The sequence below is a fragment of the Embiotoca jacksoni genome, unplaced genomic scaffold (assembly GCF_022577435.1).
Source record: "Embiotoca jacksoni isolate LCO1_2020_lvr unplaced genomic scaffold, fEmbJac1.0.p SCAF_31, whole genome shotgun sequence".
In the NCBI taxonomy this organism is placed as follows: Eukaryota; Metazoa; Chordata; class Actinopteri; family Embiotocidae; genus Embiotoca; species Embiotoca jacksoni.
Window position 1 is genome coordinate 2,371,869 of NW_027185383.1, and position 288,358 is coordinate 2,660,226.

The 288,358-nt window shown below is 40.6% G+C and overlaps 9 protein-coding genes across 12 annotated transcripts in view; 5 read left to right on the forward strand and 4 right to left on the reverse strand.

Moving 5' to 3' along the window:
- The first annotated feature begins 57,343 nt into the window (after positions 1 to 57,343).
- On the forward strand, positions 57,344 to 59,679 carry klf17 (Kruppel like factor 17). Its single transcript, XM_069164491.1, has 3 exons — positions 57,344 to 57,507; positions 57,622 to 58,705; positions 58,820 to 59,679. The coding sequence occupies exons 1-3, from the start codon at positions 57,463 to 57,465 to the stop codon at positions 58,993 to 58,995; spliced, it is 1,305 nt and encodes a 434-aa protein (XP_069020592.1). The 5' UTR covers positions 57,344 to 57,462; the 3' UTR covers positions 58,996 to 59,679.
- A 10,803-nt stretch (positions 59,680 to 70,482) lies between these two features.
- Positions 70,483 to 148,706, forward strand: slc6a9 (solute carrier family 6 member 9). 2 transcript variants are annotated; one of them, XM_069164438.1, is made up of 14 exons: positions 70,483 to 70,678; positions 82,461 to 82,775; positions 126,153 to 126,309; positions 130,170 to 130,301; positions 130,429 to 130,702; positions 133,079 to 133,211; positions 133,418 to 133,552; positions 133,645 to 133,748; positions 136,275 to 136,512; positions 137,757 to 137,891; positions 137,972 to 138,071; positions 139,684 to 139,784; positions 141,529 to 141,699; positions 143,079 to 148,706. In XM_069164438.1, the coding sequence occupies exons 2-14, from the start codon at positions 82,746 to 82,748 to the stop codon at positions 143,337 to 143,339; spliced, it is 1,971 nt and encodes a 656-aa protein (XP_069020539.1). In that variant the 5' UTR covers positions 70,483 to 70,678; positions 82,461 to 82,745; the 3' UTR covers positions 143,340 to 148,706. The 2 variants fall into 2 exon arrangements, with proteins under 2 accessions (XP_069020539.1, XP_069020538.1); XM_069164437.1 differs by lacking the exons at positions 70,483 to 70,678; positions 82,461 to 82,775 and adding an exon at positions 100,593 to 100,891.
- A 15,862-nt stretch (positions 148,707 to 164,568) lies between these two features.
- lrrc24 (leucine rich repeat containing 24) lies at positions 164,569 to 179,072 on the forward strand. The gene is made up of 5 exons (XM_069164638.1): positions 164,569 to 164,974; positions 173,400 to 173,589; positions 174,493 to 174,771; positions 175,086 to 175,254; positions 176,963 to 179,072. The coding sequence occupies exons 2-5, from the start codon at positions 173,428 to 173,430 to the stop codon at positions 178,207 to 178,209; spliced, it is 1,857 nt and encodes a 618-aa protein (XP_069020739.1). The 5' UTR covers positions 164,569 to 164,974; positions 173,400 to 173,427; the 3' UTR covers positions 178,210 to 179,072.
- A 17,647-nt stretch (positions 179,073 to 196,719) lies between these two features.
- On the reverse strand, positions 196,720 to 202,844 carry pigr (polymeric immunoglobulin receptor). 3 transcript variants are annotated; one of them, XM_069164521.1, is made up of 8 exons: positions 202,462 to 202,842; positions 201,532 to 201,876; positions 201,360 to 201,441; positions 200,980 to 201,212; positions 199,302 to 199,395; positions 199,111 to 199,199; positions 198,914 to 198,963; positions 196,720 to 198,796 (listed from the first exon to the last, which is right to left on the reverse strand). In XM_069164521.1, the coding sequence occupies exons 1-8, from the start codon at positions 202,514 to 202,516 to the stop codon at positions 198,719 to 198,721; spliced, it is 1,026 nt and encodes a 341-aa protein (XP_069020622.1). In that variant the 5' UTR covers positions 202,517 to 202,842; the 3' UTR covers positions 196,720 to 198,718. The 3 variants fall into 3 exon arrangements, 2 of the variants coding, with proteins under 2 accessions (XP_069020622.1, XP_069020621.1); XM_069164520.1 differs by having other exon boundaries at positions 199,302 to 199,398; positions 202,462 to 202,841; XR_011179020.1 differs by having other exon boundaries at positions 198,784 to 198,796; positions 198,914 to 198,992; positions 199,302 to 199,398; positions 202,462 to 202,844.
- Positions 202,845 to 206,341: 3,497 nt separating this feature from the next.
- Positions 206,342 to 209,815, reverse strand: dad1 (defender against cell death 1). The gene is made up of 3 exons (XM_069164548.1): positions 209,471 to 209,815; positions 207,254 to 207,411; positions 206,342 to 206,594 (listed from the first exon to the last, which is right to left on the reverse strand). Exons 1-2 carry the CDS (start codon positions 209,679 to 209,681, stop codon positions 207,281 to 207,283), a joined length of 342 nt encoding a protein of 113 aa, XP_069020649.1. The 5' UTR covers positions 209,682 to 209,815; the 3' UTR covers positions 206,342 to 206,594; positions 207,254 to 207,280.
- Positions 209,816 to 210,307: 492 nt separating this feature from the next.
- Positions 210,308 to 216,195, forward strand: abhd4 (abhydrolase domain containing 4, N-acyl phospholipase B). The gene is made up of 8 exons (XM_069164547.1): positions 210,308 to 210,518; positions 211,482 to 211,567; positions 211,679 to 211,783; positions 212,615 to 212,903; positions 214,749 to 214,930; positions 215,017 to 215,128; positions 215,286 to 215,472; positions 215,651 to 216,195. Exons 1-8 carry the CDS (start codon positions 210,469 to 210,471, stop codon positions 215,738 to 215,740), a joined length of 1,101 nt encoding a protein of 366 aa, XP_069020648.1. The 5' UTR covers positions 210,308 to 210,468; the 3' UTR covers positions 215,741 to 216,195.
- Positions 216,196 to 219,400: 3,205 nt separating this feature from the next.
- On the reverse strand, positions 219,401 to 238,203 carry tgm1l1 (transglutaminase 1 like 1). The gene is made up of 14 exons (XM_069164630.1): positions 238,041 to 238,203; positions 233,810 to 234,102; positions 233,468 to 233,659; positions 229,987 to 230,238; positions 226,397 to 226,515; positions 225,608 to 225,715; positions 225,235 to 225,409; positions 224,471 to 224,609; positions 223,470 to 223,662; positions 222,896 to 223,049; positions 222,266 to 222,550; positions 221,163 to 221,323; positions 220,899 to 221,035; positions 219,401 to 220,804 (listed from the first exon to the last, which is right to left on the reverse strand). Exons 2-14 carry the CDS (start codon positions 234,099 to 234,101, stop codon positions 220,660 to 220,662), a joined length of 2,352 nt encoding a protein of 783 aa, XP_069020731.1. The 5' UTR covers position 234,102; positions 238,041 to 238,203; the 3' UTR covers positions 219,401 to 220,659.
- Positions 238,204 to 253,037: 14,834 nt separating this feature from the next.
- LOC138207434 (nucleolar protein 9) lies at positions 253,038 to 260,907 on the forward strand. Its single transcript, XM_069164648.1, has 12 exons — positions 253,038 to 253,076; positions 253,753 to 254,050; positions 256,253 to 256,489; positions 256,581 to 256,754; positions 258,386 to 258,493; positions 259,022 to 259,163; positions 259,250 to 259,442; positions 259,535 to 259,675; positions 259,839 to 259,958; positions 260,148 to 260,360; positions 260,470 to 260,575; positions 260,668 to 260,907. Exons 2-12 carry the CDS (start codon positions 253,831 to 253,833, stop codon positions 260,820 to 260,822), a joined length of 1,809 nt encoding a protein of 602 aa, XP_069020749.1. The 5' UTR covers positions 253,038 to 253,076; positions 253,753 to 253,830; the 3' UTR covers positions 260,823 to 260,907.
- Positions 260,908 to 266,516: 5,609 nt separating this feature from the next.
- rem2 (RAS (RAD and GEM)-like GTP binding 2) overlaps positions 266,517 to 288,358 on the reverse strand; it is a 26,431-nt gene continuing 4,589 nt past the window's right edge. Inside the window, exons 3-5 of the mRNA XM_069164498.1 lie at positions 286,398 to 286,471; positions 276,739 to 276,916; positions 266,517 to 268,093 (exon numbers count right to left, since the gene is read on the reverse strand). Of these exons, the coding sequence (XP_069020599.1) occupies positions 267,765 to 268,093; positions 276,739 to 276,916; positions 286,398 to 286,471 (581 nt within the window). The 3' untranslated portion in view covers positions 266,517 to 267,764. The remainder of the gene's footprint in view (positions 268,094 to 276,738; positions 276,917 to 286,397; positions 286,472 to 288,358) is intronic.

Here is a 288,358-nt window from a genome sequence, read left to right on the forward strand (position 1 = left end):
GATCATTTTCCTCAATAAATAAATGACCGTGCCAAATCTTTTTGTCTCATTTATTTAATTTGGTTGATCTAATCTTAGGACTTGTGTCAAAATAGAGAATTCTAAAGGGTTCACAAACTTTCAAGAACCACGACCAACGCAAGAGTTTTGAGGCTCATGTTGATTGTGATATCTGAGTTCTGAAATTCAAAAAATACGAATCAGCTGATATACATTTTCTTCTCACTGTGCATGGACAAAAAAACTGAAAAGTAAACTTGTCTCTGGTGGACAAACTACAGAATAGTAACATTGTTTTAAATCATATCTTTGGCGTTTCTGTGCTTCAGTTTTTGAAACTGAGAAAAAAGAGCTCAGTGGTTTGTTTAGCTAAACATCTCCAAACAAAAACCACAAAGTCACACTGTTCCTTCGCCTGTTTATTCCGTCCCTCTATATCAGTGATTTGCAGACTTTATAAGTGTAATTTCCGCAGCAGTGGGAAGTTGGGACGACAAAGCAGCTCGGCTTCCGTCTTCATGCTAATAGTGTTGTAGTCTCCAGAGGGGTTGCATTTCCTCCTCTGAGGGAAGCACACACAGACTCGCACAGCCACAGTAGTTCCAACAGGGGATCCAGTCTCCTTCCCCCCACTTTAGCTTGTCTCCATCAGTTAGCCCCAGATTAATAAAAGGGGCCAGTGGGGGCTAGTTAGTGGTCTCGCCTGGCCGTTTCTGAAAAACTGTAAAGGGGTCAAGGGAACAAGAGGGTTTCTCTTGATTAAAATTGTAACTCCTGTTTGATATGTCAGCCTCATGTACAAATATATAATAGTACACTTTAATCTAAGAAGAAAAAGTGAATTTAACTTGGTGTTGTGAGGCTACGGGCGGAGAGTTTGAGGACCTTTTAAACTGGGGTTCATGGGCCACACAGAAAGCGCAGATTCTGGGGTTTTCCGTCCACATCCTACCTCCACGGTTGAGGTGAACAGTGGAGACAGAAGTGTGTGGGAAATATTTATTTCCGTAACAGAGCAATTTGGGTGATCTGAAAGAAAGCTCTTGCATCGGAAATCTTAGACCTGATTACATAATTGTCAAATAAATGATTTAGTTCCTGTTCGGCCTGCAGTTTGACATTCAATTACTTCGGTCTGCGCATTGTTTGCAGAACTTATGGTCTTGTAAGATATAGAAAAATAAGCGTGGATCAGAAAAAATGGGTGTCACATTATCGAGTGATATAATCTGCATTGTCTTTGGTAACTTTTTTCATACAGAGTGCTTTTTCATTTTATTGTCTTTTATTTTGATCTATATTTATGTGAATCTTAATGAAATTGACCTCTTTCAATCTAATTTATTTGAATCTCTCAAAAGAAGCAGTGATTTTAGGGTATCAATGTGTTAAATATATTTTCTGTTATTAAGTGATATTTTACTGTGGCTTGAAGAAAATTTGCATCTTATGTCAACGTCTTTCTTGTGCAGCTTATTTAACCATAAAGGCAGGTTTTACACCACAAACTGTCACTATCCCCTGTGGCTACGTCACTAAAGGCTGACACCCAAGTGTTGTAAATGTTGTCGTTGGCATGCTGTCAGAAATTCTGCCTCCACAGCATTTTACCAGTTGCACACTTGTGACAACAGGTTCTAATTATGGTTAATTGATGTAAAACCAGTGTAGGTGTGTTAAGATGTATTCATCTTAAATATCAAGAAATAATAACAATTTGAAAAGGATGTAATTCAGTGAGAAAGATTTTTTCTTTTTCTTTCGTATTGATCATCTTGTTTTCTCTCCGAGCGCATTAATTGGTCTGTTTCGTGTCAGTTTGACAATCCAGTTCTCCTCCGGCTAAATACCAGAGAGATTTTAGCTAAAGCTGTGCAATGATGACTCGAGTGAACACAACGCTGTCATTACTGTCATGACATGATGATATGGTTCGGGTGGACATGGAATGCAATCACGTGTGTGTACGTGTGTGTGTGTTTGAGTGTGAGTGAATACCACTAGTAGGAATTCCTATGGACACAGCAGGAGATGGGTGTTGGTTAAACTTAAGCCAGTCGGCCGATGTGTCGATGGTTCATGGTGGAGCTCATCAGAAACTCATGCTGTTTGATTTCTGCTGTTCTCAAGCTAACAAGGCTTACTGTGATTCTTTGTGCCAGAAATTTTAATTATTTTGATTGTGTATTTTAATTGACAATATATGGGTGTAGTAGTGGACTGGCAACTGCAATCAAATCTGCTTTGACATGAATTCTTGTCCAACTTTGACTAACTCGTGAGAATTAGTGCTTAGAGGAGCAGGAATTTTAATTGACTGGGACCTTTTGACAAAAAGAGTCAATTCAAATGGCAGACTAATTATAGCTTTGAGGAAAAGGGTATTTACTCAACTGGTACCTGCTTAAAGGCTGTTCATTGGGGTCCGTAGTGATGTTGAGAAGTGAAAGAATGTGCATAGTTTGAATTAAAACTTACAAAAAATAATTGAAAGAATTGCATCTAAGGAAGAGAGGAGCCAGGACAATTCCCTACTATTACAGTGGTATGAAGTATCTATGGCATTTTCACACAGCAGTAGGCTACCCAAAATGTACATATTTTATAGTTTTATCCCTTCTGTTTTCTTGATTTTTCACTGATAGAAGTAATTTTGAGATTTAAATAAGAGCATTCTTAGAAAGGATGTGATTACAGATACAGAACAAAGAACAAAACTTGCATGTACTATAAACTTTGTACAGCTCTTTCTGTCGCCTCTTGCATCAGACATTCAGATGAACACAATTTGCAGTAAACCTCCACTTACATTATATGTGACTACATGGTGAGTAGGTGTAAAGAAAAATGCAGCAGAGCCAGAGAAGCAGGTTTATCACATCAAAGAGTCTGATTGAGTCATCAGTCACTTGAGAATAAATACAATGAAGCTTTTTCTGGAAACACAAAGCATTTCATCTGATTTCAGAGTTTTAGGAGAAGAAGGAGGCTGACCGTCGCGGGCTCAGACCTGGTTTGATTCTTATCAGGCCGTTACCCGGAGGATGACACCCTCAGGGTTCTCCTGCTTCTTCCACCCTAATGTCCTCATGCAGTCAGTTTCTTTGTTTTTTCCTGTTGTCTCAGGATGGGAAAGAAAATGAAAGAATGTCTGAATACAGAGGAAGCAGGTGTTGTGATATAAGATGACTCATTTTTATACCCATTAGCTCATTTGCTGCATTTCTTTCAGATATTGCAAGATGGTAATTCACCCCTTTTGAAGTTCAATGTAGTAAATACTGAAACAAAAAATGTCCTCAAGTGAGTTAATTTTCATACAAGTCGTCATATGTATCCTTTATATCTGTCCTTTCCAAAAACAGAAGTGCAAAAGTCTGAAAATGTACTTGGGCTGGGTATCGTTCAAAAAATGTCAATATTAATACCGATACTTTAACTTTGCTAGGGATTTCGCAACAATACTTTTTTCCATACCAGTTTTAAAAAAATCCATTATGAGAAAAACAAAATTACATCACACATTACGGAACAAATCTTAAATTACCATGCTGTTCAGAAGGAGAGAGTATAACACTGGTTATTTTGTCCCCTAAACACCTAAATGGTAAACACTAGTCAGATGGCTGCGCACAAAGAAACCTCCAGTTCCTGCAGCATCACAACTCAGACAGGTAAGTGAAATAAGGTGCTCTAATCTAAGATTTACTTACACTTAAGTCGAGACCAAATCATTTTATCTACGTGGGCTGAGTCATTTTAAAATACTTAACAATACTGTGTGTGTGTATATATATATATATATAGTATATAATATATATAGATATATACTGTACTGTATATACTGTGCATTTTTTACTGCTATTTTACTGCTATTTTATTGCTTTCTATTATTCTATTATCATTTTATTGCTTCCTGTATGCTGCTGCAGCGAAAAAAATGTCCCCTCGGGATTAATAAAGTAACTACCTAACCTACCTACCTAACCTAATACACCCTCAACCCGGCTGAAGTAAACAACTACAGACCCATCTCTCTTCTTCCCTTTCTTTCCAAAACTCTCGAACGAGCTATCTCCAATCAACTCTCCTCCTATCTTCACCATAATAATCTCCTTGACCCTCACCAGTCTGGTTTCAAGGCAGGCCACTCAACAAAGACTGCCGTCCTCGCTGTCTCTGAGCAGCTTCACACTGCTAGAGCAGCCTCTCTCTCCTCTGTCCTGATCCTTCTAGAACTTCTGCTGCATTTGACACAGTGAACCACCAGATCCTTCTTTCCTCCTTCAGGACCTCGGTGTCTCAGGCTCTGCTCTCTCCCTGTTCTCATCCTACCTCAACGACTGCACTTACAGGGTAACTTGGAGAGGATCTGTGTCTGAACCTTGTCCTCTCACTACTGGTGTCCCTCAAGGCTCCGTCCTGGGTCCCCTCCTCTTCTCTCTGTACACCAACTCTCTCGGCTCTGTCATTCACTCACATGTCTTTTCCTACCACAGCTATGCTGATGACACCCAACTGATCCTCTCTTTTCCCTGATCTGAAACACAGGTAGCAGCACAAATCTCTGCCTGTCTGACTGACATCTCTCAGTGGATGTCCTCACACCACCTGAAAATCAACCTCGACTAGACTGAACTGCTCTTCCTTCCAGGGAAAGACTCTCCCACCCTCGACCTGACTACTACCTTGGACAACTCTGTGTTATCGCCGACCCTGACTGCTAGGAACCTCGGCGTGACACTCGACAGTCAACTCTCTCTTTCTGCCAACGACACTACAACAACACGTTCCTGTAGATACATGCTGCACAACATCAGGAGAATACGTCCTCTTCTCACTCAGAAGGCGGCGCAGGTTCTGGTCCAGATTCTGATCCAGGTTCTGGTCCAGGCTCTGGTCCAGGTTCTGGTCATCTCACGTCTGGACTACTGTAACTCCCTCCTAGCAGGTCTACCTGTTAGCACCATCCGACCTCTGCAGCTCGTCCAGAATGCAGCTGCTCGATTTGTCTCTATCCTCCTAAATTAACTCCCACTACTCCGCTCCTCCTCCTCCTCCCTTCACTGGTTACCAGTAGCTGCCCGCATCCATTTTAAAACATTGGTACTTGCGTACCGTGCTACGAACAGATCGGGTCCAGTGTACATCCAGGACATGGTCCAACCTTACATCCCAGCCCACTCCCTCCGCTCTGCTTCCACCAATGCTTCCGCCACAAACTAAAAACACACCTCTTCAGACTTTACCTTGAATAGGTAGCACTTTAGTAGCACTTAAAATGACACTTACTGATAGCACTTTGTAGTTTGGCTTCTTGATGAAATTTTATTTTCTTGATTCTTGTTGTTCTGGGTTTTGTACCCTCATGGTTGAAATGCACTTATTGTAAGTCGCTTTGGATAAAAGCGTCAGCTAAATGAAATGTAATGTAATGTAATATGGTAATAGTCATGGATCAAAACCTTGATGAAGTTAAAGTACAGAAGTATTCAGCAAAGTGTACACAAGCGTAAAGGGAAAAGTACACATTATGCAGAAATCTGCATTTCCAGAGTCTTTATTATATTGTTGTACTACTGTTGCTGGTGTGTTAATATGTATGCAGCATGTTCATATTAAAGAGGTGACAAGTGTAGGTATTTTCCCTATTGTTGTGTAGTATCTATAAGAATGCATCCTTTGTTATGAGCTGATCAGAGGTTTTTTTTGTGAAACCAACTCGTTCTGATTCCCAGGGCGTCAAATACTGCTGTTTTGTCAATGCTGCTGGCATCACAGAGATACCCACAAGGTGACCTGTGGCGTCGTTGCATGGACCACTTCATTTGAAAACAAAATTCAGGTAACAGAGTATACACCGAGTGGCAAAGTCTATGTGGGGAGGAGGTCAGATGTGATTGGAAGGATCAAACACCTGACTTTCACCCAGTGCGAAAGCAAAACTCACCCCGGCATTATAATGGGTTGGTTGAACCCTGAATCTGTAACTACTAACAGCCATACAATATTTGCCCTCGAACTGTAATGGAGTAGAGGTATAAAGTAGAAACAACTAGCAAGTACTTTAAAACTAAACAGAGTAGCTTAGTAAATGTGCCCGGTTCTGTTTCTTTTTACTAATAACAGTTGTGGAAGTCCAATATCAACCAGCTGTCTTAAAATAATTGTGTTGCGTGATGTGCAGTCTGATGTTTGTCGTAGTTGATGGCGATCCATAGTAAGAAAGCACATAGTTTCTGAAATCTCCCAGCTCCTGCTACACGTTGATTGTTTCAGAATAGCCTCTCATCAGCGGGGTAAATAAATAAATAAAATAAATAAATAAAGTAGCCCTTGAATATTCCCTGCAGGGGAATTCTCTTTTCCCATCTACAAGAAGAGCAGCAGCCCTGGAGCTGTCAGTGGATGTCTCAAACACAGGTCAGCAGGGTGGATCCGGGCTCTGTGATTGGACAGTGTCACCTGTGCCCCTGACTCAACCCAAACTGCATGTTCGTGACAGCACAGATAACTGACACAGTGATTTTCATCGAGCTGTTGGCACAAACCCAACATAACCTGCTGGACACCCGAGCTGAGCTTTGCATTGTCACGCTGCGGCTTCCAGCAGGATTAACATCCATCCACACCTTAAAACACACACACACACACACACAAATGAACACTTGTGCACTTAAAAATACACAAGTCTATTTGTACATCTACATTTGAATACACAAATTAATTTGCATGCACACACACTAGTGATGAGGACTCTAAGATAAATACTTTTTGATATTTACTGTCACTATTTGGTCAGTTTATTATTATTATTATTATTGTTATTATTATTATTAGTAGTAGTAGTAGTAGTAGTAGTAGTATTCAAAGACACACACACTTTGACATGGACACACAATTTCCAGATACCGTAGGTTCATGTACACACACCTTAATGCATAGCATGTGCACATACACACACACAGAAGCTGGAAAAACACACTCACACACAAACACACACATATCTCACAAATGTATGCACACACACACACACACACACACACACATGTAAAACACATACATTCTCTCTTACACACAGACACACAGAAAAGCTTTGCTAAGTCCACACAGAGGGGACCCTGCCTTCCCATATTGACACTACTTACTGTACATTGTTTCTAACTCACTGTGACTTCAGCACTTCTTCAAACACATTGATCCCCACGTGAAAGATTACTGCTAGCCTTTGTTGTTGATTTTGCACTGTCTTTCTTGTTAATGACACATTGGCTGACACATCCTGAATCGCAGCCTCTTTGTCATTGTTGGGTGTGTGAATAAAGAAGGCCCGTTCTAGCAAAATGTGAAGGGACAAGTTCGGGCTTAAGTTAATATTACTGTGACCCAATAGCCCATGCGGGTCGGGAATGCGGGTAGATTGTGTGTGTGTGTGTGTGTGTGTGTGTGTGTGTGTGTGTGTGTGTGTGTGTGTGTGTGTGTGTGTGTGTGTGTGCGCGCGCATATCAGGTTTTCATCTCCATAGAGGCTCATTTGCTCAGTTATTGCAGAGTGTACATTATTTAAAGAACTACCTCAGTGCTATTTTTGAGAAATGTGTTTGTTTACTTTCCTGCTGAGTGTTAGAAGAGAAGATCAATACCAAAATCATGTTGATCTAACTCATGTATATGACTGGTAACAGGGAGGAACAGCTAGCCAACTATAGCACGCTAAATAGTGAGCTCCAGAAATACTGCTAAGTGGACTTTTGTACTTTGAGCGGAGCCAGGCTAACTGTTTCCAGTCTCCATGGGAAGCTAACTGGCTACTGCATGTATCTCAGCAAGAAGGCAAATAAATATATCTGTGAAAATGCAAAGCTCTTAATTTGAAGGTTGACATTTTTTTTTTTTTTAAGTGGGATAGAATAAAAAAAATCTGACAAATAATTTAGAAAAGAAATGCTCTTTCCTTAATCAAACTGAACATAATTATACATACATTATTTTAGCAACATAGAGTGCATACATACATACATACATACATACCTAGTACATTAACACATCATCACATCACAACATTCACATGATATAATTTAGCATTTTCACTAGTTTTGGCTGTTCAGGGTGTCAAAAATCAACAGCACAAACAAATGTTCATAAAAGCAAGAATTTCTTCCTTTAATGTTCTAACAATATTCCCCCTTCACACACACAAAACACACACAGCTCATTTTTGCATGCCATTTTACTGAGCACTATACTTTATTCACTGCAATAAACAAGTCCTGATAGACACACAAGTGTGTGTGTGAGTATGTCCTGCCGGTGTGTGTGTGCTCCCTGCTCCTGCAGTGTTATTTGCTGTTATCCCGGGACTGTGATGGTGTTTGATATCGTCCCCTGCGGTGCCCTCTTTAGACCCTCTTTAACGCCTGGTGGGGCAGCCCAAAGGCTAGAGCAAGCCTGTGATTGTAGCCCCCCGCAGTGCTGGGAATGAGGGTCCTGCCTCCCTCCAATTACACCCAACCCAGCCCCATGAAACGCAGGGCTTTACGGCTCTTATCCAATATGAACCCCAGGCAATAGAGGGCAGGCAGAATAGGACAGCAGCAGGTAGTAATGGAGCTTAAATGGCAACAGGCATTCCACAGTATGAGGCCTCTCCCACTGCTGGGGACCAGTAGGGTGACAGGTGAGGGATGGATGGTACGGCCACGGAGACGGCTCACGCACAGCACCACGTGAACACATTCACACCAAAATATGCCTGTGCATGTACTGACACACATTTCTGTTTATACTAGCACTGTATTACGGCCATTTAACGTTTCTTGGAAATATTCTTATCAAACAATCTAAAGAAAACAATATTTGGAGGGTGACACCAGCAAGTGCAAATGTAGCTGCATGGTATTAAATAACCATTAATGCTTTTTCTTAAATAGTTATATTTCACACTACAGCATGAACAAGCCTGAAAGATACGTCCTGCCTGGTTCCAGTCCCTAAGAAGACGACTCCATCTGGCCTCAACGACTACCGACCGGTTGCCCTCACATCTCATCTGATGAAGGTGTTGGAGAGGCTGGTCTTGGCCCACCTCAGGCCGCTGGTGAAATCTTCACTGGACCCGCTGCAATTTGCGTACCAGCCTCATGTGGGAGTGGACGATGCCATCATCTACCTGCTGCAACGAGCTCAGTCTCACCTGGATGGAACCGGTGACTCTGTGAGAATCACTTTCTTTGATTTCTCCAGTGCATTCAACACCATCCAACCACTGCTACTGATTGAGAAGCTGCGGGTGGTGGGGGTGGACACGTCCACCGTCTCCTGGATCACTGACTACCTGACAGGCAGACCACAGTTTGTCCGTCTGGGCAGTGTGCTGTCTGATACAAGAAGGGGATGAGTCGACTTTTTCTTGAGGAAACTTCGATCCTTCAATGTGTGCAGCGAGATGTTGGAGATGTTCTACCAGTCTGTTGTGGCCAGTGCTTTGTACTTCGCTGTGGTCTGCTGGGGGAGCAGCATTGGAGCCGGTGACACCGACAGACTTAACAAACTGGTTAAGAAGGCCGGCTCCATCATTGGCTACAATCTGGATAGTCTGGAAAAGGTGGTGGAGAGGAGGACGCTGAACAAACTGTTATCCATATTGGATAATCCTGACCACCCTCTCCACCACCTGCTGCAGGAACAGCGGAGCACTTTCTCCAAAAGACTCCTCCAGCTCCGCTGTCACAAGGACAGATACAGGAGATCATTCCTGATACAGGAGATCATTCCTGCCGACCACAATAAGACTGTACAATAACTCACCTCTGGAAAAATCCATCACACAACAATAACACTGTTGACTGTGTTTCTTGGTTGTTTGTATATAATATATATAGATATATACTGTACTGTATATACTGTATGTACTGTGCATTTTATATTTATATTTAATATTTTGTACTGCTATTTTATTGCTTTTCTATGATTCTATTATTATATTATTCTATTCTATTCTATTCTATTATTTTATTCTATTATTTCTATTATTATCTTATTGCTTCTGTATGCTGCTGTAGTGAAAAAATGTCCCCTCGGGGATTAATAAAGTAACTACCTAACCTACCTAACCTAACCTAAGATGCACTGTGGCTCAGGGGTAAGGTTTGGTCACATACTAGTGTGAGGCACACTTTGGCAGGTTGGGTAGAACCGTGGGGCGCCATCACATACCAACTACCCCCTTCCCATTGTTCTCAAAACATTTTACAGTTTAAACCAAACATCTGATAGTAAATTGAGCCATAGGCCATCCATAAATAGGAGGGACCCCCGGAAAGGGGCTGGACAGGTATTGTAGCCCCTGCTGTGACACCCACGAGGCAGCCCCGGGAAGCTCCATAGTGGCAGCACATCACAGTGAAACTGTCAGTTATAAATTAAAGCTATCAAGAGCTTTACTTTGGTTCCTTTACATGTGAAATTATATGAATAGCAAGAAAAGATAAGAAAACAACTTTATTTAGGACAATGTTCATAAAAAATATATATATATATATATATATATATATATATATTTATTTCTTTACATATTTTAGGGCAGGATGATAACATTTAAGCCCAGAAATAACATATACCTCAATCAGCATCACATTTCAACCTGTGATTTGTCACATGACAAGACATGAGCTGTTAGCAGTTAGCAGTTATTAAAGGAGTCCATCTTTGAACAACGGTTTTAGGTTGTCAGTCTTTTCACATTGAGCCAATAAAACTAGTGACGGAATACAATTTTAAGGAAGGTATATTTAAGGCAGGAATGAACAATGTTTTACCAGTCCACCTGTTGAATGAGTCAACCTGACTCATGAACACTGTCCACACCCAAAAGCACGACTTATAGGGTGAAGTTTCAGCTTGTGTACCACTGTGCATGACAACACAGTCTTCATGTCTACAGTATCCACATTGCAGCAACTTTTGCAGTTCTTACATTTGGACACTTCTTCAACTTCTGGATGCTACCAGCAATCAGTGGTATCCTGTCTTAAAAAAAAAACCGAACCATGTAATAAAATTAAGTTTAAGCAGTGATTGTTTTTGCTGCTTGCATTTTCATCATTAGCACTACAACCTACTTAATGTACCGTATTTTTCGGACTATAAGGCGCACTTAAAATCCTTAAATTTTCTCAAAAATTGACAGTGCGCCTTATAATCCAGTGCGCCTTATGTATGGTTACTTGTTGTGCTTATTGATCGATTTTATGTGGTACAATGCGCTCAAAAATCTGTCGAAATGTGTAAGTACGACTTTGGTAAGCAACGAAGCCGCTCCGCTCAATGGATATTCGGAGCATTACGGTACGCTGTGTCACGACCTGATCGGCCCGTAACAGGAATGTAATGTCTAAACTAAAAGTGCATTCATGTAAGGCAGCCCGCACCCGGAGTATGCGTTAGCCACAATAAACCAATCAGAGAACAGTATTTAGTACGCTTATCCCCTCCACTTGTTATACATACTGTGCTTCAACATTATATTACAGTACATTTGTGTGTACGTAAAAGGACTCCAAAAATGGCACCCGTTAAGAGGCATGCTTACGAAGCGGGTTTCAAACTCCAAGCAATTAGCTACGCAGCAGAACATGGGAATAGAGCAGCCGCCAAAGAATTCAACATCAATGAATCAATGGTACGGAAGTGGAAAGTCTGATTTACCGGACTGTGTTGTTTTGCTTAATGCGCCTTATAATCCGGTGCGGTTTATGTGTGAACACAGACACGTTAATTCACAGTGCGCTTTATAATCCGGTGCGCCTTATAGTCCGAAAAATACGGTAAGTCACTCAACACCCACAGAAGAAAATAACAAAGTTGTCAAGGGGAAGAACACCTTAAGATATATTTTTTAGTTACAGACGTCTTACGTTAAATTCTTGTGTTTCTGGCATGATTTTGTATTGAAAAGCAACTTTAAGTTAGCCTTGTATTACCAGACCCAAATTCACTGTGAATAGACAAGGTCTGGCCCCGTTCCATTGGAGATTGTTTCCAGGCTTTGGATCCAAATGGATTTAGACCTCAGGTTAATGAAACTGAAACTGTTGGTATGATAGAGATGGGATCTCTGGAGTAGTGCACCTTTAAGGACAAGGACTCTGGTCAGAGAGTCGGGCACAGAGAGTTGAAACTGAAGAACTTTAATGATTGCTTTTTGGACAGATACAGGTCATTTTGGGTGTGTGTAGGTGTTTGTAGACGTGTGCCTGTGGTTTCATGGCGACAGCACATAATGACATTCAACCTTGCAGACTGGGAGTAATGAGGCCCATTAACTCCCTTATAGTTGGGGCCAACTATAACCAATCAGCATTAACCATTATATAATGTATGTTGTGTGCTCAAACTAACCACTGTGCAACAGTGCGTCCTTAAATGACCACTTCAGACTTTGCGGACTCCAGCTTCAGTTCCTCAAAAACTGTTCCTATCACTGTTCTTCAATAGCTCTACCGTCGCTGCCATTGTTGGACCGACATTTTGAAACAAACGCTTGACTTTAGTGCCTTCCCACTCAGCCTCCCCTAATGGCCGCTGATTGCTCTACCCTTCAGACTGTTTGTGGTAACTTTCATGCGAACAGGGTTTCCAGACCTAAGAATCAAAGCAAAAACTGAAGCTATGAGCAAAAGATCGGCGGAGCTAGAATAACTTTAATTGTAATATGTTCTGCATGTTTTAACCATGTGCCACTGTAAACCGTGTAATGTTCTGCACCTGTAACACTGACCAATGAAATGGAGCTCTCACCATGTAAAGAGTGCCAGAAGAAAAAAGGGGCATCTAAGTAATGGCTTGCTCATTATTTTTCCTTTGGCTGCAGAGCTTCTGTGTTTTTTTGGCCACAGATCATGATTTATCTATTTTTTCTGTATTTTAAAAAAAAATAATTATGCCATCTGACCTCTGGCTTCTGAGGTACAGTTATGGAAGCACTTCCTCTGTGCCAGGAATTCAGCGACGCAATTAACAAAAACTCTCTCTGATGTCTTATCAGACGCACAAACGTTTCAGAGTGTGTGTGTGTGTGTGTGTGTGTGTGTGTGTGTGTGTGTGTGTGTGTGTGTGTGTGTGTGTGTGTGTGTGTGTGTGGTCAGAAATGGAAAGAGAGCAGAGGTGTTGTTAAAAAGGTTACGGCATGGCAGAAACACTAACAGTTACATTGCTAGTCAAGGGAAACTGGCAGATCTGTGTTTATGAGGCTACGGGCTGATTGTGCTAATAAACCAAAATGAACTAAGACAACATCAGTTTGTTGTTGTAGCAGATATAATTCTGGGACGTGTACACTAATCCTTATCTTAGGATACGTTAGGGTACATGGAAACAGTCATTACACATCGTATTTCAAAGCATATTTTTCCATCTCCACTCATATAAACACTATCATTAAATAAATTTCTACGTCCATGAAGATGAATTGCATCTTTCTTAATGCATTGGGGAAACCTTGATAAACAACAATACACTGTCATCAGCATCAAATCAGGGTTTTTTTCAGTCCTTTTAACTTTGACATATCTTACATGCAAAGGTTTTATCTGACGGCATCACCACACACTCCAAACGCATTCAGGTTTTCTTGTGAGCAGGCCACATTTCAATAGGAATTACAATTTTAATCAAGGTGTATAAACCCCATTGAATTCCCACTGTAAACTGCCCATTTGTATTCACTGATGTAACAATTACGGTGAAACAACCCCGGTTATAAACTTTGTGTTCTCCTGTCATTTGGAGGGCTGAAGCTGTAAAGTTGAGCAACATTACTGTGTCTTCTTGTATCTGGTTTGTATCAGGATACCTGAGAGAAGTTTCACAGGCTGCTTCTTTCCAACCTGAAAGTCTCAGATTTAACAATGAAAATGATATGCAAGACAAAATTATATAAAAAAATAATTGTATTGGTCCTTTAGTGGTGGCATGCCATGCAGATTCCTGCTCCCACAACAATACAGTAGAGTGCAATGACATGAAATCAACCAGATGTTCTTGTTATTTTTGAATTCTGTAAAGATCTTAAATTATTTTCTCGAAATTAATAATTTTGAGAACTGTGTATAAGCCGTATGTGAGTACTCATTAACAATTGAAGGGACAGGTAATGAGCGTGGAATTGCACCTCTAGGCATAGAAAGAATAGAGCTGTGAATTAGCATCCCACTGTTTTCAGTGGAGACGACTACCGTCTACTTACCAGGTTAGACGAGGTGGGGCACTGGCTTCCTTGCTGAGCTTAGGTGTGTCCAGTACAGGTGGAAAACATCAATCCCCCCTATGGAGCCCATGAACCAACCTACTGTGCACACCCTCCCCCTGGTTAATGAGTGATAACCTCGTGGCCACACAACCGTATCATTGATCTTAGCAAGATACAGGCATGCACAGAAAAGTAGAGCGCTGTCTCCATGTGAAGTCCGCTGTTACTGAATATTCCAACAATTCAACCCTGCCACAGGATGTCAATGAGGCGTTCTTGTGACAGGTCTAACAGATTTTTGAAAGGCAACTCTTCCAGTGTACTTTTCAGTGTTGGGTGTAACATTCAGTTTATCAGCCATTACTAAACCCAAAATCTTTTTACCTACGCAAGTTGATCTTCTGGTGATGTTAAAATTTCACATCAGCATGCATTGAGAAATCAGTATGTAGGTTGTTAAACCTGTTTATAAAACAAGATAGGATTGCAGGGTGCATGTTCCTCTGAAAGTGTTACAAAAGTTGCACAAACGTTTTCCTTTTCAGAAACTGACTCCTAATCCCGTTCTAAACCGACTGAATTTATTCCCTGTTGACTATGAGAATAAGAAAGAAAGCATACACAGAAGGGACCGAGCTGTTTTTGTTTTCATGTGTGCAGTCTTCAGTCTGAAGAGTTATTCGTCTTGTTCAAACACTGATGCGTGGGAATCATCAAAGGAGCCACACAATACTGACGTCCCACACACAAGGATGTAAGTTTACTGAGTCATGTATCTCTTGATCAGGGAGCTCTGCAGAGGCAGACACAAAACTGTGAAGGGACTACTGTAAATTCCAAAGTAAAAGCCTGTATTTAAATAATGTTAGAGTTGGAAATGATAGCGCGGACATGGCTAAAGTACAAATAAAAAAAAGTTGGGAAAAAACATCTTTATGCAATATCTACCTTATGAGCGTATAGTAATGTGCATTTCGAGAAAACGGTTTTAGTTTACCATCACAGTCATGCCTTCCCCACTGGTTTTATTTTGCTAATTAAATCGTTTCTATTGTGCTGTTTTCTGTTGATGTCAGTGAATTTAACACTTCATGTTAAAATCCTAGTAGAAACAGTAGGTATATATTTTGAATGGCTTTTGATGTGAGATATTTGTGCAGGAAGTGCTGATTTCATGTACAGGAGTTAACGTTCATCGAAATACTGCAAAATGGGAGCAACTGAGAAGAATCTCTGAATGAAAAGAATATTTTTGTAAGAGATGAGAAACTTAGCAGCAGAATGGTTTGTTTGATGTGACTCTTGTTAAAATGAAGGAGTTCATTAAAGAGAACACCCAACAAGGTGTCAGGGCACATACAGTACAAACTGTTGTATCACTGATGAGTTAAAAAACTGGGATTCAGACCGCCAGTGTTTCTTACATCACACACCCAAGGAAGCCACCCTGCCAATTTGCAGGCTGGTGCTTTTCATTTCATTGCCAGGAAGTAAGCAAATATATCGCCTAGATTTTGTGTAAACCAATAAAGGTTATTTTGACAATTACTGGCACATTTTTTGAAAAACAATAAACATTTCTAAATAAGTAATGCTACTAGTTTGAAGACAGTTAGGGCATGTATGCTTGTCTCGTCATGAACTAAGGAACATTACCGACTCTGCTGACACACACTCACACACACAATTGCAAACAAAGCCAGCATACATTTGAGATCCAGTTTAGAGACATGAGTCAGTTTACAGTAGCTGTTGTGCAAAGAACAGTTATATTTAAAGGAGTTTCAAGTGAAGTCATGTATGCTACTTTGATAACAATCTACTGGTTCACAGTAACTCACAAATGTGATTAATGAATCAGCATCACGGTGTGTTGTCAATCAGCAAAGAACAAAAATGTGTCATCTGTTATACATCATACAAGTCATGCACATCCTACTTTTACCTCCACCCTGCAGAATGACCACTGACTAATGAAACTGTCTGTGTGTGTATTAGCCAGTTATTCTGAGCGCCGCTGAGCGTGTGCAGTGTGACCTTTGAACCCTGCTGCAGGTGTAATAGCCATGCTTTTATAGATGTATATCATCAGTCGGAGCTGTGAGTTGACTCTGTGCCATGACTTCCTGACCTGTTATAATCTCTGCCAACTTCCTCTTTCCAGTGAGCGTTTCAGGTTCAGGAGCAGGATTCTCTTTTTATTCAGCTGAAATTATTTTCCATGGAAGAGACTCGCAAACACGACACAGGGTGTGGTAATCAATTTTATTGCACTTAAAAACATTCCACTACACCACAAACTAAACTGGAAAAGTTTGGAAAGACAAAACAACTTTTTCTTTTTTTTTAATTCCACACTTCATGCATCAGACTCAGTCCTGCAGCAGAACAGATAAATCTCTTCTTTGTTGTAGTTTGGTGGGTTTTCAGTAAGATGCATCAATTTATTTGTAGGACGTGAGGTACATGTATAAAATGTATCTGGATCCAGACTCAAAGAAAACATACAGTTTGAAATTTGAATGGATTTTGTTTGGTAGGCATGAGGCCAAATTAGGTATGAAGCAATAATCTGTGTCTCACGACAACGACAGAACCATTATAATATTCTTGCGGTATTTCTTTGGAAACCGCCACCTGTCTCTTTACTCAGCTAATTGTTCTCTAAAAGCTCAGTTTTCCATGTGCACTTGAAAAGGTTTACGTAATAATTTAATAATATTCGTATTTATTAGCAGCAGTGAACAGGATAGCCATGTTACATTTACCCGAGCTCTTCTCTTTGAATCTGAAATCTTTGTTTTAAATCATAAACATAAGATGTGCATGACTAAAAAGCTAGAATCAAAGTCAGAAACCTGGCTATTAATTAAAGAAACAAGTTATTAAACAGTCAAGAACTCTGCTGATCTCCTTCATCAAGACTTTGTTAGTGTGGTTTGATCAGATTTGATTGACAGGTGTTTGTCACATAAGCATGCAACAAAAGTTGTTGCTAAATCTCAATTTAGTTCACACAAGTGTGTGAGATCACCATTTCACAATCGGTTGTGCGTTGGTGTTTCACTCGACTCATTGAAAGGACTGGTCTTGAGAGTTTCTAGGTCTAATTTTTATCATTTATAATATAATATAATAATATAATAATGGCCTACTTTTTAGTCCGCTACATTAATTACCAGGAAATTACATTGTAGTAGTTGCTAGATTGTTGCAGATTTATAGAAACAAATTTAATGTTTTATTATAAAGCAATAGGTTATGCAGTTAACAGTTACCAGCCTTGAGAAACTACACCACTATAATTCCTGCTTTATATCAATATATGATACATCACAGGAAAGTACTATTTTTAACATTTACGCATAACTACATATATTTAACCAAAATATCTGACTGTTTCCACTGTCACTGCTTTCAGAAGAACATTTTTAAGATTTGATGTTTCTTTTGGGCAGACTACATTTTTCCAGAGCTTTAAAAATAAGTCATTGTAGACTTACATCTGTTAATAGTTTGATATCTGGTGACGCAGAAGAGTGAATTTTTTTTTTTTTTTTTTTTTTTTTTTATTACACCCAAAATATGTTATGCAAATTTGTATCAGACAAAGTTTTTATTCATGCTGTGATAGTGATTTCAGCCATACTGCTGAACCTCTCTGTCCTATACCTGCCTCAACACACTCTTTGAGTTATTTTTGTTGAGACAAAATAAAAGCAGCTGTAGTATTTTAACAAAGACATGCTATGGCATGTATAAGTAATATGCTGATACGTATCAGCATGATCTGAGACTGATAAAATAATGGAACAACCAAAAATAATTTAGAATAATTACCTTCAGCCCAGAGGTCATGCTTGTCTGTTGACGCTGCAGTTGCATTCATGTACACACAACAACCTCAGGAGAGCAACCTCATAAACGCAGATAATAACACACAGGAAGTAGCCAGACTCACATTCACCCCTTTTATCAATGAGATTCAATGACTGTATTCTTCTATTCAGATGTATTCGTGGGTTTTGTGCGCCTGCAGTGTCCCCATTGATCATCGAGTGTTTTCATCCATTTTTATTCGCAGCACAGTGAAGCATTCGGGTACAAAACTCTCAGGTTAATTAGGCCGATATCTGAATGGATTTTGTCGGGCTTGTTTTCATGCAGCCTGCATCAGGACATGAGAATGTAATGCCCATGTTTTGTTTTGACAATTACTCTGTGAAGGACAAGAGGTCCCTATAGAGCCAGCAGTTATTCAACCGTCTTATGAAACAAGAGATTTTATGTGAGAATAATAACAAATAATGATATAATTAAGCTCAAAGCACAACATTCAAATATAGCTGAAGAACAAGCTGTACATTTGTAATCCCATGTTTGGCTATTAAGCTTGCCTTGCCTTCTGTTGTCAGGCTTGTTGTTGGGTTTATAATGATCTTACTTGTACTGGACCAGCAAGTTGCAACTGTCTGAATTTCATCTTGTCAAGTTTTAAATTTACCAAAACGAAAAACGGTGGAGTAAGAAGCAATGAATCAGGCAACTAGTTGAAAACCATGTGCAGATATTTTCAACCGTCAGAGACACTTTTATACTTTATATTTCACATCATCAACATTTTCGAGTGAACTGAACGTACAAATAAAAGAAACGACTGGAAGATTTTTGTTGTGAAACAAAGAGCGAAGGAGTTAAGACTGAATTTTTTTTTAAAAGTCTGCAAATAGGAAGAGATCAGAAAATGCGTCTCTTTAAATGTTAACAAATATGAATGTCATATTTACTTTTATTGAAATTTGGATTGTAAAATTTGGATCTGTGTTTTTGTCTTTTTTCTTCCGGGTTTGGGTAAAATATGGTTGTTTTCGGACCAAAAGTGCAAAATGAATTAGATTTATGGTTTGTTTGGCCAGTTTCAGAGGCACTTCATTCAGTTTTGAATCACATTTGTTGACTAAAATGTTTGCATGTTCCATTTTGTTTCCTATAAAGTAGTCCTGCCATCCTTATTGTTTACATATCACAAAGCCCCATTCAAGTACATATGAGGTGCAATCAAAAACTTCCAAGAGAGCAACACAGTAATGTGCACTGATCGGGATGAAGCAATAACTTTGAGTAAGTATTCCAACAACTGGGTTACATGCATTTGCAATTTAACCATGGACCTGAAACTTTAGCAGAGAGCGCACATCAGATTTTGTCTCAAAATCTGGAAATCTGTAACAGAGACCCTTGAAATGCTTCAGAAAGCCTAAAGCGATGAAGCAGTGAGTCGCGTAAGGTGTTTTGAGTGGCATTCGCCTTTCAAGAGGAACACAACTGTCCAAGACTGAAGAAAGCGCCTCTGGTCAGGAGTGCAACCAAGAGCTGGTGGTTTTCTTTGACAATCATTACAACTTTGTCCACCAGGGTCAGACTGTCAACACCCAGTTTTACTGATTTAAATCAGGTATGGTTTTGGTTGTTGCAATCTCTAAACATTTTGAGTGGGCCTCGTAATACAGCTGCACTGTGCCCAGTAAGCCTAGATCTAGATTAATTGAATTGCAAATGGGAGCTACAGTATATTAAACAGATGAAAAACGTTACATTAAGAGAATATTACTTGCATCAGAAGTTCCTTTAAAGTTCTGCTGCAGCGGTCTGTTTCGACAGGATTTTGTCAGCCTCTCTTCATCCCCGACTTGTACAAATACTGATTACCCATCAAATGTTTTCAGACTCATTTTTCAGGAGTGGTCACCAAATAATCTCTTTCATCAGGCTCTACACAGGAGATACATGTCAGATCAACTGACTCAGACTCAGCGGTTTGTCCGTGGCAGAGCTGTCAGGAATGTTGGACCTCACTTGGGAGAATTTGAGCTGAAGCCGTTTGTATATTTTCTTATCACACATCCGGGATGTCTCACAGACAGTGAGTCAGATGGTCATAGCTGTAAACTGTGCATGTCCTGTCACCCCCATGCACTCGTCAATCAGTCCTCGCTGCATGTAATGTCACGTCACGTCCTCAGCATACGTGTTCAAACAGCACCAGTGGTGCTGCAAAAAATTATGTCAGTGAATTGCTTGAAAGTTAAAGCACTGATTTATTTTTTTTAATACAAGTGGTATATAGCGGCACGGTGGTGGGTTAGCATTGTCGCCTCACAGTAAAAAGGTTCAGGGTTCGAATCCAGGCCTGGGCCTTTCTGTGCGGAGTCTGCATGTTCTCCCTGTGCCTGCGTGGGTTCTCTCCGGGTACTCTGGCATCCTCCCACCATCCAAAAACATTAGTCTCAGGTTAATTGGTGGTTCTATAAACTGCCCTTAGGTGTGACTGAGAGCGTGGATGGTCTTTGTTTCCATCTGTCTCTATGTGTTGCCCAATGTGAGCTGAGGGATAGGCTCCAGCCCCCCTGTGACCCTGTTCAGGATAAAGCAGGTATAGATAATGGATGGATGGATGGATGGAAATTGTATATAGTTGGAAATCTTAGGCAGCAGTTAACACAGGTCAGGATCCCACAGAGTTGACCTATAAATATTCAACCATTAGAGAAGGACGTTTAACCTTTATTTTCAACGATAGCACGTTAAGATCCAATGACAATCTCCAAGTAATGAAGGAATAACATTTTCTCAGTGACACGCTACAACTTTAGCTTAGCGTTTAATGCCTAAGTTCATTGTTTTAAATCTTGAACACAGTTTAGGATCTTTCCCCTACTTACGTATACATAAGTGAAATAATAACAGTATATGGACATTATGGTACTAAGGTTTCTTTTTGACAGCCTTGTGGACCTGTCCAACAGTTGTGAAGATAATCCAGTGTAAACCAAAGTGGTGGACCAATCAGCTATCAGAGATTCCCATCAAAATGTTTAATCTCCTGGATCTTAAACTGTCATATCCTGGAGGCAAAAACGTTTCACTGGAGTTTTTTGCACAGAGGTTCTTTGTGTAAACATCAAAACCCACAAACTGAACATGGGCAGTTTCATGCATGAAAGGTACTTGTGTATTATGTGATGTGTTCGTGTGGGGAGGGACATAAATCTATGTACACAGTCCCGGTGAGGGGATTCTACTTCATTGTCACGTAACCTAAATTAACTTTGTTTACAGTTAGAGTAGAGGTCAGTAGTGTGTGTACGCGCATGAGAGAAATGAGCATACTTTCTAGGACTTCCCAGGAAGTAACCAGACCACTTTAGAGTTTAAACATTCAACCATTTCTGATTGCCGAAACATCTGAAGGCACTTCCTCCGATCCCCTGGGCTCATCCCTGAGAATACAGCATAGCAGGTGATGGCACTGACAGAGAGCAGTGCACTGAAGAATGAGAGGGAAAGAGGGTAAAAACAAAGGGAACCAGAGAGCGTTAGAAAGATCATAGTGGTGAGAGAGTAAAATGAAGAGCAGGGGGAGGGAAGGGGAGGGGGATTGAGGAAGTTAGGGGTTGCTCTCGAGGGCTTCGGTTACGTACGTAGAGAATACAAAGTGTCAAGAGAAAAGAGGATGGAGAGGTGACTCCATCCAAAGAGCTGTACTTTATTGTCACATGGTGACAGGTGAGAGGGCCGGGAGTTAAGAAAGGGTGTAGCACAGATAAAGGATAACATGTCACTGAGAATGTATCCTCTAAAAAAAACAATGTAAGGTCAGTACCTCTGCTCAAAGCACTTCCTCAAAAACAAAAGTGTGATTTTTGCCGCTGGTGGAAATTACAGCCTTCTTCAGTGTGCTATAAGAGTTGGCATAACAATACAGACATGGTAATAAATTGCACAATTTACAGTACATCCGGAAAGTATTCACAGCGCTTCACTTTTTCCACATTTTGTTATATTACAGCTTTATTCCAAAATGGATTAAATTATTTTTTTCCCTCAAAATTCTACACACAGTACCCCATAATGACAACGTGAAATAAAAAAAATTTGAAATTTTTGCAAATCTATTAAAAATCAAAAATGAAAAAAATCACATGTACATAAGTATTCACAGCCTTTGCCATGACACTCAAAATTGAGCTCAGGTGCATCCTGTTTCCACTGATCATCCTTGAGATGTTTCTACAACTTGATTGGAGTCCACCTGTGGTAAATTCAGTTGATTGGACATGATTTGGAAAGACACACCGTCTATATAAGTTCCCACAGTTGATGCATGTCAGCGCACAAACCAAGCCATGAAGTCCAAAGAATTGTCTGTAGACCTCCGAGACAGGATTGTATCTAGGCTCAGATCTGGGGAAGGGTACAGAAACATTTCTGCAGCATTGAAGGTCCCAATGAGCACAGTGGCCTCCATCATCCGTAAATGGAAGAAGTTTGGAACCACCAGGACTCTTCCTAGAGTCGGCCGCCCGGCCAAACTGAGCGATCGGGGGAAAAGGGCCTTAGTCAGGGAGGTGACCAAGAACCCGATGGTCACTCTGACAGAGCTCCAGCGTTGCTCTGTGAAGAGAGGAGAACCTTCCAGAAGGACAACCATCTCTGCAGCACTCCACCAAGCAGGCCTGTATGGTAGAGTGACCAGACAGAAGACACTCCTCAGTAAAAGGCACATAACAGCCCACCTGGAGTTTACCAAAAGGCACCTGAAGGACTGTCAGACCATGAGAAACTAAATTCTCTGGTCTGGTGAAACATATATTGAACTCTTTGGCCTGAATGCCAAGCGTCATGTTTGGAGGAAACCAGGCAGCACTCATCACCTGGCCAATACCATCTCTACGGTGAAGCATGGTGGTGGCAGCATCATGCTGTGGGGATGTTTTTCAGCGGCAGGAACTGGGAGACTAGTCAGGATGGAGGGAAAGATGAATGCAGCAATGTACAGAGACATCCTTGATGAAAACCTGCTCCAGAGCGCTCTGGACCTCAGACTGGGGCGAAGGTTCATCTTCCAACAGGACAACGACCCGAAGCACACAGCCAAGATAGCAAAGGAATGGCTTCAGGACAACTCTGTGAATATCTTTGAGAGGCCCAGGCAGAGCCCAGACTTGAACCCGATTGAACATCTCTGGAGAGATCTGAAAATGGCTGCGCACCGACGCTCCCCATCCAACAAGTATTGAGCAAAGGCTGTGAATACTTATGTACGTGTTCTATTTTCATTCTTTATTTTTAATAGATTTGCAAAAATTTTAAACAAACTATTTTCACTTTGTCATTATAGGATATTGCGTGTAGAATTTTGAGGAAAAAAATGAATTTAATCCATTTTGGAATAAGGCTGTAACATAACAAAATGTGTAAAAAGTGAAGCGCTGTGAATACTTTCCGGATGCACTGTATTGGATATTATTAATATTTAGGAAGTCTGAACCAAGGTTGGTTACATTTTATACATATGATTTTGGTTTCACACTGCAATTTTGTGAGCGCACTAAAGATCTTTGCATGATATCCCTACGTCCTGTCATCATCACATACCTGTGCTGCATCTCCCTGTGCTCGACATTGATTGGTTTGTAGTCGAGCGTGCAGAAAAATAAAATTACAGGTTAATTTCTTTGCAATTACAAAGTTATTGTTATTATTGCTTATTAGTACTTATTTTCCTCTAAGAAAAAAAGTTCAGTTTTGGCCTTTTTTTATTTAAGTTGACTTTTGATTCCCTCGTTCGAGCCAATTACAATTAAAGACTTTGTCTCGTCTCCTTATGTTCTGCGGCAGCTCATTTTACTTCTCTTCTGGTTCTTTTTTTCCTACTGTTTAATGGGTGACAAGCAGCCTCAACGTCCTGTAATTGGCAGAGTCTACACCGTCCAAAAAGTGTTTTCACACTGCGGACAAACCAAATTATGGTTCACTTTAACCCTTGAGGCCTCTGTGCCAGGACCAGGCTAGAGCTGTTGTTAAAATGCAACTTGTTGCCATTTTTCAGAGCTTGCAGAGCGTCGCTCATTCACTGAAGAGGCTGGTAGTACTATGACTGAAATAGAGGCAACGTTGTTTTGCCTAACTTCTTTTGCATCAAATTTGGTGGCACTGCAGATGAGAATTTTCAGAACTGATTCAATAACATCAGTGTCACTGACTCATTGTTAAAAAGCTGTTTTTCTTTTTTGCTAATTTACTATTTTGATTCGCTGTCCTGTTGATGGGGGCAGTGGGACTTATCCCTCTTATCGATGCGGCCCAAGGTTGTTCATTTTGGCCTCATAGTTCTTGAGCTTTTACTGACCATTAGGGGGAATTTGGTTAGGTGGAACAATAGCCTGGGACTAAGAGGGTTGAAACGTGCAGTGATGATGTGATGATGTGATGATGTGCCGCTAAACTCAAGTACAGTAGGAATTACTGAAAACATGCCTGGCATGAAAGCAAAAAAAAAAAAAAAAAAAAAAAAAATCCAAACAGTTTATAGGTGCATAAAACTTACCCAGAACATGTACTGCTGATATAAGTAAGTAACCAAGCAAAACAAGAGATTTCAAAGAGCTGAATTAAGCATAGGCCTGCTGTTTGGTTTATCTGTCTCCCACATTTGAATCTGCTTATCTGTGAACGGACATGAGTCTTTGTGTTGTATGAGCAGAGCTGCAGCTCTGTCACCCTGCTGCTCTGGGACTCCGGTTCAAAGCAGTTCAATGTAAATTGCACTGCACCGTTCAATAGGTTGTGATTAAACCTACAGGGCTCATAAAGGACTTGGTGACAATCTAGGAGCTTTACAAGATAAAAGGAAGACACTACAGGTTGGAGATGATACCATGGACGGGGATGAGTAAAAGGCGCATAGCCTAACTGTGCGAGTTGTCCTCTGACTGATTGCTTCTGTCCTCGGGCCACATGGAGGTGGCAAAGGTCAAGGCTACAGTATCTGCCATTCTTGGGTGAAACTCCTTCACTTGTCTCCAGTCTCAGTAAGCCTCACTGATACTGTTTAGTTTGGGCATTTTAGCATCTTTGATACCCTCTGAAAGATGTGTGAAGATTTGATTGTTTTTCTACACATACAGTGTAGTCTATGTGTAGTATATGGGGTCAGACTCTCACCAGACACTTTTTTTTTGTCTTTTTTGTTTATCTGATTGAGTCTATAAAGGGACAAATGAATAAGTAAGAATGTAACAGCCAACAAGCATGTGTAAAATCACAGAAATTTTTCTTACAGTCCTGAAGACTAACTTTACAAGGTTATTAATGCTTGGCCTGTCCTTGTCCCATCTACACACACACACACACACACACACACACACACACACACACACACACACACACACACACATACACACACTGTAAAAAAAAAAAACTGTTACCTATCACTGCTGTTATTTTGTAAGTTTGTCACAGCTGGTAAAATGAGATGAGCTGATATTGGACTAATTCCAATGGAAACTGTGTGTGTGTGTGTGTGTGTGTGTGTGTGTGTGTGTGTGTGTGTGTGTGTGTGTGTGTGTGTGTGTGTGTGTGTGTGTGTGTGTGTGCGTGCGTGTGTGAGTGCGTGCGTGCGTGTGTCTATGTGAGAGTGAGAGAGAGAAAGAAAGAGATAACCTGTCTGTCGGGGGGATATATAGTGTTTCCAGTGTGATTGAGCTCCTGTAGGGAACCAGTGCGTCCCATCTGTCTGGGGACGACCTGAGGTGTTAAACCACAACAAAGGTTCCAACCACAACAGTTAGCTTGCTGCACCCCCGGGGAGGATCAATGCAGCTGGAGGTGCATATCACATCTGTGGTATCAAATGCAACTCATATGTAACTTTCAACCAACACGTTCACCTCTCTCCTTTTTGACTAGCTATATTTTGGTTTAAATTATTTTAATGAAAGAGAGAAGAAAATTGAAAAAAGACAATAATATACACACATAAACCCACGTAGCTTCTTTTTTTTTTAGGTTTTCATTCATAGATCAAACTAACCGTCCTGCTTTACCACGAGTTGAAGATTGAGCCTTTAATTCTTTTTTTTCTTTTTTTTTTTTAGCAATTAATTAATATTTTGGTCATACATGTCACTTTAATAAGATATACATACACATATTATTTGTATCTATTGTTAATATAAAAATATTGACAGGTGCAGTTTTAAATGTATTGTCTTTTTTATTTATTTATGTCATTAACTGTAGTATCTGTATCATGGCTGTCCCTCCCTCAGTATGCCGTTATATCTACTGTATGTCACTTTGTGGCCAATTTCCCTGTCAAAGAAGCTCTAAAACACAATGCCTGTGTCTCAATTCACACACTTCTGTTGGTACACTAAAAGGTACTACACTAGATGTTCGTACACTTATTTGTGTAGTGCATGAATTTCAACAGGTAGTGTTGTCTCAAATTGAACACTGCTGTTGTGCACTCACCAGAATTGATGACAGCAACATCACTCGCCTACACATCTGCTGGCTTTGTTTGCTCATTTTTACAAAAAAAAAAAAAAAAGAAGAATATTTTCATGCCTCCTGATTAAAGATACTGACGGAAGGATACTGGTATCCATTAATAGTGTAGTGGTATTTAGTGAGGCGTTCGGCAACAGCTGCAACCACCAATTTCAGCAGTTTGAAAACAGGTTGGTGTGTTCTGCCATATAGCCCAGATGAGGTTGAGAAGTCTCACTTCTTCAAGTTTCTGTTAAGTATGTAAGTATGTGAATTGAGACACAGCTGATGTCATAGTTAATCAGTGTACATGTTTAGGTCATTTGCATTAACACCATTGGAACTTTTTATATTTGTTTATTGATTCACATAGAGTATCTTTGCGCTCTGCATTGACCCTATCATGTCTAACACCAGCATTTTGTACCTTCACTTTCTCCAATATCTGTACAGTATATGAAGTTCTATTTTGTTATTTAGGATGAGTTTCCAAACTGTGTCAGTCCAGATAAAAGCGGTGGTATTTTCTATTTATTCATCTATTTTCTCTGCCTACATGGAATGTCTGTGTTTGAGCCCATCCCAGCATGCACTGAGTGACAGAGAGGAAATCATGGTGGACAGGTCACTGGCACAAAGCTAGCATACCAACAAACACTGTCACACTCGCATGTATGAATACAGGAATTCAAGAGTTTAAAACTGGTCCGACCTACAGGTCTGCAGCAGGATACAGAGGAAATAAATCACGAACTAAGAAACAACACCTCTGTGAGGCAACATTGCTAATCATTGAGTCAAACTGTTTCCCCTTCTGTAAACCACAACATTTCCAAATGAACTGTCAGCTGTTTATACTTTATGCTTCCAAGGTACATGAACATTTTAGTCCCGGTGGTCTGTGTTTCTTGTAGGTTGTGTCAGTCCTGCGATTTCGTAACCATAAGGGCAGGTTTGACAGACAGATGAATTCAAACAAAGTGATTGTAATATACCCAACTGTCTTTGTAAGACTGTGGCAACAAGATTCACTCCAGCTCTTGTGACATTGATGTATTTCCACTATTAGAGCCTATATTGTGCAGTTTAATTTTGTTTAGGCAAGGCAAGGCAAGTTTATTTGTATAGCACATTTCAACAACAAGGCAATTCAAAGTGCTTCACATAGAACCATTAAAAGCATCAAAACATAAGGCAAAAGAAAAGGACATTTAAAAACAATTAAGAACATTAATTGAAACATTAAGAACAGTCATTAAAACATTAAACAAGCTAAAAAATGTAATAAAAGTTGCAGTGCAGTTTAAGTACAATCGATGTGGAAACAACCACATCTTGCAAGAAAAGTCATGTTCATATCATTTTTTCTTTGTTTTTCATTCCTTTTTGGAATATCTAGCTCCACTGTTGATCCTCCACACCTTAAATGACTCATCACTGACAGAGATGAGATAGAAGAGATAAAATGCTGGAAACGGTCTCTGTTGTTGATTTTTTTTTTTTTTTTTTTTTTTTTTTCATTTTTATTTTGCTATTTTGAAAGAGGTGTGTATTTAAGCAGAAATTATGAGGAAGGGATGAGGGTGGGTAAATCAAAAATACTCTCCTGCATAACTCAGTGAAGCTTAGCATGCCACTCACTTTTGATTACATAAATCTCTTTTGTCTGCCGTGCTTTTCTCTGCCACACAGCACCACCCAAGAGTTTAGTGCAGCAACATGTGTTTGGTGTTACTGTTTTACTTCCATTACTTAATAACTGAGAACAGATCATTTAGTTTGAGCTGTGTAACACCTTATTTGCATTAGTTGGTACTGTCAGCCGTCCATCAAATACACCTTTATAAAACGTCTTTCTTGAATCTGGACCTCTACATGGAAAAGCGAATTTAGTAAAATGATCTACTGAATGCAACAAAAAGATTTCAACAATATTACAGGATTAAATTGGTTTGGTAATAATTGAACAAAATCTCTCCCAAAAAATATGTACAAATTTGAACTGAAAGTGACTAAAAATACATTGTAGCACTCTTATATCATTTTATTATAAATTGCATTGATTTATGTTTGTTTGATTCTCAGAAGATTTGTTTAAATTATTATGACACCAATTTAATTCCATAAAATATTTGTTAAACACTTGTCACATGATCAATAAAGGTTTTGCTACAGAATTGGTCATTTTAGGTGTATATTGTGTTTGAATATTAGTTAAATGTCACTAAAGCAGGCGAGCGATGCGCAGTGTTGTATTTCCCAACTGGCAGCATGTCTCCTGCGGCGCTGCTACTGCCAGTCCTATTATTGAATTTCCCTTTGATAATGGCCATCAGTAATGAACGCTTGAGGTCCAAAAAGTGGTGAGCTGTAACCAAAAAGCAGGAACGTGATTTTTGTTCACCTTCATTCAGAGCGAGACAGACAGACGCAGAGGAGAGATGAGGAGAATGAGAAAGCACGGAGAAAATGCTGCTCTTCACCTGTTAAATTATTGCTGTCATATGATTACAGCCAACACTTTTTTTTTTTCTTCTATGATTATATAGTGCACATGTGATCACAGATCCTTTCCCTGTCTATTTTTGCTGGGAATTGCGGGTGCACCAATAGGAAAAATAGGCGTCGGGTTTATTCTCTAGATGACGCACTGCAGACACGAGGCATAACTCATGCCTCTCATGCAGACTGTATGGCTGCTCCAACCTGTTAACATGGACACCGAAATGAAAATCAAGACGTTGCTCGACTCCCACGCGCACACCTTGCAGGTATTGTGTCCCAGGCCTAGCACAGACACCAGCAGAACAACATGAGGGAGGTGTGAAGTATGAAGGAGATTACTGGGTTGAAGGGGAGAGAGAGACAATCAGGTGGCTCCCTGGAGAGGAACAATCAGCTAAACTATTTCTTTAACAGGTTTAGTTCACAGCCCTCATCTGTCTCCTCTAAACATCACACCTCCCAAACACCTCTGCTGTCCCCCCCACACCTCTGTCCCCCCTGCTGAGCTGCATGAACACAGAGCCCTCAACTTCAAAGGGCTCTTCCACCATCGACGCCCTGACCCCCCCCCCCCCCCCCGTCTCTGTGATGACTGGCCAGGTTAGGAGACAGCTGGAGAGACTCCACCAGCGCAAGGCTACAGGACCTGACGACATCAGCCCCGTGGTCCTGAAGACCTGTGCTGTCCAGCTGGCTGAGGTCCTACAACACCTCTTCAACCTGAGCCTGAAGCAGGAGGAGGTCCCGGTGCTGTGGAAGACGTCCTGCCTGGTTCCAGTCCCTAAGAAGACAACTCCATCTGGCCTCAACGACTACCGACCGGTTGCCCTCACATCTCATCTGATGAAGGTGCTGGAGAGGCTGGTCTTGGCCCACCTCAGGTCGCTGGTGAAATCTTCACTGGACCCGCTGCAATTTGCGTACCGGCCTCATGTGGGAGTGGACGATGCCATCATCTACCTGCTGCAACGAGCTCAGTCTCACCTGGATGGAACCGGTGACTCTGTGAGAATCACTTTCTTTGATTTCTCCAGTGCATTCAACACCATCCAACCACTGCTGCTGAGTGAGAAGATGCGGGTGGTGGGGGTGGATGCGTCCACCGTCTCCTGGATCACTGACTACCTGACAGGCAGACCACAGTTTGTCCGTCTGGGCGGTGTGCTGTCTGATACGGTGGTCAGTGGTATTGGAGGTCCTCAGGGAACTGTTCTGTCTCCCTTCCTGTTCACCTTATACACAACTGACTTCCAGTACAACTCAGAGTCCTGCCATCTGCAGAAGTTCTCTGATGACTCTGCAGTGGTCAGTGTATAAGAGATGGACGGGAGGACGAGTACAGGGCAGTAGTGGAGGACTTTGTGGAGTGGGCGGGAAGAAATCACCTGCTCCTGAACGTGGCCAAGACCAGAGAGATGGTGGTCGACTTCAGGAGGAAGACGACGGCTCCACAACCGCTGAGAGTTCTGGGAGAGGAGGTGGACATGGTTGAGGTGTACAAGTACCTCGGTGTCTCCATGACAACAGACTGAACTGGAAGACCAACATCAACGCCGTCTACAAGAAGGGGATGAGTCGACTCTTTTTCTTGGGGAAATTTCGATCCTTCAATGTGTGCAGCCAGATGTTGGAGATGTTCTACCAGTCTGTTGTGGCCAGTGAACTGTACTTCTAGTAGTCTGCTGGGGGAGAGGGGGGAGGGGGGGGCAGCATTGGAGCCGGTGACACCAACAGACTTAACAAACTGGTTAAGAAGACCGGCTCCATCATTGGCTGCAAACTGGACAGTCTGGAAAAGGTGGTGGAGAGGAGGACGCTGAACAAACTGTTATCCATATTGGATAATCCTGACCACCCTCTCCACCACCTGCTGCAGGAACAGTGGAGCACTTTCTCCAAAAGACTCCTCCAGGTCCGCTGTCACAAGGACAGATACAGGAGATCATTCCTGCCCACTGCAATAAGACTGTACAATAACTCACTTCTGGCAAAATCCATCACAACAATAACACTGTTGTTTGTTTTTCTTGTTTGTTTAAATATATTAAAAAAAAACTTTGCACTATTGTTTAGTTAGTTTTAATTTAATTTAATTATTCTATCTTATTTTATTCTATTTTATTGTATATACTGTGCATTTTTATATTTAATATTTTTATTGTTATTTTATTTCTTTCCTGTATCTATAAATGCTGCTGAAGCAAATAAATTTCCCCTTGGGAATTAATAAAGTAACTACCTACCTACCTACGCTGCAGCTGTTGCAGGTGCATCCCATTCATTGTCGTGATAGTCCTCTCTATAACTCTTGATTTGGATTAGATTTGATTTATTTTGCTCAAATTAAAAACACACAAGATTTTACAAAATAAAATAAAAATTCAGTGCAGTGTAGTGAGAGGCAAAAAAAAAAAAATCCAGTGGGTGTATTTGAAGCCTCCACCCGATAATGTTAAAAATGTACAGTTATCGAAAATACTAAGTTTACGTAATAATTTCGCGACATAAAAATAATGGAAACAAATAACAACATAATATAGGTTACAAAAATCACAGCAAAAACAATGAAGTCAATATAAAAGCAAAAACATGAATATGGTGATGGATGAGAGTACATATGCATATGTTGCAGTTACAAAACAGAAGTTAAATATTTTTTTAAGCACCTTTTCATGCATTTAATAGAGGAATAGCTTTTTTTTCAGATGGGAGAGGCCATTCCATAATGTGTTACCCCTGTATCGAATTGAAAATTGACCTCTGTAGGTGAGAAATTTAGGCGGATGAAGATCTGAGACTTGACGGGTAGAGTAGGAGTGAACTTGTGAATTTGTGAAGTGTTCTGGAATATTTACTTCATTTGAGTATATTTTATAAATAAAAATACACATTTGAAAAGCATTTATATTGTAAATGGTAAGAATCTGTAGTTTCTGAAATAGAGGGAGAGATGAACTATGTGAATCTGATCGGGTTGCAATCCTAACAAAACGTTTTTGGAGGATCATGATTTTATTGAGGATTGTAGGAAAAGTGCTAGCTCAAACTATGTTACAATATGAGAGATAAGGATAAATTAGATTATAATATAGAGTGTGAAGACAGTTTGTGGTGACAAGATGATTAACCATCTTTATTATACCAATAGATTTATAATTGTTTTTGCTAACCCAGGCTGGATGATCTCTCCAATTCAAATTATCCTCAACAAGGATTCCCAAAAATCTTGCAGACAACACTCGAGGCATCTCCATAGACTCTATTATAAATTTAAATGAATCCTTGGAATATTCTTTTTTTACCACTGAAGATGACAACATTTTATCTTTTCATATTCAAAGATAGTTTATTTAATCTAAACCATGTAGCGCAGACAGTTAAACCAACATTAGCATCCGTAATCAGTGAACTGAAATTTGAATGAGCGAGAACTAGGGTTGTGTCACCAGCAAACATTATTGTAGAAAGTATATTTGAGACATTTGACAGATCATTAATATAGATAAGGAATAATAATGGTCCAAGAATAGACCCCTGTGGAACCCTACATAGTAGTCTAGCTTTGTTGGAATAGCAACCCTTTATGTAAACAAACTGTCTTCTGTTTTCAAATTTTTTAACCATTTGTATGAAGTATGAAAACCATATTTGTGCAGTTTTTTTCAGTAGAATATGATGGTTAATGATATCAAAAGCCTTTGACAAGTCAATGAAAATAATGCAGGCAAATTCATTTTTATCGAATGCAGAGGTAACTTTGTCAATCAGGTGAACCAGGGCCATGTAAGCAGAGGGATTTTTCCGGAAACCATACTGGTATTCACAAAGAATTGAATTGGAATCTAGATGAAACAGAATCCTTTTGTACATATTTTTTTCTAATATTTTTGAAAAACATGGCAAGATAGATATGGGTATATAGTTATTAAAACAACATGGTTGCCTGCAAAGGTTATGCAGAGCACAGCAAGTCAACACCATATATTTAACCAGTTTGACATCAGTCATTCCTTCTTGTTGAGTCAACACCACCTGTGTACCAAAGACATTGTCAATCACTAATTGTGCTCTGCATATTTTCGTGTTGTAGATCTGCTCTCAGCGGTCCACTATCAGGGAATGGCTGTTAAGCCAACTTCAAAACATTTTCATAGTGCGATGCGCTCTTCTTTACTGCTGCACACTCTGGGAAGTTTGTGTCCTGGTTCTCCATCACTGGTCACAGTCTGTTACACAGGTAGATCAATGTATCTTCGGACATTTGGAAGTTTCACCACCATGTTTGTGAAACGGGGGACAATCACATCCCAACATTTGGTAGCTTGCTTGAAGACCTAAACATCCAGAAGGTCTGTGTCGGCAAGTTGTGGACAGTGGATGACAAGTACGCTAATGTAAGCTACCAGGCTAGTTGACCGTCTTGCCCCACTGTTGAGCAATCATTGCTCTCGTCACCGACATCCGTCACCTTGCTGTGACAAACAGCCACATGCCGAGAATCAAGAACAGTATTTCCTACATATCTTCCATTGTTTGTGTCTGTTTATGTGCATTGAAGATGCATCACTGCTGTTTCATGCGCCGTCGCTGTAATAACAACAGTCTTGAGGAGATATGCTCTGTAATGGAAAATGAAAGCCAGAAAAGTGTCTGGTACCAAAGGCGAGTATACTGGAGCAGAGATGGTAAGATCAGTAGAAATTCGTCTCTAATTAAGTGAACATCAAATCGGAACTTTGTGCAGGTGCATATAAAAGCATGTGAGCTTGTTATATATGTGCCAGCTGCTTTGTTTGCATGCATGCATGTGTGTGTGTGTGTGTGTGTGTGTGTGTGTGTGTGTGTGTGTGTGTTAGCCCTAATATGTTCACCCAGTGGTTGTGAATGCTGTCTTCTGCCTTGCTCCATCACTACTAATAGCATAATTGACTGTTGGTTTTTCTTTTCATGTGGTAAAGCTAGTGATGCTATCAGCAAACCACCGGCGCCATTTCTGGACTCAATAGAATAGAAGAAAACAACATAGAAGAAAAAAAAAAAAAAAACTACCAATCTGCTTTCCGGCAAATGTGTGGTCTGCTCAAGAGGCAACATATGAAAAAAACAGTGGCTGTTGCTGTTAGTGTGTGGGTGTGTGAAAGAGATACAGTGATATAGTACATTGCTTAAAAGTTTGCTATCATTACAAACTATAAGCCAGGCCAGAAAGGGTGTTGTCTTGGAAGAGGCATAAATCTTAATAACTCCCTAAAGATAAAAATCAGTCTACTATAACATTAATAAAATGTCAGGAATTAATTGACTTGTATATTTTAGCAGGATTTAGAAAAACTTGTTTATTTTCTGTTGGCTAAACTAACACTGTTTCTTAAAGAGTCCCTCAGGTCTTCAAAAAGTCAATCAAGGGTCTGCAGCTGATTCTGAATGATGCTGCTGCCAGAGTTATCATTAGGACCTGATTCTCACATCTTTGCACTGGCTCTCTGTGTGGTTTTAAAATTCCGCTGTTGGTTTACAAAGAGAAAAAGTTGTCATGTGCAGACAAGCCACTGTTCCTCCAGTTGCTGTTATTCGATTCAACGTTTCTTTCACCAGTCTTTTTGTAAGAAAATGGACCGTGTTGGTGAAGTTTTACTTGGCATATTCTAAGAAAAATCGTTAGCAGATGCTTTAAAAAGATAAAAGCTCTGCGAGTTTAACAAAGTAAAACAACAACCTTATTTTATGACCTTCCATATTGTGGATGGACCTATTTTCTGTCCCTTTTGAAAGTCATCCAGTCATTTTATGTTTTGTTAAGTTGTAATGCTGTAACTGAAGTGAGGATGTAGTGACAGTATGTAATGTGGTTGATTAAACTTCAAAGTGTTAATGGCACAATACCAAAACCCATATTTACAACAAATATTATGAGGTAATAAAATATTTGCTCCATCATCTGCAGATTGGTTATATAACATTGTTTCATCAGAATCACCACTATGCAGCTACGCCTGTGAACAAACAACTGTGCAGTGTAATTACCCAAGAACATTCTGATCCGTGGTAAGTACCTGTATAGTCAAAACAATTAGACGTGTCAAAGCAGATATACAGTATTATATAATCACTCTGAAGTTTCCCATCAAAGTGACAGGTACATTTTCAAAATCAATCAAGCATATAATGTTATCTAGTCAGGCTTAGGTCCTTGGCAAAATCAGACTTCTCAAAGTCTTGTTTAAACATTACACAACGCATGTCCAGGTTGTGTGAGAAACAGATGGAAAATTGTGCACTGCCTAATTTAAACGTAATAGCATTCTATCTTAAAAAGCTTTTAAAAAAAATAAATTCAAAAGTCATTTTAACTGCTGTATCCACATTATTATTGTCACAAGTTTAACAATGACACTGTTGGTGGAATTATTTAGGCAACTTGACACAAATGAGCCACATTGTGTCTGTATACAGTACATTTCAAATGTGTAACATGGGTACTTATTTTCAAACAGTTCAGTCAAACTTTGAAATATAGAAATTAGTTAAAAATGGAAGAAAACACAGTTCAGGTCTTGTTCATGTGTATGTAACACAAGTCATTGTGAGGCCTGTGTAAAGCTAGACTGACTAAAATCAGTGTCCCACATACCCATCTGAAAACTACTGCAATCATGACTGAAATGCTAAAACACTTTTCACATTTAAAGACGATTCCACTCAACATCATTTTTCCCATTGAAATGAATGAGTGGCATGTTCAGATTTGCCCATCTGGATGTTTTCAACCACTTTAAAGGTCCCATATTTTACAATTTCCCCATGTTTTATTTGTAGTTTTGATATCCATAAGTAGGTATTGGGGTTTTAAGTACCATAAACCATCTCAATATAGACAAATGGCATTATCATAGTTTTGTGACATTATGAATAAAAGAATGTCGAACTGAAACAAATACTACATGCTGTGTGCATTCACAGTATATAGCATGTAGACCTGCTTTATAATGAAAACAGATGTAGACATCTCAACTTATACAGTATGGGAACTTTAAACCCCTTCCTAATCAGTCATACTTCCGCCTACTGTGCAAAATAAACATTATCATTATTATTATTATTATTATTATGATTAATAGCAGCAGTATTATTAGTATTAGTAGTAGTATTACTCTACAATGCTCCCATTTTCTTTTTAGATCTCTTCAGATTTGAACATTTGTGTGTATTTTGTTCTCAGTAAAGAGCTGTATCAAGGGTGGATCTTAGTGTGTTTTAAAACCACAAGTAGTCAGCAGGTTTTCCCTTAGAAAATTAATTTACAGGTTACAATAAACGATAGGGAAGAATTAATTAACAGTGTAAGAAAAATTAAAGTACCTAATCAGACATCAGAGGAACTAACTAATATATATTTCCCGTGCACTTCGTGCCAGGATTCATGTACTGTTCTTATTCCCACCACAACACCGTGACCGTCGAAAGACACAGTTTAGAGAAGCACATTATTGAATGTATTAACATCTGGTAGTCTTCTGACTTCTTATTTGAATGCAGTGTGAGTCTTTATGTTTGTGTGGCTGCAAGATTCACCCATCTGAGAGTGAGATAATGGTCACATTTTCCCTTTAAATCTCGTGGTGCCTTATCATTATATTTACAGGGAAAAAAAATTGGCGGAAGAGCAAAGCCTGTGGCAAAAAACTGAAAGATAAAAAACAAACAAAAAAAAAACCTGAATACTAAGCCTGTGAAAGTAGAAGAGAAAGAGCTGAGCAAAAAGAAACAGAATCAATCCATACAAAAACAAAACTTGGAGTTGAACAGCCAATTGAATATGGAGACACATTTTTAAAAGCAGTCAGTACACGACTCCTGATTGTCGTCTCCTCTAATCTGTGATGGACAGGCCGGACAGAGGAGAGGGTTAGGTGAGATAGCGCCTTCTCTCTAACGGAAATGCAAGAGGCCAGAGTCTGATAAGAGCTGCGAGGAACTGTCCAGCCTGCATGCACTACATGGATGAGGTGATAACACAGCAACACACAGGACTCTGAGAAAAGATGACAGCGCATCATGTGCTGACAAGCAGAAACCTTTTCCCCTGCAGGATCATCATAAATCATGGTTTCCAAGTGTTCTTTTGGATCATTTGCCATAGTTTACTATTAAACTTAACACTGCTGATCACGCACAATAACACAACAATGCCACGAAAAGTTCAGTCACTTTGAAGAATTTTCCAAAGAGGTCAGTTTAAATATTTAATTAGTACTGTAAAACAATAGGAAAATGGCAACTCCAGCCAGAAAAAAAGAGAAAAGAAATTGCAGAAATCATGTTAATAAATTCATTTGTCTAGATCTGTCATCCTTTTTCAATGACTGTTAAAAAAAAATATTCTATGGTTCTTTACGCTGTCCGGATACTGCATTCATTTTTGTTACACACATATACGAAACTAAAATCTTGCATGTACAAAGTAGACAAAAATAACTACCATCAGATTTCAATATATATAAACAGAATCACATGTTCAACATGTGGAAAGGAGCTGAGGATTAAACCAAGACAATGAAACGATGCAGTTTGGAAAATGATAAATAATTGATCAGAATTAAGTCATTTGTTGTGGTTAATATTGTTTGTTTGCTCAAGTGAAATATGAGACTAAGGATGCCTGAAACCCTCGAGTGACCCAGAAACTGAAAGCATTTCATCAGCATTTACGTAAGGCATTAATTTGGCACATTCACAGATCCATATGAAATGTTCTGTCGTGGAAAAGAGGTGGAAATGTAATGAATAATCATGTATGTATGTGTGTTTTTGAGGACTGTGCAGGTATGGGATAGTGCTGTGTCGATTGCCCCTTTGCGCAAGTTTGTTTTTGGTGTTCTGCTTGTTGAAACAAAGGTTCAAGACAGACTTGGTCAAACAACGGTTATCCCAAGTGGACCCCATTAGCCCTCTAAATGTGACAGGAGGAGCGGAGCTGAGTAATTTAGCAAAGTCAGTGAGCACATATGATGACAAATTAATGGGGGAGAAAACTTGTCAGCCTGATTTGAAAAGCCAAAAGATGAATGTGTCAGCTAAGCCCTGTGGAAAACATCCAAAGACCACCTTAGGGTTTTCAGAGACGTTTACACAGGCAGAGAGGAATTAGTCTGTCAGTGCCGTACGCTGTAGAAAATGACACCATTAACCACATTTAATGCAGAATTAAGACTAAAATGCTGGCTTTTCTGAGAAAAACAAACAGACCTAAAGATACCCAAAGATGAATCAACAAAATAAACCTTTTCATGGAGCAGCTACACAGTTTTCTTTTGATGTGAGTGCAGATGAAAGTCCTAATTTTCCATTTTCTAAAGACACACTTAAGATGGAAATGCCGTCTTCTTTAAGAGAGGGCCTACCTACTGAAAATGTTTGAAGGCCTCGGTATACTTCCCACGAAGTCTCAAATAGTCAAACAGAGTGAACCCTCCTTTCTAACAGCACTACTTTAATTGCTGTAAAGAAGCAAATGTGATGGTGCTAAAAAAAAAGACCCTATTCCCAACAGAAATAGAGATCTTTTTCATGATCTAAGCGCAAAGTCTGTTCAGGCTGCCAGCTCAAATCCGATTTTTCTCATATCCAGATTGAATTTTGAAAGTCTGAACAGCAAAAAAAACACACAAAATGCGATTTTTGAAATCTGGATCCAAACCACATCTGGAGATGGTTTGAAATGCGATTCCATTCAGATTTCTACAGATGCGTCTCGGTCCGGACGCTCCGCTGGCTCAGATCACATTTCTTGCGTCACTCGCGACGTGACACGGTGACAACGTCATTTTCTGAGTGACAGAGGGAGCAAAATCTCAGCTACCTCGAGCAGAGCGCTCTCAGAAAGTGTCGATTTTCGGTTTTTAGAGGACAATAATAACAACACTTCACAGACAGAAGCCGTGCCCGCAGCTTCCATGTTGCAACCCAGCTGCACGTATGTCATTGCCATAGCAACCAATGCAGATAGGTTGGTAATGTCTAGATCTGCCTGGGCACACCAAATCCAATCTGTTCACTTGCAAAAAAGAACAGTGTGGACAGTGTCTCCTAAAGATCTGATTTGAGAAAAGCACAAGTGAATTAAGGGCATGTCCAAATGTGTCCACTTAGTGAACTTTTTACTTTTAATATTTGTGCATTTCAGTGCATCCTTGTGTATAACACACAAAGTGGACTCGTATTGTGCACCTGCCTCTCGAAGCACATATTGTCCCCCTAATAATGTGAGCTCAATATAACAGTTAAAAATACTGCTTCATTGACTTGAAACCAGGTTTTTGTTGGCCAGCTGCGCAATTGCAAGAAAAGCATCAGTCTTCTCTGCTCTGAGACTGGGGGGGCGTGTCGCCTGAAAGCCTGAAGCTCCGCCCACTCGCTGGAAGGTGTTCAGTGTTCAGTAGGACGGTCCTGTAGCTGCAGTTCTTTTCCCCACTAAGCGGTCCGTCTGACATCCAACCTCTCGGTGACTTTATGCATGATGTCCCACTGGTACTCTGTCTCTCTGGTGGACGGAGCAGCCTGTTTTGTGAAAACAGAATAGAGTTAGAATTTATTTGTCCAATGAGTGAAACATACAGATGCATATAAATCCAGCTTGTCCCCAACGCACCTGCATTACAATAGTGGAGATAATAAGAGCGGTGGAGTTGATTTAGTTCTGTAACGACTGCAACATGCACAACGCTGCATTATATCACGTCAATTCATTATATCACATGTCTATTTATTATATCACGTCAATTCATTGCAGAGTAAGAGTAACAGAGTTACATACATTATAGTTCCTTATCTAGGAATCTTACCTACATCTACCTAGACAACTGGATGGACACATAAAACAATCGGCGGTTATCGGAGCATTTTCCTCTGAACTCTGCTACGAGCTCAATAGAAGCTAATTAGCACATTAGCTACCATTTCACCAAAATACCATTATTCTACACCAAATAAAATCACATTGGCGGTTTGCACCGCAGACTAAATATAGCAGAGTTACTGTGGAAAGGTTATCTAGTATGTAGTGTGTATTTTTGACTTTTGGAGGACTACATACAGCTGGATCACTTGAACTAAGGCAAAGTATAATCTTTAAATACACTTCTCTGCTAAAGTTTATTATTGCATCTGCTGTTTTAGGATATCTTGACTGCTAAAGCTTGTATGGTTTTTGGTAGCTGGAATGGTATGTGATTGGATTCTTGTCTTCACTCAAGCAACTGTGAGTCAAAGAGAACAAGTTTAGAGTTAAACTGCTAGTCTTTTATTTCCAATTCTATTAAGGACTTATTGTATTTCACTTCCTACCGCTTGAGGTAAAAAGATTCTCCAGGACGAGTTTGGGACAAAATTTTGAGACTGTGAAAGTTTTCTTTGTTTAGAAATCAGTGGTGAGTTTCTATTGCCGCCCATTTGTAACACCTGGTGAAGGGAGACCTAAGGAGCAGAGGGTGTGGTCTGACCAGCTGTAGTCAACTCTGTTGTAAAACCAGGAAGTGTTTGAATGCTTCAGGGTCAGCAAAGGCTCGTCCTATGAAGACTCAGAGGATAAAGACAAAGGAGTCTTTTGTCTCACACTCGTTCACACCAATACCGTAACCTTTTCTCTCTTATCTATCCCACTTGTTCCACACATACCAAACACAGAGGGGGCTCTGGAACTGCCAGTCAGCTACCCCCAAGACAGACTTCATCGCTGGCTTTGCTATCCAGCAATCGCTTGACTTCCTTGCTCTCACTGAGACCTGGATCACACCGGACAACACATCCACCCCTGCTGCTCTCTCCTCTGCCTTCTCCTTCAGCCACACACCCAGACCCACTGGTAGGGGTGGTGGTGGTACAGGTTTACTCATCTCCCCCAAATGGAATTTTTCTCTTTACCCACTTCCACTTCCTACCTCACTGTCTTTTGAGTTTCATGCTGTGACAGTTACTCATCCAGTACAATTAAACATTGTTGTTCTCTACCATCTTCCAGGTTCTTTGGGAGAATTTATTGGATGAATTAGACGTCCTCCTGTCTAACTTCCCAGAAAATGGCCCTCCACTCGTCCTTCTGGGTGACTTTAACATCCAGACTGAGAAGTCATCTAACCTTTTGCTCTTACTGTCTTCCTTTGCTCTCTCACTCAGTCCTTCCCCTCCTACTCACAAAGCCCGTAATCACCTGGACTATATTTTCACCAGAAACTGCTCCACATCTAACCTCACTGTAACTCCACTTCATGTCTCTGACCACTTCTTTATCTCTTACTCTCTCCCACTTTCTCAAACCGACAACCTGACCACATCAACAGACTCTGTACCTGTCCATCGCAACATTCGCTCCCTCTCTCCCTCCTGTCTCCCTCCTCCTCTCTCCCTCCTCTGTTTTATCTGCCCTCCTTTCATCTGACTCTTTCTCTCTCATGCATCCTAACTCAGCCACAGACACTCTCCTTTCTGCTCTGTCTTCCTCTCTTGATTCTCTCTGTCCTCTTACATTACGACAGGCCCGCAAGTCCTCCCCAGCCCCGTGGTTGTCTGACTCGGTGCTCCCAGAGAGAGCCACCGTGAGAGCGGCAGAAAGGAAATGGAGAAAATCTAACCACCCTGACGACCTGCTCACCTATCAGTCTCTCCTCTGCTCTTTCTCTGCCTCTATCTCTGCAGCCAAAAGCTCCTTCTACCAAACCAGAATTTCTATCCTCATTTTCCAATCCCAAAAAGCTATTCTCCATCTTCTCCAACCTCCTTGACCCCCCCTCCCTCCACCCTTCTACCAAGCCACTTTGTCAACTACTTTACTAAAAAGATTGATGACATACGCTCCTCATTTTCAAACCCAGCTTCTGTAACTACATTTCCATCATCTTCATCTTCATCCCCTTTGCTTTCCTCTTTCACCCCCCTGTCTCCCAATCAAGTTCTCACCTTGGTAACCTCTGCCCGCCCAACCACCTGTCCCCTTGACCCCACCCCATCTCATATTCTCCAGTCTATTGCTCCTGACCTTCTTCCTTTTCTCACCCATCTCATTAATACCTCCCTGTCAACTGGCTGTTTCCCGAACTCTCTGAAGGAGGCAAGAATGAACCCTCTCCTGAAGAAACCCACCCTCAACCCGTCTGAAGTAAACAACTACAGACCCATCTCTCTTCTTCCCTTTCTTTCCAAAACTCTCGAACGAGCTATCTCCAATCAACTCTCCTCCTATCTTCACCATAATAATCTCCTTGACCCTCACCAGTCTGGTTTCAACAGGCCACTCAACAGAGACTGCTGTCCTCGCTGTCTCTGAGCAGCTTCCCACTGCTAGAGCAGCCTCTCTCTCCTCTGTCTTGATCCTTCTTGACCTTTCTGCTGCATTTGACACAGTGAACCACCAGATCCTTCTTTCCTCCTTCAGGACTTCGGTGTCTCAGGCTCTGCTCTCTCTCTCTGTTCTCATCCTACCTCAACGACCTCACCTACCGGGTAACTTGGAGAGGATCTGTGTCTGAACCTTGTCCTCTCACTACTGGTGTCCCTCAAGGCTCCGTCCTGGGTCCCCTCCTCTTCTCTCTGTCATTCACTCGCATGGCTTTTCCTACCACAGCTATGCTGATGACACCCAACTAATCCTCTCTTTTCCCTGATTTATTTTTTTCCTTTCCTTTCAGCAACTCATTTCACACTTATATAATGTATTGGGAAGCAAATCTTGGAATTTGCTTTCCAGTAACTTTAAGACCAACACATCTATTGGTGCTCAGGTGGGTGCAAGTTTTTTTTTTTTTTTACCAGTAAACAGCGTGGGCGCTGGACAGGAAAATGCCAATTGCTTTATTGTAAAAACACACTCTAAGTGAGTCATCATAACCCAAACAGTTGATATTCAAAAGAACATTTAATAACAACCTTTTTTTCTAGTAGTCTCTAAAGGATAATCCCTGAGGAAATTATGGATCATTATCAATAGAGAAAGCATTGTATTTTCTCATTGAAAAACTGAGGATGTAAATCAGGGTGACAACCGCATGTGTGGAGACATGAAATACATTACCCACAGCACTTTTAAAGATGCATGAATCTAGCATTATCCAAGTAAAATAAGAGAAACTGTGGAAGTCCCAACTTCATTTGAATGCATATTTCAAATAACTTAATGGTTTATTGAGTGTGGGGGGAAGAAGGAAATACATGGAAAGTGATGGAATATGGCAAACAGATTACTTCACTATTTTGTCCAAAGATACTTCTGTTGCTGACACAATTTTATTAGCTAAAAATGAATAAGAATTACAATGGTTTGGATGTGATACGTATATATTGACTCTGTAAGAATGTGTTTGTGATGGTATTTGTGCCAGCATGTATTAGCTGCATTTTCAATGTGCAGGTATCTTATGTGTGTGATTGCGTGTGTTGCAGGCGGGATTGTTGCTTGTGAGAAGCTAACACGGGCTCCTGCTTTCTTTGAAGGAGGCCCTGCGGCTGTTCGGGGCTTTAATCTCATAATGGCATCAATAAAAGCAACCGTATCTTGCGGGACAGCTATTTCAAAGACCTGGCAGCTTCAATGTACTGTACACCACAATGCACACTGACAGCACAACACATAAGGCATTTCATAACCTAGTCTCTAGAGCCTCTTGATAATAGGTTATGAAATGCCTTACCTCAGCAAAAAAGAAAAAAATTGTAAATTGATTGACAGTTTGGCAAAATGTGCCATCAAAAGTGTTTGTAGAAATATGGACTGTACATAATGGCTCAGTCACGGTGATTAACTTGCCATGTGACAGCACAGTAATAATGAATGATGAATTGTTGTTGAATGACATCTTTGAATCAGGGTTTCACCACATAATCACATCAAAATCATTCAACTCTACCAATACAAGTATACTCTTCTGTGACTGAGATGCTGCTAGAGTCTGTAGAAAGGACGTCCTTTTGTGTTTTATCTGTTAATTTTTGTTCCTATTTCACATCATATTATGTTCATTTGTTTTGTTTGTAAAATATAATGTCAAATACACAGTGCAGGAAAAAGTGCAATATTGCTCTCGATGGCAAGGTTCCTTTAGTTTACCCTGGAGATAAGGTTTCAGATGCTGCCTTAAAGGCCGAAGTCAGGGAACAAAAAGAAATTAAATCTAAATTGTCACACAATATGCCAACATGAAAGAGATACGAGTCCGTGGCTATTTTTATCTGGGCGTATGTTAAAGCCGTCTTTCCAGAGGTGGTTTTACATGATATACCTGTGTAAACACCATGACTCCTCTGCTGCTCCGTTTTCAGATCAACAAAAAAATAAAAAATAAAATAAAGATATTTCTCCAAATACAGTGCAGTTTTTAACTTGATATCACAGAATACATTATATTAAATTAGTGTTGCTTTTCACCTGTAACTTGGTTCAGTGTTAGACTGGTATCCCCCTCACAGGAATGCTTTTAGTCAAAATTTTCCCCAGTTCTTTAATCATGATTTATCTCTGTAACTTTGTTAATAGACCTTTAATATGACATTTCAATGACAAGGTTGCGCAAATAAATGCTGGGCTCTTCGACAGATGTTCAAGCAATATTCCTTTGTGATGTTTTTCTTGGACAAAGACAATAAATCTCTGACGTTAATTGGACGATTATCAAAATCACCTTTCAAGAGCAACAAGAGCAACAAGTGACGACAGGTAAAAGATTAACAATAATTGCACCAAGGTAAAGATATTGTTCCCCCCCAACCCCCCATCGAACAGATGTAAAAGTTTACGTGTGTGCACTGTGTGATCAGCGAGTGTGAGCTCAAAAGAAGGATAATGGCAGTTTCGATGTGAGGCGATAAACTATTCACGTGTCACGAAGGACAAATCTGGATTCTCTGCCAGAACTTTATGTAAAATCACATAACGTGATCTGAAGCCAGCTGACGCCTACAGCAACAATACCAAACCTGTGTGTAAAGCCTCCCAGTGTCAGTGCTGGTGGCCATGCCTGAACCTGTTCACACACCTAAAGGCACAGAGGAATGTCACTAAGATCCTGGGATTTCACTTGATGATTCCACTAAAAAATGTTAACTGAAGTGCTCATTTTTCTTTTCTGTGTAAATCTTTAGGGAAAAAGAGATGTTTTTTGTTTAAATTCTGCAAAAACCCTGCCTGAAATCAGAAATGTCCCACTCCCTGTGCTCCTCACCCCTCCTCCACTAATGAAGAGGCTCCCAGCCTGGTTCCAGTCACTCATCCCGCTCGGCTCCCTTTTGTCTCTGATGGGGGGTGGGGGGTCGGAGGGTGTAATTGGCCGAGCCTGCTCAGGTGAAAGCAGACCTCTTGTCTGGGGACACAAAACCGTCTCTCTGTGAGTGTCTGCAATGCTGCAAGGTCAAAAGGACACGCCGCGTTCGGACACACACACACACACACACACACACACACACACACACACACACACACACACACACACACACATACACACACAGAGTCCTCTTCACTCATCCTCCAGCCCCCAACAATCAGTGCTGCTACCTGGGAAAGGTAATTATTTGCTCTCATGTCTGTCTTCTGGCTTTCAGAGCGCTCAGCTGCCAGGTCTGGGAGGAAACACAGACAGAGGAAAGTTTGTACCGAGCTCTCGCTTCCATGTTGGCATTTGCATCCTGCAATGACTCCATCCATTAATAAACATGTCGTTGAGCAGAATACAGGTGTTCAGCCATCGTGAGCGACTCACTGCCAAATATTCTGCTGCCTGATTGGACCTGTGCAAACATGATCTAGAGGCAAAACTGCTCCAAAGGCTGAAGTTGTCCCCTCTAACTACCTTTTAGATTTGTATTACAAGATATTTTAAAAAATAATAATAATGTGAAATCAGAGTAAAAAAAAACTTAGAAATAACTTTAATAATTAGAATATCTTAGGGAGAAAAGTATGATGCCACTATTGCAGATCAACAGTGAGAATTTGCAGTTGCTAGTTCTATTAAAGGAATAGTTCAACCATTTGATGTAAATTTAGATGAGAAGATCAGTTTTTATGTATCGAAGACTTGAAACAAGTGAAAAGAGAAAGCCCAGCTCTATCCAAATATATATATTTTTAAAAGGCTGCTGTTATATGGGGGTGTTACATTATACAGTGTTGACTGACAGGGACTAAAGACTTTGTGGAATCGTGCCAACACAATGACAGCTGATCAAACTTCACAAAACAGGACATACTGTTAATGTCAATTGCTGTTTTTGCGCTTTGCACATGGCTTCAGTGTAACATTATTTAAGAAATGTGTATATAGTTCCACTCACTCAACTCTTATCAATACCACATACTTACTGGTATGTTATTCCAGCTCAACGATGCTGAATGTTCTGGAGAGAAGACGTTAATGTGCGAACAGTGTGTCACCTTTTTTTCCTTGAAAATTACAACCTAACCCAAACTTTTTACAACCAAATTACAACCGACCACGAAAAATTACAACCTAACCCGAACTCTGAACCAACGCCTGACATGAGTGACACCGACTTGCCTGTCTGGTGACTGCATACGGTGTCTTTTGTCTCTGAGACTGAGATAAAGTAAGTGACACACTGGAGGAACTTTAAAGGAAGAATATTATCAGCCGGAGATCATCTGAAGGATTTTTTTTCTTATCTTGTGCGCTGACGTAATGCTTACATGACCAGATCATACAAAGGGAGATCAGGTGAAGTGTGGGGCGATGAAACATTTCAATAACTGTTAAAAGTACAGCAGGTGAACTTTTTTTTTCTGTTTGTAAATACAGACCTGAGGTCAATCAGCTCTGAATCACTTTCATTTGGAACATTTGGAACATTTGTTTCATATTTTTGTTCAGGCTCTTTGGTTTTAATAAAAAGATTGTTATAGTTTGATTTAAATCGTTATACTCGTCGTCACAGTCCAGTGAAAGCACCTGGACAGATAACGATATATCAACAAACTGAGCTGTTGACCTTAGAGACATCACATCTCCTTTCAGGTGAAGAGCCTCTCTGCCTCCCTCCTCATGCACTGTTAAAGCTTTCTTTCCTACTATTTCCTGAATCTACCATTATAACAGCAATCAACCTGCTTTCAAAGGAAGTGAGAGATGACACTTATTTAATGTTACACCCAAACCAGAACTATAAATAATCAGGAGACTATGCACCATACTTTTTACTCATGTTAAACTAGCAGTAGTGGATTTGGACACGCCTGGAATGCACTTGTGCCGTGCCATATTGGACCGTGCACTTAGATTGTTAAAACAGAGCCCTCAGGCTTTAGTAATACATGACAGTTTGATTAAAACATAATGTGTGTATTACATGATAAGGATATGTTGCAGAAGAAATACATTGGTAATGCCTCATCAAACACATCAAACCACAACAAATAACATCTAACATTATGCAGTATGATGCTTCCTGGCAGCTTATTGAACTGTAAAAACGCATTTGACACATGTCTGGAATCACATTTACATTTAAATGCTAACATTTACATTTTGACCTCTGGGGATCTTGAGTACAAAATTGAATGCCAGTATTTCAAGTACATACCTCACTGGATAAAGTTTGAACTCCTGGTGGTGCACCATAAACAGTTAAGGGAGTCCCAAGGCATTAGGATTAATCCTCTGGAGACTATGGATACTCAGTAGTTCTTGAAACATTTAACTAAAAATAAAATATATAAACCCTGTTAAGTCACTCTCGGGATCGTCAGGAGAATACCAAAGATATCAAGTTTCATCCTCTGGGGACAATGAATGTTTAAACCAAAATGTTTGGTAAACATTGTTTAGATATTTGAATCTGAACTGAAGTGGTGGACTGATCACTGTCGTTAGCATCAACAGAGCCACAGTTAGTATAGCAAATCATAACAAACAGAGTTGTTCATGTCTTGTCAAAACTTTACAACAGCACGCAGCAGTAATCTACCTGAATCCTGCAGTGACAAAACTTTTTTTTTTCTCATACATTCATGGTCTGCATGGGTGGCCCTGCTGGGAAACACACCACGAGACACCAAACTGACACTGAATACACAGTGTTGCTCGCAATACATCACTCTTTGGCCTCTCACTCACCCACATTGTGCACTAGCTGCCTTTAGCTTCTCCATGGCCCGTGACAGAAGGCAAAGTCATGCGGTATTTCAGACAGCACTACGTCATTTAACATCTATCACAGACATTTGAATTTCTCTTGATTGCTACGGTTACGACTTTCTTAAAGTTGAACAGGTTGGATGAATTGTTGTCAGTGAAATCACAGGCCGGTCATTGAAACGGTCCATGGACTTTAGATGGTTTCTGGTACATTACGTCCACACACAGCCTGTACTGAGATGTTTGGTCCTATGGCAACACAGAGTTTCTCATATTTTGGTCTGAGGGTGAAACTGGTGCACAAACGGTGGAACAGTGTTTCGTGTCTCGCGTAATTTGAACACCATTATGTGTTCAATAATAAACAAAAATGTCAAGCATCGTATGTTTTCCTTATGCCTTTTACAAAAGCACGACAATGGGCGTGATTTTGCTCCTTTGTCATGCGGCTGGCTAGAGTATCATTGCCGGGCAGGAAAGTAACACAGCTTAGCCACTGAAAGACGAGCTAAGTGGAGCAGCCAAAGTCAGGAGCTATCGCTTATTACCAAAAAGCACAAGGATTGCTCCTAAACAGATATGCAGACTTTATGCTGCCACAGCAACTCTATACCATCTCCTTGTTTTGCTCATAGTGTTTCTTCACATTCACACTCTTAAATGACACATCTATTGTCAACCTTTTTTTTTTTTTCTTTTTTTTTAAACACCAACTCACTTGAAATGATATATGCTGGCTATTTATGGCACAAAGCTGGACAGCTAACAGCAGTGTCAGGTCCCCAAGTTTTGGACTTTGTCTCTTGTATTCCCTGACCCCAATAGAATAGACTAGAATAGATTAGAATTTCACTCTTGACCTTCGTAAAAGCACACAAAAATCTCACCACAATGATGACTAGTAAGTATTCATTCTCTCTTCAAATTTTAAACCAACATAAATCAGAAATAATTAACACGTTTGGAAAAAGTAAAATTTCAACATCTGCCGACAACGATTGATTGATACAGCTGAGAAGTAGAATAGAATAGAATAGAATAGAATAGAATAGAATAGAATAGAATAACAACAGTGTTGCTCAAGGTGTTCCGTCACCCTTTAAAGTGGCGGTTTGCCCAAGTTACAAAAATGTATATTCTCCCCTGCAAGGTGCAGTTGAAGTTTAGTATACTATATATCTTGTTTAATCTGTATAAAAACTGCTGTAGTGAAAACAAGTTGTCACATTATACGGGGTTGTGTATCTGTTTAGTTCTTGAAAAGATACTGTCCCTTCCTGCAGCCTCCACTGGTTACCAGGCAACCTCACAATGACAACAAGACTCATATTTACTTTACCTAAAAGTAGCATCAATCTTCTCGTCTAAGTACCAGCAGGAAAGTAGACAAACGTAAAAATAAATATAATTTCAAAAATGTTGTCCTATTCTTCAAAAATGTAAACAGCACCATATTACAACACATTTTTTTTGTCCATTTTTTCACGACATAATCCATGGACATTTTATAGGAGCTTTTTTGTTAAAAGAAAAAGAAGACAAAAAGTTATGACAAAAGTTATTTATACCAACTCTTTAAATATAGCAGAACAATGAGCATATATTTCCCATTTAACTTTTAAGTGTAAATAAAAGATACAAATGATTAACACATGACAATAATTAATCAAGCCAAGACATTTTAGGATTCAAATGAATATTTGATTACAGAGGTTGAGAAAAGTCAATGTTCTAGAAGTACCAGCTCACTGCTGTTTTTAATGTAAATGATAGTATTACTAGTCTCCTTTGTATTGTGTATGGCCTTCTGACATGTTAATTGCTGCACTTTAAGCTGTATATCAAAGCCGGCTCAACAATATATCTGCATGTGAGACTGGCTGCCCCTCCATTTGACATACTGTACCTACCAAACAGTGGGTTCAAGATACATACAAACCTTGTTGTTGTGAATCTCCATTTTTCTCGCAACATGTTTCCTGAGAATGCTTTTTTTTTAATTGCATTTGATTTAAACAATTTGCTGTGCTCATAGATTTGGATCATATTTTAATATCTGAGACTTGTTTCCTTCCTGTTTGTTGTTCTTGTGTCTTGATATTTGCAGCATTTTTGCAGCATTTTTGCCAATTTGGCACCTTTGTGACTGTAATTGAGGCCTGAAATGTGTTAAAGTAAAGCATCTCTCAGTCTGTTCCCCTAACTCTATTTCATAAACAATCTGTTTTTTCTGATAGGCATGAGTACACTGCCCTGCCAAACATATGGACATACACAGAAACACACACAAAAACCCAGACAGGTGGAACATGTAAATGGCCCTTGAGGTATTGAGTGAGTTGGTAGCAGGCACTGGGCACACACTGAGTTTCAGCTTCATGTCTCTGTCTCAGCCTGTAGCAGCAGCTGAGACAGAGAGACTAGAGACCAGTTCTTCCCAGTTCATTTGAATAAGGTGCTGCAATAAAATTCAAGTTGAATGGCAGCTTTTAAGATGCTAATTTAGATACTCAAAGTCAAATCCCCTGTGTGACATCTTGATAAACCCTGCAGTATATTAATCTACACCCTATACAGTCTGGTCAGACGTCTCACAGTTTGAATCAACAGGCGTCAATCTCTGGCCTCAGGAAGAGCTGAATTAAAGATTAGACGGCCTCAGGCCGATGGTACTCCTGTTCCTCTTTCCCATGATTCTCCTGGTTATTTCACCTTTGTTCTTATTTCCTCTCCTCCCCACCTCTTACTAATATCTTTCTAGAAAGTAACCAGCCCCTCTCTGCGCGGTCGTTGTACTTTCTTTTTTCTCTTTAATCACTTTGTTGCTTTTTCATGCCATGCACGGCAGCGTATTTATCCAAGATAACGGCTGGGTTTCCCCTCACTTTGTGGCTGATGGAGGATAATTGCTGTTCTGTGTGTGTCCACATATTCTTCTAAGTACACGGTTCCTGGCTGCTCTGAGTACAGCTACTGTTTAAGCGGGATCACCAAAACAATGCATATGTTTGGAAGTGTGCGTCTCTAAAGTAGAGAAGGATACAGTGGAAGACACGAGTTTGTCCAGACTCAGCAGTGACACGCTGTTGTATGATTCCTGTCAAAATTCTTCCAATAATTTTTGAACAATCAAAACAATTATCCCAAACTTTCTGCCTGACCTTCCCTCACAACCCTGTTAGATCAGCTCTCATCAACACCACCTGCTCAAAATGTATGCTTTTGATTTGATGTTTTTACTCTTGATGTTATTTCACACTGTTATAATGCAATAATGTTTTCATGGAGTTTATGTAATATTTCTGTATTCAATCCTATCAGTTGACTATTTCAACAATTTAACCAATACATACAACTCTTAAGCTCTTAGCACATATTTTCTAAATATTTTTTAACTAACTATTCTTAATGATTTTCCCATTTCTTTAACTTCAATTTTAATTGTTAAACCGTTGTTTTTCCCCTTCTACTCCAATCATTTGGTTGTTACAACTATCAGTTTAGTTAGCCAGCCATTACTTTTAGATTGAGTCACTTGTGCTTTTATAGCAACGTATTTCAACATTGTAGCTAACCATTTCAAGCTTTAATCCACCAGGTTACATACAGTGGGTACGGAAAGTATTCAGACCCCTTTAAAATGTTTCACTCTTTGTTTCATTGCAGCCATTTGCTAAAATCAAAAAAGTTCATTTTATTTCTCATTAATGTACACTCAGCACCCCATCTTGACAGAAAAAAACAGAAATGTAGAAATTTGTGCAAATTTATTAAAAAAGAAAAACTGAAATATCACATGGTCATAAGTATTCAGACCCTTTGCTCAGTATTGAGTAGAAGCACCCTTTTGAGCTAGTACAGCCATGAGTCTTCTTGGGAATGATGCAACAAGCTTTTCACACCTGGATTTGGGGATCCTCTGCCATTCTTCCTTGCAGATCCTCTCCAGTTCCGTCAGGTTGGATGGTGAACGTTGGTGGACAGCCATTTTCAGGTCTCTCCAGAGATGCTCAATTGGGTTTAGGTCAGGGCTCTGGCTGGGCCAGTCAACAATGGTCACAGAGTTGTTCCGAAGCCACTCCTTTGTTATTTTAGCTGTGTGCTTAGGGTCATTGTCTTGTTGGAAGGTGAACCTTCGGCCCAGTCTGAGGTCCAGAGCACTCTGGAAGAGGTTTTCTTCCAGGATATCTCTGTACTTGGCCGCATTCATCTTTCCTTCAATTGCAACCAGTCGTCCTGTCCCTGCAGCTGAAAAACACCCCCATAGCATGATGCTGCCACCACCATGTTTCACTGTTGGGATTGTATTGGGCAGGTGATGAGCAGTGCCTGGTTTTCTCCACACATACCGCTTAGAATTAACGCCAAAAAGTTCAATCTTGGTCTCATCAGACCAGAGAATCTTATTTCTCATAGTCTGGGAGTCCTTCATGTGTTTTTTGGCAAACTCTATGCGGGCTTTCATATGTCTTGCACTGAGGAGAGGCTTCCGTCGGGCCACTCTGCCATAAAGCCCCGACTGGTGGAGGGCTGCAGTGATAGTTGACTTTGTGGAACTTTCTCCCATCCCCCTACTGCATCTCTGGAGCTCAGCCACAGTGATCTTTGGGTTCTTCTTTACCTCTCTCACCAAGGCTCTTCTCCCACGATTGCTCAGTTTGGCTGGACGGCCAGGTCTAGGAAGAGTTCTGGTTGTCCCAAACTTCTTCCATTTAAGGATTATGGAGGCCACTGTGCTCTTAGGAACCTTGAGTGCTGCAGAAATTATTTTGTAACCTTGGCCAGATCTGTGCCTTGCCACAATTCTGTCTCTAAGCTCCTTGGACAGTTCCTTCGACCTCATGATTCTCATTTGCTCTGACATGCACTGTGAGCTGTAAGGTCTTATATAGACAGGTGTGTGCCTTTCCTAATCAAGTCCAATCAGTTTAATTAAACACAGCTGGACTCCAATGAAGGAGTAGAACCATCTCAAGGAGGATCAGAAGAAATGGATAGCATGTGAGTTAAATATGAGTGTCACAGCAAAGGGTCTGAATACTTATGACCATGTGATATTTCAGTTTTTCTTTTTTAATAAATTTGCACAAATTTCTACATTTCTGTTTTTTTCTGTCAAGATGGGGTGCCGAGTGTACATTAATGAGAAATAAAATTAACTTTTTTGATTTTAGCAAATGGCTGCATTGAAACAAAGAGTGAAAAATTTAAAGGGGTCTGAATACTTTCCGTACCCACTGTATTATTTCAAACATTTGTCAATAAGCTTAGTTTAAGCTAACCATTTCAACTATTCTTAAATTTAGAAAGACATTAATTTGATCTATTAAATAATTTAAACCTTTCTTTTAACAAACTATTTCAACAGTTTACCAATTACTTTTAGGCTATGTTGTTTTTATTTATCAATTTATTGAATATTTTTATTTCAGTCTGTTTCAACAGTTGAGACCCAACGGTGTGCATGCTAACTACTTATCATATACTATTAATAACAACACATTGTTCAGTTGCTGGTGACTCAATATAAAGCAACTTTCTTCTAATAAATGTTTTTTTTCATCTTTTGTTTGAAACCACAAAGTCACAGTATAAGTTAACCACAAAGATGGAGTTCTGAAATTTGTGAAAATGTAGCCAACAAACAAATCTGATAGCCTGTTTGTGCCAACATGGATCATTTATCCTCCTCAACAAAACAAATGAAAGCAGAATTGCGTATTCTAGCAATTTTCATATCAGGATAACAGAACAAGGTTACAAAAAATAGACACACTCCCAAATAATAATAATTTAAAAAAATAGAAGCTGTTGTAGACTTAAACACAAACAATTTAACCCTTCTGTTGTCCTTGGATCACAATGACCCACAGCTGTGTTCAACCAAATTCTATTTTATTTTTTTTATTTTTTTTTAAAATAAAATATAACTTTTAGATACTAAAGTCTCTCACACTGTGGTTACGGCACTGATGCCTCGCATATCATCATTTCCAAGTGTCAATGCGATGGATAATGTACAGTGCATCCGGAAAGTATTCACAGTGCTTCACTTTTTCCACATTTTGTTATATTACAGCCTTATTCCAAAATGGATTAAATTCATTTTTTTCCCTCAAAATTCTACACACAATACCCCATAATGACAATGTGAAAAAAAAAAAAAAATTGAAATTTTTGCAAATCTATTAAAAATCAAAACTGGAAAAAAAAAATCACGTACATAAGTATTCACAGCCTTTGCCATGACACTCAAAATTGAGCTCAGGTGCATCCTGTTTCCACTGATCATCCTTGAGATGTTTCTACAACTTGATTGGAGTCCACCTGTGGTAAATTCAGTTGATTGGACATGATTTGGAAAGACACACCGTCTATATAAGGTCCCACAGTTGATGCATGTCAGAGCACAAACCAAGCCATGAAGTCCAAGGAATTGTCTGTAGACCTCCGAGACAGGATTGTATCGAGGCACAGATCTGGGGAAGGGTACAGAAACATTTCTGCAGCATTGAAGGTCCCAATGAGCACAGTGGCCTCCATCATCCGTAAATGGAAGAAGTTTGGAACCACCAGGACTCTTCCTAGAGTCGGCCGCCCGGCCAAACTGGGCGATCGGGGGAGAAGGGCCTTAGTCAGGGAGGTGACCAAGAACCCGATGGTCACTCTGACAGAGCTCCAACGTTGCTCTGTGAAGAGAGGAGAACCTTCCAGAAGGACAACCATCTCTGCAGCACTCCACCAAGCAGGCCTGTATGGTAGAGTGACCAGACGGAAGCCACTCCTCAGTAAAAGGCACATGACAGCCCACCTGGAGTTTACCAAAAGGCACCTGAAGGACTGTCAGACCATGAGAAACTAAATTCTCTGGTCTGATGAAACAAAGATTGAACTCTTTGGCCTGAATGCCAAGCGTCATGTCTGGAGGAAACCAGGCAGCACTCATCACCTGGCCAATACCATCTCTACGGTGAAGCATGGTGGTGGCAGCATCATGCTGTGGGGATGTTTTTCAGCGGCAGGAACTGGGAGACTAGTCAGGGTGGAGGGAAAGATGAATGCAGCAATGTACAAAGACATCCTTGATGAAAACCTGCTCCAGAGCGCTCTGGACCTCAGACTGGAGCGAAGGTTCATCTTCCAACAGGACAACGACCCAAAGCACACAGCCAAGATAACAAAGGAGTGGCTTTGGGACAACTCTGTGAATGTCTTTGAGAGGCCCAGGCAGAGCCCAGACTTGAACCCGATTGAACATCTCTGGAGAGATCTGAAAATGGCTGTGCACCGACGCTCCCCATCCAACCTGATGGAGCTTGAGAGGTCCTGCAAAGAAGAATGGGAGAAACTGCCCAAGAATAGGTGTGCCAAGCTTGTAGCATCATACTCAAAAAGACTTGAGGCTGTAATTTCTGCCAAAGGTGCTTCAACAAAGTATTGAGCAAAGGCTGTGAATACTTATGTACGTGTTATATTTTCGTTCGTTATTTTTAATAGATTTGCAAAAATTTTCAACAAACTATTTTCACTTTGTCATTATGGGATATTGTGTGTAGAATTTTGAGGAGAAAAATGAATTTAATCCATTTTGGAATAAGGCTGTAACATAACAAAATGTGTAAAAAGTGAAGCGCTGTGAATACTTTCCGTATGCACTGTAAGTAGAACACAGCTGGGGATCATTTTGACCCAAGGAGGGTTAAACGACTGACTTGATTAACATTTCAATGTGTTCAGGGGTGAGATACCTTCTTTCTCTCTGTCTGTCTGCTCAGCTGTAATCTTAAGTAATTGTGTTTATTGAACACTTGAGCTGGAAGACTCCCTTGCTTTTAGAAAAAAGAGTTACAAAAGAGAAACCTGAGCCCAGGACTATTCTTTATCTGGATCTCTCTTTCTATTCTTAACCAGTTGTTTTTTTACATGATGTGAATTTGATAAGGCCTTTGATGGGACAAGATGACAGTTCTCTGGACCTCTCTGGAGGTTTAAGTGGGTTTGATTATTGATTTATCCTGAATTAGAGTTCAAGGATCATGTAGACAGATCCTCTATGACAGGCATCAGGAAGGTCCTGATATACAAGTATGCTATAAGCAGACACTGATTACCCTAAACACAAAGTTTTCTAAATAGGAAAATGCTTTTCATGGACAGCATTAAGAGGAAGGGTTTGAGGGCAAAAGGCGAACAGCAGCTCTGCCTCTTTATTCTTATAAGCATCTGAAGGTGACTGCAGAGTGAAAGTAGGGGAAATAAATGTGAAGTTTTTCCTCAGGAAGCAGAGTCCATTTCCACTTGGAAAATGGGATTTGTTTTGCGTAAACTCAGCAGAGTAAAAATAACAGAGTATAAAGGCAGAGAGCTACAGGACAATGCCGGTCACAGCAACTGCAGAAGCAGAGAGAGAAGGGACCAATGATTTGCATTAGTTTGTTTAGCCTTGTTGCAGTTTGAAAGACTTACTGTGGAGATCAGACCAGCTCAGTGAGCACTTTTCTCCAATAAATCTATCAATGCAAACTAAAACACAAGTTAAAATGTGAAGTTATTTGATCAAATCAAATCTAAATAATACAAATTTGTCAACTCTTTTTTTGTTTCACATTGAAATGAGTGAAATTTTGTAGTTTAAAGTAACCTCAAAGCTAGAGGGTTGTTTTGAAAATTCATAAAACGGTGGCAGACTGCTATTCTTTTAACTAATGCGTGTAAAATAGAGCTGAAGGACACACAATTACGTTTAATCGTTCTTCTTTTGAATAGTCTGTGGATGTTGTCCCTCCTTTCTACAACTGGCACACATCCAAATGTACATTACCATAAGAATGACTGCAGACATTCAAGGCTCCTCCTAGGTGTCATAAAGAACATGTCGTCTTTTGTTGACTCCGATGGGCCAAGGGAATCTGCCACCGCTTCACACCTTTCTGTGCTCACGTGCAAGGATCACTCCAGGATAAATGGATAATGGTGGAGATGCTTTGTGATTTAAGTAGCAGGAACTGTGAGCACAGTGTATGTGCGTGCTGGGGGGGGGAGTCGAAGCCACACCTCCGGGTATGGACATGAGTCTATAAAACACTCCACTCGCAGTGTTGATACTCACATCCTGAATCCTGGAACGCTCCTCAGCTGGCAGAAATTACGAAGCAGGCGATATATGGACACAGAAGGTCGAGTCTGCTGAAGTTTGGAGTTTTAAATTCTTGCTTTTCTCACACAAAAGTCTCACACGGCACTGATGCCTCGCATATCATCGTTTCCAAGCGTCAATTCGATGGATAATGTAAGTCGAGGATTTCTTTTTTTTTTTTTTTTGGAAATGTTATCTTTTTGCTACTATATACTTCGTTGTGAAAGTTTATTCTAACTACACGTTTTCTATTTGTGTTGTTTACAGATGTGCAAGGTGGATGAGAATGTGCCGAGCAGCGCAACAGGTGGTGCAGACAACCCGTTCGGTATAGAGTTCAGCATCGTGCAGTCTCCTGTTTCACCGTCTAAAGACGACTACGAGCTGGGGAAATATGTGGACCTCGAGTTCATTTTTACAAACACCATCGGCCCCGATGATTTGAGCACCAACAGCGGCAACATTTCTTCACCGCCCGTATGCACGTACCCCCTGCCTGAGTCGCCGGAAAGCTGCAGCGGCGGCAGCGGCGGCGGCGGCGGCGGCTCTCTGCCAGACAATCAAGCTCCTTCTCACCAGGCCGCTCAGGGCTACAACGGCACCGTAAACTTCCCAGACCCGGACCCAATGCAGAGTCTCCTGGAGGAGCTTCTCACACCTGAGATGTGTTACCCGAGGGAGAATTCGGACAGCGCAGGCAAGATAAGAGAGAGACGGGAGTACACCGAGCTGCAAGTTTTAAATCCACCAGCTCCTGCTCATCACCGAGTGGCCGCATTTTCCTCGTTTGGATACAAAATTAAAACTGAGCCTTTGGGTCACTCCTGTATGATGGCTGTTGGTGCTGGGAACTTTATGGAACAACACCAAATCCGCTCGATGCACTCAGCAGCGTTTACGCACCACCAGGCTGCAGTTCCAAGTGCGTTGCACCCGATGCAGCTCGCTGCACCTCAGGGACTAACCCAGCGCCATTTGGAGCAAATGAATCCCCATTCTCATACTAGTCAACACCACCCCCAAAACCAGTTCATGACCGCGGTGTATCACTCGCAGTACGCACAGCAGGGTGTGCCGCAGTTTCATGGAGCGTACAACATGCACCGAGAGCCTGCCCACGTTCACCACCAGCAGCATCCACCCTCAATGCAGGCACTGACGCTCACGCCTCCCTCGTCGCCCTCCTTGATGGAGTTTTATGCACAAGATGAGGCGGGGGGTATCAAGCAGAAGCGAGGCCGTAGGTCGTGGGCCAGAAAACGCGCCGCCACGCACAGCTGCGAGTTCCCCGGCTGCGGAAAAACCTACACCAAGAGCTCCCATCTGAAAGCGCACATGAGGACACACACAGGTGAGCAAGTTTCCATCTCTTCTGTTTTTTGGTTTGAAAATATTCTGATCACTGTGTTGTTCATGCACTGCAAAGCCTGTAACCTCAACAAATTATTTGTTTTATGTTTCACAGGTGAGAAGCCATATCACTGTAACTGGGACGGATGCGGCTGGAAGTTTGCAAGGTCCGACGAACTGACTCGTCACTTCAGAAAACACACCGGACACCGACCCTTCCAGTGCCACCTCTGCGAGCGTGCGTTCTCGCGCTCAGATCATCTGGCTCTCCACATGAAGAGGCACATGTAGGCCGCACTAATCGCATGGACACTTGCTTCTCTCAAACTAAACCCAACCACATTCCTGCAGGGGCATTTGGTCCCCCTGATTCAACACAGATGTGTTCTTGCATCTTGATACCACTATAAGTGCCTTTATGATTTTTGTTCATATGAATTGCAATGGATAAATTGCAGTAGCTATGTATTTAAGATGTCCTCACCCTGCCTTTGAAATAAGTTATTAATTGCTGGTGAGTGCCTTACCATGACGACTTAAAATGCTTAAAAATGAGTTTAGTACATATTGTAATGTTTACATCTTTGCTACTCAAATCAGGTCAGGGCTGTGTATTCATTTTTTTTTTTTCTTCAATGCTTTTGTTTTGAGATGAGATTTGTTTTTGTAGGTCTGGCCTATCGCTCAGACATTTTTTGTGAATGTTTTATTTTTTTGATTGACAAATTGAGGTACGCCAAAGTCAGGATCCCAACAGGTCACCCACTCAAAATTCACTCACTTTGAGTGATATTTGGGGGGAATACAGACACTGATGTGTATTTTGTGTTTGTTGTAAGTGTTTTTTTAAACAATGAAGAAATCTACTGCAACCAATGGTTGAACTGCTGTACTTGAATCTGATTTGTACCTTTCTTTAAGAATGCAATTTATAATTGCTTTCAAGGGCTCAAAATAAAAACTAAACTACCTTTTCGTCTATTTGTGTGTCATTGTCTATTTCTGATGGGTTATACACCTCCAGGTCTGTTTGCAAGTTGAAAGTTTGGCTGCAAAATCTTAACACAAAGGGCATGTTTGTAGTTATACAACACATGATAACACGTTCATGTAATTTGTTGTTTTTTTTTCTCAAAACAAAACTGTATATCTGTAACTTTTAACAGAATACAATAATTGACGGTATAGGATTAGAGACTAAACCCCGTTGAACGTGTAGCTTTATTTAAAGACATTAAAAGATACATTGCTTATGAAAGACTGCCCTCTAGTGTTCAGTCGTATAGTATTTACTTTAGGCCTCAGTTTACCAGTGTACAGTTTCCTCTTGTGTTAATGAATTGAAACCTTATTTATTCAGAAACTTAAATTAACAATAACTTCAATATATTATTGTAATTACACTGTATGTATTTGAGCCTGTATGATCAAACTGATGTGTTCCTGCCTTAAGAAATCTGGATATAGTAGGTGGTGTACCAGAACACGAAACTATTATTATTAAAAAGGAGTTACGATGCAAATCACAGGGTTCTCACCTCCAAAAAGTGTTGAGAAGTGTTTTAGCATCCAGCTATCAATACAATAACTATACACACAGTCACACAGAAACTACCGCAGCTCACAAACAAAAGAAAACCGCAGGTCTCTGGGAGCTGCAATCAGATTACTCACATTTTGGGTTATTAATTTATCTTTCCTTCTTTCTCTTCCTCAGTAAAATATGTAAACATGGTCAGAGTGCTAGATTTATGAATATCATGGTGAATCGAGATTATGTTGGGTATTATATGCAGTTCCTTTCAGTAAATCAATATGAAGATAACTAGAAATAATTAGATAACCTTATCTAAAACAGTTAAACATGGGGTTGATCGTTCTGCTTTGACTACATGGAAGCTTACCATGTCTTTCTGCCTAGAGTGAAGTACACTGCTGCCATATGAGGTTGCTTTTTTCTTATACTTGTTCCAAAAATAAGAAAGTTACACCATGTTTGATCATTTTAGTCTGTAATTTAACCTCACATTAGACAACTATTTGTCCAATTTTTCATCATTTTAACCTAGATCATTTTTTTATTTTTTTTAAATCATCCAAGTTAATTAAAAAAATTTTAGCTTTAAAAGCTAAGCTACGCAGGGTTTTTTTTTTGTTTGGCTGTGTTATTTTCAATTCGGGTTGTTGAACCAAGTGACTCCAAGGTGAATCAGTTCCACTGACCTCCTTCAGGTTCCTAGCAGGTCTTTCACTCAGCAGAGATTCAGATGGTAATCAGTGGTATGCTGCTAATTTGCAAGGTTTTTATAATGAGAGCTTGTATTTAGCAGGTGCTAAGGCAAATGGAGCAGTGTGATTATCATATCAGTAGATGTTGTGGTACTGGTAGTGACCTGTTAAAAATAACAATAAGAAGGAAGTCTTGGTCAGGAGTTTTGCAATTTGCGATTAAGGGTTTGGGAGAAGTGATAGAACACATAAACAAGTCAAGTACCACCCATAGCTCGTCAGACACACAGACTCTGTGGTGGGAGCAAGTAATCAGATTACTCCCATTTTGGTTCATTCATTTCTCTTTCCTTCTTTCTCATGCACAGTAAAATATATAAACATTGTCAGAATGCTAGACTTATGAATATCATTTTAAATATAGATGTGTTGGGTGTTTCATTTGTGTAGTATGCAGCAGTTCTTTTTAGTAAATCCTTATGTATACAATTGATATTGATTAATTAACCTAAAACAGGTAAACAGGAGGTTGATTGCTCTGCTTTGATCTGTTGTTCTGCCTCTTGTGATGCACACTGCTGCCATATTTCATTTTGTTATTCATTCCACCTCATCTGCAGCTGTTTTTGTCCTTTGTTAGTTTCCACACTCGATGTCGGTCTTGCTGTAGTTTCTACATCTGATAGCTTTTAGTATCAGTCTATGCCTGTTGTGTAAACCTGCTTTTCTTTGCATAGCTACAGCTACAGCTTGTTTTTTCTAAATCACGGTCAAAATTAAATGAAGCCTTTACTGAGGATTATATATGTGTCTGCCAACTTACCCAAAAGTAGCAGCAGTTTGTAAATACTGTTTTTGTGGTTACTTAAGAAAGTCAACATAACCCTAAACATACAGAATTTTAATAAGCCTTTCTCAGAGCAGACAATGTGACTTGTCATACTAGTACGGGTGTTACTAATAGTATTAAAGACTGCCCCAGTGAATAATGAGAGTATTAAACTGAAGTTCAATGTATTATTTACACCTGATGCTTTTCCTGCTGACCTTTGTGATTTCATTCCCATAGTAGTAACTCTCTCCTGACTTCATACATTTACTGTGTATGGGTCAAATCTTTGATGAAATGATCAGTTTGGTCTGATATTTTGAGTAAAATATTAACTACATTTGAAAAGAGATCCTTAGGTATGTGAGAGGTGATTTGACTGAGTATGTGCTGCTGTTAGCTGCACAGAGGCTGTACAACACCACACGTACTGTGAACAACAGAGTGCTCCTCAAATGAGAGGGTTTAACCTAGACTTGAAAAAGGCACGAGTGACACTGGGAGGAGTTTTATTGTACAGTTGAAGATTGTTGTCTGGAAGTGAGTTTTCCTTTGGTTCAAAATGCCTTTAAAACACCAGTTTAATAGATTTGTATTGTACAAATGTACAAAATGAAGACCACATACAGTTTTCTAAACAAGAAAAGAAAACTTATTTTGTAATTACTTGTTAATTCACAAGTGTGTTTTTATATACATCTTGGTCTGTCATTTAACCTCGTGAATCAGTTTGAGTGACTTTATTTAGGTTCCTAACAGGTTTTTGGTTTAGTAGAGGGATTCAGGTGGTAGTCAGTGGTCTGTTGCTAGTTTGCAAAGTTTTTCTAATCAAGATGTGTACTTAGCACCTGTAAGGAAAATGGAGAAGTGTGATTATCATATTAATAGATTTTATTGTGTCACTGGTAGTGACCTATTAAAAGAACAATAACAAGCAAATCATGTTCAACTGCATTAGCAACTCAGCCTGGATTGGGGGAGTGCCAGAAATGTATATAAAGAAAACATGTCAGCACAAGAAAACAGCACTTCAATTAGTTTCCCATTGATGACAGTTTGCAGCCTGATTGGTTTTCCATCCATGATGTATCGTTAGAACCTTTTTAATCGGTCTATCTTGCTCTCAAAGCATCAAATCTCCTCATAACACATGGAACTGGAAAATGTGACATCCTTTGGAGAAAATGCTGAATTCAATTTAAATCTAAGTGCACTGGAGCCTTCAGTCCTTATCTGTTGTTCTTGACACAAATCTACAGAAGAGGATTATAGCTTTTCTTTTAAGTACCATATTGGGTTTAAGTGTTTGTTTTGCTTAAATATTTGTAATGTCAGTCAACAATAAAGATGGTAAAGATAGTTCTGTCAGAGGGGGAGTTAAAAAACAACAACCCTGCTGCCTAACTTTAACACCAAATCTGAAATCAGACAGGTATGTGTGTGTGTGTGTGTGTGTGTGTGTGTGTGTGTGTGTGTGTGTGTGTGTGTGTGTGTGTGTGTGTGTGCGCGTGTGCGCGTGCGCGAGTGTGGGAGGTGGAGAGGAGAGGGGGGTAGTTACCAAAACAATGTGAATGCAAATACAAGCAGCCAAAACAAGTTTTCCTCTTTTGTCTGTTAGGGCTTGGAGACGCCAGTTGACGGTCTCACTCAAAAACTGACCCCATACATCTTTAGTGCCATCACAGTTACATTTTGAGTTAAGCACCCTCTTGTGGTCGCTCAAACAATCTGGTGTCTCTAAATTAAGCTCCCTCCAGTGGTCGCTCAAACAATCAGGTGTCTCTATGTTAATGTCATGCTGATGCCTTGGGAACCACCAGGATAAGTCCCATAATGTTGCTGGGAGAGTGACTTCTGTACGACCTGTTTGCTTTGCCTGCTACTACCACAACCCAATTTACAATAAGCTGCATAAAAATGGATGGGTAGATTTAACCATCGAAATCAAGGGGCCCCAAACCTCAACAAAGTATTTTCAATCTTAATTATGATCAAAGTAATTTTTTCACCTAAAATCTACCAAATCTGAATCATATAGCATGTAACATAAAACAGATTCATTTGTAAACAGTGACATGTAAAATTTTAAAAGGAAATTACAAATAATGCTTTCTGATAAAAGGGGCGACAGATAAAAAAAAAAATGTTGCTCTGGAGAATGTTCTCATTCAAAAACTGACCCCATACATCTTTAGTGCCATCAGTTACATTTTGAGTTAAGCACGCTCTAGTGCTCAAACAATCTGCTGTCTCTAAGGTAAGTGCCCTCTAGTGGTCGCTCAAACAATCTGCTGTCTCTAAAGTAAGCGCCCTCTAGTGGTCGCTCAAACCATCTGGTGTCTCTAAAGTAAGTGCCCTCTAGTGGTCGCTCAAACAATCTGCTGTCTCTAAGGTAAGTGCCCTCTAGTGGTCGCTCAAACAATCTGCTGTCTCTAAAGTAAGCGCCCTCCAGTGGTCGCTCAAACAATCTGGTGTCTCTACGGTAAGTGCCCTCTAGTGGTCGCTCAAACAATCTGGTGTCTCTACGGTAAGTGCCCTCTAGTGGTCGCTCAAACAATCTGCTGTCTCTAAGGTAAGTGCCCTCTAGTGGTCGCTCAAACAATCTGCTGTCTCTAAGGTAAGTGCCCTCTAGTGGTCGCTCAAACAATCTGCTGTCTCTAAGGTAAGTGCCCTCTAGTGGTCGCTCAAACAATCTGCTGTCTCTAAGGTAAGCGCCCTCTAGTGGTCGCTCAAACCATCTGGTGTCTCTAAGGTAAGCGCCCTCTAGTGGTCGCTCAAACAATCTGCTGTCTCTAAAGTAAGCGCCCTCCAGTGGTCGCTCAAACAATCTGGTGTCTCTACGGTAAGCGCCCTCTAGTGGTCGCTCAAACAATCTGCTGTCTCTAAGGTAAGTGCCCTCTAGTGGTCGCTCAAACAATCTGCTGTCTCTAAGGTAAGCGCCCTCTAGTGGTCGCTCAAACCATCTGGTGTCTCTAAAGTAAGCGCCCTCTAGTGGTCGCTCAAACCATCTGGTGTCTCTAAGGTAAGCGCCCTCTAGTGGTCGCTCAAACAATCTGGTGTCTCTAAGGTAAGTGCCCTCTAGTGGTCGCTCAAAAAATCTGCTGTCTCTAAGGTAAGTGCCCTCTTGTGGTCACTCAAAAAATCTGGTGTCTCTAAAGTAAGCGCCCTCTAGTGGTCGCTCAAACCATCTGGTGTCTCTAAGGTAAGTGACCTCTTGTGGTCGCTCAAACCATCTGGTGTCTCTAAAGTAAGCGCCCTCTAGTGGTCGCTCAAACAATCTGGTGTCTCTAAGGTAAGTGCCCTCTAGTGGTCGCTCAAAAAATCTGCTGTCTCTAAGGTAAGTGCCCTCTTGTGGTCACTCAAAAAATCTGGTGTCTCTAAAGTAAGCGCCCTCTAGTGGTCGCTCAAACCATCTGGTGTCTCTAAGGTAAGTGCCCTCTTGTGGTCGCTCAAACCATCTGGTGTCTCTAAAGTAAGCGCCCTCTAGTGGTCGCTCAAACAATCTGCTGTCTCTAAGGTAAGTGCCCTCTAGTGGTCGCTCAAACAATCTGCTGTCTCTAAGGTAAGTGCCCTCTAGTGGTCGCTCAAACAATCTGCTGTCTCTAAGGTAAGCGCCCTCTAGTGGTCGCTCAAACAATCTGCTGTCTCTAAGGTAAGCGCCCTGTAGTGGTCGCTCAAACAATCTGCTGTCTCTAAGGTAAGTGCCCTCTAGTGGTCGCTCAAACAATCTGCTGTCTCTAAGGTAAGCGCCCTCTAGTGGTCGCTCAAACCATCTGGTGTCTCTAAAGTAAGTGCCCTCTAGTGGTCGCTCAAACAATCTGCTGTCTCTAAGGTAAGTGCCCTCTAGTGGTCGCTCAAACAATCTGCTGTCTCTAAGGTAAGTGCCCTCTAGTGGTCGCTCAAACAATCTGCTGTCTCTAAAGTAAGTGCCCTCTAGTGGTCGCTCAAACAATCTGCTGTCTCTAAGGTAAGTGCCCTCTAGTGGTCGCTCAAACAATCTGCTGTCTCTAAGGTAAGTGCCCTCTAGTGGTCACTCAAACAATCTGGTGTCTCTAAATTAAACGTCCTCAAGTGGTCGCACAAACAATCTAGTGTCTTATTATCCAATGATCTTTGAATTTAGGTGAAATGACCATGAACTTTTAACACCGTGGCGCATACATATATTTAATGTGAGTTTTCCCTTATATGGTTGAGGCAGGTTGCTGCTTGGTTTGTGTTTCCAACCACGAGTCGGGACGGTTTTACAAAACTGTGATTACTGTTGTCATGGCGAGGTTGCATAATGTTAACAAAGTAGTAGCTTTAACACATAATGTTCCAAATGATCATTTTTACCCAAACCATTATTTTTCTAACTGCTAACCAGAGGGTATTTGTGCCTAGACATAACCAGGGGATGCTGACGAGGGAAACACTCCTGTGGGTTATATTTAAGGGCAGGAACAAACAACCATTATGGTCGTATAGGTTGCAGGGGTTGCTTTTCCTGTGTCGTTCTAATGAGCAGTTACAAACAACTATTACTATCCTGTGTTTGTATCCACACCTATTAGAGGGACTTTACTTTTTTTTTTCAGTGCCACGCACTTTGCAAGTTTGGCTCATGCTTTTGTATCTAATGAATGTTATAAAGAAAAATATTGTCATAAAAAATGTCAATGGTAATGAAAGGGAGTGCGTGGATGTCCTTGTGTTTTAGGGCAAACAATAATGTATTCAAAATCAATCTCACAGAGCTCATCACACAAAACAAAAAGCAATATTTGATTACTTTGATCTTTGTTATCCTCCAAATCAAAAATCAACAATATTTTGCATTGAACCACTCTGTAACATGTCCCTTTAACCATTTCACTTTAGTGTGATTAATATAGTAATTTGCTGTGTGTGTGTGTGTGTGTGTGTGTGTGTGTGTGTGTGTGTGTGTGTGTGTGTGTGTGTGTGTGTGTGTTGTCAAGGAGGCTTAGCTATGTGTGCCCCCGTAGCTTTGTTTACATAACCCAAGGGATTCTGGGCTTTGTCAACTGTCACTGGGTCAGAAGTCATACTCCATAAGGCAGTGTGTTAAGGCAGTAAGGCAGGGACCGATCAACAATAACCAATAATCCAAATGTTTGATTAAGTATGCTTTAAGTTACAGTCCAACTTTGGCTCTAATTATGACATCAGTGGACATGCAAAGTCAGAAATGAGTGGATCACATTATAAACCCTTACAGGAAACATGTGTTTTGACACAGCTTTACTCTCTGACATGACTCCTTCAACACTGCAGTGTGGAACACAACCACCTTCTGAATGTAAAAACGTCCCCAACTGTCCAAGACCACGTAAAACTTAGCAGCTATATCAATGTCTTAAAGCTGCACAGATCAATAACTCTTATATTAACAATTCATGAAGTGACTATGTGAAAATTAAGCCAAATACTTCTCTCAGGAGTTGGAGGAGATCAGACCAGAGATTAAAGAAAGACTGAATATTGAACTGACATTTGCCTGAAATGTCAGTTCAATAGTTTTTTGGCCAGAAACAAACGTGATAATGTAAATGGTGTATTTACTTCAAAATAAACAAATTCATTACTTCCTGAATGAAGCTTTAAATAAACTTGACAACATACAAGTCAGGTGTCTGATATAGAATCTGTTAATTATTTATTCATATATGTCCAAAGTACAATTTAAGAAACATCCCAATAAGTTAAAAATGTTCCAGTTCCACTCATCCGTGTTTCCTCTCTTAAAATACTTTCAAGCAAGAATAAATGCACATTTCCTGTATTTAAACATCAACTTGTGTAAATGCTTTTGCCATGTTTGATGATTTACATAACTTTTCACACACATGATGGTGCAAACTCGTATCTCTCTTTTCTGTGAAAAACGGCACCTGTGTGGTTTTCTGAAATTTAGTTATATAACAGATATACAGTATTTCATAGCACATGTTCCTGTCTCCTGATTAAAACAAATGAAAATGAAACCAACAAACTAGCCAGACAACAAATATAATGGAAATGTTCCGTCTTTCTAAAATCTTGCAAAGCTTCAAGGAAGTGCTGTCCACAGAAGTTTGAGGCCTTTGGCCTCTTTTTGTAGCAGGAATTGAGTATAAGGCTGCAAAAAGGCCGGAAAGCTCTCTTCTCTTCATGTTTCTGCTTCTTGCCTTATAGAGGGTTTCCATAGCATTTCAATTTATAGATTTACAATAATTGTTTTTCTAATTTAGAGTTTTTATAAAGGCTTTGAGGTTGTGCCCTAAAATAAAACATTTGAAAAAATAAATAAATGTATGATTAAAGTACATGTTGGGAAAGCTTGCCGTGTGTTCTCAGTAGAAAGTCCTCAACAATCTTTTTAATCAACATTTTATTTGCTTTGCCAATAATGAGTTAAATTATGTTTTTTCTGCGACAGATTTACGCAGTGGTGGACAAAGACGTTTTCAGATCCTTTATTTGAAGTAAAAGATTTACATTGTAAAGTATAATTACTTCATTACTAATAAAAGTCTTGCATTCAACATCCCGTAGTTAGAATATCAAAAGTAAGGCAAAAATGAATCCTCATAAATGTTACAAGAAGCCCCAACTTGTTATCATTGTTTCAAACTTATAACAAGAACATTAATGTTGAATAAGTGAACCCTCTGGTGGTATCTGGTCAACATCAGCACTGCAGTGTGAGAGCTTGGAATCTGGGAACAGGGCCTCCAGTGAGGGACGAGACAGAAGCAACTTAACAGGTAGTCGGTGGATTTGTCAGAAAAAGAAATAGTAGTGGTCATGCCAAAAGTATGTAAGCACAAGTCATACTAGTTTAGATGTAGAAGAGGTAGAGCAGGGGTGGTTGGTGTGAGTATTGATGGGAATATTGAGGGGATGCCAGGACTGCTGTTGAGCCTTCCCGATGAAACACCGGTGAAGGGAGATGCCCACTTGATAACCACAGTTAGAAACACTCTCAGCATGTTGTTGAGGCCTTGTACGATAGTGTCTTATTCGGGTGTATGAACATAGCATGCCTAGTGTTGGCAGAGCATCCTGTGAATTATAAGGGAAGACAGGTAGCAATATTGAGACAGATGACCCTTACGGTGTTATTCAGCGTTAATATTGTACTTTTTGTGTACTATAAAACAAAAAAACAGAAATTAAAACTTCATTTATTATTTATACATTTGTCTTAAAAATATGACCAGATCTTTATCAAAGATACAATGAGGAGTGAAAACTATATATTTTCACTCATAATTCACAAATAATAGTATTGTTCTTGTCACCATCATCCAAAAAGGCACAGTGTTGGTTTGTGAACCTCGTTGGTTAATGGCATAACGGAAGCTAACTGGAGTTGGGAGTTGGAAAACCTTGACTCCAATCAGTGAAACAAGAATGGAGGTGAGGGAACAGCTCTTCATCTAGAGGGTGGAAATGTTTTCCAAAGTTTATCAAAGTATTTTTTTGAGCGAGGTGTCTGTCCAGCTGGTTTAAGAATATAGGCGACTGTATCTTTGATGCTGCTTGTCTGGAGGATGTCAAAGTCACACAAAGGAGCCTTTATTGTTGTAAGCCTACAACGTCATAGACTTTTTGTATTCCTTATTCCCATCATGGTCATGACATCTGTATCCAGAAAAAAAGCCTATTTCATAATTCCCCTTTTTTTCCCATCTAAAGGAATTTTAAACATGCAAATTAGTTGTGTGTCCATTGATTTTACTACCTATTTTGTGGGCTCATCAGGCATTAGAGGCTGTTTTGTTTGCGATCAAAATGAATGAATCTCATTACACAAATATTTACCCATCACCCTGTTATAACTCCTCACCTCCCTCCTCTCACCCCAGCCTCTGACCACCACCACCGCCGCCGCCTGCATGCGTAGCCTCCTCCTCCTCCGCTTTCCCCTCCACCCTGCTTGCGCCAGAAATAAGGTAAAGCCCACATCTTGCATGCCAAAAACCCTCCGTGGGGCCATCATCCATTCCACGGCTGCATCTGTCATCCGTCAAAAAAAACCACTCTTTATGTTATTTGTGGACGCCCCGAAAAGCATCCATGTAGCACACACACACACACGTTGCACTGTACGGAGCCGAGGCTATACCACACCTGTCTGGAGCATCGCATTGACTCATTACCTCTGCCTTCACCGGGACTGATGAGAGATGTGAAATCGCGTTATCATCAAAATGCACTGTGCTGCATGTTGGATCACATCTTGCTTGCAAACACATACACACATACATACACACACACACACACACACACACACACACACACACACAAAGCCACATGCATAGGTTCTGTGAGAGGTATCGTTGCGGCATGCTCTCATAACAAAAGAATGAGCAACACATGCATTCACCCTCCCCACTGAACACGTGTAGCTTCACTAATTATGCATTACGTAGAGGTAAAGAGGGGATCATCACAGTGGTGGTAAACACCTCTCATAATTATAGTATTCCTGTGTCTGAGGCACTCAAGTTTGGGTCCTCATGACCATAAGGCTTTTATTTAACAATTTAAAATGTATTATTAGTCTTTATTGATACCTACCTGCTTTTACCTATAGTTCAATAGCAGCCTAACTGAGAGATTGCGGAGGCTCTATAATAACCCAACAGAGAGCAGGCAGTGTAGGGACTGATGCAGCAGGCTGCACCAGGAGCCCCTGACAGGTTGTGTGTGTGTCGTTGGACAGAGAGCCCTCACATGTTGCTGCCCCCCTTCTGTGTTGGAGTGGAAAAGGGAGGAGGGCTTTAAGGAGGAGCTGTTGGCCTGGCAGTGACCGAAGAGGGGGTACGGAAGACAAGGTGATGCAACTTCCAATAACCCAATATTGGCGGAAAAAAAAAAACGTGGACTACAAGGCTGGAGCCAAAAGACGCGAGACTCACCTCCACGGTAAGAAGCAACGCCTTTTCACAAGAGGATGAGGAAGTATGTGGTGTTTTTTTTATGTATGTTTCCTGCCTTTTAGCTTAATAATAGGCTGGTGGTCAGCACAGCATGGACTGTAACGTGGTTAAATGCTTTTAAAGGAGCAGCTTTGTGTTTAATGTGAAGGCAGCATGACAGTTTGTTAGGAAGAGAAACACTCAACAATTGTCTTTTCTATTAAAGGTGATACCAGTTTAAGTTATTCATAGTTTGATGCATAATGTCTCAAAGCTCATATTGAACGGCAGCAAGGAGAAACACGTGGCACTAGTTGTGGCCTCCCCCTTGTTATGACCACTTATGGTGGGGAGGGGGGTGGGAGGTGAAGGGGGGGCATTTCCGTGTTTAAATATTCTTTTTTAATCACTTCCTGTCAAGTTATGTTATGTTATGTTATGTTATGTTATGTTATGTTATGTTATGTTATGTTATGTTATGTTATATAGCAGCATCGTTTTCTGTTTGACAATTAGAGTGAAGGTGATCATAAGATAGGCTACTATATAGCTGTGTAGTGAACATGACATTACACTGCACAATATATTATTGTAGAATATAATATTACAGAATTAATACAAAACTTAAATGGCAATCACTTCTATAATAATCATAATTATCTCAATATTACAGCCAAATCAACAATTGATTTTGGACAACTATTGCTCCAGCATCGATATTAAATGTTTGATGAACATTCATTCATAACAGACACACAAAACATAAACGATGGAATGACTGCATACTAATTATAATTCCTTAACTCTGATCATTGGCTTATTGATCTGTGTCATCTTTGATTCATGGAGCCTAAAACTGAATCAACAATTATACTAAAAGAAATACTTGTAGAATAAAATAAAATAAAATAATTCATGTAATATTAATTTGACTCTCTGCATCATTTCTTAAGTCTAAGGAAATACCAGCAGTCTGTTTAGTCTTTTTAAATTTGTGTTATGTATATAGTGCTGTTATGATCATCATATTTTAGTTGAGGATTCATTTGGATATAACTAACCGTGATCAGTGATTTTTTTTGTGTGTGTTCATTTTATGCCACGATTAAAGTCTGAGCCCATCATAGTTTTATAATAATACACATACACCTAATGGCAGACATTGTTAGGGTTGGACATTTGAACATATAAATACCACCTTTGACCACCAAATGGCCTTAAGATGATAAGTGACACGAGATGAACAGTTGGTGGCGCTAATTCAGCACTCATGTCATTAAATCAGAGCAGGAGGAGCCACAACAAGATGGCGTCATTTAAAGCGCGCCAGTCAGTCCTGACATGATGTGGAAATGAGGGGGAAATTTTGATGGAAATCTGACATTTCTGTTAGTTTCATACAGTTACTTTAAATAGATTAATGAAAATTACGTTAACAATTAATACAATAACAAAATGATTGCCGTCAGTTCAATCAAGTGCAATCAGGGAACTATGTAATAATTAGAACAGGCCTGTATGTGTGTAAGTGTTTCACATGGAAAAGGTACCTGAAAAAGGACATTGTTGGTACAGATTTAAAGTATCTGATGAATACATCCCTAATGATGAACAAACATTTTTGATAATGATCCCTAACACCCATTTCTTGTTACTAATCAACTTTTTATGTAATTTTTATCAAGCAAGCTGTTATTAATAATATAAAATTAATGAAAATATTTTTAAGAAACAAAAAAACAAAACAAAAACATGTCAATCACAATTTCCACAATTTGACTTCCTTTTTTCTGACTGACAGTCAGAAAATATTTACTCTACAAATATTCTCATTCCAGGAACTCAAAGATTTTGTTCTGTATAAAATGTTCTGTCAATCAGTGAAGCACCTCATCAACTACACTTGTAGTGCAGCAGATTATAATGTAGCTGTGGTAGGCTGCAGTCAGGGACAGTTAATAGAGCTGAAACAATTAGTGGATTAAATAATGAAGTTATGAACAGAGCAATAATAGGTAACAATTTGCAACATCAAATCAATTTTCAAGTCAGGTTTTCAGCACAAATGCAATCGTTCCACCTCCACAAAGGACAGCTTTTGATAGTTTACTCTGTTTTATCAAATTTTAAACTGATCAGTTTTTGACTGTAAGTTGAACAAAACAAGACATTTAAATGAACATGAACATGAAATGTGATGAGCATTTCTATTCTTTGGCACTTTATACCTCAAGTGAACAATTGATGAACTGAGAAAATATCCTGCAGATTAATTAATTATGAAGATAATCACTAGTTCCACAAGTGATAATTATTACAGTTTTTTGAAGTAAGTCATTTTTCATATGTGAATGCAGTTTAAACCCTGCCATCAAAAAAAGTAAGACTGTGTTCTATATGTTTCACTTTTATTCCTATAACATAATCAAACAGGTTGTGGACCCAAAGGTAAAAGTAGGCCGTGTCAACAGAAGCTGTGCATGCATGAATGGCAGTAAACCCTGCCCCCATCACAGAGGCACACCTCCCTCTTCCCTCCATATCCTCACCAGCACACAGGAGCGCCTTTCTTTCATCCAGCCCTCAAGTTTTCCGTGTGCTCTCCTTATGCAGTGCTCTGTTGGCCAGTCTGTGTTTAATCTAAAAAGACTCCTTTACCCTAATCATAACAGTTTAGTTATGAACTCAGTTATGAAAGCCAGTAAAAGAAAATCTACAAGAAATACATCAAAAGTACTTAAACTTGAGTGTTTCATGAAAGTATCATCTTTTTAAAAGAAGCCTTCTTTATTTAGATTATTTAATCACAAATTAAAGATGATAAAGATTAATAATATTGATAATATTGAATATTTTTACAGTGATATGCAGTTTTACTCATGGGTAGACAAGGCACTAACAACTGAATTTATTTATTTAGTATTTATTCACTGCTTTTATTATAATTTTTTTTCTCTAAAATAATTATTTTTATCTATCTTATTTTATGTATACATATTTGCAAATGTTTTCAAATTGTGTGCACCTTTTTTGTGTTTCTATGCTGCTGTGACGACTAAATTTCCCCACTGTGGTATTAATAAAGTCTAAATCTAATCTAATCTAATCTGAATCAATTGCTTCAACAAAGCGATTTCTTTATGACATCACTGATTCATAATTTATATCGTGTGCATGAGTTTCGGTTCACTTTGCCTTTAAGTGACTAGGATTCACATATAGGTTAGGTTAGGTTAGGTAGGTTAGGTAGTTACTTTATTAATCCCCGAGGGGACATTTTTTTCGCTACAGCAGCATACAGAAGCAACAAGATAATAATAGAACAATAAAATAGCAGTAAAATTTATAAAATATAAATATAAAATATAAAATGCACAGTATATACAGTGTATACAGTACAGTATATATCTATATATATTATATACAAACAACCAAAAACACAGTCAACAGTATTATTTTGCCAGAGGTGAGTTATTGTACAGTCTTATTGCGGTCGGCAGGAATGATGATATAGTGAAGTTTAGCAGCAGAGGCATGCCAAACACAAGCACCATGAAATGTCTCTTAAGATTTGCCTTTAAGAGATGCCTTTATTAGAACTGTGGACTACGGCTGAAAGGACTTTGAGTCATTGGCTGTGATTGGTGACATCAACTGCCAGATTATTGACTAATAAGGGGAAGTAGTAGTAGTGGGAACTTTTAACACTGGGGAAGTAGGAAAGTCACTTCCACCTTAGGGTGTTTTCATGTTAAAGCTTGGGATCATGAAGGTTTCAGAGATACAGTCTGTGGATTCAGAACTTGGAAGCTCAGTACTGTCAGCGTCTCTGTTATTCTGCGCCTTGAGCCATACATCCCCCATGTGGCCAAAGCACGTCCCAATGCTATACGCCTAAAATGAAATGCGGTACTCGTTGTGAAAAAACAATAAAGAATTATCATGCACAACTGTGGTTGCCCTCAGCTATATGGAGCTTTTTAGCATCTTTCAGCAATATGTTTTGATTTCACAGCTTTACTGTTTTGGTTCATTCTCACCACACCAGCGGGACCAGACAGCTGGAAAAAGCTTTGATAAAACCAATGTTTGGTAGCTGCCCAAATTTAGCTGGTTAACACACCATTTAAGATTTGGTGCAAACAAAAACGGAGCTAAAATGAGGGAGAATATTAGACTTAAATTTGTTTGGTGAACAGAAACACAACTCTAAATGACTGCTAATGTTCATCTGCATCTTCTGGGTGTGCAAATAGTTAATTGTTTGCTAACACCTACATTATAAAAACATTAATAATATGGTCGCCGTTGTATTTCATATTTGTTTTGCTGCCTCAGAGTGTCAATTGTTGATAGAAAATTTGTAGCATATTTGTAATAGTGTCAAATATCTGTAATGGTGGAATTTTCCTATGGCTTCTATCAGACGGTTTTCACAGTGAGCTCTTAGGTATTTCCATGTTATTTTGTGAAGTATTGGTCTGGATGTCTGGATATCTGGTATGCCCAAATACTCCTGGACTAGAGGTGGAAGAGGGTGAGTCTGTGAAACACATTGAAAGAGTTGAAGAAAAGCAAAAGAAAATGCAGTTATTGATGACTTTATGTTTTTACCATCCCTAATATAGTTTTTGATGAGTCATCTATTGACAGGTAGTGTGTGGCATCAGTTTTTGATAAATACTTCTACCTAAATAAGCTTAAAATAAATACAATATTAGCAGCAATACAATATTACCAATAGGTTAACTTTATATCACAGTTCTTTGTACTTAATAGGTGGCTGCTTTGATCACACATCTTCAAAGTTAAATACAGTAATGGTGCTTCTAACTTATCCAGGAAAGCTCACTGAAGAGAGGAACAGCCAGGAGAATAGTCAGAAAGGTGCAGTGTGGGGTGAGATCTATCTACAGTATGTGCTGCCATCACTAGGGGGCACCAAAGCACAGCTCAACTTTGCTGTTTGGAATTAGTTGTGTGGTGCGCCATCTCAAAGTGGTTTCAGCCATGAAACATCAGGTGTGTTTTGTACCCAGTCTGAGCAGAAGTGTTGCCTGGTCTAACTCAGAGCTAAAATTATCTACAGGGCCATCAGAGGAAGCTTATCTGGTTGGAAAACTACCCATTGTGGCAACATTCCTTCTGCATAGCTTCATCACGTGTGGCAAAGCATGACAGAAATGAAACCTCCTTAGTGGAAATGTGTCATTTGAAGAAGAACGGACAAACACCTGTAGCGTGAATTATGGTGCAGCATGCTGGTAAATTTGATTTCCTACTATTATAGTAAGTTAAACTGTAAGTACTTATTTAAAATAAAAACTACAACAAAAGTAGCATATTTTATGGAACATATTTATTCACTATATCATTTAAAGTAAACTTACCTGAAAATGGACTTTTAAATTGAAAAGAAATTGTTCTGACAGTTGAAAAAAAAAAAAAAAATCTACTTTTTTGTTGTCCTGCAAAGAGTAAGTTGACAAGATAAATATCTTGTATGTACTTCACTTGCAGAACTGCAAGTCTGTGTGTTTAGAACACAGACTTGCACAGTGCACCTTGACAGGTTATTTCCAAAACACTTGTTGTGGTTTACGTGTTAGCTAACATTTGCCTGGACTTGATGGGCCTGTATACCCGGGCCAAGTTGATTGGTTGTTACGTTGTGGGAGGTTTAAGGCACAGGGTTAGGATCAGTTCGGGAGATTGGTCAGAGACTTGTCAAACATGTGTGCTGTGTTGAAAGTCTAGTTATAAGCACAAAAATACTCTGTTATTGTTACAGCACATCGTGCACTCACCTCCCATTGTCAACAAGGTAGCTACTTTAGTGGCTAGTTTTTTTTAACCACTCAATTATTTGCAAACTGCAAATAATCAATCTAGGAGGTGCAGACGTTCATCTGTTTGCTCACCAGCGAATATGTATGCTCCATTGTTACACTGTGTGTCGCACTGTGTGTTGAAGATGACATCACTGTAGTTACATGTGGCGTTGCTATAGTAACCGCAGGCCCAGTAATACTTTGAAGTGTGAAAGCCATTTGTGATTTGATATTTAGGCTGTTTGTGATGTGATGTATTTGTGATTTGTGGTGCGTTTGATTGTTATTGTCTGTGGTGTTGTTTCTGGGCCAAGGTCTCGTTCCATTTGAAGATAGGAGAGGTCAGTCCCTGCTCGGGTGTATATGCGCTCGTGTGTTTTTGTTATATCAGCGGCTATTGATTATCATCAGCATATGCCTTTGAAAAGGTTTGCTCGGCTCTATTTTCACTGTCCTATCCTCTGTTCAGCAGTGATTCTAGCTCAGTTGGATTGGCAGAGCATTGAGAAAAAGCTCAAATTGTTTTTATTTTTTTTTTTTAAATTCAGTAGATTTATTGCTATTGATAATGTGTTTTTTGTGTTTTTTCTGTGCCCTCCTTCAAGTCCAACTTGTCTTTCATTGCAGTCATTGCTATTTTAAATGGCACTATTAAAAAAAAACCATCACGATCCATGTGCTTCATATTAAAATCCCATATCTTCTCATTCACAATGCCATTGCCTTATTGTAAGAATTCTTATTTTTTTGTCCAAAGTGACACAGTTTGCTGGCTCTATTTACTGGGTGTTGAACAAAGGTCGAAGCGTAGTTACCGCTGCTTTGAGAGCCATCACAATTTCTTTGTCGTTTGTCGTTTGCACAGCGTGAGAGAGGGGCTGTCTATCATGACAGACCAGAGCTGATGGAGTCCCAATCACACTGCTGCATATGGACTTTATTGATAATAGACACAGCTGCTTTGCAAGCCCAACAATATGATGCATTGTAAACATGGCTAGCAATAATGGATGCTGTTTTGTCTTGAAACCACTGTGTTGTACTTCATGTCAGACCGGGGCCGAGGGCTCTCATGCTGCTACAATGTAGATGTGGTATGCAAATCAAAAACATCTCTTATGAGTGTAGGATTACAGGGGGCTGGTGTTGCATCTTTCTGTTCGATAAAGGAAAATGATTAGTGAGTCCTTCTTGCATAGTGTAACCACAATTGCTCCAAAGATGGCTTAGCAACCTTTAAAAATGGCAGCTAAACTATTTACAGTATCTTTCGGTTGTGTGCTTTGTGACTTGCAGTTCTTTGACTCGACAGGTTGTCTTGTCCCCAGAAAATGGGGCCCCAACAAAGACATACTCATAATGGTTAATGTATAACTGTGATATTGTCCCATTTTCTTTTACTGGTTCTAATATGTCATTGAGGTCAAGAGGGCTGACCTAAAACTGCATAAACTAAAGCCTCTTTTTTTTTGCTGTCTCTTTGTGATGGCATTGCGTTAAGTCTCTTTTTATATGTCAGAGCTTGAGAAAGGACCTTTGACTTTTGCTCTCCCTACAACATTGTCGCCTCCATGTAGTGATCCGTCACTTTTTGAACTCATTTAACTTTAAAGACTTGGAAGGCCAAGGGGTTTAAAGACAAGGCAAGGACAGGCCTTAAGAGAAATGAGACTGAGGTTAGGGTTTTGCCTGAACAGATGTAGTTTGTCCCAACTCATTAAAGGAATATCATTAGCTTTACAGGTATTTGGCCACAAATCAAAGTGTTTGAAAAACTGTAGTCAGATGCTTGCATTATTAAAAGGTATTACTTCATCCCCTGGCATCTATGACTGTCTGTACAAAATGTCATGTTACTCATGTTAACAGATGTTGACGTATTTCAATCTGGACCAAAGTGAACCCGCTGACAATACCAATCCCCAGAACCTTGTAGTGGCTAGTTTGTTTGGAAAAAATCTGTAGCATAAGTACATTTTCATCATTCACCTCCATTAAACTGTTTATTACTTTACTTATATTTTCAATGATGAAATATCATGTCAGGAGAGGAGTATTTTATTCCTAGTTCCTTAATTGACTTCATTACAGTCTACTCACACAAGTTTATTAAACAAAAACAGAACAACTCCATTATACTTGAAAGGTAGCCTCATACAAACATAATTAGACCTTCAATTTTGTAAGAAGTTCTCTCAGACACCTTTTGACCTACAGCCGAAGTGAAATATACACCAATTATATTGTTAGAGGCCTTACTTGATATTTGTCTGTTGCTGTACAGCAACTTCAATAAGTTGGTGTTTTCTATGGAAGTTGCTGTACATCATAATGTGGATTACATTTAACTCAGGTAGTGAAAAGGGCAAGTACCAACTGTGCAGAGTGGCCACCTGTCCTGGAAAACGTCTTTCTCTTCCTCTGCGTTGACTAGCTTGTGCTAAAAATCTGTTTGAGAATACAAGGTGCCATCAAAAACTTCCAAGGCTGTGCCTGTAACAACCAAAAACCGTACCTGATTTAAATTCAGCTGTCATCATCTTCAGCGTAGTCTCCTTGTGACACTGCTCCCAGCGCTCCTGCCACACTTAAAAAAATACCCTGGTAGTCCCGTTCTTGAAGCCATCCGACACCATGTGCGATTCATGGTGGATCCACCACTTCACCGCTACCCGTCAGCCAGAACTCGCATGTTTCCAATGCGTTGTCATGTTAGAGAACCCAGTTGCCATTGCTGCGCAGTTCAGGACAGTTGTGCCAAATGTTTTCCATCAGAACATCACAGAAGAACTTACAGAAGAAGTTAAAGAAGAAGAAGAAAAAATTAAAAGTCTGACTCCGCGAATGTCAAAGAAAACCAACTTCATTGCGCACCTGGCCTGACGGGCCTTCTTTGGTTTTGGACAGTGACGTTCTGCACAATAGAACACTCAAACCACCTCGCCCGGCTCATTGCTTCATTGCTCTAAACTTTCTGAAGCATTTCAAGGATCTCCGTTGGCAATTTCCTGATTTTGACACGAAATTGAATGTGAGGAGGGTGCACATACCAGCAGTCACAAAAACATGTCTAATACAGGTGCTGATGTTGATAAATTAACTCGAAATAATACTTACTTATGAAGGTTATTGCCTCCCCCTACTCCATGCACATTCTTTTGCTGTGCTCCATTTGAACTGAGCAGGAACATTCCCTAAACTTTTTGATCGCACCTCGTAAAGTACAATTTTAACTGGTGTCAAAGGTCCTTAAAGTGGTTCTTTTTTGTGTTTATATGTCATCTGAGGCCCATTTTTATGCCATAATCTAGTTTTACGATCTTAATATATCACTATGAGAAAACATTAGTAGACAGGGGCCCAGTAGCTCTTTTTCACCCCATCATCCTGTACCAGGTTACTCTGGCCATGGGTAGCACCAGATAATGTTTGCTGTGGAGTCAGGGCAGGTGTTCCATTTGTAGTCTCTCTCTTTACTGAGGGAAACGTTTTGAATTTACTAAAGTGGCTGAATCATCCACAGCCAAAACCTTTTCTTTTTTTTTCAAGCTGCTTCACCTCCTGAGCCCCTTTTGTCAAGCTCATTTCTGTATGAGCAGTGCCACTCTTTTTGCTAGGATTTGGCCGTAAATAGGACTGCAAATAACATAATTACCAGTCAATCCATCAATCATTTAGTAGAAAGAAGATTGATTTAAAATGATACAAAACAGAGCAAATCTTCAAGTCTTCACATTTACGATGCTGAAACCAGAGAACGTTTGGCAGTTTTGGTTTATAAAATGGCCATGAGGCCTTTCATCATTCTATATGTCAGGGCTTTATTTTTGTCAACCTAGGCCCAGCGTGTGGCCAACTTCTTTGGTAATTTGCTGAACCCAATGCAAGCATATCTGTGGCGCAGCGGTAAAGTAGGAGGAACAGATAATTAAAAGGTGTGTCACAGGTGACGTAAATCATGGCCAATCAAATTAACTCCTCTCAACCCCTTTAAGACAGAGGTACACGCCGAACTGGATGAGCAGCCTCAACAGTCTCAGCTATTATCATCGAGGGTTTTGGCAAGGCCGGCATATCACGGGATATATTAAAAATGTGGATAATTAAAGTCAAAACTTTATTTGCTATTTAATCATTAATTAAATGTCAAAGTGAACAAAGAACACTCAAATATACTGATATCAGGCTATTCAATTCAAGAGTAGACAAAAGTCTATTACTTTTTTTTTGTTTGCTTGTTTCTCTTAGTCTTTTATATGATGAACTGAATCAGAAGGTTGCATTTATAAAAAAATAATTTTGTTATATAAATAATACACGTAAGATGTCCATTAAACCTGTCATTTTGGGAAGGTCTGTTCGTGTGCGCTCTTGGTCCTCAGTGTTAATGTTGCACAATGGGACCAAATCATACAATCTATGCGCGGAAGTCGATTGTTTCGGCCACTTCAGGAACATCCCTCACAAGACCTAACAGACACATCAGGTCTCAGGGTGAGTTTGATGTAAATTCTTACTGCCATTCCTCCTGGGATTGCCCAATAGGCTCCCAACTCTTGCCTTGTGTTGTCACGTTACTAGAGTGAACCAGTGCGATGGAGCCAGTTAGTTTCTCAGCTGATTTCCTTTTCCTGATGAAGTTTTTTCCGTTGTGATTCTTTTATTTTTTTTTGCTTCAAACATCTTATTGTGGATGGTAAGCTTATGTTTTCAACCTAGTTTTCTTTTTCTTTTCACCTTTTCTTTAGTGTGCAGCGTGCTGTGTATGATGGATGTCCCGGGGCATTTTTGAGTCCCTGTAGGCTGCCGTACGTGTGGCAGTCGGAGTATGCACATGTGTGTTTATGTGTGTAACCATGAATGGTGGCTATATTTGGCCATGTTTTTCTCTCCTGGAGTGCTTTTAGTAAAATGTCTGGAGTTTTTTTATTATTATTATTTTTATTCAGTGAGTCAGTGATGGAATAAGATGAAGGAAGACATGCTGCAGATTTATTGTATTGACTCACATACCAGTCTAATCATGACAACTTATAGGATTGAAAACTAGAGGACTTTTCTGATTCTTGATAATTTCTAGTAAAAAAAACCTAATATTTCATCGGGTGTGAGCATTTGCTGCTTCTCTCTGTTATTATATTTATGTATGAGTCTTTGAGTCTTGTACTATTGGTTTGAAGTAAGAAGCAATTTCAAGATGTCACTTTGCCCTGGGAAGACAGATGTTTTTAACTTTTTTTTAGACATTTTGTAGAACACTTAACCTTTGTAATCAGTTACTGAATGGTTGTAGTTGAAGCCCTAACCTTTGAATAACACCTCCTGCTGTCTCTCAGCAGCCATCATGTAGTATAGATAGTTCATGTCTTTGAAAACATTGCACGTTTTGATCACAGGTGACACATTTACAGGGATGGAGCAAAAACCAGCGGAACGTGGAAAAATATTGCCCAAAAATGCACAAAATGAGCAGTTCAGATACGGTTTCACTCAATCAGAGGTATTTTCTGTCACTTTCTTCCAAGTCCAGGCGGAGTGTTCTTTTCCCAGTTTGGCTTTCATACAGCAGTAGTCAATGGGCAGTCTAAACGTTTCCCTAACAGTTAATCTCTCAACACAAAAGGGCACTTTGTTATGGCAGCTGCTTTGCTGCAAAATGCAAATCTCTTACTACATGTTTTCTAAAATCTTTCGCAGCATTTTTTTTCTCACTGATTTCTCCAAAGTTTTATTTACACCTCGTTTCTTTATTGAACTCTCGGAGCGCAAGCGCTTGATGTCGTATTTACATTTTTTGACCTCGAAAGCAGGTCTGACTGTGGAACCTGTTTTAAAAGTAACTACAAAAAGTGTTGCCTCCCCCCCCCCCACCCCTTCACTCCCCTCCTTCCCCACTCCTCTCCTCTCCTCCCCTCCCTCCCTCCACCCCTCTCTGCCTGTCACATGTTCCTTTCACAGCATAGAAAAGTTTCTGGATTAGGGCAGAATTAACACAAAGCGGCGACGCCACTCCAGCTACACTTGCAAAACAACGTAGGAGAAAAGAGGGAAGGAGACGGAGAGAGAGAGAGCGCGACGCGACGGGTAGAAGACACTCGAGCGATCCTCGGCCACCTCAGAAAACTTCCAAACTCTGATAGCGAGAGGCAGACGAGTCCATCCCGGTGAGAGAGAGAGCGAGAGAGAGAGGCAGAGAGACGGCAGCAGAGAGGCAGAGGATCTGTGCCGACAAGGTCCTGAAGGATGGAAGAGAAGCAGTTCGCCGGGATCCTGGTAAGTTCGACTTTTGTTCAGTGAACACATACGCGCACACTTTTAAAAATAATAATACATGGATGCAACCACATCTCAGCTGTATCGCACTGGTGGGATGCAGCTTCTGGACCACCAGTTGAGTCACACTCTGCCTCCCCTTTTCCCTAATTTGAGGCCAGGTTGTTTAATTTCACTCACAGGACTCCCAACAGACTTTTATTTTCCTGTTTTATATGAAAAATTGGAAGATTATTCTCACAAATTTCGGATTTACTTTACTTTCTATGATCTATGAATAATATGCGTGCAGTTTCCTTTCTGAGCGATCAGCCTGTTGCTGTTTGAGTGCACACGACAGAGCTGTCAACCCCTGCTGTTCACCATGGCAATGCTAACAACGCAGCATCAACTAAACACCGTCCCAAAACACCCCAACGTTTGCCTTCACCTGCCAGTCACAGAGGTTTCCCTGTCATCACGCAGCTCTGCCTTCACCACGCCGTAATCTGATCTCTGCAAGAGCTGCAATCAATAAACATGTTTTCAATGCTTTCTGGCTTCTGATACGAGATGAGGACCAGGAGGTAAATGTGTTAGTGTCAGGCCTGTGCTGTTGGTGAAGCTTTAAATAGAGGTCTGGACGTCATTGGCAGTCAGGTCACTTCTCCCTCTCTCTCTCTCTCTCTCTCTCTCTCTCTCTCTCTCTCCCTCTCTCCCTCTCTCTCTCTATCTCTCTCTCTCTGTTCAGTCCAAGTCCTCCGGTCCGTCTTGAGACGTTGATAAACACAAACTCTGACCTGCGACTCTCTTCTGACATTCTGGCTCATTTGAAGCCTCGCTTTCTTCCCGCAATGACATTTTTTTCTCTCTCTGCCATGTCCTTTCAAGATGTATATCCATGTGAAAATGCAGCGTCTGAACTTGAGAGCGGGACGTTATCAGCCTCGCCTGCTCCCTCTCACAGCATTTGAAGGTGGTTGGAGGATGAAGATTTGATTATTGCTCTCGCAACTTTCTTTAGTGTGTTTTTTGTTGTCAAGTTTTTATCTCAGTTTACCAATCAGTCATTTGAATGGCTAAACACTGCTGGATAGCTGGGAGTGAGGATGTAGCTTGTGCTGAGATTCATTAGAAATGAAATGATTAACATAAGATGGATGTGTGCCTCGATCTTAGTGGTACTCTTTGGTCAACATAAAGTTTAGACCTGTTTTACTGCCCTTCACAGACTCGCAGATGTTTCTAAGGAAAGTATAGACGAGGTTTTCCCTTCCATTATAACACAAGTGTTTTTTCACAGCGCCTAAACCGAATGAACACAAAAAAACTATTCTGAGTGTGCAGCGGGCGATAGAGAGAGGCAGTGTGTGTGATGGTGAGGATGATCGTCGGACACCGCAGCAGAGTAGGAAGTTATCAGTGCAGTGTGTGCAGTTTAGACTGTTTGCCAGTGAATAAATGCGGCGACTCATCAGGATTAAAGTAAAGCCCTGCGTCCAGGTTCCCACCTGATGAAGGAGGTTAACTCCAAAGTTGGCGGGTGGATTAGTCATGAAGGCGGACCAGCTCAGAAAAAAAGAGAACGGAGAAATGTCTGGCTGCTGAGTTTAGCTTAGTAATGTAGTCAAACTCTTGTAAAGTTAGTGGCTGGCTGAGACAGCAGCCCCACCTCCCTCTACCTGCAGCGGAGGGATGAGGATAAACGACAAGAGGAATAAAGTCCGTGTTCTTCTTTCCGTCTAAACTTAAACACAGTATTTTATATCAGTAATATTATTAATTTTGTGGACATTTTTAGATTTCTTTCCAGTGAGATATTATTGAGTTTATAAGGACTTTGTTGTTGGAAACATTCCTGGTACTGCTGTAGAAACAACATTTTGTCATATTTAGAATATAAATCTGGCTTTAAATGTTCTTTTTCTTTCAAAATTTTGATTTAAGAGAGTCAAATTCTTTAGTAATGACGGAGAATCGATTCGAGTATTGATAAAGGACTGGACTGAAAGAGTAGGAAATAAAAATGGGATTTTAACCATACCTGCCCCTACAGCTGGCTGCTGGATACAGACTGATGATGGGAGGATGAGACAATCAAAGTTATAATCCATTTACTATGAGACTTGTTTTACCAATGTTTTGTGATTATTCGAATGGTTCACAGTACATATTTAAAATAGTACTGTCAGGATAATTGTCCAAAATGATGTGAAAATGTTTTTACCCACCCAGCCATGACAGCACCTAAACCCCCCAGAATCTGAGGGAAAACCCTGAAAGTGTCACTATATCTGTTTTGGCTGCGATGACTCCTCAGAGCCGCCAGGGGCTTGTAGGCTGATAATGAGTGAATGAATTAACTTAAAAAATTGAGGATTTGTGGCGTGTTCTTGTGTGAATTCGTGACATGTTTTTGCATCTGAAAGCAACTAAACTTTAAAAGAAAATATCTTTAGGAAATATATGGCAGATTTTAGTTCAGGTAAATTCTTTGATAAAAAATATGCCAAGCTGTCAATTTTAGATTGCATATAATTGACTTAAATGTGAGAAAGCTGCGTAAAAAGGTGTAATCCCTACAAACTGTGTCAAGCAAGAAAACAAGCTGTGCTGTCGACGTAAGGCAGAAAATCGTCTGTTTTGAAATGACAAAAAGTTGTCTTTTTTTTCTGAGCCCCAGATTTTGACTTTCATACGATTCAGTTCATTCATGAAGGTAAACAAGACACAGAGAGCTGCGGGTAGATCGTACAACAGCTTCAGCAGAACGGACAACTTCTGCTCCACTCGCCTCGGGATTGGTCACTTCTCATGGCTGGGGCCGTTGTCTTCAGCAGTTGTGGACAGTGATGTCAGTTGGTGCTGAGAGACATCAACAACAGAAGAAAGAAAGTGTGTGTGTGTGTGTGTGTGTGTGAGAGAGAGAGAATTACGGCCTGAATCTTGCTCTCCCATCACCAACTGTCACTTAAATTTTTATTCCTCTCCTCCCTCCCCTCGAGCTCTTTTGTCTGCCTTTTTATATATATATATATATATATATATATATATATATATATATATATATATATATACCTTCCTTTTTTCCTGTCTTTTCATATCCATAGAAAACGTTTTTTGAATTCATCAACTTGATTTATGTGCTATTATTTTACTTTTAGTCCACTCATTTTTACCTCTATCTGGGGAGTGAAAATGGCTTTTATCTCTTGTTTTTCCTCGATATAGCACTACTTTTTTGGAAGTTGCCGCCCTCTTTTACAGTCTGGTTGAAGTTATTTACACCGGCCCAGGTGGTTGGTGGATGGACCAGTCACCGTAAATCTCAGGTCACACAAGGCGCTCGCTTCCTGCTACCGCTTGGCACGGTTGATAGCCTTCTGCCGGGACTCTTTTCTGTCCAAACTTAATTCCCCTGCTCGTTCACAGCAGTCAAAAGGAACCCCATCCCCTCAATCTTCCTCCGTTGTCTTTGACCGCCCTGGAAGCCACTGCTTCCAGCGAGCGGATGAGCAGATGGTGCCCTGGCACAAGCTTTAAGCTGGACGGATTGCTGTCTCTTTGATTTGACTCCTTAGTTACGTCTTTTACTCTGGTAGTCCTTAAAACGTCTGCTGTTTAGATGTATGTATAGAGATGTGAGAGTGGGAGGAGAAGGAGGAGGAGTTGGACGGAGGTTTTACGTATTTGTCTGCTGAGCGCTGCATTCATGCGTCTGGCTGTGCAGACCACAGCTGCCCCTCCATCACCATCAAGGCCAAACGGAGGAAGAGGTCACCTCAGACTGGCTGCTGATCAAAGTTGAACATTGGCAAGCCTTTTAATGTCAGCCTGCTACTTTTCATCCACGCTTTGTAAGATCTTTGGAGTTGGGAATGATTATTAGCAATTCTAATTGGACCCAAAGCTCAGTAGACAATGAAGTGACAACCTCTTACACAGCCCCATGAGTACACTTCAAATTAGAACTTTTTGACTCTGTATGACAGGATGCATTCCACATATACTGCGTTTTTAAAGTGTTTCTTGCAGAGCGTTCTTGGAACTCAGGGATTTTCATTAACTTTGGGCTTTTTTTTTGTTCCACTTTTGCTTCTCAGTTTTGACTGTTACTAAATATTGGTTCCTTGCTGGTCAGTTTTGTGCATAAAGTAACCAAAATACTGTATTTGAGAGTAAAACAAATCCTGATATGTCAACCATTATTCTTTAATATATCTACTATGTATGTAGTATATATATATATATATATAAACTTCTTTATGTATATACAGTATTTATTTATAAAGAAGTTTTTTTTCCCACTATCCCTTTAAATGTGGGTATTAAACACTTTTGACAAAATATGTAATGGAAGACAAGATATTTAACAGATTGTTGACCAAACTGACTAACTAAATATAAAAACATACAAATAGAACAATTTTTTATTTTTTATTTTTTACGAATCATAACCACCGTAATGTGTTGGTGCACACCTTCACTGCAGTCAATCATGTTACAGTTTTTCTGGTATTCTTCCGTGTTTACTGTTTTGTTGCCTCAGAGAAGCCTTTAAGATGATGTGATTCTTTTTGACTATTTATTAGTTTCATAATTATTTTTTCAATTTGGTGGTCTGTAAAATCGACAATAATGAAAAATGTTAGTCGCAGTCTTCTTAGTCCTCTGTGTGTTTTTGAATATCTTCCTTTGTCCAACCCACATCTGCAGTTAAATCGACGCATAAAAGGTTTGCTATGATTTCAAACAGAAAAGTAGCACATAGAAAATCTGCAAACAGAACCTTTGGCTTTGTTATTGCACAGGAATGTGGATTTATAAGGCTGTGATTACCCCACGGTCCTGTGTACCCCCTGCTTGATGAGCCTTTATGTATGTGTGTGTCAATGTGACAGAGAATGTGTTACTCAGTGTGTGTGTGTGTGTGTGTGTGTGTGTGTGTGTGAGTGAGTGAATGCGCGTACCATTTCCCAGGGGTTGTGTGGCTAATGTGTGCTGTAGGCTGTGAAGTGGAAACTAAATGGAAAGAAATAGTGGAGCCCACAGCTAGAACCTCCCCGAGGTCATGACACACACACGCACGCACACACACACACACACACACACACACACACACACACACACACACACACACACACACACACACACACACACACACACACACACACACACAACAGTGAAAGAAGTATTCAGATCCTTGACTTGAGTGAAAGTACTAATACAATGTAGTGAAAAAATTCAACTACAAGTACAAGTCCAGCATTCAAAACCTCAGTTAATTAAAAATATGAGTATTATCAGCAAAATGCACTAAACATATCAAAAGTAAAAGTACACACTATGCAGTAATTGCTTCATGTCTGTGTATTACTTTAATAGATGGTGTTTTGGATTAATATTACTGTTGTATTTATTTTATTGCTGTAGTTATTTAATTTTGTGCTGAGTTTAACTCCTTTTTATACTGTGGGTTAGTTTAATCTACAGCAGTGCATCATATTCTATAAAGGCATCATGTGTTTGTAGCATCTCTTACCTGTGAGAACCATGCACATCTAAAAAGTCAGCAAGTTTAGAAAAACGATTGTGTTTTTAGCTTTATGACAGTTTCCAGTGACTCCAGGAGGGTTTTTAAAACCTTATTTAGAAAAAGAAGTCAGTGATTTTCCCCAGCACATAAAGGAACATTCAATCCTTCAGTTTCTCTTGAAAATGTCCAATCCCCAAATGTGGCGATAAATGGGTTTAATTGCACAGGGAATGGTGTAAAATATTGTTTTCTGAAAAGTAACTAAAGTGGTTTGATAAAAGTAGAGGAGTCAAACATACAATATTTATTTTCCTCTGAAATGTAGTGGAGTGGAAGTTTATAAGTATATAAATAGCATCAAATGGAAATAAATAAATGAAGTACAAATACCTCAAAATTGTACTTAGGTAATGTACTTAGTTACATTCCACCACTGCGCACGCACACACACACTCATAATATACTAGTATACAATATGCATGTAAAAGTTACTTTTATTAAAGAAACAATGAACAAACTTGGATCACACATGAACACATCCACTCTTCATGCCCCAAACACAAAAGAAAAGAAAAGGATTCCACAGAGTCTTGTTCCATTTTACTTGAAAAGATAAAATAATAAATATACAATCTGTTTAGTGATGTACGGCTGCCAGGCTGTGACTTTTGCTTTGGGAGTGTGCGGCCCATGTTGTAGTCCTGGGGATAGTTTTGGACAAACTAGGCATGTTTGTTGGTGTTAAATCCGTCTGTCTGCCGTCATGCTCCATGTACAGGTCAGGGAAGGCTGCAGAATATATATTTTTTCATTGTTTCTGCCCTGTGGAGCTGCTCAGTAGATTGTCAGCCATGTGCAACACGTAATTTGCTTTAATATAGGTGAAACTCCTCTCTCTCTCTCTCTCTCTCTCTCTCTCTCTCTCTCTCTCTCTCTCTCTGCTTTCTGTACTTATGTAAGAAACATATTGAGTTGCCAGTCAGCCAGTTTAGTTAACAGCAGTGCTCAGCAACCGTGTTGGCTGCCTCTGGGGCGACGGCCAACAAACAGATGTGAACCGAGTGAGAGGGAGACATAGCTCTGAGGGCAGGTGGGGGTAGAAGTCAGACACGATTTTTCTGATTTCACTCCACCTCTCCCGACTGACCAGGTCAATGAGGAGGGAAGAGAGAGAAAAAAACCCCACATCCATACAGGGCAGCGCCCAGCGTCAGCTCAACGGCAGCCACAAATGCCAAACACGTCCACTGCTGGGCACTCGTGAAAAGGTAACCCACCACCAACCAACCTCCCATGTATGTTCACACACACACACACACACACACACACACACACACACACACACACACACACACACACACACACACAGCAAAGAGGGAAAAAAGGGACTCCATTGTGTTTCAGACCTTTAGATTTCATTTGGAAAAATCACTCAGGCTGAAAATTTTGCTTTCTGATTTTTCTCCTTTCTCCTTCTTTTCCTGGGTTTAATAGCTCGGCCTCCCTTCAACTCCACAAAAAAGACAAGTAAGTTAGAATGAAGGGACTTCACACTCTTCCTCTGCCGTCCTCTGAAGTCGGTGAAATTATTGACAGGGCTCTGACATTGTGTCCGCACAACGGGGCTCCTAATTCTCCCACAGTTTCTTTTAGTATTATTATCATTTTTAAAGCTTTCCAATTGAACTCTTTTCAAAGGCCTTTTCAGAATCATATTTAGGAAATTTGTTGCACTTGAACCCAACTTGCTCCCTGGCTGTGTGTGTGTGTGTGTGTGTGTGTGTGTGTGTGTGTGTGTGTGTGTGTGTGTGTGTGTGGGTGTGTGTGTGTGTGGGTGTGTGTGTGTGTGTGTGTGTGTGTGTGTGTGTGTGTGTGTGTGTGTGTGTGTGTATTGAATGGCAGCTATAAGCCTGGGACGTGGAGGGGTCTGCTTTTCTCAGGGCTGGACAGCCCTGTCCTGCCCGGTTACATCTTCCTCTCTCTGTGTCCTCCTCTCTTTCAGACCTTTTCAAACACAGGGTCTGTAACATCTCTGGGTGCATCTGTGTGATGAAATAACATCTCTTTGGCTTTCACATTATTATGGAAAATGTTGATTGTGGTCACAGATGACCGATCCAGGTGCAGCTCTGCTGGAGAACAGCTGGAAAATTATGTCCTCAACTTTTTGTTGTTGACTTATTATCCTCACAGCTTGACTGTTGACCATCTCTAGTGCTGTTTCCAGGAACACTTAATTTTGGTTTATGTTGTATGGAATGAAATCCTGCTGTCATACTATTTACACAGTCTAACAGATCCCAAGCCATGGCAGAAAGATTTTTTAAAAAATGGATGTGAATTTACCTTTTGGTTTTCCTCTTAATTAATGTTTTGCTCACATGCTGTTGAGTTTTATGTAAATTGGTAGTGATGGCTACATATGGGTCATGATTTTTAAGTTTTTAATATTCATTGACTCATAAAGTCAAATAGTTTATCATCTAATTAAAAAAAAAAAAATCTATTTCTTCTTCTTTTACTGGCGCCTGATAGTAACACAGTACCACCACCAGGAGGTGGCAATAATGTACCTAAAAAGCACCATTAAGCAGCTAAAGAAGAAGAAGAACATGAAGAGATCTCTGAATAGCAGTTGAATAATTCCCGGGGAATATTTAAGATCCATTACTAGGAATGACCATAGGCAGGAGCGATGGGTGGATCTTACTCCAGAAAAAGAAAATGAGGACACTGTGCACACCCACCTATACAGCAACCTGACCAAACCCCAGGCATGTCAATCAAACCAGGCATGCCCCCAAACATTGCATAGCTCTCTGAGGCAGAATATCTAATTAATTCTGGATTTATTTTCAGAAGAACCACCAGAACACTCATCAGAAGGAGTGAATTTAGATAATGACACCATAATGACATGTCGATAAATTGTATTGAATTTATAGTTTTTTGTCAGAGCCAGCCCCTTGTGGCGCTCAGTGGCATTGCACTTTAAGTTGCTTCAGCATTGGCTGGACCATGTCCATTTTGATATAGAGTCTACGGTATGAAAGGGACTTTTGTTTTCCAATCTAACCAGAGTTACCCATCAGCCTCTGGGGTCTGACCAGACTTTGAGAAAAACATCTAAGATAGTGATACAGGTAAAACCTGATTCTTAAACTCATTTTTAGAGATAAGTGTGTATACTCATACTTATTTTTTGTTTTTACCTTCTGAGGTAAAAAAAAAAAAAAAAATAGAAACATGTAGACTCGGACTGTAGTATATGGCCGATGTATGTATGAAACGTAAGTAGGTAGACAGATGAGCACACTTTGTAATGAATATGTTTTTAGGCTTATGATGTTTCTATCTTTACACACAACGACAAATACGATCCTAACTTCTGTCCATGAAGCAGCAACACATTCTGTGTTTCATCTTTTCAATGAATGATGAAGACGTATTTCATATCTCTCTCTGCCTGCTTTCCGCTCTTGTCGCATTTTAAGCGCAACAGTGACTTCTGCCACGTGAGGCCAACTTCACTCACATGTGCTTCACTTTCATCCCCAGCAATGGTCCCATATGTTTGTCAAATTGTGTATGTTGTGTGCTTTTTCCGGCCCAGTTTGTTCCCAAGCCTTATCTCCAATGAGCCCCGCTCTCCCCGGGGGTCCGAGCTGAAGCCTCACGCTATTTATACAGACTGAACAGCTGGGGCCCTCCTAGCCAAAGCAGTGAGGGATGGGGGGTCGGGGGATGGGTGGAGATATTATCATGGAAACTTCAGGTTAAACCAAGCGTTGGAAATGTCTCTCTGTTCCTTGTTTTCTTTTTTTTCTTTTTTTTTTTTTTTTTACTCTCTTGTCTTCCTCTCTGTCATTATGTCTTCCTCCCCTGGGTGTTCAGAGGCTGGATAGGCCCGGTTGCATCCAGTTCAGGTCAGCTGGACCGTTGGACGAACATCCAACTCACTCATTTGAATCTTGTTCGTCATCCCATTTCCCATCTTTCCTCTATGTCTTTATCTCTCTGTTTCCCTTCTGTTTTTTGTTTTATTTGCTCTGCAACTGATGTTTTTCCTCCACTTTCTTTCCCCCGCTCCCAATTAAAGAGCAAGCTGTTTTGGACTGAATAAAAAAGGTTGATTTTCCCTCACTGTGCTTCAAGACATTTTTGTCCTTTTGTTGCGTCGGACAAAGCCGAACTGCTGTAGCAAAACTGATCTTTTTGTGTTTCTTTCCTTTTCTTCTGCTCTCCGGTTCCTGTGGTGCTTGTCCTATTGTGAACCTCAACCCTGTGAAGTTCTCTCCTCACTGCTCCTTCCCTTCGCTTATTTCTTCCCGTCTTCTCTCTCGACTGCTCTGCCCTCCGCTCTCTCGGCCTATACTCACATGAAGCACTCAGGAGGGAACAGAAAGTCGGGCTTATCGATGTTTCCTTCATTTCGAGGCCTTTTTCCCAGTCAGAGCTCCCATCACAGGCATGCTGAGCTAACGAGAGGTGAAGAGATATTAACCTAATTGCTGTCAGGGACAGATATATAGAACGCAGAGGATGTAATATGCCCAGACGTGACTGTTGGCTCCCTGTGAGATTAGCTGTTGAGTGTAAAAGCAGGTTGATTCATGGCTATTGAAGGATGAGAAGTCGTGCTGTGAGGCGGTGAACATTTTTTCTTTGTATGATATGTTTATTCACTTAGATAAAGGCCAAATCACCAGGAGCTCACAGTCATGTAGGTTTTTTATTTTTTTTTCAAAGCTCCTTTATAATATAGCACAGTGATATATTCATATTTGATTTAATTTGCATTTCAGTTTTATTTTATGGGTAAAATCTCACTGAAAAAAAGCCTCAAAAGATCACAAGAACGCCACAGTATGGAAACCACATAGCAAACCACATTAAAAACATAAATGGTAAAAAAAAAAGAAGCAACCCAGGCCTGTAGCAACATGAGTGAGGGATGATTCAGGGTCATCTGAATAGGAAATAGGAAAGTTTCTAGCACAATCTTCAAAGTAGAGAGGGTGTCTTCCCAGCTGGTTCCACAGAAGAGGAGCACAAGTAAGATTGCACTTAGAGAGCAAAATATTTTATTGGGATAACAGGGTACTTTGAGGTCTTTAAGATATAATGGTGCTTGGTCATTAGGAGATTTGTTTGTAAGGAGAAGGATTTTAAAATCTATTCTTGATTTCATATGGAGTCAGTGAAGAAAAGCTAATATGGGACAAATATGAGCTCACTTGCTAACTAACATCAGTACTCTTGCTGCAGAAATTTGGATCAACTAAAGGATTTTGAGTTGTTTGGATTGGAAGTAACAAATGCATGGATCGATTTTTCTGCAACACGTTGAGACAGGGTGTTTCTGATTTGGACAATATTGCACAGATGAAAGAATGCCGTCCTAGAATATGTTATATTAAAGAATATGCCCTGATCAAAAATACCTCCGAGGTTTCTCACAGTACTGCTGGTGGTCAGGGCAATGCCATCCAGAGTAGAGCCTCCGAGTGGTTGGATGGCTACTGTAATGTAGCCTGAATTGGTTTTGACCATTTTCAGGAAAAAATATGTTTACATTTTAAAACTGCACTGATTCTGCTGTAGTACAAATGAATTGCATGTCGAATCATCCATACAGTTTTTGGTGGATGGAAGGCAAGAACGTCACAGGCTTAACAGACTGACAATCGTACTCGTACATATGGGCATCACCTTCGTCCTGTGGAAGGAAACACACATTGAAACAATATTATGAACAATTATGCACTTCTGTAACTTCTGCTGAATGTTAATTGTGTTTATTGTCCTTTAGAATTACAAAACTTTCTCAGCCCATACAGGAAAGGTATGGGGGAGAAATATCTGTTGTGATTATGCAGTGATATTTGAATTTATTTGTCAGTGCAGATAAGAGGGCTTTGAAAAAGGAGAGTAAAACATGAGAGAGGAGATGAAATGGACATAATTCAAATGGAAGGAGATTATTTCCTGTTTTCATGTCTGGGAGCTGCATCTGTCTGCAACCTTTTTCTTATTTCCCTCTGCCACTTCCCCAACTCTTACCTGCTGTATATTTGTTCTGTGTTTCACGTGTAATCCACTGTAGACACATCATCCTTCATGGTCGGAAAGACTCCAATAACTTTCAAGTGTAACTCTTAACTGTTACCCTTTCTTATTGGAGTGTTTTTGAGGTTGGAGATCGACAGCATTTTATTAAATCTGAAACCAATATGGAATCCAAACATAGTCATCTACTTCATCCAAATAATAGAAGTGCTGATGCACAACTACGAGGTCAAAAAGCTGAAATATTGATTTGTTGTGTTAAGCGTTTAACTAGTTTACTAACTATCAACTCTCTGTTCAACTACAGAAAAACCTGTCCCTGGTGACAGTGGTGTGGTCATTTTTTTTTTTTACCAGCGCCAGTTATAATTATGAAGCCTGCTAATATTTCCTGGAATGTTTCCACATTGATCTTTGCTAATAAGATGGATGATGAGTGAGGGAGGGTTTGATAGAAGCTTCAAATATGCAAATTTTTCCAACAAGGAACTGGATGTGTGGCTAAATAAACTTGAGGCGAATTACCAACAGAAATGTAAAACTTCTACAAATCTTTGTGTTTTTTCCTGATTTGACATATCACAATCTTTCATATTTACCCACGGCTCGCGTAAAACCAAAAACATCCTGCTGCTTCACCTTAAAAGATTTCCGCCTGCAAACTACCTGGACTCTTTCATTGTGAAGCAGCTTGAAAAAATGTAGTGTGTTTGTCAGAACTTATTTGCGGTGCTGCTGTTCTATAGAAATTGGTCTATACGTCAACATATTTTCTACTATTTGATCAATAGATTGTTGTTAGCAAGGGGAACAGTATAAACAGGGCACCAGTGACCTGTTGGATGAAGAGCGGCAGATGACACGTTCCTGCAAATCTGCAGACCTCCAACATCAAGATAAACAACATCTTTTACTTTATGATAATGTCGTGTGGGCAGCAGCCATGCATGTCAAGCCCAAACCATTTGCAACAATTGCACCAAACAAGCATTACTTAAATAGCCTGTTGAAAAACGTACTTATTTTCAACCATGATCCAGTTGAGGCATAGTTTGCTGCTTGCCTTCTTTTTTCTATCTAGAGCAACATACAAACAACCTTTGGCAATAAGACATAGATGCTATTTTGTGTCAATACAGTGGTACCTTTGTGTAGCCAAAAATTGTACATCTGCAAACCTGTAAAGACGCAAATAGTGTGAGAAAATGTAAAATATACAAATTATTTTAGTGTCCCTTGTAGGTGTCAATCCTGATTGTAATTCAGCCAACAGTTCAGTAGGCTTAAATTTGTGTTCAGTTCTGGTAAAAAAAAATTGGAAAATCTCCCCTAAAAGCCCAACCTGCCTTCTAATGAAAGCTGGATGTGCTTAAATTTAGGCTGCAAGCACATTTTATTACCTGCTGGATTTGGAAGTGTAGTTAATGAGTCGAGTAAGGAAATGTGAGACCGAGGAGACATTAATCTTCAAATTACTGCATATGTTATGGTCCTCAGTGAGAATATTGGTTTGTCAGAGCTGCATCTTAAAATGAAAGTGGAAAAGGAATTCTCCCTTGCTTTATAATTATATATTTTTTTCTTTTATCTCCCTTCATTAAAAGTCGATTCCTATTGTTTGTGTTGTATGTCCAGCGATGAGGTTTAGTATCGGTGTCAGCATTTAACCTTTGGCTTACCTTTAATAGATGTTGGCATGTGTTTGGAAGTTGACAGGAAAGCCTGGAGGACAAAGGAGATCCATTCTGACCTTATCAGGGTTCTGCTGCCTGCCCTCCTCTCTGTTTACCTTTCAGCTCTCGGTCATTGATGTTTCCCTGTTTACACGTGGAGGGGTGGTTTCTGATTCACAGCTTTCTGTTGTCCTTGTCGAATAATCAACTTGTCGATAGACAGAACAACTACGCTGTTAATCAATGAAATCACATTTTTAAGAAGTGTAACAAGTTTTAGCGTTCAAATTAAGGCTGCACAATTCTGGACAAAATGAGAATCACGATCGAGTTTTTTTGTGAAGAATTTCAGCGTTTACTGCCTTTATTTACCTAATACAGAAGACAACTAAAAAATATGAAATTTTAGTGAATTAAGATATACAGTATATTATTAATTATACCATTAATATCATATAGATTAATCAAGGAAACCTTGTAAATTTTGGATCAATTGTATGACTAAAATGCTGCTACTGAGTCTAATAAAACACTGATGACTCAAAATGTTCAAAAACTACAGAATTCAGAGTATTTTTATACCCTGATAGAGAAGATTACATTGTATTTAAACAACAGGATGATCATTACAATGTCTTGAGTTTCCCCTCATAACCTTGTGAGGTGTAATGTAATAAATACAGAATACTTGTCATGATACCTGCATATCAAACCTGGCCAACAGGAAGCAAATGGTCCATTTTAAACATAATGAATCACTGAAGATAAAAACAATAAGCTTTCGTCTCTTGTCGTCTTATTTATTAACCTTTGAACCAGTATATTTCTAAGCGTTGTCTTTTTCGGTGCTGGTGTCTGCAGCTGCGCATCACTTGGTGTAACGTTGCGTTGTCATTGGTTGAGGAAGAGTGGGAGCTTGTTTTGATGCAGCTGATGTCCCGAATGAAAATGCGTCAGAATTGTTGTTATTTAAAAATGAGATCGCACAAAGGCCTGAATTAAGATCGCAATTTTTGAAATATTAATTTTGCAGCCCAAGTTCAAATATGATGTTATTTAATGTCCTCCTTCTCTGTGCCTGCTGGTATTTCAGGGTCTGAAACCAGCTTGTGGTCTCGGTGTTAGTGTACCATCAATGGGGCTTCAGTACCTTTGAATATACCCTGTAAACTCCTCAGTGTGCACAATGTTACTCTCTCTCCCAGAACTTTTTGCAATTGTAACAAGCAGACACGGAAAGAAACGAGTGAGACGTTTAACAAGTTGATGTTATTATCAGCGGCAGCATCTGTGTTTCTTTAATTAGAGTTAAATGACCTAAGATAATGGGGCAATTAGCTAACGAAACAAATGCACCCCTCCTCCTTCCTCTCCCCTCCACAAACAGCCAGCTGCAGCCACAACAAGCACTTATTTTAGGATCTGTTTCATCCCCACCTTAGTGTCCGCAGGATTGAAGTGGAGTTCTGGTTATGTCTGTGTGGGTGCACTTGTAAAAGCCTTTCATTAGGTGTGACCTAATCTGAGGCCAACAACTCACTCTCCTGAGGCAAAGCTGGTGAGAAGGGGCTGGATCCCTGTGGAGGAACTAATGATCTACCATAGTTTAGTTCTCAAACGCACACACACACACACACACACACACACTGACGTCTGTATTGTTATAATACTGTGTCTTAGCCCCAAAAAAGCCCCTTAAAGATGCGCCGACCAGCCTCAGTAACCTCACACCGCAAAATGATCTCACTCTGACGGTTTAAAATACATTTTCTTTCAGAAATATACAAAGACACACAAACGTGCTTTCTGCAGCTTCTCTCAAAGCAATGCATGTGTGGGACTTGTTAGTGACACACACACACACACACACACACACACACACACACACACACACACACACACACACACACACACACACACACACACACACACACACATACAGAGCCCAGGCTCTAACACCGTGCCTGCTACACCAGCACTCACAGCCCGCTGTAAAAAGGCTCCATACAAAAGAGCAGGAAGGCATTGTCCAAGGAAATGTCATTCAGTGTGCCCTACATGTGGTATTAAGCCAGAACTATGGTTGTGTGTCACAGTGTCTGGTAAAGGTGCTTCTGATGTAGAACTAGATTCATATTTTAGCACTGGATTTTGCTCATTGGTGACACGGCAGTAGAGGAATGGGTCGTACATAGTTAGGCAGCGATGGGCTTTAATTAGATACCCTACAGCTTGACACTACTGTAAAATAGGACAAAGACATTTCAGTAATTAACAGCAGCAGTCATCGTCTTAACATTTCTCTTTTGATTTTTGGAGAACGATGTATAGCTTTGAGGTTTCCTTCGCTGCTGGTGTTGTCTTCGCTCTCATCGGCTTCGGACTATGCTTAGATAAAAGCAGCCCGAGCTTGAAGAGCAATCAATACTTTTGCAGTATTATGTAATATTTCCTCAGCCGCTTTAGCCCAGATCTATAGTAACACTTTTCAAGACTTTTGTAAACTTGTAAGGTCTGTCGGGGAAGCAAATTTAGCTGCTGATGCCAGAAGCTGCTTTTCCATGGATGTTGTTACGGCAGATAAACTGGTGAGCTACAAAACAAGCTACTGGTCTCACACAAAAAAGGTATTTCACATCAAGATAAACATGCTTTTTAATGATATAATATCCAAAAACACAAATTATTTTGTCATTAAATTCCATTATTATTGTGACTGGTTGCCCCCACCTGCAGCAGGTGTTCAACAAGCAGCAACCTCACATCTACCTAGCCAGCTCCAGATTGACCTCCTTATCTGTGTACCTTACCATCAAACCAGCCTGTTGGGTTGCTTCTCTCCTGGATCAGATGACGAGGTGGTGCAGGTGGAGCAGCAGCCTGTTGCTTCCAATAAAACAAATTGAAACGGAGCTACTTCAATATTTAGTGAGGAAAAAATGTCTTTGCACTGTGAACATGACAACATGTTGACCCCATAAGTGTCACCACTCCCCCACAGTGAGCATGTCAAAATATATAAACTTAAATTGTCAAAAAAGTGAGTTATTAACTGCTGTAAACAATTAATAAAGACATAACAGCAAAAATGCAGTAGTACTTCTCAATCAATAGTTTCTCTGTTCTAAAAGTGTCAACAAGTGCAAGTATTTGTCGGGAGCGCTTGTTTTTTTTGCCCTCAGCACTTCCTCTGAGCACACTGAATAGGGCGGGTATATGCTAATGACTCTTTTATTGCGTCCCCTGTGAGATTCTAATTCTCTGAATTGGTAGACAAATGAATAGCATCCTGTCTGTGTTGCTCGTCTCGTGTTCAACATAACTGGAGGGCCTCCACTCAAGCGGCAGCGGCCATTGTCCTCGGCTATCAAACACCCATTAGGCCAGGCACCAATTGCCTGACAACTTTTGACATTACTTGCACTACATCCAGTCAGGGGACTGACGCTGGGTGAGTGATGGTTTTGTTGATCTTTCAATCACGCCCCTATTGTGGATGCACTTTTACCTTTTCACTGTCTCTCGCTCACTTCCTCGCTTTGTCCTTGCTCTTTTTGTTGCGGCTTAGCCATTAGCCATATGGTGGCCAAACAGGCGCAGCAATGTGTGCGTCAAAACAGAGGAGGGAAGCGCCTGAATTTGAAAGGGTGTAGCTCTGTGAACAAGTGGCGGACAAGGCGGCGGCGGCAGAGGAGGAGGAGGAGGAGGAGGAGGAGGAGGAGGAGGAGGAGGAGGAGGGCTTTGGCTCGGCCGGCCTCTCTCTGTGACATGGAGGGGGGAGGGGGGTAGGTGGTGGTGGTGGTGGTGGTGGGGGCATTGGCAATGTCAGGGTGTAGAGACGGACGAGGATTTGGAAGAGTCAAGTACTGCTGAAAGGGAAGTTGTTGGTGGTCTGCAGAGTTGCAGCAGCTGCCTCTGAAAACAAATGGAAGAAATAAGAGAGACAGAGAGAAAGAGGGCGGGGGGAGGGGGGGGGGGGAGGGGAGTCCGGTGGAAGCCATGCGGGCTCCTCACTTGTGGGCTCCTCACTTTTTTTTTGTCCCCTTGCTTTAATTTGTTGGGAGAAAGAGTGAGGGAGAGAGAGATAGGGGGAGAGGGAGAGCTTGGCCGGAGCCCATGGGTCCTCCAGACCTCCCCCCACTTTACTCCGGCCAGCTTAACTAGAAGTTCAACACCCCCCATGTCCCCTCCACCATCTCCACCACCACCACGGGTCCTCCTCTCTCCCGCTTACTTGCTCTGTATTCAGCCTAGGTGCTGGAGTGACAACGAGCCATTCATTGTGGAGGTAGAGGAAAAAGACTGTGGATCTCTCCTGTCTCTTTTTTTTTTTTTAGGTGGTGGGAGTTGTGTGTGTGTGTGTGTGGGGGGGGGGGGGGGGGGGGGGGGGGGGGTCATATTCCTGAAATGGTGAAATACGACAGAAAAGGGGGGGTAAAAGAAAGGGGGGGGGGGAGAAGGAGGGGTGAGTAAAAAAAAAAAAAAAAGTAAGAGCGCAAAAGGAGGAAGGGACGGATGGAGGGGAGGCAGAGCTGGAATCACAGGAGGAAGGGAGGGGGACGAGAGAGAGAGAGAGAGAGAGGGACAGGAGAGAGAGTGGGCTACCATGCCGAATGAGCAAGAGAGGCGGAGAGGAAGCAGAGCTCCATCAGATGAAATGAGGTGAAAGTAATTCAGGCATTAATCAAGCCAGGGCAAAAGGGAGGGTATACTGTGTTTTCTCCCCCCTCTTTCGCTGCGGAACTGAAAGGCAAGGTGTGAATGAAGGAGCCTACAGTGGCCAGCAGAGAAGCACCACTGGGTCACAGCATCAAATCATGTCTGAGTCGAACACCATTGCCGCTTCCACCGCAGACCAGGTCAGTTCGAGCTGTCATATTGTCTTTTCTCCTTTTTTTTTTTTTGTTGTTGTTGTTGTTGTTGTTGGTGGTGTTTTGTTTTTACTCGCAGCGGCAGCGAGCGTGCTGCCGATGTTTCTTGTGCGTTTAGTTGCACCTCACGCCGGCTTAAGGAGAAGGAAAACATCTTGGTAGAAAGGAGGACGACTGGGAATAAGAAAGCAGAATAAAATCCCAGGTTCCGGTCAGATGTATATCATCTTTAGATCCTAATTCGGAAGTAGTTAGAGGGAGTTTCTAAGAGCAACTGGGTGAGTGTGTGTTTCTTGGACTATCAAAGCAACGATTGTTTTCCCCGGAGCTGCCTGGACAACGGTACAGGGTCCTGAAAGAATTGAATTCATCAAGACGAGCTATTGTCTACGCCGCCTTATTTTTCAGTGATCATTCAGGGGGTCTGTGACGACTCAATACCCCCCGCACCACGTGAGGAGGGGGACGCAGCTCTTTAAAAACCCGACCACGTGTGGCGGCCCTGAAAAGTTTTATAAGTAATTGCAGTGGGAAGTCCGGGCAGCACTGTGAAAGATAGGGTTGGTAAGGAAGTGGGCTGGTCCGCCGTGTGTGTGAAAGAGAGTGACAGAGTGGAAAAGCAGAAGTGTCCAGAAAAGGCCGATATTTATGCCCCTTCCTCCCCAAACACCCCCCACAAGCTGCTTTAATTGCACCTATATCCTTCGCTCCGCTCTTTTATTAACTGTCGACTGACTTTGAAACTCTTTGAAACAATGAAATCCTCTGATATGTTTAAGATACGATATACAGTGATTTCCATTACAGCAGGTAAAGACAAAAAAAGGTGTGTGCGTGTGTGTTTTTGTCCGTGTGTGTGTATGTGTGTCCGACCTTGCTGCCGGCTTATGCTGTTAGCCAAGTCCTTGTCTCCTGTTTCCGATTGCTGCTACTGTCAAGGCTGAGTCAGCTCGCTATAGTTCTGTAGGCACACACACACACGCACACAGACACACACACACACATGCACGCACGCACGCACACACACACACACACACACACACACACACACACACCTACAAGCATATACACAAATGTTCAAAGTGCACTCACACAACAAACAGCACGACAGATGCTCAAATTGCTCACAAAAATTCAGCAATAGAAGGTTGTTGTGGGTGAAAGGTTGAAGATATTTAGAGCTCCAATGTTTGTTTGTTTGTGTGTGTGTGTGTGTGTGTGTGTGTGTGTGTGTGTGTGTGTGTGTGTGTGTGTGTGTGTGTGTGTGTGTGTGTCTGTGTGTGTGTCTGTGTGTGCATGTGGGAGCACCAACTACACAGGTGTGTTTGTGTGTGTAGATTGAGAACAATCACGTAAAGCAGTAACTGACATCATGTGCTAATCCCCTGTTTCTGGACGGTTTCGATTTGGTAACAACGCGCACCGTTTTTCCTCCCAAAGCTTTGATTGACAGGACCTCCTTAATTTTCTAGGACTTACAAGGAGCGTTGCCTCATCAATTCGGTCCATAATTATTGACTCTTCTTCATGATCTCCAGTCAAATGGACTGGTCATTAAAGTACCAGTGTGCAGACTGATGTCTTGCTTTTTAATGGTTTTTTTATTTTATTTATTTATTTTTTTTACACTTCTAAACACTCACTAGTAGGAGTTTATTGGTATTCTTGGAATTTGTAACTAAAAAAAATAAATCACTTTCTTATTCATTTTTTTTGGAAGTGTAGAGTTTGTTGATGTGTTTTGTTTATTGTAATAAACGACATTGAAACCTTACTCTCCCTCCTCCCCCCCCCCCACACTCTTCTGTAGTTTTTCCTCAAACGGGCTTTTACCTCTTAGTGATTTCTTCACTCACCTCAGGAGACATAAGCCGCTTCTCCACTGATAGTAACGGCTCGATTCTAAACGCTTTTTGGGGGTTTTCCGTTGTCCGTGGATGGTATCTAGTACCTGGGACTACTTTCGTGCCTTCGTCGGGGTTCCGAGCGAGCTAAGGTGATACCTAATGGTGACGTGAAAACGCTGCAGAACACAAGCTTCCACACTGCAAATGACTCTCACTCTAGTTATCAGTCTGCGTCCTGTCCCTCCTTCACTGGAACAGTCTGTTGCACAGGTAGATCAATGCTTGTTCAAACATTTGAAAGTTTTACATCCAAGTGAGTGTTTGTTGAAGTCGGTCTTGTGTCAAACTCTATTTCATCGTCGATATGTGTTCCCGCAAGGCCCGCTCACCTGAAAACAAGGAAGTGGACGTGTGATCACAGCAAAGGTCACCCACGAGGTGCTCACTGGGGATGGGACATGATTTTTGAATATTCAAATAGTCATTAAAATATTAAAAAAAAAAAATTCTGTAAGTATATCATTCTTCCTTATTTTCCCAGGCGCCTAGTTGTAATACGTTACTCCCGTCAGAAGGTGGCTGTAATGTCCCTAAAAGCTGTCTGCCACCCGCCGATAAACAACATAAGGAGAAGAAGAACACGTTGTTCCCAGACTCCGGAGCTTTGCAAGTAAAACTGTGTGTCGGTAAGAGATTAGAAGCGACGGTGCAAATTCCCTCAAAACATTAATGAAGATGAGGTGAGGAGCAAAAACTCTCCAGGTAAAGCTAGCATACAGATCTTCAACAGCTAAGCACAGACATTAGAGTGAAGCACCAAACAGACGGTCCATCCACTGATGGGTGCGGGGGATCGATTTTTCATCTGATAGTTACAAGTGAATTTCAAATAGCAATTTACCTCGAAATGCCCATCTCTAGTGCTCACACAACTGATGCCCTGAGGAGAGACACAAAAGCTCACTGAACTTTATTAGCAATCTTTGTCTGTGCGAAGTTCTTCTGTAGAAGTGAACGGCACCTTTGTTGAGGTGATTTTGAAAGTGATGTTATGGCGGTTGCACGGTCTGTCGGTTGAGGGAGTACTACCTGCAGTGGAAAACGAAATTTAGAAAAAGCACCTGAGACCAAATGCAAGTTAAATCGAGAAGAGTCGAGCCGGTGCTGTCAGTGGAGATGTTGGCTATACTGTACAGCAAGGGTTCTCTAACTTTTGCCTGTCATGATGCGTCAGAAGGTGAAAAACCCCTCAAACAGAGCAAATTTAATTTTCATCCATCATGAATACTACTACTTGTTAAAAATAAAGTCAAATTCAAGAGACACAGGTCAGCCCTTCCATTTGTTCATGTCTCCACATGAATCATGGTCATGCAACTTTAGGCTTCTCAACATTCTTCAACCTGGAAGTAGGCGGGCCAAACTCCGGGGCGTGATGCTTATGGCGGGCCAATTGGAAGGTTTTTGTACTTTCAAGATACCCTTTTTTGAATTTTTTGATTCAATCTTGCACCACAGCAATAAAGAGAGTCAGACAGGTTCAGTAGCATCGACACAAAGTCTTGTGTAGGTGTTTCAAATGTCATGCCACTGCAAGAGATCCCATCAGATTTGTTCTTTCTGTTTTTAAGCAGTCTGTTTTTTTTTTTTTAAATAGCCTCCAGAAAAGAGGCAGAAGGAAGTTAATATCTGCCACAAACAATTGCAATATAGTCATCATAACCTGAGGTTGTGTAATTGGCATGTGAGCGCTTCTGTTTGCCGAGCCGGGGGGGGGGGGGGGGGGGGGGGGGGGGGGGGGGGGGCTCTTTTCCGCTGAAGCACAAATTGCTTTGACAAATCAGTCGTGTGGGCAAAGTCCTTTTCTACTTTGGTAAATTAGTTGGATGGATGCATCTCAGCTGCACTTGAAACCTCTGTTATACAAAAATAGAGTTTTTATAAAGTAAGAAATTTCAACCATTTTAATCACAGTTGGAGAAAAAACACAGTTGGAACTGTGGACTATGTTGATGTCATGGAGTTCAAAAAATACACCGTGACCGGAAAAAGGCTTAAAAGCCAAAGTTAGAGTACCTATCAAATTAAGTAAATCCTTCATGTTTTGCCAGGTCTTGTGTTTTTTAAACTGTTTCTTACAGCATATTGACTGCTCTATGCCTTGATTATAAAAAAACAAATCTAAGAAAAATGTCTCTTTAAATTACTTTGAAATTCCCCACTTGTCATTGCTTGTTTCTTGTAATATCAGTTGTTGATGGACGTAATCAGGAGGTTCAGGAGACATCTTCGTGGGTCGAGCTGATTACTGTGGGTTGACTTGAGCTTACAAAGCTGATTGCTTGTGCGCACGCACACGCACACAAACACATCATTTGGGGAAAGGACTTCAGGATGAATCATACTGAAAATGCAATCTTGATTCATACCTATATACGATCTCATTTCTAAATGGCAATGAGTCTGACACATTTTCTTTTGGGACTTCAGCGGCATCAAAACGAGTGCTTCAACTTTCTTTCTCAACAAATGATAACGTGGGGTTAGACCACGTAGCGCAGAGCAGCAGAAACGGGCAGTAAGGAAAATAAACCGAGTGAGAGATACCAACAAAAAGAAAAGGTAAGAAGTAGATCGTTTCTATGGACCGTTGCATTTATGCTGAAAACCAGAGCGTTCCCTTTCTTACGTCAAGCCACACTTTACATTATCACTAGCTCCAACTGAGCTGGTAATACTAACATAATTGAAAAGGAACAAGGTCGTGGAAACCATGGATTTAATTGCAACACTTATTTATGGCTTACGATAGTTACAAACAGTTTGATATCAAAGTCTAGTAATTGCAAGTCTTCTCATGGTTTTCATTGGGTTTAAATTGGTAATCGAATTGCCCTTAATGGAACCAATAATGGTAATAATAATAATGTATATCCCTCTGTATGAAAAAGATGTCTTTTATTTCAAAAGCTTTGCACACATGCCCAACTCATATACTCGTGCTTCCTAATTTCTAAATTCTCTCACTAAAAAGTAGTTTGGCTGCTCAGCTCCGATCAAAACCGCGTTCCTTCATCTCATTTGTCATTACATGGGTCACATCCTTCCACACAGCGGCAGACCGACCTCGCCGTGTTGGGACAACAGTCTGAGGTCATGTGTGATTTCAAGGCATGCTTGACTAATAATTGGAGTAATAAGGAGTTCAGATGGATCTGGTAATTGCGAAGGGGAGCGCTGGTGATCGGCTCTGACATGCTTTTACTGAAAGAAAAGATCAGATCCGATACCATTTCCATATCCCGACAACAGCTCTGATTGCCCTGTCAGTGCTCGGACTTCATGTAGTTTCAGTTAATATTTTACTCTTCACATGTTTGAGCATTGCTGGTTGTATTCACGTTACCTGCACATGTACGTGGAGATTACACGATGAGGCTTTGAATTGATACCGATCGCTGCCACTGCCTTTAAACTAGTCTTAATTCAAAGACAATTTATAGCTTCAACAACTGACCCAAATTATTGCTTTGTATAAAAGCAGATTTTCTGGATCACAGGGTGCCTTGCCAAGAAGTTAATGGGGCCTGTAGAAAAGTACAAATTCTTCCACCATAGAGGCATTCATCCAAGACCGCTGTAGCACTCCAACACCTACCTTTTCTGTTTATGTCTGTTTATATGACCGAACGTAGACATATTTAGCCTGTCTGCCCTGCAGGCTGTCATGGTTTCAGTGCCAGTGCAGCAGCCTGATGTGTTACGTTCTCCTAAAATAACCCTTTCTGGTTTAGATATCAGGAACAATGCTGTTTTTTGGGGGGTTTTTTGGCAGGAAAATTGAAAAACAACACATGATCAGGAAAGTGGAATAAAACTTATTGAAATGGAATCGACTGTGAAACATCCATGGATTGTCAGATTTAATGTTACGGTAGCTGCTAATATACAGTTCAGTACATTACATTGAGTGTAGGAAGCCAGCAGGGGCACACACACACACACACACACACACACACACACACACACACACACACACACACACACACACACACACACACACACACACACACACACACACAAACTCTACCCATCCGGGGGCAGGTGTTGCAGTTTATGGAGCGGAAGTGCAAAGTAGCTGTGTTTACTCACTGCACCAAGGCTTAGCAAGCAAGGCAACAGACCCAAGTGGACAAGAGAAAAGAGAAACAGAAATAGATATAGGAAGTGTGTGTGCGTGTGCGTGTGCGCGTGTGTGTGTGTGTGTGTGTGTGTGTACGTGTATGTTTTGTGCCCCTCGTCCTGTGGTAGCTCTAACCCTTCGGCCTCCCTAGGCTTCCGGGCTCAAAGCTGCCTTGCAGAAGCACACACGCACACACACGCACACACACACACACACACACACACACCACACCACACAGCGCACAGCGCACAGCGAACTGATGATACATGCGCAGTTGAGTGGATGGATAGGAGAATTAATGATGATAGCTCGCTGAGGGGAGAGCAGGGGAGCTGATGGGAGAGATGAAGGACTGGAGGGCATTTATGTGTACCCATAAATCAGGTTTGTTTTATTGTTGTTTTATTTTCTTCCTTTTTTACAACCACATGTTCCCTGCTCACCAGTGTATGGACAAAATCAAATATCACCATATGTTTGACCAAATACTTCGACGTTGATATCGTGACAATATTTTAGGGCTGACTACTGGTGCTTTCACAAAATATTTTATATTAATTCTATAATATGATAGTAATTATATTAACGATATAAGAGTTTTGATAAATAATCATCAGTCATGTGGATATAATGTCTAAGTGGGTAAGAGGAAGTAATAGAACAGCTTGAACGGTCTGGTAAGGTCAGAAAATTGCATGACTTAACTGCACTAAAAAAGTGTTTGTTCAAAGGTTTTTTTTCACAATAGCTGAAAATTATTACTTTGTTCATTTAAATTAAACTTTCTAATCTATGTTTGTGGTGAAACCTATTTTTTGTATTTGGATACATTATAAACTGGCAGCAGGACATACTGTAAACATCCAACATTTTGTGTGATCAATTACTTTTTTTATTTGATCCATCAATGTGTAAGTGCGGCAGAATTTTAAACTCCGTGATTGGATGTTTCTGTCTGGAACATGTGCGTGGCAATTGTAGTTGACTTCGCTCCTTAAATCTTGATATTTGACATCATGGCCACTCTTATATATGTTCTGAGTGTTCCATTTCAATTCTAGCGTCTGGATTGATTATGTTCTGTGCAAAGTATATTTACACCTCTTACTCTGTTTCACTGAACATATGTAGTGTTTGAAAAGAGAAACATGTATTTGTGATAATCTGTGAAATAATTTTTTATTTTTTTATTTAACACAGCAGCCAAATAACTTAGCTGAAACAAGAAACTGTGGGGTCATTTCCTCAGAATGTGTTCCTAACCTTGGAGATGCTAAAAATGACAGGGTTTCAAACATCAGCAGAGACAGACTTTGACCGAGGTTGAAGGGGTCAGACTTTGAGGTAGCGCAACACTAGGCATTTTGTTGTGGCCTGAAAGGTTGTTTTTTTTAGTCATATCTATCAGAGCACTGTCATTTTGTGACAACTCGTCATTCCCATCTTGCTTGATATCTTGCTAGGATCTCAGGATTGACAAAACAAAAGTAATAAAACGTGACAAATAATAGAGTAGTCATACATTAGGTGAACGTCATGTGCCCTTACTTACTAACAGCTCCCCCTCCACTGTCATTATCACTCCCAGGCTGTTATCAAGGGTAAAGGTCGTGTTTCATCAAGAGAAACCGGGTTTACATGGTTCATGTCAAGAAGAAGCCACCGTCCACAAATTTGAATCTATTTATAAGGAGTAGTAAGAAAAATGCAAATATGGGCAGGTCACACTGTGGTTTGTAGCCCTTCTAGAGTTACTCTCCTCAGGAAAAAAAAACCTTTATTGAAGAATGTTGGGGTCATGGCAAGGGTGAACTTCCCAAAGCCTAAAGTGGCAAAGGGCAGCGTTTCCTAACTTTTGGCTATTGGGACTGGGATTGACACGGGCGGAGGCTATATTCTAATATGAGTACTGATGACTATAGACACGTCTTTACAGTCCTCATTTCAGACTAAAAGATACGCACACAAACAGAAAAAAACAAAGACATGTTTAAATCAAACAATTTGGTTTGACAAAAAGCAAAGTTATATTTGCCTCCACGCAAGACTTTTGCACGGAGATAGTCCAAGTGCAGAGTTGCTTGAGCCCTGGACCTTTAGCTGTGCCACACTGCTGTGGCTACTCATTTATTCAGGTTCCAGGAACTCTTCATCACAAACCAGAACTAACTGGAGAACTCTAGTGAGGTCAGATCTGCCTTTCTTTTCTCTGTGAAAATGGCAGTATGCGTGAGGAGCAACAGTGCAGGTTTGGCACTCTGGGAAAATACTATAGAAGGTCATTGTCAGCCTATATATTCAACTACAATATATCAAAATATAAATATTCTTGAAAGTCCTTGTTGTTGAGCACTTTACCTATACCAAGATAATTATTCCACCAAATTAAACAGCATGATTATTGCACAGGGGTTTCTTGGACCTGTCTCAATAAAAGACCACTCTAAAATGTGTAGTTTAATCATGATCTTTTTTTTTTTTTTTTTTACAGTATCAGGCAAAAATTCACAAAGGGCTATTTAAATGTTTCCTTGTTACGTCAATCCATAGCATGCCAAACATGTGGGCGAGAACTGGGATGTTTTTTAGCTTCAAGAAATTTTGTACAGATCCTTGCAACATGGTCCCGTCCTTTATCAAGCTGCAAAAAGAGGTGATGGCGGAGGATAGATGGCATGACAATGGGCCTCAGGCTCTCATCTTAATATCTCTGTGCACCCAAACTGCCATCAATAAAATGCACCTGTGTTCGTTGTCCCTAGCTTATGCCTGCACATACCGCAACCCCACCACCACCACGGACCACTCTGTTCACAACATTCACATTAGCAAACACGCTGTCTACCATCTGCCTGGTACATTGTAAATCAGGACTCTTCTGTGAAAAGAAACACTTTTCCAAAGTGCCAGACACCCACAAAGCTGAGCATTTGTACACTCAAGTTGGTTACAACAACAAATTGCAGTCAGGTTAAGACCCTGGTGAGGACGACCAGCACTCAGATGAGCTTACCTGAGACCGTTTCTCACAATTTGTTGTCGTGAAAAACCAACTGCTGCATCAGCTGGTCTCAGACGATCTTGCAGGTGAAGCTGTTGGATGTTACGGCCCCGTGTTGGCGTGGTTACTCAAGGTCTGCGGTTGTCATGCTGGTTGGATGTACTGCCAAAGTATTAAAGACTGTTAAAAATGGCTTGTGGTGGTGAAATGAATATTCAATTCACGGGATGTCAATTATACATGTGACACTATGTTGCCTTATAAAACTGCACATTTTAGAGTGGCCTTCCATTGTGACTAGTCCTTAATCAGCATTCTGATGTATCACACCAGTCAGTTGAAGGGATTATCTTGGCAGAAGTGAAGTGCCCACTAACATGAATTTTAACAAACTTGTAAACAAATTCAGGAATAAACATTCTGTGTGCACAGAAGAAATCTTAAAATGTTTACTTCAACTCATGAAAAATAGAGTGAAAACAAAAGTGTTACATTTACATTTTTTGTTGAGTGTTTTATTAAGAGGGTACTAAAAATAAATGGTTGTGTCCTAAGTGTTGCCAAAAAGAGAGCAAGGAAGTGTTACTTTGTGCAATTCTATAGTAAAAATTGTCTCCTGGATTTGTTGGTTAATATAACAGATATTTGTTGATTCATGGAGTTATAATTACTGAGTTTTGTCTCAAAAGCTGTAATGCATTTTGTTGCATCAAATTGTTGAGTTTTATGTGATTATTTGGTTGTAAAACTGGGATTTTTCAAAAAACTGCAAAATCATTGTGGTTTGTTTTGATGATGAGATGTTGAAGAGTCTTGCTGACTGGAAATGAGGAGCTATTTTTGTTGATTGGGCAAGTTTGGTTTGGAAAGACGTGCTTCGTGCTATAATGCCTGCACCGCAGATTCTATTGCAGGAGTTTTGCAGCAACCTTTTCACAATGATGGCTGAATTTGCATAAATTACTGTAATTGCAAGATCATGATTTCCTGGATGAACTAATTCCATGTTATTATCAATATATTTAACTTGTCTTCATGGACATCTTTTATATAATGGTCACTTTGTCAGATTGGGGAATCAAAGTACCATAGGCTATTATTGCTGTGTCTTTGTTGGGACAATGGCAACACTACAAGTATGGTGCTAATGGTCCTTTCGCTAGGTTTATAAATGCACAGTAAAGAGCACTCTCTCACCCTATGTGTTGACTTCAGGGAACACGTCGTAGGATGTGAAACTAGGCAGATAAAAACAAAAGGATTCTGGCAGCGTAGACTTTTCATTGTGGTGTCGTCCCAGACACCTAATAACTGTTGTTCAATTATGTCCCACTACAAGTCCTGTTTGTCGTTCATGACATATAAGTGCTCAGCACTGTACATTTTTCAGCGGTGATTAAATCAGTTTTTATTCGTGTAGTGTGAGCCCGGCTTTACTTGAAACTGAGGATAGGTTTAACTAGCCTGATGACAACCACAATGCGAGTGTGCAGGTAAATATATTGATTGGCTCTTCAAAGTTCACTTGGAAGACCTGTAAATGAATCCTTACAGCTGTGTCACCTTTATTTATACTGTTAACCAAGAACCATAAGTGATTGTCTGGAATGCCAATGTGCACATGCACTATTCCTAAAATTAATTTGTTGCTGGGTTCCTGCCTTCAAAACTTTGAAATTCCTTGATTCATTGTGAGACATTGAATGTCCAAACTCCTTTTCACAAATTTTATCATTATCACATTCATAATGTGCTTAATTTCAGATGTACACATGCAAACATGGTGGTTAATGTAATTTGACATAATTAGCTGATGTAATTACCCTGTAATCAGTTTTTGCATTTTATGATATTACAAGTGGTTATAATCCAGTACGATGCCACGAGGGTTAATTCAAACACAGAGATCAATCACATCAACACATCTGCATGATCCAGTCAGCATTTCTTAATTATGATGTTTAAATTTCACCATTAAATGTAGCTGTGTGATGTTCATAGCAGATGAAGGTAATGATGGCATTATTACAACAACTCATGTTCCTCTGCATTTGAGTGTGATACACTGCTCTGACCTGCATGCTTTACATATACACTGCATTGCACTGCAACTTTTTGAAAGCAGGGGAAGTTTAAGCAAAATTGTGAAATGGGGTAGGGCGAAAAGGCTGATGAGGCTGATTCGTCAGCTTTGTCATGGATTTGTAGGAGGCAAAAACCAGGGGAGAAAAGAGCTGATGATGAGGCTGGTTGAGGCACCATGCTCACTGTTAGCAGGGAAACCGGGGGGGTTACTGTGTGTTGAGACTACATGTGTGCAGTGTGTGTGTGTGTGTGTGTGTGTGTGTGTGTGTGTGTGTGTGTTTGCGTGCCTGCATGGTCTTGTCGAAGCAGCACACTTGCTGTGCAGTACGAGGATTGAGGGCGACTCCGTAGAGGTGATGCCTGTTCATGCTGCCTCGTGTGAAGGGAACTGAAACAATGAAGCAAATCAAGAGAGATGGATGAAGATCGGTTGGATGGAGTTTGATGTGTGTTTGCATCTAAGAAAGAGAAAGAAAGAGCACAAAAACAGTTTAATATTTTGTTCTTGATACATTATTAAACAATAAGTTGATAATCAAAGCATGAATTTTCCGTTTGTAAATTGATTGATTAATCGACTAACAGACTCTACATTCAACAAAAAAAAGGAAAAACAAATTGAAAGTCAGTTCCACAGCTGATGTTGTGGAAATGCTGCAGCTTAAACCCAGTATTCACACACCATTTGCTCACACCAATGGCATTACTGGATGCCTGTCTGTGCTCCTGCACAAAGATACGTGTGCACTTGTGTGTGTGTGTGTGTGTGTGTGTGTGTGTGTGTGTGTGTGTGTGTGTGTGTGTGTGTGTGTGTGTCCTTACATGTGTGCGGGGTTGAGAGGGATGCAGGTGAACAGCTTGCGAGGGCCAACAGCTCCGCGGGCCAGTCTCGCGCATCACTTGACAGCCATACCCGATGAAGGCCTACGCACAAATGAACTTGTTAAGCAAATGAGTGAACAAGCGAGGGGCAGTGGAGGGGCGGTGAGGGTGCAGGGTTGGAGTTGGGGTGGGTGGGTGCACATGGCTCCAGCAGCTCCTGCTCGACCTGCCTGCCTGTCTGCACACATCAGCATTCACCGCCCCTCCGTCTCCCAACTCTTTTCCTTTCTCCCACTCCGTCAGTCGCTCTTCCTCTCCACGAGCTCTCACTATCCGTCTCTATTTCAGTCTGCCTCTTCACATCGCTCCCTCGTTCACTCACGCTCATGTAATACCATTGTTTTATTAGAGAACAGCCTATTCCTGAATTGGATTGGGAGATTATCTTCACAGTGATTTGACAGGCTACTGTCATCCTGCACTCGCAGATAATAGACAGCGAAAGAGACTGACAACACAGATCAGGCCTCTGCATGAAATTGGAATACTTTACATGGATCTCGCATGTGGCTGATGTACACAAACTGGAGTGAAAATCCGGCAACCATTGTGGAGTCAGTGATAATCTTAGGTGATCTTTCCTGAAATAAAACTCTCAGATAATAGAACCTGCACACACGTGTGTACGTACATGAGAGGGATAATCTAACACACATACATGAACACATAAATATGTCCACTCCTACTGCACATGCATATACATGTTTCATTTTCTGACATAAAAAGCCCGCCCCCTAACCTTTCCCCTGGCCACACCAACCCTCATCAGGCCTGCTTAACCCCACCCCCCACCTCACTTTCTTACAAAGATCACATCTAGCCCCCCCTCCTCTTTTTGTCCCTGGGTGAAGGCATTTGAGGATTCCAGCCTGGTAAGTTTAGTCCTATAAGTTTCACAGAGGTAGAGACGTTGGTCGGCCACCAGGCTTATTGGGACTATTTGAGGGGCTGATGCTGCTTTTGCATCAAGTTCTTCACCATGGAAAATTATGTCACGGTAAGGAGCTTGATTAGCTGCAGTTCAGGTCTCAGAACTGATCACAAAACACAACATATGTGACAGTCTGTGATCAATTTACCAAGAACAGTTATGTAGAAGTACTGCTCAACGGAGAAAAATTTAATAGGACCTCAGATATAAAGCCAGCAGAATTTGGTGGGTTTTTTTGCATAATCGATGAATCTACCAGATAACTGAAACTGGAGTGTACTTTGCATACAGACTGTGTTTGAGAGGTTTGGATCCATCTACGATCTCCAGATCATTGTTTGGTGATTAAGGGTTCCATTTTAAAGAAGGTCCTAATTGTATGTTGCTAGTGGGCCTACTTGAATCCACTTTTGCCAGTTAAACAGTTAATTATCTGAGTGCAAATTCTGGCACTTGGTTTAAATGAGTTGTACTTAGTGCTTTAATTGATCATAGGTGTGTTTTGGGTATAATGTGAAATAAACCAATCAGTGATGGATTTGCCAAGTCAAAGGAAAGAACGCTTCTCGTCAGAGGAAACACATCTGATCGAAAACAGTTTCAACAGATTGTTAATAATAGGCGCACACAGGGGCGCAAGTACATTTCTTGTTTAAACAACATGGGTTCTGGACATCAAAATGACAGCTGTATCCGTCTGAAACTACCAAACACGCTTGCGTTGTGTTTGATAGGGAAATTTGAGCATGCATCCACCTGTGTTGCCAGAGCTGTTCACTTGCCACATGATCACCAAGAATGCATAGGGCCTCACCTGCAAAAAAAAGGACTGTTTTGGCTATGTGTGCATCAGATACCAACCTAAACCATTGACCAAGTTTGACATAAGATGAAGGTACCAATATCCTTCAAACAAACGGGTTTGTCTTAATGGAGAGGGGAAATAAGGGCACATAATTCATGGGCAGCGACATCTCAAATTCATGGTGTTGCTCTTGGTTGTATACACAAAGTGACAGAGAGGTGTGAAGAATGACATGGAGCTTCAGGGATTTAAAGTTAAAGCCTGAACTGAATGAGAGTTTACACTTTATTGTAATTCAATGTGTTTTGGGTAGAATCGCCTACGTTCATAGGTTTCAACCTTTCAGCATTGTTCACAAACTTGCTTGTGTACCTTTTGTTTACCATGAGAATCACAAGGTATGTGGACTCGGTAGCAGATCAGAGTCAGATCATGTGGGCGACACTAGAACAACTCGAGAATGTTGTTATTCAGACGCTGATCATTCTTCACATTTTGAAACGTAGTGGATGTATAATTTCTTCGGATTTGTGCAGCCAACACCTATGAATTGCGAAATATCCATGAAATGCACTTGGAAGCAGAGCTGAATGCACATACTGTATATTTACTTTTCATTGTGTCGTGTGAATTGGACATGCCTGACTGACTCTCAGTGTATGGAGTGATGTAACCTGCAAGTGACCCCAAGCTTTTGGGTGGACATCTATCCCACCCTTCATCTGACAGAGCTCTCCTCCTCCTCCTCTCTCCTCCTCCCGACACCCCACCCATTGGTGTCAATTAATCAGCCGTGGAGGGGGATTTATATTCAGTCCCTGCCCAGTAGGATTCTTTGGTATGTGGCCTCAATGGTAGCAGGTTGAGAAGCCACGGTCTACACTGTCTTTAGGCCCATTACTCTCACCTCACAGCCCATTCATAAAGAGAGCTTTGAGCGGTCTGTTTTTTGGGGGGATCCGGTGGGCTTTTTTTTTGTCCCATAATAGCCGAGTGGATTCAGTCTCTGCAGACAGACATGTTTACTAAACTCTGCATAGGTGGAGCAAGGGAGATTACGTTTGCCACTTTGAATAATAGGGCCCTGATTATTGGCTGGGGAAAGTTTGCAAAATGACAACATGTTGTTTTGCCTGTCTGGGCGGAAGGATCACCTTTGACTGGGCGCTAGTAGAAGCTAATTGGTTTACTTTTGACAGCAGCATTACGAGTGGCTTTAAGAGTGATTTAGAGTTTCACACTACCTCTTTGCAAACTGTATATTTGTAGAATTGTAATTGAATATAAAAAAAAAAACTTGAGTGAAACTGAATGAAAGACATGGCAGCGACATCAATCACAGCGTCTCGGAGGCACTAAATGTGCAGTATTGATGTGTAGGAAAATGTTGGACAGCACGTGCCATCCCAGTTTTGGACTGTTTATTAAAAAGAGCTCCTGTCAAAGAGAAACATAATATGTCTTTAAATCCCTCCATTACATCTCGAAGACTTTAAGAGTTATCCTCAAAACATCTGCGCTCTTAAATACACTTTGATCTCTCATGAAAAGACACGAAAATACGAAACCTTTTTAAATTACTCAAAGTTGACAGTTTCTTTTGCTTTGTCAGTGAACGACATGCTGACATGTTTGTTACAGCACCTCTTCTCATTTTACCTCTAATTTAAAGAGACTGGCATGACTTGTTCTGATGCAAGAGATGTACAGACTACAAACTGTTGCTGTTCCTATTAACTTCATCAGAGCTCTAGTTATTGCTTTAATTCCAATTTGAGTGACTGGAGATCTTGAGCTGCTTGAGCTGCGTTTGATTTTCCTAACACTAATCGAAGTAGAACATACCGTCACCACATCTCTCATCTCCAGTTGTATCGCCATCAGCAGCTGTGAAGTTTATTCTTTTGAGCAGAAGATGGACTCTCTTAAGAAGTTTGATTTTGCCAGGTGTAAAAAAAATGTTTTCCGCAACTCGACACAGTCTTGATATACAGTTTGAAAACAGGCCGTAGTTCCATAGATGCACACTTATTTTATATTTCCTCATTCAGTATTTGGACAGATGTTTCCTGCATCTCCTTCCTTTCATCACGTCTTTACATCCCTTTTTCCTTCCCAACATTTCCAGCTCCAGACTATATTCTGCATTACTTATTAGTTTGACAGTACGTAATGCCAATAGAGACATTTTTTTGTCCCAGAATTAAAAAAGAAACCCCTCATGTTCTGCCGTGTGAAACTACAGCTCATTATTGTCTGTTTGTACAGTAACAGATGAATGTCACAAGGCAACACATTACATCATGCAGTTTGTTGAAGATACACATACTTTGTGTTTTGGATTTGGTGGGATTTTCTCTATTTTCTCACAGAGTATGATGTGTTGGTATTATTTGAGCCAGTGGTTCTCAAGTGGTGGGTTGCAACTGAAATTGGGTATCAGGGCTGTTTTGTGTGGGTTGTGGATGTGTCTGGAAAAATAGTCAAAACTTTGATTATGAAGTTTACAGACTTTCTGATGCTGGGCTTTTATTTTGAAGGACATACATATCCCATGACGCAGTAGCCATTTTCTGCCATTGTTGTTACGACTGTAACAACCAAAACTAATGTTGTCAAATCAGTAGTTAGCTCTTTCTCACAGGTTTAGAATCAGATAAATTTACATCACCAGTTTAAACTTGTCTGAAAAGCATGTAAGCCTGAAATTGTAGACAATTCTGCCTTTTGATTTTTTTATTGAATTTTGCAGATTTTGTCATCCAATATTATTGGCCTGTCACAGATGTATCGGTATTAACGTATACGTTGGCCATTATGCTCCGATATGAAAACTTTATTTACATAACATAGTGTAGAAAAAGAAAGGTGGGGTGGATTCGAAATTATTCTATTTGTGTTTTCTTTTAATATAGTTATTCATAATTATTGAAATGTCAGTGAAGTTTACTGTTTCAATGCACTGCTGCCAGTGTGTACAATAAACTGTAAAATATTCTGAATCAAAAGTGTCTAATGATCACATTTTAAGGATCATTGGAAAAAAATATTTTTATGTGCACTTTATACTCAAATAATTTTGTACTCGTTAATATCGGCATCGGCCCCAAAACTCCAGTGTCAGTTAGGCTCCAGTCTTTTATCCCTAGTTGCACTATTGTTGCGTCTTTTTTATTTCCTGTTTCAACAGTGTCTGAAGACATTGTGTGTCACTGCACTATTTTGGAGACAGACGGGAGGCAAAACTCCACTGTGGAATTAGACTTAAGACATGTTTTCACTCTGTACCAAAACAAAGCTGCATCTCTGCCTATTGCATCTGCAGTTTACTCACATCTGAAATTTTAACTGATCAGCGTAGTCATACAGATGTTGTGTCAGTTGTTTTTAATAACGGTCTCCATAATAAGCCTAATAATAGGACCAAGGACGGGCCATTGCTGCAGCGAACTACAATGCACTGATGTGAATGTTCTGTCAGTCTCTACCAACATGGCCTAATGTGTGTGTCTCTGTTTAATGTTGTGAAACACAATGAGAGGAGCTTGAGGACGGACAACAGAGTGTTTGTTACAGAGCGGTGCTGAGAGAATGTCCTGAGTTCAGATTGGAGGATCTGCGGGGCACAGCTGCACAACCAAGGAGGACGACCAGAACATCTGGATTTACAAGGAGCAGCATGTAGGATTAAAAAAGTGATTTCAAAACATCTAAGATCCCACTGGAGGATTTAAACAACAACATTTTATAAGACATTAATAGCATGTATAGTGATAGGCTAAATACATATCTGGAGTGGGATCAGGTACTTAAACACTGCAGGTGCATCCTTACATGTAGAAAAAAAAAAAAAAAAAACAGGCTATCCGGTACTAATGCTCCTAGCCAGTACGTGGCATGTACCCATAGACTGCATATAAAAGTGGACATAGCTTCCGGGTCTAAAAATGAGGCCGATGTGAAAGTGCCATAAACTGCAATACCACCAACCAGAGGTTGGCTCCATGGACTCCCATTCAACTTCTCTGATCAAATTCGACGTCAATACTTTTTTTTCACCAGTTATTTCAGTTTTGCTATCTACTCGCTTATTATTAGTTTACTGGCGATCCATCTGAAAATAATCCCGTCCTTAATTAGAAAATAAGCCTCAAAAAGCTGTGTTTTTGGGGGCTATTTGTTTAACAGGCCTTTGGTGCAGTCAGGTTACGGCTATCGGTGGTATTCGTTTAGAATCAGATTGAGTCAGATACCCCGCTCGCTCCCCCTCAGCTTATCAAAATAGGGTCGCTTCAGACTCCAAACCGCTCGGGACTAGCAAAATGGCAACGGCCCAAATCCGAAAAACGGCTTAATTTCATCCGTTCGCAAACCAATGGGTGACATCATTGTTGGTTACCACTCGCGTGTACGTTATATTTCTGTGCTAACCTGAACAGACACTGTCTGTCTTCTGAGTTGGTGACTATTCCCAAGTACATTTGATCGGAAATAAACTTGTACAGTACATTATCGGCCTGTGTAATTAGCTCTGCATGAAGTGTAAACTTCTATATGATTGTGTGTGTATGTTGTGTTGTGTTTTCACCACAGTATTCCCACAGAGCTGTTAGATGTCATAGACATGATAAATGATAACAGGATAATTGAATTTGGGGAAATATCTAAGGTCCATAAATCACACTATTCTTTTTTTTTGTTACATGTTGTTATTGCTAAACCCTTCTAATGAAACCAACAATATTTTTTCTCTCCTGATATAATTTTTTTTTTCATGTATATACCACAGTAATTGTATATGCACAGACAAGGATATAATTATTTGCTTAAACAAGCAACGCAAACTTTGATTGAGGGAAACTTGCATATGTGCAGAGAGAGACAGCTTCCCCTGAGAAACGAGGAGAGCAGTGAGGTGTCAGTAAAATGTCATCACCCTACAGGAGGCGTCTCTAAATAAAATTCGGTCCAACAGTAACTGACATGCACAGTAAGCAGTAGCACGATATTAACAAATCACCTTCTGCAGGGGAGATTATCGGGCCTTTGCAGAGCTCGGCACTACTACCTGCTTTCTTGTTGCAATTGCATGACGAATCGTGACTAATGAAGTGGTTGAGATGGATGGAAATAATACAGGGAATTTTATGCAGTACACCCAGCCCTCACTGTCTGAACTGAATTTGTGTTTTATTTTTTAAGACAAGGAAAGTAATTTAAGTGTGTGTGTGTGTGTGTGTGTGTGTGTGTGTGTGTGTGTGTGTGTGTGTGTGTGTGTGTGTGTGTGTCCATGTCCACAAGCTGAAAGGAATGTTGTTGTTCTTCCATACTCCACGGACAGTCTCCCTTACAGACGTGGCTGCAGCTGTCCAGAGACGTTGGTTTGAAAGGTTAGTGCTGCTGTCTGTCAAAACGACGGCCTGGTGTGTGTATGGAAATGGATATCTGAAATTGTGTGTTTGTCCTATAGTGCTGCGTGTCTGCTTACAAAACTGAAGTGCTTTCTTTGGGCCGTCAAGGACAAAGAATGAACGGCAGCGGCGTAAAGAGGAAACACAGAAGGGGCAAAGTGCAATAGTGCTATAACATTTATTTGATATGCTTTTAGGACAGGTTTAGAAAAATAGAAGGTTGATATTGATCGTGTTTTTAATTTACAACAACACAGTGTTACTGTTTCTTGTATAGAGTCAGTATTTTTTATGCGTTTACACATTATTAAATATGACCTTAAGTAAAAGTATGACATGGGACGACGGACGTCTTGTACTTGTTGTCAGTGAGCAGCTCCATCAGAGCAGTTAGAAATTGAGGACATGGCTTGAAGGAAGCTCAACTTTATGCTTTTAACCTCCACATCCTACAAACAGGAGAGCATTTATTCCCTTCACATTACACCTGCAGATCTTTGTAGACTGACACATTTTCAGGGACTCATCCCGCTATGTCACTGGCGGTCTGAGCCTGCACAACACAAATCAGCGCTTCTCTTTGCATTCATATTTTCGGCCCTGAGATGGGAATCCTTTTAAGATCAGCTTAGCAGAGACAAGTAAGAGACTCGTATTATGTTAACTAATGTTTGACAGATTGTTGGAGTCACACCTGTGAGATTATAGTTCCAAAATATGTTTGACCGTTACACTACTGCCAGCACGGCTTTCTGCTGAATAGGCTCTGAATGTAATAAGATGCATACCAATCAGAAACAGATCAAAGTGTAATTAATGGTTGATACCAGTATGTAAACGTGTGCCCACACAAACACACTCCGTCAGCACACCACACTTCCTGTCACATTGTTATTTCTGAGCAATCAATCAGCTAAAAGTGATTCAACTTATAAATTGTGCAGACACATATTACCCATATGAACACTCTTGAGCTTTCTTATTTGGCATTGAATAACAGCATTACATTCTGTATATATCGCATAGGTCCAATGTCCAATCAAGCTGCATTTTTTTGTAGCTTTAGATGATAAAGCTTGAAGGTTATGTGCATTTTTTAAGTATTTCATAAAATGTCATATGACATTTTTGGCATCGTTCTAACCCTGGATGTTTGGACGAGATTGAACAGTTTGTTGCTGCAAAGTATGCTTTTGCATGATCGGTGTGTTTATGCTTGATAGACACATTGCTTGCACTAAAAAATAATATTCTGTGTGTAAAACTTGATCTTTGACTTTTTAAGACATTACGGCAGAGTTCTGATGCGTTGACTGAATTGTATTTTGGTTTCACTTCATTATTTCAACATTAATCTTAAATAGTTTTTTTTTTCCATAAACGGGGATGCAGAAGTATTTGGATGAAAAATATTTTTGGTTAGTTGAAGACATGCTGATATGAGATTTGCAGTTTCTGTAAGTCAGCAAACTGAGCTACTTCTTTTGTTTGTTCTCATTTTTATGGAAATCGGTCTGTTGTTATTGCACTGCTTTGAGTATTGTGTTCCTTTTTTTTTTTTTTACTCCATCTACGAAGCTTTGATTGATTGTTTCTGTTGTTTTTCTAAGTCAAGCTCAATTTGTAACAATTCCTTTCACTCATTTTGATATGTTTTTCTTAGCAAATGAAAAGACGTACTTTCCACTTGAAACGCGACATGACAGAATTTAAGACCTACATGTGAGCACTACTTTTAAGTCACTGTGAAACATTGTTCCAGAAGTTTTCTTAACCCTCAAATCTGTCATAAAAACCAGCTGGTCGTGCCCTAAGTATGTTTAATTTCCTACTGCTAGTTTGTTTTATTTCACCCCTGTAAATCAAAAAGAGAGAGACTTGAGTCTCAGCAAAGTAAATGCTGTCACTCAAAAGACACCTTGGAAGGAGAGAAAGTTGCAAACTAAATAGAAGGAGAAACAAGGCGGGGGGGGGCAATGTGTGATCTTACATAAAGCGCAGATGGTCCCAGAGAAGCACGTGAGGGAGGACTGGAAGGAAGGAGCGATATGGAGAAGAGTCTGTCAGACTGACTGACTGACCTGGGGGTCCCAGGAGCAAACACCACAGGCTACAACACCTGGGCGGAGCAAAGCAGACACCGGGTCAGTCGAGGAAGAGAGGGATGTCATGAAAAACACAAAAGTTCATCTTTTCCCAGAGGGTTCAGCCATGATCGTGTTTATAAATCAGATACTGATTACTGAGGGCTGAGCCTGCAGTCAGCTGTTACTTTTAGTCCATGTTCACTGGACTCAGGATCGATCTACAAATATCAATTGATCTCCAAATTCATTCCTTTCGAAGTTGTTTTCTGATTAATTATGTGAATTTTCTTCACAGTACTTTCTCGCCGTCTGTTTTTCCAAATCTTCACTTAATTTCCATTTCCCATAAAATCTATCTACAATCTTTGAACTTGAGGGTCATAGTCTTCCTGGATAAGGACAGTAATAACAAAATGAAGCGTCTAAATGTTGGAATAAACGGGTCCACCAAGTCTTCTTTTTGTGGAAGAATAGTCATGTCTGCGTTTTTCTAGATTTTAGGTGAGACCTTTTAGAGAGCAAAATATACATTTAGAATTTTTAACTGTCGTCTTAAGACTTGATGATATATGTACAAGGAGGTCCAAGTTAAGCAATAATTGAAATTCTGTTTATTTGTTAAATTCATGAAGGAAACTCGGGATCAACTGATCCAAATTCATTTCTGTTTGATAAATATGATGAAACTGCAGCTAGCAGCAGGTTAGCATAGCTTAGCATAGAGACTGCAAACAGCTAGTCTTCCTCTGTCCTCTAGATCTGGTTAAAAAAAAAAAAAAAAAAAAAAAGTCTAGCTGTGAGTCTACCTGTAAAATTGTGTCTTCCGTAAAGCATACAAAAACCAAAGTGTAAAAACACGAGGTTATGTGTTTTAGGCTCGGCTATTTTTTGGTCAAGTCTTGTTGTCGAGTCTTTTTTGGTCGAGTCTTGTAAGTATAGAAACAACATCGGCTACCTATGTTGTTTCTATACTTACAGTTTTGTACAAAACAGGCAGGCCAGCTGTTTCCAGAGTGTGTGCTAAGCTACCTGGCTGCTGGTTGTAGTTTCACGGTGAAATCAGAGTGGAATCGATCTTTATCCAACTCAAACGCAGCGTTATTCCCCAAATGTTGATGTTGTCCCTTAAATTGAAATATCAGCTGACACGGAGTAGGCATTGTGATCCAGTGGGCCTACGTGGTATATTGTGACAATTTGCTTTCTGTGGCACTTAAAACAAAAGCATGCTGGCATTGATTGTATGTCGAGCAGAACATTTCACTTTAATATTAACATAAATAAAGAAAATCTATTTATTACGGAAGGGTCACATATGGCCCATTACTGATATACCTAATAAAGTCAGTGTCAGTGTTGGTCTCTAGTGCAAACCTCTAATCAGAGCTTTCTAATGGCTACAGATTTTCTGTCATCCATCATTCGAACTCAGTTGAACTAGAAAACGGTCCAATGACAGTAGTTCACTGTAAATAATGAACACATATGATCAACTATTCTGGCTGAAGTTATGCATTTTCTAATTCTAAATATGTAAACAGAATTTTACCTTGCACCATCTCGGTCCCTGGTTTTCACTATGAGAGAATAGACTTTGACCACGTCCACTATTTCTTTTGAATTCACTCACTGTGCCACGGAATTTAAAATAGTCGACAAAGTGTGCGAACTTGTCCGTCTTCAACACAGCAGGTTGAGTTTTGGACAGTGAGGTCGTTGCTTTTCCCCGTGTTTCATCCCCTCCTCTCGTTTTGTGGTTTTAGACCAGCGTGCAGCCTGTCATCCCGTGTGTTTACGCGCCTGTGTTTCCTCTGAAGGCCCACACCTGGTTGCTGATAGGGACGTCAGATGTACAAGATGTACGGCCAGGCTGAACAAGAACATACACAGCTGCACTCTGTCTCCGGCGCTTCTTTCCCTTCCAAAGTCAACTCGTCGGAGGCGTCGTAATGCGCGCCCCGCTGGGGGTTTCTACTCGGCACCCTGCTGTGACCGTGGGTTCCCCTTCGAGCCTCTCCTCACTCACAAAGCTTGTATTTGCTGATCTTCCTGTCTGTCCCACCTGCAGGCTTCAGCTCTGCACAAAGAAAGGTCAAGGATGCTGGAGAAATGCTCGTTGTTTTGCCCTTCTAACATGCAAGCACAGCCAGACTCAAAGACAAACTACAGAGCTTTGGGGAAAATATGTCAGCTGTTTGTTACATGTGCTTGTTGCTGTTTTGCTGACAGATTTTTTTGTTTTTGCTGATGAACAAGATGTCTCACTCGGTCTCAGAAGTGGGATCATGAAGGAGAAGTGATCTTGTTTGTGTCGGTTGCTCGCTCTCCCCAGGACTTATTGTCCTGCAGCAGTTTTATAGAATTAAAATAAAATATGCTAAACTAATAAACAGTTAAGTCCATTAGCCGAACTGTGGTACTTCCAGTTTCTGTGTTTATGGTGAAGTTATTGACAGTTTAGTGGTTTCAAAGATTTGTTTTACATCTAAATTAGCAGCATGGTGCACTGAAGAAGGATGGGTTTTTTTTTACGAGCAGTATTTACATTTTTGTCAGATTCAAAGCCAAATCATATTAAAAAATTTGAGACTATTCATTGAAGGAGCCTCTGAAAGCCGCCTCTGACAAGCCCAGATAACATAGGCAGCATGGATGAATGAATCAAGTTTGTATTATGGTGTCATGCATACTGCTGTGCAGTGTGTCTGTATGGGCTTACAAGACAGCATGGATTCATATAAGCCATATAGACATTTATTTAATGTGATGCTTTCAGATGCAAAAAAAAAAATCATGAATCACAGAAAAAAGCATTAATTATAGAATAGAGATTAAATCAGAGTAAATATAATTAGATACTCTGTTTTGCCTTCCTGCTTTTGAATAAGATTTAGCAAACAATTAACAATTCAACAACCATTCCCATTTTTCATCCGTGTACCGGAATATTTCCACAGTTTGTCGATCCATTTCATGAAAAAGTAACTCTCCTGTATCATTATAATATGTACAGCAAAGAACATTTTAACTTACACAATCGCACAATCTGTTTTACTCCTGAATATCGTTAAATCACCCAAACTTGGCCAGAGGAATCGTATCGAGCTCAATTTCGATAAGGTTAACATTGCAATGTAAAATTGGAATAGTGCTCTTATATTCATGGGGAACTGTGATTCACATGAACTAAACAGTGTTTTATTGATGTTTTAATGATCCTACAGTGAATTTCTGTTGAACTGACCCTGATATACAGTTCATGTGTCACTAAATTGCCAGAACTTAAGCAAATCTATGTAAAATGATCAAAAGAATGACTTTAAGTTTGTTGATCAAGTCATATATCTTAACCTATATTCACATTTGGTATGATAGAGTACAAATGACGTAAAGTAGCGGTATTTATTTTTCTACCAGAGCACAAGTGCCTTCATGTGTGCCCACAAATGCACAGACAGCCACAGCTGAGGTTAAAGAGGAGGTCAGGGGAGAGCGACCATCTGATGCCAGCAGATGGAGTGATGGAGGGAGGGAGGGAGGAGAGGGGAGTAGAGGGGAGGCTGGAACTGACATGACCAAATGCTTATCGGCTGCTCTTAAGGCGCTGATTTCACTTTACATCCCGTCTGCTCCAGCGCGCCCACCTTATGCTGAACTTTGGGGTAGAAGAGATAGTATTCAGCAGAGTTTATTCAATAAGTGCGAGCGTGAGCGTGAAACATGAATAATTCAGCTTCACATGCGCCAAAAAGATGTTGATTATTTACCACCATTGCAGGATTCTTAGGAGAATAATACAGCATTAGAATCTGATGGCCACACAAGGCAAATACGTCCTCTCGGGATGCTTTTCTCTGCCGGAGCATCCATTTCTGAGGTGTGCTTGTAAATGAGGTGGTTTTTTTTATGTGCCTATAGTGCATTTGTTGGACCTGCTGCAGCAGCACTATCTCAGGAACACACTCACATTTCCGTCACCCGAAGTCACCCGTGTCTCTCTCTCTGTCTTTGTTGTAGAACGGAGCTGTTCCAGGAGAGCCAGTGAAGAAAGATGAAAACTCCCGGAGAGGGAACTGGGGCAACCAGATTGAGTTTGTCCTCACCAGCGTGGGCTATGCTGTGGGCCTGGGCAACGTCTGGAGGTTTCCCTACCTCTGCTACAGAAACGGAGGAGGTACGCACTACAATGTGGAGGTCATTTCTATTGTGCTTATGGCATATAAATTAAGTACAGCACAACCAATTGCATACATACATACATGTATATTAAAAAACATATAATGCAAATACATGGACAATCATGCGGACCAAACTGAGTGATTAGTAGATAAGCAGGGAAATGTTCGAAGGTGATATGAAACATTATGGTGATAATCGTTTCTTTGAGGCCACTGATGCTACATTTAACATTTAAAACGTGTAAAAGAGGCAGTCAATAAAAAATATTGTAAACAATGCCCACCTGTGACACATACATCACCATCATAACATGTTACAGTTTTCTCTGCTCTACTTATCCTCTGCATCTCATTACAGCTGATTAGATGGACAACATTATAAGCACTTAGATATAACGAAAAAATGTTGACATTTTTGCTGACTTGGGGCTCATTTTAATGCACCATCAGTTATTCTACTCTAAGGTATTACCGTGAGTTATTCTACCAAATGATGTGGTCATAAAAATATCAAGGGCTCTTTAGGAAATAAAATAAATCTTCCCATAACTTAACTACACTTTTCTTTTAGTTCACCTTGTTGTGAATCACAGCAGGTTTTTTTCTAAAAGTGTAAATGTTATAATCATGATATGGATCTGTCAAAAAGCCTTCAGATCTCTGACTTGATAAACTGCATATAAGAAATAGTCTATTGTGGGTAAATTGTTGAATATTATTATATGCCTCTATCATTTTGTGGTTAAAATACACAGAAAAAGTAGAAACTCATTGTGAAAACGTATGACCTGGTCATACGTTTATATGTCATAATAATAATAATACGTCATACAGGCTTAGTTTATTTAATTATCTCAGCGGGTTACAAAGGGCCAATCTCTGCGTTGTGGTAGATAAATGAACCTGATTATGAACTTTTCAGGGTTTGTAGTGTCAGAAACTACAGACAAGGTAAACTAAAACATAAAAATGAAACCCAGAGGAGGCTTTGGTAATGAGGTTTTTTTTTAACATCTAAACGTCACCTACTTTCTGTACAGATTAGCTACACTCGGCAGAATCATCAAGGATATATTTTATATTACAAATTAATTCTATTGTTTATCTATTTATGCTTATGAGGATGTCAGTTGAGTGGGTAGTCCTTCAGTGTGGCCCAGGGTACATTCATGCGCACGCTGCTAAAAGAAGGTGAACATACGGAGCCCAGAACATCTCCGAACGTGGTCTGAGCAGATCAGATCTGTGCGTCCTCATTGCTCTTTAGAGCTGTTCACTTGTGATCAGATCAACCAAAACACATGTTATTGCGAGGTGTGTTTACTGACTGGCTTTTGTTATCTATAACCCTGAACATTTACTCAAACACAAAATATCTCCATACGCAACATGTGTGTGTTTCTTTCCACAAGTTACTGCAGACCTGTTACTGCACCTGCATTAACCACCATATTACATTGTTATTGTCCAGAATCTCCATTAAATTCAGTATTTATGGTAACACAGAACACCAGGTAGTGTCACGTTTTCAGAAGTTTAGCATTGGTCAGGTATCAAAGTATCAGTTCTCCTGGCATCCTTAGTCCTGGATTATTAGCAACTGATTAGTGATTTCCAACTCGTGTCTCACTGCATTGGGTTGCTCCATTAAAAGTCCAGGAAGCTCTCAGCTGCTAAAACCTTTAGTGATGTCTGAAACGTTTGCAAGGAAACATCTGTGTCGCTGTCAAAAGCAGCTGACTATTTTGTAAACCAGAAGCCACTGTAGCCTGTAACAGAACTACAAATTTAACAACTTGGACAAATTTCATGAAATCAAACCTGACGGTTAAAACCTTTTGTAGATTACAGTATGCTTTGTTTATTTGAGCTTGCAGTCTAACAGTCTGGCGTATTTTCTAATTTGAGGAATATTTTTGTGACATATAAAATATTTCCAGTTCACACCATTTAACAGGCCAGATGTGTCAACCGTATTCCACATAAGCAGACTGCAAGTGTTTACGACAGCCGCAGCGGCTCGCGCTTTATGTGCTCAGATTCAGTCCAAAGCCTCTTTTTAGGCATCAACTTTTGCATTACTACATTATTGTTTATTGGGCTGTGAGCGCTGCCAACATACGTCTGAGCATATCGAACGGATCCAGGTGCTGCTGACAACGCTGCTTTCATTTTACAGCCGCTCTACTCTAGAAGTAAGAACAACAAAATATGTTTGAGCTCTGTTGCTGTCGGTCTTTTTGATCCCTTGTCAGATGCATCTTAAAAAGTCTGGATTAAACAAAGTAATATGTGCTCTAAATATTTTTCTATCTCTGAAAATGTGACAGAAAAGTGCTAAGTAAGAGTGAAAGGCAGCAACTCTGGTCAAGGTCCCCTCACTCAGTGATTCAGATCATTTTCCTTGGCACCAATCCCACTTCAGTTCATGTCTTTACGCTGCAAATATTTTGATTCGTGTTATGCATGTAGGAGACCTGCATTCCCGTGCGAGGCCTCGGTACTGTATATGTGGGCCATACATTAGTTCACACACAGCTGCAGATAGCACGGCAAGCAGACAGGAGAGCTGAGCTTTACCAGCAGCGATAAGGTTTTTGCTATTTTACAGTATCAGCTGGTTGTGCCGACCTAGTTCGCACACAGACAATCATAAGAAAACACACACACACACACACACACACACACACAATGACCCACCGCCTCCCTATAGACAGCTGTCTGGTTTTTGGTCCAGTCTGAACCACTAGAGTTGCTGCACCAATGAACAGACTCAGCTGGACAGTCGATGACCTCTCTGCTCACTCAGGGGAGGTCACCGTGGCAGATGAGGTTTATGTTTTTTGTTTTTCCTTTTGTTCAGATTGCAGCATCATTTATGATTTTATATAATTCCTCCAAGCCCATGACACACCTCTAACTTCTGTAGTTATAGTCATTAGAGTTACGTATTGTTTAACACAAACATGCATCTAGATTTGAGCTACCCAGATTGGGGCCCGGGGACTGAGTTTGGCCCCTCATTATTTATTCTTAAGTGTTGTAAAATCATAACTGTAATAACTACAAACTGTACATTTTGTGAAACTAAAAAGTTAATAATAAGAGTTTTACCGCAATATACAGCAGAGTGCTGTTAAATTTTCACCTTAAATTATGACGAGTGATTATGTTCTCTCTTCTGCTGATGCTCGTGCTCTGTTAGTGTCCTATGTCATTGACTAAAGATTAACAAGTCGTGTTTTAATCCTTCTAAAATTGTATTATAGATTTAGAATCTTTCATTTCATTTTAATGAACTCTAATTTCACACAAAATGAACATTTATTTTTGTCCCGCGGCCCTTCATCCAGATACAGTTTTCACTCTTCGTTGAAAAGGATTTGGGCACCTCGGATCTAGATCATCATTATTATACGTATGCATCTTTGATGTTTCAATGGCACCAGTGTTTTTAATGATAACTTGTGGTCCAATTTCATATCTTAGTGTTGGTCTTTGATGTTAGTCAAATCGGCATTTCCACATTCCCCAATGTCATAACGCTCATCTGCCTGTACAGCATTTATTATCTGTATCAGTTAACAGAGTTCATTTTTTGCAGCTGAGGTTCTTGTGTTTTTGTCACGCAAAGGTTTCCTCACATCAAGCATTTTCTACTGATTCTACAAATAGCTTTTCTAGAGTTTACCAGGAACAAAACACCAAACCGAGCACCTGAAGATGTGATATTTCAGCTCAGTTGTGTTTGTTGGCTCCAGTATATATCATCATACTGCTAATGTGCAACTTCCCAGTCTCCCTATACCATACAGTGTACAATGACAGTGGCTGTCTCGTTGCCTCTCTCCTCCAGGTGCCTTCATGCTACCATACTTCATCATGTTGGTGTTCTGCGGGATTCCTCTCTTCTTCCTCGAGCTTTCCTTTGGTCAGTTCGCCAGCCAGGGTTGTCTGGGAGTCTGGAAGATCAGCCCTATGTTCAAAGGTGTGTATGTGATTTCAGACAATCCCACAATGGATTTGTTGTTTTTAGTCGTTGGTAAATACATGTCAGACTCTTCCATTCTTCCTTCAATTTATTTTTCTCCACCCTGTCCTCTCCTTCCCTTCAGGCGTGGGCTACGGCATGATGGTGGTGTCCACCTACATCGGGATCTATTACAACGTGGTCATTTGCATCGCCTTCTACTACTTTTTCTCGTCCATGACCAGTCTGCTGCCGTGGACCTACTGCAACAACCCCTGGAACACGCCGGACTGCAGCGGGGTGGTCACCAGCACGGGCATCAACACCAGCCTGGTAAACGCCACCACCAGCCTGGTAGCGGGCGTGTCCGAGGTCGTCAACCGCACCAAGAGGACCAGCCCCAGCGAAGAGTACTGGAAGTAAGAGCTCGACGTGCATTATGGGCCTTAGTGGATCTGTAACGCTCATATTAAATGTCTAAAATCAAAGTGGTTTTATGTTTTAACCCTTACGCAAGGTGAGTTCAAATTCACTCCTTTTCTTTTTGGTTAAATAGCGTCGCAAGTATTCATCACACAGAGATGTAACTCATACCCTGTGAAACTGCACGGCTTGACCTTTCCAGAAATGTTGGTGTCTCGTTTGTGTGACAAAGTGTTGCGGAGATAATCGAAGTTGAAGTTGCATTTGTCTTTATACTCTGCATGAAATGTTACGTCCATCTCCATCCCCACTACTCTTGATTGAACAATTATGAAGTCCCGATGGCTTTATAATGTACTATAAATCAAAATATACAGCAGAACTTACCCTTTCTGATGATACCTGTTGTTTCTTTGTACGGCAAAGCGTCTTCAGCTAATCCAGTTTTGAAATCACAGCTGACCTCTGTCTCCAACCTGGGATGACATTACAACAAAAAAATATATGAATGTGCTTGTGGGCCTACACTACAGCTGAGTTATTAGCACATATCACAGGGGTGATTGTGCTGAGTATGAGTCCCTGGTTTAGACCCCCTGGCCACCCGGAGTCATTCACGACATTTATCTTCTGTCAGGCAGTAAGCACATATTTTCCATATTTTTTGTGTCCCACAAACATGGTTCAGATATTGCCAGATTCTAGACAATCTCCTCGATACACTTATGAAAAGATATCTCTACTGACAATATGTTCTGGTGAGATATGTGTAAAAACACAACAATTCTGTGAGACAAAATGTTTTTTTTCCTTGATATAAAGGCAAATTGAAAAAAAAATATCCATCCATCCATCCATCCATCCGTCCATCCATCCGTCCATCCATCCGTCCATTATCTAAACCCGCTTTATCCCGAACAGGGTCACAGGGGGGCTGGAGCCTATCCCAGCTCACTTTGGTTGAAGGCAGGGTACAACCTGGACAGATCGGCAGTCCATCACAGGGCCAACACATAGAGACACACGGAAGCAAAGACCATTCACGCTCTCATTCACACCTAAGGGCAATTTATAGAACCACCAATTAACCTGAGACTAATGTTTTTGGATGGTGTACCCGGAGAGAACCCACGCAGGCACAGGGAGAACATGCAAACTATGCACAGAAAGGCCCAGGACCGGATTCAAACCCAGAACCTTTTTGCTTTGAGGTAACAATGCTAGCCACTGTGACGCCCCCAAAAAGAATTTTAAATTTTAAAAAATTATTAAAGAACATTTAACATACATTTTTTTGTTTTTTTTAAATCTCTAAGTATTACGTAATTAAATGATGAAAGATCTGGATAGCCTCAACTGTCCTGAAAAATATATGATATAGCACAAATGTCTTGCCCCTATTACGACCAATAAATTAACTTAAAAGTGAAGGTAGTGAAATCACCATGAAAATAGCCGAGGGTTCATACTATTAGTCAGTGACTAAAGTAATTCTGCTTAAGTACATAATTAAGCACATTGCTGATGAGTGTGCACACACTGGGCTGTTTTAGTTCTCTACAGTGTTTCCAAAGTAAATCTACAATTAAAAGTAAGTAAAGGAGGATCTTAAGTTGACTGTTGTCATGTTGACAAGTTGAAAGTGACAGCAATCAGGATCTCGTCCAGACGAGCTGCTGAATCTACCCGTGGCGGGAAACCACACATCCAATTAGCATATGAAGAAGCTACAAAACAGTGTTAGAGCCAAAAATAATGGTGTGGGGTAGCCTAATATTAACATAAAACAAGATTAATGAATAAATATCATCACTGTTCCATGCATATAAACACTACCATCCCTATCTGGAATAATTTTATGGAATTTCAAACAAGTATTGATTATATCTACTTTAAATTTACTGATAGTATTAAAGCAAAACAGGTCATCAAAAAGCCAGTAACAAAATTGTCATGATCTGCTTCCTCTTATTTGAATCAGAGCAAAAGTAACCCAGTAAATTTGATCCCTGGCTACTTCCTTCAGCTCTTCTCATGGTCTCCTTCCAGTTTTTTCGCTCAGAGATTACCTGTTACAATATTAGAAAGTATGACTGAATGGATGTTTTTGTTATTCCTCTGAGTAATATTGCATTGCCGAGAGCAAAGGCATGTTATCAGCGAGAAGTCTGAATCGTTGCCAGTGTTGACAAGGTCAAAGTTTAGATGACCTCTATAAAGTGTTGTATCTTCTGAAGAAAGTGCTATTTGCTTAGCTGAGTTGTAAAAGTGTAAAACATGAGACAAACCTGTAAATGTAAAATATCTAAACATCTAAAACGGTCCCTCTTTCTGTCTGTTTTTCTGTCTGTCTGTCTGTTTTTCTCTCTCAGACATTATGTGTTGGACATCTCGGATGGTATCGGGACCTTTGGAGAGGTCCGTCTCCCCATCCTGGGCTGCCTGGCTATATCCTGGTTTGTCGTCTTCCTCTGTCTCATCAGGGGCGTTAAATCCTCTGGAAAGGTTAGCCATGCACACACACACACACACACACACACACACACACACACACACACACACACACACACACACACACACACACACACACACACACACACACACACACACAAGCATACTTACACACTCAGGCTTGACCACATATAAAAACAGATGTGAATTATATACCTGCAATATATCTCAGCAGCTTGTGTGATTCTCTGTGTGTCCAGGTTGTGTACTTCACAGCTACCTTCCCTTACCTTGTTTTGACCATCCTGTTCATCCGTGGCATCACTCTGGATGGAGCCATCAATGGCATCAAGTACTACCTCACCCCACAGTGGCAGAAAGTCCTTGATGCAAAAGTAGGCATTTATATTAGCAGGTAGATAAACTGGAAATTGATTTGTTTTCTTTCTTTGAACTGCTTCTGACTGTATGTTGTTTGTTTTTGTAGGTGTGGGGAGATGCTGCCTCACAGATCTTCTACTCCCTGGGTTGTGCCTGGGGTGGTCTCATCACAATGGCTTCCTATAATAAGTTCCACAACAACTGTTTCAGGTTGGTACTCCAGACTTTGGATGAATAAAAAACAAACTATGATTTAACCGTTAGAACCCAATGGATGCAGATTGTGTTCAATTTCCTACGTTCTTCTCGGTTGAATTGCACAGCAGGTATTCATCACAGAGAGATGCAACATAGAGCTGGCATTACATTCCACTTTGTATATATAAAAAAAAAAAAATGATAACGTATTTGTGGGTCTACCCAACAGCTGAGTTATTAGCACATACTGTATCACAGGGGCGTATGCACTGAGTGTGAGTCCCTGGTTTGGACCCCAGAGTCATTCATGACATTTATTTTCCATCAGGCACTGAGCACATATTTTTCCCCACAAACATGGTTCAGATATGGCCAGATTCTAGACAATCTCCTCTACACAACTATAAAAAGATGTCTCTACTGACAATATTTTCTGGTGAGATATATGTAAAAACAGATACAAGATAAATCATGAACAGGTAGCCCCTATAATGACCAAGATATGAACTTAAAAGTAAAGGTAGTGAAATGACTTTGAAAATAGCCTGGGGTTCATAGGGTTAAAGGAGTATTTCAACATTTTGAAAAAAATTGTTGAACACTTCCTTCCCTCCTTACTGGAGCCAGGCAACCATTAGCTTAGCATAAACACTAGAAATGGGAAAACAACATGCCTGGCTCTGTCTAATGGTACTCAAGTAGAGCTTCTGTATATACATTACAAAACGTTTGATGCTAACAAGTTGTGTTTTCATAAAGGTGTTACATCAGGAACTGGACTCTTTAAACAGATGTGTTAATATCAACAGTTGTGTCATTTCCCAACACACTATTTTGAACTGCCAGTTTCTGTTACCTTTAACAAAACAACTGTGTTGAGAGTTTTAATTCAAGGTTGGTGCTGGATTTTCAAACACAGTGGTTGTGTCAAATATAACACAATATGTGTGGCCCTAATAAAAATGCATTATTGTGTTTAAAAAAAAAAATCAAATGAACCAATGAAACAAATGAAAAATGTTCTGCATTGTTGTGATCTGGTTGATTTATTTGTATTTATGGCTAAAAGTCCTTCAGAGTTTGTGCACTCTAATGTCATTCTCAAAAGAATCTTGGTGAGGAGACAAAGAAAACTTGTTGACCTTAAATGTTTGAATTAATGCAGTTGGACTCCTGAAGGAGTCAGGGCAGAAGAGTGATGGAGAAAGTGAGAGGAGCAGTGTGAAATAGTCAGGAGCCAACTTCCAGGCGATAGGTCTAAAACAAGAAGGGGGAGAAAGTGAGATAAAGTTGGACGGGGGGAGGGACAGATACTGCTGTATTTGGACTCGTGTTAAGAGGCTGGTCGCACCGCACTTGAACACCAAGGGAGCGAGCGAGAAGCCGAGAAGCAGGGTGAGATGGAGGAAAGGTTACAGAGGAGGAGATAAGGAGAGGAAGAGATGGCATTTATTTCCCGAGCTTGTCCACACATGCTGACGGAGTGAGGGCGTCGGGGGGAGGTGGGGTTGGATGGGGGCAAGGAGAAAGGCTGAAGAGATAATTTGCTCCTCTGCCAGCAGCTTGAGGTTGTGCTATCTGCGCGCACAGCTGCACGGCGGCCTAATCAGCTTGTGTTCTGCAGCTCCGTCTCCGCAGAGACGCTTTCAGCTCTCCTGTAACACCACCAACCGGTGCACATGCAGAAGTGCAGAGTGTAAGGACAGAGCAGGAGCCTCGTGGGTGAGAAACAGACTGGCATCAAAGTCATCAAAGACATCTGCTGTGATAACCCTAACAGGAAATGTGAGGAAACAAAGCAGTGTGTAACCACATAATTCCCTTGTTAGATCTGAACAAAGTCCAAGTCTGAGTCTGAGTCAGAGAGTGAAGATGAAACAGAGTTCTTCAGGCATCTGAAACCAGTCAGCTTTTCTATAATAAGGACAGCAAGGCAATAAAATGGGACGTAATCGTGTAAACAGACTCACATCTCTTGACCTCAGAGAGTCTGCAAAGAGTTGGAGATCGTAAATTGAACCAGAGTTTTCTCTGACACCACGCAGCAATAAACTATGAAGGTGGTCTTGGACGAACACACATTTTTCAACATTTCATTTCATTTTTATTTTATGACATTTTCACATTTAGAAACTGAAGCTAAACTACTTTATTACTGGAAAAAGAAAAGTTTTTTGTTCCTTTAGACAAAAATTATTTCACACTTGGATTGTATAGTCAATATTTAAATAATGGATTTACAAACTGCTGTTAGATGTAGCAATGTAGGTCATCATTTACCTTGAGACATGCAAATTTAATACAATTTACTTTTGTCTATGAGTGGATTGATCATAATCAAAAGTATTAACTGGTGTCGCTTTAGTAGTTCACAGGTATTACTCTTTAATTTACCATAGAGTTATTCTGTCATTTTACATGCATGTAGTTGTAATTATCAATAATACACTGGTTTAATGTGGAGAATTTGTACCATTTTGTTGTCTTACAGTTTAACGAATGCTCACCCTGTCTTTGTTTTCTCTCGTCCTCATACAGAGACAGCATCATCATCAGTATAACCAACTGTGCGACCAGCGTGTACGCCGGCTTCGTCATTTTCTCCATCCTGGGCTTCATGGCGCATCACCTGAACGTCCCCGTGTCGGAGGTGGCCGACCACGGCCCGGGACTGGCCTTCGTGGCCTACCCAGAAGCCCTCACTCTGCTGCCCATCTCACCGCTCTGGTCCCTGCTTTTCTTCTTCATGCTCATCCTCCTGGGACTGGGGACTCAGGTGAGAACGGGACACTGTGGTGGGAAACATAAACATATTCATGGACTACAGGTTCAGGAGGAATTTTATAGAATCACTCCATTAATTACTTCATTCATTTAAAATCAAGACTGACCCTTTCGTTGATGTTATAAATGTTTTGAGGTCAATGTGGTACTGAGTGTTTACCTTTTTTTTGTTGTTTATTTTTGTTTACCTTTTGCATGTGTTATGCTCAGACTTTGAGTCATTCAGGGCAAGTAGCACGATGGGATGATTAAAAGTGCACAGATGCCTCTCAGTATCTGTTTGTATAGATTGTGTCTTCTCATGTTTGCAGCTGGAGCTTTATAGGATTCCACTTGATTTCCAGTTTACATTTCTGCGGTTAAACCTTACAGATGTCTGTCTTAAAAAAAACAATCAACCAATTTTATCTTCAGGGTTTAGTTGTGTTCGCGGCATGTTGACCACACCTCCATGTTGATGCTGTAAATGGAGCGAGTGACGTCAACAAGAATGAGAACTGATAGGAACTGTGTGCCTCGAGGACGCCCGATTAGATCTGACCTGGATCTATAGATTTGTTTGTAATGTGGAGAGTCTCACATGTCAGTAAGGCGAATGGCAGCAGACTGCATACAGCTCGGGTGGTACTGTGTGCCATATATTTGTCCTCCTGCTGGTGGTCTCCTTACTTTGACTCTTGTGCCACCATGAGGTCGACATTTGCACTTTTGAGTGAAATTAGTTATTGACTATTGGATAGATTGCCACAAAATTTTGCATAACAGTTATGCTAAAATAAGATGGTACACATATTCTACCTACTCAACAAACATAGCAGTATGGTTGATGCATTCAGTTTAACATTGCAGCGCTATTTGAACTGCTGTAAGTGTCTTTTTATTTTACAGTGGGTGTGTACAGATTCAACTTTCTGTGTAGTGGATGAATACATTGTTGCTCACAAGAAATACAGTAGTAACATCTTCATATTCCGGTTAATTCAAAAGAAAAAGATACTGAACATTTCAGGCAGAGGATAAACTGTTTTCTATTTAAAATGTTAGACTTAAAATGTTATTAGTAGAGCCTGACTGATATGTTGGCTAGCCAATACAGATATATCACAGATATAGTTTTATTGGCATACATGGTGGTCGATTCATCTGTCAATATCCCCCTTCATCATGTAAACAGAAATTTTAGCCTCACCTCTCAATTTAATTTAATCCACAAACCTTTCTTCCCTCCTCCTGCAGTTCTGTCTGCTCGAGACCCTGGTGACGGCCATTGTGGACGAGATCGGTACAGACTGGATCATCAGGAACAAAACCGTTGTCACGCTCTCGGTGGCCATCGTTGGTTTCCTGCTGGGCGTGCCGCTCACAACGCAGGTAAGTCTTCAACACCTACAGATCACGTGTTTTAATGAAAGAGGGAGAGGTTTTGACTAAGTTCCTGTTTCTGTGTGCAGGCAGGAATCTATTGGCTGTTACTGATGGACAACTACGCTGCTAGTTTCTCTTTGGTCATTATCTCCTGCATCATGTGCATCTGCGTCATGTATATTTATGGTAAGAAGGGAAAGGGTTTGCTGCTGTGTTCTTAAGGTGGATATTACTCTCACAAAACACATTCTGAGACATGGAAACATGACACAGCACAAGCATGTATGTAATGAGCACAGACAAACGCACATAGACAGACAACAGACATGTAAACACAAGTGGCTAAAGCCTGAGATAACACAGTATGTTTTTACACAGGATGTATATGGAGTGTAGTGCAGTTAATGAGTGTATCTTAAAAGACAATCGTAATGCCAATCGTGTCTGGACTCGTAGCAGCAGGAATATGATTAATGCAGCTCTGAATGATTAGCACTAGTTCATTTCCCAAGCTGTTGACATCATCGTCCAGCCTGCTCCCTCTGAGGCCTCCTGACATTTATCTTTGAGAACGTTTAGATAATCAGGCTCTAGAAATAAAGAGGAATTTGTGTGACACTAACTGAGGGGTTCCCTGTAGTATTATAAGATGTTAATCCAAGCCAATAGACCCGTTATAATGTACATCACATCATTATACGCACATTTGGAATATACTGTATAACTCACAAGTCAGTCCTTAGCAATTAACAGTGCATTAACAATATCTGCCCAGTTGTGATAATTTAATAACATAAGGCTCATTTTGACCGATGTGTTCAATTGCCAAACAGGAAATGTAGTTAATCACCAACTTTAGAGTAATCAAACAATACAGGATAAAAAGAAACCAGGTGAAACAGTCCGTCATGATCATGTGGACCGAGAGGACCTAAAGAGACCACATCCTATCTTACTTAAATCATGTAAAATGTGTAAAATAAAGAATAAATATTTTAGATTTTGCACGATTTCTAGGTTAGTAATCAAATTTAAGCAGATTTGTGGCACTGACTATGTAAACTCCTTTGTAGAAAAGTGTAGATTTCCTTTAGTGGCATGCTTCTATTGAGGTATTGTTCAGATGAGACTCAGGTGGATTTGATCGTCTCATCAGAGAACCTAAATCAACAGTTGTTGTTCCCCAGTTGAAAATACGGCTCAGCTGTGCCTCCAGTTTCTGGCACAGTATTGCTCCTAAAGTAGCACTGTGATTGGAGGAAACATGGCATCAAAACTCTGAGAAAGTATCAGAAGTCAGACTGTTTGACTCTGCATCAAATCATGGCTAGGCTGAGTGTTTCTAAGAGGGCAGTGCACGGAGCTCTAAAACACTTGAAACTGGATCAGCTGTATCCAAAGCACGATCAGGCCGACCAAAAGGGACCACATAATCAGAATATCAATACATCAAGATTTGTTTTGTGAGAGATAGAAAAACAACTTCACAGATACAGTATTTGCTGAATGAAGACTCCAATCAGCAAAAGTCCTGTCAGAAGAAGGCTGCCTCAGAGGATGAGTAGGGGTCTTTAATGACTTCTCAGTCGGGAAACATTTCTGACATCACAAGAAGCTCTTTGGAACGCTGTCAGATCATGCAGAGATAACACCATAATCACTTTTGGAGTCCATATTGCTGTCATTAAAGCAAAAGGGAGGGCAAGACACAAATATTCTGAAATATGTTTCACAGATTCAATTTTTCAACCAGATTAATCAGAGCCTGACTGGATGCTAACTTTTCATTCCCTTGCAGGTCACACGAACTACTTCAAAGACGTTGAGATGATGTTGGGTTTCCCTCCTCCGCTCTTCTTCAAAGTCTGCTGGAGATTCATCTCCCCGGTCATTATCTCTGTAAGTGAACACACACACACCTGCTGATCTGAGACTAGCCATAGTGATTGAATCTGTTGTCAAAATGTGACATAGCTGCAGCCATTTAAAAAAAGTTCGCATCTTGAAACACGTTTGGAGATTTTATTGTGGCAGGACACAAAGCACACAGTGGTTCAGCAGTCTGAAGGATGTCGAGTGGACGCTTCTCGACTTTCCTGTGTTGCTGACACATTGTTAGGGACCTGACCTACATTTGAGCTGCCATTGACTCTAATCTGGTTGGCTACTGTTGGCTTTGTTTCCAGTATAACCCTCTAAAAGCAAATCTTTCTGACTGGGAAATGGACACATGCAGCTGCTATCAACGGGATTTCCCAAGCAGGCGTATTAGTTCGCTAAGCTGCTGGGCCAACCAAGAAATTCATTGTTGTGGATTACTGGTCAGATTTTAGCCACTTTTGTTCTCTCTTTCATTTCACTATGCAGATTAATGCCCTGCCCTCGAGGGCCTCTGCAAGAGCTGTGACTAAAACCCACTGCTGTTGGGTATAGTGAGGATTTATGATCTTAATGATCTGCAACTTTTAAATAAGTATTTTCTGATGTCCTGCTGCCAACTGTCACCTGTACTGAGTCAAATCATTACTCAGTTACTCAGTTCTGTTGTATATTGGAAGTTGTACCTATCGCTGTAAAACTGATGGGGAAAATACAATGTAATCTATCTTTTTTTTTTTTTTTTTTTTAACCAATTTTAAATGTAAAATCACCCTGACACATGGTCCCAGAACACTTTACAATCACAAAATGACATAAGGAAACAATGAACAAAAAATGACATGAAAAACATCAGTGTTCAAAAAGTAGCATGACAAACTGTAGGATTTATTAATCAGAAAAGTTTTAAGCCTGCTCTTTAAAGGAGAGAGGATGTCTGTCTCCCAGTTTACTTTTGGAAACTCACCTGCACTTTGAAAGCAAAGTGTTTCGTTTGGATAATATGGTACTATGAGGTCTTTAAAATATGATGGTGCTTGGTCATTAAGGGCTTTATATGTAAGAAGAAGGAGCCAGTGAAGAGAAGCTACTATGGCAGAAATGTGATTTCTCTTGCTAACTCCCATCAGTACTCTGGTGCAGCATTTTGAGTCAACTGGAGGCTTTTCATTGGGGCATCCCGATAATAAGGAATTAACATAGTCCAGCTAAAACGACAGGATGTTCACACAGATTAGAGAAGGCTGTCCTCGAGACTTGATTTATATGTGAATTAAAGAACATGTCCTCGTCAAAAATAACCCAAATTTCCCTGACAGTATTACTGGAGTCCAAGGTAATGCTATCCAGACTAACCATATAGGTAGATACTGAGTTTCTAGGGTGTTTAGGGCCAAATAATTTCAGTTATATCTGAGTTTAGAAGTAGAAACTTACTGGTCATCCAGGCCTTTATGTCTCCAAGACATGCTTGAAGTTGGATGAAAAGTATTGGTCCCAGTACAAGACCCTGGGGAACTCCATGACTAAATGATGTGTGCTTACAAGAGTCATCATTAACATGAACAAATTGAAATGTATCAGATAGATAATTAGTTGACATGCCGTTTGCCAAATTATGTCATTAAATATTCATTTCAAGTAGTTGGACATGAGTTCTCTCCAAAGATGTACTGAAGGAAAGGTTTTAACATATAAACTGATTATGAACTATATTTTTGAATAAAGTTACATTTCAATAACTGTCTGTTTTGTGTTCCTGTAGTTCATCCTGATCTTCACCGTGATCCAGTACAAGCCCATCACTTACAATAACTACGTGTATCCCGGCTGGTCCTTGGCTATCGGCTTTTCCATGGCTCTATCCTCAGTGGTCTGCATACCCGTCTATGCCCTCTACAAGATCTCAAGGTCCCCAGGAGCCACCTTCAGAGAGGTACAATACCCCTCTTGTGCCCTCACACTTGGCTTCTATAACATCTCTGTTGTAAAATATAATAAAATACAGCTGAGAACAGCAATGCACAGTACTATAGGTAAAAGGCTGAACATCACTCTAACATTAACATGTTAGAGTTAACATGTATAAAAATAAAATAAAAACAGGTCAGCAAGTTCAAACTAAGTGTTTTCATGAGTGCACCTGAAGTTAAAGCACTAAAAGCTTAACTGAGTGACAGAAAAGGCTCTAAAGTGGACCATATTTTTTTGAAAGAATTTCAAAAATGATTCAAGTTGAAGCCCTTTAGATATTTGAATTGCCAGTATGTATTGTGTCAACTCTGAAAGCAGCCGAACTATCAGTTGATTTCAAAACCACGAACAGTGTTAACATCTCAGTTGAAGTATTTCAGATTTTCATTTAAAATAAACAGCAGTTGTTATTGTCAGTTGATGCTGAGATCACTTGAAATGCCATTTGAAATGTGAGGGCCTGTCCGGGATAACTGCGCATTTTCAGACATTCTCTTCAGGGAGAAGTTGATAGTATTGCATTGGGTTGTACATACAAAAAGTGACACAACTAGTTGAGTAACAAATTAAAAAAGAGAGTAAGGCTTGTGTCTCGTCTCCACACAGCTGGCCAATCACAGCGTGTTAGTGGTGGAGAGTCGTTGGTTTCCAACATGCAGACAAACCATAAATCTTGATAAAGTGGAGAAAGCAATTGAACTGTCATTTAAAGTCCATTTGCAGTATAGCTAGGGGGTTTTGGTCTGTGTTTTCTTATTTCCCCTCACCTTCCCAGGGACTGCAGATGAAAATTAGCTTGTAGCTAAATCTGGCACAAAACATCTTTTTGAGATTAACCTATTTTGTATGTGGTCCCTGTTATAAATAAATGTAATAAACTAAAACGTAAGAGTATGCCGTGGCAGCTGTTGAAGATAAACTGAAAAAATGGAGGGCATTTGAAATCAAAATTAAAGTGTCAGTCACACCAAAGTGTTTGCACTTTACGAAGGAGGATCAGAAAGTTGCGAGGCTGCTCCTGTTGTGCACAAAGGGAGTGCAGCACTGTGACGTGCATGGAGCAGGGGGAAGCTATAACTTTTTCAGTAATCCAAGTTCACATGATTTTATGACAACTGGCATGTGCGATGTCACAATGGACTTGAGCGGAGAGTGCACATCAGACTCAGGAAATCTGCAACCGAGGCCCTCAAAATGTTTCAGAAAGCCCCCTGCAATGAAGAAACGAGCCGACCGAGGTGTTTTGAGTGACGTTCCTCCTGATCTTTGGACCTGTTCAAATGAGTCTCCCCAAATTGTCTGCCCTGAATGATGTGTTCCTCTTTTTTCATCCCATGTCAGCGGTTGAAGTACGCATGCCGAGCACATCCAAAGTGGGGCCCTGCCCTGCAGGAGCACCGGACAGGCCGCTACGCCCCCATGGCCTCCGAAGACACTGTGGAGACCCGTCCCCTAAAGGAGAAGGAGGAGCTGAAGGAAGAGCAGAAGGAGGAGGAGAAAGAGAAGGAGAAAGAGAAGGAGAGGAAGGATGAGATCAGCCTCACCATCCAGGGAAGCAACGGCTCCACCAACACACACAACAACCCCAATCCCAGCGCATAGACGGCACCCCGCTCTATCAGCGCCAGCGGGCCCGGCCCAAGCGCCCGGCCCCCGCGCCCCACCGTCTCCTCTTTCTCTTCCACCCTTTTCCTCCCTTCTCTCCTCCATCCTCACCCCGCTTTCCCACAGCCCTCTGTGGGGGAGATCCCATTCGCTGGAGACCTTTACATATTGTAAGGGCTTATTATATCTATCCTAACCTCTTCTATCTATCTGTGTGTTGTCTCTAGATAAACGAAGAAAAACAAAAACTAAAGGAAGAAAAAAAAAAAAATTGGGTCATCATCCAAAAGATTTGTGTGTATGTTAGAGCGTGTGGGTTGTTAATTTGTTCCACATAATTTAATAATGCAGTTTGTTTTTTCCTTTCAGTTTTTGTAAAACTTGTATATGTCATCTTCATATGCAGTTAGAGGTACAGTAGATTGTGAAGCTGCATGTCTTTGTTTTGTGCATGCAGCAACATAGAGACACACACTGTTCTCCTTTATTCTGTTAGCTGGCCCTGTTTGGGATGGGGGACTTTGTATAGGCAGTGATTTGACAGCTGGAGACTTGTTGTGATTCAGTAACATAGAGGAGGAGGAGGAGGAGGAGGAGGGTAAACTGTGCCTGTACTGGCCATTTACAGTTTGATGATGCTAAAAGATAGAAATAGACTCTATTCTACAGCCAGAAAAAGAGGCGGATACACTCGTTCACACTCATACACTCTGTATATTTTACAGCACACAGTGACCTCAACCGTAGTTGATCTCAGCTTAAGACTAAGCCTGTTGTTTTTTATGATGCTTCTTCTTTAAAAAAAAAAAAAAAAAAAATCTACAGAGGACAAATATTTAACCCACGAGATGACAACTGACACTTAGGGCTGATTTTTGGTGGAAATTTCCTCCATTACTAACTTCTTTTTTTTTTTTTTTATTAAAGCTGCTTAAACTTTGAGAACTCAGCAGAGAAACATCAGTGAACTTTAACTGTACTGTAACTCTCTGCATTCACACACACAGACACAGACACACAAACACACACAAAGCATATTTGTTTTTGACAGAAGAGGTCCCAGTGTCCATTTCTCAGGGTCCAAGTGAAGGTAGTAAACTTTGCGGTTCCTCGCCTGTGGAAACCTTATCTCGACCGAGTTGGCCTGTTTAGATTGTACGGACTAAAACCACCGAACTTCCCTCGCTGTCGAAAAACGCCTACACACACACACACATACACACACACACACATACAAAACAGGTGGATGCAACTCTGTATATAGAAGTGCCATCTCTTCTTTAAGTCTTCCAGGCGTTCTTTTTGAGTGAAATGCATCTTGGGATGTGCTCTGTGAAGAAGAATCCGGGCTAGGAAGGATTATAAGTGTGTCGTAGTCGGTGTCTCCCGTGGGTCGTAGCAATCTTGCCCCATTCAGGCGTGTTACCAAAAGCATTACCCAAGTTTTCCTGCACATGTTTTTGGTAACATATGTATCTCAGAGACGGATATACTGTCAGTCTCCTACGGTCAGTGGAACCTTTAATGTATTTACAGACACTTGTTTTAAAGCTCTGAGCCAAGCTGTGCTGTAACTGCTGGAGAGACAGAAAACAGAGAGACGCTGCTTGCTTCCAGAAGGAACCAGAATAAACTCTTCAATGAATTATGTAGTTTTAAATGTAGCTGCATAGAATCTCAGTAGAAGTCTCCTTTTTACCTCTCATTATTGTAAAGTAACTTAGTAAATAATAATAAAGACAGCATATGTTTATTTTGTACAAAAAAAAGAGAAAACTACAGAATCCTAACTAACCATGTTTACCATTCCTCATCTGTGACTTGATTTGTTGTTGTATTGTCGGAGGGTGCGATACGATAGAGAGGGGTCTCTTTAATGCAGGGTTGGGTTTCCCCCGAGTGGGTCTGATTGGAAAGCGTCCAGCACAACGCTGTAGTAGTGTGGTGGTACAAAGACAGAACAAACACATGAGAATAGTTTTGTTTCTAGACAGCTATGTGAAAACCCCACGTTCCTTTGTGTTTTCATCCTCAGATGCTTTGTCAGACGCCTGCTCAGGTGGCGGTGAGATGCTTTTAGCTTCACAAGGCAGGGAGGATTTTCGGGGATTGCTTCAGCTCTGGCTCTGTTTCTTTACTTTGTGTTGTCGAGTTTTATACAGTGTGTAAGCAGTCAAATAATCAGTTTGGATAACTAGAGGGCTATGATACCTGTGTGAGCATTGAACATTCTAACATAATATACAAAATTGCATATTATGTACCACATTTTTATGTCAAGATATTCTTTACTTTTTTGCTGGGAGTTAGGTGAGGATATTGATTTCAAACTCACAGATCAGCTCGCTTAGGTAAGCATAAAGACTGGAAACAAGGGGAAACAGTTTCCCTGGGTCTGTTTAAAGATAACAAAATCTGCCTACCAGCACCTCGAAAACTCACATTTTAATGTGTTACATCTTTCTTTAATCTGCCATTGATTGAAAAAAAAATAAATAAATAAAAAAATGATGGTTGCCTGGCAACTGGTTTGGACAAGAGTCTGACACACTGGTGTCTGAGAAGCGGGAAAGTTTCTATTTGGGAACATCCGACAACCTGAGAGCGTTCACAAACAGGACCAGAACATTTCTTTTCTTTTTTTTTTTGCTGTCAGAACACACGTTGCCATTTCAATGAGTCATAATTGGCATCAATAGTTGTTTGGGTATTTTTATACAACTTAAACAAATAGGATTGGTGAGCTTTCTGGAGGGCTTAAAGGTGAGTTTTGGACAGGAGCAGGCTCGAGTTGTCCGCCTGTTTCTAGTCTTTTCACTTACCTGAAGCTCGTTTTAGCAGACAGACATGTTAGTGGTATTGATCTTCTACAAGCAAAAAGGCAAATAAGCACAATTCCCAAGAATTTTAGGTCCAACATGTTTTTGAAATACTGAAGTACATTGTGCAAACTTCATTCAATAGTCATTCTCTTCTTTCACCACGACTCCCCTCAAGCATATCTTCAGAAGAGGACAGTGGTTTCTAACATGACAGTGCAGTTGCTCCAATGTTCCACAAGATGGAGCATTGCTGACACTCAGGGTAGTAAAAGGCACAACAACAGTGTGGCTGACAACTGAAAACAGAAAAAGCCCAACTGTCACGAGGCTAAAAACAAATTGTTTCTCATCAGGAAAGTAACAGTGAAAGAAGTCAATGTTACGTACAGGAACTCAAATGTAGTGAATCACGATAAGCACAGTGAGCATTGTGAACCAAGCACACATTTCTGCCCAGGTTTTTAGCAGGCTTTTGTACAAGGAAAGATTCTTGGAAATGTGTCGACGATGGAGAACTGTAGCTGTGGCTGTTAGTTAGCGGTCTGTTTTCACCCTCTGGTTCTGGTTTATTCCTTAAATATTTGCACCACATGTGACATATTTTGTACTAGTGTTTATTTTTAATTCAAGTACTGCAAAACCAGGTGCTCTATGAAACAAGACATTATCACCATCCTCTAACCCAACTATACTGTGTTGCTTCTTCTGAACCACTTAGGAAGTCCACTTTCTAACTGAGGATTTACTCTCTTAAAGAGGTGAACATGAACTTCTTTTTCTCAGTGTATTCGGGGACAGCTCGTCATGTTCGTGGTTGCCTGTCTCGTGTGTTCATGTCGTAATAAGTGAAGCTTAGCCACCGTGCTATCTCTCTATATACCCCAACCCTTGCCATCTCCGCTGGCCCCGCATCTCTTCCTCCCATTGTACAGTAATGTAAAAAAAAAAATTATATAATCGGACTGCGTGTGTGTTTGTCTTTGCTTTTAATTTTTTTAGGGGCGGGTCAGTGTGTTTTTTTGCGGGTCGGGGTGAGGGCGGGTATCGACTGATATGGATTTTGATTTGTCATTTTTGTCGTAGCGTAACGTAGACGATGTCAGGTGTATCGTGCATTCTGTGTGTAGTGGATTAGCTCTTACTGCTGAGCCTGCATGTAGAGCAGGCGTAGTGTCTTTACTGACATGTATTGATGTCCATGTACCTCTAATCTATCAGAACTAGCTAAGTCCTATTCTGCTAATACTATACAGCCTATCTTTTAAGAAGAGAAAAAACATTTTGTACTAAAAGAAGAGAAGGAAAACTACGTATTTTATCTTCAGATTTTAATCATTGTTTGTCCATCTTCAATGACACCACTTTTTTTTGTTTGTTTTAGAAGTTGTAGTCAATTAAGATAAAGCCAGCTGATATTAAAAGCATTGCCAAACAAAAAGCTTTGGATCGAAACTTGAACTACAAAAGAATGGTTCGTTTTTACTGCGAGCTCTGGTGTCGACAGCGGCTGCAGCTACATGACGATGCTTTTGTGTTTTGTCTTGTTTTTGTTTTTGTTTTAACAATATTGCATCTACTTTAAGCTGTTTCACCCAGAGCAGTGCCAACAGTCACACGTCACTGTTTACCTTTAACATCCTGTGGCCCTTAACTCGAGCAGTTTCTGTCTAGTAGTTTAAAAAAATGAGCAAAATCAAAACACCAAAATTACTCTGCAACCAGGACAGAATCAGCATCAGGAACTCACGTTTTCATTCTTGTGCATAACACTGTTAGAAAATATAAATTTATGTGGACATTTTAGGCAAATAATGTGGCATATGTATCAGACAAAAGGTCCAGATATTATTTTAAATTGATTTATTTCTCTTGTTGGTAATATAAACGTAATAATTGTCCCATCTTAAAATATGAATACCCCATTGCTTATCATCACTGAATACTGAGGTGGCTGTGCAGAAAGTCGTAAACAAGGCAAAGGTACGGAGCACTTTTGTACACAAAGTCACAGCACAACTGCTCAAGTGTAGTATAAAAGAAAATGAAACAAAACTGTGATTTTTACCTTGTTTCTGTGGTTCTCCATAAGCGACAGAGCATTACCTCTTGTATTTCTTACTACTGCTCTTATAAGCATAATCTCATGTTGCAGCACTTTAAAGAAATCATTAGTTTTTTATAAGCAACAGGAAATATATGTATAATTACAATAATAATTCACGTGTCCATTCTGAAGAAAAAGCAAGCGAAGTAAATAATGTATTTTTCAGTGGTTTGGCTGAAAGAATTTGCTGTGTTGTTGTTATGCCAATGTGAATTGTTACATGGGGCGAGTGGAGAGAAAAAGCACAAGTGAGAAAAGAGAACACAGTTCTTCTTGTACCTTCTATCATATCTATCTGTCTATCTATCTAACAATGTCCGTTCTTCTTGTTCTTTCAACCTATAGGGCCAAAATCCATTGAAATGTCTTAGTCCTGTCAGCTGTATATCGTAAACTGTTGAATTACAAAATGGTAAATAAAATCTATTTTAAAGATCACTTCTGGGGTTTTATTTTGAAAGTCTTATGTGTTATATGTTGATTTCAATGGAGGGGCAGAATTTGGAATATTTGTGTGTATGTGTGTAAATATTGACTACTATATATGAGTACTATATTTGACTATTATATTTTCGTTAAATTATACTACATGTTTTGGTTGTCAGACGTTGAATAACTTTACTCTCCAAATCATTTTTATTCTATGGAAATGTAGTTTATTGAAATGACTTTATGACAGATACTTCCCAAAAAATAAACAGGTTTTTTCTGGTAAAGCGTGCATGATCAAAACTGTCAAATCATTATGACCCCTTAAAGCCAGATTATATTACATTTGAAACAAGGAAAACCACAATCCTCTTCTTACAGATTAAAAGTTGAAACCTTAAGAAATAAAATGCACCTTTCAATACACTGTAGCCTTGCTTGATCTGGTTTGATCAGCTAATTTTAGCTATGATAAGGCGTCAGTCCACCAGATAATACGGTGTTAGTATCTTCTTTCGCCAACAGGCACCTTTTACCTCCTACGAAGGTCATTTGACAAATACAAAAGTGATAAAGTTCACAGGGAGGCAAGATGAGGGTGGTTGGATGATCCAAACCCAGAACTTTCACCCAAGAGACCAGGGTTTAAATCTGTGAGAAAGCAATGTGGGGGTTCTTTGAAAAGATCTTTAACTAAGCCGAACCCAGTGGTTTTGCTGCCTAACACGAACTATATGGTTTTCCGGAGTCGAACCATGAGGGTCAGGTGAGGCAAAATATTACACAGACACAGTATTATGTATTGCACAGACGGTTGTATTACACACTTTGGTTTGGGTTTGCAAGTTAGCAAGATTTATTTATTATTTTGTTATTTTATAATTTTCCTTACATTATCCAGTGAGTGTGCAGACTTTCAGCAAGTCAACAAAGTTTAATATTTTTTTTAAATAAAAGAAGTATGCAATTCACCAACTGACATGTTTGTTGTTTTTCTGTAAACAAGTTGGACAGGTAGTGCCACCACGGATGTAGTAATCACTCAGGAGATCACCGAAAAGCCAACGTAAAACCTACAAATAACCCAATACAGACTTTTTTAATGTTCACAATGAAACATTCCTTTTACAAAACATTTACCAGAAAGGAGTCAAGATGGATTGATGAAGAAATGTTTACTTGTGAAACAGCAGCAGAGATTTTCTCCTCTCTCGACTTCTCTTTAGCAGCAAGTAAAGACAAATTGTCCAGTATTTAACAAGAAGAAAGCAAAGAGGGAAACAAGCCATACAGCACTGATCTCTGTGTAAACCTTTGCACCCACAGAGAGCATCGCAGCAGCCCTGTTTGTGTTCCACCAAACAGTTAGCTTTGTTAGGCAGTGAACTGCAGAAGGCAGGTTGGAGTGTCATGTCATGACTTTCCAATTAGATGGGATTGAAGAGGCCATTTATGTAAAATTCATAGTGCTCTTTCTTGTGTTTTTGTGTGGGATTAGTGTCGGAGGATTTCACAATAAAACGTCTTAATAAACTACAATGTATTCAACAGCTTACAGTTTATCATATGTTTTACGTCTTTCATTTAATGTATATTTTGCACGATATCCTTTTTCAACTTTCTTTAACAGAATAATAAAGACATTGTGTTTTTAGAATTTACAGGATTTTGGCTTAGTGGCCAAAGTCAAGGGTTGAACACAACATGACAATGAAGAGGCTCAGCAACATTTATAATGTCCTGATTACTGGATGAAAGGGGCCACTGAAATGAGCACAGTACCAGGTGGAGTCAGAGGAGGGCAGCACGGCTGTAAATATAAAATTAATTTCACATGAAGGCACCGCTGCAACACAGTAAGTCATCGCAGGTATGAAGAGTATTTCAAGCTCCAGACGTGCCTGCAAGCAAACAGCCAAATGTTGCGTCATTAAAAAAAAGTCCAGTTGCGAGATTTGATCTTTTTATATGCACTCAATGGACATTTATTTTAATATTGTAGTGCCTTTAGGGTCTTTGAATAAACAACAGAATACGTTAAACGAGATGAGAGCAATCTTTGTTGACAATACAAAAGAGATTATATTTTCCTCCAGGGGACCTCATTTATCCAGACTGTCGATACAAATAGACCTAAATATCCTGTGTCACTGAAACGCTGTGTGACATTTGTCTTGTCAGTATGGAAGACAAAAGATGTCATTATCACAAGATCCTGAATTATTCATTTGGAGATCCTGACATTCTAATTATGAGAAAATATTATCTCATAATTTCAAGATTGTGTACATTAGACTAATACAGCAGGAACTGGGGAAATTTGCCTGAGGATTTTCAGGTTTGTAAGATTTCTTCAGAGACAGTTGTCAGTACCTCTGGTGGTACACAGCAAAAAGGAACTATTACTGGTTGATTCGGCATAATGTAAACAAATAAAGGCTTCAAACAGTGGAACTCACTGTATCCATGGCAACACTCTACTTCCTGTTTTTTGTAAAAGTTTGCGTCTTGTCACACAAGTGAGAACTTTTAATATGACATAACACCTCCACCATCGCCCCTGTCTGTACAGCAATGATTTATTACCCCCCTAATGTTTTTCTAGATCTTTTATATCAGAGATTATGAATAAGTAATAAATACAAGATAAGGTCTTCTAATTATTTTGCACTTGATTGTTCTCAGTAAGGTTTTGGTGCTGCAGAGCACAAACATACCCTGCGTTCCAATATCCATACCACCATACTAATTATTATGCCAGAAAATGATTTAGTATTGCGATGGATATGACCAAGCAGGTCAAAGGTCCAAGCGCATTTTACAGTGAAGTGGTATGTCCTAATTGTATGCATACTACATGCAACAGTCGTATCTATACAAGGGTAGCGGCAGTATGTACTAAAAGTAAAAAAAAAATATTATGCGATTCGGAGCGCAGGGATAGTATGCATCCTGTAGAAACCATTACATCGGATTTTGAGACATCTAAACAGATTAAATAGACGAACGTGATGGTTAAACAGAAGGTTTAATCTGACGGTGCTGATTAACCAAAATCTGAAGTCATCATTGATTGAGGCTGATAAATATGCAAGCCTTCATCCTTAGAACTTACAGCGTGGCCCTTTATGCGCCATCAAGTGGAATCAGATTCAGGCCCTGAGAAAGTTTTTGTAATCTAAAACTACATATTCTTGGTGTTAGATGCCTGTGAAATAATGTTCACAAATAATTTCACACTCTGCACTTGTATTTCACCTTTTGTGTGCATGTGAAACAAAATTGCATGCTCGTATCTGAATGTGTAAGCTTGTAAATGTTGTCCTTTGGAAAAGGTTATCCAATGTATTGCAAGGAAAATTAAAAAAAAAAGGCCCAAAAAAGTGGAATCCAAAACAAGACAGAGTGACGGTGGCTGTAAGGATCACCAGACTTTTCTTTACGGTCACAGCAACTGCAGCCAAGCCATTTTATCGCTGGGCCATAACATCCATCATGCGTGCCACCAGGCTACAGGATTTAGCAACATAATGAACACAGCTCCATGTCAGTGGATTGTTACCTGAAACACACCCACAAGACTCCTTAGTTTCATCGACATCCTGCTGTTTTTTGAGTCTGCTTATCAGACACACAATGTCATGAGCTCTAGCAGTCCTGTTCAGGACAGATAGGAAAAAACATGATCCGCAGACTCAGCCGTTAGAATAGGACAGCAATGGCATTATAAGCACTTTTCCAGACAGTAACAGACAGAGGACAGGTATGGAGGTGTTGATTATCATCCTTCAACGCTAACCATATTGTCCTCACAACAACACTGCAGTGGCGTGTTACAGCCTGTGTGTCAAGGGTGGCTGAATGACACTTCTCAGACTGAAGGTTTTGTTTTTGACAGAAAGTAATTTTCCTGCTTGTGAGACCATTGTTGCATTTTGTTTGAAAGGTGACTCCAGTTCTGGGAACCAAATCTTTCTCTTTACCAGGACTGAAATAGCCCAGACAGGGTCACAGCGAGCAAGCTGTCGGTCCTCCACTTTTGTCAGCTGTAATATACAATATATCCGCGGATGTGACACCTTTACTTTATACTTTCATGAATAAGGTCAAGGAGCGAGTGAGAGTGGCTGTTATTGTTATTCACCATGTGACACTATCAGGAGATTCCCGGAAGAGCGCATCATCCTGATGATCAAGCAGGGATTTTAACAGAGTATTAGAGCAGAGTTGTGAGGGGGATCATCAGAAGGTTAAACTTAAGTATTAATCTGAAATACTTGGTGCAATCGATTAATGTCATTTATCAAACTAAAGTGCTAAACACGTTGTGGTTCCACCGACTCCAGTGTGATGATTTGATACTTGCTACTTTGCTTTTTTTGTTGTAAATTTGTTTTTGTTTTTGGGTGTCGTTGGTTCAACAAAACAAATCATTTAAAGTTGTCACCTTGGACTTTTTGACCGGATTGTTGGTTGTTCAGCATTAAACAATAACATTTGGCAGAGACACACATGGTCCCCAAGTGACTAACTTTTCATGTCAAGTGACATTTTCGAGATTCCCATTACCCTTGAGTGTACTTCGCATATGTTAACGAGTTAACACACGGTAAACTTTATACCTGAAGTTATAATATATATCCTCTAATTTCAGCCTGCTATCACAACATAGTGTATTCTACACCCTTCAGTGCACTAGATATCATGTTAGTGTCACAATTAGCCTCGCCGAGGCGTGAATAGCACATGCATGGTATGACCAGGGTCAAGAAGGAGGACATGTGATGGAGGTCATATGATTAAGTAGGGAGAAGACCAGGGGTCCTCCAGGAGACAAGTATTTGAATTCAAGCTTAAGTAACTTACTTAATGTATTGTATTTAACTGAGGTACCGTATGTTAAATAACCTGCATGACGTACGTATGTACGACTTTCCATAAAATTACTTATTTTAATCTAAACCATGATCTTTTCATTACCTTAACCAAGTAGCTTTGACACTTGAACTGAACTAAACTGCAACTGTGTCACATTTAACTCAAACCCTAATCTTTGTTTTTTGAACTTTATGGTAGCTAAAGTTTTTTTGGTGGGTTTCCAAATTAAAGTTCCACAATATAGCAGAACTTTTTTGTTCACACTGCACTTCATTACTGAAACTGTTCATTGAGTGTGGACAATCAGTTGATTTTTCAAGTCTCGTCATGCAGCACAAATCGTTTTATAAAATTCATTTTTAACCAAATGAGTTTTACAGTTAAATAATTCTGTTAGCCCTCCCTAGATAATGGGATAAACTCCAAACAAATGCTGAATCCTTAAATAAATGCAATACTAGAATATTAATAATAAAGTTATACTATTATATGAGTCTCTCTACTGTGCCTGTAAATCTATGTTGGTGCCCCACTGAAAAGTATCTCCTGCTATTGAAACTAATTGCTGCCTCCTGGTCTGAATGATTAATAAGTAATTTAAATAATCATTAGCTGCAGTCCTCTTTCAAACACACTGAATGTGATGTCACTTGAGTCATTTTCCACCAATAACAGTTTTCAATTTTCACCATGTTATTAGTTCTCCACATGGCCAGTAAATTAACTCTGACATATAAAATTGGTTGAGTGCAACTTTAATGAGATGTGATCATTATTTTTGCCTCTGTTTAATTTGATCATTTGTATATAGAGTCGCTACAAATAATTCACTCACTCAATAAAGTAATGTAGGGATATAAATCATTCATCGGCAGTGTACACACCCTTCCGTCATTTTCACAGACAGATTTGAACTCCGTTTGAGCCTCATGCAGAATTCTGTTTTGTTGGCTTTGCTGACTGTTCGACAGCGAGCCTGTCCGTCACCCAGTAATTGCTTTGCCACTTTGCATTTCTTTTCGGATTACCAAAAGACAGTAGAACATGTCAGCTGTTAAATTGAAGGAAAACAATTTCTGGAGCAGGCTAACAACACAGACTTTATTAAATTAACATGGTGCTGCCTTTGCCAAGGTATTCACAAGGTGTCCATCTCAGAAAATAAATTGTAAGCTAATTCCTGTTGCTTCAAGGATGACTTAACATTTCTTCCATGAATTAAAGATCAGTGAGTGTTGTTGCTGATTTTCATGTTTACTGAGAATGTGAGAATAAAAATCTATTATATATAAATATGTATATATATATATATAATAGATTTTTATTCATTATTATTTGGCGCTGAAGCTTTTAACTTCCACAGGTGTCAAGTCAGTTACCATATCCTTTTTAAAGCCAGAATAAGGCCAGAAAAGCCAGAAATGACAAACCAAAAATCATTTGTCATTTCACATGAAGAACAATTTTCATCCATTTTAAACCACATTACTTTCCCTTGTAGAAAAAAACACATGAATTATACATGTTCATGTATATATGATCACATGTGACCATATACACGCGTGATTGTGCACATATGAAACATGTATTTTGCCCAAAAATGTGGTTTTGGAACACTTTCATGGTGTCATGTGTGAAGTTCATGTAGAATCCAATGTGAAATCTGAGAAACATATTTGCTGTGTGTAAACATGTGTCATACATGTGAACATGTGTCCTATGTGGAAAACATGGAGAAGTCATGTGTTTTTTCTGTTAGGGTTACATTGATACCCAAAGAAAGATATTTTTCTGAGAGTTTATGTTTAACTAGAATTTTACCTGCATTTGTAAATAAACTTATAGATGGTCTTAACTGATATTTTTCTGCTTATTTTTTGCTAAAAACAATCAGAAAAGAACTTAATTTGCTCATGACTTCAAACTGAGTTTGAAATGACAACAGAGACTTACAAATTAATTTGGCCTTCTGGGTTTGAGAAATGAATGACAGTGTTTGAGTGTTTACTGCTGTTAACCCTCCTGTTGTCCTCGGGTCAAAATGACCCGCAGCTGTGTTCAACCAAGTTCTATTTTATTTTCATATTTTTTTGGGGATCATTGGTGACAAGGAGGCTGTGAGGGTTTCTTTAAAGAATGATGACCAATGATCCCAAATAATATAAAAAAAATATAGAAATAAAATAGAACTTGGTTGAACATAGCTGCAGGTCATTTTGACCCAAGGACAACGGGAGGGTTAAGGTAAAGGACCGCATCCATTACACGGGAGATGTCCACATGGCGGTACGGAGGACTTGGTGAGACTTCCTTGATCACTCACTCTCTTCACCCTTCTCATTCCCGAGGTGTTGTGCTGTCATGGCGACATTGACTGATTTGGATCAGTGGGTCCTGAGAATTTGTCTTGACTGCAGAAGGTTGGGGAAACGGACCGTTCATCACTTTAATGGAAGAGTATTGATTGTGGTGCAGAAGCACGATTGCCGTCTGCAATAGTAATGGACTTCCTGAAATCACAGATGAAAAGGCATCCGGGAATATCCAGGAAGAAGGGAGACACCGCTCCCCTGATTGTTAGCACCTTGTTATCTGTTTGGACGTGTGTGTGCCAGGCAGCACCTTTTCATCTATAAATGCATCCAGAAAGATAAACCTATCAAAGGATCTGTTCATTTCATGAAAAAACACATTTTCTTACTTACCTACAGTGATATCTGGACTTGAAGAAAATTCTATTTCTCGTTCTGATTTACCAATATCCGTCTCTGGGATTTCTGTTACCATGCCGATACAAAGGAGGTGAATAGAATTTTGCTTCCAGAGCTCACAAGATAATCTCTTTCTAAAGTTGATATCCCTAACATGTTTGTAAAGAATAACATATCCAGAACACACAAAGCAGCATAAGCATTGATTTGGAAATGTCTGGTCACCTGTATGTTACCGTTTAGCTTTGTTTCGGTCACCAACTCTTGAAGAAGTATCCCGCCCTTTAGCTGATATATTCTTCACTATGTTAGTCGCTAACATTAAGTGCACAGTTTGCGCACTTCATGATTTCACATTCATTGAATGATTTTACATTCATTGAAAACAATTTACATTCATTGCAAGTGTAGGAATCAGTGTGCTCTGTACGAAGTCCGTTAATATGAAACTGTGTGGATGTAAGTGTTTGGTAGTTGATGGGCGTAAAACAAGATCAACTTTCATGCAGAACACTGGAGCTTTTTTATTTTCTCAAACGATTGTCCCAACAAACTGTAACTCTTCCACCCTGGAGCGTCCTATACTCTGTGGCTATTCAGCTGCAGGGCTCATGGACCACACTGAATATTTTGTCAATTAATGACTACAAATAACACTTCCAGTATAATGTTAATAGATAGCAATGCATTCATTAGACAATAAACTCACCGGTTTATTACTTGTTGTGGCTGGCAAAGTAAATAAGTACCTGTGAGTGTATTTCCTCTGGAATTGTTGAGTTTCACAGTCAACTTTACGTCCCTTCAGCTTCGAGAGTTGCTTGCGCTGTAAACCACTTTGAGATGCATTGTTGTATGAAAGGTGCTATATAAATAAAGTTGAGATGAGTTGAGTTGAGTTGAGTTGAGTTGAGTTGAGTTGAGATGAGATGAGTTGAGATGAGATGAGATGAGATGAGATGAGATGAGATGAGATGAGATGAGTTGAGATGAGATGAGATGAGATGAGATGAGATGAGTTGAGATGAGATGAGATGAGATTAGATGAGTTGAGTTGAGTTGAGATGAGATGAGATGAGATGAGATGAGATTGAGTTGAGATGAGTTGAGTTGAGTTGAGTTGAGATGAGATGAGATGAGATGAGATGAGATGAGATGAGCTTAGATGAGATGAGATGAGTTGAGTTGAGTTGAGTTGAGATGAGATTAGATGAGTTGAGATGAGATTAGATGAGTTGAGATGAGATGAGATGAGTTGAGATGAGATGAGATGAGATGAGTTGAGATGAGATGAGATGAGTTGAGATGAGATGAGATGAGATGAGTTGAGATGAGATGAGTTGAGATGAGATTAGATGCGTTGAGATGAAATGAGATGAGTTGAGATGAGATGAGATGAGATGAGATGAGATGAGTTGAGATTAGATGAGTTGAGATGAGATGAGTTGAGATGAGATGAGATGAGTTGAGTTGAGTAGAGTTGAGATGAGATGAGATGAGATGAGATGAGATGAGATGAGATGAGTTGAGATGAGATGAGATGAGATGCGTTGAGTTGAGATGAGATGGGTTGAGATGAGATGAGATGAGTTGAGCTGAGATGAGATGAGATGAGATGAGTTGAGTTGAGTTGAGTTGAGTTGAGTTGAGTTGAGTTGAGTTGAGTTGAGATGAGATGAGATGAGTTGAGATGAGATGAGTTGAGATGAGATGAGTTGAGTTGAGATGAGATGCGATGAGATGAGATTTGAGTTGAGTTGAGTTGAGTTGAGATGAGATGAGATGAGATGAGATGAGATGAGTTGAGATGAGATGAGATGAGATGAGATGAGATGAGTTGAGATGAGATGAGTTGAGTTGAGTAGAGTTGAGATGAGATGAGATGAGTTGAGTTGAGTTGAGATGAGTTGAGATGAGATGAGATGAGATGAGATGAGATGAGATGAGTTGAGTTGAGATGAGTTGAGTTGAGTTGAGTTGAGTAGAGTTGAGTTGAGATGAGATGAGATGAGTTGAGATGAGATGAGATGAATTGAGATGAGATGAGTTGAGATGAGATGAGTTGAGATGAGATGAGATGAGTTGAGTTGAGTTGAGTTGAGATGAGATGAGTTGAGTTGAGTTGAGTTGAGATGAGATGAGATGAGATGAGATGAGATGAGTTGAGTTGAGTTGAGTTGAGATGAGATGAGATGAGATGAGATGAGTTGAGATGAGTTGAGATGAGATGAGATGAGATGAGTTGAGTTGAGTTGAGTTGAGTTGAGATGAGATGAGATGAGATGAGATGAGATGAGATGAGATGAGATGAGATGAGATGAGATGAGATGAGATGAGATGAGATGAGATGAGTTGAGATGAGATGAGATGAGATGAGATGAGTTGAGTTGAGTTGAGTTGAGTTGAGTTGAGTTGAGTTGAGTTGAGTTGAGTTGAGATGAGTTGAGTTGAGTTGAGTTGAGATGAGGGCTCTCCCCAGCAGTTCTCTAGCAGGCCTCTCCAGCAGTCCTCCCCAACAGTCCTTGCCCCAGCCAGGTTGTACCCAGCCTGGTTCCCCCAGCAGTCCTCTCCTCCACAGTCCTCTTTAGCAGGGCTTTCCTTAGGGCAGCTTTTATACAGTTGACAAACAGTTGACAGTCACCCCCATTCCCTTTGTATCTGCTTTCGTATGGTGATACAGAGTTGGTTGTAGGTACGGACACCGGGGGGTCGTCAATTAGATGCAGAAAGAATCACTTGCAAATAAGACAGAAAACAAAGGAAACTTTTCGGAGCCTACTTGACCATAGACTTTGCGGAGCCACAATGCAAAGAAGAGAAAGAGACAAATCTTTTTTTTCCATCAGTCATTGACTCAAAATGTAGTACTTACCTACATCCTCATATGTCTGTGGATCAGATGTCTCAAAGTTTCCCACAGATACATACCTTAGTTTTATTTATCATAGCACACACATGCCAACCTGATTTGCGGGCAGCCTCTTGCAGGCCACAGAAAAACATTCAGTGTGTGTGTCTGGTCCATGGGCATGCTGTACCAGGACCAGGCTGTATCTGTTGATAAAGAGTTGGACACTCTATGAAGAGGCCGTCTGCCTCTATTATTTAAATTGATGTATCATTATTGTGCTTCATTTCTGTTGAATCAGACTTGCTAGAGTTGCAGTTGAGAATTTTTATAACAGGTTCAATACCATTGGCATTTAGTGACTCGGTGTTATAAGGCTGATATTGACTCTATGATCTACAGTTTCTATTAGTTGGAAGTAAAAATGTTTTGCTGGAGTTTTTAGAATCTCACTCTGGCCTGCTGATACGGACAAGGAGACCTATTGTATTTTAAATTTCTCCTGAGTCTCTTGTCTATGGAGCCCAAGGCTGTTCAATTTGGCCTTACAATTTTGCAGCTGTTACTGACTAAATTTGGGCTTTTTTTTTTTTTTTTTCAGGTAGATATTTAAAGAAACAAAAAAAGCTGAGGGATCTTCTCTTCTCAAAACTGTACTGTTGCCTTGCTCTTACAGCACCATATCTTTAGCAGATACTACACCAGCCATAGTTTATCTGGTATAACCATGATCTTTCACTAACCTGCGGCTACATTTTAATAACATATCTGTAAAACAATGTGACAGCCTGAAAGGGGTCATTCATAGTGGTCAACCCCTCCGATATACGGAGCTTCGTAGTGAGCTTTAGCTCACTGTTTGGCTGTACAACCTGCAGCTTAACTGTTTTCGTTCTCTTACTATTATTATTTTTGGTGCTACATGAAAAGAAACATGATCAATTAAATAAATACTAATTTTGTTCCATGTCAGATTTTTTTTTTTTAATTAATTAAAAAGGTGATAATATGTGTGTTGTGTTTAAAATGTATTTCTGTTCAAAACAGACACCTGTTCTAGCAGGTTGAATCATAACCAGTTTCCAAATTGTAGAAAGACTGACTTTTATAAACATTGGCCTTGGATTTGGAAATGTTTTGTTGTAATTTAAGCTAGCCTAAACCTTTAATCTCCGTGCTTGTATAAACCGCCGCTGTTTACTTGATTTTTAGCCTTCACCCTCTGAAATATCTGCCGGAAACATGCCGTTTCTCCCCAGATCAGCGTAATCCCTTTATTCTGTGATCTCACATGTCAAAATCACTGACAGCTGTCAAGGTGTGAGGGCCAAGGCAAGGCGTGATGGACAGCAGACTCATCCGCAGTGTGTGTGTGTGTGTGTGTGTGTGTGTGTGTGTGTGTGTGTGTGTGTGTGTGTGTGTGTGTGTGTGTGTGTGTGTTTGCTTTGTGGAGTCACGGTAGCAGAGCCTAATACCATAAGACTCTCTTAGCCTCCATTCGGCTGTATTTCACAATCCTCTCAGTGATTAGTGGAACAAATGTCTGCCTGTCGCATTACGGCTGTTGTTTTGCCGGCCATTTGTAAATCTTTCATGTCCTGCATGCTTTTCACTGGGAGATCATCTCATTACACGGTGTGTGTGTGTGTGTGTGTGTGTGTGTGTGTGTGTGTGTGTGTGTGTGTGTGTGTGTGTGTGTGTGTGTGTGTGTGTGTGTGTGTGTGGATTGTGTGTGTGGATTGTGTGTGTGGATTGTGTGTGTGTGTGTGTGTGCGTGTGTGAGGGTGTGAAGGTGTGCTTTATATCGCTGTTATCTCCTCAGCATCTGTCTGTGCACGTTATTGATTGTCACTATTGTAGACCACATCACAAACAAAACACTCAATTTCCTCACCTGGATTTCTTTTTTTCCACACATTTGTATGGAAATTGCACTCATTTATATTACCCCATAAAATATGTAAATTGAAAATTATACTGCCCTGCTGGTAGTTTGCTTTTGTGTATATAGCTTCATCTCCATCTGTCTGTCTGACTGTGAATCATGTCATCAAAGTTTATGTTTGTCTGCCATTTTGGAAAGTGTTCAAACCTGTCAATTTTAGTAACAAAGAGATGGAAGATTCATTTGCAGTTATATTTCTCACAATGACAAAGAGCTTGTGTCTACTTCCGTGTCAGTTTGTGTCGATATAAGCTTCTTCCACATGCTGTGGCTTGAGAAAAAAGACAAATAATTGAAGTTTCTGGACTATAGAAACACCAAATGGCAACAAAGACACATCATTTCAAGATTAGAGGTGGAAAAGCCTCTGTAGCAGGGTCGGGTCCAATGTGCTCCCTCTTTGATATCGAGGTGTTTTCATTTACAAAGCAAGTTGAGAGAGAGAACATTCCTAATTACAGCCAATCCCTGTGGGAGTAGCTGCAAAGGGATGAAGGGTTTTTATTCAAACACACTCACACACACACACACACACACACACACACACACACACACACACACACACACCTGGAAACAACCCAGAGAACCTCAGTCTTCTAAGGTCGGCCTCAGAGCAGCACTAATGGAACTGTGACTCGTTCAAGTGCACTTTGACAGTTGGGCAGTGTATTGGGTGGGTGTAGAGAAGTGATTTCCCTGCAGATCTGCGGATTCAAACTGGCAACCATGACATCGTAAGCTAAAGTGTCTCACTCTGAGGCTGTTTAATATGGTGCTTGTGGTTTTTATGGCTGGAAAACACAACTTGTTAGCAATGTTTATGGCCCAATTAATGTGCAAATAAAAAGGGGATGAGATTTTGCATGCATACAAATAGCCAGCGTGTTATAATTTAACATTTGTTGCTTTTCCCGTGTGCCAAAGGGGGCGAGTTAAGAGCAGCAGGATGTGAGGAAAGATGGTGAAAGGAGCCCCATGCTCTTACAGACATTTGAGTGTGATGTTAATTACCCTGATGTGGGTCGAAATAGGCTCGTGCTGGCCCAGAGGGGGAAGGAGAAGATCATTAAAATTCGAGCTCAAATACACACACTGCTGCGCGCTCAGCATCACGACACGCAATTAGACACAAACTAATGTACCTGCTCAGACATGGCAACCTTTTCACATGCAGCTACGCATCAGTGCACATTTACACATGTGTAAGCTCGAACACATACGCACACACATGCGCACAGCCGTTAATCAAGCAAAGCTAAATGTGGGTCAGTGTGGTTTTAACGACTGTGGTGTGTGATTAGTGTGTGATCAATTCTTAGTGCACACACACGCTGTGATTTCCAACCTGGTTTGGCTCCTACAGCCACAACCCAGGTGGAATTTAGCAGAGGCGACAGGGAATGTGATAACATGGAAAAAATAAAAAGTACTTTTTGATTAAAAAAAAATAACCATGCGAATCTGCGTTAACACCTGAACACTATGGTACCTGTTGCGACTGAAAACTAGCTACCAAGTGAGCAGAAAGGTCGAAGCAGTCTGCTGAAAGTAACATGGTGACTACAGCTGAAAATGTAATGAACAAACACTTCTGATCAGTTGATGATCACGACCTACCCAGGTAAATAAAATCACTGTTTCAGCTTATATAAATCTTACATGAATGCAGAACACCTTATTTCCCTCTAAAATGCGCTGCAAAACTGAGTGGTGACTAGATGCTTCTCTGTGTGCCACATCTACCGATAGGCCAGGGATTAGCTTTTAATTACATGTTCGCTTGCACATGCGAGCTGCCTCACAAATTCTTTATCCATTTAGAGCACAGGTAACACTGTTAGAAATTAACACTACACATGCACATGAATGGTAGGGGGCAGTGTAGGGGGTAGTATGTCGTATGTGACAGTGTCAGTGGTTACGAAAGCAGCAATAACAACTGTGCGATGCATCAACTCTGTTGCGCAGTAACAAATATACTTGTCAAAATAGCTGTCGTGAGAAAATGTTTAAAGTTGACGTGGAAACGGACAAAAATAACTGGAAACAAGTCAGAGAACTTTACGAACATTTATCGTAGAAATGTAAAAACAGTGGGGAAAGAGCTGATTGTTCATCAGTCATCAGACTTAGCTGGCGAAGCAATGTTATCAATCACAAGTCCACTGACCAGTTTTCCACAAAATCAAACTGTAATGTCGCCATGGTTATTGTTAACATCATGCAAATCTGGAAGTTCTGTTTATATTACAAACATTAAAGGGTGTGCCCTCTAGTGGAATCGCCCAGTAACGCGCAAAATGCATTGGCAAGTTAGCTACGTGATATGTTCACCATGCAGCCAGTTGTCTATGCGAATGTGTGGTTACTACGCATGAAGTCACAAGTTCAGTGTCTCTCCTGCCGGTGAAGCATCGAGGGAACATCGGTAAACTGTAGCGCACACTGATAGTCTTCATGTGAGGCGTTTAGAGAACATCTGTAAATTGTAGCTGTAGAAAATAAGCTGGGTCACAGTCTCCCACTCTGATTCCATTCATCTCTGCATGCACATCGGTCACAAGCCGCACCACAACAAGTCAATTCTTAACCTGTGGGAAACACTGAATAGTAACTTAAAAGTAATAGATAAATGCATGGTTTGAAGACCGAGCTAAAAGTAGTAAGGAAAGGAAAAGGAACGGAGCCATAAGATCCATCTCCCTTCAAAGAGCCATTATTCCCATCACTGACTCTGGAGTTCATTTGACTGAGTATGTAGGCTACTGTGCCACAGTACCAGACGATATTGGAAACTGAGCCAGTGCCTAGAAATATGTTTAACAGAGCATTTTAATGTTACAAATGCTGAACAATGTGCATCAGGACCCCCCACAGTGCCTGAGAATAGAATGTAACAGCGATTATAATTCATCTTCTTCCCCACGACCAGTAATGAACTGTGGCCGAGAACTATAACTGAGCAATATGGTGTGGCAGGATATTGAAAGGCTACGGTTCAGCTCGAATTCATTTGCCCTTGGCCCGACAGATATGGCACTTTTTCAACTCCGTCCTTCGCGGTTTCTCCACCGCTGTACGCTTTCGTCGCAGCGGCCGGAAATATAACTGAGCGTGTCTTTTTTCAGCACCGGAACATGGACGATCACATTTTACACGGCCGTAAACTTTCATAAAAAACAAGGTCGCTGTCCGTGGTGCTGAAATCACGGTCGCTTGCCTGCATATGTGTTGTTTCACAATAAAGTGACGCTGTTCATTGTGGCGCCTTCAACCAGCGGGAACAAATACTCAACTGTAACGAGCGGTTCCAGGCAGACACGAGACCACCCAATTTATGTTTTGAAAGTGACTGAATGAAAATAAAGATAATAAATACACCCCTGCCTCTCTCTCACTCACTGATGCACACACACAGAGAGAGAGAGAGAGAGGGGGGGGGGGGGGGGGGGGCATTGAAGCAGGGATAATTTGAGGAGCGGGTCACTATTGGAAGGCGAAGGCAGGGGAGAACAAAAAAAAAGGGAAAACGAATCAAAGCCGCATAACAATATCAGAGGATGGAGACAAGAATCTAAATCGACCATCATCAGGGCTGACGTCCAGCCTTGGCAGATGCAAGCAGCTTCCTCCGGCTCTCAGCATCCAATTACAACGAAGGAGCTGAGCAGGCTGCGTGGACTCTAAGCCGCTGCCCAGTCAGGAGCGAGGGAAAAGAGCGAGCGGGGCAGAGGGAGGGAAACAATGTTCAGGCGCATCTGCCTGCACTGATTTGAAGTGGGATTCATCTTCTTCTTTTTTTCCTCAGTATTATTATATTATAATTTTCTTTCAAGTCGACTGACCAAGTGGTGAGTCTGCTGCCGAGATCAAGTCCGCGCACGCAAAGCAAACGGTAGGTCGCATCTGTGTTTTGGAGGGTGGGAGAGGGGGGACAGTGTGGGCATGGGATAGTGACACCGAGGGTTCTCAGATGTTGTTTGTTGGCGACCCCGTTTGACATTTTCCTAGATCTTAATTCCCCCCCCCTCCCCCCAATATGAAAATAAATTGTTGTTGTTGTTTTCGGTGCTGTATGTTGAAAACTGTTTGCAGTGTACTTTAAGAGATTACAGAGTGGGAGGGAAACAAAAGAGATGACTAATTTTTTGGAACTGGAATAATCTCATGGATGAAGTTAAAATGAAATGAAAAGCTGTTATTTGTTACCCTCAGATGTCTCTGAAGGGCCTCAGAACCCAGCACTTCATCTATCCTGATAGGTAACTTATAAATATAGCAGTTAATAGCCTAGTTAAATAGAAAACAGCTTTTGGAGTGGTTATGTATGCATGAATAGCCTACTTATTTATGTATTATTAAAATTCAAGTCCTCTAGAAAACCCTGTTTTATATGAATGGGGTGGACAAAATATTGTAAACACCTCTTAGTTTGATGCAATACAGTTCAAACTAAGGATCGCATAAACACCTATACTTAATGTTATTGTTTCATATTAATGAAACACATAACAGTGTGTGCTGTAGTCTATACAGCATACACTAACGTATAAGTCTAACGTATATAAAGTGAGTTAAATATTATGATATACACTTGTGCAGACTAATGAAATGCTACTGCTCTGCCATAAAGTCTCCTTTAATGACGCCTTTAATGCTCCCTCTTCTGTTTGTCATGTATGTAAATGGGAAGGACAAAAATTAGGAACACCTCCTGATATAATACCTTTAACTACAACTTCTACAATTCCCATGCAATGCCACTCAAAACTGAATATTATGAGCTTTGCAGAGATGGCTTCTATGGCTGGGCTGTTGCACTGGACTGCATTAGACTGTGCAGGTGTACCTAATAAAGGGGTCACTGAGTGCATATAAATAAATAATGAACTATATAGCTCAACAGCAGCACAAACGACAGCCTCCATGAAGCTGAATCAACACATGCCCAAAACAGACTCACTAAAAACTCCATCACTGCAGGGCTGTTGTACCAGACTGCATCGGGTTCCGCAAAGTTGACTTAATAAAGTGGCAACTGGGTCGTTATGCAGACTGACTGTGGTGATGTGTTGTTCAGCCTTCTTGCTGTGTCTCTTATTAGCACATAACTTGAAAGCTGATTAGGAAGAGGAAGAGAAAAATAGCAAACGGGTCACAGCAGTGATTCAGGACTTTATTTTGTGCCATCGTGCTGCTGCACTACAATACTAAAACAGCTGTCTCGATGTTAGAATACAAATTAGACACAAACTATGCCTATTTCACTGCAGAGCCACAGCATATTTAAATCACCAGGGAATATTAAAGTGATACTGTTGTGATGGGAAAAGTAAAATAAGATCACTGCTGAGCACAGCACACACCCTATCGGGAATCTGGCAGAAATATTACAGGGATGTTATAGGAGTTGCCAAGAGCAATATGTTACGATTAGGTTACTACTAGCTTTTAAGTATTATATATCTGTAAGGGAAGAGCACCGTGTCTGAATTTTCCGTCACTGTTGCTTCCTTAATGTCAGAGTTATAATGCATGTCCCTCCGGTTAATTGCTATTCAGCACATGAAGCAGTGTGGAGCCAAGCAGCGGGCCCCCAGATAGGACCTCGTTTGTTTAACTCCGAGGGTGGGGGAATCTGTCTTGCATGGACAGATCCGTATGGACAAGTTGACTTCTTACGCCTGCAGAGATCTTTAATTTTTCATTGGCTACTGTCTGCCAGACAATGATGACTGAAATCTCTCTTGGCTGTAATCATATAGCCGCCTCAATTCTGGCCTGACTTGAGAACGATACGGGAAGGTGGCAAAGATCAGGTGAAATAAGAAATGCATGAGGAAAAATAAAGTGGAGGGAAAACCGTTTCATTATTTGCCGTCTAAATGCCAGGCAGGACAGATAACCACAATATAGGCTATGTGCCTGAGTGTAATTTGACATACATCTGACATCCATCACTTGGAGTCAGCAGGTGCTGTCACTTCCATGGCAACAAAGAAACATAATTTATGAGGATTCAGTGACTCCTACTACCGACGCCACTGCACAACCAATATTATAGAGATGCAATATAGTGGGATGATAAGCAATCGTTATCGAAGCATCATTTTCATTTCATTTTCAGACACACACAGACACACGTTCCCACGCACTGACATTGCTGCTTGAGTAATACCTGCACTTTCAACTGAACCGCCATAAAAAGCAGCCATATTTACAATTCAGATTCACTCGCCTGGAACATCAGCGGAAAACACAGTAAGAAGACAGCTTTAAAGAAAACAGTATCAAATAAAAGTCCATCCAAGTGAATACTTTTATCAAAATTGGGGTAAATATTAAAATTGAAAGGGATTGTTTTGCTTCTGAAAAGAGGAGGATGTGGCTCCCCTTCATTCATCTTCCAACCTGCCTGATCTTCCTCACAAGCAAAACCTTTCCTGAGCAGCCGTCAAACCTGAGTGGATGTGTGCCAGTGACACATAGGAATGGGAGAAGAAGAAGAGGGAGGCAGCCGGACTGATGAAAATGGAGCAAAAAGAAATATAAAAATCAAACCATTTATTCTGCTCCCGCATAATCCACTGACTCATAAATTCTGCAGCCCATCAGACGACGGTACTGTGAATGAAATTGCTCTGATCGACTTCATCAACCAACCTTGACTATTAGAACGGACAGTGTGCCAGAGACACAGAGAGATGCCACAGAGAAAATTGGCATGTAAAAAAGGGTGTCACAAAAAGTGGTGAGAAAACACAGGAGTAAGTGTCAGACAGGTGGTGTTGACACAGAGAGTTTTTGAAAAGGGAAGGGCAGAAAGCACTGACAGTCACATTTCAAAAGGTGACATCATTTATTAAACTCCTGCCAGCATGTTTGTTTACTAAATTCCTGACTACAATGTGTGACCAAGACAAAGACGGAGCTGATTTCTCATTCACCTTTGCTGTCTTCTCGAGATTTGCACAATTATCACTTTGAAGTAATACACAGTTTGACATTTCAGAAAATAAGCTCAGTGGCTTTCTTGCCAATAGTAAAGTGAGAAGATTGATACCACAATCATGCCTGTTGTGTGAAATTGAAACTAGAACCACATTAGTTTAGCTTAGCTTAGCATAAAGACTAAAAACAGCTAGCCTGATTCTTCCCGCTAATACGTGCACACCAGGAAGTCACAGCAGACAGCCCAGAATACAACCCCTCATATAACCATCCTAAGATATGACATGTTAGTTAATGACAGCAGCCGGCTACAGGTGGATGTTTTTACCTTCTGACACAGCCAGGCTAGCTGTTTCCCTCCTCTAATCTTCATGCTAAGCTACGCTAACTGGCTAGCTGGTTTTAGCCGAGTGGTGTCAAACTTCTCATCTAAGTCTTGGCAGGAAGCGAATAAATGTATTTCAATGTTAAATGTTAGACTATTCCAAGTTTTAGGTCATTACGTATCCCTAATACATGGATTTTCAATCAGCTGTTTTTCTTCAAAAATTGGTGGTATGGTCAAGTCAATGGATTTTTTTTTTTACAACCTGGGAACCTGAAAGTTGTTCTTAACTATTTCTACGATTATTGAAAACCTTAATTACAACGTCATTATAACCCTTTATAGGGTGCCTTATTGAAAATTCGTACCCAAATCAGACAAGAGTAATCCTACATTATAGACCAACTACAATAAGCGCAGGCTCGCAAAGTTATCATAATGTAGATTGTCAGAGAACCAGTGAGGGTGTATCAGACTTTGGCAATGTCTTTTCATATGTGTATTCAGGCATTTCGTAAGCAGGCTGGCAGCAGTTTTGTACTCTTTTATAAACGATGCCTTATTGGAAAGTAAAATCGTTTTTTATCCTATTTTAATTTCATCTGGATGATTGTATTTTTCGATAAAAGAAGGACAAAATTCAAGCATAACACTTTTTTTTACACAGCTTTTGCAATGTTACTTCCGTTTCATCATGCACATAAAGACCGGGATTTAGAAGACAGGAAGCACAGACAAAAACGAACAAGGTCATAAGGCTAAAAGAGGTTGAAAATCTCCCATTTAAGCTTCGTGCAATCATGATGTGATGTTTGAATCAGCCTTCCTGAACAGTGGACGGTATAAAAGTAAATCTTGTGTGGAAAATGGATATTGATTATGCACTAGTCAGCTTGCCATTGTGCTTTTAGTTCTTAATTATCAGTCACAAGTCGAACTGACTCACAAGAATCTGAATACAAAGCCTTATTGAAGCTGAAGAAAGAATTTTCTGAATCATTTCACTTGTGGTTGGAGTCTGCAGTGCTGCTGTCTGCTGCTTCCTCAGCTACAGCCTGTAAAGCATCAGTTCAGCCCCAAACAAAATCAAAGTTTCTGGGTTTTATTTGAGCCTCGGCGCAGTTTATACCAATAACTTCTGAGCTTTTTTGCGGGCCAGCTTATATTACCAACGCCCGTCTTTGCGTCGCAGACAGACGTGTCACAGACGTTTATCATGTGAACTCTTAAAAAGCGAAGATTTATCGAGTTTGTCTAAGTATGGGGAAGAAGCAGAGAGGGATTTAGACTAAATGCTCTGCTGGGAGAAGTGGCGGAGTGCTGCTGCTCAGACGGTGATTCTGCTCGAGGCAGCTTGACAGTGAGCTTGACACACACACACACACACACACACACACACACACACACACACACACACACACACATAGATACACATACTGTAAGTATCCCAGCAATAAGCAACACGCTCTCATTACTCGGTTTCTCTTCAACATAGATGTTCACAAATGCAACCCCCCCCCCCCATCTGCTTTCAAGATAAAAAATCAATGGCTGCTGTGCCCAACAGGACAGAGTAGTAGTGGAAAAATAAAGAAATCAATGCAGACTTATTAACTGAGCAGAGCTTCCTTTACCGCTGACACATAAATATGTGTGTGCTTGTGTCTGACTTGGACTGTGTCTGTGAATGATGATGGCTGACTGCTGGTTGTAGGCAGGACGTGCGAGTGCATAAGCGTCTGTGCGTCTTCCAATGTGTGTGTGTGTGTGTTTGCCAGTCAAGAGTGTGTGTCCCTGAATGTTGGTGGCTGGTGCTTGTGTACAAGTGCTACATTGTAGGCGTGCGCTGCATGTTTATGAGTGCGCGGATGTGTGCAGTTTTGCACGCGCAGTCGAGACTATCTCTCAAAGTCAGTGTGTTACTCTTGGGTTAGTGCCACAGTGTTCTTCCCGATGGCTTGGCCTCAGTCTATTTGTGGACAAAAGGATGCTCTGAGACAAATGATTTACCTCCTGTCAGTCAGAGCAGAAGGACAGGAGATGAGAAAAGAGAGAGGTCAAATACTTAGAAAGGAAAAATGATAGAGGCTTTCTCAGAAACCGTGAAGGGAGCAAGAGAGTAAAAAGGGAAAGGAGAAGGGAAAAAGTTGAAGCCGGAGAAAGAGAAAGAGTTTTAGACTAGAAGAAAATTTATGATTTCGCTCTGGGTCATCACATAGCTCAAGGGCCTGTGAGCAATTTTCCCTGGGAAATGACAGCTTCTATTTCTGCAGAGTTGTTTGCCTAGCGCCAGTTCATCGGAACTGTGGTTGGCCTTCGGGCCCCGCGAGCAGACCTTCCCTCATCACCAGAGTTACCATAACAACGGATGAGGCTAACCTGCACCGGTGGCAGCACGGGGATGTGAACTTTGCTTCTGCCTGCAGCACACTGGCTGTCTGCTGCACCTCCGACACATCAACAACACCCTCCTTAGAAAAAAAATAACAGCACTGTGGTGTGCAGTCTCTGTTTGGTCGGCCAGGCTGTGATTGTTCAGCAGCAGATGATTTGTTTGGGGCGTGAAAACAAAGCGCTATGTCAAGAAAAAAAAGAGACAATTGTAATTTCACAAATAAACAAACCAAAACAACGGATGTGGAGTCCGGTGCATCATACTGTTTGCAGAAATGTGTGGTGGATGCATGTTAAGAGGTCGATGCTGATGGTGAATGCTGAACAGGCTTTGTGTGATATGGGCTTTATTAGATTCCCTTTGGCACTTGCTGACTGACATCTGCCCCGGCAGGCCTTTGCAGCCGCTCTCTTTTAACACGCAGATCTGTGCACACAACTTTGAGCTCTAATCATCCTAGTTACACATTTTCACACAGTCAATGAAGATATATAGCTGACCCTGTTTTTTTGTGGTTATTGTTAATGTCGAACAAAGCAGCTCCCTCTATGAAAATGTCGACGGTGCTGGGAGCGGCTTAGCTAACAAGCATCTGATTGTGCAGATTACGCATGTTCCGCAGAGGATTACTGAGACTGAAATGAACAAATTGACCTCTTACCACTGAAATCCCACATCAGCATGACAAAAGATGAGTCAAGCATGGTGCAAGCTGAATCTGAAACAGTGGAGAGTATACCGTACTGTAAAACAAGTGTCAGCAGCACTATTTAAAGAACCCCTCTCCCCTGTTGATTTATTTTGGTCTTCTTTCAGTTTGCAGACCCTGATAACTCGAGAGGTTATCCTTCTCTGCATGTCACATCCTTCTCACCCAACAATGTATGTGCAGTATATCATTGTCTCTCTTTTTGAAGGAGAAATGCATAAGCTATTTTCTCTACCTGGCAGGGTGTGATTTGCATTGATATTCTGACAACAAATATCAGACGGTGCATCCTGTTCTGCGTGTATTCTTAGCCGAGGGCAGGCAAGTGTCTTCCTCTCCAGGTCCCTTCTGATACTTTTAAAGCAACTCAAAGCTATTTAGAAGTCCTGTTACTGTGAGAAGTAACAAAAGCTCAACGACAGACCAAGGCCTTATTCAAAATTCAATTTCTCTGCTTTTTCTCCCCGACAATAGAAACACATAATTTCTCTCCATGCTTGTTTTGGAGAGCTCCAGAGAGGAAATGGTATGCTTTTGTTAATAAGTGTCTCTGTTTTTAGCTGAGAGAAGACGATTGAGCAGTTTATGTAGGTCACATTGTATTAATCTAGCTGGCTATCCTCACAAATGTGCTCTAAATCAAACATACAATATTAAAATCCAGTTCATTGCTCATTTGCTCAATAATGCAGTGTGCCCGTGCTGAAAATGACTTCTCAGCCACTGAAATAGTGATCCTAGTGCTTTCGCGCTTAGGCATTAAATTACTGGTCTGGATTATAACTCTACAAATGGGACAGGCTTGATATCAGTCTGACAGAACAGTTCAAACACTCAGCAAACTAAATATTTATCAGTCACAGTTTATTTCGGGCGTAGGACCCTTTCATCACTTTGCTTTAATGAGATCTGTGTGCATTCTAATAATTAATAAACGAGATGGGCTTCAAATCACTGAGAGCAAGATGTAAGTGCTATCAATTATCTGACTTGGTGACTCTGCAATCTTAGGCAAACTAGGAATTTCACAAGTCGGACAAGTTTAATTGGATACGGGGACGTGGCCGGGGTTGCACATGAATGTTTTATAACAATGTGAGACTATAGATTGGATCAATGGAAATGTCTGGAAGAAGCTTTTTCTAGGACGAGGCAGGCGGCGCAGCAAAGCACAGTAAATCTACCTGCTGTCACTGGAGCAGAATGACGGGCTCAGTGTGACATTTCAACACGCATTATATCTCCAACCCTGCGGTATCTTCATGTGATCTGCAGAGAGTCTGTGGCCGTTTGGATGCGAACAGTCAAGCAGAACTATAAATCCCTTCTGGGCTGTATAGAAATTTTAAAAAAAAGCGCATGGATGAGTTACTCAGTGATGGGTTTATATCAAGGGAAGATATTACTGTAAGGTGCAGCAAGCAGCTAATGGGTTTGATCAGATGATAAGAGCTGGTTACTACTCGAAATTTGCTTTGAGGACCTAAATGTGGTTTCTGAGATTACAGGGGTCTAAACAGAGCCTGTTGTTTTTTTTGTCGCGCATGTGTGTGTGTTTATAAGACAAAGAGAGAGACAGAAACAGAGGAAGAGTGTGAGTGTGTTTGCGCATGCATTAAACAGACAAGAGAGAGGTCCTTGAGGCAACCTGCACATCTTTTATCACATCTTTAATTAATTGAAGCCCATAATAGAAGCTGCTGCAATTCCACTGAATAGACACAGTCGAATGAAAAACAGCTGGGGATGAAGAGATACGCTTATGTTCCCGTGCTTTTTTGTCAATCCTCCCCCCACCATTTCAAAGTCATCTGCTTATACGACAGCTACTGTCAGTCTCAACATTACCGTGAAGCAAAAAAAAAAAATGTTTGTTGTTGTGCAGCTGAGTGGTGTAATCAATGCTGAGGCTCCTCTCCTCTCCCACCTTCTCTCCTCAGGTCTCTGAAGGCCAACTGGGAGACAATCATGGGCCTCTTGTGGTTCTCCGGACTCACCCTCATCATCCTGGCCTTCATCCCTCGGCTGTCCCTGGGTTGTCCTTCCGGCTGCCGCTGCTACAGCCTCACAGTGGAATGTGGGTCGCTTGGGATCAAAGAGATCCCAAAGGGCGTCTCCTCTGTCACCGAGGTCAGTCGGCCAATCGACAATAAGTTAGGGCACTAGATGCCAATGCATTGCAGCTGACCCGCACCCTCCAGCACCCGCGGTTTCCAGCTGACTTCCTCTCTAATCCATTCTTATTACCCTGAAATGATTGTGGTTAATCAATTCACCGTGACCCTCTTTGATGTAAGCCTGCGGGAGGGGCTGCGCTGTTGGCTGCATAATTATTCATTCTTGCTCAGAAAGTGACTCTTGCACATTCTCTGATCATCTGTTGAGAAGATGTTTAACATTACACTGTCTCTTCCTCTTGGGTTCAGGCCCCAAACATTACAGCAGCTCATGCATATTAATGAAAAGCATGTCCTGCATAAATTGTTCCATTAACCCCAATCAGCAGGTCTATCTCGTCAATCACATCTTACCTTATGGCCCTGTGTTTTCCGTGGTGAAAACACCTACGATGAATGCACATCACCAATCAAGCAGACAGCCAAACATTGTGTATCCAACATAGAAAGCACTTCCTATACAGCTCCAATCAATCAAAGCTGTTTTGTTGGGATATGTTTGCCGACAAGGTCTGTGATTTTTGCAAAGTTTGGCGAGAACTGAAGCGCTAAACAGGAAACCCACCTCGTCATCGTTATTACCATCCTGAACTCGTTCCATGTTGTTTGGATTGCCTACATTAACATATATTCAAAGCTCTGCACCTCTCGCTGAGATGCCGTTCAGTGTCCCTGTTGCTAATGTAATCTCTCCTTATGTTAATACATTTTCCACCTACTGAGCACAGCAACAGGCACAGGCACTTTCTCGTAGAAAACAAACACCAATTCAAACATCACATCCTGTCCTCTGTTTCCCAAATGCAATCAATTCGTGATCACTCCACTAATTTCATTTACCCTGTTTTCCATTAAGACCATCTTCCTCCAGGACAACGCGATAGTGCAGATCCGTCTTCAGGACCTGACTCGCCTGGGCAGCCTCCATTATCTGTACCTCCAGAACAACAGCATCTCAGCCCTGGAGCCCGGGGCCTTTCTCAGCCAGGGGCAGCTGCTTGAGCTGGCCCTCAACGGTAACCTCATCCACCTGGTGACCCCCGACATGTTCCGGGGTCTGGAGCACCTCCGGATCCTCTACCTTGCTGGCAACCAGATCACGCGGGTCCAGGACCACACCTTCAGGGGACTTCAGGTTGGCTTGTGTGAGCTGAGATAAAGAGATGGATAAATGGAAATGGTTAAAGCACACTTTGATTTGAGCATCCCAGAAACCAAATGTGAGATGCCTTTTTCTGGATTACATTGAGTGACAACTGCAACTGTATTATTCCATTCATGATAACATCCCTGACTAATCCCCACCGTACAGTACAGTAATACAGTGAAGTCTGACTCAGGTGGAACAGAGCCATCCTGCTGTCTTTACCTTTGACAATTCAATCCCTCCTTTAATTTGATATTTTCACACTTATCTTCCTCTGCTTTATGTCATTTTGCTGTCTGTAGCGTCTGCAGGAACTCCACCTGCAGGAAAACAGCATTGAGCTGCTAGCAGAACAAGCGCTGTCTGGCTTGTCATCTCTGGCCCTGCTGGACCTCAGCAGGAATCACCTCCGCACCCTGGGCTCTTCATCCCTCAAACCGCTTGTCAGCCTGCAGGTGCTCCGTGTCACAGGTAGGCAGAATTCCTAGAACATATCACGCCTTACTGTAATGTGACAGAATACATTATATAAAGGAATTGATGAATGGAAATGGCTGAAGCACACGTTGATACATTTTATCAATGATTTTAAATCAAAGTGCCATGAAAAATTCTTCCAGCACTAGAACTGCTGCAATAATGCACTGCCATAGCACTACAACTCACACACTATTAATGACATTGAAACAGTAAGCCACAACAGACAGACTCATGTCAAGGAAAACTAAGATCCATTAAATATATTTTACATATCAAAAGATTTCAGCCAAACAAAGACCTTTGATGATAATAAAAAGAGTCCTCAAAGTATAGTGAAGAAACAGCTTGTGGATGGTGTAAGTACATGTGTGTGAGTGTAAAATGTCCTGTAGAGGAATATTAGGGGGCCAGTATATTACATTACTTTGGCATGGATTTGGCAAACCCTCCTCTGACACCTTTCTTAAATCATACCGACCATTTTTGTAAGTTTCAAAACCAACAATCCAACCAACATTCACACCTACGTCACAGCCAGACACAAAAGGATACAACTATTTTTGTCACTTTTCAAGGGAACAGCAAAGTGCAAAAATGCAGTGATATCTAAACATCTCTGCCCTCTCTGACAGCTGAGATTTTTGCTCTTCCTTTGAGTACGTTCATTCAGAATGATCGCAAGTAGTTTTAATTTCCAACATGATGGGAAACCAAACAAGCTCTGATTAAATATTCCCTGGGGCTTAGTCCTGTAATGGACTCAAAAGAGCTAAAAAAAAAATTAAAAAAAATTGCAATTACCATAAACAAAATTAATTTGTTTACCATATCCCAACATGGTAAAACCTGACTCAGATTAACGGTGTGAGTTTATGGGTCTGGCCGTGCTCCATAGTGGATTGTTTCCAGCCGTTGCACCCTACTTAGCATAGGTGTTGGGTCAATTTGTAAACTATTGGAGCAGCCTTTAAGCAATCAGCATTGACCACCATATACCCTATTGTTGTGCGCCAAAACCCTCCTACCGCCTCCTTTCTTGTAACTACTTCACTGTCATTGTCTTTTGCCGCCTCGACTGTTCACGGGTTGATCTGCCCTTCAGAGTGGTTGCGTCAAACAACAGGATTTCCAGACTGTAATCACAGCATAGATTGAAGCTGTGAGCAATAAGCGGGGGGGGGGGGGGGGGGGGGGGGGGGGGGGCAGGACTACTATTTAGGTGCTCTCCAGATGCTTTCAATCCGTCTGATGAATTTCAAAAGCGTATGGAGTTTGAAGAGTTGTCCAAATAGTATTAAGTAATTGTTATCACATTGGCTTAAAAGTGAAGGTCCTAAAGTTATTTGATTTTGATTTGATGCACTTTATTAATCCCCGAGGGGAAATTTCTTCGCTACAGCAGGGGGGGGCTCTCAGGGGGGAGCTGCTGCAGCAGGCTGCCACTAGCGCGGCGCCAGGTAACCTGACCTGAGGTGCATGTTTTTGGATGATGGGAGGAAGCCGGAGAACCCGGAGAGAACCCACGCAAGCACAGGGAGAACATGCAAACTCCGCACAGAAAGGCCCAGGACCGGATTCGAACCCGAAACCTTTTTTGCTGTGAGGTGACAGTGCTAACCACTGCACCACCGTGCCCCCCTAAAACCCCTGTCTTGATTTGACCCGTGTTTCCTTGTCTTCTTCTACTCCTCTCCTCCAGAGAACCCATGGCGCTGTGATTGCGCTCTTGGCTGGTTGAGAACCTGGATCAGCGAAGATGGACAGCGCCTGCTGAGTTCTGCAGAGCAGCGTCGGCTCATGTGCTCCGAACCCCCTCGCCTTTCCCACCTCAGCCTGGTGGAAGTGGCTCCCAACAGTTTGGTTTGTATCCCTCCCGTGGTGCAGCTCGAGCCCAGCCATCTGACTGTGCGACTAGGAGAGAGCCTCCGAGTCTCCTGCCAAGCCTCGGGGTACCCTCAACCCCAGGTGACTTGGAAGAAAGCCTCCCATGGCAAAGCCCAGTTAACACCACGAGGCCTCGTTCAAGAGCTGGCACCCAATGGGGACCTGTCCAGGCTGGGGGCCAAAGGAGTGGTGACTGCACTGCCCAGCAGTGCAGGGATGAAGGTAGGAGGTGTTGGAGGAATCCAGGGGCTTGTGCGTGGGACTGAGGAAGGCGGTGAAAGGGACAGCTTTGATCCGGACATGGGCAGTGGCATGCTGTTCCTCAGCAATGTGACCGTTGCACATGCTGGGCGCTATGAGTGTGAGGCCTGGAACCCTGGCGGTGTTGCTAGAGTTACCTTTCACCTGGCTGTCAACATGTCTTCTTCCTCATATTCATCCCAGTTCTGGCCTCGTTTGAACACACACTCCTATGTTTCCTCTTCGTCTAACTCCTTCTATCAGCCAGAGGTTCTGGATGTTAGCCAGGAGCCTCTGTATGAACAGGACAGCATGGACTTCAACGCCCTGGGCCCTGCCACACAGACCGCTATTGCTGTTGGCATCTCCTTGCTGGCACTCACTGCTGTTCTCCTCTTGATTATGATCTACACCCGTCACCAGCAGTACCAGAAAGACGACAGTAGCTCCTACTGTACCAGCAAGGAAGAGAGCATCCTCTACGTTAACGACTACTCTGATGGGCCCACCACCTTTGCGCAGCTGGAGGAGTACCGTGATGACCATGGCCACGAGATGTATGTGCTCAATCGGGCCAAGCCTGTCCTGGGCTCCACCTCATCCAGGTGTGCCATGATGAGCGGGTTTGTCCAACAGAAGGGTATGAAGGAGGCTCTTCTGGACCACGAAATGGTGCAGACACTGACGAGATCGGGGGGCATTGGGTTCCGCAGAAACCCAGCAGACGGAGGAGAGGGACCCCTAACAACAGACCCTGAAGAGCTCTTCCTCAGTCAGAGTCTCCTCTTCGGATCGCAGGTCGCCTACGAGATCCACTGCTAAGGAGTTTTTTGTTTGTGTTCTGAGAGGAAACTAAATGTTGATGGACTTAATTAAAGACATAACAGGAAATCACCTTGGTGCAATGGTTTGAAGCATCAGATTATTATCTGGCCTTCAAAAGAGGGGAGAGTGTCAGTAAGTGGTTGCCATGGAAAACTTGGATCACAACCGGCCTCCCAGAGATCCTCATTTGATTGATTGTATGACATTAAGGTGGGTCAGGAAGATGAACAGGGGTAAGTTAAGAGAAAATAACAAATGAATCATACTTTTCTGTCTCCAAATCAACCCTTTAAAGATCATTATAAGTGGCTAACCTTGTCAGAAATGGTTATTATTCTAATCCTCACAAAAGAGACTGAAACTGTGCAGCACATGGTGGCTAGTGATTCATATTTTGTATGACTTTCTTTCTTTCTTTTGGTTTTATTTTCCGTGTACTGTCTGTGTTTTGTGTAAGTAATAAAGCTAATTTTCACTGAAGTACTGTTGTTTTGTGGACCCTGTTGCAGATCCCATTAGAATTAGACCTGAAGCAATTCTCTTGCTGAAACAGCATTATCATTACCATAGTGCGCGGGGGTGTGTGGGTGGATTTGTTTAACGAGGTTGTGTGAATGCAGTGGCAAGTCTTTTTTTTTTTTTAATGTTTGTACCATAACATTGTATTACTTGATGTTAACTTGTCATTGGTTTTTTTTTGTGAATGTTTAATGCAACAGTTAGAAGAAGGATTTAACATTTCTAATGTCTGAAATCGACTCTTTAAAGAATCCAATCCATTAAGATCAGTCTGTAAAATCCATTCTAATGTGACTATTACACATTTTGTGTTTGGTTTCTACATAATAAAATGTATTTTAAAAGAATCAGCGTGTCTTGTATTACAACGTCAACCAGTCATTTTAGCACAGCTGTTATTAACAATCCAACAGTACTCCTCATAGTTTTTCTCGGCCGTCTTTATCTTCCCTTCGTGAGATGTATCAGGTGACTGAAAAACAGGCTTCTATGAAGAGATTGTGGCTTTCAGTCACCGTGTTGAGGTTTGCTGTCAGAGGTTCATGGTTTATAAACCTTTTATTCTTCCCCTTTGCTGCTAAGCAGTGTAGTATCAGGTGTGCTTTAGAGCTACTTGCTGACTAAAATAGAGAGCCGCTATTGGAGACGTGTTTCGAAAAGCTAAATCTGTTCTTCATACCAAGACCGAGAACCATATTGATTCTCATTCAAAAACAAGTCAATATTCTTTTTAAATGGCTGCTATTTCAGTATTCTAAAGCTTTTTTCTAACCACTAAATGCCAAGACTATTTCTTGGAACTCAATAAGAAACACAAGTGAAGGGAAATTTCCCTATAAAATAATATACTGCCTGCCAGAAATACCACCAACACAATGTCAGTAAGTAGAGTAAAACACTGAACTCACCACACTGTCAGTTTGACGGTTGAATTAATGTAACCCAGGAGTAAAACTGCGCGGGTTATAAGATGTTTCCTTTGTTGTTGTCTGTTCGCTAAACACAGTGTCAATCATAGTCACTTTGTTCAGATGAAGTTTTCATTGGCGTGAACAGACGAGCGTGACTCGAGATGGCGAAATTCTTCAGCTAAACACAGAATAGTAAAAACTGTGAACCAGAAGTCTACCTTTTGAGAGAGTTTCTGTGAAGTGACAGGAGTTATCCAAGCACCTGTGTGCCAGCAGTTAATCTCGTTTAGCAGCGTCATGGTGAGTCCAGCGAAGTTAAGCTATCTGTGGAAGGTAGTGTTGTCCGTTGGCTGGAGGCGGCACTGGAAGCTTGTGGTCTCCTTGCTGATATGTGAACTTGGCATTGAATTCCGGTTGTGTTAGTCAGAGCATTAAGATGTAGTTAATTGAGCACTATTCTGCATTGATAACCCGGTGGGAAAAGTGTGATCCATAGCTCAATTGTCACTTTGATGTCAGATGTTATAACTTTTGTGTTTAAGTTCGTGTTGCACTATTTATATTGCAGCAATGCTGTCCTGTTATGCACTCCAAATACTAATGATAAAATATAATGTCTGTTTAAAACTACTGAACATGTGCATATAAACTATGATCTTAAATGAAAGAATGTGAGCGTGTAATATGCCTATTTATATTCAGTAAATGATTTAAAAAGTAAACGCATTAATTTCATAGTAAATGTTTAAGAAATCATAATTCATGATGAAAGGAAAAATGTTATTACGTAAGAAATACTTTACAGTGAAACCAATTCATTCATTTAATTACTATTGTGACACAGTAGTACATTAAGAATTTGGATGTGATTTATAGTAACACCGTTTTGTGATGCCATAGAGTAATAGCCTTGTTTGTACACAGGGTAGGTTTTTGAGTTACCTGGATAACACTGTAGATTTTGGATTTGGATTCTCCTTGATGAAGGAGATGGCGAGCCACCTTTAACCCTGAGGAGTTGGACCACGGTCACCTTTTGTGTTATTTGTTTTGTTGAACCAAAGAGCTGTCTTGAACTAAACTGACTTGACTGGACCCATCTGACTGAAAAAACTGTTACGACCTCAACACGGAATCAACTTAAACGTTTGGATCCAAAGAACTCTAAACTGTTTGCACTAAAGAGACACTTTTCTTTCATCACACGTTATATTGATAACCAGTTCATGAGTGTAATGTTTTCAAGTTGCTAAGCAGTTATTGTTACTTTGAATGCATTAAGTATTGGATATGTTAATAACTTAGAATGCGAGTACTTGTAAATAGTTTAATCTTTTTTTATTTTTGCTGAAGTTTATTACAATTGCAGTTGAACGTATCCCTGCAGCTCCAGTTGTTTATTTGTGTCTGTTATCTCTTACAACCTCTCCCTTACTAATCTAGACACTGGTCCATAGCCTATTGAGTTTTCTGTTAACCCTGTGTGGGTTACATTAAGTAAAGGAACAGTTCAACTTTTGGGAAAACACTCTGTAACTCTGACCAGATGATGTTCATATTTTTTTGTGTTTCAAATCCCTCAAATATCTTGTAAATGAGAGATCTTGCATGGAAGTGGTTAAAAAAAAAAATACCTAAATGAAGTTTTTTTCTGCAAATGTGGCAATACTACCTTCTAAGGCCAAAAGTGTATATTTTTTCCACAGAAGAATTTGGTCTGGAATATTACACCTATTGATATTTTGGCGGAAAAGGCTACCTTTTGTTGTGGTGGTGTTTAAATGGCCATTTTCTGTGGGCACTGTTTCAAAGAGGGGGAAAGGTTGGCTTGTCCAAATATGTAAACAAAAAAGTCAACTATATTCATGGGATGAACACTTTGGCTAACATTATGTGCAATTAATAATTCCTAATTATGTAATCTTGTGACATAATTTGTCTTAAAAAAAACATTATTGTCAATAGCAAATTATAATGAATAGTTTTAAGAGACAGAGTTGAAGAGATAGGCCTAGTGTAGATGAGAAAATCCAACAGAAATTTCAGCTAGTTTACCATAAAGACTGAAAGGAAAAGAAAACAGCAAGCTTGGATTTTCAAAAAGATAACTAATTATACCGAAGACTCCAATTTTTTTTTGTATCTCTCTCTGACTTTTGCTTGATGGACTGACTACAGAGATGTTGTTCCTCACCGCATGTACAGATTCGCAAACAGAAGCCTTGCCAGAGACAGACGACCTTATGAAGGGACAAAGGAAGAGCATTAACCAAGCACTGGAAAAGACATCAACAACAACCCAAAAAAAACCCAGAAATGACTGTCTGACCGAACCCCATCGAAACACCTCCTTATCACAGCTGGCTGTATTATGCAGCTTTTCTGACACAATGAAATATGAAATACTCTTACCCCAGTTGTCCCATGAAGCAAATGGATTTCCTTTGTGTCTGCTGTAATAAAATTCTCAGGCTGTGTCATTACATGTCCAGCAAAGCCTTGCTGGCAATGGTTGTCATGGGCACAATGGATCTTGGTACATTTAAGTAATGAGAATAATGTTGCCGTCAACATTATTTTCTCTGTCCAGCTAACAGTGGGTGGACAGACAGAACCTCATACAATACAGTATAATAATCCTTAGAGTAAATCCAAATAATGCAAAGTGTGCGTCTCGTTTGGGCTTGTTCGAGATTGGATCAACGGGAGGGACGCTATGCCTACGATTGATTGCTACTTTGTGGGAGAGTTAAGGTTAGGGTTAAAATAAAGGCTATAGGGTTGACAGTTAAATAACCAATCACAGCAGCATAAACTTTACAACCACTAATAGCAGTGTACAGTTTAAAGCATGTGTCCCTCCGGCTCATCCAATCTAGCATCAATGTGTCATTTCTAGTGTTTGTTTCTGTTATTTTGTCCACCCTCTGTTTGATACCCAAAGCACAAAACTGTTGTATCATTATTGTACAGGGTGCACTTTCTTTAATCACTCCAAATTATTTGCAAAGATCCCCAACAGCGTACCTGCAGGTGTGTCCTGATGATCAGAGACCTCCATAACTGATTTAACAGCCAGAAAATTATGCGAAATTAACACTAATGATAGCTGTAATATGGAAATCTAGTTTTTAATGCATTTCTGCCTATTAGAGTCCCCCGACTGAGTAGCACAGTGCATGTTTTACCTTTTAAAAATCCACCGGCACTTTGTAATGCAACATAGGTCATTATATATGGGATGTGTCAGGGGATTATTCACCCTTTTTTTGATACAGAGGAAAGTTTAAAGTTTTCATATTTAAAATTCTGGAAAGCATGTTGTAGAGTTGTTAAAACCTGAATGTACTTTGTAATTCTGTGGACGAGATTGCAGTTTTGGTTTCGATTATTAAAACCATTCAAGGACAGTCAAGGATAGATGTCAACATTAAAATTCAAAATTCTTTTCATAACAAAGAATATAATCTGAGAAAATGGATGCATACAAATCTTTACTGCTGGAATATTTTACCAGACTTTGGTTATATACCGAGGATTGCCCGTGATCCCATCAATCAACATGTGGAGGTAGGAAGCAGCAGAGAAGAGTTAGAGCTCATGGTTTTCATACTGATGCTGTTCTTCTTTTTTTTCTTTTCCCCCCCCTCCTCCCCATCTACCTTTCAAGTATCTGTTCTCATCTCTCTTCGAACTTGGTTCAACACAAGGGAATGGATTTTTGTATGAGGTCAAATATGAGATATCTGGGATTGAATTATTGATGCATTTCTGCCTGGCCTCTACAATGGCTTTCCCCAGAAGAAGGGTTTGTAAAAGATTCTTTCTAATGTTCGGTGTCACTAAATTTGTGCACAGATTTCCTCCTTCCTTTTCTTTTTGTTTTTTTTGTCTTGGATTAACACAGGTTTAAGGCTATGTTCAGTGATGTTTAAATGATGTTTGGCACTGAGGTCAGTCTGATCTATAAATGTTTTACATTTTATTAATATACATCAGAGCAGGATTTGAAAGCCTGTGAGCACCTGCCCAGAAAGGAGAAGAAACAGCAATCAACCCCCTGTGTGTTGAATCAAGTGACACAATATGTTTTTCAAAAGCACTGTTTGATTACAACCTCCATTAAAGAGCACACTTTGGCTTAAATGTGTTTTATGCACAGGCATTTTTATTCAAGGCATGAATGAACAGTGTGCTATTTCTCGGTCAAGATTTTATGATTGAAAGCCAGAAAATCAATTCAGGTCACAGCTATATTTTTTTTAACCCTCAGTACATCTGTCAAACAGACAACAGATATAAAAATCTAAGAAACACCTCTGCCACAGAAAGCCTACAGGGCCAACAGAGTCCTGTGGAAAGAAAAAAATGTCAATGAATCATGCAGAACCTTGAGTGTCTGCAGAGCATTTTCATCTTCTCCAGCTGATCTTTCTCTTCTAATGGAGCTGAGTACACAAACATCACAGTAATTGGTCACCAGTGACAAAGACTTGTTTGGAAGTAAGTGATAAAACATCTAATGCAATGCAAGGTAGCTCCATGAAATGATGGAATGCTGTAAATTTGGTTTACCTATGGTCCTAAAAGACTCATTGTTTTATGGTCACATATTTTAATAGTAAGTATGTAACAATTAAAATCCGATTTTCATCATCTCAGCAGAATACGACAATGATTCACAACCCAACTATTTCAACCATTTATTCAATACATGTAGCAATTTATATGGATTAGCTTTTTATCCCATTACATTACATTACAGTGTATGTGGTATTTCCCTGCAAGCGAGTCATATTGGGTTGGTTGGTTGCACTTTGTAGGATAGTACAACTAATTTGAAGAAAAAAACAAAAACATTTTGATGAAAGCTAAACTCTGAAATCTACATGTTACATTTCAGGCTAGCGAAGCAAATCTGTCTGAAAAATAATGCATGAATGATCAAAATGCAGTTGATAGCAAACGGAAATGAAGTAACAGTTCAAATAGTAGCTAAAAGTAAAGGACAAACAGTTGAAATAATGATCTAATGGAAAGTGTTGAAAAGTTAATTAAAAAAGAGAAATGGTTGAAATAACCAATTAACAGATACCCAGTTGGAATATTAGCTAAACCAAATAAATAGCCAACATAGTTACATAAGATAAATGGTTAAATATACTGTACCTCACTAAACATTAGAGATAAGCTTAAATAGCAGTATCAGATAAATGATTACAGCTAGCCAAAATTATTAAACACTTAAACAGCTACAACTGTAAATCGTTGAAATGTTCAATGACTTCCACTGCAGGTTGTAGTTCACAAACTTGAGCACTGAACATAAGCATTGAACAGTTTGGCATGTCATAGGGCGAAACGTTTGTTCACAGCGGCTCAGTACTATACCAGTATGACCATGAGCTAGTCTGCACAATGATGCTGGAACACACCTACATACACTGCATTCAAATGAGGTCGTGTTTACCGTCTACACGAGAAGAGTTCATATGGAACAGGTGGTATTCACAACTCCAGAACTTGAAATTTTATATAAGCCCAGAGTTCATGAATATTTATATTGTAATGAGCCAGGGATTCTTAATGGTAAAAGATCAGGCAGAGAGATCACCGATCCCAACAGACTACACAGCCCCCACCTAGATGGTTAGCTGTCCCCAGCAACCTATTGTGGTGGTGGGGTGTGGTTATGCCATTAACTTCACACTCACAAATACACACACGCCAGAGGGGATTACAATAACGCCCAACTCACGTCATTCGTGGTGCCGAATACAAATATTAACGCATTAACTCAGGGCATTCTGGGAAAACCCCATTACCTATCCCAACACACTGCAATATATTTAACTTGTGTCAATTAAAACATGAATTACTTAATTCACAGACGTAATGTTTCGTATATGTGAACACAAATTATGATCTATTGCTAAACCTAGCCAAATAGTATTGGCCCCTAAACCTAACCAGACTGCTACGATTTCGCAACGTTTAACCACACGTTTCTTATTATAACCATGACGACAAAGATCTGGTGCACCTTTCTCTGGTACTATGCTGTTTTTGGGAGTCAGTGGAAATATATCTATTTTTGTTGTATTGGTATGAGGAAATGTTATTGGTGTAATTACAAATGTCAGTGCGATTTTAAATGAGGTTTTCTTACTTCTGGAGTATATCCCGTTAGTTCTGGTCTCTCTTTGGCTCTTTATAACATCCAGTTTAAAATTGCTGGTGATAAAATTGCCCTCAATTAAACTGTATCCTTCATTGTATTCAGTTGCCTGTAAATAAAGTACACAGTATGAGAAATCTGAATTTGTTTTTGTGACACTGATGTAAATGATATTCCAGCACCAGCCCGTGTCCTTCATCCCTCTCCGTCACGGTGGCTGCTCGCTTCCCATCATCCCCCGGCAGGTGAATGTCACATCATGAAATGTGAACGACTGTACGGGATTACAGCACTCCTGATAACTGCTAAGTATTGAGCCACTGAACACTGAAGAGGGATGCTGCTTTCCTCTGCGCCACTCAGTCTAATGCTGACCACCAGCACAAAGGGGGCATCGGCAAAAACATAATCCATATGTTAAGGGAGGTTAACAGAAAAGTCAATTGTATTGTCTTTGGATGCCTGAATCACAAAGTCATATACCGAGTCTTCTGCTATAGTTAAACTAACCACTGAGAAAATGTTGGCTTTGTGCAAAGTATAACAGTCATTTTGCAGGGCATTATACATTTAGACTGAGATTACTTGATTCTAATTTAAATTGATTTGAAAGGGTCTTTTACCACAAGGAGGAGAGAACCATCCCATGAGAACGACCAATTTAATCCTTCCAGAAAGGCATTAGCATTAAAACAGCAAATTGGAGTTTTCACAGGACAACTGCAACAAAAATCCATTACATACAAATGTAATAATGTCTTTATATCTTTAACCCTTTCAAGTCCACTCTACTCCTTGGGTTTGTCCATCTAAATAAAAATTTTAAAAAAACGGAGTACTTTTGACTGTTAGAAGTTTGCAATGACTTCTGACATTTTATCAGGACAATAATCACAGCTGGTTTGTTTTTAAAGTGACAATCTATTTTAAAAGCTCTGCTAATTAGTATACTACTGTTAACAATGAATCAAATGACTATACATTTTAGCATCTATAGTTTCCTACAGATACATGGCCAATAATCCAGTTTCTAATTCAACAGGCCCCTTTTTTCTTTTAGCCTGGCTGGCTGTGCCAGACTAGTGCTCAGTTTTCTTCACAGTGATTGTTATATGGAAACGTGGCTAGTATTAGCGTTCACTCAGCCACTCTGAACGGTGCACCAATCAGTGACCAGTGTTGGTAGGGAAGTACCATGACATTAAAGTCAAACGCTTTTTTAAAATGTAGTTGCAACGATGGCAGAGTCTCGCCACAAACCAAATGGTTAAAGTCGCCTTAATCTTTTAAAGTGTTGCGCCCTAATTATGCAACGACTGCAAACGATTTCCTATGAAGCATATCCCGAGCCATATAGTCACGCAGTGAATCTGAGTGTCTGTAACACCAGGCTACCTGTTTTCAACAAAAAAGCTTTAAAAATCGGAATCCCTCAGAGCTGTTGGAGACCAAAACAGAGCTAATGGTGAGTTGATACTGGACCTACCTGGACCTAGGAATGTTGCTTTAATGTTAGTGCAAATAAAATCAATAAATTGGCATTCTTTTTCAAATGCCGAAAAACAGGGGTCAAATACAGTATATTGCTTTATAGACTTACACATAGACTAACTTTTTAGTTATGCTATTGGCATCTCAAACGGCAATGTCAGTCTGTCAGTTTATCCATTGCTTTGGTTTTGACTGAAATGTCATCTATTGGTTGGAGTTTTAGAAAACATGTACAGACTGGTGAAATCCACAGATTTTTCTAATTTGCCACCAACAAGTCAAAGTTGAAGTTATCCAAGTATGTTTTCCATATTTGTATGACATATAATAGGAACATTGTTCTCCAGCTCTATATTCTATGAACATGGCATAGTCCTTTGCGGGTTAGGTTTAAGGTTATGGGTGGAGGTTTCTCTGGGTTAAGGTTAAAGTTAGACTTTATTGGGGAATATCTGGGAAACCAGTGGAACATAAGGTCTCGGGAACTTGGGACCATGAGAATATAATTTCTCTAACTCAACAGAAGGATAAGTGCAAATGGTTAAGACGCTGGTAAAACACATGCATGCTTCCCACAGTATGAAGCCCACTGATTTTGGTCATTCTCAATCACAGTGATTCTCAAAGTTGTGTCCTCAATAGGAGGCTATAATACCTTGCCACAGGATTCGCAAAATATTTCAAAAATAATATTTTTATACACTTAAAACACTACCTCTGCAACTCTGTGCAATAAAAGAAATACACCAACATGTACTCACTCCTTCACACGAGCTGTGAGCCAATAGAGATTATGATATGATTAATACCATCAACTTTGTTGTGACTACTGTGAACCAATGAACACCATGATTGACAGTAACTGTTGTTGAAACGCTGCTCACATTGTAATTTACAGTTGTTGTCGTCAAGTAACACAAAGGCCATAGTGACAAAATGTGATGGGAGACCAAGACATGTGATCTGTCTTCAGCTGCTTGCAAATGAAGCCAGCCATGCAAAAAATACCACCTGACAATGCAATATGGGACGAAGCATGGAAGTAATTCCAAAGACATTTTCTGAATAGACAGGCCAGAAAAAGCAAATGGTTAACAGTGCACAACAGTGCAACAGTTTTAGAGCAAGCACAGAAGTCTGCAATGATGAGGTGAAGCACGAGTACCATAGTCCTAGAAAACATTGAGCCCCTGCTGAGCCAGAACTGTACACATTTCTCTGACTTTAACATACAGTTAAATCCATGGGCATCATCAACTAACCGTACCTTGATATCCCCTTATACACTCACAGCAGGTCAAAATGGAGTTGTTGCACCAATAATTTGTACAGTGCTGATGGTACTATGGAAGCATGAAATAGATATTGATCCGTGTGAATGCCTCTATTTTCTTCAGCAGCTTCTCTCGCAGGAGCTGTATGTGGGAGGCATATACATTAATATAACCTATGGTAATCCAACTTCACTTGGATTTTGTTTAATTTTTTTAAACAATGCAATTTACAGTTAAAGCTCTTTCACATTAACTGAAAAAACATTCAAAGGAACAAACTTAAGACAGGTTCCAATGCAGAAAATATTTGGCAGTTTGACGGCAGTTCACAGATGCAGCATCCGTCAGCTTTGCAGTCCTCAGCGAATGAGTCATCTTTCTGGAGCAGAAAGGTTTTTATATGCAAATAACCAATATCAAGGATTCATATATATTTGATGGGATTCTGAAATTCAACATTATCAGTGAAGGCACTGTTAGAACTGCACAGCAAACTTGTCAAAGTCAGACTGCGAAGCTGACACAAACTGTTATCGCTCCGTATTTCTAAAGTTCAATACAAGTTTTACAGACAATTGATTTGTGTCATTCAAACTGTTCATGCAAATATAAAGGGGCGAGAAGGTTTGCATATGGAGTCAAGTGGAATGATGATATTTTACTTTATCAATTTCATTCTGTGTATTTTCTGTATTTGCTCAATGATATACATATATACAAATAAATCAAGTGCCAAATTGAAGAATGTACTGATTTTGAATATTTCAGTCATTTTCTTTCTTTTCCTGAAAATTACAGATAGTGAACGTCATATGCTCGACGGGCTTCTCTCACCCCCCAGTGCCCATTGTTATCGCCAGGCTTTTTCTGCAGACGATGAGAACACAATGCTTCTTGACCCAGTTGGACCACATTGCAGGAATGCTGCTTCACGCTGGCAATGACATTTAAAATCACAATCCTCATTGTTGAAGGAGCTGAACCCTGACGTAGCCCCATCAGTAAATGGTCTAAACAGTCTCTTTTCATCTGGCATTTGCCATGACAGTTTCAGCAGGAAGCATGCAGCCATTCTCCCACTATTAAAGAAAAACTAACTTAACCTCAATGTCATGTCAGAAGAATCAAAACTCAGTCTACAACGCAATAAAATAACATTTAAAGCACATTAAATGCAACTACGAGCTAGGTAATTGTACTGTTTGTCAGATGTCTGTAACACCACTGAATGTTTATGCTATAGAAATCTCTTCAGTGACACTAAACATTAGTCATTAGTAGTTGCTGTGTCCAGATATATGTGGGCACTGGGGTATGAATCAATAAATATGTTATGCACATTTTGTTATTGTGACTTACCTCTTTTTGTCAATGTTAGTGTAAACAAAGTATGATCTCAGATCCATAGTTATATAAAGTTGAAGACTGTAAACGGCCTCTCATGATGCGCAATATGAAACATCCTCAGTCAGAGCCAGTTGGATTACTTGCTATTGTTTCGCATTGGCCCTTAGAGATGACATTGTTTGAGAAAGATAAAAAGTCAATGTTCCCTTAATGGCTTAACTGGACTTCTACAGTCTTCAGTAAGTGGAATTATTAGCTGATAAAATTGTATCTATTCACACTTGGCATTAAAACAGCTATGATGACTTTATAGTCCATTCAGACATTCGCATTGATACTTATTTTTTAGTTATCTACAACAGCATTCTTATGCCATTATGACATTGAAGTGTCATTATCCATAAACTCTGTGCATAGTGTTTAAAATATAGCAGTACTGTCCCACTGTGGCATCCCTTGAAATGCAATAAAAATATTGTTGGCATGACAGCAACATTTCATAACTGTCCATTGATTGCCTCTTTATTAGCTCATATTCTATACTGTTAATGAGTTAGCATTTTGTAAAGGTGTTCCTCAGGGACACAGTACGGTACTACAGTACGTTTTGATTTTGTCATTTAACTCCATAATAAGAAATATATACAGTCACAGTGGAATCCACAACTTTATCCTTTTGGAAATAACACAAGAGAACAGACAGTTGGTGAAAAGCAGGAGGAAACTTTAGATTGTAAAGTAGATGAGGAAAACCAAGCAAATCCATTTGTGGAGTTCAGCTTGTTCTATTTCATCATTATCCTGCATCAGGAACATTGTCTTTTCCAGACAGGACGTATTTTGTTCACTTTGATTACCACTGTGTTTGCAGACTCTATGGTCTTATTGCACTTTATAAAGCAGCTCATCTCTGTCTGCTCCTCTTTTTGCTCTTAGTTGGAACAAAACAGCCTTGGATATGACACTATTGTTTTTACAGAATGAAATGCATCGGGACCTTGAAGCCAAAACAAAAAGTAAATAAAACTATAGGGCATGTTTTCCTCACTACATCACTCTCATAAACAACAGGTTGAGATATAAATGATAACTGTTTATGAGTACAGTGCAAAGTTTGCTCTGAAGATGTATCTTTAACAGCGATACTCGCAGGGCAGTTCAATTCTGCAGCGGCACAGCAGGACCTGCCTCTGTCCTTCATTTTCAGTATCATCCTGCTGTCTCAGTAAAGCTGCTTCACACATACACAAAAATTAAATACACATAAGTTACACAACAAAAAAACAGCTCAGTACAATATGGAAAAACACCACAGGAAGAGACAGACCAACACATATAAGACAGGGATGGAGCTCCTATATGTAATCAACAGGGTCTTGCACTTTATTCGCAATCTTCCAGGAGGTGAATGGAGGGATGCAAGAACAGAGGTGATGTGGGACTGACTTCTGGTTGGAGAGTTCAAAAGGGGCTAATCATGACCTGGTAAGTAGGTACCATTTTAGTTTGTTTTTGTTTTGTTTTCTAATCCACCGTTTCTATAGAAACACCGAGGGAAATGATGCCTCTTTCTCCCTGCAGCTTCGAGTGCATTTGTAATGGAGTAACTGAACCAAGACACAATACAAATATTATGAAATGATGAGCTGCAATATGTAAAAAATGAACACCTTGAGTTCTATTAAGCGTTTTGCAAACAGTGCTCTTGGAAAGCCTTTATTTCAGTTCATGGACGGGAGTGCACCTCAAGCTTTCATGTTTCTTATTAAGTTATTTTTATCCTCATTAAGAAGCCTCCTAATCCTCCTGTCCACTTGGGTCTGTGCGAACAAGAACAGTGCAGCATTTCATGGAGACCATGCTGGCTCTTGTGACTGGCCTTCATACCATTTGTCGCTGAGGCGAGAAGAGTCTCATCCTTCAGCTTGGCACTCCATGTTTCCCACTGATGCCTTATTATCTGCAGCAGCTGCGAACAAGGTGAGTACAAATATATTGATTTTTGATGCCCTGAATTGCCAAGTCTCGAGGGTACGGTTACACAAATGTAACTTCGAATGCTTATAAACATCCATGAGAATTGAAATGTTTTCCGACTGAATGGTTAAAAGCACACATAAATATACACAAACATACACAAATGGCTGAATGTTATGTTGAAATTCTGTATTCTTGTATAAAGCTCTGTGAGGACTAGTACTCCTGGTTTTCCAAATTTTTTTCCTGTTTGCTGTGTTTGGTCAGGAAAACAAAGGAGTATTTTTTTATGCATGAATTGAGACACACACTCACACACACACATTCACCAGTGATACATAATGGAAAGAACATATGTCATGCAGGGTTGACCTCCATCTAGTGGCAGAACTGATTCCCGCTTGAAACGCATTAAGATTAATGATTGAGTCCCTGTAACACTGAGGAGACAAGACAATAGTTAGAATAGAGTGAGCTGCAGCGAGCAGAATAGACCCCAATAAATTGTGAGAGAACAAAACATACAGAACAATAGAATAGAATAGTGTCATTTATAAAATATTGAAAAAGTAGGACTCAGGATATTGCACTGAACAGTAGATAAAGTAGAGTTCCTTGAGAATAATCACCAATACGTTCTACTCAACATAATGAATCTGGTAAAGATTTTTACACAGGCCTTCCTATCTTACTGCAAATATTATTTTTTTTTAAATTACAAATCCTACCACAAATTACTATGTATCTAATTATGATAATGTGCACAGATAATGATTTATAAATATTGGCATGATACTATGAATGTAATTATTTCTAGGTGCAGAGTGTACATAGTAATTACAATTATAAAAGTTATTATACAGAACAAAAAGTTTTATTAGAACTGAGAAAAAAATAACAGAGTTCCCTTCAAATGTATGATTTAGTGGTTTATTTTTAACAACCTTGCTCTAATTTAACTTTAATTTCACATTTATTTAACCAGGGTATTCTTTTTAAGGGGATTTGGCTGCTGAGAGTGGAGCATAAAAAATTACATCCACAACTACAAAGAATCGGGTCACAGATTAAACTATACTATAAACATATAATGATAATAATGAAATAAGCCATAAGTCATAAGCCAAGAAAATGTGTTTTTTTATGAACTGACAAACTGACTGCAAAATTACCTGATTGATGTTTTTCCCAAACTGCCAGTTTCTTGTGATTGAAACCCAATATCAAATAAAAACTGGTGAACTCTACATTTCCCAAGAAGCCTGTCAGTAACAGCAGCACTGACCATAAGTAACCTTTGTTCTGTTACCTTTGACACTAATCAGAAAGTCAGCATTTTCTATACCAGCGCTTTGATGTTGTTGACTCTTATCATCTTAACCACTGTTATTATTGACTTATTGTACAGTAACCTGAAGCTTTAAGCGTGGCTATTGTTAACAGTAATAATACACTACTACCATTCACAACTAAAACAAAAGCAACACAGTACGGAGTTCAATCCAAGAGACACGGTGGAAAAGGCTGCAGGTATACAAGACACCATAAAGCAATATTGACTGTTTGAAATTTGAATTTTTCCTCAAATGAAGGTGAGCCCAGCATTAATATTAACATTTTCAAGGTCTAGTTGACTCTTGGCTCTGCAGCGGTGTTTGGGCGTCTCATTATCCCGTTCAATTTACAATTCTAGCACTTGGTTCACGATTCAGTCAGAGACCCGACAGTTCAAGCATGAAATGTAGAGCTGTTTCTGTCAGAGTTAATTTGTTAAACCTTCCCAATGTATTCTGTCTCCATTTGTTTCCTTCTTTCTTAAAATAAGTACATGTCATAACTCTGTTCGCCTTATCTGCATTTTCTTCCAACAAGTTTTCTGTCACACTGAAGCCATCAATTTTATAATGTCATAAAATCAACACTGCATGCAACACGTCTAATTGTACTAAAACAGCAACAAAAGCTGAAAATGTCCTTCCATGTATTTACCACCTCGCATTTAATATTCAGTTTGAACCTATTTCTTTTCAGCAAAAAGCAGCAGCTTGCAGGCGATACATTCTCACAATCATGTCCATCTTTAACAGAGCTCAACATTATCTTTAAACCTGAAATAGTCGGTGCACACGGGCTCTAGTCAATGGGCCTGAAGGGGATATTATTTCTTCAGCAGCATGATTGATGACACTGTAAATTTAATTAGAATTCAATTAGTGGAGGTATTTTCTAAGCAATTCACCTGGGGAAACCAAATGTGCACTCTTCCTGAATGATGATGTTTGTTTGCTGTGTGTTTTATTAGCTATCAATATTGTCATAGCGGGAAGAAGAGTAGGTTGTTTAGCCTGAAAATGTATTGTGCCAGTTCTCTCACTGTTCTCCTAGCACTGCTTTAAGCAGGAAGCTCCAAGAAACATGACCGTACTAACTGCCCACCATCAAATTGCAATCACCAGTTTACAACTAGCTGGTAAACACAGTGCTGTGGTTGGTAAAGACCAAAGAAGACAGACTTTGATTACCAAACAAGTTTGCCATAACAAGCCGAACTACTGTTTCCGTTCTCTCACTGCACTCATAACGCTGCTTTGGCTTTTCAGCAAAAAACAGTCCCTCCAGGCAAATCTTGCAATTGTAATAATTAATACAAATTCAGGATCATTGGTGACAAGGAGGCTGTGAGGGTTTCTTTAAAGAATGATGACCAATGATCCCAAAAAATATAAAAATATAGAAATAAAATAGAACTTGGTTGAACACAGCTGCAGGTCATTTTGACCCGAGGACAACAGGAGGGTTAAACATCCGAAACACAAGGTGCTACAGGGATGTGTAGCACATTGCACTCTGTAACTGTCTCCAAGTCAGTGACATGAGCCAACTCATTCAAATAATAATAAATGACTGCACAGAACATGAACAAGTCCTGTTGTGTGGGACATCTCAGATTTATTGCAACATCAGAGACTCACTTGTTCCAATCACTACCGGCGTGTACAGATACAATGCATGCTGTAATATGTGAACAGTTACACGTGTACATACAGTGGTGTGAAAAAGTGTTTGCCCCCTTCCTGATTTCTTTTTTTTTTTTTGCATGTTTGTCACACTTAAATGTTTCAGATCATCAAACAAATTTAAATATTAGTCAATAATAGTCGATAACACAAGTAAACACAAAATGCAGCTTTTAAATGACTGTTTTTATTATTAAGGGAGAAAAAAAAAATCCAAACCCACATGGCCCTGTGTGAAAATGTGTTTGCCCCCTAAACCTAATAACTGGTTGGGCCACCCTTAGCAGCAACAATTGCAATCAAGCGTTTGTGATAACTTGCAATGAGTCTTTTACAGCTGTGGAGGAATTTTGGCCGACTCATCTTTACAGAGTTGTTGTAATTCAGCCACATTGGAGGGTTTTCCAGCACAAACCCCCTTTTTAAGGTCATGCCACAGCATCTCAATAGGATTCAGGTCAGGACTTTGACTCGGCCACTCCAAAGTCTTCATTTTGTTTTTCTTCATCCATTCAGAGGTGGACTTGCTGGTGTGTTTTGGATCATTGTCCTGCTGCAGAACCCAAGTTGGCTTCAGCTTGAGGTCACGAACAGATGGCCGGACATTCTCCTTCAGGATATTTTGGTAGACAGAAGAATTCATGGTTCCATTTATCACAGCAAGTCTTCCAGGTCCTGAAGCAGCAAAACAGCCCCAGACCATCACACTACCACCACCATATTTTACTGTTGGTACGATGTTCTTTTTCTGAAATGCGGTGTTACTTTTACGCCAGATGTAACGGGACACACACCTTCCAAAAAGTTCAACTTTTGTCTCGTCAGTCCACAGAGTATTTTCCCAAAAGTCTCGGGGATCATCAAGATGTTTTCTGGCAAAAATGAGACGAGCCTTAATGTTCTTTTTGCTCAGCGGTGGTTTCCGTCTTGGAACTCTGCCATTCAGCCATTTCTGCCGAGTCTCTTTCTTATGGTGGAGTCATGAACACTGACCTTAACTGAGGCAAGTGAGGCCTGCAGTTATTTGGATGTTGTTGTGGGGTCTTTTGTGACATCTCGGATGAGTCGTTGCGGCGCTCTTGGGGTAATTTTGGTCGGCCAGCCACTCCTGGGAAGGTTCACCACTGTTCCATGTTTTCTCTATTTGTGGATAATGGTTCTCACTGTGGTTCTCTGGAGTCCCAAAGCTTTAGAAATGGCTTTAGAACCTTTTCCAGACTGAGAGATCTCAATTACTTTCTTTCTCATTTGTTCCTGAATTTCTTTGGATCTCGGCATGATGTCTAGCTTTTGAGGATCTTTTGGTCGACTTCACTTTGTCAGGCAGGTCCTATTGAAGTGATTTCTTGATTGAGAACAGGTGTGGCAGTAATCAGGCCTGGGTGTGGCTAGAGAAGTTGAACTCAGGTGTGATAAACCACAGTTAAGTTATGTTTTAACAGGAGGGGGCAAACACTTTTTCACACAGGGCCATGTGGGTTTGGATTTTTTTTTCTCCCTTAATAATAAAAACCTTCATTTAAAAACTGCATTTTGTGTTTACTTGTGTTATCTTTGACTAATATTTAAATTTGTTTGATGATCTGAAACATTTAAGTGTAACAAACATTTTGTTATTGCATTCATTCGCTTAACAATAATGAGTGCACAGTTAATTCCCGATCACGCACACACACACACACACACACACGCATGCACGCCTGCACACACACACACACACACACACACACAGTTCATACCAGTCTGTCACATTCCACTTATTCATCCAGTGTTGAGAACAGAAAATATACACATTTAAAGTTTGGCCTTGATCGTATATTTATTTCTGTAGATGTACATATCATCTGAAGGCGTGGGAGGCAAAGATATGAAATATCAGAAAGGATCAGAGAGGAGTGATCTTTTTGTGTATGTGTGATAGATTGAGTTAGGTTATTCCACAGCTAGAAATGTTTAATTTCACTTGCTTTTAGATTCACAGTGAACAGTTAAAGATCAGTCACAGCAGAAAGTTCTTCAGTTTGTTTTTTGAAATAAGCAATACTAAAGGCTTTTTCATTTGCTCCCATCTCTTTGTTTGACCCCTTCCATTTCTCTGTTGCCGTGTACAAGGTACGCTTGCATTCGCCCCCCCAGAGTGGCTTCTGCATGGGAAATACTGGGTCTGTTCCACGTCTGGCAACTTGGACAACTCTTTCATTCATTGCTCGATGGACAAGGATGTTTTGTAACCCCAACATTCACATACAAAGGCATTGAAATCACCCGAACAAGTCTACAGGTAAGACACTCACAAAGCTGTGTGTGTTCTTCTGGATGGAAGCAAATTTATTCCCCGTTTTTTTTCCGAGATTGATCACTGGAGAGTTTCCTTTAAACCTTTTATCTCTTAACAGCGCTCTGACACCTATTATGGCTTGTGAGGAAATCAAAATATTTAAAATTTTATTGTTCTGCTCCTGTTTTCCGCATTAAAGTTACTGCTTTCCACAGGTAATACAAACTCAGCACTTCCTGTATGTGTGTCCAATTAAAAGCCCTCAAGCATTTGAGTGGACAGATCATTCTTTCAAAAAGGTTTTAAAGGTTTACAGAAATGTGACTCAAATGTGACAATAGCAGTTTAGATGATTAATCTAAAACAACAGTTTGAAGCACGGTCATTCGAGGGTGGATCACAAATTTCAGAGACTGACCCGAAGCACTATCATGTGCACAGAGCATGGGGAAGCAATAACCTTTGTGATTAAGTATTCAAGTTTTAGTCGCTTCATCAGCATCATCCCCTGAGTTACACATGTTTTTGTGACCGCTGGTTCTGGCACATCTGCGTTTTTGTTTCTGAAGGATTTCAAAGGTTTTAATGCCGATTTCCTCAGTTTGACAAAAATTTCAATGTGCGCCCTCTTCTAAAGTCCATGGAGAAATCGCTGATCCGCCCAGACCAGTGGTCACAAGAATGTTTATAACAGAGGTGCTGATGTTCATCAAGTGATGAACTTGGAATACTTACTCACGCAGGTTATAGCCTTTTCCTTCCCTGTGCATGCCACGGTGCTGCGCACAGGTTACCCGCAACAGCAGCAGTTTCAAAACTTCTTGGTCCACCATCATATTGTTGACTTTGTTAAAATAAAGTGATGAAGCAGTAAAGCTCCAAACAGCTTGCACATGTTTCCTGCCCATCAATAACTGGCGAACACACCAAGTTTTTAACTAGCTGGTAAAACAGAGCCAAAGAGACACATTTTTCCCTCAGTAGTTGGAGGAGACCAAAACAGAGCTAAATGTAGTCACGTTATTGCACTTAACTATTCATTCTGTGAACATAAACATGCCAACTCTTACTCACTGTTGCTCTATATTTGTATATGATTCAGTTGCAAATCTGACAAAAGAATAAAACGCATTGTCTTTATCATTTTCTCTATAATTTGCAAAGAGATTCAGTTTTAGCCATAAATTGTCAAGAAATGAACAGGAATTACAGTCCGGAACAATAAAGTGTTTTTAAGAAATAAAGTTATTTTATTGATTCTAAGATTGGAATTAATCTAAAATTGCTTTCTGTTATTTACTAACCACACCTACATGTACAGCAGTGTGCTCTTGTGATATTTGAAGACTTGCATATGATGAGCAGCAAGCAAAACATTGACTGTAATACAGATATACTGTGGCCTTGTATGTAATATAAGATACTTGAAAGAGAAGGCACGTTCTGTGCAGTAAACTAACACAAAAATGACATTCAGCTACATCAAGTAAAAATGAACACTTCACAGACAGATCTTAGTGCTTTTGTAAGTCCTGGCCATCACTGTGAAGGAAAGCAAAATTTTGCTGGTCACCAACATCCCATGAACTCTCCTGTCGGGGAAGAGCGAAAGAAAAGTAAGTGCTGTAATCACGAAAGATTATCCTTTATTATGGTGTTTTTAAATAGCATCTAGTAGAATAGTGACAGATATTGTAATTGGGGCTTACTTTGAACCTTGCTTTCGCCTCCTGCACTTGTCTTAGCACAGGTTCCCGCTCTATAAACGGATATTGAGCAAATTAAATCCTGAAATAATTATGAAAATTGTTTGAACTTACAAAAATGTACACGTATTATATTGTATAGGGTTAATGACATGATATTGCACACAATTACAATTCAAAGAAATGAGAAGTTGACTTACTGTGCAGTCTCCAAAACTTTTTTGCCAATAAGACTAAAAACACAAGGAGCACGACACAGAAACACCCCACCATAGACTCCAACAAGGGACTGAAACGCAGACAGAGCAGTCTGAGCAGCCAGTTCAGACTTCAGCATCCATTTAAACTGAAGACACGACGGCACAATAATGAAGAAGTGCTTCATTCCTACCTTTGACTGTCCCAGGACTCGTTAGTGATGGCTTTGGGTAAAGGCGGGTGTACAACAGCCTGATCTTGTGGAGGCGGAGACGTCACGGACGCTGCTGCTGAAGATAAAGATGTTACACATAAAGCTGGGAAATGATATACTGTGATAAGCAAAAGAGCGTTCGCCACCACTATACGAAAAGTTCACAACATAAATTTTCTTGATAGGACTAATCAATACTCTGTACAGTGTCGTTGTTGATTTTCTTTGAACAGACAGGTCACAGATGAGGTTGGAGTCGAACATCAATTTATCAGAATTCTTTATTGGACATAAATCATGGGAAGAAATGCACAGTTTGCTGGTCTGCAGAATTTCTTCAATTCTCTGAGGAAAACGTAAAGCCTTTATACCCCCCCCCCGTTACATAGAAGTGGGGGTGGGACATACATGGGTGTCAGCCAGCTTATACATAGGTCCGAACCTGGAGGTCAGCTATATGTTCTTCCAGGGAGAAGTGCAGAGCACAGGCATGCAGGACATAAGTCCACATATGGAGATGGTCAGAATATAGGCATGCAGGACGTAGGTCCCTATATAGATAAGAGCAGACCACACTGGGTTAACCAGATACATCTGTTCAACCAGAGTGCGTCCAGTCACACAGAGTTCATCTGTGACTAACAGTGTGTGTGTGTATAGTCACACAACAAAGTGCAAATATATACTAATAAGTTGTGTTGAGACTGCTCATAAGCTGCTATAATATTACGTACAATGTTATCAATCCTAACATGTATATGCAGGAGATATGAAGTATCTCCACAACAGCTGGAGACCTGAGTGCCCCGCCATCTGTCACAAACACATATTGATCTTTAAAGCTGCTTCTTCTCATCTGAGCGGCTGCAAAGTGACATGGAGAAAAGGTAATGCAGCTAAAGAAGTGTGCATTTATTTTATACCAACCACAAAGGATTTCATTGACATTTGGGAGTTTCGGGCGGCAGGTCTGACATGTCGATGAGCAGTTGATTTAGAATAATGAAAGCATGTATTTTGAAAGGTAATATTTTTACCTATGCTAGCAGCTATGTGTACAGGGATTTTAACTTTGATTTGTCTGTTGGTTGGCTGATGCACCATTTAATAGTGAAATATCTCCGTTTTGAACAGGTATATGACCTAGAGGATGGTCTATGATAACTTTGGAGATCCTGGTATTATTATTAGGGCAACATTTTTATTTAGCCAAAAGTGTTTGTCCGGAAGTACACAATGTTGCATGCTTACATGCTACACTAAACTGTAAATATGACAAATAATACCGTGTGTACAGGCAGCTGGGAATTGTACCACTTTGGATTTGAGAGCGTTCAAAAAAGCATTGTAATGTATGCTGCCATCTGCCAGTGGGCCATCACGATAAGAGTGAGCATAATAATATGTTAATTCCACTGCAGGATAGATATTGGTATCGGCATCCACAATCAACCAAAGAAGTCGGAAAATATTAGCTTATTGGATAGCATGAAAATGATTAATACTAATTCAAACAAAACAAAATCTCCTCATTCAGCTTTAACATTAGATAAAATAGGAATGACTCACTTACTGTTTTGGATTCCTATTAAACACATGAAACGGAGAATAATTTGTTTATGCTTTTCATATAAAGTTTAAACCTCTTTCAACCTACTAGTGGCGGTGGTGGATCGGGGTGTGACCAGCACATACACGGACATCTGCTTCTGCCCTGCACAACACAAGTACCAGCCACTATCTCTCATCTGCAGCTTCTTTAAGGTTACAGTGAAAGCCCAAGTTCTGTCATCGCTGATGGCCACCGAAGTGTCTTCGAAGCTGCCGTCAGAACCCGTCAGCAGACAGGAGCTCCAGTCTCCACTCCGACACCACTTCTTCTCACTCTCTCTGTTGGCAGGCGGTCACAGGGGAGTCAGCAGTTGAATTTAAGATTTTGAACAAGGCTTACTGAACTGTGTTTTGAACAATTAAGAATTTAAATGGGTTTAGTGTTGAAGGACTAATCATGATATCATGAAAAAGAAAATTGAATACCTGTATCTCTCACTGTAGAGGCATTCAACTGTCACGCTGCCTCCTTCCTCTCCTCTCACACTTCTGCTTACAACTGACATACCTGCAGAGATCATCGTTTATTTCCATGGAAGTCCCACTTTCATTGTGGTTCAATGAAGGATTATCAGTTCAAAATCCCAGCATTACTCACCATGAATGGCCTTGATGCGAGTGATGGCGACATCGTCACGCTCAAAAATGCCACCTACCTCCACGCCGCACGTGTACCACCCAGACTCCCCCTCCTTCAGGTCGTTCATGGTCACTGTGAACATCTGCTGCGCCGGGTCGTCGAAAATGCTGACTTTGCCATCGGCCCGGTTGATCGAACGGGGATCGTCAGTTCGAGCCAAGATGGAGCAGAACTCCCTGGTCCACCCCCGGCACCAGTATTTTACATTACTGGCATACTTAGGCTCGTAGTGGCACGGGATGGAGAGGGACCGACCCTCCAGCTCTGCAAACTCTTCCAGGGTGGTTACGTTACACAGGCAGGCTGAGACAGTGGGGATGATTGAATGGTACGAGTTTGAATTTAATCTTTCAGTCAGTCATGCAGCAGAACAGCTTTCTGGCGGTGGACACTTCTTATCGAAGAATTAAGAAGTGGCCTGGAGCAACACTTGTACAGCATTTATGGTTTCAGCTTCCTCAGTTAAAAAAAAAAAACACTTTTCCTTCTTTAACTCCCCTCTCCATACTACTTATTCGAAAATTGGATTATCCCTTCATAATACATAGGCTTTTGAAGGCTTGACAAAATAAACATCAAACATAATGTTGCCAACGGGCAAACAGGAGGCTTGGAGGATTTACAAAAACACAAAAGCCTGCGCCGTCTCCTGCAAAAAAACATCCTTTCTAGTCTGTCTTCAACAAATTATTAATACAGAAAAGTAATAAAAGAGAAGTGGAGTATAAAAAGCATTTACATTATAGTGGTTGCCAAAAGTGCAACAATACAGTGAGTAGGCGGCGGCATAGGCATTAATCAGCCTCCTTTTTCATCAATTATCTGCAGTTTCTAAGGCTCTTTCCACTACTTTTATAACCAGATGACCTCAGTAGTCATAGTTATTACCTGGGATCCATGGAAACAGGCTGACGGTGAGGAAGACGAGGCGTTTCAACGACATGTTTCAACTTCAGGTTAGGGTTTCAGGTTTACCAAGCGAATTCTCTCCTCTCGTGAAAAACACAGACTCCAGTTTGGCTATGTTTGTTTTCCTTTGGTCATGTGACCTTAGTTTGGGTCCAGATGTTCCGGATGTTAACCATGTAGGTGCCAGTAAGATTTTTAGATTGCGACGTACTTTAAGAGAATATTTGGATGAAGCTTCTGCGCACAGCCCCCGCAGATAACAGTTCCTTTCCGATGCGCTCAGTGCGCTCAGTGAAGGCTGTTTCCAAAGTGTGTTGCTCTGCTGTTGCTGCTGCCAGAAAACCTTTCATGGTCATCCATTTCCTGGAAAACAGAGCTGAGAAACGAAACCGAACTGTGTCCCTGGACACTACAGGCAGGCGGGAGAATCGAAACTTATCTTTCCAGCCAGTCATGTTCCTGGTCATATTCCAATATCCAGTCCATTTACTGGGGAAAACCCGGTTTACATCACTGTTTGTTTGGGTTACAAGACCATTTATTTTGCTGAACTTTACTTCTGTCTGTCAGAGCATGTTGATGGGGTGGGGGGGGGGTCTTTTGTTGGTTTGTCTGACATCATTTCAAAGCTCTGACTCTGAAATGTTTTCATATTTGTGATGTTTTTCTTCCTACAACTGCATGTTTAGGCTTCACTGTGCAGAATGACGTATGTGTAGAGTTTAAACCTAGAAGGTTGTTCTCAGTCATCTCTGAGCTCAGACACGTACTAAACAGTTCAACTTTAGGAATGAACTATATTTGCATAGTATCTTGCATATATATCTTTTTAATGAGTGAGACAGGATGTTAATTAAGAAGTTTAATTGTATTTAAGATCACCATAACAGACCCACATCATTGTTCCAAGCAGTCTTTTTATTTATTTATTTTTTTTAAAAACATGTCCAAAAGGGATATTTAGTGATCCTTGCCTCATATGTTTTACCGAAAATGGTGACATGATGCCTCCTAATGTTGACATTGGGGTTGATGCCATTGACTGTATACAAAAATAAAATAAAACAAAACAAATAAAATGTGTTGTTTATCATCTAAATAATAAATAAAATATGCTTGACCCCGTCGAATTCGGGACGCTGATTCAAGAGGACTGAGGGGAGAACCAAATGACAACACCGGACCTGACAGTTCAGGCAAACCTTTTAATGATGAAGGCAAATCGCATAGTCGGCAGTCGAGCCGCTGAGTTATGCCACTTCTGTAAAGAGATTTATATGTATTATTTAATTTTGAAACAGGAGGCGTATTTGTTGTCATTCCGCCTCTCTTAGGCTATTGCGTACATAAATCAGTATTGGAATTGTTGGTATCTTTATTAGTGAGTTGTATGTAGGAAGATTGGTTTGGTATGTGGTACATAATCAAGAAAGTTTGGAAACCATATTATTGGGATTCTAATATTCTGATTATTTCTCAGTTGTTTGACAGGAATATGAGTGTTTTACCTGCCACCAGCTTAACCCTCGTGTTGTGCTTGGGTCAAAATGACCCGCAGCTGTGTTAAACTTTTGCTTTTAAGCTTAAATGTGAAATGTTGCTGATAATATTTAGACTTGAAAATAATTTTACATGCAAGACTTTTATTTGTGACAGGAAATTTGAACAAAGTGAATCAATGATCTCCACGTGTATTCCACCGCTGACTGTGTGTTATCCAGTTTCCTTTACCTCCCCTGTACACAGGGCAAGACATGTAATGAGCAACATAATGATGACAATATAACATTTATATTTGATATGTAGAGGTCATTAGATGGACTGTCTTTTCGTCTGCAATAAATCACCACAAGAGTCCGATCAAACCTGTCCGGGGGAAACTTCGGGCGCCAGACTTGATGTGGTCTGTTGTTTCAGACAATTTCCAGTTCCGACTGGCCCACGCGTTTACACAGCAGCTCGGCTGTGGCCTCGGGTCTGTGCATTGTGTGACAAATGTAGGCGAGTATTGGCTCAGCGCAATTTTGGAGAAATTGTGTTGGACTCTATTATTTCGTCCAGAACAAGTAATAGAAGCCAACTCTCTCTTTGCTTGGGGAGTTTGTGTTCTCGCTGCGCCCTGGAAAGCTGCAATAGCACCGCAGTTGTAGCGATGCAGTCTGGAGGGTGAACACAACAATATCTGCAGCGTGTGGGAAGTGGAGGGAGACGTACATAGAGTAAAAATAATGTTACAAACCAAAGTTCTGCATTCAAACTGGACATCAATAAATGTAATAAAGTGTTGTCCGAAAAATTGCAATTCAGTCACATCAGACTTTTACGTTGCAGCTCATTTCTGCTGGGTTGTTAATTTAATCACCAAAGCATCATGCTTTATGTGTGGATGTTTTGGATTGTAAAATATGAAACTGCAAATTACTAAAGCCGTGACATAAATGTAATGTTTTAAAAAATACAATACTTCAATCATAATGTAGTTGAAGTTTAAAACCATCCACCGTTAACAATTACAGTCTTTTGCTCTTCAGGCTCTGAGCTTCAGCACAATCAGTGTGAAGTAAAAGAATGGAAATGACATTAGAGTCAAGCGTCAGCTTTAATTTGACTGTTTTTACGTCGGTATAGAAAAACATCGTGCGGCCTTATAGCATAAAGGCATAGAAGCCTCACACCAAGAGAGATCTGAAGGTGTCTGCAGTGAAGGTCTGGGAGTGCATCTCTGCTGATGTTTCTGAGCCCGAGACTTCAAACCCAATATTAGACACAGTTAAATACAGTTGTGTCCCATTTAAAGGATCTATATGGTATAAAATCAAACTTCAATTGCTTTTTTTCTATTATAAAGCAGGTCGAGGAGTGATATACATTGATATCAATGTGCCTTAAAAACACAGACACAGAAATACTTTCATATTCTTAGTGGTACTCCAGACAGAAGCTGAAGGGAGGAGATGTAAAACTATATTGAGCTTGTAATATCTTCACATGGATATCAGGACTGCAAATAAAGCACTAGAAAAGCATTAAACATTTGACCTTTATTGCATTTTTTTAAGGTTGAATCTCAAAATTTGGGGTAAAAGGTCGAATCTATAACTTTTCTACACTATAATGTCTAAACCGACGAGACCTGTGGTATAAATTTTGAGTTTTGAGCTGACATTATCCCAAATGTTTTCAACAATGCTTAAACCAGAGAAATCTGTAGTTCTGTTCAAGATAACAGTTTGTTTCATTGGGTCGCCTGTCAGTGGCATCATATCCACTTTACCACCTCTCCGCTCCGTTGCACTCCTGGAAACACTCCCCCGGCTCAGGGGAAGCTGAGATGTGTCGGCTTGCAGCAGCTAATGGTAGCCGGCTAACTGCGGCAGCTAACTATTAAGTTTCCGTGGCGCGAAGACAAACTTCCATTTCACTGAGCCTCACCCATGAACTACATTTATTTCATGGATATTTATCACTAAAGGAGACAGAGGAATGACTATTAGACACACCCAGCAGGACAGAGAGAGAGAGCACCTAAGCTTTTTCCAACAACTACTTGGTTGTTAACTTCCCTTTACAAAATGATTTTCTTTGCAATAACCAGCAAAAGAAAGGAAATATAAATACATATACTTACAGAGCACTGTCTATTTTATATCATTTAGAAATGGACCTTTTTGATAAATATGATGCATGTTTACATAAAACTTTTACTTTATCTTTAACCAAATCCATCCTTTGCATGTATTGTGACCTGATAATATATCATGAGTAAATTTCTCTGCCTCAAAAAGCTCCCTATTATATAGTGAAATTGTATAGTGAAGTAATTATTATTGAAAAGAAACTGCATTAGTCATCACAAGTCTGCCATTACAGTTGATTTTATTTCTTTGTGGCAGTGCAAAAAGGGAATGCTTTACAAATGTTAGCGTAAGAAAAATAAAAAGGAAATAAAAAGAATCATTTTCCCATTAAGAACACTGAACTGCATCGATTTGACAGGAGGCATCTAATTCAGTGTTGATGGTGTGTGGGAGGGAGCGTCCAAATCAGCGGCACAAAAACAGACGTAGCGCCGTGTCTTGTCAGGGGGCTTTAATAACTCCTGTTGTCACGATCTGTGGAGAAAGGAAAAAGAAACCGGCGGTGGTTGGTGGGCGGGTGAGTGACATCGAGGTTACGGAAGCAGGTATTCAGAAGCAACGCAGAAGCAAGATAATACAGCGTGACCTTCCCTGCCGCCAGCGAGCAGAAAATGTAATACCGCTGTTTTCTAGTGAAACAAAAGCAATATGTGGCATCATATGGACCATGTCCCCAGAGAAGCATCTTATCACATGAAATATCTGGAGCTTTTCCACGGAGGAGGAAGTGATGAGCTCGCAACGACGGATAATGTGACTGAGAGCACTCCAAGGACATCGTATATTTCCTATATGTCCGTTTATTGTCTGCCGAGGCCCGACTCTTTATCAGACACATACTGGAGATTTCCGTTGAATGTATTGACACTGATTCCACTTAAATGGTTTCTTTAACCGACTGGTATTCATTTTCTCTTGTTGAAAACTATTTTAAAAAAAAACAGCATCAGTGCTAAAAATTAAAAAAATTAAAAAAGGCTAGTAGCAACTTGTAATTAACTAAATTAAATTAAATGAAATAAGATGACAAGAAAATGAATCTATCAGTTAAACTACATTGTGGCAATGGGACTGAACAAAACAACCCCACTTTGAAAACACCTCAAATGAGAATGCAGGTGTATTATATGTACCCGATGTGAGTTGGATGTGCAGCCGTTTCAGCCAATGAAGTTCATCACAACAAGATGGAGGACAGTGTGAGCGAACAGGAAGTCGGCGAAGGCTCTCTCCGGGGAGATGGACAGGAAGTCTCCTTTGTTCAGTGGGTTGATCTGGATACGAAGACACACTGAGAGACAAAGACAGAAGTAGAATCAGTCTTCCATCTAGATATAGATAGATAGATAGATAGATAGATAGATAGATAGATAGATAGATAGATAGATAGATAGATAGATAGATAATAGATAGATAGACAGATAGATAATAGATAGATAGATGGATAGATGCTTTATTAATCCCCAAGGGGAAATTCTGGAATACAAATAATACAAGACAGTAGGACTGCAGCTAAACACTAGTTTTATTAAACAGTTTATAACATCTGCAGTTTTTAGTAGTAGTTACTGAGACAGAGACAAAGTTAGGTTTCTGAACTGAAACTAAAGCACTGCTGTGGTTCCCATGGTTACGTTTATACGGAAAAGTGGCTACCAATTTAAGCATTATGTGCATCTGTATGTTGGAACCTGACAAAACCCAGAAACAAGAGGAACAATAATAAACTGCATATATAGCAAACAAAACATAGTTACAACATGCTTTACAAGAAAGAAAGAAAAAGAGCACGTAATAAAACAGAGTAAAACAAACTAAAATGCCATTAAACATGAGTAAAATCACCAAAAGGCTTTTTTTTGTTTTGTTTTTTTAAAAGCTGTGTTTTTAAACGTGATTTAAAAGACCGAGTTTGTAGCCGTGCTGTCCTCAGACAGGTCGTTATAAAGTGAAGGAGCCCGAACCCTCACCCAGGATCGGACATCAGCACCAACCAGCTAAATATTAGTAAAGTATGAAAACAGCTGGTGGATTTCAGATCAAAAAATAACGGTTTACTACCGAGAGGCTGGTGAGTTCGAACATTTATCTGGCAGCGTCTGACAGATGTTCACATGTTAAGAAGTTAATGTCCCACCGAGCTGCAAACGCTCCGTCAGCTTTGTGTATCCATCTGGACCAGAGAACAACCAGTCAGAGCCTGACAGTCACATCCATGCTGGCCTATCACAGATGTCGTTCCAGGTGGGGCAAGATGTAAATATGTTTTTACAGAACAAAATGTAGAAAAAGATGCTTGGGCAACATTTTTTTTAAATTTATAAATACATTTATGAAATTTTCCAGTGAAGTTTACTGTTTCAGTGCACTGATGTCAGTGATGACCATAAACAGTAAAAATATCCTGTTGTAAAAGTGTTTGATTACCACATTTGAGAGATCATTGCAAATAAAAGTGTGTTTATATACAGAACGTATATATATATAAAGAATTTCAGCCACTATATATTTTGTGCTCCCTAATATTGCTACAAGTCTCAAAAACACAGTATCGGTCCAGCTTTATAGATTGTATAAGCACACGATGACACGCCTATTACACACCATGATACAAATCTGACTTGAACCTGACATGACAGTGCAGCACGGCCGATGTGATGAATTGAATAACGGAGAAGGCGCTGGCGATATGAATGGTATCCTCTGGCGCTCCATTTGCTGCCTCTTTAAACTAAACATCTTTGAGGTTTAGATGTTTAGGGTTCACTGCAAACATCAAGCCGACCTCTCTCCACCCAGTTCACTGTTTGTGGAAGAGTTCAAAGGTCATCCTCACCTGTGGGAATTTACTGCTGAAATCAAGACCGATGAAATAAGACAAGTTTATGAGGAAACACATCTGTCCTTTATAGCAACAGGCCTGCAATAAATCATACCTCCAAGGATTACACTGTCGTTGCATTAGTTTTGGAAGCTGTAGTTTGCAATTGAATTGCACATAGGCGACTGCAAAGTGTAATGACACTAGGTGTCCAATATTTAGCCTGATAGAAACCTGAAGGGCCTACAAGAAGACATAAGCCAGAGCAACGCTGCGTGAACTGGCAACTGTGCACTTTATAGTACAAGAAGCGAGTCAGCCACACTTCTATACTCTGAAAATATGTGTGTTTGTTTTATTTATTTATTTTAACATAAAGACAAGCAGCAGTAGTTTGTTTCAGCTCCGTAAGATAACCGGTGTCTGTCATCAAGTCCACCGATTTAAAACCCTTTAATACGACGTTTTTTGGTTTTTTTTTTTTAATTTCCCCGGGGGCAAAACATCTGTAGCATTTAACTGAATTTACCTGCGAGAATGAAAGAGCCCACACACGAGATGAAGCCCGACAGGAAGCTATTGAATGGGAAGGTGCCGACGAGCAGACAGTAGAGGAACTGCAGCGCTCCTGTCAACAAGATGTACAGCAAATACGAGTCCACCACTTTCAGCTTGTTGGGCGTCGTGGTGGTGTACTCCTCCAGAAACCGAGAAATAACCGACAGCACTGAGTTCGACATGATTGCGACGTCTGAACTTGTACAAAATGGGTCGATACGCGAGTTTTTGCGCGGCGTCCTTTTCCTCAGACGAACGAGTGACGTGTCCTCGTCAACCGGAAGCGGCCTTGGTTGTTACAAAGAATGCGTTCCGACGTGTAGCTTCGGAACGACGGGAAAACGGCCCTTTGTTTGACAAAAGCAAGAACGGGAACACAAAGCTGTAAAAAAAAAAAAAAAAGAAGGAGGATTTACTCTGCCTGTAATTTGCGATGCAGCTGTGTCAACTGCGTTCTTGCGTTTCAAAAGTTGTAGGTGCCCAAAAGGACACAGAACCTTATTTGTGGATCACGGAGTCTAACAATTGGGATTTATTTATTTTTTTTGAAATCTAGTTTTTAATTTGACCAAAATGAACACACAAGAGCATAACGAGCGTGCGTAGCTACAGCAATGCACCAAAACAGCGCTTTTAACGGGGTGTCCAATGGGTAATTTGTGTCTAACAAACCCAACTAAATGACTCCGCTGTGAAAGTGACGCAGTAAAGCGCTTCTCGTTGTCCGCAAACAGATATTCACACTTTGTAGGGTTTCAGACAAATGCCGCTTTTTTTTTTTTACGCACAGGTGACACTTCCTGTTAAAAGACGATCTTTGTTCTCGGTCAGCTGACGTCGGAATGAACGCTTTACAAAACATTTAGAAACTAGCATACAGGACCTTCGTGTCATTTCAAAGCAGGTGCAGCAGAAAGTGTGTTATCAGCATTGATTTGACTGATTGGAGTAACTGGGATATGTCAACGGATGGATCCTGCTACAGCCGCAGCTCCTTTGCAGGCCGATTGTGAAACAGAGTAAGCGACTTAGCCGGAAACAACCATCAACAACACACGGCTACCTCCAGTGTTACCTCGCTTTTAATTACTGGATGTGTTCAGACTTTGATTAGGTTTTAAATATAAGTCGTGCTGTAGGTACCTGAACCCATCTGTAGAATGTTTATAGGTAAATTTATGTTTGTTGTTTTTTTTACATTTATTTATTATATTTTTCTGATATTACACGTGGTCAAAATGATTTATTTTTTAAACTTTATTCTAATATAACACACTCTGCAACTTCCTGTATGAGTACTGTAAGTAGAGATATGAGGGTTATTGTATGTAAGATGAGGCTGCAAGAGTCACTGCTGGTATTATATATAATAGTGATTAAATCACATTGTTTCGAGCTGACCTCCCTGACAAAGAGGCTCTTTTGCATCGTCATCGGCTGATGACAGGAGTGATTGACACTCATCTAAAATGACTCAGCAAAACTTAGCTGCCCTGTTGATTGGAGGCCAGGTGAGAAAGGCCCGGGGTGTGTTGTCCGCTGTATTAATGGTGGGGGTAGAAAGGTGAGACTGGCCTATTTCTACCTGCAGTCCGACAGGAAGTAGCAGGCGAGACCACCTCAGCTCAGTTTACCCACTCTTTTTGTTGTAGGACAGACACTGAAGAAAGTGGGTGAGACACTTGTTGCATTGTTATGCAATGACTGATTAATGAATGACTAATGGCTAATAAAGAGGTCACAGGTAACCAGGATATGTATTAACCACTGTGGTGTCTCCATCCTGACTGTGGTTGACAGCACGACGGCTTTGAAACGTGACTCCCTCATATGTTCGTCATGCAAATAATGATAACACTGACCACCGGCTTTAACCTTGGACTTGTGCCAGCAGCATTCATATTGAGCATTCAGCATGTGCCAAGCATGTCTTCTATCTCTTCATTATTAACATGTCTTTCCTTCCATCTTGCTTTTGTTAGGTCACGTTCAGTGTGGAGCTGGTGGCCTTCCTGGCGTCCAACCTCCATGTCCCTTTTGAAGACGACAGAGTCTAAGATTCTCGCCTGTAAGAATGTGTTGTCATGAGGCTGTGTGATTGTATAACCACCGGAAACTAATATTATTCTGGTGGTTGAAGCTGCTAATCCTAATTGTTACATTGTTTTGGTGTCAACAGGTATCCAGAATGACCTCTGGGCCAGGTTTGTGACCTTACCAAACCAGGACCGAATATGGACCCTGACCCTCACCAACAAGGCGGTTTGCAAACTTGCAGAACAAGGTGCTGACCTCTGCCATCCTATCCTCAGTCTGTGTTTGTTTAAAGGGAGGAAACTGGTGCAATCCCACAGAGCTGTGAAGTCTGCATTAGTCAGCCCCTCCAGGAAATTAATAAGATTCAACCAACATCCGTAATATTTTTGGGAGCTTTGCATAATTCCCTCAAATTCTCCACAGCAAAGTTATTCAATAGAGGCTCTGTTCAGGGCATTGTGTCATAAAATAAGCCTTTCAAAATAAAGGTGGCTTTATCAACAAAAATAAGCCCTCATTTTACATTCAGCAAGGCTGCTCAACCTCTCCCCCAAACATCAAAGCAAACCTTTGCATGCCAGTTGACTGAAAAAACAGCAAAAAAAAAAAGGAAGTGAATGGGTTTATAGGAAACGTGATCGTGTCATGAGAATTAGCTGTGATCCATTTTATGAGTTTTGTACAGCCTCCTTCAATTTGTTTTTGTGCAAACAGTATGTGTTGAATTCATATTATTGAAAAGAATTTGAAAGCACTTTTCTTTTTTTCTTTTTTTTTTTACAGAGGAAGTAGCATGTGTATCCACTATTTGTTTATTGCTTTGTAAAGCTACGTCACGACTAGAACTAAAAAAAAAAGTCCAGTTATCTCATTTGCAGTATGCTTATTATCATATAAAGTGATTACATATAACTTTTTAAGTTAAGAACAAAAACCTTTTTTTTTTTTCCTACACAGTATTTTTGTCAACTCCTATAATTTTTCTGCAGAAAAATCACATAAAACTCTGCAAATTGCATCAGAATTTTTTGAGAAAAGGCAAATACATAACTACATCTTCTTCCTGTTTGTCCTCTAGAATCTAAAACTCCCCTGGTGATGGTCCACGGCTTTGGAGGAGGTGTAGGCCTGTGGATCAGGAACCTGGATGCCTTGAGCCACTCGCGGCCCGTCTACGCATTCGACCTCCTGGGCTTCGGCAGGAGCTCCAGGCCTCCCTTCCCCTCAGATGCTGAGAAGGCAGAGGAGCAGTTTGTCAGCTCAATTGAACAATGGAGGCAGTCTGTAGGCCTGGAGAACATGATTCTGCTGGGACACAGCCTGGGGGGCTACCTGGCCTCCTCCTACGCCATCCAGTACCCTTCTAGGTAAACATGCTGATGAGATGCAAACTAAAAACGACAGAGGAAACATCAGAGGCAGGTCTGGATTTAAATAGCTGCAGCTGTGATTTCAGTGCTTTGTTTAAGGATGAAGAACTTCAGTCCGTCAGCTGATATGGAGAGAGTTGAGTAGAGAAATGAAACGGGTCAGGGTTTTAATATTGACATTTATATTCTACTAATTAATTCAAGATGTCATTTAGAAAACTCGTTTTGATCCGCTACTGTTGGAAAAATTACTCGGCGGCTTGGTTCAAAATCAAACATATCGGACATTTATTCTTGCAAGAAGGAGCAAATACATGCACACTCAAAGAGAGGTGTGCAGCAGTGCTCCACGTCACTCCTCCGTAGGGCAGCTTTTATACAGTGTGACAAACAGTTGACAGTCACTCCCATTCCCTTTGTATCTGCTTTCGTATGATAATACTGAGTTGGTTGTAGGTCACAAGATAAGGACACAGGGGAGTCCTCGATTAGATGCGGAAAGTAAAACAAAAAGGAAACACTTGCAAATAAGAGAAAAAACAGAAGAGACTTTTCGGAGCCACAATGCAAACAAGAGGAAGAGACAAATCTTTTTTTCCATCAGCTACCGTTTGCCCTGTTGAAGTTACCGCATTTCACGTTAATACAATCTCAATACTTCCTGTATCTGTTTCAAAATAAAGCCCTCTGCATTTCTCAACGAGGCTTTTATTGTGAAACATTTGCAGGTACATTTTCTGAAATTTGACAATAACTTTAGATGAATAATCCAAAACAAACCTTGAAAATAGTGAGATTCTCTCATTGACATTATTAAATTAAAGCAAATATAATATCTAGGCTACATTATTGACTATTTTATGTAAATTTGCCTCACGCATGTTACAGGTGGATTCTGGTACTTCAACTAATAGCCCTACACCCTTGGTCATGTTGAATATTATCCAGGCTCATCAGCAACATGAGAAAACAGTGATGCTAATAGAGGAATAGTTTGACATTTTGACAAATGCACTCATTTGCTTTCTATCTGAGAATTAGATACAACGCTCACACGTCTGCGTGGTAAATATGGAGCTTCTGCCCGCAGCCTGTTCGCTTAGCTTAGCACAAAGACGCCTGTAAAACCATGAAACAAACAAAATATAAAGTGTCAATTACTGAGTTTTTGATGTGCCAGTAGGAGGATTTTGTTACTTCAGACAGAGCTCGTCCTCATGCTGAGTTAAGTTAACCCTTTGCTGGCTGTAGCTTCATTTTACCACAGATATGAGAGTGATATTAGTGGGGTTTTTTTTTTACCTCTCAGCAAGAAAGCAAATTTAATGTGAAAGAGGGCACTCGCGGTGCAAATTCCCCCAGTTTCTCTCAGCTCTGCAACCTATTAGTTTGGTTTCATGGCCTGAAACTGTACTGTTTTGGTTCAGCTTCCCTTTGATTTCAGCCACCTCAGGCATCTCTTTCAGCTAACGAGCTGTTTTCTGACTGATGCGGAAATAACCAAATATTAGCATGAATGTTCGTTGGAGCAGCTTCGTTTTCTGCCACACAAAAAATAAATAGTTTTTGTCACTTTAAAGTAGCATTTGTACAGAAACTGTAAGAAATGGATGAGAACATGTCAACTGCAGGCTGTACTTTCAGATTATACCCCTTTTAAAAGGTACATCCATATTGTGTTGTTTTAGAGACACAGCAAAACAGGAAGTGTACATGGTGCGATCAAAAAGTTCTGAGACTGTTGCTGTTGCATGTGATCGGAGAGGAGCACCGTAACGTCGCACGATACACAACGAGAGCAATGCACACCAATTAGTATTGGTATCTGTTATGTTTTCGCAGGGTGTCACACCTCATCCTGGTGGATCCCTGGGGCTTCCCTGAGCGTCCCCGGACACAGAGCCAGGAGGACCAGGGGACGGAGGCGGTGAAGAAGCCGTCCATCCCCCGCTGGGTGAAAGCTATTGCAGCGGTGGTTTCCCTCTTCAACCCGCTGGCCATCATCAGAGCAGCGGGCCCGTGGGGTGAGATGTTTGAGTATCTGTCTGCTGTCGTGCTGCGGCACATGTGATGCTCTTTAGTCATCTCACACTGCGTCTGTGATTGACAGGTCCGGGCTTGGTGAACAGATTCCGTCCCGATTTCAAAAGGAAATTTGAATGCCTGTTTGATGATGACACGATGACGAAGTACATCTACCACTGTAACGCACAAACCCCAAGGTACGTCAAACGAAACGCACGCACGCACAAACACACACACACACACACACACACACACACACACACACACACCAGAATTTCTGAAGACAGCCTGCAAAGAGCTGAGATTGAAAATAGTGACATCATCACTCGTGCCACACTTTTCTCGTCCTGCCAGTGGAGAGGTGGGTTTCCGGGCCATGTCGGAGTCCCTGGGCTGGGCCAAGAGGCCCATGCTGCAGCGGGTTCAGCTGCTCCCCCCCTCCATGCCCCTCACCATGCTGTATGGAGCACAGTCGTGGGTGGACAGCTCGTCTGGGGACATTGTAGTCCAGATGAGGAGCCAGGCCCACACCAGAGTGCTGGTGAGTGGAGATACAGGCATGAAAACAACATGGAGACATAAGAATCTAAAATGTGCAGTTCAGCTTGAAATCAGCGTCATTAAAAAAACATGTTTAGCTTGTTTTAGTTCATTTGAACACTCAATAAGGCTGTATGATTTCTGACTGCCGTTGTTATCGTCTCTGTTTGACTCTGCAGCTGATAAATGCAGCTTCTCACCACGTGTATGCTGATCGACCAGAGGAGTTCAACAAAGTGGTGGAAAATATATGTAGATCTGTTAACTGATGTGTGTTTGAGTGTGAAAGGACCGAACATAATTAGACAACTAACCGTGGTGTTTTCACTGCACGTGAAGCTTTGGTGCATATGACCACATCATGAGTCTGAATGTAGTTATGTTTCGAATTGTACAGTTATCCATATTATTGTTGTAAATTTGTGTCATTATATTTGTTCGCCAGTATATTAAGTAAATATCAGTAAACATTTAGTAAATATATTTATGTTCAACCGAACGACTTAATCCAGCGCTAAATGATTTATATTTTTTAACTAAATGAAACACGCACATCTCTCTGGATGCACTTGTTTTATTTATTACTCAGCAACCACATGGCCACTGATTTGCATTTTAACATGTGCCTGACATGACGTTGTTTCTTTGATCCCTCCGCTGTCTGTATCAAACCACTGTCTGTATTTTATACCATGAAAACAATAAAATACACATATTTGAGAAACTTCTCACACGTGATGCACCTCACGGCCCGACCAGTAGGGGTCAGTAACAAGTGTCATTTCTGTTCTGCCCTGCTTGCCTGTTGGTGCATGGTGGAAGTCAAGGTTGCCTGAGCAAAACAAATATATTTAAAGTATCAGAGGTAGAATGCACAGAAGAACATATAATATTTGCTCTTTTTTGTACTAGTTTAAACACAATTTTAAACAGTTGTAGCTGATTTGTGGCTTTTTTTATTATTAACCTGTAAATTAACCAGCAGAATTTTTTTTTTTAATGGGAGTAAAAAGTACAAAATATGAGGCTCTTAGAATTACAATAAAATGGAAATACATGCATAAAGCATCAGTTTTATCAAAAATACACCTAAATACAGACCTTTACTAACTGAACTCAGTTACCTTTTTCTATTTCTGGTTGTGATCCAGCTACAGAATATACAGTGCATCTGGGAAGTATTCACAGCGCTTCACTTTTTACACATTTTGTTATGTTACAGCCTTATTCCAAAATGGATTAAATTAATTTTTTTTCCTCAAAATTCTACACGCAATATCCCATAATGACAAAGTGAAAATAGTTTGTTTAAAATTTTTGCAAATCTATTAAAAATAGATAACGAAAATATAACACGTACATAAGTCTTCACAGCCTTTGCTCAATACTTTGTTGAAGCACCTTTGGCAGAAATTACAGCCTCAGGTCTTTTTGAGTATGATGCTACAAGCTTGGCACCTATTCTTGGGCAGTTTCTCCCATTCTTCTTTGCAGGACCTCTTAAGCTCCATCAGGTTGGATGGGGAGCGTCGGTGCACAGCCATTTTCAGATCTCTCCAGAGATGTTCAATCGGGTTCAAGTCTGGGCTCTGGCTGGGCCTCTCAAAGACATTCACAGAGTTGTCCCGAAGCCATTCCTTTGTTATCTTGGCTGTGTGCTTCGGGTCGTTGTCCTGTTGGAAGATGAACCTTCGCCTCAGTCTGAGGTCCAGAGCGCTCTGGAGCAGGTTTTCATCAAGGATGTCTCTGTACATTGCTGCATTCATCTTTCCCTCCATCCTGACTAGTCTCCCAGTTCCTGCCGCTGAAAAACATCCCCACAGCATGATGCTGCCACCACCATGCTTCACCGTAGAGATGGTATTGGCCAGGTGATGAGCGGTGCCTGGTTTCCTCCAAACATGACGCTTGGCATTCAGGCCAAAGAGTTCAATCTTTGTTTCATCAGACCAGAGAATTTAGTTTCTCATGGTCTGACAGTCCTTCAGGTGCCTTTTGGTAAACTCCAGGTGGGCTGTCATGTGCCTTTTACTGAGGAGTGGCTTCCGTCTGGCCACTCTACCATACAGGCCTGCTTGGTGGAGTGCTGCAGAGATGGTTGTCCTTCTGGAAGGTTCTCCTCTCTTCACAGAGCAACGCTGGAGCTCTGTCAGAGTGACCATCGGGTTCTTGGTCACCTCCCTGACTAAGGCCCTTCTCCCCCGATCGCTCAGTTTGGCCGGGCGGCCGACTCTAGGAAGAGTCCTGGTGGTTCCAAACTTCTTCCATTTACGGATGATGGAGGCCACTGTGCTCATTGGGACCTTCAATGCTGCAGAAATGTTTCTGTACCCTTCCCCAGATCTGTGCCTCGATACAATCCTGTCTCGGAGGTCTACAGACAATTCTTTGGACTTCATGGCTTGGTTTGTGCTCTGACATGCATCAACTGTGGGAACTTATATAGACGGTGTGTGTCTTTCCAAATCATGTCCAATCAACTGAATTTACCACAGGTGGACTCCAATCAAGTTGTAGAAACATCTCAAGGATGATCAGTGGAAACAGGATGCACCTGAGCTCAATTTTGAGTGTCATGGCAAAGGCTGTGAATACTTATGTACATGTGATTTTTTCGTTTTTGATTTTTAATATATTTGCAAAACTTTCAAAAAAATGTATTTCACGTTGTCATTATGGGGTATTGTGTGTAGAATTTTGAGGGAAAAAATTAATTTAATCCATTTTGGAATAAAGCTGTAATGTAACAATGTAGAAAAAGTGAAGCGCTGTGAATACTTTCTGGATGCACTGTAATCCACCCCTCAGGCACAGCATTAAAACCTCTGACAGGTGAAGGTTAAAGTATAGTATGCTGGTCAAGACATAAATCCTCCCCTCACAAGCATTAAAATGTTCAGTTGTTATTCAATCTCACTGAGAGGTGCTGATTTATTTTAATGGTCATTTCGAAGGCTGTAGTTTATCCCTCCCATTTATATAAAGATTTGACAAAATATTAAGAACACCTCCTCTGTAACCAATCATAGTTCAACAGCACCATAAAATTGCAGTCTCCCAAATCACCATTAAAATAAATCAACACCTCTCTCAATCAGATTAAATACCAGCTGAACATTATACTCATGATAAAGGGAGGATTTATCGCAGGGCCTGCTGTATTGTACTTAATGCTTCTTCTGTCAGAGGTTTTAATGTTGCGGCTCATTGGTGTGGGATCCATTAATTTTGTCTACTTGCTCTGTGTCAGTTGTGGAAGTAGTCAGATCAAATCAACATTGGTTCCACATTACAAATGTAAAAAAGTGGAGAAGAAAGAAGAAATAGAACATTTACTTAAAGCATCTGACCAAGTCCTCAGGCAGCAGAATGGCTTGTGTTAGTGACATTTAGAGCAAAACTAAAGTGTTGTAAGTCAAATAAAGCCTAAAACGCTCCTTTAAATTATCTGATGAGTGCACCGTCACAACACTGAAGCCAAAAAAATTCAATATTATTGACGATTATCAGTTTCTTTATGGACTTAAAAGGTTTTCTGAAACCTTCATGTGAAACGGCTTGTTGTAACTCTTGATTGTTAAATCAGTGCAGTGGAGTAAAAAAAAAAATGACAACATAACATTCACTGCTCAGTCAGCTTAAAGTACCTGGCAAGACATCAGTCATCTTGAATGATGCAAAACAGCAAAGGTATGTCACCTGCTTCGACTTGCACGGATGAATTAAGTCATCATTATGTCCACCACCCACAATGCATTGCAATTATGTATTGTGTGCTCAGTAAAAGATGGTCAAATTGCAGAGATGGAAAGTTACCCGTTTTTCCCCCCAGTGAAGCTCAGATTACATCATTTTTAAATCCTCCCTCACCTCTCACCGGTGAGGGCTTGTTTAATGGAAGTAGGTAAAAAGAGTCAGGAGCTGGGCCGTCGTTTCACTGTGAGTTTTATTACTAACACAACACAGACGATACATATAAAACATTCCAGGTAGATAAATAATATGATGATCTATATTAAAATAGTTTCCTTCACATTGTTCTTTGAGGCCTGAAGTTAAAGACACTAGAACTGGGTCAAGCTAAGAGGAATTAAGGCCACTGTGGTTTCTTGGGTGATAAAACCGTAAAATAATATCCCAGTATTTCAGTGTTCTCCTGCGATGATGATATTTTCGATGTCATGACAAAATACTGAAAAATCAGGAAGATAAAATTGTAACAATATAAGTGTTATAGTTTGATATGTTGACATAAAGGTTTATGTTGCTGTGGTTTGTTTTACATCTGATCTGTTGTAACCAAACTACTTCAACAAAACTGAACTTCTTCATGGAGTATGATGTCATTATATCAACAAGTCAGAATACTGAACATATGAAAAATTATATCAACATGGCACACCCCTGGTACGGGCACAGGAAATACAGAGCAACATCAGCTGTATTCTGTAAATGGAGATGTTTCAGATTTATGAGCACTAAAATAAGATGCATAATGAAAACTGCATTTCATCTGATTATTAAAATAACCTTCTAGCCGCGTCTTTACAGGTTGATTTTTTTGTTGTTGTATTAAGTAAACTGTAGGTAAAATAAAAGTATTCAACAATACTGACAGAAACAAAATTGGGAAATTAAAACATGCCCTTTTTTTAAATTGTCAATTTTGAAAACGACGCCAATTTGAACACCATTCCCTTTCCAAACATGTCCCAGTGCCCTCCCTTCATTTAAGCCATGTGAGGTTCATTTTGTCTGACAATACTTTTCACATTATGACAAGCTATATATATTTACATAATCACAAAACAGCCTGACCCTCTGCACCTTCACATGTTTTGTTCGGTGTCTTGAAATGAACTAGTGTTAGAGTAGATTTGTAACTTCAATATACGAACACTTCCTGTGCATACATTAAAATCCTGCAGTATACTCCACCGCAGCAAGGCAGAGGTGTGAATTTATATTATTTAAAGTAATAATACAAAATACAATGATACTGATAATGCTACAGTTGTTAATTGTCGATTCATTGTTTTAAAACCTCAAAAATTCAAATTTTGCTGCAGTACAAAAGAAAACAGTTTAAAGTACAGGTACTTGGCACACCTTATATAATTAGAGGCTCTCGGTTTATGTTTGATAAGAAAACAGTGATGTGAGAGAAGCCGAGTCTGTTGGCTCCCTCTCATTGTCCGAGGACAACGATGTTAGCCACTCCGTGCACTTGTGAGAGCTGCTTACAGTCGAGAGACGCCACCAGCTTTCTGGGTCCGGGTTGGGTGGGGATGAAGTGCTCTGTCAGTGTCACGGTGGAGTGACCGTCGACGTCACTGAAAGGGACGAAGAGGAGGAGGATGTTAGCCTGGAGAAGAAAATGTGAGGGGAAGAGATAGAGAGGTAAAAGAGTGGGAGATCTGTTCTTACCCAACGACCACTTCATGGCCCTTCTGAAGGCCCAGGCCCTCCACTCTGAACACCACGCCCTTCAGTGTCCGTGGCAGCGGGTTGCTGAAGGTAATCTTGGCTGCCATCTCCTTACCAACCACAGCTTCTCCCAGAGGCTGCCAGAAAAACATTCAAATAAATCAGGGAGGACAAACTAAACAGAACAAACACTACAGAATTGATGTTGTTTGCAGGCAAAGCACGCTGACTAAATGAACAAACATGAAATAATAAGATTCCTACTGTGATGTTGAGGTCAGGAGTTCGGAGCCTGAAGGAGGTCTGGTTGGCTAACACTTGTTGGGTCTCAGTGACTCTTCCAGACAGGGTCAGCATCAGGGCTGCCTGGTCCACCAGCTGGTTCTGGTACTGCTGGTAGGGCAGCATCCACTTAATGGTCTTCTCTGTGTGGAGAGGAGTTCATTTTATTGTTTGACGTTTACCTTTTATGAAAGGAATACTTTGACAGAAATAGTTCTTCACCACTTCCTGTCTGTGCGGTCGACATGAAGCTACATCCAGCACTTGGTTAGCTTAGCTTTGCATAAAAAAATGAAACAAGACAAAACAGCTGAGCTTCCCTGACGGTTTCTGTGCATTAAAGCATAATGATCAACATTGAAAAAAAGAATTAACACATTCATCCCATTACAAATAAAAAGTTAAAGCCATAAGCAATAAAATGACCACTGCTTGATTCAAAATTCCCAGGAGTTTTGCTGCTTCTGCTTTTTTTCATTTGGTATGACCAGTAGTTCATAGTGGAGGCTAATGTTAGATCATTTTAGCAAACTTTAAACAGAACCTGCTGTGCAACAAACTCATTTAACTGACTTACTGTATTACTACGACATTACACGTTAGCATTCAGCATTATCCTGTAATTGTCGTTTGGGGGAGAATTTTTTTTTAAAACATGCAGTAACTTTTTTGCCACTTGGGTGCAGCAGAAACAAGCTTTTAACACCTATAACCTATTTACTTGGTAGCAAATAGTTGCTTATTTACGCACTGAAGATGTGCATAAACACAACTACATCATAAACAGGACATTATAAGAGTTCTCCACCAACACATAAGAATAATGTCTTTAGCAGCTACAGCTGATGACCGCTGTTTCGTGCTGAGCTACTTGTGTAGCCGACAATACATTCAGAGAAATGAGAGGGAATCAAAATAAAGTTGCAGGTCTTCATCATTTTTGACTTCATTGTCACTGTGAGCAACTTCTTTCACAGATACATACAAACATTTAATCTATTGATAGTTAAAAAAAAAAAAAAAAAAAGATATAAATAAATATATACATGCTTTAGAGCAACTCAAAAGCTCAGTGGAAAGCCAACCTTCATTGGGCAAAAGCTCCACCGGCATCGTCTCCTTCTTGATGGCGCCCTTCAGCACACCCGTGTAGTACATGACGGCCACCTGGCTGTGCAGCATTGTCTGACGGGGCTGCGAGCTCAAGTTCTTCACCACAATGCTCAGCTGGGCGTCAGCACCCATCCTGGGCCCCTCGCCATCCATCTTTACCTCCACATACACATCCTCTGCAATGGCTTTGGAATACATGTCTGGCTTGCTGCCATAGCGACTAGCCGTCTCCACAGAGATGCGTTCTTCTTCCGAACCTGGTGGAGGAGAGGAAGGAGAGGGAGGAGAGGGAGGAGAGGGTGAGTGCACATCGTTCTGTCTCAGGTCTCAGGATTTATTAAAAGTTATAAGAGATATGGCGCACAGTCCTTCCAAACAAAGCAAACAGAGAGGCATATTTTAACCTTGTGAAGAACAGGTGAGCAGTTAAGGGGTTAGATGAAGGGAATCTGCGAACGGCATAATGATCTATGCTGAATAAAATGATTAAATCATTACTTTTTCAGATCGTTCCAGGTAGTGCAGAAATTATTCAGTTTGGTTTTGGGACATGAATCAAATTTAGACTTGCAGTTAGTCAAGTAAAATATGCCTGCCAGTACCTTCTGTATGTTTGTACAGGTGTGTGATGTCTGCCCGCTCGTCAGAGCCCACTGCTTTGGTGCTGATGCAGTGGCCCACAGCTTTCTTCTCACTGTGGATCTGGCTGAATGTACCATCCAGGTTCTCCTGCCAGTAGATCTTATCGCTGTTGACCTGACAGGAAAATACCAAGAAACCTGATCAGCTCCAACATCTGAGTACATGGGACGTTTGCCTTTACAGATGATGAAGTTGAACCAAAGTATGCATCACACTAATTCATTATTTATTTTTTGTACTGTTGGAAAGTTATACAGTTCTACTCTGACTAAAACTGGTGTGTTTGGTTCTTCATTGATGGAGAATCAAGGACTCAAGAAAAGAATCTATAACTGCTGATAACAAAAGAAGACGTCTGCTGAAAAGCAATACATGATATCTATTAGATTTGTGCCTGATTTAGTTATTGTAGCTACAAAGACCGCCTTTGTCAATCTTAAACACCTGCACCTTAGTTTGATGTACTATCGCAGCGCATCAAAAAAAAAAAAAAAAAAACTTGCTCATTTCCACTTGCTCATTTCTGGCACTCACCTCAGCAAAGACAAAAGGCGTGTCGTGTTTGAGGTAGACTTGGCCGGAGCGGATGCCGTTGACAGAGGCGGGGCCGCAGCGGAAGGTGCCCTGGCTGGTCTCCTGGGGAGTGGAGTCCAAAGCCTGCCAGCCTCCGTAGCCAGGAGGCAGGTCTGGTCTGGCCATCCAGCAGTCGTTCCACACGTGGAAATTCCTGAGAGTGGTTAGGGTTGAGATGGCTTTTACTTGCAGACACACACTTATTCACTTGTTTGCCAAGAGTTAGATGAAAAGTATTGACACCACTCTTATATCCAACTACTCAAGATGGAATTGCTGCCAGCGGCTGGTTGGCTTTGCTTAGCATAAAGCCTGGAAACAGGGCGAAACAGCGAGCTTGGCTCAGTCCACATTTTTACACTTACGTTTTTGTACAAGATGTAAAGTGTTAATTGGTGACCTTCCTGGGTACTTGTGGCTGGACTTCGTACACTTTGAACCGCTAGTTTACAGTCTTTATGTTAAGCTAAGCTAACAATCTCCAGGCTTAACGTCATACTTAACACACAAATATGAGAGTGGTTTCAATTTTCTTATCCAAGGTCACAAGAATGTTTGTGGAGAAAACATGAATAATATATGGTAAAAAGAAAACCAAGAACTGGCCTGTATGAATTGTAGTTGATAGAAATGAAGCCGGCTAATTTAGCTACCTCGCAACAAGTGCCTGCTTGTTTTTTTGGGGGAGGAAAGATGTAAAAAGTGGCCAAAAGGAATGAGAAATGGCACCCAGAATGTCGTAGGGCGTTCTAAGGACAACACTACCACCACATAGTAGAAACATTATCCCCTGCACTTTGAGAGGAGTTGCAGATAATTGAAAGTGCATGACGTCTCAGGGGTGTCACGTTTGAGTGCTTTTGGAACAGATCTAAATATACGGTGCATTCCTGAGGTATGGATTGAGCAACAGGTGATTTTAATAGCGTGGCGGCCCGGCCCCGGGAAGCTCCGCAACCTACCAGACAGAGTCACTGTTGAGTTTATCGATCGGCTCCATATTCGCATCCAAAAACACATCTGTGGTGAGGGATACATCGGTATCATGAGCAGACTGGAAGTTGGTGACGCTGCGGGCGGGTATGCCGAGACATCGCAGCACTGAAAGCAGAGACGGACAGAGAGACACAGATGAATTAAAGCTGAATTTCAGCAGGCCGTTTCATATCTGAATTGAATTTGCAGATGGTAACACCGCAGACATTTCTACAAGGATGACATTTGCATGGCTGCAGGGAACTTCATTATTCTGGCTGAATGAAAGCGCCACATGTGGCTCTATCTGAGACAAAAGTAGGAGGTATGACAGGAATGCCAATGCAAGGTATTTACTGTCGGGTGTATATGAGCTACGGCTTGCTATCAGGTGCAACGCTATGTGCTAAGGTCAGCCCGCTGTCATGTGAGGTTCCTTGCATGCATGCAAAATGAATGAGGGGTTTTGTTACAGAGTTGGGAGCTAATGAAAAGGGCCTGGGAAACAGAAAACCATGATCACAATGATTTGGAGACTGTTATATCGAATAGACATGAACACTGGGAAACACAACATAGAGTATCCCCTTGTGGCTTTTTCATTGAACACACATACAGCACCCTCCTTTCACATGACTACCACATAGCTTTCCACCACCCACTAAGGCTCAACCTGCCTCCATAAACACGCCCTTCTCTGTCACTGACACCGTCAAACACACTCTCTGTTTTATTTTCTTCTCATACTAACCTGTTGTGGTGACCCCGGAGAAGACCCAGCACTGTCCATATGACACAGGCGTTTCTGTGGAATGGTATTTCCTCAGGATCTCCACGCTGCTGCTCCACGCCGCAGGGGAGACTCCATCGGAGTAATTCCCCGACCAGTTTCCAACCAGAACGCCGTTTTCATCCTGAGCATTTATCTGAAAAGAGTCGTGACAAGGTCGTTTCCTTTGTATTTTTTTCAGAACATTTGGGAATAAATGCAATAAAATCATTCAGGGGTCAGTTTTTCTGAAAGCCTGGTTAGGTACCAGGAAAAAATAGTGGTATTTTATTCTAATTAATATTTATTTTCTCTTTTATTGTAAAAAGATGCTTGAATTTGTATGTTAGCTCACCATGGCTGATATGACCCGGACCACATTGACAGGATCCCCTCGACCAGATGGTGCCATGTCACTCTTCTCCAGGATAAACAGGCACGCTTCCAGGATTCCTTCATGAAACTACAGCAAAGAAAGGAACAAGACAAAGGTGACTGAGACTTTGGCCTACTAATGAAAGCCATTGCATTTGCAGTATTACAGACTGAATGAGCTGGGTTTCTGTGGTGACATTATCGAGAAAAGTCACAAGCAGCACACACAGTCAGTGACCAGCAGGGAGAGTTCTGCCAGAGACTATAGGGGATTTTACGCAAAGGATCATTCTTCAACTGCCAGTTTACCGAGGTCTCACAGTCAACACTGTTTGGATCTCTGGGAAGTGAGGTCCAACAACTCAGCTGCAATTTCTGCTTATTACCAGAGGTGCCGCCAAAGTGAACGAAATAGAGATATTTGACATTGTAAATTTTCAAGGAAAAAATTTGAAAAAGTAAGCTTTAAATAAGCTACACTTTGCTATGCTCCACAAGAATGTGTTTTTTGTATCACATATACTACAGCAGGAATAATGTGTTGCAAAGGAAAGCCTAATGACATTACCTATTTTTATCTAAATCCCTTGAAAATACTGGAGGAAAAAAACATTACACAAAAAACAAATGTATTTTGAAACCTATTTTTAAAGATTTCCTTCATCAGTAGGAAGTGAAACTTGTCTGAGTTCCAGAGGCACATGGTGCTGTAATGAACAAAGAAAGTGTGAAGCACTTTCAAGTCACATCTTGTCCTGATGGTCCATACCTGCCCAAGGTTCCACGTACGGGCCCCAATTTGCTTCTCTGTGCCGTAGTAAAGCCTCCCAGTGTCATTCAGCACGTACTCCTTCCTCTCCTCCTCATCATCCAGGAACACCGTGTCCTCTGGAAACACATGTAACACATTATAACTTCATTTGGCATTATATTAATGAAAATACAAATTAGAGAATAATGTTTTTTATTCCATATATTTAAAAAAAAATTATTTCATATTTTTACAATACATACATTTGCAGTTAGCCCGAAAGGTCAGTCCAATTAAACCGGCCTTGACTGAGAACATAAGAAAACCAGTTTCTATAAGATTTATTTTAATAAATTACTTATATTGCAACTTCCTCTCTGTTTGTGAAAATGACCAAGAATCTATGCTTTTTTTCACCTCTTCAGTGACTGAACCGCTCAAGAATGTGATTTCTCTTCATATATTATATAAACGAATCCCCAAGGCCAGGAAATGGATAAGAAACACAATGACTCCATGGACCTTGTGGGAACCACACTCATTTATGGAAAACCCTCTGTTTTGAGTGACATCAGTGCCACAGACTTAGGCGTGCTCCCTCTTACAAATCTGTGTATATCTTTTCCCATTCCTTTTTATCTATCGGCGGGTGGGGAAGAGGAACACGACAAAGGGGACAAAATGTGAAAGCAGTAAACAATGGGGGGATGATTGACAGAAAGAAGGGAAGTTACGCTTGGGAAGGAAAGGGGGAGGGGGAGGGAGAGACAGTGAAGCATAGCAGTGTCTTGAGATTTTAAGGCAGAGGGAGATGAAGCTGGAAGTATCTGGCAGCTGTGATAATTGTGCTTTTTTTCTTCTTACTGAATATCCCTGGAATGTAGGAAGAAATAGAAACACACAGAAGGATACGGAGAAGGAGGAGGAGGCCGGAGCACGGGGCGATGGAGTGAGGTCAGCAGATAGCAAAGAAAGGAGCAGAGCTGGTTGGAAGAGGTACAACACAGCAAGAAATACACATGGAGGCAGTAAACAGAGGGAGAGGACGGGTTGTTACCATCTGCAGGGATTACTCTGCCCTCACCCAGCGGCGTTTTATACAGCAATTGTAGGATTTTGACTTTTATGAGCACGAGGAAGAGATTGGTCTCTGGAAGAAGAGATTCAAAGAGGGAAGTTGAGATTGGGCATGCTGCCAAAATCAGCAAACCCATAATGAAAGACAGACAGTTGGTTGTTTTTATCAAATCCAGGTCCACTGTGTTGTTCTATTTTGCTGCCTCGCAAGTTCGCTTCTTTCTGTCAAATATCCTGTACGGATAGTTTGTGAAACTCAATGCGAATAAACAACGGACCTCATTTCCTCGTCCTTTCTTAGCTGAATAAAAGAGACTAATAAGCATTTAGTTGATAAAAATGAGACTGACCACTGTTATCTTTTTAAATATGTCAGAAATAAAAGTGATAAATCCCACTACACTGTTTAATTTGTTCATAAACACAGTTTCAAAGATGAGGAGCTGTATGTGTTGGTCAAACTGATCATTATTATCCCATGCTGCTCTACAGAGGGCTTTAAGCATCTCTTCACTAATTGTTTTTGTTTCATGGTCCACACCTTCACTGCTTCGGTTCACTCGCACTGCTCTTGTCAGCATTGTTTAAGCAGCAGTTAGCAGCTGTTAGAAGTGAAACGCTTGGAGCGAGCAGTCTGCTGGTGAAGACAGTGGAGCTTTTAGCATTTAAAGACCAAACAACGGACCACAGCTCACAAAGACCTTTTAGACTCAGATCTTAGGTCAGTCCGAATTTAGATGTTATGACAATTTCACAAAAGCAAAGACTTACTTCACTTTTTTTTTAAACAACTCAACATAAATATGGTCACCTCCTGGGTTAAAACCTCATCATCCCACATGGCAGTCCACAACTAATGCCAACAAGCCACCAATCCATTCTGTTAAAACTGACAAAAAAATGTGTTTTGTTGCCTCTTACCTTGGTCACATAATCCCGCGGCACATGACATTTACGTGGTGTGTAAATTTCATGCTTTCAAAACGTGTAACTTTCACGCCTTGACAGCCCAAAGCGTGGCTATTTCACATTTTGCTGTGATACTGGGTTGAACATAAACCTAGGCTAGCAGCGTAATGAGTAGTTTATGTGCTTTACATTTGGAAGTAGTAAAGACTGTAGTAAACAGGCAACAGTGTCACAGCAGGTTTGGCTAATGAACCAAAATCTGCTTCTTTTGTTGAATGAACGGAAGAACAGGACGAGGTCATCATCACAGGATCATGTTGAATCCATCTTTTTTTTTTAAACAATGTACTGATACCAATCAATTCATAATTTTTTTTTTAACAAATGTTTCAAATTTGCATTGTGCCGGTATGAATAGTTTTGATATGAAATATTCACAAGGGATCATTGTGAGACATGTAAGACTTCTGTTTTAACATTCGAATAGCATGATTGATATATCGTTGCAAATATCTGCTGTTATGCCCAGACTAAACTTTGTCGTGATTATCTATAGTTCAACAAGTAAAGATATCAACTATATCTAGTGGTAACCGTTCTGAAGAACTGAAGAAGCCTTTCACATAAGATGTGAAACCTCTCCGAGAATTTGAAGCAAGTCCAGTTGTCTTTGGATAACAGAGACTGACCATCACCTGGAAGAAGGAGAATCTTCACTGTCCTCGAGAATCTTCATGCTTATCTGACTGTTAGCTAAACTAATTAAACAAACTATGTCTGATTTGATTCATGTGCTCCCGGGTTGCAGGCTCTGAACTTAACTAACAAGGTTAAAGCCGGCGGACACAGCTGCTTTCACATTTAATGATATCATTCGAAGGATAAAAAAAAAATGTTGTGTCTTCTAAATCTGCAGACAGTTTCTGTGTTTGCTTGTGTTTTTTCTATTAAATGCTGTGCTTGTGTTGTGTCGAAGCTTTCCTAATTTGCTTGTTTGCATGTGTTGTAGTGTGTACGGCTCTCAGAAACAAAGGTTAAAAATCATGTCTGTATGCATAAATATTTCATAAGTGGGGCAAGTTGAAGGTCTCCTGCATCTCAAACACAAACTGTTTTGATCTCAAATGTAGCTGAAAGTAGTGCTTAAGTGGCCAAACCAAGTGTGCCAGAAGTCTTGAAATGCAGCCAGTGGAGTTATATAACTCCCATAGTTACAGAGTCACGCTGCAGCTATTTGATGGACAGCAACACACTCATGGATTGAGCTGGCCTTTCTCACACGTGTAACATTATATTAGGACTCCTCTCGGAGATTAAATGGACAGATAGACATCTATTTTGTCCAAGTATTTGCTATCAGGCTGATAGAATATGTGTTACACAGAAGGTATGTTATCCTTCCTGTGAGCTGCATCAGACAGAACAGTATTTCTTTTTATTTTTTTATTTTCTGCCTCAAACCGAATATTAATCCAGCAAGTATATAATTAATTCCAAACATATTATGTAATCGTTTTTCCCTTCAAGTTTCTCCTCTTATCACCTCGTCTTCTTTCCTTCCTCTCTTCCAGATTCCTCCCCTTGGTCCATGTAAACCCTGTTCCCACCCACCGTCAGCTCACCTTCGCACCACGGGTTGAAGACCATGACGATGTTCTTCGCGGAGTTGTGAGTGGTCGTGGCCTCTCCCTTCAGAGAGCCAGTTGTGACGGTGAGCCCGTACAGGCCGACCACAGCGGTCGCAGGAGAGTTGACGGACATCTTGATCTTGTTGCCGCTCTGCTCCACGACCTTGGCCTCCCAGCGTTCGTCCTCCAGGTCCTCAACCAGTGGAATGATGACATGGGTGCCTTTGGACACCATGGGTAGGGGACCTACACCACACAGTTTATAATAAGTTGTATGAGAATGCATTGGTAAAGTACAAAAAAACAAAGAAACACTAAAAAATATTTGTTACAACGACAAGCCTGATGTATTGTATTATATCTCATATTATGTGGTACAATATGCTCTTTTGAATTTATGTGCAGATTTCTGACCTTTTTTTTTTTAACATAAACTTACAAATCATACTACTCTCATATTGATGCATTCAATATGAAATTATAGTCAGGAGACGGTTGCTTAGCTTAAAATGAAACCTGTAAACAAGCTAGCAGTCTCATGGCAGTAATCGACTGATGTGTAAATGTTATCTTTCTTCTCCTCCAACTCAGTTGCATGTAAAAAATGTATGCAGTTGATTTGCCAGCAGAACTGTAAATGCTCTTGCATACATTTAATTGAAAAAATATTTCATGAATAAAACCTTTAAAACAGTCTAGGACCTCATTGTCTATAAATGAACAACAGATTATTTCATTTGAAATGAATAAACCTTTGAAGGTCGAACAAAAAATGCTACTTTTCCGCGTTACTGAAAGTCATCTTGACAGCATATATGTACGAAGGCCAAAGTTCTGAGACTGTTCATGTTTCACGGAAACGGAGTGCATCACTGTGACATGCATGGAAAGAGGAAAGGTAGAACCTTTGTCAGTAAGTATTCCAAGTTTGGTCGCTTAATGTACATCGGCACTGGTATCATACATCTTTTTGTGACCACTGGTTTGAGACCATTTGCAAATTCAGCATTGGACCAGAAACATGGTCAGAGTGGCACATCAAAGTTTGTGTCCAGTTTTTCTGGAACAGAAAGAAGTCAGAGTTAAATTGGATAGTGGTTGAAGATAGTGTTTATGCAGGTATGAAACCTGCGCGTTATCATCTCACTCTTGAAGAACTAAAGTGCCATCGCTCTGCAGTGTAGGTCGAATGTTTTCTCTCAGACATCTCAGAACATCACAGCAGAACTCGGGGTTGACCGTTTGACCCTTTGGGGACAAATTCACGATGCACAACCCCACGAATGTCAAAGAAAACCCAACGGGTTGCACTCCTGACCTGAGGCGCTTTCTTCGGACGTTGAGGTTCTGCCCCGTTTACAACGCAAATCTCACTCAAAACGCCTCGCCCGGTTTATTGATGTGCATTCTCTTCTCAAGTCCACAGTGAAATCGCAGATGTGCTCATACCAGTAGTCACAAAAACATATGTACCTCAGGTGCTCTTGATCAATCGACCAAACTTGGAATACTTACTGAAGACACATAGTTTTCCCTCCTCCCTGAACGTCGCTTTGCTGTGCTTACATTCAGAAGCAACAGGAGCAGTCTCTGGACTATTTGATCGTACATCATGTATTTGTTAACTACAGTATACACGCATAGTCTTGTGTGCAAACAAAATATCTTTAAATAACATTTTCTTTAAAACATGGGTGAAAATTCAGCTCGCAAGGAATCACAGTGCTCTTCATTTCTCTTTTATTTTTTCATTCTTAGCGAACTTTAAATCAAATTTGCAGCAATGTCGGAGGAGAGACATCCTGCAACATGTGTTTGGAGAAAGAGTGCACTTATTCATGTTGTAGTAATAGCTAATCATTTCCAATGAATGACAACCATACCAAACTGTAAACCACACATGCATCACAGCCCTACAGCGGGCAGTTGCGTAGTTTCTCTGAATAAACAACATTATGGAGCTGGAAAACCTCCAACACTGCACTACCCACACATCCCTGCCTAAAGCAAAGCCTAGATATGTCTGGGTTGTCTTCAAACAATTTCCTTAAATGCTCCTTTTTCAGTGACTTCATATTTTGCTACGGAAAAACAAGCCCACGAGCAGGATTCAAACTTATTGGATGGTTTCCTCTGAGTAATTTGCTTTGTGGCATCCTGCTGTGCTGCCATTTTCTGCAGCGAGTATAGCGTTTAGCAAGAAACCATTGTTCTCCATCTGACTGCATCGAGGACTCCCCACCCTTCCTCTCTTACCTCTGTGTATTTTTTCGGGAAATCAATGAAAAACACTGTCAACTGGAACAACTTTGTCTTCATTGAAAAAAGGCTCTGAATTCTCATTCAGCCTTCTGATTGAACAAAATAACAGCTCGCAAAGCTACAATTATACAAATCTCTGCTTTTTAAGCAACACTTAAAGCCTTTTCCCTGCAAATGTGAGTGTGAAAATGATGGTAATCGGTGTTTGTTGAATATAGATGGATGTGTTAATTCCTTTTTCTCCTTCTCTTTTACTGTGTAACTAAGTCAGCAGCAGGTGAAAGCAAATCAGTTCTGTGTGCTGATGTAACGGCCATTTATTCCCTAATGTGTTGTACGAAGCCTGTAAATACCAGAGGAGGGTGTCCGGTGTCCTGGGGTCTGGAAACCGTCAACACTGTGGGCTGTTGGGAGGAATCCAAAACTTGTGGTGTAGCTACAGTTGAACTGCTGCTCAGTTTAAACGTGCAAGGTATGCGCAGCATTTTGACCACATTTCTCATGCTCTGAGCAGTCAGGGGTTTGTTCCTTTGTGTTTTCACGTGCAGCTAATATCAGTAAAAGGTTCAGTCTGACATTTTTACAAAGGGAAATTAGTTTATGATGGATTGTAGCACTCCAACAACAAGCATTTGTTTGTTTGACTAACCACCTCACCCATATCTGATAAGCAACTGTTGTACCACACATCATGTCCAAATATGTTTATTTTAACAAATCTCATACATTGCGGTGTTTATCCGCTACTTTTAGCAAACTATTTCAACTGCTTATGTACATTTAGTCAGGTATTTCACTTGTTTGTTGACTTTTACTATGATATTTCAACTGTTTATTTACATTTGGTCAGGTATTTCATCTGTTTATCTACTTTGAAATCAGATATTTCCACTGTTTATCTACATTTGGTCAAATATTTCAACGTTTTATCTACCTTTAGCCAGATATATCCACTGTTTAGTTAATTCCATTGTTTATCCAATACTTTCCGCACTTCACGTATTTATCAGCTGCTGTAGCACAACACTGGCTTATTTCTTTCTTCTTCTGCATGAGGCATGTTTTTGGGCCCCCACCACTAGAGTACTAAACTTTCAGTAGAAGCACTTTGATAAGAAAAAAGACACCTGTACTGATGCTACTGATCAAACTGATGATATTTCTTTACACTTTATGTATTCAATTCTATTTTGGTATTAAATTAGTCTCAAACCTGTTTTCAGGTGCAGGTGCAGCTTGTCAGTGTCAGCATTGAAGGGCCTGTTGAGTTCCAGCTCCATCTGGAAGGTCTGTCCTCTGCGAATGATCAGCTCGTCCCCATGATAAAGGTCGGTGTGATGCTCCTGTCTGTTCTGACCCGTCTTTGAGCTCAGAAGGTCCACCGAACTCACCGACAACTTCATTTCTGAGAGAGGAAGGTTGGATATCAAATGTAGAATGTGACTATATTGCTCCTGCTAATGATGTCTTATATTTGTTGGAATTGGCATGATATACTCAGGATACAAAATCTGCGCAGAGAAAAGTTTCATGCATTTTAATAGACAGAGACTACCTTCCATTTCCTTTGCCTCTCCATTCTCAGGCTTTAGGTTGCTGGGCTCTGGGACCGGGGCAGGTGCTGAGGGTTTGGTCACGTCCACCTTATCTGTGACATCATAGGAGCTACTGTTCTGACGCTTACAGCAGCACGGGCACATCTTCCTGAACCAGCGACGACAGCCTCCCTCTTCCTGCTTCCTCTCCCCGTTCTTCTGAATGGTCAGCTCCACCCTGGTGGGCGGGGCTCCTCCAGGAAAACGCCCAATCTCTGACGCGCTTCTTACTGTCAACCGCTCACCTGGCATGCTGGAAGACACGTAAAAAAAAATTGCTATTTCATTTTCAGGAGTAAAATTTGGGATACCAATCAACACAATTATATGAAACGCAGATAAGACTTGGGAATTATTCTGCTTTTATAAGCAAATTGTAAAGTAAAAGGTGGAGTAATAATGACCACTGAATGATGACTGATGTAATCCCAGCAGTCGACTTATTACTAGCAATTTGTTTAAACATAAATGCCAAACATGGAACAGTTCTACCTTCTCTAATGTAAGAATGTGTACCTTCTTGTCATACATGAAGGTAAACTGAATATGTTTAGGTTTTGGACTGTTTTCAAAACAAACAAAAAAGCAAGATGAAGACGTCACCTAGGCTTCTGAGATTTTGTGATATACATTTTGCACAATTGTCTGACCTTTCATACAACAAACTATTCATCAATTATTTAAGAAAATAGCAGATTAAGGAGACATATAGTTAACGTTTTTTTGCAACTTTATGTGCAGTCCCCAACCTAGGTAGTGTTAAGGCAAGAAAGTATCACTCTCCATGTGCTGTCTAAATGTATTTCTGTGATAGAGAATAAGTTGAGGCTTTTTAGTAAAACTTCTGAAACAGAGGTCATTGTAGAGGACATGTGCTTCAGTACATTTTATTCCACTGAGACTCTGTATTCATAACAAAGTGATTAACCAAATATTTCCCCATCATGAAACAGCCTTTATACTTTTCTTTGACTTTTTCCCACAATTACCATGTTCCCGACTTGGACTCAACACACCAGGCTTTCTCAAAGCATTCTGGGGTATTTAGTGTTTGTTCTCGTAGGGTACACTCCCTGTGTGATCTAACTCATACAAACAGCTGGATTCCATCTGCAGCAGCCCAGCAGCTGGAGAGCTTTGTGTCTTTGTGTGCACATGTACTGCGGCTGTAGATGTACAGTACAGTACATCATGAACATTTATCACGCTGTCACATCCACACCCTCACTCACTGCACTAATAATCACAGAGGAATTAGATCATTTGTCACATTGAAGATAAGCCTGTCCTTCCTGCCCATCCTCACATTTTCCACGCAGGGTCAAATGTCACATACCAAATGTTGGGAAAGTGAAAAAAAAAGTGTTTAATAAAAAGAAAAGTTCAATGTGGAGGACTTTCCGCTCATCCCCCTCTTCACCAGCTGCATCTTCTCTCCATCCCAACGTAAAGCCACACAAAGGTGCAGCACTGCATGCAAAGATAAATCTATTTTACCCAAACATTAAGGCACCAATGAAGTTTTGCTAGCTCTTGTAAAACAGCCATGAACTGTAATGAGCAGCTGTAATGTATATAGTCAGGAAAAATGCAGCATTGTTAAGTAAACACGTATTGGAGACGCTTGGTTTATAGAGCGATTACTTTCCTTTTTACAAACAGCCTTTCCTTTTCTAAGCCCCGCCCCCCATTACTGCTGTTGCTACTTCTGTCAAACTTTCCAATCTAGTTTAGGTGGTTTACAGTAATATGGTGAATGATAGCAAAACTGTTAGTCATTATTTAAAGGGTGGGTCTGCGATTTCACAACGGTCCAACAAACAGGGACCGAATGCATAAAATGTATTTTACTTTGCGGACTGACAATTCCACCGTCGATTTCATCACCTCGCTAAATAGCACGACGTCATTATGACTGATCAAATTATATCTGCAGCTCAGTTTTTTAATGTGTCCACCTAATTAAAATGTTGTTCTTGTGATAAGGTCCTGCAAACTGACTTAGTAGGCACATTTATATTGACTGAGCATGGACAATAATTTATTGTTCTTGTTAGCATGTGATCAGTAAGTATCTCTACACATCTTTTTTATACTTACAAATTTTGAGTTTGCCAAGTGAAGCTAAAATTTGAGGTTGGATGGGTGATGTGAGGTGTCTGAGGAAAGTTACTGCATATTTCATACAGACAGACAGTAGTGAGAGAGTCTTTGATAAAGCGAATGTAGCTGCTTTACCATTGATTTTTCACGGTTAAATATTTGAGGAGGCTATCAAACAGGCTGAGCAGATGGATTTAGGGGAAAAGACATAGCGAAGTTATGTGAAAGAGTTCAAGGGGCAGCTAACAGCTGAGGAAGAGGTGGTAGGGAGCGGCGTCTCACAGTGTCAAACCCTCAAAATCATGCTTCTGTTAGTGCACCACCTGTGTACGTTTTTATATCTTGGTGGGGACTTCAACCTGAATACACACCAACCCACCGGGACATGCGCCACTGTGGGGACAAAGATCGAGATCCACAGAGGAAGAGTCTGCTTTTTTTAGGGTTAAGTCTTGGTTTTAGGGTTAGAATTAAGTTAAATTAGAGTTAGGATGAGGGTAAAGGTTAGGATTGGGGATTTAGATGTGATGGGAATGCATTCAGTCAGCGGCGATAGTGAAACAAATTTGTGTGTGCATGACATTATGTTCACTTCCAATTTTTCAACTCTGACTTCCTGAGTTCATCCGCTGATCAGATAACATCCCCTCATTGGTTTCTAATATTTGGCAGAAACATTCATAAACATTGTGAGAGAAACAATGGATTAAATCAGGAATGTTAGTTCCTTTTTTTTTTTTTTTTTTTTTTTTTTACTTAAGTTAGAGGGTCACTGAGTATGGCTTCAGTTTTGGGTGGAGTGCAAGCTGTCAAACATGCAGATTAAAAAGATGTAAAACCCCCTTTCTGTTAACACACTTTAACTTCATTATGCAGGGTTCAATTTCCATTCACTTTTCAACCAACTCAGACTAAATAATTGGCATGATAAAATACAAGATACACATATAATTGGCCCAAAACTACTGCAAAAATGGACTCTTTTCAAATATAACTGAATAAATGATTTTCTGGCTGTTTCGTTAGTAATTTGTGTCTGGACAGGCCTTTTAAAATTCAGCATTATCTCACTACTGCACCTAGGTGGCCTAAAATTGGCCAATTAGAGTTATCCAATGAACCCCTTAAAACCATGAAAAGCCATTCCACAAACCCAATTTTTTTGGCAGCCTTGCTCTTCCCTCACACTTTAATGCACAAAGTTAAATGGGTCTATAATACGGGCATCAGCCAAGCTTGAAATGAAGTGTTCTTCATCTTGTATCCACTTCCTCCATTGTGCTGTGCCCTCTCCCGCTGCAGCCCTGCACTTCTCTTCAGTCAGTTTGTGTTGGCATGCTGGTATGGCTGGTATGCCTACTGGGCCCTGAGATAAGTGCTGCAAATTGAACTCGACTGGTCGCAAACAAGAACACCAACTTTAAAAGTCCAGGCATGTTTGTCTGGGGATGTGGGTTAAGTTAATTGATTCTTAAATTCGGAAAAAAAAAAAAAAAAAAATTAAATGTCACAGTAAATCCCTGAAATTTCAACATAAATAACAGAAAAACAAATTGTTTAAATCCTTTAAAATCCTCCAGATTTCTGAGGGAAAAGAAAAAGGATCAGCTGCAGCTGCTTGGCTGCAAACCAATGAGGCTGAAGGCATGGACATATTTCAAGTAATTGACTGTGTTTTTAATTAAACATGAAAAATATTTTTTAACAACAAACGGAGTTCAGACAGATGAAGAGGCCTCCTCTTCTTCAACTCCAAAGAATCAGGTGAGGTGAAGAATTGGATTTTTGCTGGATATGAGAACAAAAAAATTTCTAATTGAGCTTCATTAAGATCTATAAGACATTAAAAGTGATGAAGTTCAATATAGGTATGAAAATACTTGGAAGAGGGCCACATTTTAAATTGAATTGTATATTTTCAAGTAGTCTGCCCTTTTCTAAATGGGCTAAATGTCTCTTCCTTTAATGGATCTGTGGAGAATTATCCTATAAAACTTTCACTGCAGGCTACTCGCGCACCGCTTCAAGTTAAAGTTTATCGCAGAAGAAAAAGAAAAAAAAAAAGAAACGAGTGACTGAAAATCTTACTTTGTCTTCGTGGATTATTCTTTGGATCAGCCGTGAAACGTCTGCTTCGTCCGCAGTAATTATCTCTCGGCTAGCCTATGAAAACTTGTGGAAACTTTTTTGCTTGACTCGCTCCCGTCTTAGACCAGAATACTAACAAGCCTGTAAGGAATGTACTTTAAGCCGATACACGCCCCTCTTCGTCACAGCTCAGCCCACCCAGCCCCACCCTTTGACGGGGTGAAGTTTCCCACTTCCACCCGGGGGGGTCCGGTTCTGCGGAGTGCGGCTTGGTGCGTCGAAGATCGCAGTCACTCGTTCAGCGAAGTGATGAGCTCACACTACACGCGGGTAGAGGAAGAGTGGGAAGAGAAAGTTTGTTACGCGCTACTTTTCCGTTACAGGAAGGGAGTGGAGGCTGCAGAGGGGCAGCAGCGGATGGGAGAGAGAGATTAGGATTTCACGCTTCAATCTGCCCTAAAAAACTAGACTGTACACACCCAGTAAAAACAACAGGTCAAGTCAGAGGGAAAACTCTGACCATTCATATAATGAGTGCTCTACACATAAATCATAACAATGTTAAGATGAACCGTATGGATCACATTGTTTCATATACAGGCTATGATATTGGTGGAAGAAGGTCCTTAACTAAAAGTACTAATCGGTTACCACACTGTGGAAATACTCCACTACGACTAAAAGTCCTTTATTCAAAACTTTAGTGAAGTAAATGTATGTGAGTTTCATCAGCAAACTAAAGTATCAAAGGCAGAAGTACACACTATTGCAGTAAATGCTCTCTGTCAGTGTTTTATTATTATATGTGAGGTTTTGGGGTTAATATTACACCTGCATTAATGTGCATTTACCACTGTAGTTATTTAAAGTCGTCCTTATTTTAACTACTTTATGTAAGTTGGATAGTTTATTCTGGAGTAAAATAAGATTTTCATATGTTTGTATTGTTTCTGATCTTTAAGAACCACATGTAGCCTTTCTAAAAAATGTTTTAAAAACAACTCAAAAACTCTAAATAGATTGTTTAGTTTACAAAGTAGAAGATTTTTTTCAGCCCTTAAAGGAACATTTAATCCTTCAGTTCTGAATCCCTAAATATGGAGATACATGGTTTTCACTGGACATTCAGAGTATGAACAACCGTAATCTTAACTAAAGCTGTCAGATAAATGTAGTGGAGTAAAAAGTACAATATTTACCTCTGAGATGTAGTGAAGTATGAAGTGGTGTCAAAGGCAAATACTCAAGTTTCAAATACATCAGATTTGTACTTAAATACAATACTTAAGTAAATGTACTCCGTTACATTCCACCACTGATACATTATAGCCACACTTTTACATAGTTATGGCTGCAAACATAAGGCTAAGAGGCAGCATGTCTGTATCCAATAAAAAAAAAGACCAAAATAACCAGAAAAACCAGTTTTACTTTTATGTTACTTTTTACTGTTACTTTTTTCACTTCCCCTTTCAGTTCTTCTTTCTTTTTTAGTTTGTAGGAAAATCCCAAAGGACAAACCAATTCTGACCACTGACTCATTTAAGTCCCATCCTCAGTTCAAACCACCTGACTACAAGGCCACAATAGCAGACTTTAAGTCAAGGGAAGATTTTAAATGTTGTTTCAAAGTGCCAGATTATCGCGTATGGTTTATTTCAGTCCAAAACATAAAAAATTAAAAAAGCACAAGATCATTAACTGTTTACGCCAGGTGATCTGACTCATGGATTCCAAGAGAAAAACTGTTTTTGATTCTGTTGGTGGTGGATTTAATACCACATTATCTCCTGGTAATGTGGGAGTGGGCGGGTCAAGCAGTCTGATTCAGGGTTGGAGAGAAATTAGACAAGATAAGTAGGTTGGAAAAATCAACAGAAAATACCAAGTGAACTGTACAGCAACAAAGAGGACATCACTAAAAGTAACATGTCACACAGGCAACTTTTCAAATATGCACAAAATATAAGAGTTTCATATTACGTGAATGATTTACTGTGATACAAAAATTAATTTAAATTTTTAATCATTGACCAAGAGGCCCTGTCAGGTATTTAAATGGCACTGTATGAAACATGAAACAGAGCCATGTTTATTCATGTGTTAGTTATACCAAGTCAAAATGTCTGCTGTGAAAATGGCCTACTTTAAAAAGAAACCTATAAATTAATTAGACAACATTGAGGAACTGATTCATAAATTTTGTGACAATATCGTCAGTGAAACTATTTTTGATAAGTGTTGTTGCTTACAGCCACACAGTATTTGTATTTTGAAGAGTGCAGACCATTTACCAGTCTCATTGTTGATGCTGCTGGCTTGACGGCAGCATGATGAATGGCACCGGCGACATTTGCAGCTTCTGCAGGGCGGTGGGCGTGAGAGGAAACATAAAGGTGACTCGGGTTCGCTGAGTATCTGAGTATAACAGATGGGAACCGGTCCTGCTCTTACACGTACGTGGGAAACCAAACAGCAGCACTAGGCTCACAGAAACTTTCTGACTGCAGGAGACACATTAGGATTTAGAAGAAGAGAGTCCTTTGTGTTAAGAAAAATTGTATTAATAAAATGAATGAGAAATCAGTGATGGGATAAGCGGGTGTCGTTCATTGTACGTAAAAAATGTTTGGTATGAGCAGTGATCTTTCTCTGCAAACATACCGGACAATAGGATTGTCCCTGAGTCAAGGAGTGTCAGTGAGAATATTTTTGGTATGTGCTGTTTTGACACGACTCTGTTAAATAATCAAGTTGTTCTGACCTTTTTTCCCAGGCGGATGTAAAAAGCACAACAAAGCCACAGCACACCCACCTTTATTGTGTGTTTTAAATTAAAAATGATAATTAAAAAAATAAATCAGAACATTCTATACGCCTGTATGATGCCAACGTATTATACTCCCATGTATATTAGCGGTCAATTACCATTACTTATAGCTTGAAGACTGAAAGCCAACACAGGGACGAAATGGAGCTCAGGGAATCAATATTCTATGGACACTATTCATGTTTTGACGTACTGCCATTTTTTAAGTTTAACACAGCTAGCAAATGAGGTAGGCTTGGCTAACCAAGTCTGGCTATTTAAAAAAAAAACGACATCTTTTAGGCTTATATATCTTATACATATATCTTATATAGGTTGTAGGCTCATTGGACAGCAGGTCTGTTTGTTGAAATATCTTGAAACAAGGAATGGAAACGGGATAGCTGACTTGCAAACCAATATCTGGCTGTAGTTCCCTATTTAACGGACAAGTAGCAGATGTGTACGTTCTTTTCATCTAACTCGCCAAAAACACAAGTAGGCGTTATTACATTTCCATTATAATTCCTTTAAATTGAGATTTGCTGATGCAATTTATGAATTGTTTGTTTTTAACAGCAATTGAAATAACTGAAGTGAAAGCATTATTCTCCCTCACCCACACTATTTCACAAAAATAAATTATAATTTTAGATGAAGACCGAAGTTACAGAGTTATTCAATGATTATTTCTAAAAGAATATTGCTCCTATAATTAATGGGCGTGGAGTATTTAACAGATTTATGATAAAGCTCTGACTCATAACAATGTTTAGTCTGTGACATCAACAGCTCTGTGTGTGTTGCAGAGATGTGAGGAAACTTGTCTGCGTGCATCTGTGGGGCTCTTAAAGTTTTGTCAATTGCAGAGATCATTCACAGTTTGCTGTGTGGCAGCTGAGTCATGTGCTACTGCAGTTGCTCTGGAGATTAACACAAACAGACAAAGCCAACAGGAGCTGTGCTGTTGAACAAACGATTTCTCTATTTCTCTGTCTCGCTGCTCTTCACCCCCGTTGTTGCTATTTTAAACTGAATCTTGAGCATGTAAGATTAAGTGTCTGCTCTGCGTATTAACGACAGATCTAAGTCTTTTCTGACAGGAAATCCTTTTTTTCCCTGAAAAGAAAATTTTATGATTTACTAAAGAGCAGATCAGAATTGATTCTTTTATTATACGTGCAATGTATTCTTTGAATTTTGCCTTTCTACATCAGTTTTTTTCTTTTTCTTGTTAAAGATCTTTTGGAGAGCGTTTCTTTGGGATGGGACTTGAGCCCAACTAAAGAATCACCTGAAAGTGCACCTCAAATAAATCTTTCCCAAATCTTTTTCTTATCACATTGATGCATGTTGAATTACTTACATTATGAATCAAGTAGTTGCAGAAGCACTAAGAATCTGTTGTATAATGTTGAAGGACTGTTCTTTCCCTAACCGTGCGATTTATGTTGTCACCTTCAAACCACAAAATGAAAGGCTACTGCAGTAAACTGCATCAATATTCAGAAGGATCTGGGGAACCTTTGCAGCTTCTTTAGTATTAGGTTCATGTTTTACCAAGTCAGGGGTCTCCAACCATTAGCAGCATAGCTACTGGTTGAGTTTGTGTTTGTTGAATATCGATTTATTATTACTCACATAAGAGAATCTTACTCAGCTGCTTTGGTGGAGCTCTGCTGTTACTCAACATGAGTAGCTCTCTGACAATTTCATTTTGTCAGTGTAGCTCTCAGAGGAAGAAAGGTTGGAGACCCCTGTACTAAGTTCATTTTAAAGCTGTAGTGTGGGACTTTTACAAATAATGGGGAGTTTTACTAAAGCATACAGAGTCTTTACATCCTTTGTCAAGCGTGATATTCCAATATGATAATTGCTCCATTGGGCAAAGCATGTGTACCACAGACTTCTGGCCACTGAGCCGGCTAACTTCTGGTTGTCCGTTGCATACTCTCTGTACTCTGTGCCCAAGGGACAAGGCCAAAAACCAACATTGGATGGCTGTGATCTTCAGGCCCTCGCGCGGCACAGCATTGAAACAGATACAATTCTGTAGTGGAAATCATAGTCTGGCCTAAGAAACACTTCTAAAAACCATTGTCTGTGATTAGAGTCCATCGCTGCATCCACAAATGCAGGTTAAATCTCTACCATGCAAAGAAAAAAATCATATATAAACACGATCGAGAAGCACCGCCGCTTTCTCTGGGTCCAAGCTAATTTAAGATGGACTGAGGCGAAGTGGAAAACTGTCCTGTGGCCTGATGAATCCAAATTTGAGATTCTTTTCAGAAATAATCTGACATTCAGCTCATATTCCACTTTTCTGTTCACTTTACCTGTGAAAAGCCAATTTTCCATTCTGATCAGAAATGACGACACTATAACTTGCATCACCTCTGATTCATTTACCTGCTTTCTCAAACATAAAGTGTAGCCAGGACTGTGTCATTTTTCAGGGGAAGCGTACTGATGTCATCATGATGGGGGTGAATGTGTTATTGTTATTTCACATTTGTGTCTCGTCGTTATCAAGAGCTTTAGATTTTAAGTGTTAAATGTGTGTGATCTGTTTTGCCTGTTTGACATCAGTTACTTCAATGTTAAAAAGAGTACATTGAATACCGCATATATACTGTATTTATATAAACACTGCACTCATCCAAAGACACAAATAGAGATGTGATACAACTATTGCAACTGAAAGAATAAATCCAAAAGAGTATGTCATTAATTTGGTCATCCCTTCCTTCACTTGCTGAAATCTCTCTATTAAACATTAAAGAAAGCATTTTTAGACATCTTTTTCTTCTATATCTCAATCTGGCACTTAAAAGATTAAATTATTTATTTATTTATTTATTAAAAAGCTCATTAAAACCATTGTTGATGACCTTCAGTGAGTTTACACATTGATCAGAATTGATTCTTTTATTATACGTTCAATGTATTCTTTGAATTTTGCCTTTCTACATCAGTTTTTTTCTTTTTCTTGTTAAAGATCTTTTGGAGAGCGTTTCTTTGGGATGGGACTTGAGCCCAACTAAAGAATCACCTGAAAGTGCACCTCAAATAAATCTTTCCCAAATCTTTTTCTTATCACATTGATGCATGTTGAATTACTTACATTATGAATCAAGTAGTTGCAGAAGCACTAAGAATCTGTTGTATAATGTTGAAGGACTGTTCTTTCCCTAACCGTGCGATTTATGTTGTCACCTTCAAACCACAAAATGAAAGGCTACTGCAGTAAACTGCATCAATATTCAGAAGGATCTGGGGAACCTTTGCAGCTTCTTTAGTATTAGGTTCATGTTTTACCAAGTCAGGGGTCTCCAACCATTAGCAGCATAGCTACTGGTTGAGTTTGTGTTTGTTGAATATCGATTTATTATTACTCACATAAGAGAATCTTACTCAGCTGCTTTGGTGGAGCTCTGCTGTTACTCAACATGAGTAGCTCTCTGACAATTTCATTTTGTCAGTGTAGCTCTCAGAGGAAGAAAGGTTGGAGACCCCTGTACTAAGTTCATTTTAAAGCTGTAGTGTGGGACTTTTACAAATAATGGGGAGTTTTACTAAAGCATACAGAGTCTTTACATCCTTTGTCAAGCGTGATATTCCAATATGATAATTGCTCCATTGGGCAAAGCATGTGTACCACAGACTTCTGGCCACTGAGCCGGCTAACTTCTGGTTGTCCGTTGCATACTCTCTGTACTCTGTGCCCAAGGGACAAGGCCAAAAACCAACATTGGATGGCTGTGATCTTCAGGCCCTCGCGCGGCACAGCATTGAAACAGATACAATTCTGTAATGGAAATCATAGTCTGGCCTAAGAAACACTTCTAAAAACCATTGTCTGTGATTAGAGTCCATCGCTGCATCCACAAATGCAGGTTAAATCTCTACCGTGCAAAGAAAAAATTCATATATAAACATGATCGAGAAGCACCGCCGCTTTCTCTGGGTCCAAGCTAATTTAAGATGGACTGAGGCGAAGTGGAAAACTGTCCTGTGGCCTGATGAATCCAAATTTGAGATTCTTTTCAGAAATAATCTGACATTCAGCTCATATTCCACTTTTCTGTTCACTTTACCTGTGAAAAGCCAATTTTTCATTCTGATTAGAAATGACGACACTATAACTTGCATCACCTCTGATTCATTTACCTGCTTTCTCAAACATAAAGTGTAGCCAGGACTGTGTCATTTTTCAGGGGAAGCGTACTGATGTCATCATGATGGGGGTGAATGTGTCATTGTTATTTCACATTTGTGTCTCGTCGTTATCAAGAGCTTTAGATTTTAAGTGTTAAATGTGTGTGATCTGTTTTGCCTGTTTGACATCAGTTACTTCAATGTTAAAAAGAGTACATTGAATACCGCATATATACTGTATTTATATAAACACTGCACTCATCCAAAGACACAAATAGAGATGTGATACAACTATTGCAACTGAAAGAATAAATCCAAAAGAGTATGTCATTAATTTGGTCATCCCTTCCTTCACTTGCTGAAATCTCTCTATTAAACATTAAAGAAAGCATTTTTAGACATCTTTTTCTTCTATATCTCAATCTGGCACTTAAAAGATTAAATTATTTATTTATTTATTTATTTATTTATTTATTAAAAAGCTCATTAAAACCATTGTTGATGACCTTCAGTGAGTTTACACATTGATCAGAATTGATTCTTTTATTATACGTTCAATGCATTCTTTGAATTTTGCCTTTCTACATCAGTTTTTTTCTTTTTCTTGTTAAAGATCTTTTGGAGAGCGTTTCTTTGGGATGGGACTTGAGCCCAACTAAAGAATCACCTGAAAGTGCACCTCAAATAAATCTTTCCCAAATCTTTTTCTTATCACATTGATGCATGTTGAATTACTTACATTATGAATCAAGTAGTTGCAGAAGCACTAAGAATCTGTTGTATAATGTTGAAGGATTGTTCTTTCCCTAACCGTGCGATTTATGTTGTCACCTTCAAACCACAAAATGAAAGGCTACTGCAGTAAACTGCATCAATATTCAGAAGGATCTGGGGAACCTTTGCAGCTTCTTTAGTATTAGGTTCATGTTTTACCAAGTCAGGGGTCTCCAACCATTAGCAGCATAGCTACTGGTTGAGTTTGTGTTTGTTGAATATCGATTTATTATTACTCACATAAGAGAATCTTACTCAGCTGCTTTGGTGGAGCTCTGCTGTTACTCAACATGAGTAGCTCTCTGACAATTTCATTTTGTCAGTGTAGCTCTCAGAGGAAGAAAGGTTGGAGACCCCTGTACTAAGTTCATTTTAAAGCTGTAGTGTGGGACTTTTACAAATAATGGGGAGTTTTACTAAAGCATACAGAGTCTTTACATCCTTTGTCAAGCGTGATATTCCAATATGATAATTGCTCCATTGGGCAAAGCATGTGTACCACAGACTTCTGGCCACTGAGCCGGCTAACTTCTGGTTGTCCGTTGCATACTCTCTGTACTCTGTGCCCAAGGGACAAGGCCAAAAACCAACATTGGATGGCTGTGATCTTCAGGCCCTCGCGCGGCACAGCATTGAAACAGATACAATTCTGTAATGGAAATCATAGTCTGGCCTAAGAAACACTTCTAAAAACCATTGTCTGTGATTAGAGTCCATCGCTGCATCCACAAATGCAGGTTAAATCTCTACCGTGCAAAGAAAAAATTCATATATAAACATGATCGAGAAGCACCGCCGCTTTCTCTGGGTCCAAGCTAATTTAAGATGGACTGAGGCGAAGTGGAAAACTGTCCTGTGGCCTGATGAATCCAAATTTGAGATTCTTTTCAGAAATAATCTGACATTCAGCTCATATTCCACTTTTCTGTTCACTTTACCTGTGAAAAGCCAATTTTTCATTCTGATTAGAAATGACGACACTATAACTTGCATCACCTCTGATTCATTTACCTGCTTTCTCAAACATAAAGTGTAGCCAGGACTGTGTCATTTTTCAGGGGAAGCGTACTGATGTCATCATGATGGGGGTGAATGTGTCATTGTTATTTCACATTTGTGTCTCGTCGTTATCAAGAGCTTTAGATTTTAAGTGTTAAGTGTGTGTGATCTGTTTTGCCTGTTTGACATCAGTTACTTCAATGTTAAAAAGAGTACATTGAATACCGCATATATACTGTATTTATATAAACACTGCACTCATCCAAAGACACAAATAGAGATGTGATACAACTATTGTAACTGAAAGAATAAATCCAAAAGAGTATGTTATTAATTTGGTCATCCCTTCCTTCACTTGCTGAAATCTCTCTATTAAACATTAAAGAAAGCATTTTTAGACATCTTTTTCTTCTATATCTCAATCTGGCACTTAAAAGATTAAATTATTTATTTATTTATTAAAAAACTCATTAAAACCACTGTCGATGACCTTCAGTGAGTTTGCACATTGAAAAACAGCTGCCTCATTTGTGATGAATATGCAGCTGGCTCCTGAGGCTCTTTTGTTGGACAGTGATTGTGTAAGGTCTGACGTCAGGAGCTCTGGTAAAGTCACAAGTCATTGGTGTTAAAGTTGGATTCCTGGTCTTCATCTATTTTCCTTGTGACTGAGTCACATGCCTTGAGCTTAGGCCCACACCTCAGTGAGGTTTACATATTAGCACATACACAGCCGTGAGTCATTCTTCGAGGAAAGTGACCATGCTGCCCCCTGCTGGTAGCAACCAACAACATAGACACACATATGCTGTGCTGTTGTTCTAAGGTCTCTGTCTCTCTTTGTGTTACTTGGGGGGGGGGGGACATTGTTCCTGTAGAGATGCATCACTCCTTTTGATCCTGAACATGTTTCGACTAAAAACAGTCCTGATGTGAACTTTAAATCTCTTCCTCCATGTTCTCAGTCCAGTAAGCTGTAGCAGAAGGAGGTTCTTGTGAGCTTTTGTTTCATTGGGTATTAATCATGAAAAAAACAGAGAACAAGTTCTGTTATATACATTTTTTCAGAATAATTTTTTGTACACAAAATCTCAATTTAAACTGTATTTCATCATCCCTTTATATGTGGAAACTCTATTTGTTGTATATAATGTGTGTGTTTGGAGAAAGTATCAGGTTACAACTGACATTTTCCACATATTTACAACCAAATGACAAAACTCTGTCCAGGCAGGGAAACTGCTCCAAAAATATGTTTAAAATCCAGATGTGCAAGGATATATGCGTAAAAGCTCCCCAGCTGGGTGTCTGAGTGCTCTCCTGCTGGGTGTGTTTGTAGCGCCCGTCCTCCACTGCCTGCATGATGGCTGCCACCACCAGGTTCTCCAGCATGAACTGGGCCATCACCACGAAGCTGGCAAAGTAGAGCGGAGATGCTCAGAGCAGGTATCTGGAGCAACCTTTGACCCTGGGGGGACACTCCCTCAGTCTGTCCTGGAGACACACAGCAAGACTTGGTTCTCTCTCTGGCTGCAGGGGTGTGTGAGCTTAACCCCAACTAGGACTTGGGCTGAGGACGTCACTGCTTTTTCAGTGCTGAGACGATAATGTGTGTACATATCTTGTGTGTGTGTGTGTGTGTGTGTGTGTGTGTGTGTGTGTGTGTGTGTGTGTGTGTGTGTGTGTGTGTGTGTGTGTGTGTGTGTGTGTGTGTGTGTGTGTGTGTGTGTGTGTGTGCATCACACCACATGCTGGTCATAATGCTCGACGCCCATCATCAACACACTGAGGACGATGAGGACCGTGATGACGAGGTCATGGTACTTGTTGGTGCACACAGTGTGAATGTTGCGCCGCTTGGGGGAGTACGACTCGTAATACGGATACGGTGCCTCCATGAGCTCTGAAACACACACACACACACACACACACACACACACACACACAAAGGTTGAGATGCTTAAATGCACACAACGCAGAATGGAAACAAACAGCAGGCAGAGATGTTCTACATCAACACTTTTATCCTGAGAGCGAAGGATCAGACGGAAGGTGTGAGAGAGAGTGAAGATCAAAGTGGTGTTGAAAGAACCTATTAAAAAGTTACTCTGAGCTCCCAGAAGCATTTTAACACATTTCAACCAGCTGTTTGGATTTTTTTTTTTGTCGTCCACATTTCACTGCTTCACTCTAACATCTCTCAGCGGAAACAAAACGAAGATAAATCTCTGTCTTATAACATGCATGATGCCCCACAGTTCGCATGGCCAAACCCGTCTGTCTGACATCACACCAACCCCCCTTTATTTTTGCCTTGTGATATTATATATTTGGGTCCTTCTATGTTTAAATATTTGTATTTCATTCATTTACTTTCTTTACACTTTTGTTATTCATTGCTCTACTGTCATGTTACTTACCCTTTATATGTAATGATGAGTACTTGTCTACATTGCTTGTAAACTTGTTCTAATTTAATGTATTGCTTACTGTTCACTGTTGTTCAATAAAATTCTAAAAAAAAAAACAAATAAAAAAAGGAAAGCGACATGTCATTTAGTTTTTTGACAGATGAACAGATACAACTCTTACAATTGTGCAAAATGATTGCGGTCAGCTCAAATAAATTGCAATCAGGCGATTATTGTTAGCTTTTTTTTAGGCGTGTCAATGTAGCTCCGATAAGAACTACAATATATGTAACTCTGTATTTTACATGTTGGGGTGATGGTGAACATGGACCAGAGGAGATCTAGTCCTCCCGATTAATGAGGGTTGTTATTTTTGTACTCCTGTGTAACGTTACAATCAGCGACCCGGTTACATGTACCGGTACCGGTCCGGATAAACAAGCCCAACTACATGTGCAGGAGGCTGCAGAGAACAGGTGGAGGTGGAGGAGGTGGAGGAGGAGGAGGAGGGACATCAGTGGAAGAAAAAGACTGTCAGCTCAACCTGAGCAGGTTCAAAGTTTGAATTGACATGTGATGTAATGATTGACATGTGATGTAATGAATTGACATGTGATATAATGCAGCGTTGTGCATGTTGCAGTTATTATATACAGTAACTAAATCAACTTCTCCACTCTTATTATCTCCACTATTGTAATGAAGGTACGTTAGAAGTAGTTGGAGACTCACTGTCTGCTGTCTCTGGTGTCCAGTTTTACTCCTGTGTTACAGCTCAGGGGGACAAGCTGGATTTATATGCATCTGTATGTTTCACTCATTGGACAAATAAATTCTAGTTCTATTCTGTTTTCACAAAGCAGGCTGCTCCGTCCACCAGAGAGACAGAGTACCAGTGGGACATCATGCATAAAGCTTCAGGCGACACCCCCCCCCCCCCCCCCCCCCCCCCCCCAGTCTCAGACGAGAGAAGACTGCTGTTTTTCTCACAATTTTAAACCCTAATTTCACATACTTGTCTGTTTTTTTTCTTTCAAATTTGGATGGGTAGTTAACAACCCATACTTCTGTGGTGTGATAAACTTAAAACTCATTTACATTTCTACTTTACAGCATCTTTAAACTGCACTGTAATTTTTACCCAATTTTTTAGCTTGCTTCTGATGACGACGTGGACTAAAGACAGAACCACTAACAGGCCGTCCGGGATGTTCCACGGAGAACTGCAGTAGCTCTGCCGTCCAACAACCACACCGAGAGCAAGAACCTGCCATTAAAGAAACCAGTCAGCAACGCAGAGTTGGAACATTAGAAGGTTTTCCTGACAGCCTGCTGTCCTGTGTTGGACCTCGTGAAACCACACAGTCGAGCCAGCCTGCTGTCCTGCGCCAATCCACGGGATTCACCAAGAGACCAGCCCTACTCTGCGTAGGTCCTCCGAGACCCTCTGCCTGCCTGCCGTGCTGCGGTTCTGCCCGAACCCGTGCGGACCAGAGCGAAGCACGGGGACGCTACACTGCTACACTGATTGTGTTTATGCACGTTCTGTGGACGTTGATCTACCTGTCCGCTCCACGGAGGAATAAAGCCCCTGTTCTTAAGCCCACCTGCTGTGAATGTGCGTTCGGGTCCGTTTATAATACCATATCATAACAGAACTTACCACTATCATCCTTCCTGGTATCGGGCTGTCATCGGGGTGCACCTGGCTACCACGTCGTGTTGTTCTGGTGCTCGTTTCTTTATTTTCCTGAAATCACATTTTTAACAGCAGTCCCAATAAGATCAGAGACCAACTTGAAATTATCGGTAAAATTCACTTTACCAGGAACAAGTATGGATCTGAAACACAAATCTGACCACCAACACAGAACCTGACCTCCTGTAGGTCCTTGTCTTCTGGCTCCAGACTCCTTTGATGGATGGACACCAGGACGCTGCCTGTCGGGCCTGTTTCACGTGATGTCTAAGAACTGGGTGACGACGACGACCGCCAAAACATTCACGATGACGAAGGAGCCAACCTGGTCGGGGGAAGTAAAGAGAGCGGGTTTGAAAACTTAATGTAATGTTGGTGACTGCAGTCATCTCCTCTGCAGAGACATTTGATAGTCACTCGACAAACATGATGAAGACGTCAAACGTGTTCCAGTTGTCGCCAAAGTAAGCCGGTCCCAGGCACTCCAACGCCTGGCCATACTGTACACAACAGAACATACAGCAGGAACAACAACATTAATACACACAGACCAACATGTTTGGTGTAGTTCCCACTGTAACAAGGCACATGAAAATATTCCCCGATATCAAACTATATTTTAATATTTAACAAGTTATCAGATGCCTTTAATGTAATAATGGACCTGGTCTGGTGTGTTGCAATTAAATGTTAAATACATTTATTGCTGACAGAACTGATGGAGTGTGATGGTGAAGAACTGAACAGCCCTGACGGAGAAATGATGATAGTTTCTTTAAAAAAACAAAACACACAGATTTAGTGGGTGGAAGACATCATATCTGTTATTGACCATGGCAGGAAACTTATATCTACAGAGTTGGTAGCAGATCCTTGTAAAGATAAAAGTTATTCACAAAGCATCTTAACGCTGAAGAGAGCTCCTCAGGAGATAAACTGTTGGGAGGAGGGAAGAGGACTTTTAAGAGGCTGAAGAAAACATCTGCAGTACAGCGAGGTTCAGAGAAATATTCTTCTAACGCGGAAAGACGTGAAACACAACAAATTACATCAACAAAAATCAGTTGTGTTGATTATGGCCTGCTGTAGAGTTAGCGCCATGGAAACACGGCAAAACATTATTCCGATTTTGAGAGAGAAGGTAATTTTGTACGAGAAATACCAAGTAAAACATGAACAAAGACAAGTATTGATCGAAATGCTGCAGCAAATATTAAAGATCCCCTTGAGAGCTGCGTTAAAACCAAATTAGTGTTACATTTTTATGGTTTTCCAAAAAAACTAAATCCTTAAAATGAAATCTACTGCATGTCACTCATTATAAATCACAGAGTCTGTACATAAGCAGATAAAATGTATGTCTACAGTTTAATAGGTGGACACCAGATGTCTCGTACTTCACTGTGAAGTCCAATCTCGCTGGATATGTATTGCAGATATCCATCACTGAATCATTCCCAGTCAAACAGAGCATTTCAGACATCCTGCAATAATATCTGCAATAATGACGAGTGTGACTTCACATTTATTTACAAATTTACAAATACAATTTCAATAACAGTGGAAAGACCGCTCAAGGTAGAGAATAACATGAAAAAGGAAAACACAAAAAATAAATATGTCAATTAAAATACAAAGAACAGAAAATAAAGTACAAGTCAAACTCATTACATAAAACTCTAGTTTTCACATTGGAGTTCGTACAGTATTTTAAGGAGTCCAGGTAGGATTTTAAAGACAGTAAATTTGGGTTTCTCTTTTGCTAATTTGCTAGTTTATATCTGGTATTTTGCTAATAAGGAGATAAGGTTGATAACATACAGTTAATTTTTTTTTTTTTTTTTTTTTTTACAAATTATTCCAAACAAATACAGAAGTAGGTTTACTAACTGTGTGCCTCTGGATTAACTTCCGTATACATTTATTATTATGTTGTTTTTTTTACCCAAGAAAGGATCAGAATTACCAACGTATAACTCCTGTATTATTTTTGAAAGCAGAAGACAGCAGGATTTTAACACCTGGCTGAATAGCATAAAAAAAACAAAAACAAAACAATCGCAAATTCTACGTGATAAAAAGGAGGAATAACAACGTGCGTCTGGTACCACACGCTGCCAAAGGATACGTCATCACCACGCGTCGACAACACTCCGCTTCTGTCAGGTCCACACGTTTCACACGTGAGTTAAACATTCATTTTCACTCCTAAAAAAACAACAATAATTCAGTTTTATCGTTTTAATATTTTATACAGAATACGCTACAACGGCCGTGTAGCCGTGTTTTAACAGTTTGTAGAACAATGTCCACCTGGTTGACAAATATCGACGTAGTTTGAGTTCCAGTTTTCGTGGAGCTCGTTGTTGTGTCCGCCTCCTCCATTCATAATAATAATGATAATAATGTGTCTTTGACGAACTCCTTGTACGGAACACGTCACTTTCGTTTTTCACAACGTGCAGGCAACGGTACTGAGCTCGTACAACAGCAATAATGGCACCGGGGTCAACTAATGTAGACGGGGGTTAATTCGGCTTGCATGGATTTCACTTAACAAATGACCATTGATTGTTTCCGTGGAAGTTTCAATCTGTGCTGCTCTCATGTCCAGTTAATCCATCAGGGAGGGATGGGCAGGTCGAAATAACGGTAATCTACATTCACTGTGGTAATCTCCGTTCAGATACTTCAACATTGCTTTGTTTATCTGCTTTTACCACAGAGAAAGTGTGACCTGAAATTTAAACTCGTAGTATTTTATTTAGATGTTTGTTAATTTGATCAACTCTCAAAAAAAGAGCTGTTTGGTGAATCACCTTTTAAAAACCCAATGTTTACTTCATGATGTCTCCTCAGCCGGGTCCCGTTTCAGCCAGAAGATCAAACTGAGCAAGACATTCTTCTTGCAACCTGACATGTTTTGAGGTTTAAAATATGCTGGCAGAAGAGGAAGAAAGGATGCTGCATAAAGGGGGAGGAAAGAAGAGAAGGCAACCTGATGAAGGAGAAGGAGAGAAGAAGAAGAGGGGAGGTGAAGAAGGACAAAAGGGTCATGGAGATGGCGGCAAGAAGCGCCTGGACGCCCTCAGTGTGGGTTATTTCCGCCGAGTCGGTGAAAAGCTGAGTGAAGGCTTTGAAGATAATGAGGAGAAAGGTGAGGAGGATTTGTTTTTGTTTTTTTTATTGGAGATCTGAGAAAACCACAAGGCCGGAAGTTAAAAGTAAAAGTTGGCAATGTGCAGCAGAAGGTCACGTTACTCTTTAAAGTAGCTTCATTACCATGATAAACGAAAACTGATTTCGGGAAGCATGATGTAAGGGAAAATACAATTATACGACTGCTGTGGTTTGGAAAGTCACCTTCCAATTTGTCTGGTTGAATTAATATTAAACCATAACTATTATTTAGGGCTGAAACAATCAGTTGATTAACATACAATCAATCAGTAACATCCTGGTAATCAGTTAAATTCCAGCTCAACAAATCTCATTTTTGTTTTTTTTCCTACTTAAAAAAAACAAAACTTATTTGGACTTAACATGACATTGCATTATATAAAAATATAATCTTTCTATTAAATGATAAACATATACTGTACATAAGGATACACTGTCCAGCCCGGGTATACAAAAGTTTTTAATGCTGAAAGTTGGTATCAATCTGTTGTGATTAAAACTCCAGCTTTGCCAGCTTCATAGTCTATTTTATTTACTCATGTTGTTGCACAGTTGCTGATGAGGAATGTAACCTAAACACACTGACACACCTCAAAGTCTGCTAAAGAATCAGAAATGATGCAGCTTTCATTTACACCAGGATCAAAGCAACGGCTCCACTAACACTTTCTTTTGTTATTCATTATCAGCTTGTTTACTTCTAAATTGATTGATCCATTTTTTTTGTCTAAAAATGCCAAAAAAGTAAAAAATAGTCATTATCATCTACCAGAGATCAACGTGTTATTATTATTATAGACAGATCTGATTTATATTTTGGGCTTTTTCACCAACAAATCTATCTCTAAAAAGGCCGATGGGCTGAAAATATAGCCATCATTTGGTGTTAAACCAGAGTTTATAGTCATCTCTGTTCTGTGCTGTCATCAACTGCTCCAGCAAAAACTTTCAAAACAAAAAAAAGAGTGAAAGCCTCAAGCCTCTGCTCTATGAAACAGAAGAAGTATTTAGATCTTTTACTTCAGTAACAGTCATATTACTACACAGTAAAAATACTCTGTTACAAGTAACAGTCCTATATTCCTACTCAAGTAAAAGAACAAAAGTAACAGCATCAAAATGTACTTAAAGTTAAAGTACCCATTATGCAAAATGGCCCATTTCAGAATCACACAAATTCTATTGAATTATAATAATTAATTTATTAAAAGTGTACATCAGTTAAATGTAGCATCTGGAGCTAATTTGAATTACTACTATACACGGCTGGGTAGCTTAATCTAAAATTGTACCACATAATTTATTAGTTGATTTATATTTCCATAAATCGGAACGCAAAATAACTAGTAATAAAGCTTTAATAAGAAGAACAATGTTTGCCGCCAGAATAAAGTGGAAGTAGGACGTAGTATTACAAAGAAATACTCAAGCAAAAAGTACATCAAAATTCTGCTTGGATATGACACTGAGTAAATGTCCTTGGTTGCATATAAAACATACCATCACTGGAAGAAGACGGTATATACTTTGAATTTCCAGTAAATTCTGCTGTTTTGGTGACATCCTGGTGTTCACGAGGACCAGTTATCCCTGCAGAGGAGTCAGTCTGCCAGCAGATGGCGGGACGTAGCCAACCCTCTTCTCATTCCACTTTTATACAATCCAACGTTTCAGAGTAACCACCGAGTTTGATTATTTGAATAACAAATTTGGAAGTAATTCCTGCGTGGTTCAATGACTTACCTGTTTGTCATTCCACACAACACTTGATCCAGATGGTGGAGGTCACTCAGCTGCTACATTCAAGTCCTCTTTTTGACTGAATAACATTCACGCGGGCCTTCATTTGTCAGCGGGCGTCATCTGACCGCGATGAACTCAAATACTTCTGCTATCAATGTCCTCGTTAATACGTTTAGTTCCTCTCAGCCAACACAGTGATTGTTGTTGATATTCACTAATACACAAACTTGCATGTAACCATCTTTTGCATTGACCTTGAGATATTCACACACTGATTTGACCTTCCTCTGCTTATTGCAGCGTTATTGCATCATTTTACCTGAAATACAACAAGCGGCAAGTGATGCGGCCTCCATGTGTCCACCTCTGTTCTAGTTTTACTTTTAACGCCAGTCACACTGATCTCTGTTGATACTCTTCTTCTGATCTTCTTCAGAGATGTTTGTGGAGAACATCCTCACAGAAGTGAAAGGTAAAGCGGCCCTGGTGGCGACGGACCAAACGGGAAGCATCACTCTGCAGCGGCTGCTCCCGCTGTCCAGCCCCGACCAGGTGGGGAAGGTGCTAGCTGAACTGGGTGGAGAATCGGCCTCAGAGTTTATGGCAGTTTCCTGCGACCGCTGCGGGGGACATGTAGTGGAGAGTGCAGTCAGACAGATGTCCCGCTGGACGGGTGAGTTCACGTGTTAAAACATTCCCTGCTTATCACTCTGTTAAAGAATTTTCTTCAGAGTCCTCACAGAAGGATCCGTCTTCTACCGCAGAGGAAGAGGAGGAGAGCTGCAGTGTGTTGGAGGCCCAGGTGTTGTCTTTGAGTCAGATAGTGAGAGACAACAGCGTGGAGTTCATCAGAAATGTTCACGGCTCGCATGTGGTCCGCACACTTTTACACGTGCTGGGAGGCTGCCTCGGACCACCACGCACCGAGACTCGACCAGGTAAATACACACACACACACACACACACACACACACACACACACACACACACACACACACACACACACACACACACACACACACACACACACTTGGACAATTTGACTCCAAAGATTTGTGTTGGCCTGTGTGAAGATAGAAGACAGGCCAGTATCTAATGAGAGTCTGGACACTGGTGGTTGGAGAGCAGCATCTGTCTGGGTATCTGATTGGGAGGAGGTGGGCTGCAGTGTTTCCCACAGGTTGTGAATTTTCTTTTGGTGGCGGGTGCGACAGCGTGTGACCGATGTGCATGCAGAGATTCATACAGTAAAAGGGGGAGAGTATAAAACCCACATTATTTTCTATGGCTGCAATTTACAGATAACCTCCAAACGCCTCACACAAAGACTGTTTGTAGAAGCCATGTTCATTAAATGCCTCGCATGCCAGCCATTGGTAGACTACAGATAAGTGACTAGACGGGAGGCCTCAAGTCTACACTCGGGGGACTGCAGTGCATGTAACTGAACAGCCAAAATAGCCCTGTTTAAACTGAGTGAAATCTGTTGAAGTGTTTTCCCTCCCGCTGAGCTCCACCTGTAAGAAGCAGAGCAAACACAAGACTAGCTAGGCTGTGGCTCAGATGGTAGAAGTGGTTTGATCGCCACGTCCTCCTGTCCACATGCCCACACAAGTGTCCTTGGGCAAGACACTGAACCTCAAGTTGCTCCCGATGTGAAGCAAGCATCTTGCATGGCAGAACTGCTGTTATTGGTGTGTGAATGTGTGTTAGTGGGTTAATGGAAGGCAAACTGTAAAGTGCTTTAAGACCTTTGAGATCCAACGGGATGCTTTTTTTTTTTTTTTTAAACGTAGAATTCGAACCCAAATGGGATGTTGAAATTGTGAATGTGTGGAAGTGATGGAAAAATAGTGGGACCAACAGGAAACGGAAGATATTCAACCTCTGAGAAATAATGTTTTCCCTGTAATGTTTTGGGCTAAAACAAAGTAAAATGGTACCCCCCTTTTTTTGTCCATATATTTTATTTACATTGTTGAAATGTTTGCGCCATTAAAAGTACACTGAATTAGCCACTACACATTTTCTTTGCACGATGCTCATGCATGTACAGACTATTGTCACTGGAATACTTTGATACTGAAGAAAACCTAAAAACATAAATATTCTCAGGCAAGTTTTGGAGTTACACAGAGGATCTTTATTTCTATATGGATGCCTTTAAATGTATTGGATTTACTCCAGAGATTATATTATCCCTGCGTAGTGGAAGTCGTATACAATCTACAAACAGGTGTAGACTGGTTGTGTGATAGGAATTGACTGAGTTCGACTTGGAGTACAAGTTCTGACAGAAATTGCAGCAATTGGCCAGTAAAGGTTTTAAAGTGTTTGAATGAGCAACACTGACACCAGCTGATGAAAGCCAGACAAATCGGCGCCATTAAAGGGTGTTTTCAACCTCTGAAATAACCAATTTCTCTCATGTGGTTTTCCCCTTCTTTTGATCAGTTGACTCTGTCAGTGCTGCTTCTTTGAGGCTGTGTCAGGACCAGAGGCACAGTCGATTTAAAGCTTATATTCGTATCAGCTCTCCTCTTTTGATATTCTTTTCTTTTTGAACCAGGTGCAAAAGAACGCAACATCGCTCCTCAGCTGACAGACTTTGAGATTCCCACCTTGTTTTGGTACGAGCTGAAAAGCCTGACGGAGACCTTGATGGAGCACGTTAATCGTGAGTCACCTTTCATCAAACCAGAGCTGTTCGTCCTTATTCGAGTCATTTCCAAGTTACATTAATGTTGATAAATAAATTGTATGGTCAGTGCAACACCCAAAGGGGAAATTCCAGTAAAGTAAATGTTGACTGTAAATGTGTGTAAATAGGCCAAAATCATGGGTTTCTTTTAAATGTATTGCTGTCATGGTTACACTATGTATGAAACCGTCAATAAGTAACCTCAGAGCAATGCACACGGTGCACAGAAACACAAGTGGCTTTTTTAAACGGGCTAAAAGAAATACAATTTTGTTCACACACACACACACACACACACACACACACACACACACACACACACACACACACACACACACACACACACACACAGGTTTTTATTAAAAGAAGAGATTGCAATTTATGTTTGTTAGACCTTAAGTACGCACATGTGGAATATAAATACAGCTTTTATTTTGGTTGATACAGGAATCCTTTAAATTGACAGGAAGTCTGACAAACCGTCCCTTTTTTTTCTTCTTCCAGTAAGCGTGACAGATGCTGTCGCCAGCGCCGTGTTCCAGACCATGCTGACCGTGTGTCACAGAAAACGACCTAAACTCTGCAAACAGCTCCTCAAACGCATCATGGAGTACCTGACCAGTCGCAGCGCTGCTCCAGGAGTCAGGTCAGAGAATGAACGTTTACTTTCCCTTCATCCCAAAGAAATTCGATATGTTTGTTACAAGATTTTTTTTTTTTCTCTCCCTTCAGTCCGCTTCTGGTCTTCCTGAAGGACCAGGCCTCCAGTCACCTCATAGAGACCATCATCCAGCTGTCCCACAAGTCACTCCTCCGCGACCTGTGCAAGAACCACCTCATGGGTGAGCTGGTCAACTTAGCTCTCCATCCCATCGCCAACTTCCCCATCCAGAGGCTCACCGCGGCCTCGGCCAAATACAAACTGGTAGGTCACCGTGCGGCTGAGCAGATGTTTTTTGTAACTGCGGTGAATCTTCCCTCCCCGGCTTACCTTCCCCCCTGTTTGTTTTGCCGCAGTTCCTGGGGTTGTTCGACGAGCTGGTCCAGGGCGTGGAGGCCATCTTGGCCTCGGGTCACATGGGTGTGATCGTGCAGCTGGCAGAGAGCTGCGCAGAAAGTGAAGAGAAGCAGGCCGAGATGATGCAGTGCCTCCTCGACGTAGGCTTCGCAGAGTATTTTTCATTCAAATGCAAAGAATCAATACAACACCCTCGTTTTAATTTTTTTCTGCTTCTTTATGACTGAAATTGATGGAGCGTAACGGCTACTTAATGTTTGATTTGTGGCTAATGGAAGTCCTGTCGATGTGCCTCCCTCACAGGCTTTCCACTGCGCTGAGCCCGGCTCTCGACACACCAGTTGCCTCCCTCTCTTCATGTCCCTGATGACATATGAGGTGTATTACCACTGTGACACACCAGAGGGCAGCACACAGACAGAGGTAAACGGCTGAGAGTAACTGGATCCAATCATTTGGACTAGATTTTAATTGTCATCTTGACATTTCAGCTCAATTCAGAGTGCAATGCAGCACCAAAAAACTCCTCTTTAAAACAAGAGTGCAGTGATGCAGATGCAGTGAGGTACTTCTGGTCTTGTTGATTTTTTTTTTTTTTTTTTTTTTTTCTAGGTCCCACTAACCTCCATCTGTTACCATGGCTCCCGGCTGGTCCAGGCGCTGGCTCGGTTCAAGGAGCGCTCACTCCTCCTCAGCAGCCTGCGCACTCTGAGCCCCGCTGACCTCTTCACGCTGGCTTCTCACACCGCGGGCAGCCACGTCCTGCAGGCCCTCATCACCACATCCAGTGACAAGGGCCGGGGCAAGATCCTCAAGAGGCTGGAGGTATACGTGTAGGGGTGTTTACATGATACCCTGATCTCATTTTTTTATGTAAGAATACAAAAAAAATCGAACATATGTCTCTTTGTCTTCACACTGTTTGTCCTCCCAGGGTCAGTACGTCCAAATTGCCTGCTCCAAGTTGGGCAGTCGAGTGCTTGAAGCCGTGTGGAACAGCGCTTCAGTCAGTCAGAGGCAAAGCATCGCACAGGAACTCGGTAAAAACCGTCAGGAGCTTCCACTTAACTTTTTACCTCCGGACGTTTTTCCCTGTTAATGACTCCTATTCCTGTCACTCCTCTCCTTCCAGTTTCCAGCGAGAGCCAGCTGAGGTCAGATCAGTTCGCTCGTCACGTGTGGGCCAAGTTTGCCCTCTCCCACTTTGCAAACAGACGAGCCCACTGGCAGGAAATACAGACCGGCGAGTCCAAGAAGCGGAAACTCTTCATTGACATACTCGAATGAAAAGTGCATAGTTACATCTTTTATTGATTTTTTTTTCTATCTAATTAAATAAAATAAAAATACTGATTTTTAAACTTTTCAAAAACATGTTTATTTCTCAAACTATTTGTATTATTGAGTGTAAGAATCAGTTTGACCTGTAGGGGCCGCTGGAGGAACATTTATGCTCTCCGTCTTGTTTTCCCCATTGCCCCAGCCCTCAATTAGAGTTAGAGTAACACCAGCTCAAACGTGTGAACATAAAAGTCACTGAGATACTCACCCAGAGACACACAGCTGACACATCATCCGTTTCTTAAAACTTATTTTTAGTGTGTTTGATTTGTTTTTTGCCATTGGTGTTGCAGAGTGATAATCCCATTAATAAAGCTAATGGAGTAAGTAGGCATACGCATGTCGAATGTGTGCAGCAGAGCCGAGACGTGTTTTAGAAGACCCCCCCTCCTTCTTGACCCTCCCTGTGGTTTTGAAGATGATTGGAACATCTTGAGTTTATCTAAATGCCGTGCTTCCTCTTACTGCCTGAACGGAAACAAAACAAATCCAGGCTGTTGGAAAACCGTTCTGCGTCTCAGCAGTGAGCTGCTTTTGTCGCAGGCCGGATGGAGACACATTAATTGATTATAAATTGATTTGCGGGAGGAAGGCCTTTATTTGGCGAGTGCTTCTCGGTAGAGAAAGCAGCACGGGGCAGAGTATTATTATAGCAATGTAAAAAAACTCCCTTAACAATACAAGTACTGCAGGAAAAGTCCTACTTAAGTAAAGAAAATAAGTATTAGCAGCAAAATATTTAATTATAAGAAATTGTTTGATCCCTCTAATTTATATACGACATCATTAGATTATTAATACTGAAGCGCCGGTGTGTGAGCAGCATGTTACTGTTGAAGCTACCACAGGTTGAACTATGTGGTTTGAACTACTTCTAATCCAGTTTTATATCCAGGGACAGCAGATACATCGGAGGGGTCTTCAAATGTTTCTCCAAGGAAATAAAAACCTCTGATACACAAATCTGATTTCAGATTGAAACCGTGTGAGAAGTTTAGATGGAAACATCACAATTCGTTAGCGCCGTTAACTACTCATTCTGCTTTTTTGTGAGATGTCAGGAGAAAAATAGGTTTGAAATTACTGGTTTCACCTTTAACAATGGGTTTTGTTTTAAAAGCTTGTTATATTATCTACTGTGTCAAGTATTCATCTCCAAAGTAAGAAAAGCTGTCATGTGAATGTAAAAAGTACAGTATTACTTCAAAATTGTACTCAAGTAATCTTTAAGTAAATGTAGTCAGGTACTTTCTACCACTGCAAATGAGCCGTTCACGCAAATTAGTTACACAAAGCCCACTTATAGTTCATAAATGGAGGTTTTGGAATGCCACCAAATCACTGAGGTGAATTAAATTTCATTTGTAGTGCTGAAAAATCTGCGACAGATGTGCTACTCTCTGGAGGAAGAATCTTTTCTTTTGGTGACCCACTTGAATTCTCCTGCAGAATAGAGACACTGCCAGCTCTCCACATACACAGTGTTTTATAGTTTGAAGGTCAGTTTGCATTGAAATTTGCAGGGCAGATTCATGTTCATATATCACTATTCTTCCCTTTTTCAGGAATCCTGAATGCATTAACATTGCATGCTGTTAAACTTTTGTTTCAAATCCTGAGCAGTAACTTGTAACATTATGATCTCTGTATGAGTTCAGTCACACAACTCCTTGGTTGAAAACAATGATACTACCAATAGCATAAGTTTATGTTTAAATAGGACTTTTATGCTGATTTAAAAAAATATATATATTATCCTGGGAATCAAAAAGGGTTTAAATTAAAACTAGAAGTAGTGATATGTGGGCCCTCACATGCTGTGCGTCGGGGAGCCAGCGGGTCGGGGAAAAATGTCAAATAAATTAAAAATAAGTCTGACTATAGCAGGTCAGAAATATGAAAAAAAAGTCATACTATATCGTGTCGTCCGAAATATGAAAATAAGTCTTACTATAGATAAAAGTCATACACGTCCGAAATATGAAAAAAAAAAGTCATACAATAGCATCTAATAATCTATCTATCTATCTAATAACCTAAAAGTAAAGTTTGTCGTCCATAATATGGATGAATAAGTTATTTATGTAGTCCATAATGTAAAACATTACATTCAAGCAAGAACATGCAATCCTCCACAGACAACCCAGAACCTCCTGATTGTGAGATTACAACGCTGGCTTTGAACTACACCATTTTGCTGCCTTTATTGCATGTTTGTCTGACTTATATGACTTTTAAACATGTCATGGAAGAGCGATCAACGGTGCAGTGGTTGGCGTTGTTGCCTCCCAGTCAGAAGGTTCCAGGTTTGTGACTCGTCCTGGAAAGGATGACATTAACATCTTAAATGAAAAGCCACGACAAAGGCAAGAATCAAACCTCGAATCTTCTGACTGGGAGGCACCGATACTAACCACTGTACCACTGTGCTGTCTTCCATGATATATTTATAAGTTATATAAGTCAGACAAATATACAATAAAGGCAGCACACTTTTGCAGTTCCAAACCAGCGTTGTCATCTCACAAACAGGAAGTACTAGGTTCGATAGGAGGCCTGTGAAGGATTGCATGCTATAGCATGTCGTCCAAAATATGAAACAAAAAGTCTGGTAAAACTGCACCTGAGTGATTTTTACACTTTTGCATGTTAACATGTTAACTGATCAGTTGCAGAAGTGCACCTAATCTTTTTTACAGTTTAACAGTGCCCACCATTGACCTGCTGCTTTAGGTCTGTGCTAAACTACGCCAACATAGTTGGCTCCAACTTTGAATTTAAAGAGCTTAACTCCCCTTTGTAGCTTGAACACTGGCGTTTCCCCCCCAAATGTTTCTGATGCCTGATGAGGAGTTTGTTGAGAGTGAAGGCAACACGATGGAAGTCGGGGAAAGAGTCACTAGTCGTCTCCTTCTCGGTGACAAAACGTTGAACTGCAGACCTTTAGGGATCGCCGCTCTGTGAATGGATGAACTTTGCGAGCTCCAGACTTAAAGACACTCGTTTTACTTGATGCATAGCACATTGATACTAGTCTCATGATGGCATGTTGTTATAGTCTTGCTATATTTTGCACAACACATTGCATTGCTGTCACCTTTTGACCTGATATTAATCCACAGTACCGGAAGCGTGGAAGCGTTGCATGTGGAATTCAGCCCACAATGAGGTTGATTTGTGCCTTCTTCTTCTTCTTCTTCTTCTTCTTCTTCTTCAACCCATTATTACGATCACCTCGCCTCGTGTTTCACTGTCGTGTTGTTGCTTTGACCAAACCAGTTTTAATTACACGTGCTTCACTGCGAGCGTGATATTTAGACCATTGTCTGTCTCATTCTTGCTCCCTTTTGTTGTTTGGTTATTATAGCTCTGTGCATGTATAATCACATCTGTGCACTCATGAGACAAAGCGGAGGAACGATGACCTTTGGGCTACAATAAGCCATCGCTTCTTGAAAACAAATCACACGGATTCCACCGGGATTCAGCAGCGCTGCCTTCCAATGCCACTCCGGCCACACCACTGCTGAGTCCACATGCCCTGGTCTATCCCCAGTCGGCAATATCCCCTGCTTGCTGACATGCCTACACCCACACCTCCGGAAAAATATGCATCTCATTAGTTATGCACAGCGCGCACCGAAAATAGTCTTTCTTTGGTGCAAAGTGAGGAGTAAGTTCGACAGGCTTTCACCGCCACACAGTAGGTGGTTTTTCGTCTTTCAACCTCCCTCTGTTTTCGCTGCTCTCTCCAGAAGTATTCCTTTGCCCAAAAATCACAGAAATGCCCACAGAATGAGTCAGCGACAGAAAGACAGAGAGAAGGAGGATATCTCACAATTTGAGAGGCTGATAGGGTGTCACAGAAACAAATTCTATCACGTCCTCAGTTGCCTCTTCTTTTTCTCTCTGAGCTTCTGTGTAGCTGTAAAACATATGGTATTATCTGACAATTATCTGACCTGTTTGAAGTGTGACAAAATCCTTTCTGTGTCACTTCCCATTCGGAGAGACATATAAATTCCAGTTTGAAGAGTCACCCTCTCCCTGTGCTTATTGACGCCGACCTCTTTTTTTTTTTTCACCTACTTGGAGAAAAAAAAAGTCAAATCAAACTGAAATCCTCTTTCTGACAATCAACGTAGATATCGAACATTTGAGATGCCAAAGAACTCGAGGACTCATCGTTTCCTTGACAACGGTCTCCAAGCAACCATTACTCCTCAAAGCATTTCTCCAACCCCGTCTCTCTTTGAGTCTCCGTCTCCCTCCTCAATCTCTCTGTCTCTTTGCCAGTTTTCTTTACTCTCAAGAGGCCTCCCGTGAATCCAATCCAGAAATGTACCGTACCGCCGTCAGAACCTGAAAACCGCTGCTATCTGACGCGACCTCGTGGGATTGGTTGCAGGGTGAAGTGCTCTTGCTATTTTAGCCTGATCCACCACCCTACACCCTCTTAAACTAGGGTGGAGCACCAAACATGTAAACAAGCATATCAAAAAGGAGCAGCTTTCTGTAATACCGACTCCATCCAAAAAAATGTTGTGTATCCAATAATCCACGTAGCTGACTTCAATTTTTGGAGTTATCTCAGGTAACCAGACACTGTATGCTTATTTTTAGCTTTATTTATTTATTTATTTTTTTGCACGGAGACAGTAATACCCCGAAGATCACAACATTGTCTTTGTTTTTAGACCAGACTGCATGGAAAATTGTATCCAACAGTTATGAGGCAAAAGTTTCACTAAACTTTCTCTGTCATATTTCCCCTTTAAGAAGCCCTTTGATTCACACTCCTTCACTCTGATGTATGTAGAGAAAAACACATCAGGTAAACTACTGACAAAAGGAGCCAAGTTGATTTTAGTTTTGACACAGCAAAGACCCGGTGAGGGTGTTCTGCTGGTTTCTCACTTCTCTTCAAACACTAACATTGCCTCGGTTCCAACAATCACCGCAGCATAATAACCATACCTCTGTCAGACAACTTAAAACGTCTGCTGGGAGAAAGGTGGACTCAACTTCATTTTCTCCTCGTCATGTGCTGACTCCTGCAGTGACTCTGTGAAATTAGATGTTTTTTTTTTTTTTTTATTAGAGGTGTGAGTGCCACAGGTTACATTACGTTCACTGTGTTGTACTGGGATGAAAGCAGACATCCAAAAAAACATTGCCAAATAAAACTGCATGGGTGGATACTATTAGAGGAGAAGGAGAGTGGGTGGTTGTCTGTCTGTATATTAAACTATTAAACATCTTCTTTATTGCCTGCCCATAGCTATGTAGTTATATGGATGGATGGCTGGATGGATGGATGGATGGATGGATGGATGGATGGGTGTAGGTAGGGTTCTGTATACATTTTGAAGTCAGCCAGCTCGTATTGCTTTGTCTTGATTCTCCTCTGATTCAGGCTATTTTCAACCTGATATTTTGTTTCAGCCATACAGTGTTGACGTTGCATCTTTTTGCTGCTTACTCGTAAGCCGGGACAAGTGTTGAGAGGCCGTCTGTCCAGAGGACCTGTGAGTCATCTGATGACCTGTCATGCTATCTTGCAACCTAGTTGTAAAGAGACATTAATGTCATGATGCCGCCTTAAAAAAAAAAATTAAAAAAAATGACAAGACACTCAGAAAGGATGTCAAACAAAAAAAAAAGTCTTTATTCTCAGTGGTAGAGACGAGAGTGCTCAGTAGACGGTGACAAACAAGTGAGGATGTGTCAGTGACGCCGGCACGCTTGATGAGATATCGGAACAACGTTTCCAGAACGTTCTCTTGTTGGGTCATCAGCACCCACAGAAATCAGTCAGCACACACGTAATAATGCGAGTAGGTAAAAATGAAGAAAAAAGTAAACATCAAACAGCCACAGGTAGATTAGGTTTCCTCTTGTTTGTCCTCCTGTGCTTGAAGAGCGTCCCCGTGTTCTATGACTCAGCTTCAATTGAAGACGAGTTCAGTCTGGTCTTCTTCCTTATAGCTGTTTATCCTGTGCTTCATATCCTAACGGTAAAGGGCTCTTTGCGTCAGTTGCTCATGGTGCATTCAGCGAAAAATATGGCTTGGGTACTGATGTTTTGACATTGTAGAAAAGTCACGGATGAAACATATCCCTGTGGTATCATTATAAACATTTCTTTAAATCAGATAACCGGTGGATGCAGTGTGGAAAACTGTGGCGAAAGATGCGCAGAGAGAGAGGGAGCATTTCCATACATACATTTAGTCCTGCCTTTCAGTTGGCATTGCTAGAGACTGTAGATTGTGCATTAGCTATTGGCCACTTGGGTACAGTAAAATCCAGGGTCACGTAACTATAAAACCTACAGGGTCATGTCTTAGATCGTCTACTCTGCATGCTATAAAACAGGGTCTATAACAGATATACATGAGACTTCTATCAGCCTCTACGTTGTCAGTGCGTGCTACTTGGGTGTGTGTTTATTGGTGACCCCACCCGCCGCCTCCAAATCAGCATCTCGATGCAAGTCTCCCGCTAATTGTCTGTCCCGCTCTCATCGGGTAATGAGTGCTCGCTGATTCACCCGAGCCGGAGCAGAAAATCAAGCTCACCTCCTCATGTTTCTGTTTTTTTTCTCTCTCAAATTTGCTTTCACTGATAGATTCAGTGCTGTGATCCGGGCTCATTCCTGCTCTATTTATTCTTCATTTTCTCCCACTTTCACCTCCTCTGACCCTTTCTCTAAATGTCTGTTCCCACTCTTCCTCCTCATCTTCTTCTTCCTCCACTGATTCATCTCCATCTGAAGCCCCTTTTCTTTTTCTTTTTCTCCTCCTCCTCCCTCCCCCGTACGTTTTGTTTTCGGTGTGTGTTTGTGTGCATGTGGAGTGTGTAACTGTGTGGTACGGACGTGTCGTGTCACAGTGCACTGAGGTCGTGGCAGGAGCGGGACTTCTGGCGGAGGATCTTGCTGCCCCGGTGGCGACTCATCTCCCGGTAGCGGCCCCGGTCCCGCTCCCGGTCTCGGCCGTACGAGCGCGGCACCAGCCCGGCCAGGAAGCGCTTGGCACGGCTCGTCAGGCTCTCCCTGCGGCCCGCCCCGGGGTCGCCGTCCATCCATCCGGGGCCCACGCAATCGCCCCTCGCCATCCGCACCGCCGCCTCCAGCAGCTCGTTGGTGCCGTGGTCCAAGGAGGCTGAAAGCTCCAGGTAGACGCAGTCGAACATCATGGCGCTGGACTGGGCCTCTGGTGAGTGAAAGGAAAACATTATTTCCTGTTTGTTTGGTACTCATTTGAAATGAGTGAGGCTGCATACAGAGGCAGCTGCACGCAGGCAATCAGAGGCAGCAGTTTGAAATTTACAGACATTAGATCATGAAGGCAGCATAATGACCCAGCTGCTGTGTGACCACTAGATAATACCTCTAAAATCCACAGCTTACTCACTCATGTTCGAGAGGCCCTATTAGCCTCCGAAGTGCGTGTCACTCCTTTCACACCAAATTGTGACAAACTGAGTCAGTCCACAACATCTCACGTTGTACTCTCGTCTCTGTTTACTGTACTCCTGAAATCTGGCCTAAAAGCCTCAACAATGAAACAGAAATAGTCATAAACAGGGAAAATAAATTCTGAAATTGTGCTGTGTCACGATGCTGCTTTTATATTAAACATGTATCACAATTCTGTTTTTTTCTCATTAATAAACATGAAAGTTAAATTTGGACTTTGGAAATAGGGCGTTTAACAAAAAAAATTAGCTTTAATATTACATGTTCTTCATCAGTGGATCAAGATCAAGTTAATCTGTGGATCTGCTGATGTGCCTCTGAGCGACCTGCATCCACTGATGGAGATCATGTGAGAATGCAGCCTGTTCTCATTACCAGGGCATCAAATATTAACGTTTCGTCAAAGCTGTTAGCGTCCCAGAGAGGCCTATACCTAAGGTGCCTTTTAGTGTCAGCATCGTGACCTGACAGGAGGTCATGTGACAAAGTAGAGAGAGTGATAAAGTGTGCTGAAGAGGACGTTTTGGGGAATTTTAAACGGGGGACTGGTGTTGGACTCATTGGGAAATCAAAAGTCAATATATATTTCTTTAAAGTATAACGTATTTAACTTATGTAATGTCATGGCCGTAACTTGCATGATCTTTTCCTAAACCTAAATTACCTTGTGAGACACCAGCAGGCTATGACAAAACAGAAATATTTGACGCCTTAGAATGAGAACGGGTTGGATATTGTTAAAAGTAAAAAGTAAGTGGACCTTGAGTTAGGGTTGTTTGTTAAATGACTATTTACAAATTCAAAAAAAAGTGTTCCAAAAGCCCTGAAAGAGTATGAAATCCAACTGAGGTTGCATGTCAACAGATCCATCTCTATGACAACAGGTCAAACACCATCTGCTGATGAAGACTGTGTAATACAGTTGTAAGCTCTGGAAAAGGCTAGTAAGTAGATCTCAAGTCAGAATAGTTTTGTTTCCTGGAAAAACATTTTTTTTTTAGAGATGAGTTTCAGTCTATAAACTATTTGCAGCACAAACACGGCTGTATGTCTGCTTTTACTGCTAGTGATATTTTTAATCCAATTTTTTTAACAAGATTTCTGCACGATAGATTTTGTCATTTGTATCGGCATTTTGAATCTTAACTACACTCTAGAGCTCTAATTAATTGTGAATTTCAAATTCATCAAGAGTCACCAGTGAATCTAAAAGCAGAGAGCGAGACAGTCGCAGCAGGACGGCTTTTCTGTTGCCACCAGCTGAGTTGCATAAGCTCAAATCTCTTGGCTGCAGCTCAAATGGAGAAACGGTTTCTATCTCAATGTGACTCTCCTGGATAAGAACAGGTGACTGAGCATGTTGTTGACAAGCCTCAGTATCTCGCCTGAAACCGCTTGTTTGTCCTTGGTCAAACAAGCCGAGATGATAAGGAGAGCTGATATCATTCTGTAACGAATGGCCTTCATTGTCAGCTCAAATGGCTTTTTTATTTTTTTCCAACTGTACTTGAGCATTTACTCCACTCTGCACAGAGCCAATATCTGAGAGCTCACGAGCAGCTGTGCAGTCAAAAGATTCTTAAAGCCTATTGGTATTCATAATAACTGAATAAAATACACGCTGCATGAACTTGAAGTGACTGCAAAGTGATGGCAGCAAGAACAAATCGCAGCCAGATTAAATATTTCTGGATTTCTTAAATACTTTTTTATATTAGTTTTTAATATTAGAAAAAGGATTTGAAGTGCACAATAATACCCTGGTAAAATACTGATAAATCTATCTGGTTGCAGTGAGAGAAAAACTCTACACAAACACAAAACAAATGAAACAAGACTTGAAAGCTTCAATAATGAATAATATAATTAAACAAAATGTGGCTGTAATTCAAAATTGAACATGCCAGAAGTACTCAGGGTCTCCTGAGTACTTCTGATTTGGGAAATTAATTAGAAAATAAAAGAATCGCAGCTTTCTTTGAAACAAACATGAACATAAAAACAATGACCTGAAACTGTTGATTGTAAATGTGTGCTGCAGTTTGTATCAACTTTGATTTGTATTTACTGTGATTTCTGCATGAGGAGAGGAATTAACTGATCACAAATAACAGTACTGGTATGTTTTATTTCCAGATAATATGCTCATTTACATATGCTCAAAAACTCAGGTTATCAAGATGCAATGACAAATCCCCATATCTATTAATAACAATTAAACTTAAGTGATACCATTTCATCATCAAATCAACCTCCACAGTTAGATATGATAATCTTAACTCAGGGGTTTCTAATCTTTTTTTTTTTCCCTCTGAGAGCTTCTTGATCTCCCGGGTAGATTGGATCTACTGGTTGGAGATCCCTGTATTACCTCAAGGTCCCCTCACTAACATTTTCCAGAGCTTATAATGAAGGTCCTTTACCAGGGGATGGATTTGGAATGAGCAAAGTAGTAGAGCTCCCATGTTTCTGGTCCTCAGTTGATCAACTGAGGACCATGGGATGTGGCTGAGAGCTCTGGAAAAAGCTAGTAAGGGAACATCAAAATTTTCACTGAAATATCTTCAGAAAAAAAGATCCAGGAAGTAAAAATCTGAGAATTTTCTTTGTAGTCAGATATGAGCAGCTTAACTCAAAGTCCTCTTACAAATATTTTCTGGTGCTTTCAGCTGTATGGTGAGTTTGCTCTGTTGTCATAAACATGAAGATAATTTACTAAATATTAATACCCCATTAAATCAAGTTAAATCTGTAGCCTGTTTTCTTTTTGGAGGCTGTGTTTCTACGGCATTAACGTATATGTGACAGTTACACAGGCATTATAAAAAACAAGTAGATTTGATCTGCGTGTAATAATCCAACCACGCAGCAGCTGTTGACCCACTGCAGAGTCACCTATTAGTGGGAGGAGTAAGAGTGGGGGGGAACAAGGCAAATCCCAAATCAGATCAACAGGACTTAGACCTGGGACAGCTGATTGAATAACCTGCTAAAGAGAGAGTGTGTGTGTGTGTGTGTGTGTGTGTGTGTGTGTGTGTGTGTGTGTGTGTGTGTGTGTGTGTGTGTGTGTGTGTGTGTGTGTGTGTTTGTGTTTGTGTGTTTGTGTGTGTGTGTGTGTGTGGAGGGGGCGGGGGGGCTAAAGTAGAGGATGGAAACCAGAAGATAAGGGGGAAAGGAAACCAGGTGGAGGAGAGGGAAGAAGGCCGGAAATGTGGAAAAGGCAACAAAAGGAGATGAAGAGATGAGGAGGCGACGTGAGCAGACAAGGAGAAGAGATAGGGAAAATGAGGACAGGAGAGGAAATAAGGACAGAGGAGGAAGAAAGGACAGTTGATGAGGTAAAGAGGTGAGAGGCAGGAGGAGCAAGAGAAGAGGAGCCAAGACAAGAAGATAAGAGGGCAGGAGAGGAAACAAGGGTAGGTCAGGAAGGGGTAAGAGAGGAGAAGAAATTAGATGGAAAAACAAGGAAAGAGTGGCGAGGTAACAAGGAGAGGAAGGTAAATAAGGACCTCGGGAGATAACGATCTCTACCTATGCTGACAAGAACAGAAACAGGAGATGGAGAAAGACAATGACGGAGAGTGAAATGAGAGGCAATAAGATGGATAGGAAGAAACAAGTGAGTCACAAGGAAAGTCACAAGGAAAGAGGAAGGAGATGCTGAGAGGAGCTGACAGGCAAGATGGCAGATTAAATGAACATGCAGTGGGAGAGGAAGGAGACGGAGAGTGTCGAACGGACAGACACAACGAACGTCGACTAAGCAAACGGAGCCAGAGTGCATATTAATCAAAGCCCCCGAGGAGCAGGGCCACACCACCACCACCACCACCATACTGACCAAATGATAAATATGTTCCCGGTGTAACAGTATCACCGTGTGGTAACGATGGAGAGAGAGATGTAGCGAGAGGGGGAGGTGAAAGATAGCAGAATAAAAGTGTCGCCGTACACGCCATAAATAGACTTTATGACTTCAGCACTCTCAGCCAGGCCTCTGGTTCTTGACAGGGGGATGTTAGCTGCGCAGACCTGGCCAGTCAGCTTCCTCTGTCAGGCTCACATATCAGAAAGAATACATGCGGTCCGTCCAGAGAGAACATAAGAACGTACTTGTCAGGCGCCTCGGGAACAGGGATGGAGCATTTCCATATCGCTGACCAAATTGATGCTCCTGGGTTTTTGTTTTTTTTATGAAGAGAGAATATGCTGAGTAAAGACATCTCTCATTATTCATTCCTTGCCTCCCTCCCCGCACCCCCTTTCCACTCGTTGCATCAAAGTGTCTACACCAAGGAGGGCCTGACTGAACTTCAGTTGACAGCGACATGCAGGCACCAATGTGCAAGAATTCTGCACTTGCTGCCTCTGTTTATTTGCACAACAAAGCAAAGCACAAACCTTGATCCCAGACTGTTTCAAGCTCACTTCCACTGACTCTCTGTTTTACCCTTTGCACTTACAACCCTGGAGATACAGCCTATAATACACCTGTCAGTCCACCAGAGGGCACCGTGTCAGTGTCACGTAATGCCTTGCAGTGGAGTAAAAAGTATGTACCAACTTTATCCTGAACAGGGTCATGGGGGAGCCGGAGCCTATCCCAGCTGAATTTGGCCAAATGTGGGGGACACCCTGGGCAGGTCGCCAGTCAATCACAGGGCCACCACAGAAAGACAGACAGAAACCAACATGCACATCTACGGGCAATTTAGAATCACCAATTAACCTGACATGCATGATTTTGGATGGGGGAAGAAAGCCGGAGCTCCCAGAGAGACTCCATACAGGCATGTGGAGAACATTAAGCTCCCCACAGAAAGGCTCCAGCCAAGGCTCAAACTCCAAATGTTCTTGCTGTGAGGTGATAGTGCTAACCACTGCACCACCATGCCACCCTGTCTTCCTTCATCAGGAGTCTAATTGATTGATTTGTCCTGGCTCTTCCTTTTAGTTCTGCTTTCTGCTCCAACAACTCTTCTGAGTGTCATGGTCTTAAGTATCCTATTTACTCTGTTGACTTGACTAGCACAGCTTTATTATTTGTGTATATAGTGGGTTTGGCAGGACAGGCCATCCTTTCACATTAAAGGGGTCCTTCATATCACAACTGCTTTCATGTTAAAAGCCGAAGTGAAGGATAGGCAGAGTTTTGTTGGGAGTTATAACTTAAACTTTCATTTTTTTCTGCAAGTTAAATCACCTCTGGTCTTGGAAAATTTCAGATATTACAAAAAGAGGTGAAGATCACCTCAATGACGTATGGGAAGTAACACTCATTATATGTAGCGTCCCTTTGAAGACATCTCCTCCGTCTGCTGATGTAAGAACTCAAAGTGGTTCTTTCAAGGACAGCAAACTAACCCCCATCTCCACCAGCACACACTCACACACAGCTATACACTCGCACAATACGTTTGATACATCTTCTCAAATTGAGTCGCCTGCTCACACACACACACACACACACACACACACACACACACACACACACACACACACACACACACACACACACACACACACACACACAAATCATTCTCCCGTGCTCGTGTCACTCCACTTCTTCTCATCCTTCTTTTCAGAGGCTTTGAAAGCACTTCGCTGACATCAGGCAGAGAGAAGATGGAGCGAGACGAGCGGTCGGCCAGTTGTACACGTATGGTGAGAACAAACATACATAAAGATAGGAAGAGGAGCGTTGGCCTGAAGGAGGGAGATAATCCCAATAGAGATGTACAACAAAACCCGCAACACGGAGACAGTGGGTACATTTGCCAGCTGCATATATACTGACATTGCAGAGACGGCTTTGAAGTTTTAGATTTCTAGTATAAGTCATGTACTGTAGTTACGAATTCAAATAAAGGTCAAATTCTGCTGTCACTCTTTCCTCCCGTTAGCCCGCTGCCACTCTGCTCCCAGTTTCTATTTGAAACATTAATGAAATTCAGATAATGGCCTGGCAGCGCTCCATTGAAATTCACCCATAAAGTCCAGTTAAAATCATAACCTGTCTGTGGTCTGATCTCTGCTCAGTGGATTTTTTTTTTTAGCATCACTAAATGGATTCAGTGCAGAATTGTGTCTTTCTTCTTCAGTGAACTTCTTTCGCCAAGGCTTTGCCTCAGAGTTGCATGCCAAACATTTTAAAAAGTGTGCAAGGCTTGCTGCCCAGCAGTGATATTTATTAAAGTAAAGTGAACTCTTCGATCTGTAGGATTTATTCATTGGTTGTGGTTGTCGCACCAAAGCAGCTCCAACACATGCTCACATACATATTTTATGACATGTTATGATATTTACTTGATAATCCTTCACAATAAAGGTATATTCCACCTAATTAATTCAATTATTTGGCACACAGGGATTACACATGCCACTTTAATTTGTTATATGACAAATTAATTATTTATGTGTCCTAGTTGGGGGAAGTAGCTTTTACAGACGGAGTGAAAGCCCACCACAATTATAGTATATTCTTCCCATGAGGAGTTTACCATGGAGCATTTGTCCCTGCATATTGTAAACAGTGAACAAACTGATTTTGCTGATCAAAGATAGACCCCCCCAAGAGCCCTTCTAATGGAGATGATGTCGGCCCAGAGAAATATTCACGGTAAAACTGCGAGGCTGAGGGATGGATGAGCCATGACAGAAAAGAGGGTAAGATGAGGGATAGATGAGTAATTGGACAAAGCCCACTACCATTGTTCTCTTGGGGGAATGTGTGTGTATGTTTTTATGTGTGCGTGTTTGTGCCTGCATTCAGGGCATTTAGGCACTGGTATCCATTATAACCAGAATAAGAACATTTTCTATTAGAAATTCAGTTTGGAGAGCTGCTTGAAAGGCATTAAAGGGAGGCAACCAAGAGCGTGCTTTCAAATCTTTCTTGTGTGTTTCGGTTCCTGCATCATTCACCCAGAAACCTGAGGTTTGTTTGCCACTGCTTGTGTCTGGGCAGATGCAAACAGACTGCTTGCTAAGCCCTGTCCAACTTAGTTACCGTTGCTATGCCTGTCCAGCATGCTATTGTTGGACGGCACGTACAGTATGCCGTCGGTTCGGATAACAGTGACAGCATTTCTTAGTAAATTTTGAAAACAACAGGTCATTGGTTTACAATCTAGTTTATCTAATATTGTTGTTTTTAGTGGCCATTAACAAACACCATTTCCCATAAGCCCTTATAGGCAGAGACGTCATGGTTCAACAAATGAGGGTGAGTCTGAGTCTAAACTAGGTCAGTTATGTCAGTGACAACAGCAGGTCAGTGGGCAGCAAATGCAGAGATTACAATTAAAAAACTGGAAGAAAAATTTAAAAAAGGGCTTTGGCGATTATAGCAGTGAAATGTGTTCCACATTTTCATTGGAGATTAGTTGTTTTTGTTCTCACAAAGTAATCGATGTTTACCACAAACAGCTGTAGTTGATTTCAATTTAGTCTGAGAACACTGACAGTCAACTTGAGGAAAATACTCTTTTTCAAATAGGTCTCTGAAACAAACACTGAAGAAAAAAATTGCATTGAATTACAGAAACTAGGGATGTCACAAATTTGGCTCTGTATTATGACACAGCATCCAGAGCACAGATGTGACGTGCACGCACAAGCACATGCACGGTTAATCTGTGGCTCTTTTCTGACCACTCTTGTTTAACCACTTCCTACAATGGCAAGTTTACATACATTGGTCAATCAGATATATTTCCATCGTTTTAATTCAATTAGGTTATCAATATAAGTCTCTTATCTTATTGTCTTATTGTCACATTTCAGTCCTAACAGCTATCTGCCAGTGTTTCACAAAGAAAACCTTGTTAAGAAATTAGTTTCTGTCTTCTAAAAGAGGGCTTTTTAATTTGAAACAGACATAGGAAGGTTGAATTTATACTAACGTACGACTAAGGTAGTAAATTTAACGGGGAAAAAGGGAGCGTATCAAGAAGATTGGAACTATTTCTATTTCCTTGCACGGAGAAAAAAAAAAGGGGCTGAGCATCATTCTGGTGCGTTCAGGCAGCAACGCACCATATTTTTCAGACCCCGGACACAATGTTGGCTTGGATCTTACACACAGTGGGGAGACAATAATGTATTAACTTGTGTGAACAGAGTTGTTGTTTTTTTCTTTTGATGTCAATAACCCCACAAAATGTGTTTACCTTTGATTTTGGAAGTAAAGTTAGAGTAATACTCTCAATAACAAGCTCGTTGCTAATGTCTGCAGCTAATATTAGAACAGATGGTCACAGTCCTTCCTGCTAATGTTTGAACGCTATGATCAAATAAACCACTGAGAAGGGTTCGGCAAACAATTGCGTGCATGTGTGACAGGCTACGTTACAGACCAGCGTCCTTCCTTCTACCTACCCTCTGAGCTGATTTCACGGGAGCGGACAAGGTCGCTCTTGTTGCCCACCAGGATGATCGGCATGTGTGGCTGAGACTCCCTGAGGAGGAGGCGGAGCTGGGCGGTGCGGTGGAAACTTCGCCTGTCAGTCACTGAGAAGACCAGGATACACACATCACACTGCAGAGTGGACAGGTCCTGGGGATACAAACACACACCGACACACACATGTATTATGCAACACCTTGGTGGAGCTGATTAGGTATGCGCACCTGAAGGACAGACGTGGTGACAGCTGGACGTGTGGAATGTCAGGTAGCTGCAGCACGTTACCGCCACCTTGCATGTCATCCGCAAATTGACAACTTGTCCTTGAACAACATTATTCAACTCCTTCTCAAGTGCCAGTTTGTGTGTTGGTGCACAGCCATTGAAAAGACATCAGTGCTAAAGCCAAGCAGGCAGCACTCCAATCTTTATCGCTGTCCCATGAGGGGATGCAGAGCAGAAGAGGCTTTGCTCGACTTGATTGTGAGCACGTCACGCTTCACTTTGAATATCCTGACCCTTTTAACAGTGACCACCAACGTCCCGTCGGGGCTTCCTGTCACTGAGGCTCAATTAGCTCGAGTGGTTTGAGCAGAAACAGCAGCTTGTAACTGCCTGGGACCATCTTTGTCCTCTCTCGCTTTCTCTCCCTGAGTCAGTCAGCCACGTCTACGCTGATCTGAAGGTGGTTCGTGGGTGCAAAATGGGTCATGGCAAAGTTCCTTCTTCTGTACATTTGTATTTGCTTGTGGATTTTGGATTTTTAATGAAGCGTAAAGATCAAGCCAAACAATCTGGAAGCCAGCTTAAGAGATCATATCCAAGAAGAATTCATGGCCAAATCCTTCCCAGCTGATCACTTGTTGACCTGATTATTTTACACAGTCCTCAAATCATAATATCTTATCAACCTTATATCAGTCAAAGACATGCTGTGTGTTGAGGGATTTAGATCCCATTTGGCTCAGGGTTTAGTGAAAAGAATTCTCTGTGGTTGCGAACTGCAGAGTAAAATGAGGTGATTGAAGTCTGACTCTGCGGTCATGGCATTCATTAAAGATGCACTGATACAAATGTTCTGTTTGAACAATAGGTCAAACAAGTATGAGTAATGGAAAAGGTGTCATGCCTGACGGGAGCCCAGAGATGTTATCAAACAGATAGGTAACGTTAGCAACTAGCCGCCAGAAAAATAATAAGAAGTAACTTTAGCAAACACCACCAAAATGTCTGGTGGAAAAAATTTATTCATTTTGTATTTCATGAGACGGTCCTCTTTGGTATTGTAGTTGTAGGCTATGCACTGATATGTGTAATGTAAAAGGGGTGGCTTGTACTGAAAAACTCACAAAGGGTTATTCCCAAATGTGCAACCTCCCTGGGTACTGCAGTGAATTTGTGTCATAGATTGTAAAAATTTTTTTTTTTTTTTTTTTTTTTAAATTATGAAAATGGGTGTAAAATCTGGGTCTATAAATTGAAGCCAATGTAAAAGTCCATTAAAGTGTAATACCACTGCAGGACACTAGAGGCTGACTCCAAAATAACTGCCTCCAATAGACTTTCAATTAAATTAGTGTAAACTTCTCATGTAAAACAAAGTAAATACATTTTTGCCACAAGTCATTACAGTTTCATTAGCTAAAATCAGTCTTTCAGGTCCTTCTGAGCGGTATATTTGGGCGCTTGTCTTGGCTTGATTGACATGCCTGGGATGCAATCAGGATTTTGTCCAAATATAGTCACTTCTGGCTTCTAAAAACTAAATGGCAACGGCCAAAATGGCAAACCAGAGGCTTCAAAACAACAATTCAGAAGCCACTAGGTGACGTCACAATGGGTTGCCACATGGTTTTAGAAAATCAATGCTACTTTAAAATGGCCTCGTTTCCCATAAAAAAATTTATAACTGTCCCTGAATATTTCTACACATGATCTAATTAAACACTCCCTTAAGTTCTTACGTTCTGTGGGTTTGGCGTTGCTTCTCCACAGTAGCACGAGTGTCTAATGATAGATTTTTGAATGTTCCTGTGGGGTTGAAGAGGTTAAAACAAAAGACATTTTATCTTAAGTTGGATGAACACAATCAATACAAACTATTTTTCTCCCAAAGACAGAAACCTGAGACCAGACTCACACAGTGTGATGCCAGTCAAAGTCCTGTTCTCGAGGTTACCTCGATGATACAGGGCATTATAAAATTAGAAGACATGGAGGAGCTTCTGTTTTAAATCTAGTTAGCTTGTCTGTAAAGAAGCACAGACTGTGACAATAAATACAAATAAATAAAATGGATCAAATCTGCTCACTGTACTCAAGTATTTCTGCTCACTGCTTATGGAGCAGTCCCACAAAATCAAGTTTCTATGACGGTCTGCTTGGAGCCTTCTCTATTGACTTTACTGTAAACTGAGGGTATTTTATTCGAGGGTTGGTTTAACCTTAAATCTATCACTTTTCATTTCATTTTATTAGAACATGGCAAAATCCTAACCAACAGACTCGCACAAATAAATAATTCAGTTGTATTATCACTGGAAACAGGCCTCCGAAGCCGTCAACAAAGGTGACAGCATCGCTATAAAAACATGTTATTCCCAACAGATAACCCAATCTGCCCCCTGGCTTCGGCCCGTGTGTGTGGACGCCCTCGCCCTACATCCACCGCCCGAGAGGTAAAGTCCCGCCCTCCGGAGAGTTTCACACGCCTGAAAAATTCACATCGTCTCGCTCGGTCGTAAACCGTCGGATCAGACCAGTGAGTAGGAAATTCATGGGGAGCGCCTTGGCCCTGTTTGACAGAGCGCAGGAAGAGACAAGCAGAGGAGAAATGAAGAGGGGAGGGAGCCGCCGGCCACCTGTCACCATCTGATCGAGGGATGAGGAGGAAGAATGGAAACAGGAAGACAGAGAAAGAGAAACGGAGACACTAATCTTTGTCAGCAAAAGAGTACAAACACAGAGTGGACATCGATTAGGAGCGTGATGGAGTTCTCCGAGAGGAAAACTGTGACGGAGTAAATACACCTCTAATCAAACGGAGGCAGAGCAACTCAGGACAGTGCCAACTCTCCCCCTCTCTCCTTTTTCTCTCGATTAAGCAGCTCCTCTCTGTTCACGGAGAGTCGGCCATCTGTCAATACCTACTCCTCCCATACACATCTCCAGATGGACTAACAAAGACAAAAAGCAGAGCCCGCATACAGCAATATTCAAATTATCCGCAAACACACACGGTACTTACTGGGCATTCAGCTAAATATTAATGAAATCCTCTTAATAATGAAGGAAAGGTTTTACTTGACTGACATATTTTTGTACAGTCTTTATCTTATGACACTAATTGGTTAAAAGTATGTGGAGAAATGTACAGTCTGATACTTTGGTTGTTTTTCTTGATTTAGGCTCACGAATTCCAGTTAAAGGTTGACTGTGTGTAATATTCATTAGTATGTTTTTATTAGTGTATAGTCACCCGAAACTGAGAACAATTTTGCTTTAATTACCTTAAAACCAAGCAGCACCCGACCGTGACATCAACCATTGGTTTGTGAACTGACATTTCAAAGCCTGCAGTCTGGCATTTTGACCGTTTGGCCATCTTGTTTATTTGGAAACAGGAGTAACCATACTTGGACAAACTGGGGAGGACCGAGTGTTGGATCTGACTCGATGTGACTGAGAACCCGAGGACACTACGACTACCCGCCTACATGGGAAACCTCACTGCACCAACACATACTGCTTTTTGAGGCTTAACATCTAATTCATTATGGGAATCTTTTTAGATAGTCTTATAGTCTTATTTTTTAAGATTGGCAATTGCTGCTTTGGGCTACATCTTCATTTGACTGCTCCACAGGCTTCATGCTGTTGCCCATCATTCCTGAGTGTGTATTACTATCTATCTTACTGATAGCTTCAGTTTCATGAATTATAGAATGTGAGGCCATTACAATAATATAAACACAAATTGGTAGCAATACGAACTGAGATGTATACGTTTATGTGAACCTCTAATGAACGAAGTCAAATGGGGAAATCAGTCTTGTCTATATACACTAAATGGCAAATTTTCTAAACTAGAAAGCTCATAATAGAAGCAGACATTATTATCTGTTCTAAAAAACTTAAAAAGGCCAGTCTTTCTCAGACTTAATTTTTCCACATTTCCTCTTCCTGGCAGAGATGCAGATAAGAAAAACACATCCAATAAAACCTGAAAGAAAGCATGGTTTGCAGCCCTGTTTTTATCAGTGCACCATATAGAAGTGTTTTGTTTTTGTTTGTTTTTTTAAGGGAGACATGTCATGGCTTCTCCCTGAAGAGAAGCTTAGCTGCAAGGAGAAGCTGAAGCTAAGGTTCGCAAATCTGTCAGAGGAGTTGTGGTGAAAAAAACCTGCTGTTTATATAAAGTCATCTGATGAAATGAGTACATCCCATGGAAGTTGTCAGTTTTTTTTTACTTTCTCGAACATCTGACCCAGGGGCTTGCTGACATTTAAAAATGTTCGATACCGGTACGATACCTTGACTTCCATACCAGTTCCTAAACAATACTTTTTTCCGATACCAGCATAATAGAATACAATCAAATCATTACTTATTACAGAGGAGAGAATTTGCTTTCATGCAGTTTAGAAGGGTCCTCCAAACGCCTCACAAGCAAGCTATCATTAGATGCTACAATTTACCAATGTTCCCTAAACACCTCACATGGAAGCTATCCCTCGACCATACACTGTCGTATATACGAATAAAAATGGTCGTACGTGTTTAAAAACAAAAACACACTGTTGTGTATGTTAGTACTGAGTAAAAAGGCATTTTTTTAATACTAGATAGTACTGAAGCAATCCCATCAGTGACGTATATGTATCTGTTTAGACCATTCTTCAAAACATTAATACAAGTGATATACTCAAACAAATGAAACAATAAATTGAAATTTGTAAGCAATTTTTGTTTGCTTCAAAAGAGGATCAAATATTGACTTGTGTCATTATGCTCCGCCAGACTATTGCTCACAATTTTTACTGTGATTGCAGTCTGGAAACCCTGCTCATATTATTGTTCATGCAGGCACTCTGAAGGGCGGAGCAATCAGCGACAAGTGTCGGTGGTTAAGAGTGATGATGGTGAAGTCGAGCGTTTTTATCTAAATGGAGCTGTAGTGGTGGCAGAGTTTCGGCTGAAGTCTGCCACCGCTGCAACGACTGCAGACGATTCCCTACGGAGCGTACCCAGACGCATACATTTACACAGTCTGGCAATAACAGGCTGCCGCATCACTAAATGGGAAAGCATCTGAATTTTAATTTGCCTTACCAGCTTTTTACAAAAATGATACACGTGTGCATACACACACATTAGCATGCATTCTAAAAAAAACACTCACACACCTGCTGGAGCTCCACACTGCATCAGCAACCATTAATAGTGAGGACAGTGAATCACTTATCAGACACATTTGCATAACATGTTGTGGCTCTGCGAACACTCAAACCATTATTCCTTCCCATGGTGGGATGAAGCATTTGGTCCTGTTTTGGGTTCAGTGCGTGAGCTTGTGTGTGTGTGTGTGTGTGTGTGTGTGTGTGTGTGTGTGTGTGTGTGTGTGTGTGTGTGTGTGTGTGTGTGTGTGTGTATTCCTCATGATACAACATGTTCCTCACCGACGGGAACATAGACCCCAAGCGACTGCAATCCAATGGCCCCTACAGTCGTGAGCAGAACAAGGTACATGAGCAAAGCAGCTTAGGGCCTTTACATGGAAACAAAAGGTCAAACACATCCCCACCTGCTTGCACAAACATGCGCAGAGGGCGCTCACATGCACAGATAAATACATCATACCGTTTGGCTTTATCAAAAGCAAACACGTTCTTTGCACACATCGGCCTCTTTGGCTTGTATTCTATCTGACTGTCCGAGCGGCTGTCGGAGAAAAATTAAAGAGCAGGCAGATCGATAAAGATGCCGGGTGATGAATGAGGGGACTGAAAAAAGACAGGAAAAATTAGGGAAGAGGAGGGAGGGGCCGTCGCAAGAAGATGAGGCAAAGGAGCACCTTGCTCTATAGTTAAGTCAAAATCTGATAATGGGATGACGAAGTTTGGCGCAGACGGAGTGCTGAGTTAGTGGGTTTGGTCTTTTTCCTCTTACTTAGTTTGTGCTGCACAGAGACAATGCTTCCCTAAGGAAATATATTACTGAGGCCATCTGGCCTTCACTGGATAGCTCAAACACACATCTGCACACACACACGCACACACACACACACACACACACACACACACACACACACACACACACAAGTACTCAGGCACCAATGACCAGGGATGACCACATCATTACTGAATGTAGCTGGGAAATGCGAGGGGAGGGGCCCAAGAGAAATATATGCACCACAGCCAATCAGAATTATGTTGCTTTGCCACAGATATATTTACGAGACAGGCGAGTGAGTAAGCAAGAGATATTGATTCATGTTCTTTTGCACAAAAGTTACCGACACAACACTACCATAAAGCTCTGATTAGCCTATTTGCATTTGCAATGTTAGTGAGTGGATGCAGTCAGAAAATAAGATAGGATCTGCTGTTGTAACAAAAGATGCTTAAAAAAAAAAGATAAAATATTTAAGCCAAGTGCACACAGGATTGATGTTGTCTCGACCTAAATATATGTCATAATCCCTTCAGTAGTTGACTATGTTTATTAAGTCAGACTACTTTCAAGAAAATGAATGTATTCTGTAATGGATATTAGTTTCTATCTCTATTCCACCTGTTCTCAAAGATTCCATTTAAAGTTGTAATAGGATTTTGATATTTGTCCCTTATTACTTTACTTATTGGATTTCAACTGAGCTTTTTCTGCTACTTGATTTTGCTTCACACAGACTTTTTCTCCACCAATAAATTGAGCAGTGAATCCCAGCAGACACTAAAATAAACAAAACTGCTCAGGTACAATAGTTTACTTGGATTAGGGCAATTTAAGAAATGAGAAATTGTAAATAGTTCAGAACGACTCTCATAAGACTGTAGAACAGCAGGAAAGAGAAAAATGTCCAGGGAGTTCTTTCCCCCTGTTCCAAGAACTGGTGGGATGAATGATGCTTTTCTTTCCTCCCAATTGAGCACAGAAATGTGATCAAGCAGTAATTATCTTCCTCGAAATTACATCCTGACACCTTTTCTCTGATGGGCTTTAACATAATAAAGGATCCATTCCTGAAAGGGCAGCAGTGAATCATCCTCACTGCATGCTGATAAATACACACATATACATCATTGGCCTACATTTCTTCCATGCCTGCACCTTTTGGTTGTCTGTGATAAATATTTTAATGTCAAGCTGTCAAATAATAATGGAAACCCAAAGACTGACTCGAGCAACAAATAATTTCAGACATGCATGTTCGAGAAGAGGGTGAGGAGGCCCACCTGGGCCCGGACATACCGAACCCGGCACACATCAGCAACAGCCAGTGTCAGTGTAAAGGCAGGGGTCGGGACGAGCTGGCTAGGTCAAGGCCAAGTGTGCCACGGTTTCTATTTTTGGCACATGGATGACTTATTTAAAGCATACTACCCCCATGACGTCAACGACATTCACAATGTCGCAGCTTCTGGCTGAGCAGACTCTCAGCCTTCTGTGCGTGTGTATGCTGGTGTGGTTTACACACTTGACCATGCCGGAGCAGCATGCGCACACACACACGCACACGCACACGCACACACACACACACACACACGCACACGCACACACACACACGCACACACACACACAAACACACACACACACACACACACACACACACACACACACACACACACACACACACAACACACACACACACACACACACACACACACACACACACACACACACACACACACACACACACACTCAGTCCAGTCTGTGTACATTCACCGGTCTCTCCACTTACAGTAAGCTCTCCCTGTGGTTTGCTGTGCACCGCTCCCTGCTCTGCAGTTGGGGGGTAAATTGCAGCTCCAGCTAGACCGTCATGTGTCAATCAGCTGTGAGTCAAACCAAGAAGCCCTCGAAGGAACAATTGCAAAGTGTGAATGTAACAGTTTTTCATCTTTTTTGGCAGTTTATATCGCAGGGGAGCGATGAGGCACGGATGGGGCTGGCCGAAGAACGGATGAAGCCCCACAGCCAACGTTGTCGGATGCTGACTGTTCTAGCATGATCTTATGCATGAGCAAGTGATTAATTCAGCCCTGTATGTGTGAGTGTGTGTCTGTGCATGTTGCTATGGTAACTTGGGTGCAGGTTGGGTTGTCCCATGGAGAACACTTGCAGCTCGCTATAACGCCAGAAGCCCTGCCTCTTGGGACCGGCGGTTAACGCTGTGCCAGTTCAAAGCCGGGGCACGTGTTAGGCAGCTGGATGACATCTGTATCCGCACCTGACTCTCTGTGTGTGTTAGATCCAGTGTGTAGACTGTGAATGTAATAGACTCTCATCTAGGGGCATTAACACAAAAAAAATAGCACAAAAACATGAGCTTGAATTGCAGAGTGGGACGCTGTCCAGTCCTCTCTGTCTCCCTCCCCCCGCTGCTGACGGCCCTGGAGTCGTTCCAAGTTTCCCGCTGGCCTGCGTCTGTTGATTCAGCCTTAATGCCCTGCCTTGTATTAACACGCACAGAGAAACAAATGTAATTAACTCTCTGCGAGATTTAACCAGCGGAATGAGGCGAGCGAGCACCACCAAAAAAAAAAAAACAGCCACAGAGGGAAATGGAGAGATTTGAAGATTATGACAGCTGCAGGAAGGACGGGCTGTTAAATTTGGGAGGTGAGATGGGGAGGAGAACGCTTCCAGAAAAAGTGAGGAAACGAGCAGGCTTTCTGTGGAGATCCTCAGAGTTAAATGTGGCCACATGTGAGTAATTCAAGCTTAAGGGGAGAGCCCCTGAAGGCCCAGTGGACAACTGGAAGAGGATGATCCTCTCCACACACTAATTAGAGTGCTCTTCCATCCCATTATTAATAGGCATTAATAACTGCATACTTTTTGATTTTGCATGATGTCCTCAGTGTCACAGAGCTATTATTGCTCTCCCCCCATGGCTTGCTCTTGCTCTCCTTCTAGAAAACGCCTCACCACGGGGTCGTATTAACTCCCTCTAAAGACTGATGATGCGTAGCGGGCAGCAATTTTAGCCTTCACCAAAAAGTTTTTCGTCTGCTGTAGTTTTGAATTGAAACAAATACGATTAACAAAAGAGTGATTTCCACTTTTCTGAATGAGAGAACTTCAAAGAGTTCAAGTGCAGTCGGCACAATTGCTCCTGCAGTACTCTTGCACACCGTAGGACACACTTGTATGCGTAACAGCAAAAGTATTAGCAAATTCACTACATACTTGAGTACACTTAAATTATTTGCCCAACACAGAAAGTGAACAAATGGCCTTTCCTTTTTTCCTAAATACAGGCAAAGACACTCAAAACTGGAAGAATATAAAAGATGGTGTGGAGAGAAAGAGGTCATCAGAGTGAGAAAAGACTCTTCAGTCTGAACTGAACGAGATAAACGAGGCAGAAGGACTGAAGCGCAAAGCTGTCAGTCAGTCGGTCACTCACCTGTTTCCAGTTGTCAAAAATGATGAGTTTGCTGTCCTCGTCGTCCACTGTCACTGCGCACTCGTAGCCCTCACCTGCAAGCAAACACCCACGTCACACACATCAGCACACACAACAGCGCAGCACATACTTAGTACTTAGTACACATACTCATAGTAAAAACTGGGGGTGTTGTGTTTTTGAGTTAAAAAACCAATCACATTCTCAACAGTAAATCTTCAGCAGGTTCAGCAGCTGCCTTAAAATGTTGACAAGTTAATCAGCGCCTTATAAACATGTCCTTGACCTACTCCATAAACCTCAAATCTGTTTCTATGAAGAGTTTATATAACTGGGGTTTGGGGACCACTCGTCTTTATGAGGACATGTTGACATTTTTAAACTCCAGTATGAATGATAAGGCTGTTGATATTCTATATTTTTGTTATTGACAATAAATCCCATGGCTCTTACTCGAGAAATAAATCTACATAAACAGGTATTTATTTATATTTTCAAAAAAGTAAAAGTAATATCCTAAAACTCCTGGGTACTGCAGATTTTAGAAAACGTTACTCAAATCCTAAAGGGGCTAGGCCATACCTTGTTTTGGAACTATTTCCTGTGGCAGATTTATATTAATTTGTTGCACTAGCAATTATTTAGAGCAGCAAAGCAGTGTGCAGTATGTGATCTACAAAGCCCATGTTCATTATAATGGATGAGCACGTCACACAGATCCACTCGTTGTTGGGATCATTTAGTTTAGTTTTTCATGGGATTTGTTAACAAAAACTGTAGACTCTTGACAGTCATAATATTTAGGGACAAAGGTTTTTTTTTTTTTTATTTAAGAGCTTGTACTGATTTTTTTTTTTATAAGAAAAATAAATTATGTTAAAAACATCATGTATCAAACATTGAACCTTCTATTGTCTTCTAAAGCTTTCTACCATTACACTCCCTGTCATTGTGAGGTATTTTTAAAATACACAGTGGGTCAAAATTGCTTGACTAAGATGGGAAAAGCCACTGTGATGACTGAAATGTCTATTTTAAGGTAAGAGCATCTCCTGCTGTTAATCAATGCTGTTTTTGATGAGCGATCACTTGGCGATGACACGTATTGGTCAGTAAGGTGTTGTTCCACTTACAGCTGAAACACTGCTAGAGCATCTGTTCAGAAATATCAAGAAGGTGTTAATCAAATAGGTGTTGAAGAGTGTTGTTTTTTTTTTTTACACTTTGTATTTTTGACGTGTGGCTCATAGAATAATTTGCCACTCCAGTTAAGTTCCCCTGCATAATGATGGCGGCATTGTGGAAACATGTTCGAGCTCCTCGGATGAAAGCGATTTTCCTGTCCATTTATGATGCATGAATCCAAGTACACAACATGGGCAGTAATGAATACTGTATGTCGTGCATCAGGGGCGAGTCGGTGTTATGCATGAGGGAGAGCAGTCGCCTCTTAGTGACACTGACTTGTGGATTGGCTGGTCGAAGGGTTGAGGACCAGAGCTGATTATCATGGATGTTACGGTGATATGTGTGACAGATAAACCTACTGACTGACAGAGGCCACAGGGAAGGGAGAAGGACATCAAGACTGTTTTTTAGCAGCTTTAATGTGATGTATACCCAAAGGGAAAATAAGCCCAATAGTAAGAAAGCCAATAACCGTAGTGTAGCTGAGCAGATTCAGACTCGCTCGCATGTCTTTAGGTGACAACTAGCAAATGCTTATTTTAGTTTAGCATAAAATCTAGCTGAAGGGAAACAGCCAGCATGGATTAGTCCAATGATAACACAAGAGATCAACCTACCAGTCTGTCTAATGTCTATAAATAACTCAATTTGAAACTAAAGCTACAAGCTGGTTAGCTTGTCATAAATAGTGGGAAAAACTGAAACTTTTAAGCCTATATATCTGGCAGTATAGCTGACAAGAAATCTGGGAACAGAACCGTAAAACAAAAAAA

Excerpts from the sequence above, each read along its gene's own strand:
- klf17 (XM_069164491.1), top strand. The coding sequence starts at position 57,463 with ATGCCTCGCATATCATCGTTTCCAAGCGTCAATTCGATGGATAAT. Across the intron at positions 57,508-57,621 it reads GCGTCAATTCGATGGATAAT|ATGTGCAAGGTGGATGAGAA; the intron begins GTAAGTCGAGGA and ends TGTTGTTTACAG. Across the intron at positions 58,706-58,819 it reads GCACATGAGGACACACACAG|GTGAGAAGCCATATCACTGT; the intron begins GTGAGCAAGTTT and ends TATGTTTCACAG.
- pigr (XM_069164520.1), bottom strand. The coding sequence starts at position 202,516 with ATGTCGTTGAAACGCCTCGTCTTCCTCACCGTCAGCCTGTTTCCATGG. Across the intron at positions 199,399-200,979 it reads CCGATCCACCACCGCCACTA|CAGCAGCGTCCGTGACGTCT; the intron begins GTAGGTTGAAAG and ends CTTTATCTTCAG. Across the intron at positions 199,200-199,301 it reads GAGTCCTGGGACAGTCAAAG|TCCCTTGTTGGAGTCTATGG; the intron begins GTAGGAATGAAG and ends TCTGCGTTTCAG.
- LOC138207434 (XM_069164648.1), top strand. The coding sequence starts at position 253,831 with ATGCTGGCAGAAGAGGAAGAAAGGATGCTGCATAAAGGGGGAGGAAAG. Across the intron at positions 259,676-259,838 it reads TGATGCAGTGCCTCCTCGAC|GCTTTCCACTGCGCTGAGCC; the intron begins GTAGGCTTCGCA and ends CCTCCCTCACAG. Across the intron at positions 260,361-260,469 it reads AGATCCTCAAGAGGCTGGAG|GGTCAGTACGTCCAAATTGC; the intron begins GTATACGTGTAG and ends TTGTCCTCCCAG.
- abhd4 (XM_069164547.1), top strand. The coding sequence starts at position 210,469 with ATGGATCCTGCTACAGCCGCAGCTCCTTTGCAGGCCGATTGTGAAACA. Across the intron at positions 211,568-211,678 it reads AGAGTCTAAGATTCTCGCCT|GTATCCAGAATGACCTCTGG; the intron begins GTAAGAATGTGT and ends TGGTGTCAACAG. Across the intron at positions 214,931-215,016 it reads CAGAGCAGCGGGCCCGTGGG|GTCCGGGCTTGGTGAACAGA; the intron begins GTGAGATGTTTG and ends TGTGATTGACAG.
- slc6a9 (XM_069164437.1), top strand. The coding sequence starts at position 100,850 with ATGTCTGAGTCGAACACCATTGCCGCTTCCACCGCAGACCAG. Across the intron at positions 126,310-130,169 it reads CTGCTACAGAAACGGAGGAG|GTGCCTTCATGCTACCATAC; the intron begins GTACGCACTACA and ends TCTCTCCTCCAG. Across the intron at positions 136,513-137,756 it reads TCCTGGGACTGGGGACTCAG|TTCTGTCTGCTCGAGACCCT; the intron begins GTGAGAACGGGA and ends CTCCTCCTGCAG.
- dad1 (XM_069164548.1), bottom strand. The coding sequence starts at position 209,681 with ATGTCGAACTCAGTGCTGTCGGTTATTTCTCGGTTTCTGGAGGAGTAC. Across the intron at positions 207,412-209,470 it reads GGGCTCTTTCATTCTCGCAG|TGTGTCTTCGTATCCAGATC; the intron begins GTAAATTCAGTT and ends TTTGTCTCTCAG.
- lrrc24 (XM_069164638.1), top strand. The coding sequence starts at position 173,428 with ATGGGCCTCTTGTGGTTCTCCGGACTCACCCTCATCATCCTGGCCTTC. Across the intron at positions 173,590-174,492 it reads GCGTCTCCTCTGTCACCGAG|ACCATCTTCCTCCAGGACAA; the intron begins GTCAGTCGGCCA and ends TTTTCCATTAAG. Across the intron at positions 174,772-175,085 it reads ACACCTTCAGGGGACTTCAG|CGTCTGCAGGAACTCCACCT; the intron begins GTTGGCTTGTGT and ends TGCTGTCTGTAG.
- tgm1l1 (XM_069164630.1), bottom strand. The coding sequence starts at position 234,101 with ATGCCAGGTGAGCGGTTGACAGTAAGAAGCGCGTCAGAGATTGGGCGT. Across the intron at positions 223,663-224,470 it reads CTCAACAGTGACTCTGTCTG|GAATTTCCACGTGTGGAACG; the intron begins GTAGGTTGCGGA and ends AACCACTCTCAG. Across the intron at positions 221,036-221,162 it reads CTCCTGACCTCAACATCACA|CCTCTGGGAGAAGCTGTGGT; the intron begins GTAGGAATCTTA and ends TTTTTCTGGCAG.